Raw genomic sequence first — 285,131 nt, forward strand, 5'->3', positions numbered from 1 at the left:
TTCTCCAGTCGCTCTTCCTCCAAAACATCTCCAAACCCTCACCGAGCCTCCTCCGTGTTTAACAGTCGTGATTACACATGGATCTAGCATCCGTTTTTCCTTTGACCTGCGCACAAACACTCTTCTACCAGATCTCAAACTTTGACTAATCTCTCCATAAAACTTTCTTCTACCATTCACGCGTTCAATTTTCAAAATTTTTCGAGGTCGTCCTGAACGTTTTCTATCGTCAAAGTTCTTGGTGGATGCATATTTCTCACTTTGTACTCCACGGTACGTAGAAGTATTTTTAATTCGGCGACAATGGTACAATTACTTTTGTTGTGATTCTCAATAATGGAACACCATACTATTATCGGAACGTACTCGAATCTATTTCGGTCAGGCACATGTCAACTGTCAAGATAACTTTCCTCATGTCATGTCAACCAGCTGAGATTTTATATTTTTTGTATTCTTACTATTCTAATCGTGAAGTCTCTAAGTACATCGGACATCGCTTCAGAAAGACTTTGTCAACGCTGTTGGCAACGGTGGGGATCAATGTTTTAAAAAGGCATGATGGATGGAAGAGATCATCAGTGGCTGAAATATACGTGGAAGGAATCCATCAAGAGCAAAAAGAAAATAGCAAGAATGATAAAAAGGGTGAAACTTTTGTACAAGTGTTAAACCAAAACCACGTATCTTCCAGCATTAATGAAAATAAAGAAGTACATCCAGTAAAAGTTTCTGGTAATAGTAGTTGCACCATTACTGTTAATATTAGAAAATTAGAATAAAAGTTTAGTTATTGATGTTAATTCATTTTTTATTTCTTATTATTTTAAATGGGATTGGGAGAATTTAAGAGTGCTGTAAAGTACAAGGATACCATAAAGTGCTATTTTCCGTACTCAAATTAGTATTGTTTAGTCGACTTTACAGTACAGTATGAAAAAAAAGAGATTTGTTAAAGTGTATTATTTTGAAATTTAATGAATGGATGCGGTGAGCAAAAACTTTTGACCGCTATGTACATATCTGACTATAAAGTTGGTTTTACAAAGTGATTTCTCTATAAAAATGTGAAATAACGTATTTTCGTGTACAATTACCTGAAATAACGTACAAAATAATTCAATTTGTTAATGGTTTGCTAAATTTAAACGTGGTCGTACAGATCGGCAACGATAATTAAATTGAACGAATTACACTTCGAATTGATTCCTTATCCACCGTATAGTCCAGGTCGGGCCCCCAGCGAGTACTGGATATTCGCTGATCTCAAAAAAATGCTCACCGGTAAGAAATTCAGCTCAAATGAAGAAGCAATTGCTGGAACTGAATCCTATTTTGATGCAAAAGACAAATCCTTCTACAAGCATGACTTCGAGATTATTGTATTATTATTAAAGGAGATTACATTGATGAATAAAATCGATTTTTGGCAAAAAATTTGTTTTTCTTAGTTATACGACTTATTGAGTGATATTTCTTTCGTCTCATTTTCACTCATTTCATATATATATATATATATATATATATATATATATATATATATATATATATATATATATATATATATATATATATATTCAATTTGATATTAAATAAATTATAATTAAATACCAAAATTTACATCTTATTTACGATCCCTGTTTTTAAATAATTTTCAACATATTTACATTTGTACATAATTTGTTGGAAAAGTCTATTTACACGATTTTTTTAATGGTGAAAATAATCACAGATTCAAACCATGCCTTTCGACATCATTCTAACGGTGTTTTTCAGGGCTTGTCGTTTGTTACAAAACCATATTCGTATAACTTCCCTTTCGTACCCCAATTGATGTGCCAGCCCTGTTATCTCAGTACCTGTAAATATAAAAAAAGATACATTAACAATATTATTATTATAACAAATAGTTTTCTTGGAATATATTCATGATTAATTCTAATTAAAACCTTGATAGATCAAGGTCAATTGTATGTAATATGTATGCAATATTGCGTAATAATAACGATCATATTGTAGATTATCATTTGTTGGTTACACTGGGGTTGTTAAAAAAATATAATGTCACAGAAAAAGTGCACCTTTGGAATGAGAGACAGTGACGGATCGAGGGGGGACACGGCAAAAATACACTAGATATATTGGTGACAAAGTAATTTCAGTTTTGTAGTATAAATAAATAAAATTTTTTTTGACAAATAATAATTTTTAATCAACTATATATTTTCCATTTTGCTCAATGACCTTTTGCCATATTTCTTCCAGCTTCATGATTCCGCGCTCATAAAATTTCTGGTCCTTATCAGCAACAAACTGAAACAGGTGCGATAGAAGGTCATCGTCATTTGTGAAAGTGGAACCATTCAATTAATTCTGCTAACTTCGATTTAAATGGAAAAACTAAACCTTTCATATTGGACAATTCTGGCCGTTTTTCTTTGATTACTTTATCCAGTTTCATTAATTGTCGACAGTAAACATAAGAATTGATCGTTTGGTTCTTTGGAAGCAGCTCAAAAAACACACGTTTATCATCTCAGCAAACTGACACCATGAGGTTTTTCTGTTGTTTTTCAGCTTTCGATGTGGTTTGTGCTGGTGCATACTGTTTTCTAATTTCCTTCAATTCGTAAAGTGCCCAAATATCAATGTTCTTAATTAGCCCAAGACATTTTAATCAATTGTTGTTTTTGCGATACATGTAGCCTTTTCGCAACCTTTCGAACAGTTTTATGATGATTCTCTACAATTATGACTTTGATTTGATCATCATCAACATTAGTAGGTCGACCAGAACGTTGCTCATCTTTGAGGGAAAAATCTCCAGAATGGAATTTTTTATACCAATTGTGACATGTCCTTTCTGTTAAGCAGTCAGCACCATAAACTTACCATAACTATTTTTTTGTGAGCCACTGCAGCTTTCTTTCCTATACGAAAATAAAATAGTAAAATATGCCGGAAATATTAGTTTCTGCACTGCTTTTAAAATAACCCACAACTAATACCTTTGATAAAAATCATGCACTACTTGCTTCTAAAGTTACGTCAATGTGACTAGTATCACATGACATGACATGACAAACGGCAAAGTACAGCACTAACATAATTTATTCAAAAAATAAAGCAACGCTCTCTATCAGTAAAAAGCGAAAGCAAACCTTATAATTAATAAATTTGAACTGAATAGAATCAAATTGTACCAGCTTTTACCCGCGGCTTCGCTCGCATCGAATCTATAAAATAAGTATCAGAAATCATTATAATCGAAAAGAACGAACTCTGTAGCTATATTAGAACCTGAGATATAGATCTTTGAATGTAGAAAAATTGCCAAAAACCTACAAAAATTCATAACTCCACATTGAATGTCCGCGCCTAGCTCCTCTCTAACTCAACCGATTTAAGTGTTCAAAAACTCAAAAGAAAGAAGGTGTTTCAGCTAGTGTTCTTAAACCAAAACGAAGTCTCTATCTTGAATAGAACCTGAGATATTGAGGATAGAATGTGTGTATGTGAAAAACTCCCATAAGTAATGTACAGGGGGAAATCGCATTTGAGTATAACTTGAGAATGGTGAAAATTAGATGAAATCCGATGGTTGGTGGCTGATCTGTGCATCAATACCTTTCATTGAAAAAAAAAATTAAGCAAATCGGTTGGGTAGAACGCCTGAACGGACTCGGAATGGAAATCATCAATTTTTTTGATATATAAGATAATTGAAGAGGACATATCTGACAAAAATAATTTTTATCAAATCTGGAATATATACGAGAGTGGTTCAAATATCAACCGGAATTTTATTATAAAGTAAAAGAGCTGAAATTTTGTACAATTTTTCTAGATATTCACCGTAACAGTCTACATACTTTCGCCACCTTTCCGGAAGTTTCCGCATGCCTATGGATGTGTAAAAATCTCTCGCCTTGTCACGTAACTATTCGCGAACGAAAAAATCATACGGAATCTTAAGGATTATAAATACTACCTCAAACGGTATAGAATTCTGTGGCTATAATTTATTAGACTGAACAAGTTTTGAACACGAAATGTTCAACTAATTACTAAAACTTTCACTGAAATAAGGCTAAAAAAGTGTTCTTGCATAAAAATATCTGGGGGAGAACCCCTGAACTCCCCTTAGCCTCGTGAATATCCTTTACACCCGACCCCCGGTGGTACCCGACTCAAATGTAAATCTTTGATCCGCCCCTTCCGAGACAGGATTCATAATAAAGAAAATAAGTATGTTTTAGTTTCAATGGATAATTTACTGTGAAAAATATTATATAAAATACTTAAACGAGGGTTGTCTGAAAAGTTTCTGACCTCAACCTAAAAATATCAGCATTTGATATAAGTTTTCGATCTCAACCTGAAGATGTCAGAATATAACAATACAAACTGGGAAATATATTTGCGCATGCGTCGAGATATTCTTCTACAAGAGAATATGTGATTTGAACGCATCAATCGCTTCTTCAGATGTAGATAAACGTTGACTTCGCAATTTATTTTTCACCTACGGGAATAAGAAGGAATAATAATAACCCATCAATTTGATGTTTTAACTGAGGTGGAGAGACATTGGTCTTCTGCCATTGGTTTCCCTAATTTTTTCGAACAGAAAAAACCGACGACCGTTTGCTTCGAAGTGCTTCGTGCGCGAACAACTTTTTTTTGGTTCATGACATGCCACAATCGTCGATCTTCTAAATGTCTTTTGAAGCACCTCGATTGAATTTTTTCAGTATTTCTATGCATCAATCGAAACGAGCTTTTTTTGAGCAATTGTTAAATTATGTGGTATCCATCTCTTTGGCAGCCAAATCTTCATGCAATATTGAATGTATGCGAGTGGAATTAATGCACAAGTAAGCCTTAATCTCACGGTATGACACACGACGATGTTGCACGCAGAATATCGATGCTTTTTGGCACAACAGCCGATTTTAGACAACCACCACGAGATTCATTCTGTAGCGAAGCGCGACCACGATTGAATTCGGAAAACCAGCGAAACACGGTCAAAAAATGAGGAGCCATCAAGATTTTGGCAAAGTCAGATTTGACATATTCACAGCAGTGTTGCCATATCTCAAAACATAAATAGCAACCCTTGTATAATTGAATCGTTGTGAGGGTTTTTCTAAAAATGGAAAAAAGTTGTTTTGGAAAAGGAATACCTCTGAGCAAATTAAAGATAAATTAGATACAGTATACGAAGAGTCTGTACCATCATTCCAGACCTTAAAGAGGTTATATCCACGTTGGACTAGAGCATCTATCAAATGATTATGGATTCTGACCCAGAAATAGATTTTGATTAGTCTTTCCGAACGTTGTGTTCTATTTTAGGAATTTTGGAAGAAAATTTCAAATTTAAAACATAATCAACAACATAATTACTTTTTTGTGTGTTAATTCTTCTAAGATTTTTGATTATTGTTACCAATTACCAGTTACCAATGTAGCTCTAAAGTTTTATACTGATAAACTATTTTTATGTTGAAATGCCGAAATGTATGAAAATTGCAAACCTGAGTTACCTATCAGTTACGCTATCCATGAGAATCAATAATAGACAGTCATTTAAGGGGAATTTTTCTTCGTAAAGTCGGTTGAAAGTACGTACTATAGCAGGAAGAAAGTTAAATATTCACTCCCTGTGAGAAGTACACATTTTTAAACGTCATGATGCCCGGGACGAAAATTTCTTTATGTCAGACAACCATCATACAACCTTATTTAATTTCTTGAGCTCCTAGGTTATTATATTTTTTGTTTAAATTTTATTTTATTTTGATGTTTCGCTTCTCATGAGTAACCAAAAAATTTCATCTGATATAAGGGGAACACCTAGTGTGAAATTTTCAAAAATAGATAGATTATACCTTTAAAAATAACATACTAAAATTTTAAATCGATATCTTAAATAGTTTTTGAGTTACAGCCATTTAAAAGAGTAGCCGCTCGGCAGTTAGATAGTTGCATTGTCTACGGGACATACATTTATCTTTAAACGCGTTTTTCTCGAAACAGCATTTTTCGAATTTGCTGGACTGATTACTCGGAGACAAATGATTCGATCGCTATAAAATTTATTTTGTATCTTCTCTATATAGTTCTCCATACGATGACCCTTCAGTTTTTTTATCTGATCAAAAATAGAATTTTTGGCAGGTCAAAACGACCAAGATATTCGGTAAAATTTAACTTTTTTTTTAACATGCCACCATTTTGTAAATTTTTGATTTTTTTGTTCGCCCGAGGGTCATCGTATAGACAATATGTTTTAGTTTAACGAGAATTTTTTTTTGTTAGATTTTATCGACGGAGAAGGCTGTAATTACTCCAGTAGTGGAAGACATTTTTTTTGTGCCACAAAAGTATTTAATATTTTATTCCAAAAATTTTACTGTGTATTCTCAAAACATGTATAAATATACCCTCAAACTTTTAAAACGATGGATTCACTAGTTTTTTTTTTCCAAAAATTGCCTTTTTTAGGCTGTCACACTAGGTGTGCCCCTAAAACAAAAACCATGGTTAAAACTGTCCAAAATCAATCCAAAAGTCATAGTCAAAAATATTTGGAAATACTATTAACAAACTGAAAATTTTCTTTATATGAACATTGATCTATTTGTTAGATTAATGTGAAATTTTGATGAATAATATTTGGAACATAGCGAAAAATAATAATAAAATCACCCTTGTATTATAAAATTCTTACCTGAAGGGTGTGTGTTTCTTTCGAAATGGGCGTTAAGTAATTCTAAGGCTTGAGGGGTGAAGGAAGTTCTTCTTTTCCGTTTTTTCGATGGTTCTATACCAATGAAATCTGTCAAATGGTTTTGACCACTTTTGTACCTTTAACAAATAAAAAAAAGTGAAATATCATAAATATCAACTTTACTTTATCGTATAAGCACATAAAGGAGTGGATGAATCGGTGAATAGAGCTCACACCCAAAAGACCAAAATTAAATAAATTGTTAAGTCTTCTAAAACATTAAAGAAATCATTATCATCATATACGTCCCAGTTGAGCAAAGGGCACTTGTGGGTGTTTGGACATATGTTGTAAAACGATGAACGTTTTGTGGGTTACGTCCAATTTGGTTGAAAACGGCTTTATTTTTCTTTCTGTTATTTCTGATGCAGTTCTTCCTTGATAGTTTCCTCTATGTTCGTTCAGGTCTGCGTTTTTATCTATCGCCTATTGTAATATAATTTAATACTTTGTTCGTTTCTGTAATGTATGACCTTTCCATCACCATTTTCGCTTCGTAATCTTAACGTCTATTTTGTGTCAATATAAAGAAAGATATAATAAATAGTCTTAAAATCAAATTGTAGAAATCAAAATTTACAATTTACAATAAGTTATTTAAATATTTAAATTGAAAAATGTGTTTTTTAACTTTTTACTCTTTCAAAATCTATCTTGCGTCAAATTTTTTGGTGAATATATATTAAAATATCTTTTTTTACAAATAATGGAGGAGAAAACCATTTTTTTCAAACATATATACAATGTTTCTATGAGAGGAAGAGATTTAATAACGCCTGGAAGCATATTCTTCAGGATTGGGAACTACAAGTATATATATCAGTAGCTAAATTTATATTATACAAAAACAAATAAAGATCATCCCGAAATGAGCCTGGGCTTTTGTCGCTTCATCAATGATCAAGAGAGATTTAAAATTTAACATTCTCTTACATATAGAGTTCCTTTTACCACAAGAAAAAGGGTGATTACTTTGCATAGCGGAAACATTTATCTAGTTGGATGCAGCAAGTTGGATGGACATTAGAGTTAATAGTTGTACCAGGTTCTACAAACTTGAAATTAACCAGTCCACCTAATATGATGTCAGTAATTCTGATATAATCTTAGCACACACCTACCACATGTCGATGTGTGTCGTGACGATGTCATAAAGTTGAGTCTACATTAAAGGTACACTCAAATGTCTGCTTGAATTCAACAATTCCCTAATTGGAGTCAAATTGTCTCAATTGGTGGTTTTGAATCATCGTCCGGTCTAATCCTTGCCCTCGACTTCTTCCCGGTGTTGTGCCATTGAAATACTTGCCGCATTTTCTCTATAAGTTGATTATAGAAATTGTATTCGTTAAAAGCTTCGCGCAAAACTTCATCCCAACACTTTTGATTTCAACATTTCCAAATGACCAAATCAGTGTATACACAGAAGCGTTAATATGATAATGCTAAATGCAAAAGGAAGTTGCTCTATCCAAATGTATCACCACGAAGTACTGCGAAGCCAGAACAGATTGGAAGCTCGGATTCGCAGTATTTCGTTGTGACACATTTAGAGATAGCCACTTCATTTTCCGTTTTGGATTATCATATAGGACGTCTCCATTGATCAAGTGATCAATAAAACTGTTCCGTATGGTGTTTCTAAAGCTATACGTTGTATATTATGGATCAGTTGGCTTCATTCTATTCGGACAGATTATGGGGGACTCAAACTCCTGGTCAGCTTATGTTTCTCCTGTAATTTTACTTGACCAAATTTGATTAAAGTTGTTTAAGAGTTTCTCGATTGTTTTACATGTATTTGCTTCTACTGTTCATACTACCATTACACCAATACGATTGCACAGTTTGACGCGCGTTTCGATAACTGACGTCTTCAGAGGGAGGTTAACTGTTTACCATCAAAAAGTGCACTGTTTATCTCCAGTTTAGGGTGACTTGGTTATTGAAAAGCACGTCAGACAGTACAATAGTGACTGCAGTGCAGTGGTAATGTAAACAGTGTATTAAGTATGTTGTCCAATGTTGTTTTTTGACTCTAGAAAATCGGAAAATCATCTGATTTCGATGATGTTTTTTAATCTTCGTTTTTACAGCAGATTCATGAAAAAAATATGGGAATAAAAAAATGAAATTATTTGGAAAAAAGTTATCAACTATTATACGTGAATAAGTGCATTTTTATGAACATTTAAAGGCCTGAAATCAATCAGTTTTCATTTTTTTATTCCCATAATTTTTTCGTAAATCCGTAAATGCTATAAAAACAATAATTTAAAAAAAAATCATTTAAATCGGATGATTTCTCGATTTTCTAGAGCCGAAAGTATAAAATTACCCAAAAAAGAAATGTTTTCAATTATTTTTTAGCTTTTTAATTTTAATGATTTCGCTAAATGATTGATTCGAATGTATAAACTATAAAAAATCTAAAAATACTAACCTATCTTCAGCTTCTTTCATCCACCTCTCCAGAACAGGTTTTATTTTTTGAGCACTCTTGGGGGTAATATCTAACTTTTCAAACCTAAATAAAAACAAAATAAAAATGTTAAACATCGTTTTCGAGGGTAGAATTTTATTATCGGCACAGGACACTAGCATACTAATAAGAAAAGTTAACACAGTTTGAAAAATTGTAGATGCCAGTGCCCTGGCCAATTTTCCAATAAATTATTTATTCTAAATATAAAGTTAATAAACCAATGCAACCAATACCAAAAAAGTTTTAGCCATCTCTAAAATTAATAACATTCATAATTTGTATAAAAATTAATATAAAAATGACAAAAACGTATCTTTAATTAATATAATCGATAACAGTTTGTCCCAAAGATTACTAATAAATCATTTCTTATAAACTTTGGTGAATTTGGTTGCAATTTTGAGGCATGTATAACTATCTAAGTTAAAAAAAAAGTAAGTAATAAAAACATACATTGCTTGCTGTTGCGATGAAAGTTGCGCGGCGGCAAACATCTGAGAAGCCAGGGCACTGGGAACAAACCATAAACGTTACTTACGTGTCAAAATTTGATGTACAACGCCAATATTTAGAGGCGATTCAATAAACTTTAGTTTATTCGAAAACTGCGGTACTCAAACGGTTTTCGATTAAATATCACATTATATGTACGATTTTTGAACTCTTCAGTTTTCGGTTGTTGTATATATATATGAATATAGTTCTTCCAATATCAATTCCAAAGACAGTTATGCCAGGAACAATCAATATTTCATAAATACGCACGGCACTCATACGAAATTGAAAAATGAAAAGTAAAGACAGTTCTAGCAGTAGAACCCCAAGAGCTTGGGGAAAAACTGTGTTGAACATGTTATCAAAGAAAAAGATGAGTATGTGGTATCACCTTTTTTACAACCATTCATAATTCAATCAAATAATGACTCTAATTCAGACGATTCTGACTACCATTATTATTTATAAAGATACTTTGGAATTGAATTGTCTTTTTCTATTGTTTTATTTGCAAAGAATTTATTTCACTTTATACTTTTTGCTTTGAAATTTCGTTTTCCAGAAAAAAATAACGAATGGGGTACAAAAAAGGCTCAGTTCATGTCTGGTGCATTGTTTAAACCAAACTCACTTACAGGCAGATACATTTCACTCATCTATTCACATCTTATAATATAATAGTCAGTTTATAAAAATAATAAATTTTTAAAATGAGTTATCTACGTCTATGGTAGATCAAACAAAATTGTTGGCAAGGGTTTTTATAATCTGCAATTGATACTGAAAGAACTATAACACAGCTTATATCTATAGTAAAATGATTCATTATATGCACATTAAACGCCTGTTTGTGGAGGGCAGTTATTAATCCGTTAGAGTGATTGAAATAACTTAGTCAGTTGTATAAAATTTTAAAAGCTGATAAGATTTATTGTTAAATAAATTGGTTGCTATATTAATTATTATTGAAAATTTGGTTAGTGAATACGTGGAAAATCTCTTCATACCATATGCCTAAAGGCTACCTCAAGGATGTTGATATGCTCAAAAAAGTTTAATTTACTATCAAATGTAACATCAAGATCTTTGAATGTTGCAAATTATTAGAAATAAGATGATAATGTAAGGTATTACACTTTGAAATGTTGAGAAAAAAAGTGGCGGACATTAATGTTCGATACGGAATGATATAGCTTTAAATCATCTGCATGAAGGAAAACATCGAAATTTAATTCTAATGCAATGTCATTTATAAGTATTAAAAATACTAGTGGCCCAAGTACTGAACCCTGGGGCACTCCAGAAGACGCGTTAATTTCTATGAAGTTGAAACCATGGTGTAACTGTGAGTTTTCTATCTGTGAGGTATGGCATAAAAAAGTTGGTAAATGAATCAATGTTGCATAGCTTAGTCAGAAGAATGCCATGATCCAGACGATCAAACGCTTTTGTTTGTAGGTGTTTCCGTTTCTTCACACTTTTAAGTATTTCAACTATTGTTAATATGAACGATAGTGGGCTTAGACTGTCCTCTTGTTTTCTCCCCTTTTCCATGATAAATACTCCTGATCTTGATCCGATTAGTTGTAATTTCCTTTTTACTCTTTTATATACGCTTCTAGTTATATTGATTGTTTTTTTTTATTTCTATTATTGTCTATTATAATTAGTCCACTGTCTTCAGCGGCGTCTCATTCTCATTATTCACTTTCACAAAATTTTTTGCTTGTCAGGTAAGTATACAACGCCTATACTTTCGCATTCATTCACAGTATCGTATCCGTTCTTTTTTTGCAGTAAAATACACAATTTGTAAAAATAGAAATTTATATAAATTGTAAAATTATTTCCGAAAGCATTATATACCTACGACTCAGATTGTTTAGAAGAAAAATGAACTGAATATCAAGAAATATCGATTATCTTGTACAATTTTAGTTTAAGTTTCTAGTGGAATCTTTTAAATCAGCTGCGTGTCAAAACACTTCGATAATTGTTCAACTAAATGCAGTTAAATATCCAATCAAACTATTATCAATGAAAATTGTCGATGATGGAATTGAATTACATATTCAATGATGTAGAAACCACATTTGAATATTATTTATATGTCAAATGTGTAGTTATTTCGAGGATCTAATAAAATATAAAATAATCCACCTGTTGCTGTACGTATGTGTGATATAACTACACGTTTTGTATGGATACATAATAATATAGGCCGAAATAATCACTATTCATAATTTTCGTTTATAGAAAATACAAAAAACTGTAGAGGGATTTTGATACTTGTTGGGTATTGATATAATTAGAATATTCAAATCGGTCCATATGAAAAAAAAAACATGAAACAGGTCGAGTTTTATTCTTAAATTAACAATTTACAGTATGAAAATATTATTCTCCTCAAGCACTCACTCTAAATTATAAGCACCCCTCGAAAAATTAAAATAAGGAAGGTGTTCGTGTGGAAACTTATTGGAAAGGGATTTAATGAAAAAAGTTAGATGTACTTCTAGAGATAGAGGATAAGACAACTCGAGAACTTGCCGCCGACAATGAGTAAATCATCTATACTGACAGGTTTGTACAAAGACAAAGTTCAGTTGGTTCAGGAGTTAAATGAAGTTGATCCTAGTAAAAAACAAAATTCTGTGAATTGATGGTGGACAGAGTGATCGCAGATTTGCAGTTAATGAACAAAATAGTTTTTTTTTGATGAAGCGACGTTTCATTTAAATTGTTAACAAACAGAACTATAGATATTGGAGCAGAGAAAATACTCACTGGATGTGTAATGCTCACACTCAATATTCTAAAGAAGTCAACGTTTGGGTTGGTATCATTAACAATAAAATTATTGACCCTTATTTTTTGAAGGCACAGTTAATGGTGCAGAGGTAAAAAAGAGGCTGGATACAAAAGGTATTCTCAACACCAGGAAAAGTCTTAATGATAAAGTTTTACTTCCATAACTACACGTCAAACTTGGAAACAATGAGTTAGAACAAGGAGGAAAATGTTTTTCGGCATAATCAGAGGCAAAATTTGAAATGGGAAAAAGGAAATCTTTGTAAAGGCGCAGATTAAGAGCTTGATTAAAGATACAGAATTTGCAAATATAATGACAGCTAAGGAGAAAGATGCAATATGTTGAGATCGTTGAGAATATGCCGAAAAACTTAAAATTTACTTTTCAGATTCCTATTTGGACAATTTTCCGGAAAAATTTGGTGACGTTTATCTAGATTTTTTGATCAATTTCTTAGTGTCTTGAATTTATTCCATACATAAGGACCGGATTGTATATAAAAATAAAAAAAAAATTGTGGTAAATAATCTTTCGTGATACAAAAAAAAATAAAAACAATACGATTCATTTTTTATCTATATTTCAAACAGCTCATATAGATAGAAATATAGTAATAATAAATTTGATTTTTTTGAATTATAACGGTGCACAATTTTTGGCATTTTCTGTAGCAATTTCGTCGTCTATTTGGTTCCATTTGTTTTTCAGGATATTCCAAAAATGTTAAGTGGAAGTAGGACACTACTTTCTGACTATGCCCTATACAGTTAATATAACAGATGGAACTAACAAAAACACTAACACAAACACTATTAAACCCAAAAACCTCTAATTTTGACTTATCAGTCCATGGAACTCTCTCTCATTCTTTATGCGTCCAATTGTTATGTTATTTAGTCTACTGCAACCTCTCAATTTTATTTTAACGTCTCAGAAGAGGTTTTTCTTTGCCATCCTTCTGAAATGACCAGCTACTATCAATTCATTTTTCACTATATGACCCGTGAGCGTCGATCACGTTCACTGATCAATACAATACAATTATCTTCAGCGTTTATGGGTTTTCGAGACCATCCTGAACGTTTTCTATCGCCAAAGCTCCAGGTGGATGCATATTTTTCCACAATTTACGGTACGCCGAGGAGTTTTTAATTCAGCGGCAATGGTACGGCAAACTCTGCTTAGACTATGAAGACTTGCAATTAATGGACGATTATCAACCGATAGTTACTTGGTTTTACCAGTCTGAATTTGCGAGATGGAAAAAAATTCGTTTACGAACTTCACAAAAAGATGTCGAAAAAATATAAATCCCAGCATGTTTTTGCGTCTCACAGGGCTAAGTGGGACTAAACTACAATCATAAACAATGAAAAAATAATTCACAGTAAAAAAATAAAAACCAAATAACGGACACTATTAGTTTTGGTTTCTTAGACACTGTTTCGATCTTCGCTTGACAATATGAAAGAGAAATTTGTAATTTTGAAATTTAATGAATAAATTAAGGAGTGGGCAAAAGCTTTTTCCCGGTAGTGCATATAAAAACTATCAAAAAACGAAACAAGGAGAAGAATAACAACTTTACACAGAAATAGTGACATCTGGTAGAAAATTCAATAGAAAAGTAGGAAAATACGAATAAAAAAAAATAATATTTTCATGATTACAATTTGTTCTTCATACAATACGAAAACCATTTTTTGTGTCCTCATTTTATAAAATTATTGACATTGGTTGGAGTACAAGCATCTACCCTCTAGGAGGGATGTCTGAAAAGTTTCCGACATAACAAAGAAACAAGAGGTTTCTTTCCATAATAATTTCTTTTAGAATCTTCCAAATAACATTTGCTGTCTTTCTTTTCAAAATAGGCATTTAGGTAAGAGGTAACGTACTTATCTATTGAAAATCTCTATTCTAGAAGTGAAACTTTGAGGTTAGCAAATAGAAAAAGTCACTGGATATCAGACAAAGTGAATAGTTATCCAATTCAAGAAGTGTGAGAAGGTGCGTTGTCCTCAAGGAAAAATACTTTCTTTTTCTTAAAATGCAGTCGCCGATAGTCTCTTCCAACGTTATAATCTTGATCCTGAGGTAGTCTACTAACGTTTGTTGAACTTTTTCAATTAAGTTTTTGTCTGTTTCGAACGCTCCTCGTTGGTCAAAATGATACGACCACGTTTGCCTTTAGTTGCCCAAAATTTTATAGTATACTCAGTATCTAACTATTTTTTTCAGTTGAGTGAGCGTATTAAATTTCAAAAACCAATCATTAATGACAGTTCGAAACTCAATTTTTTCTATTCTCAGAACACAATTCTCACAATGACTCACTTATACGATTGTCAAACAGAAACTACGACTCATGCGCAAATGCAGTTCCCAATTTATGACGATAAGTGCTGACGTCTTCAGGTTAAAGTCGGAAAATTGTCAGACAAATTTACCTCGAAAACTGATTTTCCGTTTTTTAGAAAGCGAATCGAATATTCTGACTGACTGGTTAACGTCTTAACAGATGTTTTGTTAATTTCCTTTTGCTGAGAAGTTGCAGTGTATGTAACTTATGTCTATTGTAGGATGTAAAATCCAATTTGCACCATCTTCCACCGACTTAAGAGCAGCCACATGACGAAATTTAAACGAACTTCGACCACCTTTTGTGTATAGGTATCTATTGAATTACGAGGTTGCTTAATATGGTTTTAATTTTTTATTTTTTATATTAATAAAATTTTTATGAAGCTATAACTCAAGATCTATAAATTCTTGCTTTTTCGTATTGATTTGTTTTGCTTTTATGTCTCTTTCCCATGAAAATCAGATTGGAATAACATTTGAAGATTGACGTTTCGATCTACTTATCAAAATATTTCCATCAAGACCGAAGTAGGTCGAAACGTTCATTTTTACATGTTATCAAGGCAAATCACCACAAAAAACAAATAAAAAACATTAAGAAGTATAAAGTTGGACAGTATTGAATACTTGTTTCAGTATAAGACCTATAACATTACTGAGGCTACTAAACTAGATTAAATTATGCCTTGATCAAGCATAAATTCGGATGTCTGTCTAATCTAATCAAATACCCTGTATATTTTAAGAAGCAGTTCAATAACCTATTTTCAATAAACGATCTATTTATTTAATTAGTGAGTTTTTTTAGTAATAAAGTGCATGTTTACCTGCATATCGCGCTCTGGCTGTAGGCTGGTCCTTCAGTTACACTAAGAGCTTGTCCTACTTGAGTTTGAGTTAAACCTAATGATAACCTCCTCAATTTGAATGCTTTAGCGAAGTCTTTGATTTCATCCAAGTTTATACCGTCTACTACATTCGAATTTGTCTGGTTTATTGTAGGTTGATCTGTAAAAAACACCATATAAAAATGAGTTTTTCAAACATCCAATATCTTAGTTAAACCATTCGAGTTCGCATTTTATATTGTTACAAACAGGATTACTGTAAACAGAATTAATAAGTATGAAACTACACCCAACTCAACTGAGAATTCTATGTTAAAATTATCAGTCCGTTTCGTTATTGACGTCTGCTGAAACATCTACGAGCAACGACCAAGAATATTTGAATTGAAAGCAAAAACTGAGACATGAGAAAGCTTCATTTTATGCTCTTATTGTTTATTGTGATATAAATTTTTCATATACAGATGAAAATTGATTGAATTCAGTGAAAAGGAAGGTATCTAGGTAAGATTAACCCTAAACATATAAAATATATATTGACTCTTAAATGATAAAGACTGTTTTCTATACGTGACATCATGCCCAAAATTAGAAGTGATTCCAAATTTTCTACCTCTCCATATAGTATCAGAAAGCATGGCGGAAAAAACGCCACTCAGAATGTTTAGAAAAGTAATCGACGAGGAAAAACCATCTTCAACAAATGATCAAATCTTGATAATATGCCTCAGGAAGAAATATCGAAGAAGTTTAACTTTGAGTAAAATTTACCTCAAAACTAAGCTGTAGGAGCAAATGGGATCAAACAGACACAGATGGCTATAAAACAGCAGACAGTTTTGAAATAGGAGTGTCCGGGCCCAGAACTAATCTGAAAGCCTGGACGACAAACTAAACATTTTTCAAGCACAATATATGCAACTGGAAAATGTGTTCAATTCAATCTAAGAAGGGTCATCATCTAGTTCGATAGCCAAGCAGCCATTAGAGATCAAAGCTCCAATGTCATGAAATAAAAACTGGTTTGAGAATGTCTGGGCATGCTAAATGAGTTAGACAAGAAGAATAAAGTTACCTTGCAATAGATTCAGAAAGAGACTCGCTGAAGTAAGGGCAAACAAACCCTTGATAGGACCTAAACCCTTTTGTAGTATAAGCTAAAGAATAATCTACAAGGGTTGAGAGAAGCCAAGACGTTCATGTGAAACTATAACCAGAGAAGATCTGCTGAATGTAACAGGTAAAAGCAGCTTACGAATAGTACTAGGATTGTCTTAGCAGAGAATACAGTGTGCAGATTCTGTTGTACAGAGGACGAAATCTATATCCACATACCCTCGAATTATGAAATAGAAGACGAAGATCTTTGGCAGCTAGAGTTATTCCACATTAATTAATCAGCTGTAAACACTAATTATCCCTAGTATTACAGAAAGTACTTTAATAAATACATACGTATGAGGGTCGCTGCATACGTTTTGAGATAGACAAATAAAAACAAATATTTATAATTGGATATGGCTTGAGGCATCAATTCAATGTTGTTCAAAAACGTAATTTTTCTCAACATCCTGTACATTTCCGGTTTAACGAGTCTACCATATGTGACGATAATTAGTCCTAAAGAAAAATTAATCCCATTACTAGCGCTAATAAAATTAAGGACGTTTATAGTAATCGAACTCCAATTTTCTTTTGTTGGAAGTATATAAAAAAGAGTAAATTCGTTTTTATCATCTTGCAATTGGTTTAATTGACACAATGGGCGTAAGTGGTGATTACCATAATAGAAGAAGAAGAATACAAATAAATCTATTACTCAATTTAAGTAATAATAACGTCAGTATATGTGTGCGCGCTATAACTTTATACATATCATTGTTAATGTTAATAATTTGTTAATCGCGCATTAAAATTAATGGACGAGGAATCTTATTTGCTATTTTTAGATCATCAGTAAATTGTTGGTGCCGTTTCAGGAGTTTACTCTAATTTAAGATGGATGAATGTGTCCCTGTGCTATTTATAATTATGATTTTTTTATTAAACGCAACACAATATAAATAATTGTTGTATGAAATATTGCGATGTGTAGTCTTTTCCGTAATTAACGCAAATTAATAAAAGGCTATAAACAATAGGAGTCAAACCGGCAACTTACAATATCGTATCCTTCTAAGATCTAAGAAAGTTAAAGTTGTTTGGAACATTTTTGACCTAACGAAGAAACAACAAAAAAAAAACGATGGATAAACGATATTTGTCACTTGCTTGATCGAATCCAAGTTTGAAGTAGTTAGTTTTCAAACTGCTATACTGAATACACCGTTTACACCAACACTCACACAATATTTTAAAGAAGTTCCTTCAGTAAGTCCTGCTGTTTATTCTGAGTAAGTTCTCTTTTGTAGTTTGAAGATTAACTCAAATTCAGTTCTTTGGAAACTGATCTCAATGCCAAATGCATTTTTTAGATAAGGCAAAATGTAACTCCCATTTCAAGGAATTGTCCACAACAAGCCCTAAGAATTAAACAGATTCAATGACGTCAATGGTGGTGTCATTTAATGAAAAAGACTGGAATGTATTTTTATATGGTAGTTTTAGAAACGTTGAGACACAGAAGATTAGAATCCCACCATGATTTAAGGTCACTGGATATTGGTAACGTGGAATGAGTGCAATAGGGCGATGATTCGATGTTTGATTTTTATCATCATCATCAGTTCCAGATGAGTATTTATTTTTGATGCCATTCATTATACAGCGAACCTAAGGACATAAAGAAACTGTGTAAGTTATTATTAGCATCGGGGAGATATGAAAGCGGATCATGAGAAGCTTCATTCACAAAGTAATTAATAAAGTTATCAGCTGAAGTAGATATTATACTCGTTGTAGAAGCCTTGTTTAGTCGCAATGGACAATGTTTCTTTAGTAATATTACGAGAATTGGCGAGTCTCTTATTATAATAAATATCCTTGGAAGCTTTTATTGTCTTATGATAAATTTTTCTGTATAGTTTCACATAATTTTTGAAGAAGTCACTATCCGAGAATTTCCTTACATGTTCTTTGCAGATATACGTAAACCTTTAGTGGACCAGGATTTGTTTTGCCTATTTTTAAAACGCCCGAAGTCGTCATCAAAACTTGATCAAAAATTGATCATCGTTATGTGATACAATACTTTTATTTGAAAGGCATTAGCCCAACCAATACAAAAGCTGAACTACTCTGGGAATATTGGTTAGCAGAATTTAAACGAGGCCGTACGACCTGCGAAGACCATCATTTCAGTGGTCGATCAAATGAGGTGACGCCTTCAGAAATATTGAAGAAAATCCACGAAGTGATACTGGATGATCGTCAACTGAAAGTGTGTGAGCTAGAAGACATAGTAGGCATTTCAAAAAATGCGGTATTTCGCATATTAATTAAAAATTTGGACATGAGAAAGAAAGCAATTGCTTATAGTGGAGCAAAAACAGTTTTTCCATCAAGTGTTTGACAATGACAATGACAATGGACTGAAAAGGAAGAATTTGTTCTAGAAGAGGTAAAATCGTTCTATCTGCAGACAAACTTATTGAACATGAGCTAAAAGGAGAATTTCTTTGTTAGGACCATCGTACCATCTTCGTAGGTTAGGTCTTCAACTTTTTATTTTTCACCTTCAAATTTTTATATAAAATTCAGAAACAAGTGTTGCTGCAGTAATTGACGAAGTTATGGTTTATTTTACAACAAGTGAAAAAAATTATTTCTCCAGACGGCAAAATTTTTTGTAAATCAAGTGAAAGAAGAATATATCATTTTATGCCGTACCGTACTTTCTCTACACATGTATATAACATATAAAAAAGCTTTTGACTGTGTGTCAAACCCAAACTTTACTTGCACCAAACAGCAGCAGTCATAATCGAAGGGTTCACATCAGAAGAGATAGGAATAAGAAGAGGCGTGTGACAAGGATGTGAATTGTCTCCCCTACTGTTTAACCAATACTCTGAGGCATAAAGATCAATGGAAACATTATAAACAATCTTCATTACGCAGATGATACTGTGGTAGTTGCCAATAGCCTACTACAACTTCAATCCTTTATGGACATTATTGTAGAATATAGGGAGCAATTCGGTATTTATATGAATATGTCCAAGACCAAACTATTGGTATTCTCAAAAATACAAAGAAACGTCACCCTAAGACTCCATGGAGAGATCATTGAATAAGTGTCATCTCTAAGATACCTGGGTACGCTTATCAACCAGCAATGCGACTCAAAACTCGAAATCATGTTAAGAATTGAGAAAGCTCGGAAAACTCTGAGCAACATGAGGACACTTCTGGTAAACCGCAACATCAGCCTTGAACTCCGGACCAGAATGCTTCGCTGTTACATCTTTCCTGTTCTACTGTACGGATGCGAAAGTTGGCCATAGATGCAGCCACAGAGAAGAAACTACGTTCGAAATGTACGCCTACAGGCGAATGTTGCGGATATCTTGGACGGAACATAAGGCAAACAGAGATCCTACAGCAAACGGGTAACTTCTCACCACAATCAAGGAGAGAAAGTTGCAGTTCCAAAATTCATGGCTAACTCGGAGAGACGTCTACAGAAATTTTCAGAGCTGCGGTTTCTCGTGCGGCAATAGCCATTTGGATCAACCTCCGTTTTTACGACGCCGAAGAAAATGATATCACATTAACTCATTTTTATATTTTAATTAAAATTCTAATTAACGTTTATTAAATTTTTAAAACTTACTTGGTGAATCCACTAACAAATCAGCAGTAGAATTATCTGTACAATTAGGCGAGAGCGAACTAGGCGACCTCTTCATATTATGACTAGAATTACCAGCATGGTTCGTATTAATACTAATTTCTCCATTCACTCTACTACAATTTTCACCCGGCGAAGGATTTCTTGGTATATTTCCCAAATTATTTCCATGCATCTTAGTATCTACATAATGGCTGCTCTGACTCGTTCCCAAATGACCGGGCACGGTTCCCATTGACGTGGACCCCAAGGGTACAGATCCTAAAGGCGATGATCCCATATTCGAAACATTAATTTGGCTTCTATTTTGGTTGGTTTGTGTTGGGGAGCTGCTAAGTAAAGTAGAGGTATTGATCAGAGGAGATCGGTTGGGGAGGTGGGGTTGAGCGAGAGGATTTATCAAAGGAGAAGTATTGTGGGTTGCATGAGGATTGTTACTAAGAAGTTGAGGTATGGATTGCAGTAGTTGTTGCGTTGATCCGTTAGAAAGGAGGTGAGTCAATGTCGCTGGGTTTAGTAGATTCGGGTTGATGGTTCCATTTGAAGTTGGAGGTGCTGGAAAAATGATAAATACAATGTTAGTAAAAACAGGTATTTAAATCATATATCTATCAAATTTTGACACATGATACAAAGAACATGGCAAAAAATAATGACATAATCACTTAGGAGATAAATAAATTGGAATAAATATTTCCAAGGCCTTGCAGGTATGGAATTGTATTAATCATTTTTTGATAAAGTAGAGGGAGGAATTGCACAAAACAAAAATTTACGATTTCTACCCCGAATTGGTTGAACACCCACCGTATTCACCAGATTTGAACCTCAGTGACTTGCAGAAGAAACAAGCAACTATTATTTGGAGGACTGAAAAGGTTGAAGCGCCTCTGGACTAAGTATATAGACTTAAAAGGAGAGTATATTGAAGCTAATTGATCATGGGCAAAAGCTCTTGTTTCTTTGTTAGGTTAAGAAAGTTTTCATATAACCCTCGCATGACACATTTTTTGTAAAAAACAATTACAACATGAAAGTTGTTGAAAGAGCCGTATGAGTTTCTAGTTTAAATTATTTAAAAATAATTCAACTTTAATAAATATTAGGAATTGAACGTGTTTGAGCGTGGTTTTAGGAAATTCATAAATTAAATTGAAGCGATCATGACGTGTGACTGAATTTGATTTTTCCGAAACTGACTTACCTGGATTTGTAGCATTAGATATTAAATTAGTTTGAGCCATAGCTTGTAAATTGGCTAAAGATGTCTGTATCACTTGACCATTATTTAGCGCTAGATTCACCATCTGGTCCGAACTATTCACATGGTTGACTGGGATTGTTAAAATGGTTTGCGTTGCTAAACCTTAACACAAAACAAAATAATTGTAATTGATTGAGATCTACGCTATAGTTAGATAGCAAATCTACATAGTAATGTATAAAAAAAACTCTAATAAGAATCATTTTCTCACATGGTTGATTTAGAACTGATTTTAGGAAGAAGTTTTAAATCGTAGAAATTCAACATCAATCCTGAATTCTGGAAGGTGTGAAGTTCATTGTTTTCAACGTACTATTTATATAAATTAAAAAAGGGTAGAGCATATCAGTATAATTATTTAGAACACTTTTTATTTCTCTCAAAACTGACTCTATTTAAGGCCGCGAAGCGATTTCCTCAGGCGCAAATACTACTGCCTTTGAGGCCACGGAAACGAATTGATCAAATCGCAAAAATTTATTTTTCTCGGGCGGCGGAGCGACTCCCTTCAGGTCTCATAACCGACTCCTTTTAGGGCCACAAAGCAACTCTCTAAGGTCGAAAGCACTGATTTTGAGGCCGCGGAAACGAATCTCTGAAGTCTCAAAACCGAACAGCTCGCTTTGGAGCTGCGAAGCAACTTTCTAAGATAGCAAAAATCACTGCATTTGTGACCGCGGTATTTGAGACCGCGGAAACGAATAGTTACAGTCGCAAAACCGAATGACTCTCTTTGGTGCTGCGAAGCAATTTTCTAAGGTCACAAAAACCACTGTATTTTGACGCTGCAGAAAGGAATCGCTAAGTTGCAATACCTAATGGCTTTCTTTGGAGTTGCGAAGTTCCCAATGTCGCAAAAACCAATGTATTTGAGGTCGGGGTATTCAAGGCCACGGAAACGAATCGCCCAAATCTTTAGAACGAATCGATTAAGTCTGAAAATGGTTCCCTTTGGTGCCACGGAGCCGTTCAGTACTTCTGTTTTATTGAAAATTTTCTACTGAGTCGATAAGATAAGATAACGTCATCATAGAAAATACATAAATATGATGACTAATTTGTTTTGGGCGTAGCATTTTGAAAACATTTTTCAAATTGTTTCATCAATTTTTTGTCTATATTGGTCAAGCTTCGTTTGGCATTAATTTAACCCATAACCAACTAGGCATACTTGCAAATGCTGTGTTTAGATTTCTTAATGCGTGAAAGAATTTTATAGTTACAGGGTGTTCTATGAGTATAATAAATTATTAATATATTTTTTCTGAATTCTCTTTTTAAATTATTCTCTTATAACATCGTATTTATGACAAAATAATAAACGTTCATTTGTAAATTATGTATATTCTTAAATTGTAAAATTAGTTTTCATCCAGTCAATTCAAATTAATGTATTCATTTAAGCAGATATCGTAACCTCACTTTTTATACATAGAAAATATTTTAGCTTCGATTAATATTAAATTATTCATCAAATTTATCTACTCTTGAGCCACCATATTACGTTTACCATTAAAATTCAAAAATTTTGTTTTTATTTAGTCTCAATAACTTACCTTGTGACGTAGGTATTAGAAGCTGCGCTCCCTGTATACCCTGTACAAGTTGTCCCGATGCTAAAATGAACTGCGGCATACTTGGAGGTTGTTGGGATCCCATTAAAGTACTATTAGGGACGCCCATCGTCGCCGGAGCTGGTGGAGGAGGAGGAGGTGGTTGATTATTCATTGAATTGCTCATTATGCCAGGAGGAGTTTCTGCTATTGTCAATGGTTGCGTACTCCTAGGAGTAGTTACTGCAAAAAATAATTGAAAGTGTCAGTTTCTAATGGTTGAGGAATAATTTCACTGATAAGTAGACCATTCCACATCGTGAAAGAAAAAACAAATGAAATTATAGGTATTGCAACATCTGCGATTGGAAGTAGAATGGTGATCTGGCAACTCTGAAGAAGGTTTAATATCAATGTTAAAGGCTAAAGATTTTCGAGAAATGTGAAAAAAGTTGTTAAGTTTAACTTTATGATTAGATACTTATAGTCTAGATATTAATTAAGTTTAAACAATGACACTTCAAACTTTGGTAGATCAGAGCTTCGAAGTTTTGATCTTGAACAGAAAAATACCTTATCATATTGATTTTGAGCTCTAATAGTGTTTATTTTTTTATTAGCGAAGATATGTTTTCAACGAGATTTGTATCGAATCATAATTTATGTAAAAACCAAAGAAATAATTGAGAAAGTTATGGATTTGTTACAAGGATAAGAGTGTACAAAATCTGTTTTAATTGACTACTATTTTTATGAAAATATGAATGGACTTACCAGATGCACTAACGCTTAAATTAAGTGGAGCATTCACTGGGTTATTGGCCAAAGTTGCCATATTCGTGAGTCCTGCTGCTAGTGACGCCACTTGTGGGAGATTTTGAAGAGATGCTAAGTTTTGGAGATTTTGAAGAGTTACCAGTCCAGCCACTAAAACAAAAATACAACTTTATTTCCCGAAAGTATTTTTATATATATGCTTAGTTTCAAGTCAAGAGACGTATTTCTAGCTTTTCTAGGATCCTTCATAACATTGTCTTTCCACCAAGCTTCCCACTGGTAATTTATCAATTGAAGACAGAGAAAATACTGTCTACTACTGTCATAAGACTATCATTCACAATTACACATGGATGTACGTTTCGATAACCAAGTAATCGTCTTCAAGGTGTAAACAATGTTTTCAGTATGAATATCATCGACGTTTCCAGAAACAATTTCGAAAACAGAGAAAACTCTGTGTCATATATTCTACTCTTCATAAATATAAAAGTTCTTAATTTCTGACAGTCCCAGTCCATACATAATGACAAGATCCCAAGACTCACTTTGGACTACTTCTTATTCTAAGTAATATTTTCATTCAAAGTAGTTCTTCTATTGTAATCCGTTAATAGATATTTGCAACATTTCTCTATTCCTATCGGGATGTATTAACGACTGTATATTGTGTAGGCTCGCCCATTATTTGATATTGCTCAGCCAAGACATTTTCCTTCTTCCAATTCCTCTTCAGCCTTTGATCATGCCCCCAACAGTTTTAGGAATTGATATTACGTATTATATTATACGCCCTAAGTATGCGATTTTGACAATTTCAAAGATTTTTCGTCGTTTAGTATTTTTCATTTGTTAATCTAGCTGTTCAGGATATTTCAAGGACTCTGCCATACAGCAACATTTGGAAAGCTTCTAATTTATTAATTCCATACCGTAGAGAAGCATACACCACACGTAGCATTTGAATGAATCTTAATCGTGAAAGGTATAGATAAACATTCGAAGTTCCAGAAATTCCTGTCGGGTGTTTTCCAAAGTCATATGGCCAAATACTTAAATTTCCTTACGTTTTTATGGGCTTCGAGTTGAATGTTATGCTGGAATTTTTTTTTTTGGTGTTATATTTCAACTAAATGTTTTGCTTTGTTCTTTTACTTTATTAATCGATTGCTGTTAGTCCGACAAGTTATCAACGATTAACACCATATCTGATTTTTAATCTACTACTTCATTACCTTAAATTCCATCTTTAGGTTCTTTAGAGCATCTGAATAGAAATTAAACAGGAGACAGCATACATGCTTATCTTACTCTCCTTTTTATTCTTATTATTATCTATTTCTACTTATGATGTGTGGTTTCAATACATCGAACCTTTATTTTTTTTCTGGTTGATAGTTACAGGGGTTTGTTTTTCTCGCAAATTTGACAAAAGGTTATAGTAAGAGTACTACTTACTAGCTCCGTTTATGTGTGAAGTGGGGCACATACTGATGGTTGTTTTGGATTCAGTTTGACTAGATTCTTCTGAACGATTATGTGTTTGTTTCGATGTTATTGTAAGATCTGTACCGTTTTCAGCACTTATCGCAGGTTCGGGTGATCCAATACTACTTTCACAGTCACTTTCCTGAAACAAAAGGAGCTTTGTTAGTTTTTATCCTAATATGTAGTTCTAAATGGAAAAGTTACATGTATGTGAAATTATTTCAATCCACCAAAAAACAAAAGTTTGGCAAGAGTTTTCCTTATATGCTTAATGTATCTTTGGGCTAACCAATGATGGTTGACCATATTCGTTGTATTAAAACATCAAAACTACTTATTAAAAAATAAAAAAAACGTGGCTTTAACAATCCGACGACCATACTCGAACGAACGTCAGAATATCAAGACATCTATCTGCTTACAGACTTCTCTTCAATATTGAAAACGTCTATTGTATGAAAGGTTATAATTATCTATAAGTATGGTCGTTGAAGTCACATACAAAATAAAGTACAAAAATACCTTAAAGGAACTCAAATGTCCAAGAGACCCCAGGAATTAATCATATATGATGTGGGTCGCCATTAAGATCGTGTACCATAAATCTTAATTAATACAATTGAGGGAGAAATGCTTGATTATTAAAAAATTGTTACAATTTGTAGACAAAAGCTAGTAAAAACTAAAAAACAAACATAAAAATAACTAAATAAAGATACAAATACAATGAAATTTCTATCTACAGAAGAAAACTACAATGAATAACAAAATTATAGGTGATAGTGATAGGTAATAATTAGTATATAAGTCCATAATAAAATAAAACCAGTATGCATGTCGGGAATTAAATATTTTTATTAGAATAGAAGTCATTTACAGAAGAGAAGGCATTTTCCAGTAAATATGTCCTGAAATTATTGCAGGAAAAAATTATATCGATTTGATTTCACTTGGCAAGTGATTGTGCATTTTTTTCGCATTGTGAAATATCGAGCCCTTAACTAATTCTGAACGTTGAGTAGGTGGGTGAAGATCGATCTCCGCGTTCCTAAGTGGATAGCCTTGCAACGACTTTTTTGAAATTGGAGAAGCGTGGTTACGAATTAGGCTTACGGAGTCAAAGATTAACAAGGCAAGAAGAATCAGAATTTTCAATCTCTTAAAGAATTCCGTGCAGTGAGTACGAATAAATATCTAAGATCTCTTTTGTAGTTTGAAGATTTGCTCAAATTGAGGAAAACATGGGAAATATCTCACTTGGATATATATATATATATATATATATATATATATATATATATATATATATATATATTTACGACTTAAAAAGTGATCATAAACGCACTTCTTCGCATATAATCGTTCATAAATTTTTTACAAGGCATCAAACGCAGTTCATATATTTTTTTTGTTAATCTACACAAAAAACGAACATTTTGGAAAAAAAATTGTTTGTTTAATCATTATTTATCTCAGTGAAAGATTTCATATGATTTTCTGACTTTAAATGTTATCATAAAGGCTCTAAAAAACGAAAAATCATCCGATTTCGACGATTTTTTTTTAAAAATATAGGAAATATCTCACTTGAGGATTTTATTTGGTTTTATGATTTTAAATGTGGTCATAAATGCACTTTTTGAGATATAATCCTTCATAACTTTTTTACAAAGCATTAAACGCAGTTCATATATGTTTTTGTCAATCTATGCAAAAAAGAACGTTTTGAAAAAAAAATTGAGAAATTTTTATTTATTTATTTTTTATCTCACTTAGAGAAAGAATTTTTTTTGAAAATATACGAAATATCTCACTTGAAGATTTGATATATTTTATGACTTTAAATGTGGTCATAAATGCACTTCTTGAGCAGGGCCAGATCAAGATTTATAAGGCCCGGGGCTAAAATAATGACGGGGCCCCCTTAAGGAATTCGGAAACCCGAAAAAATTCACAAAATAATATCAATACGTTAGATTTGTTGTATCAACACCTCAAAAAATACAGAATGATTTTCAAATGATGGGGCCCTCTTGGACCTGGGACCCGGGGCTGTAGCCCCCCAAGCCCCTACCTTAATCCGGCCCTGTTCTTGAGATATAATCGTTCATAACTTTTGTACCAAGCACCAAACGATTTTCATATGATTTTTTTGTGTTAATCTACAGAAAAAAACGAATATTTTGAATAAAAATCCCATATTAATATGTTTGTTTATTGATTTTTGTCAAAATCAACTACAAAAAAATGAATATTTACAAAAAAAATATGTATGATGATTCTTGAATGTTAAGTATCTTAAAATAATATTTATGACTTCAAAATTTGATATTTTCATGTTTAATGACAAAAAAATATAATTTATGTGTATTTTGAATAGAAACTACATAAAATTTTCAATGAATGATCTTTAAATTACAAAAATAAAGGATATTGTACAATTGATTACAATAAGTGATTTTAAGTTTTTGTTCATATAATGATCACTCAATAAAAAAGGTACAAACGATAATATGCGAAAAAAGATCAATTTTAAGAGAAATTGTTATTATTTTTAATTGTAAAGATATGATAAATCAACATTTTTCTATGCAGTTTTTTTTCAATTTGTTCGTTTTTTTGTGTAGATTTTAAAAAACAATATAACAACTTCATTTGATAATTTGGAAAAAAGTTATCAATAATTATACGTGAATGAGTGCATTTTTATGAACATTTAAGCCCCGAAACCAATATAAGTTTTCATTTTTTTATTCCCATAATGTTTTTCGTACATCCGCCGTAAAAACGAAGATTAAAAAAAAAACTCATCGAAATCGGAAGATTTTTCGATTTTCTAGAGGCAAAAAACGAGATGACCGCGAAAGTATAAAATTATCGATCAATGTTTTTGTAAATTTATAAAAGGTTAAACAGTTTTTGTTACATTCAAAAATGAACACCGATTGAAAACAAATTGATTGGCCTATAAAATCGTTCCACAATATGAGTCACTCTATACAATTGTGGTATTCAACTATATAATGAACGAAAGTAATTTACGATTCGGGAAATTTCGCGCAACGTTTTAATATATCGATAATAAAGATCCGGTCCTGTAATACGAAAACGAGAATACAAAGAGAGGTGCAAGATCCCTAATCACGGTGTTCCTGTTAACTGAGAATATGAGCGTTGAGTAAGGGGTTCCCTATAAGACAAAGACGTCAACAGGACAGTCTAGCGGCAGAATATGAAATGTGTGTGTGTGTGTATGTTCTCTTCTATAATTGAATCGACCAGCACGGACCCATGTTTATTCATAATGCGCCCTTCACAATCTGTATACTCTCTTGCTTATTCTAAAGGGTTGGTTGCCTGAGTTGGTACTTATGATAATTGTGTACGATAGGGTTCTACGAAGCGAGGGATTAGATCCGATTTTCGTAATTACTTTAAAAACTATATTCAAATTGAAATCTACTTTAGCACAGAATAGAAAATTCAACTAGAATCTAAATTACTTGTACAATATCTGTAGAGTAGATTTTAATTTGGCTCTGCGGGTATATTACAATTATGACATTTATTTTGACTAAAAGCGAAGCAAAGAAAAATATATTAAAATGTTGTTCAAAATGATATTATTATCATCATTAAAATTGAAAATGATTGGATCGCCATGACCTCAAAGTTTCGAATAGTGGAATAAGAAACGAGTAGAGAGAGATTGAGAGTGGTAAATCGATGCTTTTTCTCACTAATACAATAGTAAAATTCCATCTACAAACCGGTATTTCAAATTTTAATATTAGCTCTATGGTTTTATGGCAGCTGATAAATCAAAATTTTTACAAGTGAATCAGACTAGGCGACAAAAATATTACAACAAAAAAAGGAAAAAATTTTAGTAGTTCTAATCATATTGTACTTGGAAGTCAACTATAACATTTATACAATACAGACAACAGTCAAACTCTTACGAAAAAATGGAGGAAAATCTAGTATTAGTAGAGGAGTATTTCAAGTCAGCGGCGTCGGAGGAATTCTCAAATTTTAGGCGTTTTCCTTTTTTTGTCTTATAATTAAACTACCGAGTTATGAGTTTAGTACCCAATTTCAATTATTTCGTCATATCTATTATTTTTGCTTCCAAAGTATTGAATTACTGGTTTATACAAGAAGAAATGATGATTTCATATTCGACAAAGTTCAATTCGATTCTAAAAGTTATAAATGTCATACCAGATTAAGATCAACTATATTGGCAGCTATAATACCAGGATATATTAATTAGATTAATTAATTGGATACATTTATTATAGCGAACCTGCAACGTCTCTAGACCTTTCAAAAAAAATGTTTCTTCTTGCTCTGCAAACCAGACCTCTACAGCTTTTATTACCTCCTCATTGGAAGAAAATTTACGACCTTTTAAACTTTTTTTCACTTGATGATAGTCGAACGGAGCCAAATCTGGTGAATAAGGGGGGTGTTCTAATAATTTAATCACGAATTTTTTGCATGGTAACATGAGATTTGTGTGTAGGGGCGTTGTCCTGCAAAAATAAAACACCTTTGGATAACTTTCCGCGTCTTATCTCTATAATTTTTTCCCGTAGAGTAGTCAGTAATGTCGAATAGTAATCTCCAGTTATTGTTCTACACTTATCCAAAAAATCAATCACGATTACTCCATGGCAATCCCGAAAAATTGAAGCAAGAACTTTTCCAGCAGATTTTTGGACACGACACTTCTGGATCGTAGAAATGTACCCAAGTCTCATCCATATTAACAATTCAGATTAAGAAGTCTACATCGTTTTCAAATCGAGCACAGATCGAACGCGATGCTTCTACACTTGCACGCTTTTGGTCAACATTCAAACATTTTGGGGATCCATTTTGCAACAATTTTTCTCATGTCAAATTGACGTGAACTATATGATGAACGAGTTCGTATGAAATATTCAGTGCTTCAGATATTCGTTTTGACCCAATTCGACGGTCTGATAAAATTATATCATGAACTGCATCGATATTTTCGGTGACTGACACAGAAACTGGCCTTCCCGATCGGTCATATCTGTGTTAAACATATCTTTGACAATCTGCTTATGGTTCGATACTCCAATTTTTCGATTTTCACAATTTCGGTCTACATATTTTTTCTTTTAATTTATTGCGTAGCTCTGCTCCACTTTTTTGACGTCAAACTTTAGACTGACACTTGTAATAAGTTATTGTTCGTTGCTATGGTAACGCAATATTTTGTTTATGCATGGAACTGGTCTAAGCTAACTATATATCAATACATCCTCGTATATTTATTGGATGAAAGCGATGTGAATGTATTCTATCCATTGATAATTTCAGAGCATATGACGTACGGTTTGTCAATCCCACTTATCGACTGGCTTAGCTTTCTCAAAGACCGATACATCCAAGTCGCTATCGATTGACACAGCTCAGCAAAGTTTGAGGTTAACGCTGAGACGCATCTTATCACCTACTTTCTTTCTCCTCTACATTAATGATCTACAGTGACATATCAGATCGCTCTTTTCGAATTCATCCAACGGATTTGGAACCCAATTGGATTCAGTAACTATCAACGTACTTTTTAAAATCGTTTAAGCTGTAGATATTTTCGTTTTCTGTTGTGCTACAAACACCAATAAGTTACAATTTTAATTTATTGCCATTTAGCTCATCAATATTCTAAATTTGTTATTGTCCAATGGTCAAGTACTGTACTGTTTACCCCTATCGTTTCGTTAGTAGCTCGATTCTAAAAATAACCGTGAGCAAAATAATTCGACTTTTATATAAGAACAACAAAAGGCCTTTAATCTCTGTGTCTAGGACACATTGTCATCGTGTGATTGAAGTCGTCGGCCTGTCCCTGTCCTGTTCGTCCTACGAGTTCTACAACCCTTCTAAAGGCGGGGTAGGTTCGCTCCCGGCACTAGGGGGATGAGGGGGGCGAACATTAATATTGCGAAATGAAGCTCATTTGCATTTAAATAAGGTAGTCGTAGAACGGGGAAGTGAAGGCAGAGGGGCACTAATTACACTAACTACACAAAGAGCTCTCGCTTGGCTGGCCGCTGTCCGAACCCTCTCCTCTTTCTCCCTTTCCATAGGCCCTTAACCCTTATTATACGAGGGCGAGACTGTTCCAGGGCCGCTTGATTATCATTATGCTAGAATAGATTATGTATTGTAAATTGAGGGTGAGAGGAATAAAGGGAGCGGGGGGATTTAGTTTCTTAGTTCGAACGTTTGTTCTGAGAGTTAATAGGGAATATCATGAGTTTCCCTTCATTAAGCTACGAAATTAAAGCAATTCACACTTGGACTCGGAATTTTGACCTAATTGATGGTTGAGTGATATCTTTAAATCGGGACACCATGTATGTTTTACGGCTGAATGTGAACACCAGCGATTTGAAATATCAATCTACAATTACGAACTTTTCAACTCGCTTAGATTATTTATGAATATATGTGGCGGAAATCTTTTTTTTAAATGACTCTACTTACGTCAATATCTAATTTACACTAAATTGATGTTTTTTTACTCACTGTACTCTTATTTTAGTTTCTTAAACTATTATCAGTTTCAAAACAGTTTTACAGGGCCTCCCTGTGTAATATTTTTCAAAGGTTCTTAAGCATAATTTCAATTTCAGAGAAGTCTTGAAACAAATAACTTCCATATATTGTCATTTTTTCTAAAATCTACCGGAGAAGCGCTTAACATATTAGGCAGACCAAAAAGTTCGTAAACTGACACTTAGATGGCGCTACTAGTATCTATATCATTTTAAGTTAGCCTTAACCTTCAAAAGTGTATAAATTTGACAGCTGTCACACAATTAGTTTATGAATTATAGCATTTGGAGTGGAGAAAATTTTGTTGGTAAGAAAAATGTATTGGAAAGACTTGCTTTTCGTCAAAAAAATATTATTGAAGCCCAGAATATACTTCGTATTGTCTGTTGTATTTTTTAAATTATATAATATAATAATATATATAATAATAATAAAATAATCTTATTGTGGATTATTGGTATAAACGAGATTTATTATTCGGCCCCACAAATAAAAATCTAAGCAAGTTAGTTCTGCAGATGTGGGCGGCCACGTCCTGTCCACCTATCAGGGTATCTTTGATTTAAAAAATGTTGTAAAAACATGTCGCGACGAATGGCTAAGATTAGGTCTTATAAAATAAGAGGCGATTCGTGTCTTAAAGAGTCTAAATATATTTCTTCATTAACTGTCTCATTTAATTATGGAGCAATGATTTGCCCCTCGTATAATAACTGCTATAACTAACTAATAACATCAACATGATCAATAATTTTAGATATATGAGTGAAGATTATAACTCACTTATTTTTAACAGGCAATTTATTTGATCGATTTGACGTTTCGACCTGTTGCGGTCTTTATCAAAATATTTTGATGATTTTATAATATAATCAATAATCTTAATATTTTTATCAAGTATATTGATTTTTTATATGGATGAGTTCAAGGTTTTTTAAAAGAAATAACAAAATTTGAAATGCCGCAATTAATATATAAGTATTCGAATGCTCGGAATATATTGGAGTTAATACACTTTTGTATTTAATTTTTCCACATTCCAACTACGAAAAAGCCTATTAATTTTTCCAAAGCTATCTTATCATGTCGTCCCATGTTTCTTTTGGTCTTTTTCTGTTCCTTATTTGTTGTCTTTTGGTTTGCCAAACTTTTTTACTTGTTTTTAATTGCCCATTCTCTGCAAAAGTTTCCACCAGCTCAACTGTCTTCTTTCAATGAATTTGGCGAATGGTATTACTTGGAACTCTTCTGTAATACTATCATTTCTAATTATATCCTTTCTTGTCATTTCTTTTAATCTTCAACTGTGTAGCTTCTATTTAATTTTTTTGTTGCTGATTTAGTGATTTAGCAACAATATGTTAGTATGGGCATAAATATAGTTCGAAATGCTTCTATTTTGTATTTTTTTAAAATTCATTTCTTATTTATGAATCGATTTACCAATAAGCAAACAAATGTAACATTTTTAAATAATGAAAAAAATTTCAGTCACTAATCATCTCGGAAGACGAAGATAACCTACCGAAGCTCCTATATAAATTCCAACAAATAGCGAACGCGTACAACATGCAAATATCCACAAAAAAAAACAAAATCTCTGACAATATCTAAAGAACCGAGAAGATGTAAACTAGCGATCTACGATCAGAGTGTAGAACAAGTGATGTCCTTCAAATATCTAGGGACAAACGTAACAAGCGATAGAAATCTAAAGAAAGAAGTAAAAGCACAAACAACGAAGGCAGCATTAATATCAGGATACCTTAGAGATTCAATTTGGCGAAATAAATACATGAGCACAAAATGTAAAATTAGAATATATAAAACTTGCGTAAGGCAGGTAATGACATATGCAATAGAAACTAGAGCGGAGAACACAACCACTAAACGGCTCCTAAGAACAGAAATGCGGACTCTGAGATCAATAACAGGACGTACGTTACTCAATCGGAAGAAAAATGAAGAAATAAGGGACATGTGCGATATTCAGGATGTAGTAAGATGGGCAAGGAGCCGCAGAAGAGAATGGAGAGACCATGTTGACAGAATGCCAAATGAAAGGTTAGTAAAAATTGCAAAGGAAAAGAAACCAGACACAACTCGATCTCCTGGACGACCACCTATAAGGTGGTATGAAAGCTGTTCCTCAGCATCCCAACTACTCCTGGCAAACCCTTGATGAAAATACAGGAGAAGAAGAAGAAAAAAATTTAACAAAACTTACTTCATCAGTCTGCTAGTCGTTTGAGGAAAACTTCTCGCCGTTTACACATTTTTTAAGATACCTCAGGACGGAAAAAATATATCGATAGGCGATTTTTGCTATTTTAATGTTAATTCATTTTACTTTCTAAAGATCAAACTTTTATGCTTATATTAAAATTTGTGAGAAATCACAATATCTAAGATATACGAATTAACGCCCTCTAGCATTCACGTTGCTACTTAAATTACTTAGAATTTATATATTTTGTATTACTGAACAAAAGCTGTTTCAAATAATGTCAAGTTTATAAAAATCAGCTAAGCAGAACCGGACTAACAAGTATTTTTACATTACAAAGTTCCCACTCTCCCCCACCTATTATTTGAAGAGATAGACTAAATTTTGTGAAATGAAAAATGCGTGAAATTTATTGAATAATTCGATTATCGCATAGAAAGTACTATTAAATTTTAAAAAAGTTTACTTTTTTAATTCTATATTCTACGGCCTCTAGAAGTGGGACTTAAAATTCTGAAAATAATATTCATGTGTTTCTCGAGGACATTTTCGTTATAATTTTTCTTTCCCCGATGTTTTAGTTGACAAAACACACTTTCAAGACGCAATAGAAATGCTAAAACACTGATGCGATAAATGTATTAACCCTAATGAAGACTATATTATATAGGTGCTTCACGTAGACCTTTTATGCACTGATTCCATTCCACATTCCATTATTTTTTGCTTTTGTTTTCTAGTCCTGAATTCCTCTTTCTCTTAGGTCTTCCATTACCTCTGCATACTATCTTTTCTTTGGTTTTTCTTTTGTTCTTGTTCCTCCTTGTACTAACTTCATCAATTTTTCTGTTGCTCTAAAATATGTCATTCTCTGTTTGTGACCCCCAAACACTCAATTCTTTTGGACCTTATTATTTTGCTTAGTTCTGCTTCCCCAAGTAGATTCCTCGATCCATTATTTGTTCTTAGCCATAATTCTCTCTCCTTTTTATCTCCCAGTATCCTACTGAGTATTTTCTTTCTCATATATCTAACTTCCCTTCCTCTGCTTTGTTAACATTCCACTTTTCGCCTCAGTAGGTCACTGTTGGTCTCATTATTGTTTTTTATTCGCTTTTCTTGTCATTCTCGCTTCCAGATCACCGTCGTTCTTGATAACCACCATATACATAACTTTGAACTTGTTCTAAGCTCATTGCCTTTTCTTCGTTCATTGCATTGACAAACTTCTCATTACTCTGTCTGAACTTTCTATAGAGGCTATGCAGATTTTCTTAAGCTCGTTTTCCGATGTTGCATATGTCAGTAGTTGTGTTTTTCTTTCTTGTTTTTAGTATCTATATTCTGCTCAAATTGATTTCACTACTATCTTAATACTATATTGAACAGTGGGTAAAGGATCTTCCTGTTTTAGTCCTTTGTTGGTCTGGAAATATTTTGATATTCTTTTATTTGCCTTTACCTTCGTTTTTATATGTTCAAGTATAATTTTCGTAAGACTTAAAAGCTTTTTTGGAATACTAACATCGTTCATAATGCTGTACAAATAGTTTCTGTTTTTTGAAAATCTATGAAGACTGAGTAAGTTGGCAGATCGTGGTCTGTAATTGATCTTCCGGATCGAAGCCGAACAAACTTTTTGATCTATGTATGGCATTAGTCAAAAATAATATTTATTATCAAAAAATGGTCAAGAACGGATCCAAATACAACAAAATTCCATATTTTTCGATCCCAGTACTAAATTGCAATTTCGTTCTTTTAATTTCTATAAAATTGAAATCTCTACGAATCAGAGTAATCTTAAAATCGATGTCCTATTTATATTTCTAATTCATTCTACCTTTATTATGCAACAGCAGCCAGTGGAGACCACTGCGCTGTCGATACATGTCGTCGTGGCAATTAAAGAACGATAAATTATGCAGAAACCGAAAATGCATCTAGTAAGTACAGGGAGACATCATTAATTCAGTACTTTAAATATTTAAAGTGTACAAGGTCCGGCTGAGAATGGAAATTATAGATGATTGGCAACTATAACTAACAGTGCTTGTAATTTGCAGCTGAACAAATACCCTTTATTTCTCGGAGCTAATTAAATACGCCACCACACAGCAGAATCGATAGTACGAGAGGGATCGAGAAATTACTGAAACTGTTCCAATTTCCAATGAAGAAGTTTTCCATTAATACTGACCAGTACGGAATTGTTTAATTTAAATATAAGGCAGAGTTTGAGGAGAAATGAAAATTTCACAAGCGAATTTATGGAAATTGGATATTTTTATACAGGGTTAAATAGAAGAACGGGGAAAGAGATTTTAATAAATGTGGTATGAAAATAGGAAAAATTTGTTCTGGTACCATACAAAGATATTGGAAGGCATTTTTAACACAGTGGGTTTTAAATTGGTTTATAAGTTCAGCTTAAAACAATTTCTTGGTAATCTCAAGGATAAAATAGTGATATTTATGAAATGATTTTGACAAGAAGTAGATAGGGCACACTAAGAAGTCCATTAATGTTAATTGAAGTGCAATTAACATATTTGAAATAAAGGTGGACCAAAAAAAACGAGCACGTTGTCAGTCACTATCAAGAAATGATTATAAATAATTTGAAATTACTAAAAAATGTATCTAATGATAAATCTTGGGTACATTTGAAAGCATCGAAATTGTTGATTGTTAGTATAGTTTATTACATCTCCCACTGGGGTAATTTCTGTGGGTTATATTTGTTTTAATACACTCGTGGTCAAAAATAAAGCACCACCTCGATTTCTGAAAATATTTTTTTGTTTAATAATTTCCAATCATTTTGACGCAATAATAAGAAATATGTAGTAATTTTGAGTGATTTTCAATGAGTAAAAAAATAAAAATAAAAACATTGCAAGAAAACCAAATTTTCTTAAAAATAAAACTTGCATTCTAAACAATAATGTTCCTTTTTTTAAAAACCCTAGTACCTTGTATTTCCGCCTCTGGATGTAGTTGTTGCTAACATTCTCCTGAACATGCTTTCAATTAGGTGCTGTATCACTTCTTGAGGTATGTTCTTCCATTCCTCGAATGCCGCTTGGTCAAGCTCATTCAAATTTTAAGGAGATGGATTTCGACGATGTCCCAGACATGCTCGATAGGATTCATATCTGGACTTCTTGGTGGCCAGTCCAGTGTATGAATTCCTACTTCGTTTAGGTGATTCAGAACATCTGCCGCAACGTATGGTCTAGCATTATCTATCAAAACATGATAGATCCTCCTTGGAACGGTCCCCTGGGAATGACACAAGACTGCGCAAATCTTTCTCCTCGCCGAATTTTATTGCGTCCATCTGGACCTCTTAGACTGATTCTCGTCTCTTGGCATCAATTTTCTAAATTCTAATCTAAATGTTGCCTTTCAAATCTTAGTCTAACAACACGATGCCTGGTGCCTGGAGAGCTCTTCTGCTGTGTAGACCAGCATTCTGAAGGTGTTGTCTTATTGATATATCAGAGATATTTACATTTCGGACTTCTTGTAAAAGGCTGTTCAACTCGACACTTGTCATTGACCAATTTTTTAATGAGTTTAATTGCAAAAAACGGTCATCTGATGAAGTTATAACTGAATGACCTCCTAGAATGTGAACCAGTTTCTCGAAATCTTTGCATCAATTTGCCATTGGTTGTGTGGTGTACGCCAAACAGATTTGCCACTTCTCGATAAATTTGTCCCTTCCCGACTAACTCAGCTATTCTTTCAGTTTCACGTTCACTCAAATGCCTAACTATATTCATTTTTTGTTTCTAGCCATATGCTAGTATGTGACTGAATGTAGTTCAAAATACTTTCATTTTGATTTTTTTCACACTTTTTTATTATTTATGAATCCAAATATTCTATAGTATTATTAAGGTGTTGTCTTGATTATTTTTGGGCAATCAGTTAAAAGATGTTTTACAGTGAGTTGTGTCTTCTCATTGTATCGATTCATTTTTGGTGAAACCTCGTCTAGTTTGGATTTCGATGTTTGCCACTCGTTTTGTCACATTTTTTATACTTTTTGCACTTCAGTCGCGGTTTCACTAATCACTGCTTGTCGAGCATTGTGGTCGGGGTTCTTCATTTTCACCTAGGCCAGTATGAGAAGAAACTCAAAGTATTCCACACAATTATCCATTTGATGGAAGGAACTGTGATAATTCGATTTCAATTTTTAGTCTTATTGGGTATATGGAATAAAGTTGATTAATTATATGGATTGAGTTACGACAGTCTGTACACCGATTCAGACGCTGCTGGTTTAAGGTAGCTTAAATTGAAATGTGTTGTTTTGTACATTTACTGTTGCACCATTCTACTATAGAAAAGACTTTTCTATAGTTAATTTTATCAGTCTGCTTATCACAGATCTATCATATCAATAAATAATTTCATCAAATAGATTGATTTGGTACTGAGCATTGAACTGATTATACCACGTGATCCCATCAAATTGTGCTAATATCTTTTAAAACTAAAGAAATACTAAAAAATAATTTGGGTAGAAATATTCGTGCATATCCAATGCAGTTCGTTATTTATTGATAAATGATGAAATAACTGTTCTATGTTTGTATATAAGAAAGAACCGTGATCAGTTTGTAGCTGGGATTTTCTGGCATTTTATTGTCACATTGCTATTCCTACTGATCTAAAATTCTGGCGATCTGCATTATATCGTTAATGATCAAAATGCACATCACGTTCGACGCTTGCCACCCCCTTAGCGTTGGCGTGGAAAGGGGGTTAAGGAAGGGGGTCAGCCCAAGAACCACCTCTCGGCCCCTTTCCGCCGATGCCGGGCGCTCGAACTCCGACTAAAACTTAATTATAATTAATTAATGCGACTGCTACTAAGTCTATAGGCTATACGCTATATAATTAGAAACCTTTATATAAAATGAATACTGTTAATTAAGGAACTAAAAGACATTATACAGTGCTAGATTGCAGAAATAACTTAAGTACAAATAATATTATTATTGCCAAGTTTCAGTTGATTCACACCAGGGAGTTTTGGATTTGAGGAGTTTACAAGATACCCGACTCTCTGCGGAATATTCAATAAGATTTAATTGCAAAAATCAAATCACAAGACAAAACTTGTATATATATTTATAAAAGTTTTGTCATTTTTTTTCTCTCTATTTTGTTTGTATTTTCTATATCGACAGAAAGACTGCTTTAACTAAGGGTTAGTTGGTAGAGTTATCAGTCAAAATAGATAACATACAACACTCTAAAGCATGTAAATCACTTAATTTTAGTTTATTTAGCTAACCTTCTACCTCGTGTAAGATTCTCGATGGAATTTTTTATTCTTGGGTAATTTTTGGAATGGTCCTCCTATTGGAACCCTTTTCCTCTGAAGAGCTAGGACTGGGGTGATTTCTGTGGTGTGGTATCGCTTTATTGGGCTTTTAGCATAGCTCTATATAGCATTACACGCATTTGCAATAACGACAACAATAAAAAAATAAAAATTTCTTCTGATAATCATAATTAGTTATAACAGCGCAGTGCCTAGTAGTTATTCACGCAACTGTTTATGAAAAGAGCGATATTGTTCAACAAACGAGCGCCAATAAGTTTTGCATGTGGCATACAACCCATGGGTATGAATACCATTGGAAAATCATCAGCAAAGATTGCTCAGTACCTATCTAAGGTCTATCTAAGACACAGGACATTGTTTCAGACTCTCGTCAGCGTCTCTCCTGGCAGACTCAGGAGCAGACATTCTGATAATAAAGCAACATGTGGAGGATGGAAATCCAATTTCAGAAAATATTCTGGGCCAAACCCCTGGCATAGATGTAGATATAACAGCTTCAAATTAAATTAAAATTAGACAAGAAGTTCAAGAGAATATTCCCAAAAAAATGGATCCACTTCAAATAACTGTGTCTTTAGTAATGTCGTTTCCAATATTTATAAATCTTATAATAGAATTGAATTATAATAATGTATCAATTGTCAGTATGAATAATGAAATAATCGTCAGTTTCTATAGTAATTAATGAATTATTCTTTGAAACTCAAACAATTACGAAAAGTTTCTTAATGTCTCGTATTGATAGCGGAATTAGGTATATGGTTAGGTTTTATGGACCCCTTATAAAATATATTATATATTTATTAATGTTTCGAACATTCTATTCACGATACAAACAAATTAACAATATAACAGACGACTTCAATTATACATGGTGTCCCACGACAAGTTAAAACTATCTGTATATGGCAAAATTCTTGTAGTAAAATCATGAATATTTCTACGTTTGGGACTGTAACTTTGTTATTTTTAAACTCTACGTCAAATTTTAGTATACTTTTGTCTAAAAACTTTACTAGAAAAAATGCATACTTCTTAAGTTATTTATTTTTTTATAAAAAAATTTGACCGTTGCAGACCCTTATAAACTATTTTTTTACGAGTATATCCTTAAAGATATGAAAATGGTTTCTGTTCGGTTGCTTTAAGCAAGGTCAGACGTATTTGAATCTATGTTGAAAAAATTTTCATTTTATACAGGGTGTGTATAAAAAGTGTTAGAAGTTTAACGTCATAAATATCAAATTTCTTTATTTTTTTAAATAGAACCACCCGCTTTTTTCTATTTTAACTCATTCAGTCAATTGTTGATACTTTCGAAAATCGTTAAAATGGCTCATTCTCAATTTAATAACGAAGATTATGTAAATAGCAGCAAATAAAGTACATGTTCTTGTCATATTCACCATGTATTAAAAGCAAATTTACATAATCTTCGTAACCACACCTGCATCTTTAAAAATTTACAAAAAACATTCGATATCTGGCTAACGGTAAGGTTTAGGTGTAAGATAGTATACATGAATTTGCCTTATGTTTTACCCTTGAATGAATTAAAATAGAAAAAACCGGGTGGTTCTATTTAAAAAAATAAAGAAATTTGATATTTATGAAGTTGAACTTTGAACACTTTTTATACACACCCTGTATAAAATGAAAAAAATTTCAACATGGATTCAAATACGCCTGACCTTGCTTAAAGCAACCGAACAGAAACCATTTTCATATCTTTAAGGGTGTCTTCGGAAAAAAATAATTTATAATGGTCTGCAACGGTCAAATTAATAATTCAAAACTAAAATTTTACGTAGATTTCAAAAATGTTCTCTGAAACAGCTTGGTAACTAAAAGAAACTATAGGACTTTTCTTTATTTCCCTTGGGCCATTGAGTATCTCCTTGAGGTTAGTTTTCAGATCAAACTGATGGTAAGCAGTATGTGCTAAACAGACACAGAAACGTAACAACTTTAGCGGACAGGACGACTTTCTGACCACATCAAATAACCGTAAGTTTTCTGTGATTAATGTGGAATCTTCTTATTGTCACAGTTTCTCTCCTACTCAAAAAGGTTAGTTACTTTATATATATCGTGCAAAGATTCTTGGATGAGGTTTTTTAAGTTAGTTTTCAGATTATTGATCAGCTTAACTAGGATTTTAAGAGGATTCTTGGAGTCTACTTTGGTATGGCGATCTGCAGATTCGTTTCCAGTGAAAAAAATGCGGAAGGCTTCACGATTTTGCATGTCATCCTTGTCCATTAGTAATGCTAATTTTCTCTATCCAATTTTATTATATGTATTACCGAAGCAAGTACTATAATGAAATTACTCTTCAAAATTTCTTAATAAATCGTCTGATTTTTTAGAAAACAAATCACATCTTTCCCTTCCTTTAAATCCTCGTGAATCAAAAGTGACATACTTGTTTTTCTGTATATATATATAGACTTTCCGATAAAATACTATTAATCATTATTTGGACATAGAAAATACCCCTTCACACGGCCCGTTTAGTATGCAATGCAGTGTCTTAACGTCAGTGTATCTCGGAGAGATTAGAGTTGTGTAGTTGCGATTTTGAAAAATAGGTTTTATCAGCTGTAATCTTGTTGGTATTCAGGACGATGCCTTTAACTCCTTTATTCCTTTTTTAGCACATTGCCGTGTTATATGAAAAGGATTTGATAGTACCTAATTTGAAGTCGTTAAGTTAAAGGTAGGGTTATCTAAAAAGTATTTTCCAATTTATTATTTCTTTGACCTTTTGATATGTTTACATTTCTAGATCTTTTTGATCCAAAATTAGTTTTTTTTAATAATTTTTGAAAGATAGATAAAATTGACGTCTTTATTTTGACAAAGACTTAAAGAAAAGTCGAAACGTTAATTTCATATATCTTTTAAAAATTATTAAAAAAACTAATTTTGAAACAGAAGAGACTTTTTGTTTTCTCCCATTTCAATTCTTTTAGTGTTCAGGGCATCGTTTATGCCAACCGGCAACATCGTGACTATTCCAGTTTTAAGAGGGGTCACTTAAGAATTAGGCGAAAAAGCGCGCGAGAGTTAGTTGTTCGGAAGACATGAGCATTGACTGTGAATCCGAAAGACGTACGATTTCCAGAGAAGACAAATTGTTTTGTTTAAAGACTTTAAAGTTAGTTAGTTGCTCAGAAGACGTGAGCATTGAGATTTATGAAAAGATTTCTAGAAAAGACGTATTCCTTTTTAAGGACGTAAAGACGACGGATCTATTAAATCCAAAATTTCATTATTATCAAACCATTATTTCATTCGTTACGTTTATATATCACCATAATTCTTTTTTATTTTAAACTTACATTGTTAACGTTCATTTTTGCATGTGTTATAAACTACCCTAGAAAACACAACCTAAATATATATGCTTAGACTGAAGTCTACTTTTTCGAATGCGATGTCTACCTTGTCTTTCGACAAATCAGTGTAGCCGTTGCCGACGTTTGTATAGGGACTGTTTTTTTATTCGACTTGAAAATGATGAACGTAAAAATAAAGTAACGGATTGTTGCGAAATGTCACATGAAAAGAAAAAAGTCGTTGATCTTTTTCGATCTGATCATCGACTAAGTAATCGTGCGATTGCTTAATCTCTAGGAAATGACAAAAAAAGTATGTGGCAAATGTTATTGTCTCGCAGTGTCGGTTAGGGGATTTCCAGCCTAGTACAACATCCCAGTGTCAGACCACCTACATTATTCGCCGGATTTTGCACCGTGAGATTTCCTAAGATCATATCTGTATTGAAAGCAACAATATTTGGGTCTGTTCTGGTTCTGAATCTATGATATAAAAAGCGGCGCGCACTCTTAAGGAACTGATAGAACAAGACTTCTTGCACTGTTTCGAATAATGGAAGCTTCGCATGGAGCGATGTAGGGATAGAGGAGGGATATATATATTGAAAATGATAATAAATAGATATACATAATATACAAATACTTAAATCATCAGTCTTGTTATTTAATAGCTACACTTTGATCTTCTAGGGAAACTATTTAATTTCTGTGCAAAGTAATCACCCCCTTATACGCACTTTGGCATTTGAAGTCTGTATAACTTAAAATTTTGAAGTTTCCACAACAAGTTTTAAGCCAGTAAACTTTTGGAATGCTCTCAAAAAATTGATGAATTGCTTAATCTCCCTCACCCACCGTCATGAACAGTCAATCACTTAAATGATTTTTTAGGTTAAAAAATAACCATATATCACACATTATTTTTTTTTTAAATTGCGCCTATTCCTCAAAACAATATTTGATGGAAAGGATGGTGTGATTCAAAGTCGTCTGTTTATTCTAGTCCACAATCGACGATTTGAACATACAAGTTTTTTCAATTTAAGATCTTCCACTGTGGGTTTCATCATCAAAATATCTTAAACCGCCGAAATATCTAGGCCATCAAAAAATTCTCCGTGTAGTTTTGATAAAGTTTTTATTACGCTATGACTAAATCTAAAACAGATTTCATAGCATACTAAATGTCTAATATCTGTTTGCTTATTCCCCTTCTAAATCGCATGATTACAGTGTTGCCGTGTCGAACGCTGCGTTGCCTAATACATTAGAATTTAATGAAGTATTCTAAGGATAGAATACCTTTTATCAATTGAAGAAGTAGTTTATATAATTACAGAGATGTGCAAAGTAATTGATTGACTAGCGTGGTAAATATCTGTTGTTGAATTTCTTTTTATAAGAACTATGAATACTAATATTAGTCCAGTTAACGAGACGATTGTGAAAATGAGGTATTACCTCTCTATACCGAATCTTGACATCACATTTTGCACATAACAAGTCAGAAGGTTTATTGCTAACTGTCATTTCTTTTCACTTAGAGATTATCTAGAAAACAATACATTCAACACTGATCCGGTTTTTTAAATAAACACAAGGTAATGAAAACCCTCATAGTGCAGCCAAATACGCAGGTTCTACCCAAGATCAATAGTATAGGCAGGAATTATTTATATCATTATTGGATATATACTATTAATATCGAGTATGAGTATCCCTTTTCAATCCCAGTTGCCTGGACAATTCCCTTTGTCGCTTTTGCTCCTCATAACTTTGAGTGTTTCCAACCCACAGCTTGAGGTAACTAAGGGAATATCTCTGCAGGTTCAAGCACTGGCATCGTTTTAGTGGCTTCAAGCTTGTAGAGTTCGTACCCTTAGTTTTGAGATAAAACCATGGCAGACACCATATCTCTGCAGGTTCAAGCACTGGCATCGTTTTAGTGGCTTCAAGCTTGTAGAGTTCGTACCCTTAGTTTTGAGATAAAACCATGGCAGACACCATATCTCTGCAGGTTCAAGCACTGGCATCGTTTTAGTGGCTTCAAGCTTGTAGAGTTCGTACCCTTAGTTTTGAGATAAAACCATGGCAGACACCATATCTCTGCAGGTTCAAGCACTGGCATCGTTTTAGTGGCTTCAAGCTTGTAGAGTTCGTACCCTTAGTTTTGAGATAAAACCATGGCAGACACCATATCTCTGCAGGTTCAAGCACTGGCATCGTTTTAGTGGCTTCAAGCTTGTAGAGTTCGTGCTCTTATTTTTGAGATAAAACCATGACAGACACAAATACAGGCTATTTTTGGAGTAAGACTTATTTCCAAAATCAACTAGACTATTTCATCAAGATCGACTTCTTATTACTTTCGAGCTGTTTATGAGTTTCTAGACATCACATTTTTAAATCAAAAATGTATTTTATGACCTTATGACTAGCAAGATTTCGAAAATTAAAGCCAAAACAACGAAGTTCCTGATGAAAAATATCTAGTAAGAAAGGTAGTATCCCAATAATTAATTTTTTTTTCATCACCTAGTCATTTACTTATTTTATTTCAATTTGCTTCAATAATGGGCATTATTTGAATTTCAAGCGTTGTCATTAATAAATTTGGAGACATGGAATGAGATGTGTAATTTATATAGATTTTAAATGGTGCCTTACACAGTCCTTACATTTTAAATTAATGTGCCATTGATCGTATACTATTTTTTTTTAGTTTAAAGTTTACAAAAATGCAGTTTGCATACTTGCAATCATCATTCAAAGACCCTCTAGTTTTTATACAATTTCACCCCTTTCCCAAAATCTAAGCTGTCATATGGATTAGTATACCAATAAGGGTCCGTTGGTTTTTTAGTTGAATTAAATACTGTTGGCCGTTTTGCCCGAATCATTCGGAGATGTGCAGTTTTTCTTGAAAATTAGTTTTCAATAACAGTTAACACATCACTCAATAAGATGAGCGGCTAACTTAGAAAAACACATTTTTTGCTAAAAATCGTTTTTAATCATTAATGAAATCTCCATCAAGAGTAATACAATCATTCCAAAGCCTCTCTAACTTCTGGAAGTCGTGCTTGTAGAAGGATTTGTCTTCTTCTTTATTTGAGTTAAATTTCTTACCGGCGAGCATTTTTCTGAGATAAGCGAATAGCCAGTAGTCACTGGGAGCCATATCTGGACTATACGGTGGATGAGGAAGCAATTCGATCAATTTAACTATCGTTGCCATCGACTTGTGAATCGGTGCAAACTGTCTTGGCGAAACAGTGGTTTTTTCTTCGACATATCAGGTCGTTTTTCCTTGATTTTTGCATCGAACGATCCAACAACTATATGTGGTATTCGCTATTGACTGTATTTCCCTTTTGGAGATAGTCGATGAACAATATTCCATAAGCATCCCAAAATATGGAAGCCAAGCTGACTGATGTGCCTTTGGACGCTTTGGAATTTGTTCACTGGCTGCAGTACACTCAAATGATGATCGTTTTGATTCCGGAGTGAAGGGACGTTTCCATGTATTGTCACATATCGACGCAAAGAATCTGATTCATTACGTGTAAACAAATACTGCTCGAAATCATCACCACGTTTTTGTTTCTGAACGACTGTGAGTAAACGCGGAACCCACTTTGAAAAAGACTTTCTCATGGTGAAATGTTCATAGATAATTGTAAACCCACTGCCTTTTGATATATTTACGGCATCAGCCATCTCAAGCAATTTCAATTGACGATTAGATATAACCAGTTTGTGGACTTTTTTTCTGGAGTAACTACCTCAATTGGAAAACCAGAACGTTCACCATCATCGGTGTCTGTTCGAACACGTTTAAATTCAGCAAACAAATAACAAATGGTTCTTTTCGATGGACAACATTTTTTGTTAGAACCAATGATAAATTAACACACAAAATTATTCCATTGTTTTGAAAATAACAAAATTAGCTTCACTTAAATAGCTGTCGTTTTTTTCTTACTAATCGAAATGTCATGAAATTTTACACATGGTCTTGTGAAAGTTGGTACCTCATAGGAGCCATATGTATTTGACAATAGCAGCGCCATCTGTATGTCAGTCACACGACTTATTTAGTGATGTAATACATTCAGCGAAACTCAACAATATCTAAACGATTACAAATATGCATACTTCAGTCTCAATCATGATTGAGCTTGTTGTGAAATGTCCAATTTTTATTTCAGTGGATAGGACTATTAAATATAACGACTTTAGCCACAGTTGAAACGCTCTTAATTTCAATTTTTTTTCGTAATCTACGTTAAATGATATTTTTGTTCAATGTAAATGAAGTATTATGTTGTTTTTCCTATATACAAATTTGATTCGTGATTGTAATTTATTTTAAAGTGAATATTTAAAAATATTTCACTTTCTTATACAATAGAAACGTATTTGTGTTTAAATGTGTAAATCTAAATATTGATACTTTACAAAAACAATATGCACAATTCAATTCTTTGTTGCTTGCTGTTGTTTGGAAAAGAATCTAAACATTCAATCAATTAAAAAAGTTGCAAATTCATTCGCAATAACCGGCAACCCAACGTGCTGTCAGTCGAACAAACATAAAAAAACTCGCATTCAATCATACTATCGACAAGAAAAAAAACGCAAAAAAGAAAAACGTCAAAAAAACAACAACGAAAAAGCAGCAGCATCGGACGCATTGCAGTTACATCAAAAATCGTATTAGTGCATTTTTCATAGAAAAAGTTACACGGAATAATTAAACTGGACTTCCAATTTGATTTGCATATTTTCACGCGTCTCTCGTTAGTCATTACTCATTAGAGGCTGGATGACAGTGCCCCCTATGAACCACCACCCATTTCACTGACCAAATGTCACTGCAGAGTGTGAAAAAAAATCTAAAAACAAATGATTGGTGGATTGGGGTACACAGCAGCCATGTTTTCAATCGCTCGATCGGTTTGTTTGGTATTGTAGACGATTCTTAGATTTCAACAAGCAAAATGTTATATCGATATTAAAATGAAGATGAATGAACTTGAATGAATGAATGAATTAAGATATTTGTTGATAAATTGGGACATTTTTATTTGGTACACGATTTTTTTTCGAAATGAATCTGATACAGGAATTTGTTTTCTCTGCGGGGATGGGATTTCGGCCCTTGTTTGGTATTGAAATGGTTTCAGTTTGTGTGACGCCCGTCCAGTATATGCATCCGCTCTCTCTAGCACATGAAATGAAGTTGAAAGGTTATATGATACAGAGCAAAAAGGTTCGATTGTTCCGATTTATCCCTACAGTCCGATGAACGGGTTTACCAAGTTTCAAAACAAAACAACAACGGAAAACTTGTAACATCAACGAGTGGACATCTTAAGTTCAGAATTCACTTCGGAAAAAAGTTGAGGGTGAATAAAATTTTCTAGAAATAACTTATGGACTATCCCAACGGGAAGTTTTCTCTGGAATTTTGAGAAAAAAGAAGTTTAATAGTCACGGGGCAAGAATGATGTTTTTTCGATAGTACGAATTACGTATCGGTTTAGTCATTTAGACAACTAGAAATATGAGTTATATTAATATAGAAACTATGTTTTATACGTATTAAGTAACATAGAAGGGTTCGTACTCTGTAAGGGTAAATCGTATTCCCAAACTACCTGCAGATTAGAAACTCGCTCGGGTTCAACCCATACCAAAAAAACCGTTCCCAACAACTACCGTCGGATTGATTAAGTTCCAGCCATTGTCAAGGTCATGGAGAAAGCAAATAGTCTGTTAACATCATCAGTAATGGACTGAAAGTATAGAGAAATATGGGGAATCCCGACGAATCACACTGGACATATCGAACATAGCATGCCAACCTTCTAAATAAATTAAGATCATTTTTACTTATCGACTGGCTTAGTAGTTATCTCCAAGACCGATCCAGCTAAGTCGCCTTTAATGGTCACTCCTCAGAAAGGTTTGCGGTCAACGTTGGTGTTGATGCATCTTGTCACCTACTCTGTTTATCCTGTACATAAACGATCTACTCGACCAAACTGCAAATCCTATCTTCGCCAACGATAACACATCGTTTAAATCAACCGTACCCAATAGACTCTAACACCCAAATCCGTAAGCAGCAATAGATCATCACCATCAATACCGATCTTGGAAGCAATCTGTGGTGAGGTGGAAACAATAAGCAATCTGATTGAGTTTAATGCAGCGGAGACCCAGGCTGCTATTTTTTCAAAGACGGCTAGCTCTGCGCCTCAGGATTTGGTCTTGTCTGGATATAAAATATCACCATTGTCGCAAATTTGCTTGTTCGGTGTTGAGGTTGGAAGCAATATACCTTGGCATAGTCGCGTGGTCGAATTGGCTAAAGCAGCTGCACAAAATCTTAGAGCCCCATTCAAGACCTAGAAGATTTATATCCCGCAATAGCTTTTACCCCTCTACAAGCCCCAGATTCGTTCATCTTTGAAATACTGTTCGCACACTTTGAGCTCGGCCTCCGAGCATACCTTGAAGATGCTCGACTCAATATAGAAGAGAGCTGTTGGACTTATAGGCGATCCAGAGTTGACGAGAAACTTAAAGAACATAGAGCATAGAAGAAAGGTCATCGACCTGACTCTGTTTTACCGATAGTATCTGCAAGATCTACTCGATAGGCAGACGTGGCTCAAGAACACTGAGTTTGCCTGCACCTGCTTAGAACGACAAGTTATCGGGACTTCTTTCTATGGAGAAGTGCAAGACTGTGGAATCAGCTATCATGGCACGTCTTTTCCAACCACTGTAACATACAGAAATTCAAGATCAAGATCCATAGGCATCCCCACATGGAAAGCACCACTCGAACTAGTCGCGTTTGATAGGCTTTACCTTTTTGTGCGTGCTTTTTACATAGAAAAGACTATTATTAGCTTATGATGTTGGAATTTAGAAAGAAAATACATTTAGTTTTTTGACTATTGAATGTCTCTCTCCATCTCTTGCATAAAATAGGACAGAACGTATGTCTGTGGTGGGAGCAATGAGTAGGCATTAAATTGGATCGTTTCTAGGTGGTATCAAGGTGCTGGAGTATCATATGTATCGATGATTTAGAAAGCAGCTTTGTGAAGCGTCAGTCTTTGCTGATACTCCAATACTGATGTGCTATTAATAATATATCGATGAAATGATGAGGATTTCCGAATATGCAAAACGATTTTTCACATAAGAAGTGATTTAAAGTGAATTCTAATATACCATGAGTCTTTTTTTGACCTCATATCTTTAGGATTGATACGTTTGATATGGCAGAGCAATGATAATGCTTTTAATAGCTTATTCAATTCTAATTGAGCATAATTGGGCATTGACCTACAATTTTATTGGCTAAAATTTTTTTGCACAACAAAAAGTACAAAGATATCAGCGTAGAAGTATCAAATTTCGAGTACCCTAAGCTGTGTTCCAATCCTGCGATCCAATCTGTAGAGGAATTTATTGAAGGATTCTGGAAAATGATTTGGAGTCGATAGCCGATAATATAGAATGTATTCTGAATATCTTCTATCGTATCTAATGCGCATGTTTTGTTCGGAATAAAATGTATATAATTAACTAATTTGTGATTAAAAAGTCAACTACCACGTGTTTTAAAAACAATTACGTAGAAGTTAGAGGTAATTTCGTGGTCAATATCACAAAATGAATGCACATGCGCCAGATTAAAAATCCTTACCCATATTCGAGGATACATTGGACGTATTCAGAACACGTTCGGAATTAGAAATCAGTGCTCCACGAACACAGGATAAATCCTGAACATGTTTTATTACCACCGCGAACTCATAATTTCACACTGCGCATGAATCTGATGACAGAACATGTTCAGGATATGTACTGCGAGCAAAGTTGATATATTTTTAATTTGGTATAAAATATTTCGTCTTCTCTTGATGTAAAGCTCATTTTTTGAATTTACTCCCCTGACTAATAGTCCATGTTTGATCATGGATGAGTTTTTTATTCTCAGTGATATTTTGGCATTCCGATATTTGTGATATCATTAAGTTTTGCATATTTTGTAGTCGTTTAGTGATAATAATCATTGTAATTTTTCTCGATAAAAAACTTTATATATTTCGAATAACTTTCTGTCGGCTAATCGTGACTTATTTATTAATCGACATCGTTTAATATGTGTGATACAATTCTTTAAATTATCTTCAAACTAATCTATGTATAATGCAGTCGAATAGAAATAAACTCTAAGTGTTTATTACTAAACGCAATGTACATTCTTGAGCATATTAATAACCAATAATGAGAATTAGTGTTTGAATTGGATTAAAATATATTGTATAACACTGATTTATGTTTTATGGTTTTACCGCGACGATCATCGAAGTAATAGAATATGAGTTTTCTTTTTCCTCAAATACAGTCGCTTTTTGTAATTTCTTCTTTTACTTTATTACTATTTTACCTTGTTGAAGGAAAGTCCATAAATACAATCCCTTCAAATGATCGCCATCACTTCAGTGGGTGAAACCACCTTTGCCTGTTTGGGAACAGGTCCTCCAGTTGCAATCCACTTTCTAGTGGATTCAAGATTTATCTACAGTTATAAATAAGCACACAAACCAGACTTATTTTGTTGACATCGCGTCAATAAGCCTGGAATAAGTTTATTTGAATGAGCTTTTGATTTTGCAAAATTGGCAAACGTGGCACCTATAGCGATTGTCCATTACCATTTCATGAATTTTTTTGTTTGAATAGCTATTTTAAAAGTATGTGTTCGAATCGTTCACTAGCTGTTGGAGTTAAATTAAATTTAATTACTGGAGGATTTCTATCGTATTCATTCTTTTGGCATATTTCACAATTATTAACAAAATTTTCTATATCTTGTAACATTTTAGGCCAATAATATTTCTCAGTTAATGATTTCTTTCGTTAATTCTTCTATGGCATTTTTGTATATATGATAGTATTCTAATTTCTCTCTTTTGTTCTTCTTCAGTAAAAATATCTTTGACTACATTTATACAGTTAATAAATATTCATGTGATAGATTCGAATTAATTTACTTATATCTTTTTCGTGCCAATTATATTTTTCCTTTTCATTTTTGATTTTTGTGCCACTCATATTTTCGATTTCCATTCAGTAATTAAAATTATGAATTTCATATTGACCAGTTTCAAAAGGATAAACATTAAGAGGTTCATTTAAAGTTATATAAATTGTCTTAAACGTTTCATTTTTGTTACACTGATTATAATTTAAATTTTTATATTATTTCCTTTTTCCATTAGTTGAATAAACAAAGTTATGAATTATATTATTAAGTTTCTTATGTATATTCTAATTAATAATAACTTTTTATTATTCTAGTTTCTAAAAGTTAACTAATATTTTATATTCTACTTATTTTGATTTCTATTAATTCTAAATCTTATCTATTCCTACAACATAATAATAATAATAAAGAAAGGTTTTTGTATGAAAATCCATTTTATAATTTCTTGAATTGTGTACCATTTTAAAGAAGGATAATATTTATTTTTCAAAAATAGTACTTATATTAACTTTTCATTTAGTATAGCATTTAATTTCCTATTCAAATATTTATTCATTATTATTTCTATCAAATTCTTTGTTAATTGTTTCATAATTAATTTTATTTTTCTCATTTTCATTGTTTTTTTCTCTTTTATTAATCATATTATTTTGATTTTGTATATTTGTATTTAATTCAGATGTTATAACATAACAATCTTTTTCTAATATATCATTATCTATTTTTATAACATCATTTATATCTTTTTCTTCCATTGTCATATCATTATTTATTTCATTTATTTTTCTATTTAATTCTATTACATTTTCTTTTACTTCACTTTCATTATCATTTAGGTATATTTGATTTATCTAATCCTGTATATTCTAATTCTACGTTTAATTCCACTTTATCAAATAATTCTACTTCTAATTCTCCTTTTGTATCATTATTCATTTCTCCTACCATTATAATATTTTCTTCTGAATTCTTTTCTGTTGCATTCAATTTATCTTCTTTTTCTTCAAATAATTTACTGAGATCTAGTTCTAATTGTTCATTTATTTCTTACAATTATTTAATCCCATTAATTCATTTTCATGAATTTTAGAATTTTTGGTTAGGTTAGGTTACCATCCAATTATATGTGAATTTTGGGAATAGTTTTAGGATGCCAAAACACAAGTTTTTACATGGTAATATACTGGTAATATTTGGCTTAAGATGACTGGTCTAAAATGGTTACAATTTCAACGCGGTGGTTAATCTTCAGGGTAGATAACCCTCGTGCAATAAGTAAAATCTCACTAAAATATCTATAATAACATACAAAAATATTTGTCAACTTATCGCTGCTTGTTGTAAAACACTACGTTTTGGAATGCAGCGTAATTGCTTTAATGAAAAATTATTTTTCATTATATCTAGAATGTTTGAAATAAAACGAGTTGTCCTCGTATAAAATATATTTGATAATAATAAGTAACGTTCATACTAAATGGTCGGTTGTTATACGTTAAACTACTCCTCAATTTACTAGGTAGACTTTCATGTGACATGCCATTTATTTACAATAAATCAAAGGAAATGGTGGCAGGGTAATTGTAATCTACTAGGTCAAAAAACAAAACAATGGTAGAACATAAAATAACGATTTACCTCCACGACTGTTCGATTTAATTACTTGGAGTTAATATGTTTACAGACACCGTTTATGTTAATATATTTGATTTACATCTATTTATTTATTGTTATTCAAGTGGTGCAGAGTTCATTTTATGATCGTATCTTTGTTACCAATTTGAATACACCCACTACACAATTTGCGGATATGGTTTCGAAACCAAAAAGTTGATGTAAACCATGAAAAATTATTTTATTCATTTTTCTTTTTCTCTGTCGAATGTACTGTTCAGTAGTATAATATCTTATTTTTCAATTTCAAATAAATTAGTATTAGTGTTAAGTGCAAAAGATTAGTGTTTTTTAATGGTGTATGAGAGTGTTAATTTTTTGCCAAGACTGCAGGACAAAGCTAAAAATTCCTCGAATGTGTCATGAAAACACAAATTTTAAACACGAAATATAAACAACATTTTTTGTACAACAGTGTATATTTTGACGTCGTTTTATGTCTTGCTGTTTTCTTGAATTGAATAATTCCACAACTGAATAATCCTTTTCTTTTCCATTCATGTTATCGTATCGTGGGAACAATACTAGAATTTAAGATTTTGGAAGATTGTGGAGACTAAACTAAAAATTATTTTACTACCATTTCTGGATTATACTTAATTAGAAGTATTTATGTTTAGTTTTGATCATAATTTTGTAAGAATTGATGAAAACCGGTCCTTGAAATTAAATGTATCCTAAAAAAAATCAGTTACCTATTTTTAGCAATAAGGATATTTTTTTACAAGTAACGAATCAAAATTAATAAAATCAAACGATGTTATTCAAATTTACAAATAAGTTGGAATTTCTGGAAACGTTGGCGCCAGACAGGATAATTGTTAGTGTTGGTGTAAACAGTATATTCAGTGTAAATTTACAAAGTTAAAAATAAAAAAGGAGCAAAAACAAAATCATGAGGCAGATCTAGATAAAATTGTTTGTAAGTATCTCCGTGTCCCGGGTGCTTTAGCGACAACAAGGAAACCAGATCCCTGTGTTTCAAGGATTGTTTAGTTATACCGCTGCTTCAACTGCAGCAATGTGGTCAACGGCTTCTTTTATTACAATCTAAGATTTCGAAGGGTTCATCAAAATTCTCCCTCAATTTCATCTTATACGGTTCGGATTTTTCGCATCCAGCTTATTTTTTGCCATCGCACTTCCTCTGAATCTTCACGTTTCTTCCGGTTCGTAAGATTTTCCTTCCTTATTTAAAACTGGTACTGGCAAAGCTCACATGAATAGTAGATAAAACCTTTAGAAGCATTAGAAAAAAAAAATTAAACTCTTGCATGACGAAAGCTCGAATGAAAAAATGTAAATCGAATCCGATTTGTAATCAAATACAAAATAAAATACTTAAAGGTACTTCAACCCGGCACCTGCATCACGCATTTTCTGATATAATTATGCGAGCAGTGATTAGAATCAACCAAAATCAACTGGTCTCAACTGAAAATTAAAATTTTGAAGATGTGAGAAGAAAACGAAAGTTAAAATTACAGTATTGAATTGTAAATACATTACAATTAAATTTTAATACGGTGTCCTTGATTGCTTTTTAAGCTTACCCGGTAAAATTCATTACACGGACTAACCTATTGGCTGCGCTGTTTTCGTCTTTTTTAAGACGTAGAGCCCCATTCAAAATTGATAAACTTTGCCCTGCGCCCAATTTTTTTTTGTTTTTTTACACTTCATATGAGGTAGGTATCCTAGGTGTGCGAAAAAATGATATTTTCTGTGTGTGGTCCATGGGTACACTCTGGGCCCGAAGAAAAGTTTATTACTCAAACTTTCTCCAGCGCCCCGAGCGGTCCTATGGCCCGCACACAAAAATCATTTTTTGCACTTTTTATAGAAATAAATCATGTAATTATATTTCTTCGAAATTACACCTACTAGCAGTATGGAAAAACAAAATTTTGTTCGCTTCTTTATCCTTCGATTTCTGCCTTTATCTAGAGTGTACAAAAATGTACAACGTGTTTTAAGGAATATTTTATGAGATCTGTTACGTTTATTTTGTGTTGAAACATTAAGAAATATGTGTGAGTCATTGATACCTTAGCTCTTTCTCAAGGGTTGGTTAGACTAGTTTGTTTTATGACCCATCCAAATTTTGGATAGTCCTCACAACAACACATTTTTTCCCTTGGGTCCTGGAGAAGATTTCAAATAAACTACGTCAATAGTCCATAGGACCGCTCTGGGCTGAGGAAGTTCAGTTGCGGGCCTATGACCGCACTGGGGCATAACGTGTTAAATACGTTTCAACCTAGGTGCGTGTAAATCCAAAAACTTCAAGATAACTTATTTTATTTTTATATAAGGATTTTTATATAAGGAAACAGCAATTTACGGTACCTGTGCAACGGAACTGTGCAATTTTTCTAAAATAATTTGCCGTCCTTAAAATATTTAATGATATGTTAGTTAAGTAATTTCGGTATCACAGTTTAAACCAAGTCGGAACAAACTCAATTAACAAAATTCATTAATATTTGCAACACTTTTTTTTATATAGCAAGAGTTCAGGTCAAAGCTTTGACGGAATTATCAATTTATCGTCTCCAACTTTGTTATTAAAAAAAAATAGTTTGTCTCCATTTCCGAAAACTGAGAAACATCATTCATCAATTGCGTAAAGAGTTTTCATATTCCAAAAACAATTCAATATATTAATAGAGTGCAATACAGTTCGTCCCAAAAGTCAGTCCATAGATGATAGTAGGAAGCTTAAAGTGACGGTATTCAAGTCGATCAAGGTAAATCTCTTGTATGGAAAAAGTAAACACAAGAGGGTAAACCCCTATTACTCTCGAGTAGTTCGGATGGTGTCTGCCGTATTGAGATGCGTGTAGATATTGATATTGAACTTCTGTAGGTTACAGAGTTCGGGAGAGACGTGCCTCGCTAGCTTGCACTTCTTGCACGTTCGATAAACTGAAATTCTGGGCGTTTGCAGGCAAATTCGGTGGTCATGAGCCCCGTCTGCCTGTCAAGTAGATCTTACAAACACTGCTCTAGGCGGGATTACATTAGACAGCTAGAAAGAGCATTTGCTGTTGTAGTATCGTTGAAACATAGTCAGGTCAATGACTTCTATGCTCGAAGCTGTCTGCTCTCTTCTGTATTGAGGCGAGAATCTTCAGAGATGAACGAATCTGGACCTTTTAGAGGATTAGAAGCTATCTGAACAACTAACCAAACAGGACCAAATCCTGAGCTGCAGTGTCAGGTATCTTTGTAAAAATAGCAGTTTGGGTCTTTGCTGCATTGAACTCAATCAAATTGCTTCCACCTAATTCCACAATGTTTTAAAGATTGGATGATGGAGATCAAGTGCTGTATACGGATTGCTTGATGTCAATGAAAATTTATCTCATTTTTTGGACCTGTCAGCATGTTCTACCAAGATATCAGAACAAAGGATATTAGGTACCAAGGGCGCTTGTATCCAACCATGATGCTAGTTTTAAAGAGGAGAGATTTGGTTTCCATGAATAAAAAAGTGTTACAAATATATATTTTTACTTGGTTATATGTTAGTTTGATATCAATTACAGAAATATAGTCGATTCACAATGTTAAAAAACGTGAAAAGTCATTTTTCAAACAAATATAGAACGTAACAGCTCTGTATGTAGATTTTTCAATATAACAAAATAACCTAAAGTTTCACAGTTTTTTCTGGTTTTATCTCAGGAAAAGAACCAGTGTTGTTGATTTAATGAGTATCTTATCTTAGATTTTAAATAATATCTATTTATTTTTATCACTATTTCTACGAACAAGTTTTTCGAAGCCGCTGTAACAATGGTAGACTATGAATTCAAAAACGCATTTCCATTAACGTAATAATGACTAACGTAGGCAATTAAAATCTGGACAAATATGGAAACCTTTGGAAAATCGACGATGTATATACACTTTTAATCAAAATTCTGCTTTGTTTGAAAATTAATAATTTTTCCGATCTAGGTAACTTTAAAAGCTACGTGTAGGTATAAAACAAAGAAACATAAACAAATATCGTTTTCTCTTTGGTCAGAGCAACATCACAAGATATTACATCAATGATTGTGTTTTGCAGCAATCGTTGATTTGACATCGATCAATAACTGCTCAGTCCAGTTAACAGAAAATTTTTTATTTCAATTTCTACATTCGATTTGATCAATATTTTCTTTAGGCTAGAAAATAGTTCCAGCGATGACTTTCTCATTTTATTATACATCATCTTTGAAGCATTTCCTACAATTAGTAGTTGGTTAAATCAAAATCCATGTCGTCGAATTAGACTATTATTTGTGACACTGTCGAATGTATCTATTTCTGGATAAAGGGCATTTTCATGTAACAGTTGCAATATGCATTATGAATTTTCACTTGCTCCTACAAACATAACGTCCATTATTCCATCTAGCCCAAGAGAAACGATGGAAAATGAAGCATTAGCAATATCAGAGACAAAATTATAAAGGAAACAGATTGGTAAGCTCTTAACTTTTGACTTTTATACGAAAGATAACAGAAAATGGTAATAACCAGCTATGGAAGAAGGAAAAGATAGATAATTTGACTTACCATAGTAACACACAACATTCTATTCAGTCTATGGTAAATTGTAGGATTTTACCACAGACTAATAAGGTGTTTCAATCTTAGGAAATTGTTAAATGTATTTGCCATCTTTAATTTCGAAGATAGCTGATTGAATAATATTTTGTAGCTGAAGAATTTTTCACCAGATCAAAACTGGGTATAGTTGAGTAAATATTCAAATTCTTCTAGTAGGATAGCTAATAAAACTAATAAAACATATTCTAAAATGAAATGATCAGAACTAGTCTTAATTTGCTAAAACAGTACGAGAATCGAACGGTTCAGATACAGATTTAATCGCGAAACAAGCAGAGGATAATTCTTCAAGTTTCCAGCATGTATAGACCATTGAAGGGCACCGTCATTATGTAGACCAAGAAACTTGATAGAATTTGAGGATAGTACTGTTGACTTGTAGAGCTGGCGAAGCTCCTTTATAAGATAAAACTAAAGTTTTCTCAGTGTTTAAGCAGAGACCGTTTGTGTCAGACTAAGACTTAATAGTAATTAGATCTTTGACTATTGTACAGCTTGTATATCTAGATTACTCTAAATTACCCTGGTATCTGCGAATAAAATTAATTTACCATTCACTCGTAAGTCTGTGACATAATTAATGAAACTGAACCCTGAGGTACACCACTGCTAGCTGGCAATTTATTTGAAATTTCACCATTAGCTCTTACCAAACTTTTTTGACATTTAAGGTAAGATACAAACCATTTTAAAGGAATACCTCGGGTACCATAATATTCTAGTTCGTTAATCAGAATTTCATGATCAACACAATCCAAGAGGTGTTAAGATAAACAGGAAACAAAGATTATAAATCTATTAAAAGCAATATAATATGAGTTTGGTACCAACAAATAGTTGGGTAATTATCTAGATTAGGTTACACCCCTGCAATTTCGTTAAAATTTTAGTATGTTATAGAGAAAATTATGCTGAAAAATTGGATGTATATGTGTAGGGCGCGGAAATCATCCCTTCACATAGTTTTTCAGCTTCGAATTACCAGAAAAAAAAAATAATTTATACATCATAGTTTAGCTTCGCATGTCTAACCTAACCACTAATTTTAACTAAGAATATTGATAGAATACCAATCAATAAATAGCAATACACAAAAATTCATAGAATTTTATCTTTTTCTGTAAGCAGAATTTGATGTGAAGGTAAGTGTTAGAGAAGTTAGAAATCTGAAAGACCAGAAATAAGCGTCGATGCAACAACCCTCATACAACTACAACAGAAAATTCCTTATAACAGAATGATAGTCGTCCGTTTGTACTAAAGTTTTTAAAAAGAAAGAAAATATACCCATACAACGTTTAATTTAATCACAAACTCTCCTGAGAGGACATCCTATGAATAATATTTCGAAATGATAATCATGAAATTATCGAATTTTAAAAAACGAAACCGAGCCATCCCGTAATCGTTTCGATATTCAGAAAAAAAATAACCACATTTAAGGGTGTCAGAATAATGTCCGTAATTCCAAACCCTTCACTGGATATGTTTTGCAATAACAGCACGAATGTGCGGTCATTATCGATCGAAAGGCATTGGACAACGCGGGCTCTTGTGGTCTTCAAGATAACAAGAGGGGAACCCCAAGAATGATGATGGTATGCGACGTTGTTAATCCGCAAGAAGTGAGATAGCAGAGGTAGATGAATTAGAGGATTTAGAAAAAAAGTGAATGAAATATTTCGAGTTATTAATATTTCAAGAATTTATTGTGTTATATGGAACGAAAGACGATTAGGTCATCTAAGAATTGTTTGGATCTTCATATATTTGTTAAATATCGACGTAACTGTCATCGATTGATGTAGTTCATTAATTTTATGTTTATGTTCTGTTTATCTAGACGAGTTTTCTTAACTATAATGCCCACATTTTTTTTCCAAATGAATTTTAATTGATATTGTTTCAAAATTGCATTAAGTAAATTGTTAGGGTCGATTTCAACAGAAGGGGTAAAAAGTATGACCGGCGTAAAAAAAGAATTTGTTGCTATTTTGAAAGAAAAAAAATCATCACATTGTTCACCATTGCATCATTCACCTAGAAGCACTTTGTGCGCAAACATTTCCGAAAGAAATTTGTAATGTTATGGAATTAGTGCGATGTGAAAACATGTGAATGTTTGTTGGCCCTTAAATCAGAAAACTCTGTAAGGACATCCAAAATACTTTTTTAATTAACATCAGAGCTTTGTGTACCCCTTCATTTCTGTTCAGTTAACATTCGTTGTTAGCATCCACGACCACTTTTGGATTTCAAGGCACATCTAGTACATTCTGTCAGGGCAGAAGTTGACATTTCATATCCTCATTCATAGGAGCAGTCCGTGTCCAGTAAAAAAGCTGTGTGAGGTAGTAATTTAACCCTTTATATTGGTCACAGACCCGTAAAATTCACCTATAAGTGCAACGCTCGGTTTCTTCAAATTCTCAGCGCTCTTGTAAGAGCGCAAATGAACCCTCGCGTTCTCGGTTACTGGTGTCCGTCAAAATTCGTTAATTTTCTTTGAATACTCTCAAGGACGATTGGAATCGCATCCGAAATGACTAATATGCAGGGTGCTCCGCATAAGAACCGACACGACGGAGATGTGCCCAAAATATGACGATTGAGAGCAATTTACTTCTATACCAAGCGGCATAGCACCTGAGGATTTCTAGAGGGCAGGATATTCGCAGAAAGAGCTCTGTTGCTTCCATAGCTAATTCGCAGAATCTGCAGTTGTCGTCTTCCCCCATGCCCCCCTCCATTCCGTGACCTGTTAGAAGGCCGACTATCAACTTGATGTCATTATGTATAATATTTAAAAATATATTTTTAGTTCCGAAATTACCTGCCATAATAAAACAAAAGTTACGGCAAAAGTTACGCAAAAATGTTCATTGAATCATATGGACGGAGAACTACAAACAACTTGAAGGACTAATTAAATCTTTAGAGGCGTTACAAGGTGTCTAGTAAAAAATTAAAATGGACTTCCCGTCTTTCTCTCGGTTTTTCAAGGTTGGTTATAACATTTTCCAGGTTGAAATTTCGTAAATTTACTACACTTTTAATATGATGAATATTTATTTTAGAAAATACCAATATAATAAAACAACTTAGTTATTTTTTTAATTTGATTTTTGTGAGATTTCTTATCTTTTTGTGCTAAGCCATATCTTGAGCAGGCATTCTTCTTAAAGAGTATCATAGATTTTGAATTATCTGCATTTTTTGTCGACAAACTTTTTATAGAGAATCGTAGATGAATCTTTGGTCTTTAAGTAATTCTTCCTTTAAATTTTCAAATAAAATTTCATTATTGATAGAAAATCCTCTCGCATTGTCGTAAGAAATTATTAGAATCACGTTTTTTCTACTATAATTTTCGATAATTTCCATCCAAAAATCATCTACTCTATCACATCTAGAATAGTTTGTTTTTCATCTTACTTGGAGTGATCTGATTCATCAGAATATTCCTGTGCATCTAGAGGGAGCCCTAGACGGGTGGGGTAGAAAACGAGTAGTGCGTTAGATACTTGGATATCTTGTCTATGCACGTCCCAAAACAAGTTTCCGTCACTATTATAGTAATTGTGCAGTAGCGGTTTGAATCGAACGTGTTTTTTTATTGTGCCGAAAACCATGTGTGTCGAAATACAAAGTATCAATCTCAAATTTCTTGTTAAATTGAAAAAAACTTCGACTAAGTGCTATAAATTGTTGCAATTGTGCCTATTAGGACAATTCTCTATCTCGTACGCGTGTTTTTGAGTGGTATAAGCGCTTTAGTGAGTCCCAAGAGAGCACTGAAGTTGACTAGCGTCCAGGTCACTGTTCCAACTACGGAAACAGTTACCAAAATCAGCCAAATGGTGCGTGCAGATCGTCGAAAATCTGACTTCTGACAAAAAGCTCTCGCGTCAACGGGTCTGCTCATATTTCTTTGAAAGGTTAGAAAAAGATCTGCTTTGAAAGGGACCAGATTTGATTCCATGGAAGCGGTAAAGCAAAAAACGGCAGACTTCCTAAAGGCACTCACCAACGAAGACCTCCAGCACTACTTCGATACCTCGTTTTAGTGTTGCATCTGTTTGCAGTCAACAAAATTTCAAATGATTCAGAAATCAAATGCACGGATTGTTCTGGATCGTGGCCAGTCTTATTGGGATTGAGGAAACTTATTAATTCAGTTAATTTGAATGCTAAGGGGTATTTTTCCAAAACTTTGGAAACTGTACACATCAAATAAATTTTACAATTCTCGCGAAACATTAACATGCCCTTATCTTTAACCACAATGCATTTTTCAAAACCGATCTTGCGGTATATCCTAAATCGATAACTTGTACTTTTTTAGGATTGCAGAATAAACCATCGGTTTCTTTTTATAAATAGGAGTGCTTTGAAGAATTTAGTTAGGGGTTAGTCACTTTGAAAATTTTTAAGTAATGGTTCTAGTCCTTCAAATAAGAACTGAAAGATTGCTGGTTCAGCCGATATTAGCTTATTATCCAAATACTTTTTCACCGTTTTAAAACTTTTTTATGATGGCTTCTGATTCGTATTTTGAAGAGAAGATATGAATTTCTTCAAGTGAGGATCTAGCGAATGAGTTTTTTGAGAAACAGGTATGTTTCCTAGCCATCGTACTGAATTCCGGAGGGAACCCAGAGCATTTCTCTTCTGGAAAAAGTGTTTTTGAACAAATTGTAAAATTCTCCCAAGTTAGACAACTATAGATTCGTGAGTCCGTAAGAATGAAGTTACGAGGGAAGTTCAACTTGTTGTTACGATTGATTCTTAGTTTATTAGAAAATTCCTGTCGCATTCTCGGTTTTTACCGGCTTAAAATTCTTTCCCGAAAACTTGGGTGCAGTTTCAAACGAACACAAAGAGAGATTTCAGCAGGAAATTGCTCAGATGGCGGAAAATGGACCCAAAACGGATTTCTATTGGACCCATGAACGTGAATGCTCGTGGGGACTTGGGGAATACAACTAAAAAAAGGGAATCAAGTGAATTTTTTAAATATATTTTTTTTAATACACCGAAAAATATGTAGAAAAGTGTAAATGTTCTCCTTTGTCTTAAAACTTGAGGGTCACCGGTAGAAACAGAGTCCATACTGCAGTCATTCGGTAATAAAACAACTGAATGATGTGAAAAATCGATTGATCAATCAAATACTTTTTTTCGTCATTACATGTATCATTTACTAGAACGTATCGTGTACAACAACAAACAGTAAATCTTGATATCGCTAGAAATTTTATTAAGTCGTTCTGGCTATTTATTAGAACCGTTTCAGCTTGTCGGGAACTCTGTGTTTAGCGTGTTTCATACTGGGGACATTCAATTAGCACGTGTTTGATTGTATCGGTTGTAATATACTCCGTATGTATTGAGGTGTACAGTCTTTGTAGATTAGATTTTGTCTTGTATATAGTTCACAGATCAATGCCATAACAAATAAAATACTCGCCTATATCTTTGAAATACTAAGAAAATTTGTTATAAATATATTTGACGTAATACTTCGATGGGAAATATTTTTCCCATTCCTTTGATCAGCTACATTAGTTGGACAAATAAATGGGGTTTTCATTAGTCCAGGAATTAACTTAAATAAATCATCATCAATCATTAAAACATCAGCTTTATCCCATAAAGAATCATACAGACAATTAAAACTTATCTATAATACGATGGGAAAACCATGGAAAAAAAATAAGTAAAAACATAAAAGGCAAAAGAGACATAGTAATCACGGAGGAAGAGAATGTTATGAAAAAGTGTCAAGACTATTTCAAGAAGAAAAGATGCAAATGGCAAAAAGTAAATCCAACAAGGTTAAGAAAAGCGATGAAAATATATTTTTCAGGGTCATACCCAAGAAAATAAGAATAGAAATTTACCAAAAAATGGTTATATACATGTTGAAAAATGGTTCCGAAGCATTGACAACGATTAAATTGATAAGAAAAACATACAAACAGAAATTGGGAACAAACTCGAAAGACAACATCAAAATCGAAACATACAGATGAAAATTGAATACAAAACCTGTAAAACAATGCATAGAAAAGAATCAACTCAAAGATAAATGGTTCCAAAGCATTGAGAATGACTAAACTGATATCGAGAGGGCGAAAGCTCGTTGCCTCTGAGACTTGTAACATTTGATTTCTCAGTATATTTGTGTGCATATCTTCTTTTTTAACTACATTCTGTTCCTTTAGAATGTTACTCACTTATTTCTTATGGATTTTATCAATTTTCTGCCCAGTTTTCGCAAACTGACACCCAGTTTTCCGTGAGCTGCTTTAACCAAAGCTTCCCTCTTCTTTTTTATTGTTTTTTCGCTTTTCTTCCTGATACTGATTTTCTATCTTTCGAATACCTGTCTCAACACACCGACAGATATCGTAAATTGTTTGTATGGCTATTCCTATTCTCAAAAAGTGATAAATTTGAAATTGAACTTGATATTCGACAACGAAATACACTCTAATTAAAGCCTACTGTACTTGCTGAGCTTTCTCAAAATATACCCTTAGTATACTCAAGATGTGTATGCTGGATATTACAACAAAGTGATTTATATTGTTTTGAATCAATTTAATGTTTATCTGAATTGTATTTGGAATTGGAATAATACTTATTATTTCACCCCCGTAATTAAACCACAATCCCGAACACAACGATATTCCGCACAAGACAAATTAGGGATAGACTTAGTTATGTAATAGAAAATCGATGAGATTCGGACTATAGTAACAGCAATAGCTAGAGAGAGTATGAGGACGAGGGCAGACCTTCCAAAAGGGTGAAAATCGGCTGGGGGTTTGCGGGGAGGAGGGCGAATGGGGGATAGGGTCCTCGTTCTGTGCGAGAGCACCACCTCATTTGAATTTCTAATTAGCAAACCTCCATGCAATTATTGGATTAATGTAAATTACGAGACGCGTTGTGCTCAGTAGCAGGAGGGAATGGAGGGTGAGGGGAGGGGATAATTAAAATCCGTTGATTAATATGTAAATTTAATAAGATTACAGTTCCAGGAACGAATGAAGCTCCACAGCAGCGGCAGAGAGAACGATTCATTCTTCTGCTTGACTTTCTCTCTCTCAGTCATTCTCTTTCTCTCACTTACGTTTCCGATAGATTATATTGTCTACGTTTACTATTTCTATAACTTCTCGAAACGTTGAACTAACTTCTTCTGGAAGATGCTTTTGTTTTTCAATAATGATTGTTAGCACTTACAGTGAATTTAAAGAAATACTTACGAGGGTGACGCTACATACTTTAAGATACATTCCGTCAATACAATTCACCAGTTTACTAATTTTACATTGTAATGGTTAGATTTAACCTCAACGGATTATTTTTTGTTCAAAAATTTGAAAAAGTATCTCTAGAAGTGTATATATTGTACACAATTGGCGATATCGGACAATGACCGCAATTTATAACGCTTCAGATCGCAATGTGGGTAAATTCATCCAGATTATTTCGGCCATTGAGCGAAACGTACTACTCACAACGCGAGATTTAGACGAATTAAATCCACGATAGTTGCCTTCCGATTGATTAAGCACTATGTGCACCAAATCCAAGTGCTCGACGCTCACGAGCTTGGCACACAAATATCAATTGGAACAACTTCGGTAAGTTTTGTGTATCAAATTCAACAACATCTCACAAATTAACTTTTTATTTGTTGCCTTGTTCAAAATACAAGATACTTGATTCATTGAATAATTGAGCTCATGGTGTAGAAACATTTATCTGGTGTTTGAGGAGCAATGGGAAAGCGCAGATCTTAAAAACGACAATTAGCAACATGTACTCAAATTTAATTTCGTAGAGTATAAATGGTGAATTCAATAATTTGGATTGGATTAAGATAAACATTACTGTTTCTCTTTGGTATGGAACGACTCGTTTGGCAAAATATTGTTTTTCTGGTCGCCTTGGCCATCTTCAAACTAACGAAGCACAATTTGGTTTCAGTCGATCAATGCCACTGATCTAAAAGCCACGTTTTTGTTCCCACTGTAGACGACCATCTATATGTTTGGTAAGTCACCGGGGTATTCTTAATAGTACCAGTAGTAAACGCCGTTTTATGGTACTGGAAATGATTAGATGAACGTCCTAAAATGAGTTTGGGCAGTTAAGAGTGTTATGGTTCGATTCCGATGTACATAACCTGCTACAAACGATCTTCTCTTGCATTAGTTACCTTAGGACTCTCAATTCCGCAACTCTAATCAACGCTGTTAGTTTCCTGGCACAAACACACTATTCCAAAAACTAAAGTACGAAGAATAGATATCTAATGAAACTTCTCTTATTTGACATAATTAACGGCGTAGTAGTGTAGTAACAAAGTTAATAAATTAAACAAAATGTAGAGGCCCTTGTTGCTCATCGTAATTTTCTGCGGATATCTCTCAATCGGTTTTGGACGACATGAGCATCCAAAAATTCCACGTAGTATTTATTTCTAATATTCGACTAGCACCATCCATTATATTTGCAAGATAAAATCTCAAATTCGACGGGCTTGGGGTAAATTAGGGCGGTATTTTGTTTTGGTACAAGAGTATGTTATTTTGAAGTGGTTGCTTTTGCATAAATGCAAGACACTGCCACAAAAAGCCCAGCTAAAACATTATATCGTTTCCAACGTGATATTGACGTACAAAATCAACTAATTTAGTGAGGCCGTTGTTAATATACCTTTCAGAATGTACAACTTCCCTCATTACTCGACCCACCTAAGGAATGGATATCCCTTTTGTGGATATCGCATACCAGACCAGAGCTTTCCTGACGAATTATGCTTTTTCTTAAAATTTCACATTGTCTTCTCTAATGTCTGTAAAAAACCAATATTTCCTTAGATTTCCGAATTGGCGAGTGTAAATTATGTTTTAACTTTTATAACAATGATTCTTTCATTCGCAAAACATATCTGCTTTAGTTTACGCCAGCATCTTGGAATCCGTGCTGATTTGTTTGAGGTATATTTAGGCCACTTTTGTCTTTTTCCACGGCTCTGTTTTTTGCTCTTATTACCAGTCTTTCTGTTTTTATTTGGATAAAAATTCTTGGTTTTCCACTTTTTGGGAGGAACAGACATGGTATTCCTGCTACACATTCGGCTATAGCCCGATAAATGCTGCTGGGTAAAATATTTTGGTTGAAATGCGAACTGTTTTAGTAATCTTACCAGTCTTTCTGCTTTTATTTGGGTATAAATTCTTGGTTTTCCACTTTTTGAGAGGATGAGGCATGGTATTCCTGCTACACATTCGGCTATAGCCCGATAAATGCTGCTGGGTAAAATATTTTGGTTGAAATGCGAACTGTTTTAGTAATCTTACCAGTCTTTCTGCTTTTATTTGGGTATAAATTCTTGGTTTTCCACTTTTTGGGAGGAACAGACATGGTATTCCTGCTACACATTCGGCTATAGCCCGATAAATGCTGCTGGGTAAAATATTTTGGTTGAAATGCGAACTGTTTTAGTAATCTTACCAGTCTTTCTGTTTTTATTTGGATAAAAATTCTTGGTTTTCCACTTTTTGGGAGGAACAGACATGGTATTCCTGCTACACATTCGGCTATAGCCCGATAAATGCTGCTGGGTAAAATATTTTGGTTGAAATGCGAACTGTTTTAGTAATCTTACCAGTCTTTCTGCTTTTATTTGGGTATAAATTCTTGGTTTTCCACTTTTTGAGAGGATGAGGCATGGTATTCCTGCTACACATTCGGCTATAGCCCGATAAATGCTGCTGGGTAAAATATTTTGGTTGAAATGCGAACTGTTTTAGTAATCTTACCAGTCTTTCTGTTTTTATTTGGATAAAAATTCTTGGTTTTCCACTTTTTGGGAGGAACAGACATGGTATTCCTGCTACACATTCGGCTATAGCCCGATAAATGCTGCTGGGTAAAATATTTTGGTTGAAATGCGAACTGTTTTAGTAATCTTACCAGTCTTTCTGCTTTTATTTGGGTATAAATTCTTGGTTTTCCACTTTTTGAGAGGATGAGGCATGGTATTCCTGCTACACATTCGGCTATAGCCCGATAAATGCTGCTGGGTAAAATATTTTGGTTGAAATGCGAACTGTTTTAGTAATCTTTCCAGTCTTTCTGACCAACCAAATTATGAATTCTTATTTTTATTTCCAGGTTATAAGACATAAAAAAGGTCTTCTCCAGCTAATGTGAAGAATGCGAAGAAAAGAAATATTCTGTATAAAAAGCTATTTTGATACTGTATTTTCACAACCTATTTTCAAACTCCCAAATTTTGGTACAAAAATATAGTTATCATACAAACTAATAATCACTTACTTTTTTTGAGAACTAAGATAATGAAATAGATTTTGAATCTTTTGTATTATGGAATTTGGATTACAACAATTCAATGATTCGGAATATAAATCAACTTCGTTCCTGTAGATTTTTTTTTGATCCAACTTTGTATAAATTTTCGTTCTCATCATTTTGACCACTATCTGGTAAAAATAAATTCATCTTCTATCCAACGGGCATTGTACATCCGAAATGATGCCCAATTATGGCGGGCATTATTTAAATGCGCCGTAAAAATATAATATAGTGGTGATTTTTTTTTTCGGTAGGGCGGGTATTTTTATCTGTTCAGCTTCGACCGAACGTTCGAGGGCATTACTCATGCACCGGTGAGCCGGCAATTTTTACTTCCGAATAAATCATCATTATTGGCCGGTGTCGGACTTTTTTCGCCTCTTTGCCGCTCTCCTCCCTCTTCATCCCCGCCGCTTCGTGCGTTTCGTTAAGCTACACGCTTTGTTTATGCCCACTGTTTTCATTTGTTTTTGACGACAGACCTGCCAAGATAAAGCTATCGCGACATATATGAACTGTTATTCGTTATTTTCATAAATTCGACCGAAGGACCAATTGTATATGTATTATATCTTTCCATTAATAATTATCCTAATCTGGACGTACCGGTTACTACACTCGTTATTAATGGGGGTATTTGCTCAAACGATCTATCTCCGTGGGAAAAACTTTTAGGCTACAATGTATCTCAATTCCCCAACTGGAATTACAAAATTCTCTCTTACTTCATGAGACCTACGAGGTCTGGCTATTAAATAACGAGACTGCGCGCCTAGAGGGCGCCCTAGAGGGGCGGAGTAAAAAACGAGTAGTGCGTTGGGTATCTAAATATCTTTTCTAAAACCATGTGTGACGAAAAACAACGTATCAATACCAAATTTCTGGTTAAATTGAAAAATACTCTTACTGGGTTCTATAAATTGTTACAAGAGGCCTATGGGGACAATCCTTTATCTCGCGCGCGTGTTTTTGAGTGGTGTAAGGGCTTTAGTGATGGCCGAGAGAGCAAATAAAAGTTCAAGACAATGTCGATCGTTTCTTTCGAAATTAACGATATCGTGATGACTGAATGGGTTCCAGAGGGTCAGACTTACTATTTGTCAGTTTTGGCAACACTGCGAGAGCGAGTTCGTAAAAATCGGCCCGAGTTGTAGAAGAACAACTCATGGATTTTGGACGGCAGAGTTCCTAAAGGCACTCACCAAAGAAGACTTTCAGTAGTGCTACGATCAATGGAAAAAACATATAGAATATTTTTTATATTAAAACCCTTTTTCGTAACCAGTCTCGTTATTTAATAACCAGACCTAGAGATGAGTTCCACCCCAACTACGGAGTGAAAATAGTTATGTTGAAAATAACCGCGGAAATTGATAGAGGAGCAAATTTTAGGCAAAAATTTTTTTTTTGATAAATCAATGGTTTTTTAATTATGCGCGATTGAAAACTTGAATTTTTCTTGAAGAAACCTAGGTTTTTAATCTATTTTTCATGAATAACTCAAATACTTTTGATTTTATCAGAAAAAAGTGTCAAATATATAAATGAAGCTTCTAAAAAAACTTACTTACTTTAGGCATAATATAAAGGGAGTTATGACTTATTGTAGATTGAATATCCCAACTATATCCCGAACTATAGTTTGTAATTTTTGTATTTCGAGAACAAACCGTCAATTTAATTTTAAAACTGTTTTTTTCAAAAGCAAAACATCAATTGAATTTTGAAACTGTCTTTTCAAAAAGCAAACCATAATTTGTAATTTGTCTATTTCGAAAACAAACTCTCAATTGACTTTGAAACTGTCTTTTTTAAAAGCAAACTATCATTCGACTATTTTTTCCAAAAACCCACCATAATTTTTATTTAGAAACAGTTTTTTCTCAAAAGCAAAGCATCAATTGAATTTTTCAGCTGTGTTTTTCAAAAGCAAACTATGGTTTGTCATTTGTCTATTTCGAAAACAAACCGTCAATCGAATTTTCAAACTGTTTTTTTCAAAATCAAACTACCATTGACTTCTGAAACTATTCTATTCCAAAAGCCCGCCATCATTTTAATTTAGAAACTGTTTTTTTTTTCAAGAACAAAGCATAACTTGTAATTTGTCTATTTCGAAAGCAAAACCTCAATTGAATTTGAAACTGCCTTTTTTGAAAGCAAACTAACATTTGACTTCTGAAGCTATTTTTTCCAAAAGCTCGCCATTATTTTATTTAGAATTTTTTTTCAAAAGCAAAGTGTCAATTGAATTTTGGAACTGTCTTTTTTGAAAGCAAACTATTATTAGACTTCTGAATCTATTTTCCCAGAAGCCCGCCATCATTTTAATTTAGAAACTGTTTTTTTTTCAAAAGCAAACCGTCAATTGAATTTTGAAACTATTTTCTTCAAAAACACACTGTCAATTGAATTTTGAAACTGTCTTTTTCAAAAGCAAACCTTGATTTGTAATTTGTCTGTTTCGAAAACACACCCTCGATTGAATTTTGAAACTAGCTTTTCCGAAAGCAATCCGTCAATTGAATTTTCCAATTGTCTTTTTCAAAAGCAAACTAAAGTTTGTAATTTCTATCTTTGTAAAAGCATCCATCATTTTTCAACATCAAGCAATTCTTTGTAATCAGAAATTGTTTTTTTTTCAAAAGCAAACCGTCAATTGACTTCTAGAATTGTCTTTCTCAGAATCAAACCGTCATTTCACTTTTGAAACTTACTTCACCCGAAATAATTATTGAAAATATGGAACAATTTCCACGTGAAAATGAATCTTTTTTGCAGCTACACACTTTGAGACTTAATTTTAAGCCATTCGCGTTTGTCATTTAATATTTATCATGTTTCACGTCGAGTCGAACTTATTTAACTAACACATTGAAATAAAAGAATTTTCATTTGTTGTTTCTTAAGGTATTTTCGAATTCCAACATTTTTAATTGCTATAAGTAAAACAAATATCGAAGATTCGTAACTGTCGACATACATAGGGTAGTTATTCAATTAACGCCCCGTATAAAAAGGTTGCTCGTATCGGGAATTGTAAAAATAGCAAGGTAAGCATTTCCCAATGTCTCAATAGAAATTTAATTATAGTTTGTATAAATGAATTTGCTTCAATCGATGTGTGAAGCCTGCGCCATGTGTTTAATTAAAAAATCTATTGTTTTTTAACTTTAATAAGCCCTTCAGTGGTTACGCGCCCTTCCGTAGACTTCGCACGACTAGTTTTAAATGCAATTCTCGATTTACGTCACAATTAAACCCTTCGTTCCTATTCTAAGCTACATAAAATACAACCACTCACAAAACCCACTTTTTTTTATTTTTATTAAATGACGAATTAGTTAGGGAGAGATTTTTTCGAGTATAACGGGGTGTTTTGTTTTTATCGTATTGTTTATTTGGGAAAATCGTCGTTTCGACAAATTCGATCGGGATATTTTTTAATCGTTCTATATTATAGAAGTTTGGGTTTAACGAGAAAAATACTACTACTACTGATTGCAACAACAGATAAAGTCAAGTTACCAAATAATGCAATTTTGCAATACAGATAAAAATTGGCGTTTTGACTTATTTGAGTCTTTATCAAATTATTAAATGAATCGAAACGTCAATTTGACTCTCAAAAATTATTAAAAAAACTTATTTTAAAACAGAAATCGAGAACATTTAGAATCATAAACATATCAAAAGGTCTAAGAAATTAAAGAAACGTATATTCTTTATCAACCATTTGAATCGGTATTCATTTCAAATAACATGAATTTTGCAATTGTAATATTTTTATTCCTTCCTCATTTCTGTTTACAACGCGCCATTTGCTTGCCTACGTCACCAGCGCCGATCGAATCTCGCCCGACAAGCTACAGCAACATCCACACCAAATTATTCTGTTTTATCATCCTATTGCGTTGTATTTTTTGTATTTTTTATTAGGATATCGAAGCCTGGATGGACAAAGGTTCTCTATAAATACTGTATTGTATCAAAATGTACCAACATCACTATGACTGCACCAAATAAAGTATTTTTAAGTATTAAGGTAGAAAAATTACTGAAAAATGATGTGATGTAATGAAAAAGGATAATAAAAGAAATACTTTTTATCAAGTACGAGTAATCGGTTTTGTTGTGAAAATCATTTCGAGGTAAATAGGTACTTTCATTTTATAAATAGCATATTCAACTCTTAAAACTTACAATACAAGGTAGCTTGATGTATTATTGTAATTATAATGTAGTCGTTTCAAGGTGTGACTTTTGATTCGTTTTTTTTGCATTGGTATGGTGTCCAGACGGGATTTAACCTGAATACTGGGAAAATCAGGGACACGACCGGTTTTTGCAAACTAATAATTTTCAAAATTCACGTTAAACTTGGAGAAAATCCGACCTCTAGAGTACTTTTTGAGTAAAAAATAAAATCTGTCTGATTTTCATGATGGTCAAAGTATGGTATGGACATATTCTTTTTTTTAATAAAAACTTTTATAAAACTACGTTTTTTATGAAAGTTGGTTGACACCTTTTGCTAATTATGAGGTATTAGCTGAATTAAATTAACAAAATCTAGGGATACGATGTCATCGATTTGTCCGATCATCTGGTTCATGTTCATGGATTTTAACACTCATAAATTCAGTTTTTGTGGCAAAATAATTAGTTTTGGTAACGAAATCTATTTAGCGCAAGTTGTCTGAAGAACCACGAAATCAAGAAATCAACTTTTTGTCGCAAAATAGCCAATATCATTTAGTCAGTCAGGCCACTCCCGTACACAATCGGCGCTGATGACGTAGGACTTCGAACTTAGAACGACGGCGAATCAAATGTCGACAAGGAAAGGAGGTCTAAGGGCTCTTCAAGTATAAACAATTGTATCAATCAATTTGTAGCTTGGTTATTGGAAATCTAATTGCTATGGAGCGTTTCTCGGGAACGGACCGTGCGTTGTGCGTGCGTGACTTTCACTAAAACGGTAAATCGCGTAGAAAATTCTGCAACTTTCGCAACGGTCCTCATTTAAATAATGCGCCAGGCGCTCGTCTGTTTGGAAAATGGAACGAGAAGTTTGAACAGACCAGATCAACACTAGATAAACCAAAATCCGAGCGTCCAAAGTCTTCTAGAACGGTAGAAAACGTAGGCAGTGTTACTCTCTCTGTTCGTGACGAGCTTGACTTGTCTATTCGGAAACGAGCTGTTGTTTTGAACGTGTACAGATAATAATCATTTTGCATTTTACACAAATATATGTAGTTGCATCCTTACAAAATTCAGTTGGTGCAAGAAGCCTCAGGATGCGTTAACAATCGAAATTGCGGCTACTGAAGTGCAACCAATCCAAAATACAAATATCAGAAACTCATACAGCCTAATGGGACTGGAAGAAAGAATTTCTAATGTTTGAAATTACTGGGGACAATCGACGAGACGAAATAGTTAAAATGGTTATAGAAGATTTTGAAGATAACCGAAACTATTAAAGCAACAATCATCTGGTTGCTACTTTTGACAGTTTATTGAGTATATTTCATTTTTTAGATCAGAACTAAACTATGTCTATTAAAATGGGTGAACAAAACATAGTTTTTTAATGGTATTCTAAAAATTTTTTATATTCATAATACTAAAAACAAAATTAAAGTCAAAGTTAGACCCCTAGCATTCATTTCAAGATATATAGATATATAGATTAACGATTTTCACTATATTTTTTTTTGTTACGTAAAATGCGTTAATCATTGAACTAACAAATATTGCCAATACATACAGGGTGTGTTACTAGGGTGACAATGCAGATAAATTAATAAAAAATTGTAAAAATTTCCTTTATTATGAAAATGTACGATATTTACATTAGTTTAAATGAAACACCTTGTATATTCCCTCATATTTACATTTCTCAATATGCGGTATTATACAGGGTGAGTCAGCTGTATTTATAAAGTCTCTAGCAGCGATAGGGTTTGTGCAGTACCAGACTTAAATGCAACCATCTACACATATATACATATAAAAAACTGACAAACCGGAGTAGGAGTAGGACTCGAACTTATATCTGTTGGTTACGTACTAAAAGCTTTAGCATTTGAGCTATTCTAAAGACTAGAGCCGCATTTATATTTCAGTCACCTATTAGTACAAGCTCATTAGGTGATTTTGAGCTGAAACTTCAAATTACATTGGGCGGTTTTGATTTTCTAGATTCTGGGAGGTTTTGGGATACTGAATAAGTCTAGCAACTCTTAACACGAATTTTCGAAATTTTGGGACTTGAAACTCAAATGAATTTTGAAACGTGAATAACTAGAAAACTATGAGGAATTCGAAAAAACTGCCAAATCAAAAAAAGTAGAGTACAAAATTCTTTATAAAAAAGTATGTCAGGTATTTGTTCCTAACCTCAAAATTTTCACCTTAAAATGGGTTTATACACTCAAAAATATTTTGAATCGGGAATAACTCGAAAATTATGAGGAATTCGAAAAAAATTGCATCACAGAATTCTATACATATTGGTCTGTAAGCGTTTTTTCTTGAAAAATGAAAATTTTCACCGTAAAATGGGTTCATGTACTCAAAAACATGATTCAAAAACATAACTCGAAATCTATGAGGATTTCGATATAAACTGCCGGGACAAAAAATGGGGAGCACAGCATTCAGTACAAAAAAGGTTTTAATTTTTTCCTAGCCTCAAAATTTCTATTATAAAATTGGTTTGAACGCTCAAAAATATCTTCAATCGCGAATAAGTCTAAAACTACGTAGAATTCGAAAAAAAGTGCCAGAACCAAAACTGTAGAGCACAAAATGAGTACCCACATTTTTATGAAAGAAAAACTATTAAGAAGTTTGTGAATATGAAATAATACTCAATCAAGAACGAAGATAGTGTTTATAATCGCGTTTTTTCAAAGTTTGTTCCCTTGAAACCAAGAATTAATTCCAAAATTTCATAAACTCGGGCCCGTAATATTGTGAACAATGAAAACTGTTCTTATTCATGAAACATCTTCCATAATACCATCAATAATTTATTTAAACTGACTCTAAGAACATTGTGAAAATGGTAATCCAATTGATTGATAAAAGTAGATCCATCTGTTGATTTTTCGAAAGCAGTGAAACAATTCCGATTTATATAGACGTGTACATCCCCCAATATTCGATTCGAAAGGGTTGTTCCACAAGGCTTTTGCGGCGAAGGGAATCGGAGGAGTAGAAACAGAACCACACCACCGTAGGGATGAAAATTAATGTTATGCAATTCTACGAAGGTGGAAGACTAAATGTAATTAATTATCTGTGCTAGTAATGACTCTGACTGATGAGGTGTTCGGATAAAGGGGGCAAAGAGGGTGTGAAGAAACGATAATCGATCGACCGGGGACTCTTCAAACCCACTGAATAAGTGACAGGGCGAGAACAAGATTTTGTTATAAGAAACTAATCAGTTAAATCGTCGTAAGAAATTAATTTCTTCTTGTTGAGTCTCAACAATTAATATATATTATTTCCATTTACTTTTTATAATATAATCTACATTATCGCGAAAGTTAGAAACATTTTCGTCTGTCCTTCGATAATTAACTATTAAATTGATCTAATATTGACTTTTTTATTCTTACCTTTGAGCGTTTGGAGGTGGAGTAGGACAAATCAATTTTAAATATATTTTTCTTGTTGCGTAAAGAATTTAATAAAATATTTTTGTTTTTAATGAAACGAAAATACAACCACTCCTCCGTATTTAATTATACAAATCCTAATATTGAATATTTTCAATTTTTGGGACATACTGTATATCATACAAACTTAAGAATCAACTTTTACATACTAAAAAAATACCCGGTATTACTGGGATCTAGTAATACGAATGCAGAGGAAGATATAATAGAGAAAGAAATAATTAAAGAGCAAAGAGTTAACTAAAAAAGATCACGATATAATAGAAAAATAGCTGGAAGGAACAATTTAATAGGAATAGAAGGAAAAGCCCCGGCAAAGTTAAAATAACATATGAAATATTCAGCAAGATGGATGGACAAAACTTGGGAAGAAGAAAAAATAACAAATGATTGGAAAATGGGGCTGATAATGCCAGTACACAGAAAAGGGGACAAAACGTATTTTAATAACTGTAAAGGAATAAATTTGATAAGTATAATGAATAAAGTGTACAAAAAGATATTAGAAAAAACGTTGATAATCATCGTAGAACCCCAACTAGCAGATTCACAAAAGAAAGGTGTATTTTCGATCTATCGATATGGAGAAGGCGTTCGATATGGTTCCAAGAGCAATTTTAATTATGTTATATGCAAAAATAGAAGGTCACACACATTCACAACACAAGGATTAAGCCCATTGATGTTTTTCGTATTTATGGACGATATAAGTAAGCGGTGTAAAGAAAAAGCAAGTGTAGGACATAGATATGTAGATGTAGCATTAATAATAGGGACTGATAAATATTTACAACAAAACTTAATTTTATAGAACTAAGTACTGTACTTGTACTCCTAGTAGTCAGAGCTATTAGAGCAAACGAAATACTTCTTTGGGGAGGATTTTCCAAATTAATGAACCAGGTGCTATACAGAAAAATTCGTTATTCTTCCACAGAAAAGTACCTTACACCTTTCTTAATGAGCGATCACTTCGTATATTCAGATCAAAATCATTATATTCAGATATTTAGAATGTTTTTGATGGTCGGTATAATTTAGAGCGAATTAGGCCAAGGTCAAATCAACAAAAAAAAACAGACGAACGAAACTGCTGTCCCAAAGCTTAGAATAGGTTTTATAAAACAATTTAAAGTCACCCGGATCTATTGTGAAGAAATTTTAATAAAACATTTGTTATGCAGATAACTCAAAATTGATTTTCTTTTTATTCAACTTCTTTTCTTTTTCACAGTAATAAAACACGCTAATATCATTCGGACAGTTTGAATAAGTTACTTAGAAGAATATTCAATATTTAGTTTAGTTTACAGTCTATAATTGAATGATTTAAATATTAATTGAACTAGGACGCGGGGTACGTAATCATATGAAGAGTGACCTGGTAAGAAAACTATGCGCGGTGTTGCCACAACTTTTTTACTTGACTAAAATTGACGTTCAATGTAACAGATCTCATTTGAGAACAATTCGCTCCTTTCAGAAAGGATACAAGCAGATTTTTTTTATTTCAAAATTCGCATCAACCGTATACTGGTTATTAGCGATTCAGTAAAAATTAAGTATTTTATCTATAAATATTTTTTAAATTAAATTTATGTTCGAGATGTGTTTAAGCTAATTTTTAAGGTAAGTAATATTGTATTTTGGTCCTAAAATTTCACGTATTGTTCCGAGTGGTAGATTTGATGATGATCTTTCTGAGTTAAGAGATGGACATTCCGCGATTATGTGTTTTATAGTCAATTTGCAATTGCAGCTGCTACATTTTGGTTCAGGTTTAGCATCAAATAAGTAGCTATGGGTCAGTCGCGTATAGCCTAGACGGAGACGTGTTATACCGTGGTTTTACTTCACTTCACGAAGTTTATGTGTGGACACAGCTTCCTTAGTGGCCAGGTGTGCCTCTTGCTATTCTGGTATTTCAGTGTGTGTATACTATTTTTTTGTTGTTGTCTTGTCTATACATTACAGTTGTTGCTTGGTTTTTATTGTTAAGGAGTTTGTGGTGAGAATTTTTTGAAGAGTTTGGATTGAGCTAAGGGAATCTGTGATTAAGTTCGTTTGATGAAGCGGCGATGTGTGTAGCTCGATATATTGCATATAATTCAGCAGGTTGGTGTAATGATTGCGATACCCTGAATCCAGAATAAGCCTGTATGTTAGCGACCGAAGAAGGAAAGTGAGAGAGCGATTTGCAGATTGCTGCTTTGAAGAGCGGCATGAATCTTGGTTCAATAATTGAAATAATAGATGCAAGTGAAAACAAAGCTTTGGTTTTGTCTACTTAAACATTTCCCAAGCCCGATGAGACATGACAACCGCGGAAATATTCAGCAATCAGCTTCCACTAGAGATTGCGCCAAATTCAGTCATTTTGAATATTAAGCAAAATTTCCACCAACCGTTCTAAAAAGATGAGAGCTAAGAAGTTTCTCCAAATTAGAAAAAAATATAATTCTAATAACAATTAAATTAGTGCAGACATTTGCGGATGCTTTCGTATTATTGTGAGTTCAATCCTATAGAAATGTTTTGAAATGGATACAATAATGCAAAAAATTCATAAAAAATGCAGCGTTAGTTTAAAAAAAGGCGTCACATAACACGAAACTGAAAGAATTATTCAAAAACAAAAATAAACTTAACGCAACTTCAATAGCAATTGATTTACAACAAAATGTAGTCAGGTTTTTACACAAAGAAAAGTTGCATCATTCATAGTTCAAACTTTCAGAAGATGATCTGAATAGATGTTTGAACTATTGTGTAATCTTCACGGGGCATTGTGATGAAGACTCAAATATTCTGGTAGTATAGTAAATCGACACAATTGTCGCTACTAGGCTCGGGAAAATTTCCACTGAAATTTGGGTACGAATCGTCTAAAAAGGATTATTTGAGTGTCATTTCCTTAGCGAGAATATAAAAGTGAAACATAGTCGTATAGGAGTGCTTCCGGATCCTATTACGGCATTTCCAGATCTAAATATAGTGAAAAACTTGAATCACAGTATTTGTTTTTAACAAGTTAGTATCCACCACATTATGGTCTTTATGTTCGAAGGTTTCGATTGGAAGACGTGGATCAATGGAGTAGTAAGTTTACCTTGAGTCTCAGAAGACGATAACTTTATCGTTATCGAAACGCGCGTCAGACAGTGTAATTGTAAGTGTTGGTGTAGTAGTAGTTTAAACAGTGTTCAGTATGTGGGTGATTCCATTATAACTGTGATATTCAATGTCCCGTATTGTTTTTTTGTACTAGTCATTAATTAATAATCAATTAATAAAAATTTTGTGTTAATTGAATAATTCTTAAGATATTTAAACATTATTTTTATACAATATAACTTGCCACTTAAAGAAAACTTATACTACATCACTTGAATGTCAGTACCGTGTCATGTCCATTCCTAGAATTTACCGATAAATTATTAATTTTTTTTGTCGTAACAAATGATTTAAACTAATTACCTTATAAATTCTAATGTTTATGATCAAACTGAGGAAAATTGATGCACTTGTTGTTTAATATCTTAAGTTACCATGTCAGTACCGTGGATAAATGAGTCAGTACCGTGGAACTCAAAATCCGACATTTGTGTCTTGCTCGTGATACTTTGAAGTTGTAGTAAATTCCTCTTAGAGTTTTATTTTTACAGTAAAATAGATGAATAATATGCATAAAAAAGTTAGAAAAGTTAAATTTTAAAATCTTGAAATTTTGAATACAAAAAATCACAGTTAGAACGGAATCACCCATGAATATCATCAACGGTTCCAGAAAATCCAGCATAGTAATGGAGTAGCCACAATTTTTACTTGTGAGGACATTCAAAGAGATGGGTCTTCGTCAATCGGCCAGACAATTTAGTAGACTTAAGAAACGAGTTAACCATGAAACTATTTGTATAATTTCGCATATAGTAGAATAATTGATGAATCAGGTCTCACATCATCTTGGTCAATGTTGAATAGTAAAAAATTCGTGCTACAGTTTTTGTTGAATATATTGTTCAGTTAATTTAAAATTTATTACTCAAATTAAGTTTGTTCCAATTTTTATTAATTCGAAAACTCGAATTATTCTTCAATGGTGCATACAAGATACATAACTTTGTGTTTTAATATTTTTTTGGTTAACTTCTGTGTAGGTAGAGTATCTCAAACAAAGGTTGTTGATTCAAATCAAATTCTAACCAGTCATCCTTTGAAAGCGTACACCTCGGCTGATTTTCCTCGTTTTTTCGATAATTTTTTTGCGAATGCATTAGTAAGACCAAAAAATATGGTCACAAATGTATTTAATTCCTTGAAATCAATCAGAAGAGTACCCTCGCAGTCCCAAAATATTACAACTATCGCTTTTTAAATTTTTTTCGTGACCTTTGGCACGGGCTTTCCTTTCCGATGACACTCTATGCAATCTCTTGTGGAGCTCGGGTCATAGTAGAAAACCATAGTTTGATCACCCGTTAAAATTGATCAGATTACACTCTAAAACTTGTTCACAATATTCTAATCGACGTTTCTTTTGCACTGCGCTGAGAATTCGAGGCACCCATCTCGCAGTTTCTCTAGTTTTTAGGCTTAATCTCCTTCGCAGCGATGAAGCTAGGACCAATTTTCAATTGTTGGAAATGAAGGAAAAAATAACCGTATATTCTGAAATTTGATCGTTTGAGCTCTAATATAAAAAAAATTGATCGAAGCAGCAAGTTTAAACTTATTGAGACTACTGACGCGTGTATAAATATTTTTACGAACGCACTCTACTTTCTATAAGAAGCTAAGAGCTCAAGGACCGCAATACGTATATAATAAATGATCTACTAGAGGTAGAATGAGACTTTATTCATAAACCATCACAGGAAATTAGACAGACATTTAATTTAAACTAACAAAATAAGTAAAAGGATATGAATTTAACAAGTTGGTAACACTGTCCACGCGGTATATCGGTGACTGTCTGATGAATTGAAATCGACTGAAAAACCTTCAGAATTTCGTAGGAACTTATCTTATTTTGATAATAGTTTTAATTAATTGCATTATTATCTTTTTGTGCACTAACTTAACTATGGAAATGGTTTTCTATAACATTTAAAATATTACTGTCGTTATGTAACATTAAACCGTTATATCGAATAAAAGTAGTTGGTTGAATAAATTTCAAAATATTTCTGTATTTAATTGATAATTCCACAAGAAAGTATCAAAAGATTAGTATAAATATGAAATTTATAACTTAATACCAACGGTTTCATTGCAATTATGCAATTATTTATTAATTACAACGAGTTCTTTGCATTACATTACTGAATCTAATTGCTAAGTAATGATTAATTTATGGATCTCAATTTTTTTATTGCTATTACGGTTGGATATTTTTACAAACTGACGTTAACTTTCTCCGATATAATTGATAGGTGGTGTCAATTGATGGATTAGTTTAGGTTTTCAATTACATTTGAATACTGAAAAAAAAATATGTAATATTCCAGTGAATAAGGGATTCAACCTTGAAAAAATTTCGTGGAATCTTCATTCAAGATTCGACCAGTAGATTTTGAGTAGTATTCTGAGAGAGCCCCAAAGTTCCGAAAACTCGTTTTCTGCTATTTTTTCTTTGGTTAAAAAATGAAGATCAACTTATAATGTACAAGACTAGTCATTATCATTTTTATCGAAAATTCCATAGTTTCCAAGACTTCGGACCCCAATCGTTTTTCTGTATTACTAGCACTTGTCCTACATTACTATCTAAAGGTCAGGTGCGCCTCATGCCCAATGGTTAACAATCCGTAACTTTTACAGTGACAACCTGTACAATCTATAGATAGCAAAAATAAATGTTTCAATCTTCAAATTAAAGATAAAAGTTATGGTTTAAGAGATATGTAGATTTTTATATCGTTGTACATGCAAAGGAAACCGTTTGCCATAAAGAAACATTCTGAAGAGAATTATCATAAATTGTAATAATTTATGGAAATATTAATTATAGGAGGTATTAAAAGACATTCAAATATTTCTAATTGAATTGCATACAGTCGAACATCGGGTTACTTACGTAAGGAAAAAATTGAAATGTAGAAAAATTTAGTTGGTTATCCAAATAAAAACAAAAAAAAATATAATAAATGTTATTTTATTATAAATTGTTTTTATTCGGTTTGTTTTAGATAATAGGTCCGTGAAAGGTGTTAAATTATCCATGAAATGTTGTTTTGGGTCTTTGTTTGAACAACTTGATATAAAAAGTCTTTAAGAATTGGCCACGGGAGGTAAATACGGTTATTCTTTTCAATGATTGTTTGTTCTTAGCCTTTGCTCAACATAAAGGGGACATTCTGAGCTTCCATTCATGTTCCGATTTCTCAGGAAAAAAAATTACACCAAACTTACTCTGATTTCTCTAAATAATTATACACTTCTGTAACGTGATCGGTGCCATGCACACCATCAAATGTTTCTGTATTTGTTCACAAATATTTAGTGACTTAAAACTTTTGGTCTTGTCTAGGTAACTTTTTATTTTCCATTTGTAATTAGTTAGCAAATATTTGACATTATTTCAATATAATAATAAAAAGGAAAAATATTGAACATTTTTCAATAGTGGTGATTTGTTCATTTTGCTTCTATTTAGAAAAAACCATATTAAAAAAAGTTTGGAGCGCTATAATTAAAAACCTATACGTTATACAAAAAAAAGTTTCAAATAAAAAAGATGGCAAATATTATTATCTGCAATAATGATTTCCAAAATATTTGCTGTACGATGCGCGGTTCGCGAGATATTTAATAAAACGTGTTTTTCAATATGGCGGCTGAAGTGAAGCCCCTCTAATGACGCCCACTTGGATTTACATTCAGGAGACACCCCTGAACATATTCGTAACAACAAACCTGTTCCCGTACATATTTTACAAAAAAACTCGGCTCTTGGCCTAATGGGAGAATTTTGAAATAAAACTTCCAAATAACTCTTGAGTCCAATGGAGATTGGATAAATGTAATTTTTACTTTTTCTACTTTGAAATTGAAAAATATCGTGCGTTGTATTCCTTATTTGGCCCGCTAAAATGAGTGATTTGATGTACGTCTAATTTTCAAACGCATGGTTGATTATAATTTTTCAGTTCGTAGTATTTCGTGCTTGACTCGATCTCCCTTTTGATATTCGTATTCGAAACAGCACGTCGACTCAGCAGGTGGTCGATGAGAGTACATTGTTGTCAACGTAATTATACTTCTTTCTTTTTTTTTTTCACTTAATTCACGAAACGTTTTAATTACGACGACTTACAGAGTCTACGCCCTACAGTCTCCCTCATTTTTACTCACCCCTTTCCAAGCCAATTTATCAGAGGCGCAGTCAAACAAATACGATTGTTGCTTCATTACGATACAGATAGATTGTGAATCAAATTTCACATTCTCACGTTGAAATTTGTGTTTTCCATATTGCCCTTTATTTTTACAAATTCATACCAAAGTCTTTTAGTCTCATTTCTGCTACTTATACACGAAATCTTTCTTTCTTTGTCTTGTTGTGGCTTACCGGAATACCCTCACAAATTGTTATTTATAAAAAATTTCTAGTTATAGAAATTATTCTCGCGTTTCGATAAATGTTTAATCTACTAAAGAAGCACAGTTTTATTATGTTATCAATGCTGAATTAAGGACTTTCCGAAAACTATCAGTGTTTAGAAACTGATTGAGTTAAACTTAGTCATATGTTATGATCGTTTCTACCCTGGTAGACCGGTGAGTAAATGAGATCAGCTAATGTTTCATTTTTGTCTATGTATTTTTGAACGGAAAATTATTAATTCCCCTTAAATTCCCCATTAATTCTATAGTTACTGAAGTTTGATTTTCCCCTATTATTTTTAAGTTATTGTATATATGTTTGATTTAATTGAAGTAAAAATTTGTTACGCCACTGTTTTTGACCCCTTTCGGTTATTTTCATTCATTTTCTTTGTTCTTTCGGTGATTCACCCACAATAATTGATAGACCGCCTACTTGCATTCGATAGAAAGGACTGAAGTGCAAAATAAAGAGCTTCGTTAATATAAAAATAATTTAAACCTAATGGCACCAGTCTGCTTTTATTTAGACCAATATTTATCTAATTAGTTTTATGAGTAAACTGTATTATATAATATGAAATAAACTATAGTAGAGGCGGTGGAAGTCTTCCATTACGATTTATCGGACATATATTTTCTACATTCTATCTCTTTCTATCAATACAAATCAAACATAGCATAAGATCGATTGTCTTTTTCACCACAAGACCAATTACAAGACATCCGTAAAAGTTTTTTTAAATTAACAGTAGTTATCGTAAAAAGAGACAACGATATAATTGACTTAATAACTGACCGGACTAAAAGTTTAATTTGACGTGAGCTTTGTTTACTGTATTGTTTTTAATGAATTTCTGGATATATTGTTAAAAATAGTTCTTTTAAAAGTTAATTTAACTTTTTATTTAATTTTTTATCGGTATATACGAATATAATACATCATCAACTTTTGACATTTTACCTAAAATGCCTTTGAGTGAGTTAGATAAAATTTTTATCTTCTTTCTGATAATATATTAAAGGCGAATACGCTAGATTTCTATCTGATCAGTGGTTCGCAGTTGGAAGTGAGGATGGCGCCAGTTGGAATGTTTAACTACATGAATCAAATAGCGACGCTATTTGACGTTGTTTTCAGTTCGAGTCTCAAACCCGAACGAGAGTTGTTAAACTGCTTTGATGAGACGTAAAAACGTCGAAACTAGTCAGTAGTTACAACTTCTCCTAGCAATTGCGAGCCATTGGGGATGTTAATATCAACAAAAAGGTCTATTGACATGACGCTCTTCAAATTCAATATTCGTCGACGTATTAGCCAGGAAAGTAGTTGTTTTCTCCTTTGAAGAACGGCAGAATACATTTTATGTAGGAAATCATTCTCAAATTTTCATTTTCTTACATAACTAAAGATGTTCTTTCTATTTTCTAATTTCCAGTTCGCGAAAGTTAATAAAGAGTTCTCATATCCAAATTTTCTGCAAACTCCAATATTCTAGTTGTTGTATTGGATTGTAAAAGTCGAAATTGCTCTAAAAGAAGCAATGGCGGCCGACATAAGTGATGACTGGTGTAGTCATTGGATAGTGTGTAACATATATCTACAAAAAGTTAAAAAATAATAGACCCATTACTCTCACACTTCAATTTTTAGTTATATTTTTTTTTAATTAATAAATTTAATGGTATCTTTTCTTTTGCGTTTAAATGAGTACTAAGACTTTCAATCTGAATGAAACGATAATAAATAGTTTTTCTATGAATCAAACTATTTATATTGAAAATGATTATACATCTTTATATGGACAATGAAGTTTCATTAGCATTAACGTGTCGTGATGACTCTTTATATTCGATAAAACATTAAAAATGTATATAAAACTAACTTCATTAAAAGAGACAAAGACTATCTAGTTAATATCCATTGAATATGAGAAAGTCATATATGGTTTATTTTCTACTTCGTAATTATTAACATTATATCAAAGAACATTATCGTAGATGAACGGTAATTATGAAATATGCACAGATGGTATATGGTCATTAGTAATGTTACTATTCTAATAATTACTTAACGTAAACAATTTTTAATTTATTTTTAATCTATCTTTTATACATTTTAAGTTCACTGATATGAATTAACCTTAATAAGAGCAATACGTTGCATTTTCTATTATTATTATATACATCAAGAAGAATCCACTACTGACACCAATAAACCCATCAATGATGTCACTAAAGATAAAAATGAAAAACTTGAAAATGAATTTAGAAACCAAGAAAATGGTCAGACTGAAGAATCTACTGAAATGGAAGATATTTCTATAAAATTAAATGAACATAGTTTCCGGAAACTTGAAAATATTGCTATTGAACGAAAAAGCGATTTTCCTGTAATGGGAAACGAAACTACTCAAGATTATGTTACAGAATCTGGGAAAGAAGATGAGACATCAACAAAAAAATTCACGATCTATTAAAAAATTGAAACGCAATAATAAAACAGGAGAATTTGAAAATCAGGAAGTCATAAAATCGAAGGAAACTATTATAGAATCAAAGCAAAATCCTCAAAGACAAAACAGAAAGAGAAAAAACATATTTCAATCGAAAAAGTTGAGAATTTTACCGTACTCAAATGAGTCGCTAATAGTGAACAATCAAAAACTTTAGAAGATATTTTTGGAGGAGAAAGAGAAAAGGAAAAAACTTAAGATTCGGGTAAAAAATTTAAAAAACGTTCAACCGACGAAGATACTATCTCAAATGAATCATATAAAAAATTAGAAGACATTATATACAGTAATAGATCCAAATCTTGAAACTTTTTATTAAATAAATGGTTCGGAACTAAAAAAGATAAAACTAAAGAACTTGTAACTAAAACACTGATTCATCTCCTAAAAAAACCAAAACTAAAAATATTGATTGCGGCGTTCCTCTGAGTCCGGAAGATGTACAAAGGATCCAGAAAAAGGAAAAAAAATCGCCAGATACTATACCACAAAAACTAATCGATTGAACGAGTTTTTGGATAAAAAGATGGAAGAATTTGATGTAGAAGAGACTATTGATTCTGAAAATTCCAATCAGGATAGTCAAGAAGAAGCTTTATAGATGACATGGTCAAAGGAAGTGGAGAAGACAATCCTTCAGAAGATAGTAATGCAATTATAGATGAGGGAGAATCTATCAATTTAGATTCTGAAAGATCGGAAGAGGATGAATATGAAAGCGACTCTTCTTTCATATACCATGATGAATATTGTGAGCTACTTCCAGGAGATGAATACGATGATGATAGATGATAGCAAAACAAAGAAAAAAATAACGCATTATACATGTAGAAGATAGAAATGCAGATGTTATTGAAATCAAAAGAAAACCGAAACTAGAACCAAAAAATCGAACGACTAGGATTATCAAAAGGAAAAGCTCGTCTGAAAGCGAAGAAGTAGTTGATATAATAAGCAATAATGAAAACAAAAGTGACACTTCAAAGCTATTGTCGAACAATGATGATAGAAAAAGTAGTAGAAAGTCTTCATAAAAGATATAAACATCAATAAAATTAAAGATGCTTTTCTAAGTAATCAAATTAACCAACTTTTAGACACTTTTTGTACAACTATACCTTAAAAATTTATCTCTAGAATATGCTGGTCATAGTTCTCCTGTAACACCACAAAATCTAAAAAACTGTAATCTCATAAAAACAGGGCTGAGATGAAAGAATCACTATTAAGCGTTAGTTTGAATGAAAATATAGAAGAATCGAAAAATGTCGATATGAATAACTTGAGCTCAGATAAAATTGCAGCCGTAAAACCAATTAAAAGTCTAAGGGTGAAAAGAGTCCAGTGACAAATAATAAATAGTACCTCGTAAAGTACTCACTCTGTATAAATAATAATGTTTCAAACATAAATCAATAACTGAAAAGAAGCTAATTATATTCACCTAAAGCTAAAATTGATATTATTAAACTTAATTGTCTTAATTGTTGATAAAGTGATAATTTTTTTTAAAGAAAATTCAAATTAGCCCCCAATCTTAGTATAAATATAGTTATTAACGAAATAAATTTATCATAAAATGCAAATTTGAAACTGATTAATAAATAAACCCTTGCAGTTAGTAAAGTTGAAGAATGAACTAATAAAGAAATTGGTGTTGGTGCTGCCATTGAAGCAGAAAACCCAAAAGAAAAAGGAATTCCAGCTTTTCTTGTTATTACAGTTAAAACCACTGAATAACTTATTAATTATATTACATAATCTTCTTTCATAATTTTTGAATAAAAAACAAAATCTCAACTTCCAAAATTTAATATTCAAGCAAAAAATATTAATAATATCACATCACAAATCTGATTTCTTGAAGAGACCACGAAAACCTGACAGAAAACTAGAAAAATTACAAAAAAAAAGAATCTTTTACGAAAAATAACTACAAAAATTGACAGAAAACTATGATAAAACTACCAAAATTTACAGAAAAATACAATAAAATTACCAAACAGTACAAAAGGTTCACAGAATATTACAAAAATTACTAGAAATCACAAAGTTTTACAGAAAATAAAAAAATTGACAGAAAATTGAAATTTATAATAAAACTACCACAAAGCTCAACATAAAACTACCAAAAATACAAAAATTCACAGAAAAGTACTGAAAAATAAAAATAATCAAAGAAAACTACAAAAAACTAACGAAAATACAAAATAAAAACAGAAAAAACTATCAAAAAATACAAACATTTTCAAAATATCATGAAAACCTGACAGAAACTGCAATAATTACTAAAAAACACAAAGTGTTAGAATTTCCCTGCTCTAAATTTTCAAGCATACTAAAATTAATTGAGATAAATCGAACTGTGTTCTGTTACTAGACTGTCAATAAATTTGAAAAAAAAAATCATTAAACTTCATAATTAAATTAATATTACTTAAACATTCAATATGTTATTAGAATTTATTGATAACTACTAACATAAAGCTTCAATAAAAAAGGATCAAGGACATGTTGAAAAGTAACTTTATCCTACAAAATATACGTCCGCCCTCATCTCCCATTCAAAGTCTCTCTCGATCTCCATTTTTATAACCAAATGCAACTTCATCATCATCATAAAGATATCGAACTAAGTCCAGTAGGGCTTCAGTGCCCTGAAGGGCATTTATTTCACAATCTTATTCGTATTTGCATAGAGGGCATCTCAGTAGCTAGCTAGGATCTCTAATGCCCTCGGGGGTTTTGCGAGACTATCCTTATTGGATAGCAGAAATAGGGTGATAGAAAATCATTTCTACATATATTTGTTATGCATTGCTAGATGTGGACATTGACCAAAGCCGAATAATATTTCAATATATTTATATAATATGAAAGACGCCACGCCACGTATTCCGTAGAGGAAAAAGTCTTGTATGTAAGTAAAATTTCACAGAATGGTAGTTTTAATCATTGAGAAGAATAATGGAGATGTAATAACGGATATATCGATTTCAGACTATTCATTCATTGTATAAAAATTGTCGATTTCAAATTTCGTAAATATCGACTAAGTTTTTAATTTTGAACAAATTTAAAACCATGTGTTATGAATATACGGAGTGGTCGATATAAAAATTAGATATTTAGTAGTATTTTATTACATGTTAAGAAAATTTCGAAGCGAGAGATAAATATAGTTTAGCCAATGATTTAACAGATCGCAAAAAAAGGATGAAATGATGAAAATAACACTGGGAATCATAATTTTTTATCTAGAATTGGAAACAATCAGAAGAAGTAGTAGAGATGGCGGTAGTTGCTTGAAAAAAACCACTATATTAGAAAGTACATAATCTATACAACATATGTTTCAAGTTTCAAGACACCACGTTATTTAGTATTTGTTTGGCAGCAATAAATAGTGCAGTGTCGTGAAGATGTTTCCATCGAGTGTTTGGTAATGTTTCATATGAATAAGGCCAAATTTTTGGGCAGTTTCATAACCATGGATGAAACGTGAGTCCATCATTCAAACTTGAAACATCAAAACAATCAAAACAATGAACTGAAGAGGCAGAACCGGCTCCAGAGAAGGTAAAAACCGTTCTATCTGCAGGCAAGGACATGGCGTCGTTTTTTGGGTTGCACGTGAAATAATTTTTATCGACTATATTGAAGAAGAAAAAACTATCAACGGCGAGTGTTAATCGAACGTTTGAGCGAAGAAACGGTCGCATTTGGCTAGGAAGAAAGTGTTGTTTCATCTAGCCAATGCACCAGGTCACAAATCCGTTATTGCAATGCCCAAAATTAATGAAATTGAAGGTTGATTTTATACCTCATGACCCTATTTGCCAGATTTAGTTCCTTCGGGTAATTTTCTCGAAAAAATGGCTCGTTGGTCAAAAATTTTCCAACAATGAAGAGTTGATGTCGGCAGTTAATTATGTATAATTATTATAAATATTACGTTGAAAAATAAATATATTTTTTCCAAAATTTTTTAGTGTAGGGCCAGGTACTTCTGGGACCATTCTCGTATATAGGGTGATAAGAAGGTTGGAAAATGGAATCATCAAGTTTGGACTAATTATTATTGATGGTAAAACCAAAAACAATCTAATATGAGCAACAGAATTTTAAAAATGGGATAATAGAGAAGGAAGGATACAAAAAGTATAATATACTCATGACACGTTGTTTGGAATCCGATTAAAATTAGAATCAAAATATGAAACGAGGGAAAACAAAAATTCTGAAAATAGACAAATGCAAAAGAGGGGTGAAGGAGGAGATATTTATGGTAAAAGAGCACAGATCAAGGTAAAGCTTAGAAAGACATAAATGTCATTTATTGGGAAAAGAGAAAAGACAATAAGACAAAAATTATATACAATATCATAGGATAATAGAGTGATTAATTACGATCTCAATTTTTATGAGCGAGGCGTAATTTTACCATAATTTTTGTTCTAGAATGTGCAGTTTGATTGATAATAAATCTCGTGAGTTGGGTTACTTTGACTTTGCTTCTTTGCGTTGATCGAAAAAGCCAAGCGACCACAGTGTTTATAATTATTACTTTTTATTAATTTCCTAGTAAAGTTTATCTTTTATCTGGAAATTTTTTGTAAATTCTGTATATTATCACTGTCGGTCAAGTAGCTTTTGGACATCCTCGCTCCAGAAGACTATTTTTGGTAAATAAGAGGCAGCTAACAATGCGGGTATTTCCTAGAATAACTGAGAAAACGTTTGTGGATAAAGACAGAAGTAAAAATATTATAAAAATAACTGTTGATGGAAGAATAGTAAGAACTGCACACAGCAAATCTCAATTAGGTCGCAGAAATTTAAGGCGTTAATTTTTATGCGACAACTAAGTAATACAAACAGCGAAAATATATTTTCCAGGAGTTCCCGAATATAGAAATTGAGTGCGTTCCAAAAAGTCTCCAAGCATAAGTCTCAACGAGCTAGTTTCAACTTGCTGCTTCGATTCATTTTCTATAGGAAAAATCGGAAGAACACTCAGTCAGTCAGTTTTAGAGAACGTCTCAAATTCAGTTTCGTAGAATTTTTGACTAAAGAAGATTTGACACCAACTCAAATCAAGAATAGAAGGCTGTTCACGGTGTCTTATGTCCATCATTTTCAACAACCAAGAATTGGTCTAATCTGCTCGCGAAGGACTAGAATCATTAGAAGATAAGGCACGAGCGGGAGGTCCTGTGACAGAGACTACTCCAGAAAACATTAAATTACTTGGACTACTTACTACAAATAAAAGAAATTGCAGCACAGACTGGAATTTCCATAACAGGATCCTACAAGAGCAATCAAATAGGTGCAAGCTGGGTGTCTCGAATTTTATGCGCATTGCAAAAGAGACGACAAGTAGAATGTAAGGGATTTTTAGAGCTTTATCGCGAGAACCAGATCAATTCTAACATCCAAAAGAGATTCCATGGAGAGCCATCAGAAAAAAGAGCCCGTGCTATAAAGACCGAAGGTCACGAAAAGCACCACAAAAGTGATAGTTAAAATATGTTGGAATTGCGAGGGTATCCTTTTGATTGACTTTAAGGTGTCAATTACAACCATGAAGGCGGCGTTTAACCAAAGCAGTTGTGTCAAAAAATTATTGAAAAAAAGTCTTAGCAAAACCAGCTGAGGTATGCCCTTGCTTCACCCACCGAATAGCCCTGATCAGGATCCGTTCGACTATTTTTTTGATCGCGAAGCTGTAGGCCGAGTTAAGGGATAAAATATTTAATAGCGATGCTGATATTAAACAGGTCTTGTTCAAACATTTTGACTCAGAAGCTTTAATCTCACGTTCTGAAAAGTGTGTGGAAATAAATATATTGAGAAATAGTCAAAGTTAATTTATGGAATAAAATCTTAATCTTGTTTATAGGGGTAAAGGTCCGGTAAAATAGTTTTAGGTTAAAGTGCAATGGACATCGGTTAGTGTGTACCCTAGAGACTACCGTTGTAATTTCACGGGGTGTTGCACTTACGACACTCTCGGACCACTCAGGAATCTTCAAACAAAGCGGTCAAAGCTGCTTTGTACGACTATCCTTTCTGGTTTCTCTCCAAGTACAATGATGGACTGGCGTTACTTGTTTCATTATATTCGGTTAATTACCAGGTATTTTGGAAAATCAGTTCTATCTGAGAATATATATAGTATTTTTCTTATTAAACGCATTTTGGAAAATTGTTAAATATGATTTTGTTGATAAATTATTCCTTTTTTTTGGAACTCTATCAATTAAAATGTCGTTTAACAACTCAGATAATATCGATAAATTGCGTATTTATATCAATAAATAGATCATAGACCTACATCATGAATATCAAAATAGCAAAATAACATAAAAATTTATTTTTCCTTATATTTTACATCTCAAAAACGTATGGCAGACATCTAGTTGCATTAACATATATAAAATAAACTATAAACTTTAATTAAATTATTTAGGTTTTTTTATCATTGTCGTTTTTTCTCTATTTCTACAAATATCTTTTCCAGTTCGATTCGATTTTCGAATCTTTACAATTGAATGTACGTTTTCTTTGATATTTCCTGGTTCATTGATGCAATTTCATTTTTTTATGGTATTGATGATCTCTTAGTCTCTTTTCTAAATACTGAGATGTCTGTCCTATGTAGTCAGAGCACAACAATTCCAAGGTACTTCTTTTTTTTGTGTTTTAGATTTTAGTTTAGTGATATATTTGGATAATATGTTTTGTCTTCCATCACTTATATCATATTAATTGAAATAATTCGCTAATTGCTGAGAAAGTCCTTGTACATATGGCAAGGAAAAATATTTTATGTTGTGATGTTTAGTTTCTTTTCATTATAGCAACGATTTATCCTTTCCTTGAATAATTTTTTTCCGGATAATTATTTTCTCTCAATGTAGTTTTTGCTTTTTGAATAGCTAAGCATCTAAATTCAAGATCTGGTAGTTGGATAGATCTACGAACAAAACTTATTATTTTGTTCTTATGTTATTATTTATTTTATATAATGTGAATTTCGATTGTGATTCAAGTTTTCAATTTCATTTTTTGGCACAACAGTAATACAATCATCTACAAAATGGAAAAATAATGAGATTTTTATATCAAATTTGCTTAAGACAGTGTCCTCAAAATTTTCCATTACTAATTGTGCTATAATCCTTGATATGGAAGCTCCCAAAGCGCAACCATCAATTTGTTTATATAATTCATTTTCATATTTGTTGTTTCAAGTGTTAATTTTGATGAATTCAAGTTGATTTATCAATAAAACCATATAAAAGAGATATAAAGAGTAAAAAATTAAAGAAATTTATATATTTATTGCAGTTTTCATAAGAATTTTGCTTACATAACATAACGAATGTTTCAAGTAAATCCCAAGCGTTCGCATTTTCTCGTTAATAATCGTTTTCTTGTTAATAAAAACATTCAGATTTCACGAGGGTTGTCTGAAAAGTTCTCTATCTTACAAAGACATTAGACATTAGACAAGGTTCGTTGTCCTAATGGAACAACGGTCTCCATCAATTTTCCTGACGATGAAATCGTCTTTGTCTTTTTTGGAGCATTTTCGTCATTTGAAATCCACTATCATGACCGTTTTTTGTTTCAGAAGTGTCGAGGTAGATTCTGGTTTCATCTACATTTACATTGATGTTCGTTTGAATGCGGTTTTGGTGTCACGTGAGGTACACTGTTTACCCTCAGTCTCTGAAGACAATAAATTGGTTGTGTTGGTGTAATGGTAGTGTAAACAGTGGGTTCCAGAAATTCCAACAACTGATTGGGCTAGCTTGTCTATTTCCTCATTTCCTTTTATACCGGAATGTGATGGTACAACATAAATTCGACATGGGATCTTCATTTTTCGAGTACTCTATTTTTGCTCCAATCAGTAAGGCGATTAGATTTTTAGTATATAAGTGTTGGAGAGTCTGAAGAGTTCTAGATGAATCTGTTCATATTAGAGATTCTCTTATATGAATGAGTGCTTTTAGTATTACATATACTGCAATGTATGTGCAAGTGACTGGTTTGAAATTGAATTTTGAAGACGTAGTCGGGGCGTGGATGTCTCCGTCTGAAGATTTGAAATATTATTTAGTGCTTGAAGATATATTATCGATTTGGTTTGACAACTCTTTCACGAATTGATAAAAATAATATAAAATTCAAGGTAATCCGGGATATGTGTTGTAATCGGTAGTGAAATATATTAGATCATCTAGATAGGAACAGAAATAGGGATGTAAAATATAAAAATGATATAAAATATTAACTTCATTTCAGATTTGAATAATATAATTTACTTTGGTGGATGACAATAACTGCAGTACCAAAAAAACCAATAAATGTATTTCATAATTAGTTAATTATGCAGTATTTGGCCATTAGTGCTTGTGACTGCTATTGGCCGAACGGTTGCCAACCGAAAAAAATGAATTTTATTAAAAATCAATACCGACATTCGCGTGTTTTTAAATTACAGATTGAAGCGTCCACTATAAAAAAGCCATGCGCGAAAAGAGTAAAATGCTGCGGACTAATCACAAAGAATAAAAAACACGGACGTGTACAGAAGGGGGCGGCATAGGGGGTGGCTACCCGCCCGCCTCCCGACGGCTCGTTTTGTTCTCCTAACTGATTTTTCCAACACATACTCATTTGAACAGCGGACAAAAGCTAAAAACCAATAGTCCTTCGTTTTCATTTATTCACTGGATATAGCGATGTATTGGAAAAAGGTTTTTGTTTGGCGTACGGGGATGGGGGATGCTGCCGGCCAGGGATTTACGTAGGATTCCTGATCTACCATTTTTTTTTTCTATCCTGGGTTACGCAAATTAATCATTATGAAAAACATAACGTAAAACTGCATCCATGCGGCAGGTTAAAATTCCGAAATTAATTTTTACCCAAATACATCATCTATTTCGATGCATATTTAGTACTTGGAACTCTATCAATCTACGAGGATAGTCTGAAAAGTTTCCGAGTACAACTTAACTCACGTCAGTATAAATTATGAATGCTTTGAGATATTGTCATTAAAGTTGTAGCCACATTGGATGATTAGTTTCTAACTGACAATCGTCAGTTAGAATCGTCAAAAATCGACTAAAAAATTAAGCAAACATAAGCTCTGCATTAGGTGCCGAGTTTGCTCATTTTAAATCAAAAGCGCAATGAGTCCTGACTAGTGCGTTAATTCATAAATGTAGAAATATGAATACACCAACAGTCAAGGGCGAATTTGCTTCTAATAAGACAAAGATGGTTTCATTGGCTAAAAAAGTGATGGTGACCTTTTTTTAGATAGTCATGGGATTCAAAATTTCAAAAAATTGTGAGAAGATTTCATATATTTTTTATTCAATGCGTTTCAGAATTATAACCATTTTTCACGTAACCTCAATGAAAAAACTTATTTTAAAGTTTTCATTTTACATGAAATTTTTTTTCCAAAGTGGTACTAAATAAATTGTTGTTTTTATTTGAGATTCACTCCAAATGTTTTTTCCACAAATTTTGAAAAAAAAACAAATTAAAAAATCCATTTGCTTATGTCTGAAAATTGGTGATAACATTTTATAAATTGTTTTTTCAATGCGTTCCGGAATTATTATGATTTTTTATTTTATCTCAAAATTTCGGAAGAAAATATGGAAAATCTTTTTTTTTCGAAATTCGTTGGTACGTAAAAAATTTTCATTTACATTTACCTATATATAATTTTTCATATCTTGTTTATCGTTAACTGATAATTTATTCTGTTTTTTGAATATCCTTTACTTGATTTAAAATTTTTGAAAATTCTTATCTTGAGTTAATATTTTGATGTTTTTGAAATAAAATTTGTGTTTTCCATTTTGTTCTTGTTTGTTTTCCAAACTGACATATGTAATTCAATCACTGTTATGCACAGAAATTCATCGACTGTTTTACAAAATTCGTTGATACGCAATAAATTCATATTTATTTTGAGATTTTTCTAAAAATAAATTATAAAACCGTTTTCTATTATTCAATTTTTTAACTAAAATTAACTATTTTATTAAATTAAATTTTATTAAATTAACTATTAACTAATTAAATTTGAGGTTAATTAAATTAACCTCAAAATCTTAGAATAAAATATAGAGAAGTAATTTTTGCATTAAACTCACGACTTATTTTCAAAATTCGTTGATACTGAATTATTTTTTATCTAGATTTATTTCAAATAGTATACATAAATTTTGAAATAAAAAAAAATATATAAAATCTTTCACAAATTTCCATTTTTCCAAAATTGATGAAAGAATTTTTGTTCAATGTGTTTCTGAATTAGAACGAATTTCCACGTAAGCTCATAATTTCATAAGAAAATAACAGAAACTTTTTTAAAATTTTTTTCTTGGCCAAAATATTCATCGTTTAACTCCGTTTCCAAAATTGGTAAAAAGATTTTATATATATTTTCTCTAATGCGGGTAACTATTATGACTTTGAGACTAACCTCTAAATTTTAGAAGAAAACATAAAAATCCTTTTTTTTTTCGCCGTTTTTTTTCAAAACTCGTTAATATTTAATAAATTCTTTCCTTGTTTGATATTTATTTCTAATACTGGTGACTTTTGTCGCTTAAATTAAAAAAAAACAGATTAAATCACCGTTATCTATTTTTTCAAAATTGATAGAAAGATTTCATGTATTTTTTTTTCAATGCATTTCAAAATTTTTGAAGTAAATACGAAAACCCTTTTTTGCACAAAATTAATCGATATTTTCAAAATTCAATGGTACTCAATAATAAATAGAAAAATAATTAAAATTAACACATTAACAAGATTAACACGTATCAAATTACTCGTTACCTAGTTTCTATAATAAAGAAAAAACATAAAAATCAAGTATCCATAGATGTTGGAGTAGAATTGACTTCCCGTTTCCCCTTTGGAGCCTTCGTTGATTAGTAGCATTCCGCTAAGTGTGATGGGGTGAGTTTTTGGACCAGCGGCATCGCCGCCACTCCACGTCATTATCATAATTAGTTTTCCAGGAGTGGACGTCCAAGGCTTCGTTTCGCCATCACGCTTCTCCCGATACAGCGTCTCTCTTTTCTCCCCTCTTCGTCGTTTCGTATGTGACGTTATGGTGCTATTTTGATGCGTTTTTTGATTGCAGCTATTTGTAGGATATTACTGAACATCGATTTAAAATCGAGGAGGATCTATTTAATGGACGAAATAATCCTTTAAATAATATGAAACTGTAGTATCATTTTTTTTCTAGTGTGCATCAAACCAAAATCTACTTAGGTATGATGCACAAAGGAAAATTGAATAATATACAGGGTGTTTCAAATGAAAGTGATTCCGTCTCTTTAAAATGTCACATAATGTGACAGAGAAAAGCAAAACGATTATTAATTAAATTACGAGTTTTACATTCACATCCAAACATCTTTTAATAAGTTAATATTTTAGTGTTTTCGTAATCAAATTTTTTGAGTTCTGTAGCTGATGCATTTTAAGTATCTTTTTGACTATTTATTTCGTTTGTCCAAACTAACATATGTTCACAGTAATCCACTCACTTTCTTCAAGACGTTTGCCCAACTGCTGAAAGACCTGTGCTCCTAATATTAGATGGTCACCAAGCCATACAAGAAATTTCGACACCGTAGTTTGATTACCATCATACCCGTCACGTAATATCCAACCGTTAGATACAACAATAATGGGCTCATTAGAAACGTTTTATAGCGCGGAAATTCGTCAGTTTTTGAGAATAAACAAGCATCAAGTAAATCACTTTGACGTAAGTGAACTTTTTGGAAAGGCCTATTCAAAAATCCAAGGGAGAGGAAAAGCTGTAGATAGTTTTCGAAAGACCGACGAAGATTTCATCGTAGAGGTGCAGAATCATCTGGACATTACAATTGATATAGAGAATCAACAGCAACAAGCAGAAGAATTCGAACAGTTACTCCAATCTTGAGTAAAACTCCCGATAAGGATGAATTAGAACAATCATTCTCGCTTGCTAAGATACCTAAATGTAAAAATCAGATAAAAAGGAAAATTTACGAAGATAAAAAATAGCTCTCCTACAGCAGACGATGCAATAGCTATTCCTAATGTAAAGTCAAGCCAAAGAAATCCAAAACTAAAAAAAATCAGATCAATTACTACTTTTCTGATGACTCGGGAAGTGATGAGGTTCTAGTGATGAAGAAATTCTGTCCAAGCAACCGTCTGAAGATTCTGAGTGTATTTTTCGCGATGCCTTGTCCCCAAAGTACAAAGGGCGAGATTTGGATACAGTATTCAACCTTTGGGTCTTCGTACTGTGTTCCGGTGTCGAAAAAGACATCTATGAGTGCAATTTTTGTTATCAATAAATTCTATATTTAATTAATATCTCATAGGACTATCATTCCATATTAATTTTGTTGAGTGAGGAGAATGCCAGAAGACAGATGGGCAAAGTGGGCTAAAACTCAGAGACCGATCACACGCAGACCTGTAGGCAGACCACCACAGAGGTGGTAAGAGAGCTGGAGTTCAGTTTCTAAGGAAGATCCAAGAAGAGGGCCAAACGTACAGGATTGAACAGGACCTGGTCCTATTGAAAGAGAAAGAAGAAGAAGTTCAAATATTTATTAAAAAATTTTGCAAAATATTGGCAAAAACAAAAGGGTGCTCCACAACACGAGGGTTGTTACTTAAGTGTTGAGATATGGCAACGTTGGTGTGAATATGTCAAAACTGACCTTGCCATCATAAAGTTGAATAAAGCTGAAGAAAAACTCGTTTCGCGGTGCTGCAAATGACGTCTATAAAATCGTGAAAGGCCACGAATCATGGATCTATGCATGTGAAACCGAAGATGAACAACAATCGACTGTATGGGTCTTTCAAGACGATCCAAATCCAATAACAATCCAAATACTTCCGTATTTGGAGGTCCACGCTTGTCTACACCTGAAGAAGGGGTTAATGCGTACAAATTATATGTTTTGGAGGTACCTCAATCGGAATGGAAAAGCGTCGACAATGAATACTACTCATTACAAACTCATTGAATAAAATACTTCTTCTTTTCAATTCAGTGATAGTAGGTCTTAAGTAGATATAGCTTGTCATTCGGTGACATAATGATTTAATTTTATAAATTTTGTATTTGTAAAGAACAATTTTACTTTTTTATATAAATATAAATATTTCCATGTAAATTGAGTTTCTACTTTTTAAAACTGAAAAAAATTTGTTCAACGCTGCTAAAAATACAAGATTTGCTGATATCTTTTGAAAGTTAAACTAATTTGTGTAAACTCCGAGATTTGTACGCTTCATAGTGACCCTTAGTATAGGTATTATATTACTATTTACAATTCATTATGGTTCGTCAGACAAGGTAGTTTCATCGGAAATCAGTAAAGCCCATCAAAGGTTCGTTTCACAGCCTTCAGCATACGATATAATTTAACGGATCCCTTGACCGTATTCGCATTCGTATTCTCTTACCCGTTTGTTACAAACTATAGATCTATTTTACTGTACACCAATAGGACGAACGTACACTGAACAAAAGATCTTTGTAGTTAAGTTAAATCTCTTAATTTATAACGTCCGGTGGAGATATTACCGAGATGGTAGTAGTTGTGATAGACGAATTATTTGGTGTTCTATTAATTGGCTGATATAACAGATTACTTTGAGGTTTATATCTTGATAGATTGTCGAATAACTCCTGCAAACTAATATGTTGGAATTGATACTAGATTTTATGCTAATTAAGTAAACAGAAATCGTTGCAGTGTCAATATTTAAACAGCGTGTGATAGTAAACGTTTATTCCAGAATTTATTTATAAAAAAATTGCTTTTCAATACTTAACACATCAAGTCTCAATGGAATAAATCGAAGATCACTTTCTCATGGATTGTGTGCAGCGGATCGCTCATTCTTCGGATTATTCTATTTTAGAAGGACCACTTGGTCCTTCAGAGTGTATATAATGGTCTGAATTATGGGCTCAATGTTGGGTTTCATCGTGAGCAAATACTTTGCATCCCCAATTTGAAAAATATAATTCAATCCTTATTTGTCGCTCAAATTAAAACAAGACAAATTACCATCCTTTTTGTTTATATAGTAACCTCTGCAATATTTCCTGGTTCTATGGAATAGTTCCTCTCTGTTCTTCAAAATATTTTCATACTTCCTCTTCGGAGATCTTAAGATACTTGCTGTATTGTCAATATTTTCCGCTTACACACTTAACAATATAACAAATTCAGTTATAGACTTGTAGATTTTTGGATTTTTGTATAAATATTGTGCGCATTGACCATGGAAGTCCCAAATATCACTTCATCGTGTTTCTCATGGAAGAATTATAAGATATCATTTGATCAGAAATGTCTATGGAACATTTTTCTCTATTATTGGCTTGTTTGTTTTCTCCACAAGTATTTACCTCAACCATTGAATGTTTTGTTGGCAAAAAAAGAATATCGCGTTTAGCTCGCCATTTCATGATACATTTTCCGTCATCACTTTCTCTTCCAAGTATCTCTGCACGTTTCAATTTTCTCTGGGTTATATTTTTTGGGTTTTCTCGCCTAGGGTTTCCCGAACGATGTGTCTTTCTTCTTAATAATTTATAGGTTAGATCCTTCGTCTATTAGACCTTCAGCAAGAAACAGGGTATGTTGTATTATGAGCTGCTAAATCCGAGTGAAACCATCAATGGAGAACGCTACCGAACACAATTAACCCATTTGAAGAGAGCAGTAGCCGAAAAACGCACGGAGGGTGCGACCAGACGCGAGGCAATAATTTTCCATCATGACAACGCTCGGCCCAACGTAGCTATTCCGGTTAAGAACTATTTTGAAAACAGTGAATAGGAAGTTTTACCTCACCCGCCTTATAGTCCAGACCTAACCCCTTCAGACCACCATTTGTTCCGGTCGATGCAGAACGCCCTCACTGGAATACGGTTCACATCAGAGCAGGATATCAAAAATTGGCTTGATTCATTCTTGGCTGCCAAACCGGCGCAGTTCTTTTGGGATGGGATCCACAAATTGTCGAAAAAACGGGAAAAGGTCATAGCTTCAGATGGGCAATACTTTGAATAATACTATTGTACATGTTTTGCCTAAATAAACGTTCAAATTTTGAAAAAAAACCACACGAATCAACTTATAGACCACAATACAAAAACACAAATTTGTCCCCAAAATAAAAGATACCGAAATTTTGATGGCACTTAATGTGTTAAAATTTGAATTGAATCGATAAATGATCAACAACGACCAAGTCAATATCAACAAGTACATTAAAGTAGATTTAAAAATGCGTTCACAATATTGAAAATTGGTGTGCAAATGCAAAAGAATCAATATTGAAACGGTATGTGGTAGTAAATGTTCACTTCAGCACGTAATTACTAGAAATATCACATGAGAGTGTTCATTTTTGGCCGAAACCGCGACATTTTTGTACAACTGTGAATGTGAATTTACTTCGTCTAAAAGATATAAAAAAATAAATATTTCTAATACATCTTAACATGGTTTTTATGTCACGACAAGTTATCGCTTTTAAGCGACTGATGTTTTGAAAAAAATAAGTCCAAAATAACTAAATAATACTTTTCTTTTCCATACATGTTATCTTTAATGTTAATAACACTTCTAGTGGTCTTTCTGTGTCGTTACTATAGAAACGGTTTGTTGGCACGCTGCGTGATTGACTGTTTAACTGCGTTTGCTTGTAGTTGCTTCAATTTAATTTCAAGAAGTTGGATGTTGATTATGATATTAGCAGTGATATCTCAACAGATAAATCTGACATCAAATGCAAAAGTATCTAATATGAATACTGCATTTAGGAGATTTAAAATGAGTGGGCAAGTGCCAGGAAACTCATAAAAACAAAATAAAATCTTATTCAAATGTTCGTTTTTGAAAAAAAAAAAATTGAATTGAAACTTCTCAGTTCTTTTTTGACGAAAGAACTGTTAGTCAGTGTCGGTGTTACTACTAGTGTCATACCAATTTTATTATTATAGTATTTTTTATCGAATAGAAATTCTAAAGAATGTAGGTTATTGAGATAAATTTCGGAACCACTAAGAAGTATGTTCACAAAAAGCAGGGAAGCTCCAAAATCTGGAAACCGAGAAGAAGAGACGATGCAGAGTTAGATATTTTACTGTTATTAGAAGAACCCTCCCGCAACTACAATGTAATTGCATTAAAACAAAATGTTTGTTGTTGTTGTGGTTTTTAAAGAATGAAAAATTGCACCCATAGAAAGTACAACTTGTTCACAAACACATGATCCAGCCAGCACCCCCAAAAAACTTATTGTTCATCATGAATCATCAGGAAGAGATTTATTGGTCCTTATTTATTTTACGAAATATCAACAGATTAGCAATATTTGGAACATATTTCTATGGCAGTGTTTCTGAATCTAGCTGCAGCATTTTCGGATCCAAATAATAGGGAAATTTTGGATCCCAGTATTCCAACAAGTGCACCATCACATTATTGTTCAATGTTCGAAGGTTTCTTTGTGAACGAAGGTGGGTTGTATGACGTGGATCGATGGAGTGGACATCTAGGTCACCTGATCTTATCTCCCTCGATTTTTTTGTGAAAATATTGAAAAATGCTGGTCCACGTGAACTGACCAAACAATTAAGAGAACTTGCACTTTGTTGAAGTGGGAAAAACTTTGAAGTTATATTATTATCACTATCAATAATAAAAAACTGCATGAAAAAGTTTACACTATAAGTTCTATTAATTTTGTGAATTGGGAGTATAAATATGTCATATTCTATCGACAAGAGAAAATAATGTACTTGGTTTTTCTGAAATCGTATTTATTTTCACTCCAACGTTTTCAGGAACTAGATGGTTGTGAATACTCTGTGATGATGCACACATCAACAGAAACTGGTGAATTCTTGATATTCGGGTAAGGCCTGGAAGGTCTATTAACAGGATTTGTAAAAAATTTTGATATAACTTTCAATTCCACTCAAGTTCAGTATATCCACTACAAAAAATCTCGAATCTAATCTTATATATATATAAAAATCTATGTCTGTTCGTTAGTGTTGCTAAAAGTCGAGAACGGCTGGACCAATTTGGTTAATTTTGGCCTTGAATTATTTGTAGAAGTCCAGAGAAGGTTTCAAAGTTGAATGAATATAAAAATGTTTGGAAATAGATAAAAATACCAATTTTGTTTTTGATGTTTTGTTACAAATTAAGTTTCTGAACGCAACCATAATATTTGACTTTTGACATTTAACTAATATGTCAATCCATCCTGTATGTCGATCCTCAGACAAAGAGTGCATCCTTTTATCTATGTAAGGGACGATTACCACTACGAGAACTTTACTCCGGTGATCCTTTGTGTTAGTGACATTTCAAGTTATGTGCTTTTTTTAGTGATTTTTGTGATAGTAACATTTATAATATTTAACAATATTTTTGCAACAAGATGAAACTGAAAATGAGTGTACAGACTCAAAAGCTTATTCAGGGTGTTTTTCCAGATATAGCGCAACAGTTCAATAACCATAATTGGTTGGACAAACGAGCAGTATTGGCGGCGAAAAATAAAGATGTCGAGGATCTCAATACGACCATTCAGAATTTTATTCCGGGACAGTTTTGTGGTGGTGGTTTTAAATTTACTGGAATTGCCTCATAATTTGCAGTTAATAGCAGTATCAGTTGTCATCATTCTGCGAACGATTAATGAACCTAAGCAATGGAACAAGACTGGCTGTGAAAAAGGTTATTGAGGCATCCATAAAGCAAAAATATAGGAAGAGGATGTCTTAATCCCGCGTATATCGATGATTCCAATGGATTTACGTTTATAATTTTCGGTACGTCTGGTCTTTGCGATAACCATAAAAAAATCGCAAGGCCAGTCGTCGAGAGTTTCTGGAATCAACTTGGAGTTTCTCTGGTTCTAGCATGGACAATTTTACGTCGCGTGTTCGCACGTAAACGTCGGAAAACCGGCATCACAAAACAAAAAATATTTTTAATCAGAAAGCTTTAAATTGATTAACAGACTATTATATTATAACTGTGTGTATCTGTCAATATCAAATTGAAATCTTATAAATAGTCAGTACTTCAGAAAAACTAGCTACATTATGTGTAATCAATCGAAAATAATAATAAAACTTCATTAATACCGAGCTTTTTTTTATTTATTTTAATAAAAGAAGGATTTCTTTTGTTTGTTTTAAGTTCATCTTATACAAAAGTTTAGGTATTTTATTTATCGATTGAGTTAGTACGAACTCAGCTAGTACATTATAAAACGTAAATAAGCTTCAGGATAACGAAGTTTTAAACAAAATTAGAAAAAAATCATTCAAATTTTTATAAACATTCAAATTATTATATGAACATAATAATACTTTTTATTTTTTTAAACAAACAATTGCTGGCCATTCAGTACAGAACTACTGTTGTAATTTCCAAATTCTGAAAAACTAATTCACATGGATATTGTATGATTTTCTTTTATATATAAAAAATTATTTTTCTCAGTGCTGTTCGAAAATTCGTGTTTCCTCTCGGCTATTACTGGTCAACTTCGAACCTTACCCCTAGCCTCAAACTCTATCTCCCTTAAACACAAAACTTATCGCTCTGTTCTGAATAAACATACACTAATCTACAATGTTGCAATCTAGCTAGCTTAGTCGGCTCCAATATTAAATCTACCGGGTAATGTGCGACCAGGGACGCTGAAACTTCATAAATACACGTTACACATAAGTAACGCATCCATATATTATGTAATATAACTTATGAAACAAGACAAGTGTCTCAAATGATCCTGGAAACATCATACACATAATATGGAAGAAAATGTTTGTTTTGTTTAACAATTTACTCTATAGTAGTCACAACGTCAGTCAGGAGCCGTACAGAAGCTAACAATAAAAGCAGTAGTGTTGTTAACAGTCATCTACAATCTTCCGATACTATTCAATACAATGGAAGCTTTCTCCTCGTCGTCTCCTCCTCGAATTTGATTACGTCCATCTGGACCTCTTAGACTGATTCTCGTCTCATTAGTAAATAAACTAGTAAATGAAACTTTTCTAAATTCCGGTCTAAAGTTGCCTTGCAAATATTAGTCTAGCAACACGATGCTGCCTAGTTAGCAAAGGTGCCTGAAAACTCTTCTGCTGTGTAGACCAGCATTCTGAAGGTGTTGTCTTATTGATCTATCAAAGATATTTTCATTTTGGTCTTCTCGTAAAAGTCTGATAAGAGAAGCTATCGAGATAGAGAAACTTCCAAACTGTCTGAATACAAGGGACGATAGCCAGAGATTGGAAACACCTTATTCATCCACTTCACACCAATACCACTCCGGCCAAAAACAACATTCCTCTAAAACCTCCCGAGAACTCGATCTCCACACATTTATCAACCCTCGCACCAACAATATATTTCCCACGCGTGCCAAAGCCACAAAACCTGCCAATAGGTCCTCTATTATTAGAAGGTTCAGTCAAATTGTGTTAGTGTCAACAATGTTCTTGATGGTAAGCATATTATTTTTATCTATTTTAATCATTTTATATTTTTTTGTTGCAGTTTTTCATTTCCTCGGTGAAATTCCAAGGAGTAGGCAGATTGAAGCCTTAGAATCAACAAAGAAAAAGGATGATTCGTTGCGTGGAGCAGATTGAAACCACGGAATCGGGTCACTTCTTACCAATGAATGAATAACCACCCTATCTCTACCCTTCTCTTGATAATGGCTCCAAATCGGAAACCGAAACGTCGAGAGTTTTCAAAGTATATTCTATCGCATCCTATATATTAACTGAAGGTTAGTCTCTTTTCTAGATCGTGGAAAATTATATAACTATCCACGAATTTTAGTGGATGTATAGATGTATAGACTCCTCGAGCTGTTCAATATCTCGAGGTTTGTAACAAAAGAGCTAGCAATGCAACAGGTGGCGAACTGAAAACTTCTGAATAATTTTCCATTAGATTGGTAGCGATAAAAACGGAAACTTGGCGGTTTGTTAAAAACTCAACGTCTGATTCGTCGCGGATTAAGTTTGCTATCCAATCATAGAATCAATAAAGTAAATTAATATTTAGAAAGTTTATAAAGAGAAATGGTCAACGTAAATAGAATAAAGAAAAAAGTTTAATTAAACTAGTTACGTTGGTTATTATTTATCCAATACCTTAATGAAATTCAATAAGTTGAAGGTGAAATTTATTGTAAATGAGCACTTTGTAGAAGCTATAATAATGTCTGACCAAGCCCTAGGAAAGTTTGAAACTTAGGTATAATATGAACTTTGCTAATAGACACCTCAATCAATATTCAGTGGGTTGTATAAACAGTTAGAAGCTTATGAATTTGCAGTTGCCACGGTATCTGAAACTTTTCTTTATTATTTCGTTTACTTATTTAATCTAAATTAAAAATTTGTTTATTCATTTAATTTTATAAAATTTTATTATGATACATAATGCCTAATCAGTTAACTGAAATGGAGGAAGCTGCCATTATTGCCAAATTAGAAGATGACTGGCTTAAAAGGGTTAATAATTATGGGATTGGTCCAACCTTTTTGTACCTGCGCCCCCCTTTAAAAAATTGTTGCGCCCCCTTAATTTTTCTAATTATCTAATTTCATAAATACTCAGCTGATATTATAATTTATTTAATGGGCTACAAAATAATATACAATTTTATGTAAAAATATGCATAAAAATAATTATTCATTATGAGGAATAATAATTTTAAATGTAATACCAAATAAATCTTACAAAAATACAAAAAAATAATATATAATTGATACATTATAAAAATCTAATGCTACGGTTGAGCTTATTTTTCAATAAAAATTTCTCAAACCGTAGTATCATTGAAAAAATGGCGGTTTTCAGTTTTTTGTTTCAATCACTAAGCGAGATCGACACTTTGTTTTTACTGTAGAAAAATCAGTTTCACATAAGTAATATGTTAAAAATGGTAATAGAATTTCTAAAGCTGTGTTTGTCAAAATAGGAAAATCGTCCTTTACTCGTAGCCAAAACGTAAGAATAATATTTTTTAGACGACGCCATCTGAAAGTTGTTCGTTCTGTATTCATTTACATACCGAAAATTGCGTTTTGAGTGTTCCATGTAGTGAAAGTGACAGTTCCGTACTACATTTCGGGACGCTCTGGAGTAGACAACTTTAACTTCCTTAAATGTGACTCTAGCCACTTCAATGTTGACAGTTGACAGTCTCACATATAGATATTCCATCTGTATCCAATATTAATAATTGTCATGGAGGTACAATCAACATTACTACAAATAATTAATAAATTAATATTGACATTGCAAATATCATTAAGTACATTATATTGTTCAATAAATAGAATGTTTATTATTCTCTATTATTTATTTTCTTTCCTCACTGTAATTTAAAAAGTTTTGGATCTTATGCGTCCTTGGCATACAAATAACTATTCATCTTGAAAGATCATCATGAAGTAGCCATCGAATTTATATGAACAATCTCTTTTATGTACTTTTTTATTATAGATCATTTACACCATTCTTGTTTTCGCATGTCTCGGAAAAACATTTTATCAGGTGTCCTTCTATTGGATTTTTTACACTATGGTATAATACAATACCTATAGAACGATTTTTTAAGTTTTTCCATCGATATTATTACATATAAAGTAACTGTCACACTTGAAGTAAACAAATACTGGACGTAACAAGTGATGTTATCCAAAGCCCGCGAAAAAAGCGGCGTTAAAATCAAGCCAAATTTAACAAAATTATTTTGAGAGAAGATATATTTTTTCTGGAGTTATAACTATGCAAAAAGTGAATTGAAAATATAAAATGAATATTCCCTATTGCGAAATTATGAATTAAGAACCTTTTTTTAAGAACGTGAAAAGATTCATTAGTTTGATTTTCCCATTTATTTTCAATTTCCGACAAAATAAGCGTAGCGTGTGACTAATAAATACATCATCAGTCAACTCATCGATTACTTTATTAACATTTGATCGAAAGAGAGATTTTGGGGGGTAATAATGGCGGGGCAACAGCTACACAGTCTCATCTCCATTATATCACCTACTTCATTTCCTATTCTTACTTAGTCTAATTTAGCACTGATAAATAGCAATTTTGATAGTAATTGAATAAGCTTGTCAATTTTTGGAAATTTGACAGTATCCGGTTGTCTGATAAGTCAAATTGAGAATTATAATTAAAGATAGAATTTTTCACTCAATATATTAGTCAGAGATTGAGAAGATAATATTTTATATCCGTTTGAATCAAAACCTAAATTGCATTCTTATAAGAAAATACTTAAATATATCTAAACTAGTTTCTAAAAGTCTTTTAATCCAGTAACAGACCATTTTTCCATTTTTCTTCCGAGCACCATGGATTCATAAAATTCGGCATAAAAGTGGGTTCAAAATTTATATTATGTCGCAGTGTGCTTCAATCTTGTTTTCTTTTTTGAGGGGGGAGTTTATAAATGTAAACTAACCTCAGAAATTGATAAATGTGACAATTTTAAGAAAAAAATCTTCTATTCATATTTTTGTGGTCAATAATTTTTTTAGCTATTCACTGCTGATTTTTCGACCAAAAAATGCATGTTCTTGCTTTTTTTTGAAGAAAATTTGCAGATGCTTTTTTAAAGAGTCCAAAAAAAATCTTTAAAACAAGCTAATAAAAAATTAAAGTATAATAAAGTCATTATTTTAATTCTTTGAGGATTTTGCGTCATAATGAAAATTGAATGTTACCCTTTAACAATGCGTTCAAAAACTTTGACGGATTTTGAAATTATGTTTTTTCAATTCTTAGAAGAAACTAGAAAACCATAAAATTCAAGCACAAGTAATCAAATTAAAATTGTTTTTATGTAGGAAATATCCACCGTTTCAAATGTTTTTACGATGAATTTGAATCGAAAGTGTTAAGATGAAAATAAAGGTCCTCAAATAACAAAAACACGAACCTAGTGGCATTTCAAACATTTTTTGAGTTATATAAAATATAAAATCGAGAAACCGACCATTTTTTTGTGCTATTTCGACATACTACGAGGGTTCTTCTAATATAAACCGGAATTTTGCTATAAAAAAAATGATAATTATTTAGAATTGGGACTCCACCCCAGAAATACTCCAAAAATTTTTTTGCGCATATAGGGTTGTTTTTTAGTGCTTCGAAAGTACTTTAAGGGTGAGAGAGACACTTATTTTCCATCATAACACTCATTATCTTATGCATATTGAATTTCAATAATTATCTAATCATATCGGAATACGCGATCATATAGGGGTCTCCAAACTTCGACCCAGGATAATTTTTTTCGTTACGTCCCAAGGGCCTAAAAAATAGTCGGTGAAAAATCACAATTCCATAAATCTCATTAGTGTTTTTTTGTTTTTGTTTCATTAGTTGGGATTAATTCCATATTTGTTATTTGTTAGTTAATAAATATGCTTAAGTTTAGATATTTTAGTTGAGTTTTCTACATCATCAAAGTTTTACCTTACAATTAAATAAAGTATTTATCACTCTGTGTTTTCATTCTATTCCATTCAACTTATCACAGTACATACATAGTACATAGTAACACATTAGTCTTAAGCTGTCGCGGGCCGGATTGATGGAACTGGCGGGCCGGATCTGGCCCGCGAGCCGTAGTTTGGAGACCCCTGATTTAGAGCAATAGCATATCAGGTTAGGTTAGGTTAAGTTAAGTTAGGATAGGTTAGGTTAGATAAACTTAGGTTAAATTAGGTTAGGTCAATCGTTGAAAGCTCATTGCGAAATATTCATGTATTTCTGTATGTATTAAATGTAATTGTCAATATTTTTTAATTGTTGATAACTTATATAATAAATAATATAACTTTTTATTGATTTATAAACAAATCATGAAACAGTGAAAAATGCAATGTTTCTCAAAATTAGTCTCAAAGATGGACGATATAATAGCAGAGCCCAAGAGGGGATTTCGGGATGTACTAAAGCGCGATAGATTAGTATACAGGGGGATACTTTATACTCGGTCAAGTACCTCGATATATAAAGTCGCCGATCTAGGATACAAGATCAGATTAGTGAAAAAAAAATTATCCTCGGAAATTCTCGAGCGCATCAGATTAAGGTAGGGTGAGTTAATTACATGCTAAAAAGTGTTATATTCCACTAATCTGATAATTTGAGAGTGACTGACGTATAGAAAGGGAAGGACTACAAAGTTTAAAAAAAAATCAACGCGACATTCTCGGGCGTGGTACAATTTTTTTTTATTTTATTTTGAAGTAAATAATTTGAGGATAACGAACAATATATAATCTGACGATTTGCACTAGACAAAGTAACAAAATCCGTTCATAAAATGCAATGCATGCAGCTGCGTGATGCCTAAATTCCCTTATCCCCGTTTCTGTTCCTCCCTCATTCTTTCGTCTACACTCTGGTCCACAGCTGATCACAGAGTTTCTTTTATTTAATTATTTCAATATAAATTATGTGGATTTAAATTAATAATTATTAACTGTGAGTGATATTAATATAAATTGTGTATTTTCTGGTGAAAATAGTTGAAAAAAAAGTTCGATTGATGAAGATCTTGATTAATCAATCAATTAATTATAAGAAATAAAATTTTTTTAGCTTGTTTTCAGTTTATTTCCTAATTTGCATCACTTTTCATAAGTTGTCACTCAATCAAATTATCAGGTCAATGATTTTGAAAAATAAAAAAAAAAAAATGTTGTCAGATTAGGCGAATCCCTCTTAAAATGGTGAATTTTGAATGCACATCGAAATCGTCATATTATATAGAAAATCTGACTGATTGAATGTTTTTTTTTTATTTTCATCCCTTACGTACGACCACCCGCATCATACAAACAATCAGATTAACATACGTACATTATTAAAAAATACGTAGGACATTAATACTATGAGAAAGATTGTTGCTATCCACTTAGAAACGCGGAGCACGACCTTTATCTACCTTCTCCACGTTAAGAATTAGTTGAGGGCTCAATATTTTACAATGCAAAAAAATGCACAATCACTTGCCAATTGAAATCAAATCGTTTTAATCTTTTCCTGCTTTCCGCAATAATTTAAGGGCATGTTTATTGGAAAGTGTCTTCTACTTTGTAATCGAATTCTATTCTAATAATAATATTTAACGCCGGGCATGCTGCATTCTGGTTTAATTTTGCTATGGACTTATATACTAATTATTACCTATAATTGTGGTTTTCTTCTGTATTTTGAAATTTTATCTTATTTGTATCTTTATTTAGTTATTTCAATGTTTGGTTTTCAGTTTTTACAAGCTTTTGTCTACAAATGTAACAATTTTTTGACAATAAAGCATTTCTCTTTCTATTAATACCTGACGCATTCGAGTATGTCCATGCAATAGTTTTTTTTTGAAAATATTTGAAAATCTACAGCCGGTTCACCCACCGATAAATTTTTTTTTCTTATTATCAAGCTTTGCTACCCAATAGATTTCTATGACGCTCGATTAAATCCCCATTTAGCATCATGGGCTCCCTTACTATAAGGGTTAATTCGTTGACAATAATTATAATTTGTATTCTGAAATACAAAGGAATATTTGATATTTATGTTATCCAGTCAAGCGATATGTAGCTCATAAATTGTTTTTATGAGAAGGGGTAGTTTTTACTCCTAAAGAAAGCACATAAAACTTGGTTTGTGGAGTAGTTATAGAAAATTGTCTATTTTCACCAATTGTGACTGGTCTATCTATCCGGTGAGTTGCTGTAAAATCCGTTGAAAGTTTTCACTGTACAATCTTTCCATTTAACCCATCTTTATCAACGTTTTAATTGGTTCAACACCAAATATTTTATATAGAGGGTATCATACATATAGCCCATCGTATTTAATGGTTTCAACTCAATGTTCATCAAGCTCATTGAGACCTTGCTAATATCATTCTTTGGGCTTAGGTGCAAAAAGTTGTCGAATTGCATTTCGAACGTCTCCTTTGGATTCAAATTTTTTCACCATTGATCTGAATAAATAGTAATCTGTGCAGAATACAGACTAAATATTGGATATGGTAGGAACTCACTACCACCAAGTATTTCGATGTTATTCCACGTAAAATTTGCACTTTAACTAATCCTCGAAATGTCTCCTTTAAAACATAATTCACAACATTTTTGGCTCGTATAGACTTATTTTTGCGACGGTTTCTGGTAATTCTACTTTTTCTAACGACTGATTTTTCATATTCGGGTTATTTAGATAAAACCATTTTTCATCGCAAGTAATAATGCGTCTAATTAGACGATCATCATTCGGCAGAAAAAATAATTGTTCACACACATATCCTTGAGGTTTTCTTGAATCTCGGTTAATTTTGTAGCACTATTAGATTAAATCTTACCTAATCATTATAAATGACGATGTATGGTATCTTTAGAAGATTCAAGGGCTTACGATAATCAGCTAGCATAGGTTAGATTAGATTCCTTTCTGTCATGGCTTCTTTGAACTTCTGTTTTATCGCACTCCATACTATTTGTGGTCAATAAACAAAGAGAATAATTACCAGAAAGAAAAGAAATCGTAGTTTTCATAGAATTAGGAATTTTTTCCATATTAAGGCCTACATTATTTATAGGGCGCCCTCTATAGGGCACGTCTAACAGATCCATATGCACAGCCTTCTTCTTCAGGTGCCATCTCCATTTAATGAAAGTTGGCGACAATTTCGGCATATTTATTTCGGTCCTGAGAGGTGCGAATTAAAGATGATGTCCAATCGCGTATGTTTTTTAACCATGTTGTCTGCGACCAGGTCTACGTTATCCTTCGATTTTTCCTTCCATTATTAATTTCAGTATATCATACTTGTTGTTACGGTATAAGTACCCCAGATAAGCGGTCTTTCTTCTTTTTATTGTTGTAAGTAGCTCTCTTTCCTTTCCCATACGCCTAAGCACTTCATCGTTAGGTATATATTGAGTCCATGATAGTCTACGGAAGATCCACATTTCAAAAGCCTCGAGTCTGCTCATGGTATCCACTTTTAATGTCCATACAAGAGAACTGAGTTCACGTACGTCTTTACAAAACGGTATCTTAAGTTTAAGTTCAAGGTTGCGTTACATAATAGGTTTTTCACCTTTAGGAATATGGGTCTAGCTTGTTCTATACGTGATGTTACTTCGACGTCAGGATCTACATTTTTCGTTATGCAGCCAAGATCTGTTCAGTTATGGATTTTTTTACATTAATTTTCATGCCTAGTTGATCTCCCGCCTCTACGCTTTGTTGATAAGGCATTAAAGGGCTTCTAGATTGTCTGCAATGATAACCGTGTCGTCTGCATCGTCATTGCCTATTACTTGGTTAAATATGTGCTCAGAGTACATATTAAATAGTATTGGTGACAAAACACATACTTGTTGTACCCCCTTTTTTATAAACACCGGTTCTGATGTCGTTTGTCCATATCTTGAAGGTATACGGATAGAAAATACTATTTTTCATTTCGTTATATGAATTCGGTTTCACGGAAAAGTGAAAAACACTTAACTAGAGAACCAGATAATGTTAATATGACGGATGAAGGTATAAATCATGATGCAGTACCGTAAATTTTTCTGCAAAAACAAAACATTTTGTTTAAAAGGGTCAGTGAAATTGGATAGTTTTTACAAATAAACTATCTTAAAAATCTAGCAAAAACAATGTCTACTTACTTAAATAACATTGTTTCAACTATTAGATACAACAAATTCCAAGTAAAAAAGATTTTGGAGTACCTTATAGCTACTTAAAGTGAAAACACACACGCTTGGAAAATGTAAGTTTCATAGGATGCGGGGTTAGATTAAGTTGGGTTATGTTAGGTTAGGTCAGATAAGTTTAAGTTATGTGATTAAAACGAGAATCCAGCTGTAGAGTACCCAACGAGCCTATCAGCAGATCTGCTAGCTTTACTACAGTACCGATCTGTGGAATTTTAGAGTGTTGTATAGAAAGGATTGAACATCAAATACCAACATCGCAATCCATCCTAATGTCTTTGAGTTTTTGGTATCCAGAACGTATCAAACTAAAGATTGATGTTACCAATATCTCAAGCAGATTATTCAGGGGAAACGGAAGAAAAAGAAGGTGTTTGATATAAGGGTTATCACGAGTGCATCGCACTTTTCGTAAGAGTTAAGATTTTGCTTGATTATTGATAGATTATAGGTTAGATAAAATGACTTCCAGTTTGAATTATACGTTTTGCTTCTTAATAAATGCTTAGAAAAAAGGTGTGACGAAAGATAACATATTCATTGATGCATGTATTTACTACATATGTAAATTTCGATATTTAATATTCGACGTATATTACTCAGGTATTAATCATAATATCGTAATTAATTATTAATCATTCACTATTATTGGAATTAAACCCTTATTTGCATAATATATATATATGCAATTAAGAGGAAAATACTGGAAAACATAGAGCTGTTTATCTCTGAACGAATCATTGAATAATTTCCTATTTATATTACCAATAATTATCCGCTGGAATTTGCACACAAATATCTTCTAGAAATTGATTTAATACGAGGACTGCCCGATAAGTTTCCCACCTTAATCCGAAGATGTCAGAACTTATCAATATAAGTTGAGATATTCTCACCAAAAATTCACCGATTTCAGATTATAAAGAAAACATTTTTTGTTTCTTAAATCCGAAACTTTCTAGACAACTCTCGTTTTGATTGAATTTGTAATAATTTTAGCAACGTAAAGATTTAGATGACTGGATCATAAATTTATTGTCCAATGTAAAAACCGGACATGTAGTGGTGACTTCAACTAAGTAACTATATTACAGAATCTTACTAGTTATCAAATCTAGTTAATTCCCATTGAAAAATGGTTTTTCCCTAAGCTTCTGTTTGTAGATTTATTTGCTTTGTAAATTTATTTGTTGGTTTTTATCCTCATTATTTCCAGTTTCACTGCGAAAGGCCTTCCTAAAGAAGTGCACATAAACGTGGTTTTGTCAAATTTTTTCCGTCTATTCAGTATTGTGTTTAGTGTAGGTAAGTGGTTAATAGAATCCAAACAACAAGTTCTAACACTTGATTTAAAATTTTCTGGATAATCGAACGCAAAGTGGTTACAGCTACTACCTTTTGAAATTGATGTTGGGCATTATTCTATTTCGTTTGATTTAAATACAAGTAAATTCAAAGTCCAGAAGGCACCTACAAGTTTATAGTGAATTTTTATTCGTATACATTATCTCTAAGAAATATATCATATCACAGATCGAAGAGTTTTGTTTTGATTATTAGCAACAAGTCAGTAACAAATTAAAATTGGTCTTGCTGTTTATTAAATGAGAATTTGTACTGACTAGCCTTATTTCTAGTATTACTTTTCATATTTACTTTTGCAAATCCAGCCTTACTAGCCTTACATACACTACCGGTCAAAATTTTTTGCTCAATAATCCGTTCATTAAATTCCAAAATAATAAAATGTGATAACCTATTAATTTGTTGCTGCCCAAACATGAATGTTGGAAATGTGATACAAAAATCCACACTAACCGGTAGATCGTCTGGACTTGTCAGTAATGATAAGCATGTAGCTGTTGCTTTTTAAATATTCTCCAAGTACTTAAATGACACTTATTTGTTTGTCCTGCCACATTCCTTTCACTAACTGTTAGATTTTGATCAAATTTAAAATCATATTTTCTTTACTAATGGTTCTTTGCCTACCAGAATCTATTTTTTTAGTTCAACTATCGGTTGAAACACGTGCATTATTCGTATGTATTCATAGTCTAGACAAAATGCCGCCGAATTAAAACTACCTCAATGTGAACGTGAAAAATATGTATCCACCAGGAGGTTTACGGAAGAAAACGTTCAGGACGGCCTCAAAAAACCACCAACGCAGAAGATAAACGTATTGGACGGAAGCCTTTTAAACAATTAAGAGGTTGCAGTGGCTGAAGAAAAGACAGTTTCGTGGAGTGGTGAGTTAAAGTTTGAGGATTTTGGGTCTAAGAAAAGAGTATTTTTGCGCAAGTCAAAGGTATAACGGATATTAGATCCATGCTTAACCTCGACTGTAAAATACCGTGGAGACTCGGTGATGGTTTGAGCATGTTTTGGTGGAGAAGCGAGTAGAGACTTGGTAAAAAATCAAAGGATTTTGAATAAAGAAGGCTCTAACCACCGATGATGAACTATAGGTTGAATATTACCTGCCTTCTAAAGCTTTAGTACTTAATTATTTTAGCTCATTGCTGTGATGAGAAAAAATTAACCTAAACACAAAAATGACAAAATACAAAGTCATAGTGGAACCTATTTTGACGTATGGATGTGAGTGCTGACAACTAACAGATAGATCAGAGAAAAATATAAAGGCTGTGGAAATTGACTACTAAAGAAGATCGTGCAGGATATCCAGAAAAAAATGAAGATATATGACGAAGAATAGGTCGAGTATATACGACTTCAGAAGGAAAACAGATTAAGCAATTGTTCTGGTACGGACATGTAATCAACCGCAGAAAAGAAGGACACGAGGAAGACCTGGAAGGAGGCAATTGAAGAAAATATGAAAGACAGAGCTATCTAGGAAAATGCGGCAAAGAAAGCTGTAAAACCCCGGCTCTGTATAAATAATAAGATATTATTTATACGAGGTTTTACCATTTCAAAAATTAACCAAAATGCCTGCTGCTTAGGTATATTTTAATTTGTTTTTGCGATTTATTACGTCGTGTGAATGCCATGCCGTCCCTGTTATGAATTCCAGCCGAATAACGATTCAAATATATATTTTTTTGCATTTCGTTTCGTGTGGAGCGGTTTTTATTTTTATTTTGTTGCCGGTAATCACAAATGAAGCTAATCTAAATTGGACAAAATTAAAATCATTGTATTTTTTCATTTTCCATTTCTCTTCGATTGAGCTGGTCTCTTTTCAACGCGGATTTCAATCGAAAAAATCCCGGGATATTTGCAAAAGCTATGTTTGTAATTATCGAGTTTTTTCCTTTTTTTTCACAGGATAGCACATATGTAAAATATATAATATACCTAAACTTTTTCAAAATGTTGCATTGAAATGTTGTTAATTAAACTGGACGTATTTTTATTTCGATAGGAAATTGCTTTTTATTTCAAATTAAATTAAATAGAAAGTTTGTTCGTGTATCCAGTCAACACATATAACTTTTTTCTATTTTAGTTTCAAATGACGAAGCGCTGCATCATTGGCGATCTAACCTTTTAATGGGCGTTGCAGTATTCTCGAAATTAATAAATAAATATTCAAAATACATTTCTGGTAAAAAGTAATTCACTCCCGGTGTAAAGTTTTTGCCCACCCTATAGTTTGCGTGATATATAACAAATAAAACCAAAGGAATCGATTTTTATATTAACATTTAAAAGAAATTACATGGATATAGTCTGTAAATGTTACTGTTATTATTCTCTGCAGCAATTTCGAAAAATTATCGTCGTTTATTTGGTTCAATTTTAAAAAAAAATATTATAAACATGTAAAATGGGAGAAAAACACCGATTTCACACTGCCCTGTGCAATATAACCCAAAAACTGTACCCAATCATTAGTTTTAGTGCATTCTTTCTTTCCAACTACAGTTTGTAGGATTGCTTAGGATCGTTGTAATGCTGAAAGATGAATTTTTTTCCGATCAAGCGCTGCACAGAACATACTACATTTTCTTTTAATCTTTTTCTATTGCCTTCTTTTTTTAAAATCCCTCGTTCTTCCTCCAAAACATCCCCAAACCATTACCGAGCCTTCATGTTTTGTAGTCACACTTGGATCTTACATCCGTTTTTCCTTTTGACCTGCGCTCTTAGAAGCAAAAACCTCAATCTTTGACTCATCAATCCATAAAAATCTCTTCAGGTGCACAATTTCTTTGTTATTTAGCTGACTGTGCCCTCTTAGTTTTATTTTGTCGTCTCAAAAGCTAGCTTCGCTCAATATCCTTTTCACTGTTGAAGTACTCAAAAGCAGATCTCTAGGTTTAAGCTGCTTTGGGCCCGTGTGTCGTCGATCACCTCACAAGAAGATGTCTTAGTACAAAAAGTATTAATTACAATACGTTCTTGCGTCTCACAGGGTTAACTGGGACTAAACTACAATCATAAACATCGAAAAAATAATTGACAGCTGAAGAATAACAAACAAATCAGCCAGTACGTACAAGTTTTAACTTGTCGCACTCACCGACAACATATAAAAATGCGCTTGTATAAAGTAAACAAATATATAAATGAATGTAAAATGTTCAACCAACTTAAATTCAATCTACCAATGTAACGTCGATAGTTATGGGTTTGTTCCAGTAGTATGTTCTATTAATTCAATCTTTGGTACACTACGCTGATAGGACATCACAGGTGTGGAAAAAAATCATGTATTTTGTTAATATAGTGCAAAAACGCGCCTCTGAAAATAATTTTTTAACTACAATACGATGGAAAAATGAACCATGAAGCGTTGAACATATGCCAGCTGCTAAAGCCACATGGATTATCTAATAGAAGATGATTATTATTATTGGATGAGGAAAATTGCAGTAAATACTACATATTTTCGTAAGACATTTTCCAAATTAAGAGCACCCAAATCATTAAAATGAATAAAGTGTATTTAAATTGATTATATAACAACTATTTATGTACTTACCTCTTCTTTACAACTTAGATTCGAAGGCGTTGAGGTCTGCATAGTATGGAGAACGGGCGCTAGAGTGGGTCCTAACATATCGCTGTTGTCTTCTTCGACGCTACCTTCTGCCATGTCAGCCTCGCATCCTGATTCGTCTACAACAACAAAAAAAAAACAATAATTAAAATTTACTTCGAATTTTCATGTATATAGTGCGTTCTATGATTTTTTAACCAGTAAATAGAGTGCGTTCGCAAAAATATCTATAGACGCGTTAGCAACAAATCTTTACGTGCTTCACACAAAGTTTCAAATTGATGCTTCGATCCATTTAATTATAATAGAGCTCAAACGACTACTCAATCAAATTATCGGTACTACTACAGAAAACATTAAATTAGTGGAAAAAATTATTGTGATCGGCGCTTAAAAACGAAAGAAATTGAAGCACAGACCGGCGTTTCCAAAACAAGGATACTAAATCAGTATTTAAATATGAGAAAAATTAGTGGCGAGAGCCTCGAATTTTTAGCGTAGTGCAAATGAAGCGTTAAGTAGATTGTTGTGAGCGATTTTTAGAGCTTCGCCGCGAGGACCAGATCAACTGGCAATGAAACTACGATCTTTTACTATGATCCCACCTCCAAAAGAGATTCCATGCCAAGAAAAGCAAAGCTCACTAAAAACATCAATAAAGTTATGACTACAATATTTTGGTATGGCGATGATATTCTTTTGATTAACTTCAGAATCAAATACGACCGTGGACGCGGCATATTATTCTGACTTACTAAAGCAGTTGCATAAAAAAGGCACGGCAAAATCAACTGCTTCACTTTTCTCTGCTACACTACACGAATGTGGCTTCACAGGGATCGAACACCTACTATATTGCCCTAATATAGTTCTGTCCGACTATTTATCATTCGCAAAACTGAAGGCCACATTAAAGCATAAAAGAAGTCTTGCGTTCTATCAGAACATCAGCTAGAGAGATAAGTTTAACGCAAAACATAGTATACTGGCTGAAACACTTTGTAATTCATTGCCTCTTTCATCTTTCTAATTTTAATCTGACCTTTTTCCAATTCCACGTGGATTACTTTCTCGATTATGTCACTGATTGTCACAGTTTATAGCTGTTTGGAACACTCGTCGTCAGTCAAGCTGATTTGGCCATATTAAAATTCAGCTGCTCAAAATTTTACGGTCATAAATGGTGATGCGGGATTGTGTACACAATATCTAGTTCCTCTTCATTTGCTTACGTGTATTATCTTTCAAAACCAAATATTTAATGACAGTTCTATACTCAATTTTTCCCATTTTCACAACAGAAAACTTGTCACAACGATTGTCAAACAGAAACTAAGAATCCAAAATGGCGTATGCAGAAATATATAACTTATGAAGTGCTGACATCTCTAGGTTGAAGTCGGCAACTTTTCAGATATCCCTCGTATATTTTTTCATGTTCAAATAGTTCCCTTTTCTTCTTAAAATAATCTTTCCTGCGAAAATAGACATGTAGATAGTTCTTTTAATATCAATTGCAGAAGACAGTTATGCAATCAATATTTCATAAATACGCACGACACTCATACCAAATTAAGAAATGAAAAATAATGTTTACTCCCCGTATAAAATTCAGTAAACATCTAACGCACCGTCAGTTCACGTGGACTCATCATCTCCACTGTTTACCAATGGAAACATCGAACTGTCGGAAGGCGTATGTACACAATTTATTCGAAATATTCCCGCTAGAAAGTCTGCAATAAGCATTGGCGTGGTTTGGTGGGTTTAAAATAAATAGATAGAAATATGACGTTCTTTAGAAAATGGGCGGGTGAAAACAATTGAATAAAGACGGGTATGAATAAACCGAATAAATGAATAGCAATAACCGAATTGTCAAGGATAGTTCGATGGCCACAAAATTATTTACGTCAGATAAAAGACGACCGAAGTTCTGATAGACGAATGGGGTACAAAAGGGCTCAGTTCACGTCTGGTAACCCGTTTAAACTAAGCTCCCTTACAGGCATTTATAAAATGAGGTATCTACGCCTATGGTAGATCAAACAAAATTGTCGGCAAGTGTTTTTACAATCTGCAAGTGACATTGGAACTATATCTACTATTACCTTGTATTTGTGAACGAAATTCGATTTTCATTAATTTGTTATTGAGACCTATTGGTGAAATTCACATGTACTAATTTGGATTCATTTATTCGAAATTCTCACTGTATTTTTAGTTTTATTGTTTCATTATTCGATACATAGATGTTCTTTTGTTTCTTCAGGACTATTTCCTACTGCTAATATGGCAGTATCATCAACACTGCCACCTTCACTATCAGAAGTAACTAGCTTCAATTATTTATTTATTATTATAATCAATACAATGATCGAACGCATCAGTATTCTTTTAATTAAATTTATCTAACTGTTCCTGTATCGTTGTACGAAAATAATAAATGCTAGGTTAGTGACCTGTGAAAAAACCGGAAAAATCAACGATGTTTATACCGTGAATTTCTTCTCGGAAAAGTCCCATAAAAAATTCAGACATTCCCTAACCTAGGTCCACGTGTAACGTCGTAGGAACGTGTAGTCTGTCTCTTTCCATTTACGCTTTCTCAAAACACAGTGGCGTCGGAAAAAAGTAAAGTAACAAATTTTCACGTAACACTCGAAAAATAGAACTGTAATTTTTAATTTATTGAAAGATGTGTATAAAAGTGAAATCTTATCGCATATATGAGTTTTTGAGTAATTTAAGACGACAAAGTAGACGTTTTGGAAGCTTCCCCATCACGTATATCAATTACGAAAAAAAAAAGGTAAAACTTAAACTGTAGGAATTAATAAAGAATCTGTACAGAAAATTTTAACGTGCCAAATTGGTAACTTTTAGACAATTAGAAGCTAACAAAATATTTGTACAGATACTTGACGAGTACGATATCTGTGCCGCTAGGAATTCGCTATGCCATTTTGTAAATTAACACATAATAAATCAAGAATGGAAAATAACATATTTGATATCTCGCTTCGTTTTCGAGATATAGAAACTTGAAGTCGATAAAACCCAACCTAACCGAACTAAGTGTTTTAAAAGAAGTGATGTTAAAATAAAGTAGAATCCATTTATGACGATAAATATAATCATTTAGTGCGACTAAGATTTAAGCGACCAACAACCTATAGCAATCAACCTCGACGTTCCCTTTCAGCTCAGAACAACAGGTATCCTTACAGTGGTTGAATCTGCAGCGTAACTGGTAAATATACGTTAATGAACCTCTGCTACAAGAGAAAACTAAATACTTTTACGGCTACCAGAAAAAGCTGGACAATTCTATTACTAGAAAAAAACTGAAAAAGTTGTTCTACTGAAAGATAAAGCTAGACAGTTCTACTACTAGAGAAAACTGAAAAAGTTGCTCCACTGAAAGATAAAACTAGACAGTTCTATTACTAGAAAAAACTGAAAAAGTTGCTCTATTGCAAGATAAACCTATACAGTTCTACTACTAGAGAAAACTGAAAAAGTTGCTCTGCTGAAAGATAAAGCTAGACAGTTCTACTACTAGAGAAAACTGAAAAAGTTGCTCTACTGAAAGATAAAGCTAGACAGTTCTACTACTAGAGAAAACTAAAAAAGTTGCTCCACTGAAAGATAAAGCTAGACAGTTCTACTACTAGAGAAAACTGAAAAAGTTGCTCCACTGAAAGATAAAACTAGACAGTTCTACTACTAGAGAAAACTAAAAAAGTTGCTCCACTGAAAGATAAAACTAGCCAGTTCTATTACTAGAAAAAACTGAAAAAGTTGCTCTATTGCAAGATAAACCTATACAGTTCTACTACTAGAGAAAACTGAAAAAGTTGCTCCACTGAAAAATAAAACTAGACAGTTCTACTACTAGAGAAAACTGAAAAAGTTGCTCTACTGAAAGATAAAGCTAGACAGTTCTACTACTAGAGAAAACTGAAAAAGTTGCTCTACTGAAAGATAAAACTAGACAGTTCTACTACTAGAGAAAACTGAAAAAGTTGCTCCACTGAAAGATAAAACTAGACAGTTCTACTACTAGAGAAAACTGAGAAAGTTGCTCCACTGAAAGATAAAACTAGACAGTTCTACTACTAGAGAAAACTGAAAAAGTTGCTCTACTGAAAGATAAAGCTAGACAGTTCTATTACTAGAAAAAACTGAAAAAGTTGCTCTATTGCAAGATAAACCTATACAGTTCTACTACTAGAGAAAACTGAAAAAGTTGCTCTACTGAAAGATAAAGCTAGACAGTTCTACTACTAGAGAAAACTGAAAAAGTTGCTCCACTGAAAGATAAAACTAGACAGTTCTATTACTAGAAAAAACTGAAAAAGTTGCTCTATTGCAAGATAAACCTATACAGTTCTACTACTAGAGAAAACTGAAAAAGTTGCTCCACTGAAAGATAAAACTAGACAGTTCTACTACTAGAGAAAACTGAAAAAGTTGCTCTACTGAAAGATAAAGCTAGACAGTTCTACTACTAGAGAAAACTGAAAAAGTTGCTCCACTGAAAGATAAAACTAGACAGTTCTACTACTAGAGAAAACTGAAAAAGTTGTTCTACTGAAAGATAAACCTTAACAGTTCTGCTAGAAGATAATGCTAGATAGTTTTGCTACAAGAGATAGCTAGACATTTAGACATGCAAAATTTCACATGTTACTTGGATTGGATAAACCGTTAAAGTGAGACACAACTTCGTTAGTTGTAAGATTGCTGCTCAATACAATTATGTACTCGATGGGTTAGAAAAGTTTGGCCCACTCTATGTGCACAATTTCGAGATGTTATCATTTTCAATGAAAATCATAAATTTTATGAATCTGAATACCGAAAATTTGAACTTCACAGATTTTCAAAAAAATTCACGGAATCTGTTTGAGGACAATCCAAGATCCAGAACATCGGAAAATAACAAGAGAATCTGCTGAAAGTTAACAATTATCTTGCACATTCCTGTATTGAAATATATGACGACATCAGTGCTATAATGGATCTAGGGATTATTCGTAGAAAATTTATACTTAAAATAATTTATTTACTACATGGATGTGGAACCAGTAGCGTTGATGCTATTCTTTGATTCAAGATTCTTGAGCCCGACACACAAAGAATAACACTGTTAAATATTAGCAACAAGATGTTTTTGTCCGGGGTAATGGAGAATGTACCACTACTTTCAACGCAGATGCTTTTAACGAAAAGGACAACGTTAAAGGATTTGAACGAGACCTACTAATAAGTATCAGTTATCCATAACAAACAATACGCTTATGTGATGAAGTCTTGGGGAAAATATCATCATCAACGACGATAATGATGACGAATCATAGGAGATTCATCCAACCTTCAATACGTCTGATGCTCTGAATGTGTTTGTTCAGACCACGTTCTTATATAAAGATTTTGAAACCGAGACCAATTTCTACATCTCATATGGCAGTAGACATGAAAATTTTCAAACAAAGCATATTTTTTAAATTCGTTGAAAATTTACTTTCACCATCGCTCGATCACAACTTCGATCTGGCGGTTACAGAGAGAGATAATTAAGCGCCCGTGAATTTAACTACCCCACTACTTTCGTTTCAAGACTTGTATGTGAGATTTAATTCAATGATATAATCTGAGTGAAGGTAATTATGTCACGAATTCACAATATTGTATAAAGTTCTTACTGCCACCCAAGATTTTATTAAAAACAAAACTCAAATGACAGATTTCCTATATAACAGACGTTTTTTCATGTATTCCATGTGTATTTTATCTCTTAATATTACAGTAAATTATGTAATTTAGTTTGTAATTTGGAATGTTTAAGGGCTATGGCTCATATAAAATATTCTATTCACCAAAACAGAAAAATGAAACGTTTTCGTAAATTGAGTAGATATGTGGATATGCGACAAAATCCTCACACCACAAATTCCTTGCCAATCAAAATCAAGCAGCAGCTGCAATACATAAAAGATAAAAACCAAAATAATTTTTTTTGGATCCCCTCACATAAAAGGAAAGGAAGATGCAGACCTGGACGCTAAGGAAGCTGTTAAAGTGATAGTGCGCGATGAGTGAATTTTTTAACTAGTGCCGATATTGAATTAACCCTTAAAGTGCTCAATGAATGTGAGAACTAACGATCAACGTTCACATACAAGTTTCGTGAAGTGAAAGAATCCGTCAAATCGTGGTCAGTACTGACGAAAAATCGTAGAGATGGACGCGTATCCGTCTAGGCAATACACGACTGATCCAGCTTAACCTGAGTCCAGATGTGACAGCTGCAATTGCAAATAGACTATAAAACACATAATAGCATCATCATCAAATATTCTACGAACAATGTCTGGAATTTTAGGACCTAAATGCAATTTAACTAACCTCAAAAATAACCTCAGACAAACCTTGATCAAAAACTTAATTTAACAAACTTTTGTAAATAATATACTAATTTTATGTTGTATATTGTTGAGAAGTAATGAATCGCTAAATATCAAGTATAGGGTTGATGCAAATTTTGTAATAAAAAAAAAACTCGTGAAAGAACAGATCATAATATTTTAAAGTGTACTCAAAATCTACCCAAAAATCCAAATTGTCAAGTGTTCAGGAATGCCGTAAAACTTAATAATTATGCAAAAGGGATGTTGAATCTGTCATGGGGTGTAATAAAATATATCTAAAACGTCGAATTTTCTTATTTTTGGTCACTGGAATGTACGCACCAGTACGCATCGGTGTCAAGGTTTGTAAATTTTGAACAATTAAGTGTTTTGGATATAATCTAATTAAGGGTGAAAGGGCTCTGAATGCATAGTATGTAGAATCTGCTAAGAAGAAAATCAGCTGGTCATATTTGCCCCTTTCGAAAATATCGTAAAATTAATGTAGCGGATATTTATTTGCAACTATTCCATTTTACAGATTTTCCTTTGAAACGCAAAAATCTGTTCACTATTTTGGCAAGATATGAAGGTTGAAGATAATACGGAAAAATGCCGTCATGTTCAGAATGTTATTCGCAATCATTTAATATCTGAAGAGCATGGTGAACAAATCTGTGGGAAACAAGATTTCTGGATCAAAATGGTGCTAATGAACTGTGTTCATTATCTATTGCCTATTTGCCTTATGAAACACCATTAATTTTTCTCATGGAACACTTAGAATAACTTTCGAAATAATTAGCGAAGAAACTGAAAGGAGAAAAACCAAATTTTGCAATTATTTCTAGTAAATAGTATACTTTTTGTTTGTAGAGATACAAAATTAGTTACGCCTAGTCACGTTTTAATTTTTTGTTTAAATAAAAGAGCATAGTATATAGAAACTTTAAAAAAGGTCATATTTGCTTATTTTGAAAATATCGTAATATTCATGTACCTGATATTTATATGAGGTTATTCCATTTACAGCTTTTCCTTTGAAACGTAAGAATCTGTTCGCTATTTTGGCAAGAACTGAAGAGGAAAAAGTAATTCGGAAAAATGTCATCACGTTCAGAATGTTATTCGCAATCATTTAATATCTAAAGAGCATGATGATAAAACTTTGAAATCAGTGGAACGTAGCATTTACCAGCTTGCCTTTTTCCGAAAATCTGGTAAATCCCCCATAGAATTGAAACAAGATTTCTTGAGCAAAATGCTGCTCATTAGTGAGTAAACTGAAAAGAGGAAAACCAATTTTTTTGTAATTCTTTCTAGAGGACAATTATCCGAAGATTTGAAAGCATATCGGAGAAGCCAGACTAGAGAATCGTTAAAGCAATTCACAAATGCAGATCTCAAAACTGATGAAGTAGAAATCATCTGCGAATCAATTATGTTCTACTCGGAAAAAGAAAGTTCAACTGAACTGAAAACGAGAGTCATTTTGACTACGTTTTGATGTCATCGGGCCCCCATTGTGCATTTATAGAATTATGAAGATACAGGAGGAATACTACATGAGCGAAAAAATGCATAGAACAACCAATAAATAGAAAAAATTGATTAGATGTTGGAATTAATAATAAGAAATTCCAAAATAATAATAAAGGAATAGAGATATTTTTTTGAATAGATATATTTTATGAAAATAATAAAGAATATTTAAATATATTGTAATATGATTTCATTGCATATGTAGTGTATGTTAAACTCTTAGAAATCTGCGGTCTGTTTATACAACAAGATTTTCCCAAAACCTGTATTATTATTCAAGAAAACTCTCAAGGTAATCCAGCAATGCTTATAATAATTAACATAGAGACAACTCGGTGGAAATAAACAATTAATCTTAGTAATTATTCTTATTATAATTATTGAATAACATACAAGGAGGTGGAATGAAAAAGTTACGGAATCAATACCAGGATCTACATCTTCAGTTTAGACCAACAATACGGTCAACAAGTAAAGTGAATAATAGTTATTATTCTTTAAAAATGGCATTGAAACTAGTTTATTTGTCTACTGGTAATTCCAGAGTACATGAATCGATTCTTTCGTGCAATAAAAAACAAATAGTTTGTACAAGTTTTATTGAAATATATTAATAATTAGTTTTTTATAAAAATAGTTGCACGCAACTACAAGTAAATACTTCAGAGATTGAGAACAGTTTTTAGTAACATGGTGCCAAATATTAGATATACAGTTGATAAGAAGACGAATCAAGCTTATATTGGTCTAATTTTGAGGTTATGTGTAGAATATATATTTTTTATGAGAATTTTTGAGCCAATATTATTTAAAATTCTAATATATTCGAATACCTTTTGAACTAATTCAGAGATTGAGCATCAAAATACAAATTTCCACCATTTTCAGTAATCATGACAGTTTTAGTCTCAATTTAATGGGTACAACGTTGCGCAGTTCTTTTTTGTTTCTCTTCTTTGGGGGGAGTTGACGGTATTCTCATATCAAATAATAAAGATCGATACATGCACCAAAAAAAATTATCAGATATTTATTAGCGTTTTAGAAAGTTCTACAAATTAGAATTCTCCTAGAATGAAGTTAAAAGGGTATGTGAGCAGTTGCGCACGATCGTTACCATTTGATCAACTCCAAGTGCTTCTTTGAGATGTCTAGATATGTGGTAATTGCATGGTGATAAACGTAGATGATCAAATACTTGGAGTTGTTGTGGAGAAATAATACTTCGCGATTAGGACAATCCCGTCTTTTGCCTCGATATTGAAGCTAAACTTGATCCAAAAAACCGCAGTACTAGGTTAAATTGACTAATTTAGGTCCATGCAAGACATCTACCATTAAGTCATAGCAAAAGATTCGTAGCCAATACTTTCTTGGTCGACAATGAAGGCTTTGTGTTCTTTGTCTTTGTTTTTGTATTCAATATTCGTACGCTTTGATGGGTAAATGTTTTGATGAACCGATGTCTCGTCACAATTGATAATTTCAATCGAAAAAGGTGGACAAAAGGACAAGGTCAAAAGGTGCTGAAATTCCAAGTTCTTCCGAAATTTCAAGCACTGTACGATGAGCACAAGAGCACGTGCTTTGGTCTTCTGTTTATAAGCGACATCGCCTATCTAAACATCAATGGTAAAAAATGTCTATTTGCAGACGACACTAGTTTCTCTTGAAGCAGCCCCGATCTTACGGCACTTCCTGGGATCATATCTAGTGACCTAATCACCCTTAAATCATGGTGTGATTCTAATCTTCTCTGTCTCAAGGTTTTTAAAACCAAAGTTTTATCATATAAAAATATATTACAGCCATAACACCACCATTGACGTCGCTGAATCTAGGGGTTTGCTGTAAACAATTCCTTGACATGGGAGTTACATATTACCGCCTTATTTAAAGAATTAAGTTCCTCCTGTTTTGCGATGAGATCAGTTTCCAAAGAACTTAACTTATCCACCTCTTTAGCAGTCTATTATGTCCTCCCCTTTTGGGGTACGTGTGGTGCGTCTCAATTTGAGCGAATTCTTTAAAAGATTAAAAATTCTGGACGGCTATCCACTTAGGAATGCCTACCTACTCCACGTTCAGAATTAGTTGAGGGCTCAATATTTTACAATACAAAAAAATGTACAATAATTTGCCAATTGAAATCAAAGCGATATCATCTTCCCCGCATTTCGCAATAATTTGAGGGTATATTCACTAGAAAGTGCTTTCTACTCTGTAAACGACTTCTATTCTAATAATAGGGTTATGCTTGATTAGCGACATGTTCACGGCCTTGCTTGAATTTGACGCAAAAAACCTCCACAATCAAACACAAATACCGTTTCCCACTATTAGCGCTCCTTTATATCTGATTGACCCTCGTACATTGAAATTCATAAATTATAATAATTCCATATTTATTATAAGAGAATATTGATGCATCGAATATAAAAATAATTAGTTTAAATGTTTTTCTTTTTGTATTTGTCGTTTGACGCTTTCTATATTTGATTCTACAACTAATTTAGATGAGGTTGTAGTCTAATGTCTAATTGGGTCCATCTCAAATTAAGCATCGAGATTTTCACATGTTCTAAGTACTGCTACCAACTGGATTTACTTCATTGTTCAGTTCAGAACTGGAAAGTTCTTTCGAAATGGGTTTCATCTGCTCCCTCGCGGCCTTTTCAACGTCTCAACGCCTTCTGTTTGACAATCGTATAATTTGGATTGAGGTTAGAGTGACATAAAAAGCTATCGGAATATCAAAAGAACAATTTCTTCTCCACAGGCTGCCATTCTGTACTTTTCGCTCCAATTCGACTCTAACCATGGTTACTCTCCTATTTGTTTCTGTCTACTCTTCATTATTTCTAGGTATTCAAATTTTTCTATCCAATACTTATCTATGTATTCCTTTCTACCAATCACATTTTGTCTTATTTTCTCTTCTACTGTCGATATTGGATGTCCTTTCCAATCCTAAATTTTTCTGATACAATTCCATCAATAGTTACTCTTCGGGGTGAGTTAGCCAAAGTCATCTTGTTTAACTAACACATTTTTTTTTTTCGGGATTCCTAGTAGATTGAAGGCAGCATACATTTTATTTAGCTTTTATCCATAATCGTTGTTCCTCTTTCTTGAAACCTTCTTGGTATTCTCAAACCATTCTTTCTTGACACTCGTTGAGTTTGTGTCTCACAACATTAGTCAAAACTTTGTACACCATATCAAGAAGTAATATTGATATTGGACATACTATTCTATATCCCATCTCTCAAGCATTTTTTCTACATTCCAAATTTTCTGTATTATTCTGCATATTATTTTCTGTATATCTTCTCAGTGGTATTTGATCATTTCTGCGGGGGATCCCATTCTCTTTCGCACTCTTATAGTTTTTAAAATTTTCTTTATTACTTGGTTAGAGGATAGAGTAATAAAATAATCGGCATATCAGTTTTCCGAACGTTTGGTGCCTTACAAATAAACATTTCTCAGATTTTATTGAGCCTGAAAATCGTTTTTGGGTATTGCTTTATCGACCATCATCAAAGAGATTGAACAACAAGGAGACAGCGTGAGGTAAAGGAAGAAATTGCAAAAAAGCGGAAAGGAAAGTTGCTGTTCATCAGAACAACGGTAAAATTCGCGAATTGCCCTCCGAATTGTTTGACCACCAACCACATGATGCCACCAGCTTCTTGACCTCTTTCCTAACCATGAAATTTCACTATTCATAATAAGAGAGCTAATCAAATGTCATTCGACAAGCACAAAATTTCGAATTCTTTCAATATTTCCGTGAATTCGGACATTTTAAACCGTGTAAATCATTTGTACATTTGAACTTCTTCCATAGCGTCATATTTATAAATTGTTTTCATTATTAAATTAGTTTCAGTACCATTTGTGACGAGTAGAAAACAAAAAATTTCATTGTTTACTCAATCGGAAAACGGAAGTTTATCAAAAAACTTTCTATAGATTAGCAATGGAAGGTAAAAAGTTTTTTACAATAAATATTTTAGCCTATTTTATCTCTTGCATAATTTCCTGGGTTATGACAGCTAAGAATAAAAATGCATGGATAAAAAATGCATAAAGAGCCGCTCAACTAACAGTACAAAAAAATAACGATTTTTTAGTTCAGTATTTCGATCATGTCCCAAATCAACTAAAATGTATCTAGATTGTATCCAGCTCAAGAAGTTGCTTTTATAAAAATATATATACGGAGTTTACATAATTTTCATTCTGATGAAATGTTCGATGACGCAATGTTTCAGCCTGAAAAATATGTGCTTTCTTTGTTGCCAGTATGAAGTAGGAAATTTAGAAGATTTTTTTACAAAATATAATTCAAATTTCTCCTTCACATAACAAATATATCAACTATGTGTCAACTATACTGTGCCGTCTTCGTCTACTACGTCGAGAACTTTCAAGGCAACCCTCGTAATACTTGATATTAATGCAGCATAACTACTCACGCTGATAAAATTTCAATCACGATATTTCTTATCACAATTGGTAAATTGATATAAATTTTCTATAGTTTCATTCGCGCTAGATAATTTGGACATACTCCGAATGTATTCTGAATTTCTTCTGGACGTGTCAATTGCGCGTGATGGCCGAAGGTTTATTCTTAATATTTGTAAGTGTAAATCCAACTACCACGTTTTTTAAATATATTTACTTGGCCGCGGATACAATGAACGTATTCAGAACACGTTGGAAACTAGAAATTTGTGCTCCACGAACACAGGATTCCATATCTTGGTGAGAAAACATGTTTAGAATATCCACCGCGAACAATTCTTATAAGTGAAGAATATCAATAAATTTTTAAACGTAAAATTAACAAAATGTATTTCATACAAAATTAAATGTGTGTTTCTAAAATTTTGAATTTGAACATTTGCTGTTGCGCCACTGTTTGGACGAACCGTATACACAGACGACGTCAAACTTTCCCTTTCTCGTTCACAGAAGGCTGAAAAGGCGTCGCGACGAGAAAGCGTCAAGGTCAACGTCGACATCGCGTACTACATTCCCCTCTTTCGAAGCTCACGCTCGCTTGATAGTAGTTTTCTTGGTCGGTGAGTCCTTTTGCATCTTGTTCGTGTTCTCGTAAAATACTTTCACGGAGTTTTTATGAGTCGGCGGTGTTTTTTCGAAGATTTCGTCTAATAAACATTTTTCTGTTGAGTATACAATTGTTTTTATTATTTTGAATTTGCGGAAATATTTAATTGAACAACTAAACGTTTGAAAGAGTGTTTCAAATTATTGAATATGTTTTAGTACGTGGTCAGGAGTTTAATTGTGTTTATACAATAAATAAAACGAAACAACGAATAAAATTTTAATATTTTAATAGCATTTATAAGGGTGATAAGGCATAAAATATAATATTATAAATATAAATGTTCATAGAGTTTTAATTCGTCTATATATCCTATATATATTTCATAACCTAAATTGGACAAGTAATAAACACCCCTGGAACTTAATGACAAAAGAGAAAATAGACGTAACGAGTTGGGTAAGAGTGGGTAAGATGACGATGTTGCTAAGATGACCAATAGCGAACTTAACATACCCAAAACTAGATGGACTTATGAGATTTATGAGGATGTAATGTTAGCCTAGAGTTAGCCTAGACCAGTTTCATGCATAAACAAAATATTGCGTTACCATAGCAACGAACAATAAATTATTAGAAGTGTCAGTGTAAAGTTTGATGTGAAAAAAGTAAACCAGAGTTACGCAATAAATTAAAAGAAAAAAGATGTCCACCGAAATTGTGAAAATCGAAAATCATCAAGTACCTGTAGTTAAAAAGGTTAAGAGATCAGTAGGTTTACGAAGATATGCTTAATACCCTTGTGATCAAAGTCCTTCGTATGCGACCGTGAAAAATTGTATTGGAAGCTTCAAAAGAGGCAAATTTTTCATTGAAGATGATGACCGATGAGGAAGGCCAGTTTATGTGTCACTCCCCGAAAATATCTATGCAGTTCATGACATGATTTTATCAGACCGTGGAATTGGGCTAAAACGGATATCTGGAGCACTGAATATTTCATACGAACACGTTCATCATATAGTTCACGTCAATTTGGACATGACAAAGATTTGAAACCGATGTAGACTTCTTAAACCGATTTGTTACTATGGATGCGACTTGGGTACATTTCTACGATCCAGAAACGAAACAACAATCGATGGAATGGCGACACTCTGGTTCTCCAAAACCTAAGAAGTTTCGTGTCCAAAAATCTGCTGGAAAAGTTCTTGCTTCAGTTTCTTGAGATTGCCATGATTGATTTTTTGGATAAAGGTAGAAAAATAACTGGAGTTACTATTCAACATTACTGACAAACTCTACGAGAAAAAATTGAAGAGAAAAGACGCGGATAGCTATTGAAAGGTGTTTTTTTTGCAGGACAACGCCCCTGCACACAAATCTCATGTTGCCATGGAAAAAATTTGTGATTTAGGGTTTGAATTACTAGAACACCCCTCTTATTCACCAGATTTGGCTCCGTCCGACTATGATCTCTTTCCTCAACTGAAAAAAAGTTTAAAAGGTCGTAAATTTTCTTCCAGCAGGGAGGTAATAAAAGCTGTGGAGATCTGGTTTGCAGAGCAAGAAGAAACATTTTTTTTAAAGGTCTAGAGACATTGCAGGTTCGCTGTAATGTATGCAATGAAGAGGAGAATATGTTGAGTAATAAAATATTTTGACATTGAAATTTTGTTAACTTCTATAGTAGGCTAAGAATCTTTCAATATATCCTCGTACAACAGACATTAGTTTTTCGGTAAACCACTGTTTTTAACATCGTAGACCTAGTAGAAATCACATTTAGTGCGATATCAGTCATTAAGTGAAGAGGGCTGGTCGTGTTACAATTTTAGTGCTTTCTAACTGAATTTGGTAAGGATCTAGAACATTTTCTTACCTCCTAACATATTAAATGTTGCTGTTTTTTATCACACCCTAAATCATTTTTATTGTTATTTTGTTATTTATGCTAAGATGGAGAATTGCAATTGTGGTTAAGATGACAACATCGCCATCTTGCCCGCACCGTTTAATTGTGCTAATTTGTTTCAAAAGAGTTTGCTATTCCAGGAGCAACATTGAGGCGTTACATCAAGAAATATAGAGATAATCAGGCAATTAGTTCTTCCAATATCAATTGCAGATTATAAAAATTCTTGCCGACAATTTTGTTTGATCTACCATAGGCGTAGATACCTCATTTTATAAATTTTATCATTTTATAAATACTTTTAAAAAGGAAGTCGAATCATAATAAATTGGACGGCATTATACGCCGTTATTAAGACAGATGCACTTAATTGTAGTCCTACTTGGAACTTGGAAACTTGCTACAACTAAATATTAAATATTAAATTATGAAACGTGAATAGTCGAGTAAAATGTACCTGCCTGTAAGGGAGTTTGGTTTAAACTGGACACCAGAAGTGAACTGAGCCCTTTTTGTACTCCATTCATCTATTAGATTTTCGGTAGTCTTTTATCTGACGCAAATAATTTTGTCGCCATCGAACGATCCTTGACCATTCGGTTATTGCCATCCGTTTATTCAGTTTTTTGTGTTTAAAACCACATGCTAACAAAACTTTTACTGTATTACTCCTAATGTCACAACCCTACTTATATAAACTATAAATTGTCCTACGTATAAAATCTTGAGTAGCTTTGTCAACTGATTTCAGTTTTTCTTTACATGGTTCTGTGAATAATCCACAGTAACCCCTTTCGTAACTACTCGATAAATGGAAAATTGATTTATTCTGGTTAATTCAGCAATTCTTATTATGATTTCATTATCAAATTACTGGATATTTCCTTTTTTTAAACTTTCGAATATATTTAAAATAACTTACTGTGTTTGTATATCCAAATCTTTATTATTAAATTCATACCTGTCATTATTCTCACTACTCAGTGCAATTTCATTCGCCCTTGTTCTAGAACGCAAAAAATTTATGAATTAAATAAATCTCACCTAGCCACCCCACTGCTTTTCATAGACTGTCTAGCAAAAATATTTCGCCTTCCGACAGCTTCAGCCAATGGAAATGTTTACGATTCGATGTTTTCATTGGCAAACAGTAGAGAAAATGAGTCCACTAGGACTGACGCTTTGTTATATATTGAATTTTATACGGGGAGTGAACATTATTTTTCATTTCTTAATTTGGTATGAGTGTCGTTTGTCTGGAAAAATTTTGTCTTGTCGTCCTGTAGATGAGGTAAAAGTGTGGAATACTCTCCTCTTGTAGATCTTATTTTCCAAGCAGTATATGCCCAAAGTCTGCGTTTTTTGGTATATTTTCAAGTATTACTGCGCAAAGCCGTCTGGGTATATGTATAATATATGTGTCCCATCCTTAAGCCGACGCCAATATCCCTGATAAGCAAATATTGCTGCCTCTACCACAAATTTTGATATTAAATGAGAAACGAATGCTGAAAATAGACAATAAAATGGACCACCATATTTTGCACTACACTTGCACTTGCACTTGCACTTAAATATTTCTTAACTATACTGTTGGAAAAAAGTGACTGAGGAAGTTTGAGTTTTCAATAAGTATTCGAAATCTAGTATAAATATTCGACCTAGTAATTTTATTTTAAAAAATACTCAAAAATGTTCGCTCGATTGGTAAATACTAAGCTCTGACTTCAGATCTATCTATCTGTAAAAGTAAATAGTGATATATTTCCCATCGAAATAAGAGAATAAGTGATCTACGTTGAATTCTAAGTTAAGATAAAAAAATTCTACTACCAATGTTCTCATTTTATGAAGCTAAGAGTAGTTTTATACTGAATTTTTTTTATTCACATTCCTAATGAGATTTTATCTACCAACCTACCAGGATTGTGAGCAGCGTTTACAAACTATTGAGCAATCGAAGCTATTTTACATTTGTAACCTCATTTGGAAGAAGAATCATAATAATTATAGAAAAAATCATTTTAAAATTTGTGGTATCAAGATAATTCAATCGAAAATACTATTATAGAATGCAATTATACATAATTACACATATTCCTATCGAAATTTATAAATTTTCGCATCGTTTTTATTTTCTCAATAAATATCACGTTGAATCGCTATCTTTGTTGATTTTAGTGCCATCTATTGATAATATTTTCAAGTTTGATTTGAAAATTCTATAACTTTCTGTGTCATATGAAAATTATTTGATTCTTTGTAAACAAATAATTGTTTATAATTTGTTTGGACAGATTTATATTCATTTTTCGCATTTTTCAAAACCTTAATATTTCACGCATAAACATTTACCGTGATATAACGGAATGGGAAGAGAAATGGAAAATCAAGAATTTCCATCCGAGAAGGAGCAAAAAAACTAGTCAGAAGAGCGAAATACAGAATCGAAGTTTCTTCAAGATGCTGTCATCGACTGAGGAATATTAATTTTGAAAAAGAGAGACTTTCCAATTTGGAAAGAAAGGAAACTTTGGTCTCTTTATGTAAAATGTAGAAAAGTGGAAAATATAGAGAAAACGCAGAATTCGCTGATAAAGTTCTGGTTTGGTACGATTTTGACAAGAGAAATATTCAGATCTTATGTGGATCGAGTAAAGGGAAAGCTGCTTCACTGAATCACTGAATTAGCTGATTTTTCACATCAATATCACATTATAGATGATCTAAAGGTCTGGCTGGACTTAGTATCGAGCAATTATGCAAGGACAATTCAAACTAACATATCTTTTGTACCAAAACAAGATGACCTCTCTCAGGCCCGTCCAATGGAAGATTTTTGGGCAGTTTTATCTCGCAAGGTGTAAAATGGATAACAGAAAGCTGAAAATTAGGAATATTTGCGGTGTAGTATTTCCAAAAAAATACGCGAAATAGATATTCAAGTTAACAAAAACCTAATGAGAGATGATCACTGGAAAGCACAGGGAAGAGGTAGCGTTATTACAAAAATATATGGTCAAATTCGTATGTGTTTTTGATCTACTTATAGGTAGCAGTTAGAATATATTTTTATCTGTAACAATAGAGATTCTTGAAGTATCAGCTAATATGAAGCATAATAGACCATCTTTATGATATATGACGCTCATACTAACCATCAACCATTCTAAATAAAAAGATCTTCAGCTCTGCTGAGGATTCTTCTGTCTATTAACATTAATGTTCCTATAATTTTTCTTTTCTTGTCCACTTAACGAATTAAAGTAAGTTCTTTTCATAAACAAATTCGGATACGAATATTTTTGAAGTACTCATGAATACTTTAGCACAGTACTCTGCCCAACTCTGTATATTGTTTTGGTAAATCTTTCGAATTGCGATATTGTTGATTTAACATTAATAACGGGAATCGCCGACTCTGTATGAAATAAAAGAATAATTGAAATTTTCCGTGCCACTTCTCAATTTGAATAATAATGTTTATAATATCTCGTATATGGTCAACCAATCTCCAATTCTGAGAAATATAAAACCATCTGTAATACATGTAATTATCATAAGCAAAATAATTATTATGTGGAGATCGAGAATTTTGATGTGAAATCTAATTAAACGTTGGTAGAAATACAGTAAATATAATATCAATTAATAATTTATTATCTTAACCTGTCCGAATTTGGATATTAATAAAAAATTGTAGGTGTTACATTGTTCAACATTCAAGGAGTGGTTTATAAGCTTATAAAGCCTTGATTTATCATTTATTTTATAGTTAAACTTAAAAGTTTAATCGTTCGAATAACCTTTCGATGTGAGAAGCAACTAAGTTGAATGTTCGGAAATTGACGATAGTTTACAACACATCGATCAATAAAAGTCTAAGAGCTGGAGCCGAAAAATCAACGTCATCTGTAATTTGAAGTTTTTTCCGTAAAGGCCGCATACATGATGCAAGATAACATGCAAGAAATTGCATGTAATTCCTTGCAAGATCAAAATATTACATAGACGAATATTGCCATTGCATCATCGTTGCCACTAATCAAAGTTTCATAAGTAGAAGTAAAAAAATTCCTAACCTAAAACTTTATTTAATATTTTGTAGACAATTTGAAAATGAAAATAACAAAGTTAATTAAAATAGACAAGAAAAAAGTGGTCAGTGCATCACTGGCAATAATTATATCTGCTGCTACCTGTATTTTTGGAATCCGACGGACAGTATAGCTGGAGAATTAGACGAGAAAATATAGAAAAATTAGTTGAGAATGGATAAAGAAACATTTAAAAAATTCCTAAGTATAATAAAACGTAATATCATTATAAACTTATTTCTATCTAAAATTGTAATAAAAGTGGCACCAAACCGATAAAGTGCGAGATGTTGCATGAAATAATCAACTGAACTTCATTTACGCATATTTTTTATCAAGAAATATTGCGTCTTGCATTGCATTGCACGTTGTCTTGCATCATGTCAAGGGGCCTTAAAATATATTCATTTAGTATTGCAACTTATGTTCCTGGACAGGCTGACAACCAACTGGATACAATGGGTAGCAAATAAGCGATCAAAATGCAAAATTTTTGAGGAAAAAATTGTGATCGAAAAAAAAAATTCGCAGTTATTGAAATCTCAATTAGTGGGAATCCCAAAAGGCTCAAGCAAGGTGGATACAAAAGGAATGGCGGATAAGGTTAAAAAGGGTAAAAATTTTGGGACAAATCGTCATCGGTAATAAATCAGCTATTTCGATCATTTAAAGGTGAACCCAAAAGGGCTGACAGATAAATGGATACCAAGACTATTGAAACGGGGTAAAATTGTCTCCAGCGCGTATATTTCTTCCAATATAAATTACAGAAAACAGTTATGCGAGGAACAATCAATTTTTCATAATACGTACGGCACTTATATCAAATTAAGAAATGAAAAATAATGTTTACTCCCCGTATAAAATTCGGTAAACATCTAACAAACCGTCAATTCACGTGGACTCCTCATCTCTATTGTTTACCAATGAAAACATCGTAAGCATTTCTATTGACCAAAGCTGTCGGAAGACTTATGTACACAATTTCTTGGAAATATTCCTGCCAGACGTCTGCGATAAACATTGGCGTGGCTAGGAGAGATTAATTTAATTCATTCCTTAGACCATGGGCGAATGAAGACAATGATATAAAGACAGGTACGAAGCGGGCAAACGTAAAATCAGAATTGCGAAAATGTAATCAGTCTCCAGAACTGAATAAAGAGGTTGTAGAAAAAGTTCTAGTAGCAGACCGCCAAGAGCTTTCGAAAAACTGTATTGAACGTGTTATCAAAGAAGAAGCTAACCCATCATAATTCAGTCAAATGATGAATCTAGTTCAGACGATTCTGACTACCATCATTATTTATAAAGATACTTTTGATTTTTGCTTTGAAATTTCATTTTTCACAAAAAAAACCAATGGGGTACAAAAAGAGCTCAGGTCGCGTCTGGTACCCTGTTTAAGCCAAACGCACTTAGACAGGTAGATTTTATTCGTCTATTTAACGTTTTATTTTAAGTTAACGAGGTATAATATTGATTTTTTTCCAAGTTTCAAGTAGAAGTACATCTGTCTAAATTCTATTCGATTTCCTTTCAACAAATACTTTCTCGCATAAGATACAAATTTTTAAAAGTATTTATAAAAATAATAAATTTATAAAATGTGGTATCTACGCCTAAGGTAGATCAAACAAAATTGTCGGCAAGGGTTTTAATAATCTGCAATTGTTATTGGAAGACCCAAAGACATAGGGTCCGACATAAAAATAAATAAGGAAAAAAATATTTTTTAGCACCAACAATTTTTGCATAAATGCCGATTTGATTTAACAACGATGATATCATAATAACTAATATGTAATGATAAATAATCTAATGGTGTGTAGGTAGTACTGTGAAGTTATTTAGAACAGGATACGTTAATGCAAACGTTGGGTTATAATGATAATGAAAGTGCAAGCTATATACTATCTATCTCTTTGTCTTGTATAATAAAATTACAAATAGTGAGTGCTACACCCAACTTTAATTAATAATATAAATCTCCAATGCGGAATATGATACGATATAATACAACATTCAAATATGTCGAGATGGAATAGTTGTGGGAGGGCGTGGTAAATATCTACTTAAGTAAGGAACTCAAAAATTCTTGCTGTTTGATGTATGGATACAAGTTTATTGTTTCTTTCAACGATGGAATTAAATAAAAGTTCCTTGTTCTTGTTACAAATGAAAACGTCCTACGACCATCGCTTTAATAATGTTGTCTGACAAATCGGCACTACCTTTTTCATAATTGTTTTATAGGTTCGATAAATTAAGATGTCTCAAAATTAACACAAGATTTAAAGTTGCCGCCATTTGTGCATTAAAGTGTTGACAACCCTAAAAAAACAAATCGACAGCTGACAGTTTAGGGTTAATGAAATGGAGCGTCACACGATAGAACAATATTTCAAAAATAATGAAAGTTTGGTGGATGTAATTCAAAAATTTCATACAAAATATCACAAGGAAGACACTTGATACAAGAAGTCATTATGGTGTGGCATGAATCTACGTTATATTGATGACAGATTGCATTCGTTTTCTACCGATTAATTGCAAATTTAGTACACTTATCGCGGATAGATGACACAACAGTAATTTCATAATTTTTATCATTATCCATTCAAGGTTAGCACGTACCAAAATGTTTATGTCCGATTTTTTTACCCACAGATAATCAGAAAAATTCATAATTTTGTATACATACCAAGGTCCGATTACAATACAATAATTTTATCATAAATTCGTATGATTGTTCTTGCCTGGATCATCAAGAGGCTCAATTCATACATCACCATGGTAATGTATCAATGACCGGCGGAGCAAATGGCAAATGAGGTTTTTAGAAATTTCAAATCATTCATGCAGATGAAACAAGATTGGAGGTGGCTTCCAAATTCTATTATATCCAAATATGATAAATTTTTCATATACTATATCCATAAGATGTCGTTTTTCCTTTCGAAAATATTCTTAAAGTCTCTTGGAGATTCTTAGAAACTCTAACTTAGAAAACTTAGAAACTTCTAACTCAATATTGTTGGTCAACTATTAGATTTACTCCTTCAATTTCAATTTATGATGAAATTCTTTCAAAAAAGATTGAATAAGCCCTCAGAAAACAATCGAGAAATATCAGGTCTGGTGAAGAAACAGTCCAATGAACATATTAGTAGTATGGATGTAAGGTATAATGTGGCCCTTGTTCAGCAGATGAAAGACAAAAGAATCTCTATACAATTTGCAGACTTTATTGTATAGCGGGAACCTACAAATAATTCGGAGGACGGTTAATTATGTCTAACAAACACAGGGAAAATTTAATTTTCTCCGGATTTGTGATAAATTAATTCCTAAATCTCATAAATCGAATAATTTTCTTAGCCCTATACCTTTCTGGAACTGAGTGGAACAAACCTAGGACAATCTCCAACATCTAGGAATAAGCTATAACAACTCATAATAACCAATATGAAATGGAAGGGTTAGAGAGATATTAGTTGAATAATATAGCCAGATTTATATGAATTTCGAATTTTTCTTCGGGACCAAGTGTGGTACTAGCTCAAAAATTATTTTTTGTTTGTGAAATTCATGAAAACTTATTTTTTTGGACGCTACATCTTGAAATAATATGGAACAAATGCCAAAAGCGTGATAGCTTGATAATACAGTCCTGCAGCTCAACAATTAGATTTTTTTTTTTCTAAAACTTCCATCCTCAGTCCTCTGCCGTTTTGCAACAAAGTATAACAAATCTAGAACAACCTGGAATAACTTTCAAAATGCTTGTAATTCCAAAGTGCAGTGCTAACTTTTTGGGGTTGCCAAAACAATGTAATAATGTCTGACGAAGGAATTGAAAAAAAAAACATCTTCAATTGAAGATAATTATTAGAACCGTATTGAATTAAAATCGAAACGGTCTTATTTTTGGATTATTTTCTCAACTTTCTATTTAGTTACTTTATACACGCACTATATATGTTATGAGTACACGCTCGCGCGCCTTGTACCTTTAACTTTTGCAAAACACGACTTTTATTTCAAAAGTTTCAGAAAAGTTTTGCATTCGGATAAAAGGAGTGGCGAGCGTTAAAAGGGCAGATCGCGGAACCGATCGGCTTGAATGAAAAGAGGAGCGCTCTTAAAAGTGCGGTTGGCAAACAAGAAGAGGCGTTAAGTGAAAACTGGGATATTGTTTTAACTAATGTTATCCTTCGAGATTCTAATACAATATAAATCTCAAATAAAATAGGTATTCAAAAAGAATATTCGATATAATAGTCATTATATTATTATGTTATCGAGCGGTAGAAAGAAAAATAACAAACGACACTATAAAAATCATTCTGAAACAAAATATATATATACAACAAAGGAAACACAAGAATCTGTAAAAATTATAGAAGAATCACATTATTAAGTACAGTCAGTAAGATATATACGAGAATAATAGAAAAGAGACGATCAAGGGAGACCATACAGGACTAACAACAAACAGATACAAACAGTGAAACCAATAAAGGAAGACAGATACATACATCTATGTTTAATAGATCTTAGAAAAGTCTTTGACAGAGTCAATAACATATACGAAATCCAAGAAAAACTAAAGTAAAGAGTAAAGGCTTCATATAAACAGACAAAAAACTATGTCAGAATTAGGCAAGAAGTATCAAATAGGTTCGTAAAAACAAAAGGAGTGAAGACAATTATTTACTTATACTACCAGATGAAGGAATAAAAGGGACAAAAAGTCAAATTAAACAATATATAGTAGGATATTGAAAAACGGAAGACATTAAAATATAGGAAATATACAATGAAAGTCTACAGATAATGAATATAAGAATAAACGAATACATGTTACTAAGATGATGATAAGCTTGAAGAAGACACATCAAATAAAATCAGAATATACCTTGTAACGACGCTAATACTAGTTGGTAGGATGGAAAAGAAATAAACGAGAGAATCGGCGCTGGTGGAAGATTTTTCAATGCAATTAAGACACGATTTCTAGTCAAAACAAAAAGGAATTACCAAAACAAATACAAACAAAAATACCCATATTAATATTTGGATCTGAGACATGGACACTAACACAGAACCAGAAAAGTAAAATACAAAGTAGAGAAATGAAATTTCCGAGGAAAATACATAGGATTGATAAAATATAAGAGAAAATTTGAATTTAAAACCAATTCAGAACAGAAGAAGGACAATTGAGATGGTTTGGCCATGTTATGAGAATGAGAGAAGAACGATTAATGAGGAGGATATATGAAGCATGAACTTAGAAATAAAAGAAAAGAGAAACGAGTAGGAGCTAGACAGAAGAAATTGATATAACTGGGGAAAATCGAGGAATGAGATGGCAGGAAATTGAACAAAGGACACAAGATAGGAGAGAATGGAAGCTGTTATGGAAAGAGGGGCCCACGAAATGACTCAACTCCAACATTCCTTAAACCTGAAAATGTACAAAGGCTTCAGTAAGTTATTTTCACAAATTTTCATATGGTAACAGAAAAGATATTAGCGGCTAAAATGAACTGTTTATAAATAATTGTGTTCTTATGAACAAGGTGAATACGAAGGTGTAATTTTGAGATACACAGAAACTACGAATATTTATATGAAGAACTTCTACAACTTGAAGCTCGAGGTTAATCATTTTTTGAAATGCCTTCAAAAAATTGATAAATTGGTTCATGAAACACGTGGCCAAGTCAGTCGAATGGGTTTTAAGTAATCCAGCACTGCGCCCTCAACTTTCTAGACTGATTATGATCTTGCCATTGTTGGTGTTGGTCAATCATCGGCAATTCAAACACTCTTTTGGAAATAATATGTTCAATAGTTTTAACGTTTCCTGTGCGATTATTACTCGCTCTATTTTTGGAAATCGTTAAGTGCACGTGGCAAAATGATTGAATTAACTTTATGTAAATGGATCCAACACAAAGAGTTGTTTCAATCTCTTGATAGGTACATCTTAGATGATCTTCGATCATTTCTCTCCCCCCCAATTTTTCTAACGAGCAAAACATAGTTGCTTGTAAAGGATTTCAATCACCGAATGTGCGTTATAACCATTCAAGACTTTATTATTTACTTTAACCGAAATCATACAAAAACACTTTATTCTGTGATAGCATCTACTCAACTGCAGAGTTTACTACTTAAGGATGGTGGTATTTAAAAATGTAGTGTTGCCATCTCTAACTAGTTTCGTTACATCCAAGAATATACAGAGTGGTCCTTGTATATAAGTCCTATCAATATTTTAGCTGGATTATGAATGTTTTCGTAGTGGGATTGTGGCAAAGTGTACTAACTCTAATATATTTCCGTGTTTAAAATGTCGTTGTTTCTTCTAAAAAACATTAGTAGCTTAAAAGTAGTGTAATAAATTAGCGTCTATGATGCTAGATACAAATTTTACACAAATTTCATACTGCAATGCAGTTTTTATGAATGAATATACCGGGTGGAAAAAAAGAACGGCTGTCAGCCATATCTCAAGAACGGATTATATGGCAGCTACAGGAGAAAAAAATTATAACAAAAGGTGCCCCAAGACATATTTTAGAATGTTAAATTCGTTACTGGAGGGTATATTTGGAAATATTAAATTAAAAACGCAAATTCCTTTAAAATGCACCCAATTACGTGGTACTTTATAACACGATAATGGACAAATTCTTCATTTCAAAAGTTTCAGTCTATTTCTTCAAATAAGAGGTAGGAGAGATTGGGAACCTTATTATGAAGAAAGCCGGATGCGCTTAGTCGATTTTTATGTTGTTTGATAGACCTTTTATCCATCAATACAAAATTCTGATATATTTAATTAGCAGCTTTTATGGTAGATGGCGTTTTTCCATATATTGTGAGACCATTTATTTCCCTGAAGCTTCAATATAATCCTTTCTTGAGATATGGCCGACGAACGTTCTTAGTTTCTCACCCTGTGTATACTTTGACAGATAAATCAATACCCAAAAACATATACAGGATCTACTGTTATTCATAAATACAATTTTAAGTGATACAACTTTCCTTTATAACCGAAATCGAAATAATAGAAAGTTATGAATACGTTGCATCATAACGGACGCTTTCCACAATAAATTTAATACAGTTGATGCTTTGATAGGAAGCTGTTCACCTCTCCTTCAAAGTCTTCCATGAACAAGAGTGAGTAATTTAATGAGAATAAATTTTAACAAACATGTAAGTATTTATGCGGGTCAGTCACCTACATTAAGGCTATAGAGGTATAAGTGTTCGTGTTCTAAGAGTTAATTGCATTAGAATAGCCCCACCCACCAATGCATATTAATAAAACACGTTGAGAGTGATTTACTATTACATCTATATGTATGCTGCCGTAAAACGCCAATAGGCTCCACATTACTTTTACCTGGTGAATTAACTGAAGAATCATAAAATAATGTCAGGCTTGTTCGTGTTCTATGAAATCATTTTAAGTAAGAATATAATGACATCAAAAAGAAAACCAAGTCTCGCAAATCAGTTCTTATACCGTAAAAAGTTGTGAGTTCCATATAATACCAGTCGGTTGATTTTTTTAATCCCTACTTAACACGTTGACTGCCGCCATACAAACAAAAATTTTTGTCCTGAGGCTGATTGTGAAAATCTGTTTATTTAACTGAAATGAAACATTAGCTATATCTAGAACTTCAATAGGATTGTTTTTTATGTTATTTTAATTAATTTCATGCTGGTTTCATGGGACCAGCGCTGCCCACTTGTCACAAGACAGGGTGCTGAAATGGAAGAAAGGATTAGACATGAAGAGAAAAGACTGCATATTTGCTATCGACTGCAAATTTGCATCTACTTCTTTAGAGAGTCAGTCCTACCTTAGTTTTAATTCTTGTTCTGGTTCCGGTATAAAGTTCTTTGATGACTCGTTGGTATATAGTTCTAACGTATTCTATCAAATGCTTTGGTGAAGTCAACAAAACAGACAAACATGGGTTTATTGGAGTCTATCGACTTTTCCACCAACTGACGAACTATGAATACTGCGTCCACTGTCCAACATCGTAAAATGTTAAACTACCCAAACAATCTTTCTCTTTGCAACTTAGTTAAACACTGACTGACTTACCCTCAACTGCTCTAAGTCAGATAGAAAAAGTAGCTGCCAATGCAGTAAGTGCTCATATGAAATTGGATCTAAAGCTTGAATTTTAAGAAAATCCAGATAATTCTGGTCGAAAAGCATCACTATTCCACTAGACTAGATTCCGAGCTTCCAAAATTGTGTTATTTAGACAAAAAAAATCGTATAAGGAACTTATATATCACAAAACTTTATCAATATTTCAATATTTGTAATAATCACAATAATCTATATCCATTTCTTGATTCATATTTCATTTGATGAGCGATTCACGGTCATTAGTTCACCAAGAGTCATGGAACTTTTTTTTTCTAAGAAAAATAATCGAATTAAAACCTAAATTCGAATTCAATTAATCTAATGACCGAAACGGAATTTTGATAATTATTATAATCTTTAATTCGCTTCAACTAGGGCAGTGAATAAAACTTTCATTATTTCTCTTTTGATAACAATCTATCGTAATGAGCTTTTTGAATAATTAAAAATACATTTGCTGATGTAATTAGCATTCCGCTTTTGTTGGGCAGTGACTAAACCTTTTTTATATTTTTTACGAGTTAAACAGAAGGAAATTTATTCGTTAATCGATGTTAGGTAAACATCGACCAGAAAATATATTCATTGGTAATGCCAGCGCTATTAATCATACAGTTTCCATAAAAAGTCTAGCCCCCTTCCTGAGAACTTAACTCTGGTCTGCAACGAAATTATTTTCAAAAAATTACGTCGTGAATAGAAATATATTGATTTTCTGAATTCGTTCCAGTTAGCAAATTTTTTTATCTGGATGTTGGTGATAAAAAATTGTTCCAAAATATAAATTTTACATCATTCAAAGCAGTGTTTTGACTGTAAAGCGAATTTTCAACACGAAAAGAGGACATCAAGCCTTACAGGCCAATAGTTTGAGGTCTTTCCACTGAACTAAGACTTTCTTAGATATATCCTGCTATTGTCTATGTGGACTCTCTTCTTTTTGTGCCTTCTCTACTCGTTTGATTGTTAAGTCTCTTTTCACTTACGTATTTTCTTCAATTCTAGCTATATGCCCCAACCTACGCAGTATTTTTATCTTCTATCTAGCCGTTCTCTGCCTGACCATATAATATGTTAATATCTGCATTCGTTCTCTTCTCCGGGATATGAGTCCCGGAGAAGAGAACCCATTTTTCTTTCTGGGATACGAGATCCTTCACCAACACTTACCCTTCAGATCTCTTCGACCCTAGTAGGTTTCCTAAAACTTCAACTATTTTATTACCTTTTAGCAATCTCACGTTGAAATCTTTAATTTCATCACCTTTTCTTGTTACTGTCAACCCCAGGTATTCAAACTCTATCGAACTCATTGTTAAACTCTGTTGTGATTTTCAACTGCTAGTCACTTAAAAAGTCGTTACCAATTTCCATATACTTGGCTTCTATGTTTTCGGTTTTATGTTACTTTCACCAATGGTATTAATTTCTTCGGAATAGGGCTTTGTACCGATATTTTTTTAATGTTTAATCATATGCTTGTCAAAAGTTGATGAATAAAAGCTCGAATTCAGTTCTTTAACTAACATTAACTTGTTTCGTATGATTGTAGCTAGCACTTTATACACACATCATTCAGTAATTACCGCAGTCAACCTTATCTCCCTTCTTATGTTTGGGGCAAATAATTGCTGTCTCCCATTGGCTTGGCATCTCTCCTAGTTCATAGATTTATCTAACATGTTGAATATTTGGTTCTGCAGAACCTCTTCATATTGTTTATCATATAATTTATCTGAGTTTCAGGTGCTCACTGTTCTTTTTCCGACTCACCTTCTCCGTTTTCCTCTATTTCTTCATCCAGCAATTCGTCAAAGTATTCACTTCACCTAACGATGTTTTATTTTCTGCTTTCCATTAGACATCTCTCTTCACTTACATAAACTGCCAGCATTCCGAATATGACAAACAATAAATTGTTTATAAATTTTTTTACCCCTTTTTTGAACAGTATTTTGAGGTCAAAAAAAATTCAAAAAACTGAGAGTTCAACTCTTTTTCTTTCCAACGCAACTTTCCAAATTATGCTAGGACCATCCGGTGAGCAAGAATGGCCCTTTGAAAAAAGGGCCTTCTATGGTTTAATTGCCATCTTGCAAAAACTTTTGGGGCCACAGGACCCATCTTTAGAGCATTGATTAACTACATCGAGATCTAGATTTTCAGAGAATAAGAAACCTTTATATTTAAAATTAAACAAATTATAAGAAATTTAAAAAATTGAAGATTTGTTCCTTTCGGTTGAATTATCTATGCAACAAACTATCGAAATTCAATTTATAAAAGCTTATTTTGAAGATTTTTCAATTCTCTACAATACTGCCCACAAAGACGAGTCTTGCATGGGTTTAGCGCAAAACGCAAAAAACAAAATTTGTACCGATTTTCTGGTGTTTTTATTGTTTCGTAAATACCTTTGCCTAAAATGTTTTTTCATCTATATACTATTTGAATCGTTTCTCTAACTGATCCCATATCTACAAATTTTTTTTTGGGTGTTTCCTTTGATTGAATCTCTCTGTTACAATCCCTAGCTGTTCCATATTATTTTTTAGATGGATGTTATGGTGAAAATTCAGATTGCTCAGAGCAACAAACACATTAAAAAAAAAGAAATGGTGTTTCGTTTTGAATGCAGTATTTTTCTTTCCTTTTGATTTTGTACGAGGCTTGTTTGGATCTATGCATTTTTGCATGTGGTTTACCATCTTCTCTATGCCCTTATGCGGCGCCAAATATGGCTTCAAACTTCTTCTTTCAGTTCTTCATCAATTGTAAAAAGCTTCTTACCCAAGTGTCTATTAAATTTTCCGTATTCCATCCAAATTTGTTGATGAGATCTGATGTTCTGTTTTGAACGCGTCGAAGATTGCTCAACGTGCGACAGTAGTGATCCGTATTAATTGTTGTGCCGATGGCAAGAATACAACTCAAGCGATTGCTATTTTGTTTCCGGTGTTAGGTGCTGGACCCACGTCTCATCCATAAGCATTTTAGAGACCCACCTTGGCATATCCTAAGCGGTATCTCAAAATTTTGTGAATTCGGGACTTGTTGACATCATGAATCATCCCGAACCGTCACCAATGATCTTCCAGCATTGTTTCTAGTAAAACCACAACGTCGTTTGTTATGGACGTTTGAACGTTTGTCTTTAGATTCTCAGCACCATTAGCGTACTTGTTAATTTTCTTTATACACTTCATACAGTGTTGGGAATTAATCTCCACGGGTAGAAAGTTCCTGGACACAAAAAACCAATCACAGAGCGTAATTCGCATATAGCGTGATAATCAAATGGAAGCCTCATCTTCCACGACCATCAAAACAATAATGAAAGGGGCAGGAACTAGGTGAACTGGAGTGAAGGTCCCAGTACAGTTGTTAGTGTCCACAGCTTCTTGAGAACATTATTTTACAGCCAACTCTCTAATATGTTAGGAGAACTGCAACTTCGACTTTAACTAAAACACTCTACTAGACGTAGTAGGCGATTCTAACAGAATTCGAAGATGTAAATTAACAAATTACACGAAATGTCACAACTTATGTTAATAAAACAAATGTCATCGCTATAGCAGCCTTGCACCACCGACCTGTGAGTGACCTTCAAATTGACCAATGTATTTTTTGTTGAAATTCACTATTCATATATTAAATTTATTAGCTCGTGTTCTATCTTTGATATTACTGAAAATAGAATGGATTTTGAGGTGCTGTTTATTAGAAATTCTGATACAATGTTGTTTAAAGATTTTATATGTGGTATAGCAATATAAGTAGCTTTTTATTAATAGAAACTGTATCAACAGATCGTACGTTTATCTAATATCAAAGTCAAAGTCAATTATTTAATGATACGTATTTACATGGCAACCAAATCATCTAAAACTACAGTTTAGAAGATTGTGAAACTTTTTCAAGTGGTTTAATTTGAAAATGGGCCTGGCGGAGCAAAGAGCGTAAATAATGATGAGAAATCGTTAGAGTTTATGCAAAGTTTCGTGGAAAATCCTTGTACATCCAGTTCTGCTACAACATGAGGTTTGTTTAGGGTCTATCTGTAATATTATTAAGAAGTTTCATCTTTATCATATAATCCTAGTAGAAGAATTATTAGATTTTAATGGCCGAAAAATGAAATTTTGTGAAACCTAATGCAAAAAGTAGATCCTCACTTTACAAGCCACATATATGTCCATATGTATGGAATAAATTCAATTTTAATTATGTACTATGTGGAAAAAAACTGAAACAGGTCGATTATTTTTGAATGAAACTATTATCCGCCTCCAGCACCTCCTAGAAAATTTTAAATAGGAAAGGGGGTCGTGTGGAACCTTGTTGGAAACGGTTTTGAGTCCTTTGTTCAGCAATATGAATTGTTTTAATTTTCGCACGCCTATGATTCTTTAATAAACTCGTTTGTCTCTTGGAAAATATCAATAAGTCGCTTTCATATTTTCTTCAGGCATTGAAACACCAGAACACCAACAAAAACAAATCCTGGTGCACTTCCAATAAGTTAAACAATTAGATGACGACCATACCTCGGTAAAACTCCCTTAAATAATTGACGGGATTCTTTTTTGGTCTTTCTAAACTATGGACAGTAAGATTTTTTTCACTCAAGTTTTCTCCAAATAAAATATTAAGTCATCTGCTAGTCGAACTGGTAAGCCACTAAATAAGCGCGTTAAGAAACGTTCCGAAACTACTTTCACAACGGACAAAAGAGGCGGGAAAAATCATTTTTCAGGAAAACTTCTGCGTCAAAACTGAAAGTACAGGATTAGAGTGCTTATAGAGTTCCATAGACTGTCCTCAAAGTGATGCTGTCAAATAAAAAGTTGTGGAAAAACCTATTGAAAATTGTTTAAAAAAGAAATGCCACTACAAATTTTAAACGCGCTATAACACGTGAACTTAGTCAATTTTACATTTCTGTCTGTTATATTAAATTCCTTGTATTGATTGCGATGACATAGGACGAACATCACAATATTTCGAAAGTAGATTAGAAATGCATCGATAAAATAAGAACTATGAAATACCAACAATCACATTTATTTATAAAAATATAAATATTCTATTAATGGAATTCTTCGTAATTTGTTTTTTTTTTCGTACTATTCTATAATCTAATTAATAAGGCTTTGCAAAGTACATTGAGGAGTTATTTTGTGTCATTCAAATTATGCATAGAATAATTTGTATATTGAGAAATAGCAATTTCAATTGAATTAAGTTTCAAATGTTCATTCACTTCCTGACAATAACCGAGACAATTTTGGAAATCCTGTACATTTGTATGAGTTTTGTTAATTCATTCCGTTACCCTAACTTTTAAATCAGCAATATTGTCTCGTCTATTAAAATAAACCTTAGATTTTAAATAACTCCATAAGAAGTTATCGGGAGGAGTCAAATCGGGGGATGTAGCTGGCTATTCAATTTTTCGTACGCGCAAAATGCGGTGGTCTTGTTGGTAGTAAATAGATCGATCTATCTCATTTGGATGATTAACAAAATGTTTAATTTGTTTAATTACTTTTGGGACATCCTGTATGGGTCTAAATTAATTTCACATGGTTGCCGAAACTCATATTCATACGTTTACGAGAAAAAAAATTGTTAAAATTTGATTGATAAGTTTCTACAATATTGATTTGATTTACTTTAATAATTCAAACACACTGTAAGTATTAATTTGTAAGAAATATTTTGGATTACTTTGAAAAAATATGTGTGATAATTTCCGTTATTAATAAGTGGTGTAGATGATTTTCATTCTGATGACATTTGAAATTTAATTCAATTGAAATTCCTGTTTCTCAATATATATACAAAGTATTCTATACATAATTTAATTGACACAAAATAACACCTCAATATACTTACTATAGAATAGTATAAAAAAAAAACAACAAATAACAAAGAATTCGATGAATAGATTATTTATATTTTTATAAATAAATGTGATTGCTAGTATTTCATAGTTCTTATTGTATCGATGTATTTCTAATCTACTTTCGAAATATTGGGATGTTTGTCCTATCTCTTCGCAATCAATACAAGGAATTTCAATATAACTTCCGCCGACAAAAATGTAAAATTGACCAACTTCACGTATTATAGCATTAATACCCATGCAACAAATTTACAATGTCTATTTCAAAGTGAATCAATAAATTGATGTACGACAATTTTTTTAAATATTTTCAACATATTTGTGCACATTTTGACGTTAGAAATTGCATATTTTGGGTTTTCAATTTGCTTATTGGTATTTCTGTATATTCCACTATCTCCAATTACTTCTCTGATATTTACAAATCAATTTTGTAATATGGAATCATGCATTTTGTTAAGATATTAGTGTGTGATAATGTGCAGTGTGATTCGTCTAAAGACAACTATCAATCACATTTAAACTCACGACACTACCTTCTTATTATATCATATTGCAGATTCTTCTAATAGATCCCCTAAGGAGTTATGAATCTAATTCAATCTTTCAACACGAAATCATGCATTTTTTTAAGATATTCGTGTGTGATAATATGCGGTGTGATTCTTCTAGACACAACTATCAATCATATTTAAACTCACGACTCCACCTTCTTATTATATCATATTGCAGATTCTTCTAATAGATCCCCTAAGGAGTTATGAATCTAATTCAATCTTTTAACACGAAATCATGCATTTTGTTAAGATATTCGTATGTGATAATGTGCGGTGTGATGCTTCTAGAGACAACTATCAATCACATTTAAACTCACGACACCACCTTTTCATTAAATTATACTACAGATTCCTTTAATATATCCACTAATGCTTTTTGAAATTAATAAACGCAGGTATTTAATCACTTCATTTTGCTCTATATAATCTATTCTGATACTGATTAGTCCACTGAAAATAAAAATTTCTGCCTTAAATTTGGAATATAATGGGACAGAACATAAGAATATGTGTCTTATATTCTGTTGTTAGAAATTTGTTTTGTTTATTAATTTAATATACTGATTTGTTTATTCTCTTACTTGGACCTCTATGGTGGTGGTAAATAAAATAAGACCAATCTAAACTCAATCATATTGAAGATTTATATACCTTCCTATTTTTATTTTACTTAATACAGCAAGTATTGGTAATGTTTTGTTCGATTACGGAGAATTAACAAGACTTTTTAATCAAAATTTAAAGAAATTCAAAATATATAATCTCTACGACAGATTTGGACTTACAATATAGTTTTTCATGCCAAGGTAATTAAGTTCAAGGTATTTATACTGTTTAATAGCTGGAACAAGTTTGTGATTACTTTATATTTACTCTGAGAATTGTTTATTTTGAATTATGTCTGTTGTTTCTTCTACGTATTTATATTATTGTAGATTTTGAAAATGTCTTAAAACGAAAACGAAACGTTGAAATACATTTTATTGTGAGGTATCACAAAGTAAATAAAAAAGTATTCTTTACATATAAATATTTTAAGTGAAAATTTAATTATTCAAATGAGCTCGAACGTCTTTTTTTTCAATAAGATGTGATTTTTTTTAATACAGTTTCATTGTATAAAAATTGCAAAGTCTGATAAATCATATATATTTTTACTTATAGAAGGGAAAATAATAAATGATTATGTCGTCCTCATTGACGTCCCGTTGTTTTATTGGACATCTGGCGTCCAATTTCACTATATTTCTGTATGAGTCTAGTAAATATTTTGTCGAGGAATTTTTGGCACAGTTTGTTTTGAATTATGTCCAACTCTGGCACTAAATTGACTTATAAAAGTCATACACTATTCGTCGACAACGTCTTTATTTGTATCGTTAACTTTTATCAGTTTTTGGTTAACTTTTAGACATTCAAATATATTTAACATAACCCGTCTTCACACACAACTCCGACTGACTTCCGTACAAAGTTTTTACCACTATGTCGTTTACCTCAAATGGTTGTCAAAAGGCCAAGTATTAAATAGTTATTGATAAAACAAAATAATAAATTAAATACAAAATACGTAGACTCAACTAATATTCAAAAACAATTAAAATAATGATATAAAACGAAATAATTCATTTAATGCAAATAGTGAGACAATTTTTTTGAAATAATCAGCTGGCTTTTCAATCTAGCTGCTTTCAGAAACACGTGTTGTTAAGGGATACTTTGATTTCTTACAGGGGGTTACTAATTAGTAAAATTCTTTACTTTTTTCGTTTTTTGGTATTATAGGCGCTTCTTTGAAACTCGTACCGGTATATTTTCTGGTAGAAACTCTATGCTACTTTTCATAGTCCTTCAAGTGAAAATAAATAAATTTTGATTGATTTATAATCTATAGGATTATCATTTAGTTACTTAATTTTATTATAAATTATGTTTTTTTGAAAATAAAAGTGATTTTTGATTTAAGAAAGAGACGAAACCTTATTTAGTTTAATTATTTTTTGAACTAAATATTACCAAAACACACACACACAAAATGTTGAAAATAGAAAAATTGTATTTACCATAAATATAACAACAAACGTATTTGTCTCTATAACCAAAGTTTCATAAATTATTTTGCTCCAAGTTTGTTATAAAGGAATTAACTTCAACGTTTCTGGCAATCATAAAACAATTATCAGATGTAACATACCAGAATTATTAAACCTAGAAGAAAATTCTTCGTAAAAAGAGGCCGTCTTGATATCTCAACTCACAAACAGTCAACAAACTTTCCAGTCATATCTGGTAAAACAGTTATTTAAAAATAAAACGATCACTCTGGCTCTTTTATTTTCAATAGAACAACAATACGAAAAAAAAACGGTAATAAACACACGGTACACACTACTACGAGCACGTGCTGAAACGACAATTCTGCCGCCACAAAAAAAAAACCCAAACAAGCGCGAGTTATAGTGAAGCATGCGATCGGTAGGCGCGCGCCAGCGCTTCCTGTCTTTTCCTCGTGAAGTCAAGTAGGCGACTGCTGGCGAAACAAGTGAGTTGAATTTTGGTCTACTCAAACTCGAACTTACCCCTACCGGTTGGCGGCGGGGTATCCCCCATGAGTTGTTGGGAGTTGAATCTAGAGCGCGGGGTGCACGCATGAGCAAGGATTGTAATTAGATTCGTAATGTCCAGTTTCGTATTTTAGGAGATGGGGTGAGAGATACGCAGGGTCGGTTCAGGACGAAAGCGCCTATTTCATATGATAAATATATATCATTTAGAAAAATTCCAACGGGTATTTTCTGACAATTTCATAAAATTTTGAACCTTAGTTTTATTTAGAATTGAATCACTGATTTTTTTCGTAAAAAATAATGTGACATTTGGCAAATATTTTCCGATTGAGGTACTCCTAAACATGTGATTTGAACCCTTCTTCAGTTGCAGGAAAACTCTAACTTCGAAATTGATTTTTGATCTGCGTAAACAATAAGAAATCATGGGATGCCAACTCAATAATGCTGATGAAAATAAGTATGATTAAAACCTTCGTGGTTCTAAGAAGACCAAATAATGTGTGGAACTGTCCACGTGTAAGTCTCTGCGTTAACTGGATGAATACCATACTTTATTTTCATCCACGTTTTCCGTATATACCTGGGGACGATATTTGCAAACAGTACATTTTCCTTCATGGTTTGATCTTTCCTAAAGTAGGAAGAATCGTTGCCATGTGCACACAGCGACCTGATCGCAACCAAAGTTCGTTGGTTATACACAAACACATTTATTGAGAAAATAGTTGAAAATTTCTATTTGACTACCTGGTATATTCTACCCGGTTAATTCGGAGAGGGGAGCAAACTAGAACGGGATAAATCACATAAGGACAACCACATTTTCTGAAAAACTAAGAAATTCAGTCATGTCACCATAATTAATTCAAATATGCAAAAAATTGACGAAATTTCCAAATATGCATGTAATTTACATTTAGAGGATAGAATTTGGTATTTGAAGGTCATATATATAGCATAAGATAAAGTCTTGAACATACCTTATCATAAGATTTATGCACATTCGGAATTAAATACTCAGGACATCCGATGAATCCGGATTCATCCTATTTGCGAGTTTTCTCTTATTTACTGCGAAATAACAATAAACCCATGTGATTTACACGTACTTTTATTAAAAAAAACTTAGATAAACCAAAGAGAATGTCAAAATAGACGTTCATAAATCGTTCATGTATGAATACATGTTCAGAACATATTATGAACACAGCAAGCCCATTTGCAAGTCTCCTTGTTGGTGAAACGAATCTTGTACGAGTTAAAAAATGTCATTATCCAATTTTCATTTTGTGAGGTTCATCCTGCTTGATAAAACAATAATTTCTAACATTCTGAAAGTGCTAAGATCCAGTCGTAGTCAAGATTTTGTTTATTTCTTAAGCATGTCGGCATATATCCAAGAGGACGAGGGAAGTATGACCGACTGTAAGAAATATTATTACCGCTGAAATGATTCTTATGAATCTGATCTGATTTCTACATAAATTGATTACGGTTAAAAAATATTTAAACTAGAAACTATGAATCAAATAGCACTAAGTTCTTTATATCAATTATCAAGCAGATGTATAAAAAATAGAGATATAGAGAAAAACGTGAGAGAATATATCAACTGTTATATAATTGGGAAAAGTTAATTATAATGAAAATGTAGAAAGCACGCACATTACATGAAACCAGTCTATCTGTTCTTTGATCTGTTTTTACTGCTAGCTTCTCCTAAAATGATAAAATAATATTTTTTATAACTATAGCTAGGTTTTAATATGAAAGAACAAGTTCTAATTGAATGGAAGTATGTAGATAATTAACAAAAATAGTTTTTTACAAAAATAGAAATTTGTAAGAGCAAAACAAGAGTAGCAGCTTCTAAAACAATCAAGTAAAAATAACAATTGGTTTATGAAGAAACTGCTGGTAGCGTAATGATTATGTCTAAAACAATCTAAACAATAACAAACAGAAGAAGAAGAAATCATTAGTGACAAACCAGGATTCTAAGACGAATAATCCATCAATTCGATGTTTGTGACTTCTGCGATTGATTTTTCTGATTTTTTCGCACACTTCTGGCAAATAAATGCTGGTGTACAATTCAGAATTGACCGTTCTGCGAAAAAACACGTGACCATTTGCTTCAAATTACTTCATGCTCAAATAATTGTGTTGGATTGAAACACCCATACAGTCAATTGATTTTTAGTTTCGGGTTCACATGCATAGATACATTATTTATTGTCTGTCACGATCTTATAAACCTTGTCGCGAGATTTTTTTGAGTTGCTGTCAAATTATGCGGTAAATTTTCATGCAATATATACGATATACTCAATACCAAGATACTGAGAAAATTACTAGATGATACTAAATTATAACAAAATAGAACCAGACGAAATGTGGTAATTTCCACGTTTGGGTTTTCGCATACGATCTTTTTAACTAAAATATTTCCAAAGATGAACTGTATTTTAAATGGAATTTCCTGTGTATTAATACATTTTTGAAATCCACGTAAAATTTTAATATACTTTTTTCTGAAAACTTCATTTTTCGAAAAATGCATACTTTTTGAGTTATTATAAATTGACCATTATAAATAATTTTTTTACGAGGGTATCCTTAAATATATGAAAATGGTTTCTGTTCGTTTGCTTTTAGCAACGACAGACGTATTTGAATCTATGTTGATGACAACACCTACATCGCTAAAATTTACAGAAAACATGAATTCACCCTTATTTTTCACCCCTATATGCATTAAAATAGAAAAAACCGGGTGGTTTTATTTAAAAAAATGAAAAAATTTGATATTTATGAATGTAAAACTTTATATACACACCTTGTATAAAATGAAAAATTTCTCAACATAGATTCGAATACGTCTAACGTTGCTGGAAAGAACCGAATAGAAACCATTTTCATATCTTTAAGGGTATCCTCGGAAAAAAATCATTTATAAGGGTCTGCAATTTTTTACAAAAAAATTAATAACTCGAAAAATATGCATTTTTCGAAAAAAGTTTTTAGGCAATAGTGTACTAAAATTTTACGTAGATTTCAAAAATGTATTAATATACAGGGTGTTCTACTTAAAATAACAAAGTTACTGTCCATTTTAGTTATCGTATCCGAAAACCAAAACATAGAAATTTCCATGATTTTACTATATGTATTTTGCCATAAACAGATAGTTTTAACTCGTCGTGGGACACATTGTATATTGTGAGGAGAAATATTTTTAAAATTTATTGATTCTTGAGTTGCCTTCGATACAATAGAAAGAATAGAAATATGGAAGTACCTGGATGAAATCGAAATACCTAAAAAACCTACGAGATTAAATGCAACTATCACAAGAACCCACGAGACGACAAAAGTTCAAATACAAATATCAGGAATGAAATCAGGAAAGAACTGAATGGAGAAAAATATAGCTAATTCCATTAATAAAAACATTGATCCTAATGGAGAATATTAAGAAAAATTAAGTTAAGTTACTATTTCAAAATGTCAATAGCAACCCTCCTTAATAGAATATAAAAAACATTGTCACCTCAAATTTACTTTGATTTTAATCCTAATTAAGCGTTGTAGAATGTAGATAGAGGACGTTTTACAATCGACGAGGAGATTTCATTGAATAAACTGAGGAATATTCAAAATATTTGAAGAAAAACAGTCTGAATTTCAGTTGAAGATAAGATGAAGAAATTTGAGTCAATTTACTACTATATGCAGATAGTTTGTTACTGATAACGAACAGAAATAAGATGCAGAAGTTATTGAATTATTAGACTAAATAAAAAGAAAACATGATAGAAGTGAATAACCGTAAAATCGTACATATGAACATAAATAGTGAATAATAGAGTTACACTATAAATAAAATGAAAAAAAAGACATATAAAACTATATTGGCACTTACGGATATTGACATGAAAGTGATAAAATGGAAGGGATAGTAAAACCTTGTTTGAAATTAAACGATTAGCGAAAGACGGGAAAAAAACAACTGATAACGTAGAAGGAGGAATGAAGAAGATTTCCTGCTATTCAGATTGGATACTCAATATTTTTGGAAATTTTTATAGCAACCATTTTTTGTAATTTTATAATTCATTTTATTGAGATTATCCCCTGTTGAAAATCAGTATACCATTCTGATTAAATCTTGTCTCCATGCCATAGGTTTGATAATATTCCATTGAAACTGGTCATTGTCACTATATTTATAGAAAATTTTCATGTCAATACGTTTTGAAATGCTAGTATTTCTGAAATCCATTAGAAAGAGTTTACGGGACTATTTTAATCAATTGTAGCAATCAGTTGTTGAAAATCTCGCGCCCGACTTTATGGATGGTCCGCAGGCACAGGAAATTCGTCTGGACCTACTAAAATGAGACAAAGCAGGGAAAACTTCACTGTCCCGACTATAGAAAGATGTCGCAGTGAAAAGGTTAAAATTGTTTGGGTTTTAAGAAGTTTAAAGACTAGGTTTTTACGGTGTTGAGAGTCAGTAAGAAAATGAAATAAAACGTCTCATTTTCCCGCCGTGTTTGTCTCGAGTTTCGTCTCGAAATAGTGCGTTCTATAAATAAAAAAAAATAAATGATTGTTATCGATAATCATTAGTTACTTTATACTTTTATTTGCTAGTTAGTACATATTTCTGTATAAGTAGTAACCGCAACTGGAAAAAGTGTTTTAAATGATTAATTTCGATCAATGCAAATTTCTCTTTGTAAACGTCCTCTTAATTTCCCTTGACCCTTTCCTCTTCACCTTCGCTACGTCTCTAACCCTGAGCGTGTTTAGAGCTAAACAACTAAAGTTTCGACCCAACTCTTGCTAAAATATCGCAATCATTCTAGTCCAAACATTCAGTAGGATTAACTATCAAATCTTAACAGTAACAGAGTTAGTGTTGCATCTCTTTTCGTTGCGCTCTTTTTGTCTCTCTTTGACAGGAACGTACTGATATAATTTTCTCCAATTATTTTTTAATTACCTCACATTTCAAAATTTATTTTCTAAGTACAATTCGATCTAAAATACTTACGTAGTTCTCTTTACATAGGTTAACTTCTTGCTGTTATTGGTTTACCTGTTTTATATCATCAAATGAAAGTATAGTTTATTTTTCGAAAATATAGAGTTGCTTAGTCAGATCTTTTCTTGTTGTTAGCTAGTTGAAACAAAATAGGGCTGTGAAGATCAACGAATTAGTTAGTCGTAAATTGAATTACCAAAATAAAGCTTGTAATCTATTTTTGTTCAAACAAACATGTTTCGCACACTTCGAAAAGAACATGACATCTTTATAAAATATTATAGGCCAAGAACCAGTAGTAAAAAATGTTAAAACTGTGGAATTTTGTTAATAATCTTCGATTTTTTGAAGATTTTGTGTTCACACTATCGTAAGCTCTTTTGAAATTAACAAATAGGATCGGTGTTGGTATCTCATATTCATAACAACCAGTAATTAGCTGTTTCATCATAAATATTCGATGGGATGTTCCTTTACCTTTTCTAAACTATCCTTGGTACACTCCTTACAATTTTTCTGTGTATATTTCTAATCTTCAACATTGATGCGAATATTTTGTGTGTGACGTCTAGTAAGACTATTCCTCTATAATTTTCACACAATGTTTTGTCTCCCTTCCTGTAAATGGGTAATATACCCAGCTAACAAGCTGGGTGACGCCTGAAGCGTGCTAGCTGGGTAATGGCTTTTCTCCATGCTTCTGGAATTTTATCGGTTTTCCAAATCTGACTAAGTAAATTGTAAATTTGTTCTTCAAGCTGTTCACCGCCATGTTTTATTTGTTTCTTTGCTACTAAAATGTCTCCGAGACTTTTATTGTTTTTCATCTTATTTATCACTTCTCTGTTCGGTAGAGTAAGCTGATTTTCAAGGTTTTCTTCTTTTGCTATTTCTTCGAGTACGTTTTCGTTTCAGCCATTTTCGACCTTGACTAATTCTTCGACATATTCTTTCCATCTTCTAATTTTTTCTTTTTCGTCACCTAAAAGGCTTCCTTATATATCTTTTGAATATGTGGTAATATTTTCGCTTTGTTTTCTTATGTGTTTAACATCTTTATTAAAATTTTTCTTTCTTTGATATTTTTCTTCTATAGTTTCGATTTTGTCTTCCAAAGGTTCTCCTTTGTTTTCTTACATATTCACTTTTGCTTTTCTCGGCTCTATCCTGCAACATTTTTTATTTATTAAGTTTCCTTTTTTGCTTTTGTCAATCGGATATTTTTTTTCGTGGCCATTGTTACTGCTTGTTCACTTTTTTCCTAGTTTTTTTCAACAGTTAGTGTGTGGCTTTCTTCTAGCCTGCTTAATTATTCTTCAATATCTACTGTATACTTTCTTTCAATATTTTCTCGCTCGCTTTAGTCAAATAAAATTTGCTTGATCTTTGGTTTTTTTGTTTTTTTCATTTTTTTTTTGATACCAGAAAGGGACACGATCGATCTGATTTCTACCGGGGATAATCCAAGATGTTTTTTTTCTGAAAGTGGGTACTCTTGATATTCATATCTCTTTCGATTGCCAATTCTATCACTTTTCAACTTTTATTTAAAAAAATAATCCGTCGCATTTGTTATTAACACACCTCGTATGGTATTGATAAATATACAACGGTTCAACTGGAATTTCTCATCTTTTTATGCCCGCCTCTTTCGTATCTAATAAAAAGCAGTAGAGTGACAAGCATAAAATAAAAACAACGAACAGTTAGTGAAATAATCTCGAAAAGAATTCAAGTCGTTTAATCTCCCTCACCTAATAATATCCGGATACCTACAACAACAGGCATCAAAACTAACCTTCGAATATCAACTTTGCATTAAAATTAATCGTTTATTTATGTAGGCGCACCCTGTAAGATCTAACTCATAAATTACCATAATGACAGTCGAAATTAACATAAAGTATAACGAGTTACTTCGTTTGTAATTAGTGGGACTGTTCTGTCTTTTATAAAATCGTAGGCGGTATAACAACGTACAAAGAGATACTCAACTCACACTGACCTGCTTCATTTATTATTGAAAATAAATGAATTATTGAAGCGGTTAGAACGATGACGACGTTTCGCCTAATATTTATAATTTTTCCCTTGGACGAATAATAAAAAATGGTCCCAGCGTATTCTTTACAAAAAATGTCTGATGCAAAAGAAAGTTGTAAGTATGGGTGGAGGGGGAGAGTTCCTAACCTAACCTAACCTAACTTGACCTAATCTAACCTAAACTAACCTAACCAGTAAGCCCAAACGAGGGTTGTTAAACCACTCTGATGAAACGTATTAACGTCGAAACGTATTAACGTCGAAACTAGTCAGTCGTTATATACCCCTCCTTGCAACTGCGAGCCATTGGGAATGTTATCGACAAAAAGGTCGATTGACATCACGCTCTTCAGAGGAGATGTAATTCAATATTCGTCGAGGAATTAGCCAGGAAAGTAGTTGTTGTCTTCTTTAAAGAATGATAGAATATATCTTCAAAATATTAAATTTCAAAATTATGGAATGTTAATATCGACAAAAAGGTCGATTTAACATCACATTTTCAGAGGAGATGTAATTCAATTTTCGTCAAGACATTAGCCAGGAAAGTAGTTGCTTCCTTCTTTAAAGAATGTCAGAATATATCTTCAAAATATTAAATTTCAAAAGGTGAATAGTAGGAATCGTGTATTTTGGTATATATATAATAACCAAAACCTCACCAATACAATAGTTAGTTAAGATTTTTGGTGATTTTTGATAGTATTAATGCTTGTATAAATTTTTAAACTCATAGAATTCAAAATTCAATATTCAAATTGACGTTGATAGAAATATTGATTGATTGAAATATTGATTCTGGTTACTATAGGAATTTTCATTAATTATTAATTGGTTAGATTATGGATGACGTTGACTTTTTATAGATAAGGATAAGGATAAGTTGTAGTGAATGATTTTCAATGTTGATTGGTAAATTTATGGATAACATTAAATTTCAATAGGTTACGTCGTTATGAATGTAGTTGAATAATAATCATTGGCTATTATATAAATAACAATAAATTCTATAGGTTACATCGTTATAAGTGAAGTTGAAATTTATAGGTTAGGTGAGGTTAGTTGGTTGTTAATGTTCGAAAGCTCGGAAAATATATTAAAGTTAGTCCACTTTGATTTAGGTCTCTTCTGTTTTAAAATTAATTTTTTTTTATTAGTTTTTTGAGGATAAAATTTGACGTTTCGACTTTTCTTTAAATAATGGTTAACAATCCGTAACTTTTATAGGGACAACCTGCACGATCTGAGAATACCAAAAACGAATTTTTCAATCGATTTTTTAACGAAACGGTACTCGTTATTTAACTCGATAAAAGTTATAGTTTAGGAGATTTTTAGATCGTTGTGTATGTCAAGGAAACCGTTCGCCATAAAGAGACATTTTTCAGAATATTATCATAAATTGTAATTGTTTATTTCGATAAAGACTTAAAGAAAAGTCGAAACTCCAAATTTTATCAAAATATGATAAAGACTTAAAGAAAAGTGGGAAAGTCAAATTTTACCTTCAAAAAATTATTGAAAAAAACTAATTTCAAAACAGAAGAGACCTAAAATCAAGAACATTTAGAAGCATTAATATAACGTATATTTGAGACTCAGTCTCCGAGTTAGAGAATTGAGTTAAATCAATTCTCTAACAGTAGTACAAAAAAAGGATCGCTTGTTTTTTTAAAAAAAATTGTGAGGGAAAAGTTTAGATTTCAATACTTAATGCTCGGCTTAAAAATAATTTCTCAATTACGAAACATGGAATATTAAATATTCAAATTTGCATGATAAAAAAGTTTTAAGTTTATGAAAGCCCAGTATCACTGCTTATAATGGAATACATTTCATTTGCATCGAGACGTTACCCTAATTGTCCTCTCTGAAAAATTGAAAGATTTTTTCTTCGGCAATTACTGTTAAAAAAAACCAAACCAAACGAACAAAATTCAATTTTAATTGTATATAATAGAGAATTATGTTTATTATGTAATTATACTCGTAGATATAAATAGGCAAAAAATACTGTAACCTAGCTTAAAGGACTGTGAAAAGTTTCAAAAAATTCTACACTACTATCTGAAGTCCATGGGCGCCTCTTACCTAATGGTTAACAATCCGTAACTTTTATAGGGACAACCTGTACGATCTGAGAATACCAAAAACGAATTTTTCAATCGATTTTTTAACGAAACGGTACTCTTTGTTTAACTCGATAAAAGTTATAGTTAAGGAGATATGTTGATTTTCAGATAGTTGTACATGTCAAACAAATCGTTCGTCATAAACAGACATTCTTCAGAAAATTATCATAAATTATAATTATTTATTAAAATTACTTACTCCTTGGAGAACTAATAGATGAATAAATAAATATTTGTTTCTTGTTTTTCACTTTGAGTTTGGAAACAACAATTCTTTTATCATAATCGTTGAATACAGCTACATCCTCAATGAAGGTCTTTTCCTTATTATATCTGACGATGGTAAGTGGAAATTGGTTTAACCGATATACCAGGAAATGGAGACTGGTCATCTTATGTTGGATACAATGAAAATAATCAGCCGATATGTACCTGCACGTAGCGGTGTTTTTACCAAATACCTCAAATTCTATTTTATTACTATTGGTAATAAAAGATGGTAACTTTTCATTATTTTCCATTTCATAAATGGATATTTTGAGTTGAGTTGGAAATAGTTTTGTTCCATATATATTTTTGTTAATTGTGAATATTCTTCTATTACAACAGCTCCCAAATTATTAGATCTTAAAGTACTAGGGGATCGGTACTGCTGTGGAAAATAATGAACTTACATCGAAGGAGATTAAAATTTTCCCTTTTTTAGTTTACCTTCAGTCTCTGAAGACGATAATTTGGTTATCGAAACGCGCTTCGGACAGTGTAATTGTGAGTGTTGGTGTACTGATGGTGTTAACAGTATATTCAGTATGAATATCGCCAACGGTTACAGAAATTCCAACTTAGTTAAAACATTTCTCTCTGACTATTCGACACTGTGTCAACCACAAGCAATCTCACAAAAGGCATTACCCTCAATGGGACGATTTCTTCGAAATAAAACGTGTTCTTTGGGATTACTAATAAGAAAAATTTTAACTTCGGAAACAGTGACCAAAATCAAACAAATTGTCCGTGCAGATCGTCGAATGAATATCCAGATGATTGCCGAGGATGTAAACGCCGATAAAGAAACAGAAAAATTTATAGACGAGGAATTACACATGACAAAAATCTGTGCGAAGTTGGTGCTGACTCCTGACCAAAAGCTCTTGCGTCAACGGATTTGCTCAGATTTCCTTGAAAGGTTATAAAAAGATCTACTTTGAAAGTCGATGGAAATGGTGTAGCAAAAAACGGCAGAGCTCTTAAAGGCACTCACCAAAGAAGAAGAACCCTTTTTCGTAACCAGTCTCGATATTTAATAGTCAGATCTCGTATATAATAATAATAATTTCATCCCAAATATCAAATGGTAATATTCGATTGTATATCTAACGTACGCTGTTATGTATTAGTAACTAAAGTATATTATTCAGTTGTCAGGGCTGGTAGTCAGTTAATTGCGCCTCCGTCAAATCCAGCAACCTAATAAACATTAAACATGACGCATAATTCAGTCTTACCCTGCCCAGTTGCAGTGCTACCAACTGTCCGGACCTGATTTCTGATTCAGCGAGATATTGGCATGACGTATGCCGGCAATACGGTTTGAAATACGCCTAATTTATTTATGAATGTTACGTCTCTTTCTTACAACGATTGGTTTCATCAGAATGTGCATAATTAAGCCACAATACGATGCGAATTGACTGCAACCGGTAGAATTGCACTTTTTAATTATAAATCATAATTTCCAGTTATTCGAATGTATAATTGGAAGCTGTGTTGATCATATCAACAGAATAATGTTTAATAAGTTGCTAACCATTTTATTTAGAACAAATAGAATACTCTCTTCTTCTAAAATGTTTCAGCATGGACATAGAGTAATAATATAGTGGTGGATTTACCAGTAGGCTATAGCCTAGAGCGGCAGATTTCAAGAAGCGGCAAATTTCATTTTCATTGTTCAAAAATTTTAATTTCGATTTAAAAAATTGGGAACATATATTGTTCACAGGACTTTTGTGAGGACATCAAATAGCCGTGAGTAAGTTTCGTGTGGTTTATGTGGAGTCTTCTTATTGACTTAACTTCCCTCCTACTCAAAAAGTTTAGGGGCAGGTGTGAAGTAGATGGGTGGATGTTATGTAATACTGTTTTACTCTTCCTCCATATATCGCGCCAAGATTCTTGAATGAGGTTTTGGAAAGCATTCTTCAGATCATTGGGAAACTGAACTGGGATATCAGGAGGATTCTTTGTGGCTTCTTTGATGATCTGCAGATTCGATTCCAGCGATTCCAGTATGCGATGAATTGTTATATCAAGAGCAATGAAAGTTTGGTAGATGTCGTGGTTGAAAGGTTGAAATGTGGAGTAGAGAATTGGATTGGAAGATACTTTAGCAGCATATGACAAGATAAGAGGTTGTCTTCTTAAGGATAGTAGTGGCTCATTAGCTTCAATATTGACGCTAGCACCGGGGATTGAACGAAAAGTGCCAAGACAAAGTTCAATAAGTCAGTTTTAGACATATATATAGAGATAGAACAACTATAGTCAAGCTTTGAGCATATGAGAGCTCTGTAAACTGTTGAGATTCAATTACCGTTTCTGATCTTTGAACAACAAAATTTCATGAAAAGTGATGGAATTGAGCGTGTGCAAAATATATTAGAGAAATGAAAAAAAGATAACTAAAAAGAAAAAGATTTGACAGAGCACCTGATGAAGATATTGGAATAGCTGCAAGTGATTAATTCAGTGTTGACACGTTTGTCGTTGTCAAAGACTCATATGATACAGTAAATTGTGCTCAAAAGAGCCCCTAACGGAAAAATTTTGGGGTAGTTTCCATTTTTTCCATTCTCTATATTTTTTGAGGTACTGAATCCGAATCTGAGGTCCGCTAACAAAATTTCATGACGAAGAAGAAGGAAATACAAAAAAGATAAAAAAAATCATTTCTTGGCAGCAGTTTTCTGCTAATATCTTGGAAACTATCAACTTTTTGTGAAAGACTTTTCCATACAAAATGGAAGTATTTTTAATTTCCTACAAATTGCACTATTAAGGGTTTTTCTCCGACAAACCGTTCTGGCTCAAACTATAGTTTGATAATAAGCGCAAAAACCACTCCCAAACTATTATTTATTATTAAAAGCCAAAGATAATGTTTAAGTTCAATGTAGTTTAATGAAGTCCGAAATTGTACAAATTCAGTTACAAAAAACTAGAAATTCCGACGATATTTTCACCACAGTCCAAAACACTAATTTATTTACAAATATTTGTCCGATATAATCTAGACTTGTTCAAGCTACTCGTTTTGTAAGCCTTTATTTTCTCTCTGCCTCACTGATTTTATAACTACGTTGTTTTCGACTTCTTCTTAAACGAGGCAAGATCAACTACATCTCAGCGAAGACGCATTTCCTGTGCTCATCATGATTTCAAAGACCCTCATGTATACCAGGACGAAATTGCTTCCCCCCTCCCCGACATTCGCTGAGAGTTTACTTTCAGGTGCGTCAATGATCAAACCATACCAGACGACCATCAAAGAGACTCGTCCGGCTGGGGATTGAGAAAAAAACAAAAAAGTATCTGGTACCAACCGTTTTGAACCCTGCACCGGACTCGATTCTCCAGCATATTTCTTATATATGTAAAAAAGGCTGGGCTGCATTGCTTCATGATCTTCAAATCGTGCGAAGGGCTGTATTGAAACAGTATTGATATTGATAAAGAAGAGACCGAAGAAAGAGACAAAGAACACATTGAATAAATACGGTTACATGATGAGGAAGTTAAATTCAATCTCACAATCTATTTTCAATCATTCGTCTGTCATTAAGTCTGTTATTAAGATAACAAGTTGTTGTTTCCTCACTCCCTCTTTTATTTTCCAGTTGAAGAAGCTCAGACGTTGACGATAGAACAATCAACACCTCTGCCAGGACTCGTCGACGCCGCCTCAGAAAACATTTGGGGCCTGTCTAAACGACAACTATAACAATAATTTATTTATTGTAATAATAATCATATGTATTGAAATATAACAATCAACTTTTTTTTTATATAATTTCGGAATTTATTAAAGGATATTAAACTTGAACGATACCTTATTTTTGAAAAAATCCCCTGTACCTTAACATATTTGATTTAAATAAGGCAGAACTGGGAGGAATTCTCTTAATGACAGCCATTGATAATAAGTTCTGGAGTGAAAGTTTTTGATGGAAGATGCAACAATAGTTTGACCAAAACGCTTTGCCCGAGAAACAAGCCTAATTGATGGAATTTATAGGAAATTCTATGTATTTTCATTTTGTATAGGAAGGTCTTTCACGAAAACTTGATAGTTTCCGATTTATAAGCAAAAAACTGCCAAAAAATGAGGTTTTTTATCATTTTTTTGTATTCTCTTAAATATTGTTAAAGCAAATCTCAAAAAACTTAAAAAAGGGAGAAATCCTGCTAGGGGTTCTTTTGATAACAAATTAACTCTACTATATGAGTCTATGACTACAACAAACGTATTAACACTGAATTAATCACTTGCAGCTAGTCCAATATCTTCACCAGGTACTTTATCAGAACTTCTTTTCGGCATGCTCAATTCCATCATTTGAAATAGGTACACTTTTCAAAGCTATGTTTCATATGAAAAAATTAGAATTAAAAAATGAAAAAAATTGTCTTTGCTCCTGCGAGAATAGATTTTGGAAAACATTTATCCAAACTTCGTATTTTTTGATGAATTATTCAGGTGAGAGAAGATTTTCTTCCTGAAAAGAGATTTAAAATGGACTGAAAGTTTTTCTATGCATAGAGCAGACCTAATAAACAAGGTTCCATACGACAATATAATTAATTATTTTGTAAATTAGAAGCCCCCCAAAAATATATTGTAAAGGTAAATAAGGGAAAATAAGAGACACGTCTACATTGATCGACCGAATACAGTTAGTGTTACTATAGTTGACAGTCTCATAGGGTTTTATAAAATCTTTGTTTGAAGTAAACGATGGCAAGTACCATCTATTAGATCCCACAATAGCGGACGCGGGACTCTTATACCGGCGAATGAAAAATCTTCACGAAACTATGAACAGGATATGTCTTCGGAGAATATCATACTCGAGGTAGTTGAAACTTAACAGAGAAAACCAATTAAGAGCCGCAATTCGATTGAAAGTGACATTCAAGTCAAAAAATATGAAGATTTTGTACAACATCCTACTGCAAATCAAGTAAGACACTGGCCAGTGTTCTAGCTTTAGCTAGAAAAGAATAATTGATTTGAAAGTTTCCACACCACATAGAGAAAAAGGAATAATAGCTCAATGATATGTCAGACTTCAATTTTTTTGTAATTGATGAAAAAATAATGAATAAATTGATTTCTCAAAACATATGTGTTTTATTATATTTTGAAATCATTCATAAAATGTTGTCTATTGTACCATTAATGGTTGTAGTTTAAATTTAAGCTCAATATTTTCCATTTTGAGCTTTTTTGTCATGACAGATTATTAAAAAATTATGGTTTCGATGTTTTTATAACATTAAATATAAGAAAAAAAATTATATGCAAGACTCTGTACAAGAAGTGCCCTTTCATTTATAATTTATAATTTTTTTATTTTTGTAAACTAGATTACAATAAATTTATAAAAATTAATAAATTCCAATAATATTTCATATTTGTTGGTAATAGGCTTTAGGTAACAATTTAATCACCCGCCCGATGAACTTTTAAGAAACCTCCATAATTCTTGTCCTATTCCTTTTCAATAGTCTGCTTTTTAAAGTAAAAACGTTGTTTTAAAAAGGTTGACAGGATATAATTTAAAATATATCTCATATTGTTCCAATCTTTGCTTGTTTTGGCTCAAGTGAAATTAAAAATTAAGTTTTAAAACTATTAAAAGCGCTTTTTTGTATCTTTCCAAATCTATCCGATGAGCTAGGTACGCCACTGCCTTTTATCGTCTTAGGGAGCCTGGTATAAATTGAATTTGACATCCTATAAAAAATCACACTTAATATAATATATAATAAAATGATATAAAAGTGTTAGATGCATCAAAAATTATCGGGAAATATATAAAGGAAGGAAATGAAAACGAACTACAAAAATCTAAATGTCGATTGAGTTTCGAAGTCCCTATTCGGACGAAGCGCGGTTTTTACCTATGGCGGACCACGTTTGGAGCAGATGGGCAGAGTTAGGGGACCAAAGGGGGGTGATTGGATGGAAATATCATTACATCGGTGGATCCCTCTGAAGCCGAGTGAAAAAACTGACCGACCGAAAGGCAGAAAAATAGAGGGAATTTGACTGTGGAAAATAATAAAAATTGAAGATGGACTCTGAATTATGTAGCAGTAGTAGAAAATTTAGATATTCCACCACGGAAAATTTTTTATTAAAAAATACGCATCATCAAACAATAAATATATCAAAAACCAAAAAGTCTCCGGCTCAACTACCTAAAAAAAGTCAATAAAATGATAACTTACAATTGGTAGGTTAAAAATGCAGAGGAAACTAGCTAAAATAATTATTTATTTAATTTCTTTTGATATATTAATGTTCTTGATTTTAGATCCCTTCTGTTTCAAAATTAGTTTTTTTAATAATTTTTGGAAGAATGTTTATATTTTGATGAAGAAAAGTCGAAACGTCAAATTATCTTCCAAAAATCATTAAAAAAACTAATATTAAAATAGAAGAGACCTAAAATCAAGAGCATTTAGATACATTAAAATTAATTATTATACTTTAACATTTGAAACTAACCGAAGAAGTTTCTTCTTGTAGACCAATCAGTTTACTACATTAAAATAAAATTCTTAATGAGATCCAAGTTATTACAAAACATTAATTCGAATTCCGGAAGAAACATGCTACCATCAAGCAAGTACAAAAGGTAACAAATAAAATCATGCACGTTCTGTAAGATAGAAACTACTCCTCAAGTATATTTCCCCATGTGAGTTAGGCTTTTGGCATCTACAAAAGCTTCTTTATCTTCATTACTAACGATTCACTCAGTGCTTCAGTAGCTACACATTGAGATCCTGAAACTGCATCATAGATTTCGACAGACTTCAGCAATGGTTCAGCAAACCGTCACAATAAATTAGCAAGAAATTCCACCAAGGGAGGTGGTCAAATATCATAAAATCCATTTGAGTAGTAGAATTTTTTGGAAGCAATATCTTTATACGGAAAAAGAACAGCTTGGGATCGGATTTAGACAATTATATTGGATGATAAGTGAAATTGTCTTTTCAGAATAGGGTGAAAAGATAGAAAGATAAAACCAAGGGAACGGTTGCTTAATACCGCTAAATAGACAATGTACATACATACATATCCAACCCGCGAAAAAGGATCTAGAAAGTCTAGACGATTTGACCTCATAAGGAAGACACCGCCAATTAGGTCAAACCAGCAGTGTCCACGGAGTTTTTGATGGTAAATATACTCTCTTTTTTAATCATAGTTTTTATTTTTGCAGCTTCCATTTCTTGATGAAATTCCCATGTAGATTGAAGACTTGGAATGAATCAAAAATGGATGATACGTTGCATGGAGTAGCTAGATTGAGACCAAATAATTAGATAACTTCTTGTAAATTGATATGGAAAAAGGGAGAAATATTTTTTGATTGAGAAAAGCTTGGAAAATTAAAAGGAGCTACTAACTGGCTTGACAGGCGGTAGAATTTTTTAAAGAGTCCAAAGAATGGTTGTTACAAAACATTAGGTACAATAATTATCAGCTGGAAAATTGAGAATTGATACATCTTAAGAGAATATGTAGCTACGTTAAAATTTAGTGGGTATTCTAAAGAATATTGATATAAATTCATCTAACTATTATAAAAAAAATTGAAATTGTTATAATTTCCACTCTTTTTTATTGACATCATATTTTTGTTCATTATTCGAATATATTCAATGTACCATGTAGTTTTCCTAGTCCTTCCTTTGGATTCAATAATAAATTTATAATATCTGTCGACATTTCAAATTCAAATAATAAAAATACGTTATTGCTTTTAATTACGGCCCTATACAAATAAATTTATTGGCGTCCTCATCGGGATTCTATAATAACAAACATTATTATTTTGAAAAGAATACAAACAAATCAACTAAGCTGGAATTTCTGAAACCATTGCAATATTCATACTGAACACACTGTTGACACTACCACTACACCAACACTCACAATAAACTCTCAATTTACTTTCAATCTCTGAAGACGATAACTTGGTTATCGAAACACGCGTCAGACAGTGTAATTGTAAGTGTTAGTGTAGTGGTAGTGTCAACAGTATATTCAGCACAAACAAATCAATTTAAACATTTTCAATTACTTAACATAAAAATAGTGTGACAAGGAATGCAAATATCTAGGAGTACAGTTGATACGGTACGCCATTAGAGACCTATGGAAATTACTACCATGATTTGAATATTGGAAAACTCAAACTAACTTACTCTCCTCTAGTTTTGAAGAAAAGGACAGCCAAACAACTGCTATGGTGAAACTACAAGGAAGGGCGTCGAGATAAAAAATACACACGGGATAAAGCTGCCAACGAATGTATTCACTTGAAAGGAAATTCAAGATCAACCTCACCACCAGGAAGATGCCAAAAACAGGTGAGCTTGCCTAGAGATGGTGCCATCTTCTACACGAAAAGATCTAAATAATGCGAGCTAGCTGGTGAAGAGGACAATGGAATCATCGACAAGCTGATCAAGTTGGAAGCCCACGGGACCCGAACCTTAAAACATTAAAGAATACCGTAAATTGCGGAGCAAAAACAAATAGGCATTACTCCAGTTAAATTGCTGCAGAAAGGGCAAAACAAAAGACAAAGTTCTTAGACTATTGGGAAAAACAATTCAGCTAACTAAAACCGCTGATTTTAACTGCCAGTTCTATGGAAAAGTGAGAGAAGAACTGGATATTTTCTTCCAATCTCCTAGCACACGCTCGAAAATTCTAATGAGAGGGTCTTACATCCAGCAGCATTCGGAGAGTCTCCTCGGTCTAGAGCGAGGGAGCTCAAAGGATTGCCTATGCAAATAGGACCGATTAAAAATTCCTAATAATTACAGTCTTACAATTACAAACGATTATCATTGAGTTAACATCGAATTTTTCGTTGGTGGAAAAGAACATTTTTCAAAAGTGGCGGACGAGAGAATATTCAGCTATATAAAGGAGAATGTTGGGCCGGTTATCATACATATGCAACGCGTATCTACATACGTACATACTCACACACATCCACGATATAAAAATACAAACAGGAGCAGGATAGCAGGATGGGCAGGACCAGAAATGGACGAAAAGGGAGGAAAAAGACCTTCACAATTCATATTATGATTCCCTTTTCGGATATCAAAATTGAATAATGGACCGTACCTCTTCAAAGAATATTATTGAAATCTTCAAATACTCAATATTAGAATAGACGAGCTCTTCCATCACATAATATCTTATTTTACATGAAGTTCCTTTGTATTTAAAAGGAGTAGTTTGGATTATTTATTGGAGTACATGGGAGTGTATTATCGTATAGAATTTTTTTCGATCTAAAAAAGTGATTAGTTAATATATGAGATGCAAAAGAATGGCCTCTAACTTTAGAGCTATACCTGATCCCAACAACATGGTGGGATTATATATGGTCACAGCGCCTTTGTCTGTGTCAGTTCATTTCGAGTCATAAAACAGTATTTATTATAAAGTACGATAGTGTCTACCAAACAGCGCAAATGTTGACAAAATAAAAACAATAGTTAAAGATGTTTACTTAAAGTGAGTAGAACGACAACTCGATTTTCATCGAAATAAGAATAATTTTAAAAAAGCTCATAAAAAACACGAGAAGACAATGGTATACTCAAGTGCATTGATTTCGTTATATTTTATGCAGAACAAAAAGTGTCAACGTCGTTGTCAGACAGCTCCAGAAAACTGATGATGAGATTAATTGTTCCACAAAAACTTGTGGCTTACTCAAGTCGTTTGGGGTCTCATTCAAGAGAAAAGACAAAAGACATAATTGAGTGACAGCACTTGCAAAGACTCAAGATTCAAGATTAAAATTCAACAGCCCTATCATATTAGAATTTCAAACCCAATAACCCTTTGTATTGGAATCAATTAAATTTTAGAACATTCAAATTTGTTTTTTAGACGACGCCATCTGAAAGTTGTTCATTCTGTATTCATTTACATGCTGAAAGTTGCGTTTTGAATGTTCCATGTAGTGAATGTGACAGCTCCGTACTGCAAAGCACTTTCGAGACGCTATGGAGTAGAAAATTTAACTTAACTTATCTTAAATGTGACACTAGCCACCTCAAAGTTGACAGTTGACAGTTGACAGTTTCACTTCGATGACACAAACACATCTACAAAGTGTATCGAAAATACAAACACATTTACAGAGATTCCATCTACATCCAATAAATATTAATAATTGTCTACAATCAACAATACTTTTTGTAAATATTACTAACTTGATATTGACATTGCAAATTTCATTAAGTACATTATATTGCTCAATCAATAAAATGTTTATAATTCTCTATTATTTATTTACTTTCCTAAATGTAATTGAAACAGTTTTGGATCTTATGCGTCGTCTAAAAAATGTTGTATACGCCGTGGCTGAAATACTACTTTGTTGGACTTGTCTCGCAATTTTCAGACTCGTACAACAAAGTAACACTTGGCATAGAAATAACTTTTAAACTATAAGGAAAATGCTACGTATTATAATATAATGGTGTGGCCCTGCTCAAAGCCCTCCCAATAAGTAGCCCTGAAATTTACGATTTTTGGGTTTTATGGAAAATCATATAATATATATTTATAAAGGTTGTTCCGGGACTTGATGCGAAAAATTCGGGAGTAAGTAGATGACGTGAAAATTATGCTGCGACATGAAAAAAATGTTCTCATACGACCTCTCGTTTATAGTTAGAGTCCTTTAAAGTTGCGAAATCTTAATAAATAATTCTACACTACTATTTGAGAGCCAGAGGCGGCTTATACCAGATGAATAATAATCCGTTAGTCTTAAAGGGACAACCTGTACAATCTAAAGATAGCAGAAATGGATTTATCAACAAAAAAGTACTCTTTGTGTAACTCGATAAAATTTATGGTTTAGGACCATTCGCCATAAGGAAACATTCTGGAGAAAATCATCATAAAATGTGATTGTTATTGAAAATACTTACAGGAGGTATCAAAACACCATACAAGGTTATATTACTAGTCGTTTAAGATTGCCAGTTGAAAAAATTCCAGCTCTTACCAATAAATTGCGCTATCTATCAGTAGTGCGTCCTTGACGTTTGTGAGAGATCGCGCTTGGTGCAGTTTATTGTGCAGAAAAAAATAAAAAGCAAGTATTTTATTGGTTTTATGCTAAACCTAACTCAAAAATTGTTAGCACATGTTAGTTTCTACGATGTGAACGTGATTTTATAATCGATTTTGTATTAATTTTACTTTTATCTTGTAGTTTGATGTTTTGTTGTTAATATAACCTCAAAATTGTTAAAATTATTTTACTTTATCATTGCTTTTGTTGGTATAGGCATCTTTTTCTAAAAGTATGGTTTATATGGCCATACTTTTAAGGCTTATATGGCCACAATATATTTATTTGTTAATCAGTTTATTTTTTGTGTTCAGATGCCAAAAGCACATGAATATCGAACCCTTAAACTGGACACAAGAACAGCTATAAAATGCAGTAAATGTCATTAAAAATAAGTAATAATAATAGGGCGGCAAATAACTTTAAACATTCCAAGAAAAACTTTGAAGCAAAATAATCCTAGAAAGGACCAAATGTTCCTTTGAAAATAAAAGAAGACTCTGTTTCCACAAAAAATGCAGTATATGGGATTTCCCTTAACAAGAAATAATCTGCGAACAATCGTATTTAAATTAGCATAGCAGTTGAATTTAAGAAATATAATTTCAATACAAAAAATCAAAAAGCTGGATTTTATTTTGTAACTGAGCTTTTAGAAAAAAATCAAGACATCAAAATTCGAATATCCACTGCTCGCTCAAAATATATGAATCGGAATGATGTACAATCATATTTCAACCTTTTGGAGACCGTTTTGAAGGACAACGAATTGTTTACTAAGCCTTCCAACATTTTTAATACGGATGAAACTGGTCGCCAACTGAATAATCGTCCCGGAACAGTTCTAGCGAAGAAAGGAAGTAAAACCGTAGCCACAAAGGCAGAAACTGTGACGTTGATAGCCCGTTGTAGTGCCGAATGAGTATTTTTACTTCTCTCTTCCATCATAAAGGGCAAAACTAAAAAAGCAGAGTATGAAAATGGCTTACCTCCAGGTTCCGTGCTCTATACATCTACAACTGCGGCTATTTTATTCTTCGAAAACCAACTGGTAAGGTCCTGCTGGGTTAAAGGACCAATACCACCTAACGTTTCTAATAGAAGTGAAATCGCAGAACTATTGGGACGTGAGTCAAAGTCACTCCAACCAAGAACTTTAAAATCTGTTACAAACACTATAGAAACTTTTTAAATTTCTTTGTGAATTGGGTGAAGTTCCAGAAATTGACAACACTGCAAGAAAACGTGCGAAACAAGTAGCAGAAATACTGACTTCAGAAGAAAGAATTGAAAAAAAAAACAGAGAAGAAACAAACTATTAAAAATGCCAAGCCTCGGTTGTTAAAAAAAAGAAAGCGGAATCAACTTCTGAAGAAGAATGTAACAGATTTGGATATTAGACAGATTCAGCTGAAGAAGACTACAAATATAATTATGTAAGGTGTAGGGTAAACTACTATAAAACTGTATTCAGTGTATTTACTGTCTTAAATGGATGAATGAAAATTGTAGTTAGTTTGGAAATACTTGAGACACACGTGGAAACAGGCAAAGGAAAAAAATGAAGACAAGGAAAATCAAAGCGTGGGAAAAAAGATGGACAAAGAAATAATATGACCATCATCTACTACTTATGACTATCTGATAGGTATGAGTCGGTTAAGACTCAGGCTACTTACTTAGTTTAAAAAAAAGTTAATTACTAAAATGTCATTTGATAAATCGTCACTAAAGTGTGTGAAACCAATTAATGAAAGATTAATCGTAAAGTACAGAGCTTCATTTCTTTTTCTATTAAAATTCTACCTTAAAAAAATATCTAATCACCCTGAATTACCCTAATTCTGTAAATAATTTCCACGTGTTAAACGGAATTACTTTTGTTATAAGTTTTTTTCCCACTGAAGCTGTAACATAATCTGTTCCTTACCTGAGATATGGCCGACGGCCGTTCCTAGTTGCTCATCCGGCATAATTAGAATAAATTATCTTTTCGCTAATTTGCAATAATTTTAATCTAAAAGAAACTAGAATATCAACTAATCAATTTTGTTATATAATTTAAAATTTGAGTTATTTTTGCAATCTAAAAGCTGTTTAAATTCATTCTAATTATTCCAATTCATTAATATTATGTAATATTTAACTTGAATTAACCATTGCGTGAACGATAATTTCTTGTAGTGAAGTTTTGACATAATTTTGTTCAAGTAGATTTAATTTCCTTTTAATAATAGGTACTCAGTCTACCACAACTTTTTATTTAACAATCATGATCTGAAAATTATAACAATCATTAATATATTTAAGTCAAAGCTTATTATTTCCTTGCCTGTTAATTAAAATTCGATGTAAATTAAAACAGATGGTGGATTTAGTAATGTGCAATTAAATTATTAAGCATAAAGTACTTTACAAATATCTGATAAATATAATTAATTTTTGATTATAAAAATTATAACCTTCATAGTATTAATAATACATTCAATAAGGTTCAGGTTTATTTGAAAAGAATATCCATGTGGCATTACAAAAAATGCACTCTATCAACATTAAATCACAAAATCTTATGAATCGATTTTCGGATTGGTGTTGGATTCGAAGGGAGACTCTCAATTCCCAAAAGGCTCAAGCCATCGTCTTCAAACATGTGAATTCTCCACAAAACTTACACTTTACACTTTGAGAAGAAATGGTCGAGATAAGCAGAGAAGCCGTCTATCTGGAAATGAAATACACTCACCCTCTCAGTTGGGCGATTGATCTGATACTCTAAATAGAGTACGGAGGAGAGTCTGTCTCATCAAGGCACTTGGAGGGAAATTTGGACGAACCCACCCTCCCACCTAATTCCATACGTACAAAACATACATCCGTCCCATAATCGAATGTAGAGCAAACGTCTTCAGCACCGCTATTGACTACCTGTCAATATAAGTGGCGATTCAGCCCCAGTAACACCGTTTATGTCAATATAGACTTATTTCCCATCCCAAGTTGTCTAAATGAGCTCCAATCCTGCTATATGATTTATACTGTCGAATCAAACAACTCCGCTGACAAATAAACTCTTCTAGACCACTGGCTGGCCGATACACGGACCCTCGCTTCAAAACCCCTATCCGCCCCTTCGGCTGCTAGCAACAGCATATAAAGACCTCACTGAAATCTACCTTATCTTCTTAGACAATTCTCCCATATCCATAAGATAAAATCCTTCATCGATCGTAGGTGTTGCAGGTTTCCCTGTAACTTGGTGAACCGATTCCCCGACTATAGGGAATAATGCAGCCGCTGCTGTATACGCCCGCCTCCCAATTACATAATACATAAACAAAAAAAAACAGAAAAAAACAAACAGAAAAACATAAAAAAAATCACAGCACAGCACAATCACAAACTAATACACCACAATCCCAACACTGCAGAGGAGCAAATCCTATATCAGGCCCAGCTCCAACAACTCTCTCTCTTTGCAGCATCTCATCATTATAACAGGACCATTATAACAGGACCATTATAACAGGATCATTATAACAGGATCATTATAACAGGATCATTATAACAGGACTATTATAACAGGGCAATTATAACTTTCGCTAATAGTGAGATAAAATAATTTATTGAAAAACTATTATACATGCATTTTTTTTATTATGTATACAGGGGCTCCCACGACGAGTTAAAATTATCTGTATAAGGCAATATCATGAAAATTTCTACGTTTGGGATTTCGGATACGATCTTCTTAACTAAATTATTTTCAAAGATGGCCGACTTACGGTTCTACCAGCAGTCGACTGTAACTTTGTTATTTTAAATAGAATACCCTGTATATTAATACATTTTTGAAATCTACGTAAAATTTTAGTATACTTTTATCTAATAACTTTTTTCGAAAAATGCTTATTTTTTGAGTTATTAATTTTTTTGTAACAAATTTGACCGTTGCAGACCGTTATAAATTATTTTTTTACAAGAATATCCTCAAAGATATGAAAATGGTTTCTATTAGGTTACTTTTACCAACGTCAGACGTATTTGAATCTGTGTTGAAAAATTTTTCATTTTCCTCGTGGTGTGTATAAAAACTGTTCAAAGCTTAACTTAATAAATATCAAATTTCTTTTATTTTTTTAAATATAACCACCCGTTTTTTTTTTCTATTTTAATTCATTCAGGGGTAAAAAATAAGTTAAATTCATGTATACTTTCCAATACCTAAACTTTACCGTTATCCAGTTATTAAATGTTGATACAAATACTAAGAAATAAAAACGTATTTTTCATTATCTTGTTAGGGTCTGTAAATAAATCCTATTCCAACTTTTAGTCGTTTCCGAGATAATTTAGGTTTTAAATTATTATTGTATTTTTTAACAAATTTTAATTTTTTATGTATACTTTCAGTAGGCTTTGGCATAAATGACACTTATTTAACTGTCATTAATCAATTTTTGATACTGAATAAATAAAATTTAGACCACACCTACATCTCTAAAAATTTACAAAAAACATTTAATATCTGGCTAACGGCGAGGTTCAGGTATAGGAAAGTATACATAAATTCGCCTTATTTTTTACCCCTGAATGCATTAAAATATAAAAAACAGGTGGTTCTATTTAAAAAATAAAGAAATTTGATATTTATGAAGTTAAACTTTGAACACTTTTTATACACACCCTGTATAAAATGAATAATTTTTCAACATAGATTCAAATACATTTGATCTTGCTTAAAGCAACCGAATAGAAACCATTTTCATATCTTTAAGGGTATCTTCGTAAAAAAATAATTTAAAAGGGTCTGCAACAGTCAAATTTGTTACAAAAAAATTAATAAATCAAAAAGTATGCATTTTTTTAAAAAAGTTTTCAGTCAAAAGTACACTAAAATTTTTCGTAGATTTCAAAAATGTATTAATATACAGGGTGTTCTATTCAAAATAACAAAGTTACAGTAGACTTCCGGATTTCTTTGAAAATATTTCAGTTAAAAAGATCGTATCCGAAAACCCAAACGCATAAATTTTCATGATTTTACTATAAGTATTTTGCCATATACAGATAGTTTTAACTCGTTTTAACCCTTTATACTGTAATTTTTATAACATGCGAAATCGTGACATTTTTTTAAAAAACTTTGTAGATGTTTATGTTACTCTAGGCGCGGTCTTATAGGAGGAAACCGAGTTTAAGTTAGGTTAGGTTAGGTTACATTCACATTATACATCCATAAAATAATATACATTAGGGAAATTTCACAGTAACGTAGGTGGACGGTTGGTACTACTGATTCATATTTGACAGTTTACTTTGGAAATATTATTCAAGAATAGCAAAACGTGGCATCTACCGCCATATATAATTTACATCTTTGAAGAATGACATATAATAATTTCAATATATCAAACCATCCATTAATTTTAAAGTTGAGTCTTTCAAAGAAATTTCTTCACTGTATGCTTTGTCTATATTTCGTGACTACATTTACATTGTCTTAAAACTAATTATAATTTACTGTAAATAATATGTTAAAATTGAAATAACCTCACACATGACCGATTGATACATCATCCAGTCAACTGTCAAAATGAAACTCAGGGGCACAAACCCACTACAGAAAATTACCAAAAATCGTTTAGAAATGGAGTCCATTCTTACACGAAAATATGAGCAAGAATAACTAGGTTCTAATATGGTTTTAACAAATTTATCTCAACTATTCTCTTTTGGTCCTTGACCGACTCTGCATCGTCAAGTCACGTAATTAGGTAATTAAAATTGGAACTAGTATCACATCGGCCAGAAAGTCAATTAGCAATTAAACGTAACATTTTCTCTAATTACATGCTACTTTCTCACTAATTATGCCATTACACATATATAACGAATTCTAATTTTATATTAAGTCAATACTATACTGTGTAGTTAAGTATACAAGAGGATAAATTTTCTATTAATGAGACAAAATGTCCGTCGACTTATAAAGTTTTTGTACATTTATTAACAGATACTTGTCAAAAAGAAAAACATAACCACAAAGTACATGGTGTTTCTAAATTCATGCGACAAAATCCAGGTGGTGATTGCTCGTATTAAAATTGAGATGGGTTTTTCCTTTAACAAAATTTCTTAGCACAAAAAGTGTTTAGACGTCATTATATAACCAAACTGATCGCTTGCATGCGTTGGCTACAGCGATTCGAGATTCCGATAGTAAATGTAATTTTTAATTATTTTGTGCTTGTTGATAATTCATAATAAGAAATTGAATAACTTTCTAATGACTTATAAAGAAATCATAAAACAGTAAACTAAAATTTTTTTCCAACCCTCTTAAAAAAATGTTTTCTCAACAACATAACTTGAACCCCCTTGAAGACTCTGAAGTGCAGAAAACAAATTTTTGAATTAGTTTTGGGTGGATATACTCACCTAACCTAACCTGACCTAACCTAACCTGACCTAACCTAACTTAACCTAACCACTTCTAAATATTTAACAAAAAACTTACTAAAAAAAATTAACACATTGTTTCCATGTGGAAAAAGAAAAGTTATTTGTAGTGTTAATAAAAAAAATGAACGCGTTTGCTCCGCCAATAAATAACCCGCTGTATTTTTTTTTTAAATTAATACGAAACAGTTGCATAAAAAACATCCAATGCATCAGGAAGATTAAAACCGTTGGCTATATTTTCCACATCGATCGTAATTCGAATTAAAATATGTATAACGAATATAAGTTAAAACGAAAAAAAAGCCTCATTTCGATATGCGCCATTTTATAATAAAAAACTGCAATGCGTTAATAAATATTCATCTGCAAATACGTGGAGTAGAGTCGTAACTGCATATAACAATAAATCTGTATATATTACAAATAAAAATGCTTGCAAAAAATGCAATAGACAATCTGTGCTAAATAATACTCAATGTCTATATCAAACATTGAGGGGACGTTGGGGGGTAGAAGGGATTTTTAAACCGGGATTTTTGTTTAATCGGAACGTAGATACGATGAAATTAAGTAGTAAATATCACAATCAGATTTTTTTTCCCTATTTCATATACACATACAGTAAACAATAATAACGTACGCTATAAAAAAATAATCTATACAGATAAATAAAATCCAGGTGTTTGTTTGTAACATCATTTCATTAAATTTACACTGTAATTTACATCTAAATAGTTATTCATGTATTCTTAGAAAAATTATAAGAACCAAATCAGTATACATTGAATTCTTAGACATGGGAAGCGCTTTCGATATAGTCCCACAACCTGAAATACGAGGATTGCTATTTAAGTTTTGATTAATCCATTATTGGATATAGCATTATTATTTTCCAAAACTTTCTCCATTTTTTTCCATTTCGATTGAGGTACTTCCTACAAATGTGATTTGAACGCTTCTTCAGGTGTAGAAAAACGTTGACATCGGACTAGACGGCGGATAACCCATCACTTCTATGTTTCGACTGTTCAAAAACCTTTTTTGTTTGAATTGATGTGTGAGAGCTGGCATTGTCCTACTGGAAAATGATTCGTTTTCTATGATTGGTTTCCTTGATTTTCTAGAACACTTCTGGCAAACTTGTACTGGTACCATTCAGAATTGAAAAACCTCCGAAAACTTTTATTGAATTTGGCTCATATTGAAAGATTCAAATAGTCGATTTTTGTTTAGTTCCGGATTCATATGCATAGATCCGTGATTCTTCGCCTGTCATGTTATAGACAACGTTTGAAGCCCCGTGATTGGATTTTTTCAGCATGTCCTTGCACCAATCAACACGAGCTGTTTTTTGTACGATTTACAAATTATGCGTATCGAACGCAACCAAATCTGTTTGACAGTCAATTGCTCATGCAATATTGAATGTATGCGAGTGCATATCAGTTTACGCGCAGCATCGATGTTTTCTGGCACAAGTGTCTGTAAACAAATTATACTTATATGACAACACGTTCTGAGTTAGTTCTCTAGAGAACGAGAACTAATTCCCAAGTATGTCTGAATCTCACGGTATGGCCACATAACGATCTGGCAATTGAATTCGGAAAAACAGCGAAGCACGATCTCTCGAGATAGTACTTCATCATCAAAAGGCGAAGTAAGTTCATCATACAAAATCATCGCACAAAAATGTCCACGATATTTGTAAACAACTCAAATAGCGTATGACAAATCGTTCTGAGTACGTCCTCCCTTAAAACTATCAAACTTCATGTGTCAATGTCAGATTTGACATATTCATATCAGTGGTGCCACATCTCTTTTGGGGTAAACTGCAAACTAGAAATATAGCAAATTGAAGGGTTGTACAAATCGAACAAGGAACCAGGTAATAAGTAGAAACATGAAATCAGATACGTTCACAACACAAGAAAGTAGTCTGGGCCCATTACTATTCATAGTTTTTACTGATTATTAATTAGAAGTGCCGAAAAGAGAACTAAACCACTTCATACTGGATTCGCGTCTGGAAAACCGCTAAGAGTGAAGTGACAGGGATGCGAACCGAATGAAGGAGAGAGAAGACGAGCGCACTGTCCACACTCTCGTACTTTCTTTCCCCCGTGGAGAGTCTGAATTAGGATTTAAAGCAGACATTAAAAAATTAAAAATGAATAAAATAACATATCCGAATACTTTACAAATAGAATTAGCCATATTTCATTAAAAAATCAATTCATAAATTCTGATTTAGTTATGTGGAATATTAGCCTAAATAGATCTGCGCTGCTTATTTGTTTATGTCGTATTCACATATTGGTAGCTGGAAATGAGACGTGGATATTCAATTATGAAACCCAAAACAATGTCAATAGTGGATAGAAATGTTTGGAGAGCATCCAATAGAAGCGAATAGTCTTTATTCACCTTATCCTTCATATTACCAATATGTTGTGATCAACCAAACAATGAGTTAGCCTCCTGGAGCGACAGTGGAACGCATTTTCCATCTACGGCTAATACCGATCAATACAACTTGAATTGTGTACTATTAAATCCCATCGGGCTTTTTCTTATTGATGTTGAAGAGTTTTTGGGGCTCCAATGATGCCAAATCTACAGATCATTTGTTCACTATAAAAGGATCACTTTTAGAAAAATGGCAAGATCCAATCCATTATACATGGCATTCCTAGACATAGAAAGAGCTTTGGATAAATTCCCACGAACCGATATATAGAAGAGTCTAGAAACAAAAAATGTTAGAAAAAACTTGGAATCAGAGACATTCACAAGACAAGAAGGAGTGCACAAGGAGGCAATCTGAGCTCATTAGTACTCATAGCTTTGAAAGATGTTTTGATTAGAAGCGCAGAAAAGAAAACTAAATGATCATGGCAACAAACCAGAAGTATTAATAAGAAAACTGGAACCAAATATTGACAGAAAACGGAATGAAAATGAACAATAAGTATACCATAGTCATGGTAGTGGTAAATATAAATGTAAAAGATAAAAATTGGAATCAGAATTGAGAAGGAACTCATAGAACAAGTTTGTAGCTTTCAATACCTAGGAATAGCGTTGGAAGAAACAGGAAGACAGGGTTAAGAATTGAACAATAGAATGGAGAATGCTAATAAAATACACTATTTATTAAGCAAGTGGCTCATAAACAAAAGTATACAAAGCAATTCTCACATATAGCTGTGAATCTTGGGCATTGGTGGTCCACCTGTAAAGGACGAATGACCCAGTGCAACTCAAGATATTTTGGGAAGTAAAAACAAGACGACGAGAAATACGGAACAACCTGCTAGGAAAAATCTTCTTCTTATTAGAAGCTAATTTCCAACAATGTGTTTGTTTTTATGGGTATTCTAGTTATTACAGAGAATTTAGGGTCCAAGTCCATTGAACTAATCCCTTCAGGATTAGTAAACAATTAGATAAAACTGTAAGTAGTTTTTCGCACATTTAAACATCTTCAATTTATTAACCAAACCTTATCTGTGATTGATAGACATGCTTTTTTTATTTTGGTCCATATTAATGGTTCTTTCCAATGTTGGAATAGCTCGAGCTGATGTCTTGGCCAGAGAAGGCTGGAACGTACGGTACATTGCCGAAACGTTTGCGGTAGCAAAGTCTACCATTCAAGATAGGCTCCGGCATCTCCGGGAGACTGCTATCTACGTTAGACAACAGCGGCAGTAGATGATTAATTTATTACGCTGCTAGTATTGAGAGACCAACATTTTCGGAGACTGAGGGAGTATGAAATAGTATCAAGGCGAACCCGCGACAGGGCCCCAACTCCTGGAAAGGCATCGAAGAAAAAGGCGATTATGTGCCGATTAGTATTCTCATTGGACTCTGGAGCAATGGGGAACATAACTCTCTATTTGGTCTATACCACTCAGACGATCGAGACAGAATGTGGAGACGACCAGGGTAGCGATTTGCTCAATGTACAATTGTTATGGGAGTGGAATTAATTTCCACGCCCGGACTGAACCTATTTTCATTAATAATGGGGCTCGGGGTACATCGACGAAGTCCTCCTAGAGGCTGTGAGCAATTCATTTTAATGCAGGATAATGCTCGTCCACATACTGCCAGAATTGTTACAGGATACTTGGAGCAAGTGGGAACCACAGTTCTGGGCTGGTCTGTAAGATCTCCCGATATGAATCCCATAGAGCATTAGTGGGATAATTAAGGGGGGCGTCCTAGACGTTTGTATCCTCCTCCTAGTGACTTAAATCAGCTCAAAATTGCTGTAACAGAGGGAGTAATAACCGCCATTAGAAATATATAAATTGTTGGAAAACCGAATAAAAATAAAGAATAACGTTTTTTTAAAAATGTTTAATTGATCATTTTTTATTTATTTTGTACTTTTTTGTAAATAATCAATAAAAATTATCCACTTTTGAGATTTTTTTTAAATATACCTAATTCTTACCATATATTAAAAAGATTAATATAACAATCTAAGTATTCGTTTTTTTTGCTGTTGAGTTTATATATTGATATAAGTTTCTTTAATTTTGATATAGACTTAAAGAAAGATCGGAACGGCAAATTTTATCCTCCGAAAATGATTAAAAAAACTAATTTTAAAACAGAAGAGACCTAAAATCAAGAACACTTAGATGTATTAATATATTAGACATACTTCGTATATCACCTAATATTTATTTCACATCATCCAACTACGGCTAGATTATAATTAACTAATTGTTCGCTGCTGTGAAGATGGCGCCAGATGGCGTCTGCTGGGGAATATTTAACTACACGAACCAAAAAGCAGCGTGGTTGGTATTGTCTCCGGGCTAGAGATCTGGACGAGATGTTGTTACGCTGCTCTGATGAGACGCAAGAAAGTCGAAACTAGTTAGTTGTTACACAACCTTGCAATTGCAAGCCAGTAGGGATATTGATAAAGAACAAAAAGGTCCATGAACATATATATTTATATATAGATATATAACTTAATTCGTGCGTTTTGATAAGAGATGGCATAACCTGTATAATATTACATCGTTCCAATATTTCGAACTTGTGTTGGAAAGCTACTGTAATTGTACGTCTTTTCAGTATATGTCATTCGTTTGAAACAATAACTTTATTTCACCCAAATATGTCGAACTTTGTTCCGGAAAAAGTGTTTTTGTGGGGAGTTCTTCTTTATTACTTTAATATGAAGAAAAATGCTGCCGAAAGTCATCGTAATTTGGTGGAAGTTTATGGTGAACATCTTAAAAGTGGTTTGCACGATTTAAAAGTGGTGATTTTGGCTTGGAAGACGATAAACGACCTGGGCGGCCAAAAAAGTTTGAAGATGACGTACTGGAAGCATTGTTGCCAAACACAAGAAAGCACGCAGAATGTTTGGATATTACTCACTGACTACCATTTGTTCCGGTCGATGCAGAGCGCTTTCACTGGAATACGGTTCACATCAGATATTAAAAATTGGATTGATTCATTCAGTTGTTGTGGGATGGGATCCACAAATTGCCAGAAAGGTGGGAAAAGGCCATAGCTTCAGATGGGCAATTCTTTGAATAATATTATTGTACATGTTTTTCTTAAATAAACGTTCAAATTTTAGAAAAAAAAACCGCACGAATCTAGTTATAGACTATAGATTAACAAAATTATACAATTCGTAAGATTCATAAATAAAAATTTGAATTGATTTGACTTTTGTTGATGTTTGTCTCGACAAACTTGGTTGAGTAAAGAGAAAGAGCTCCCAGAATCAATCAATGTAGCGTTGAAGCTTTTGACACATTTCAATTCTTCTTTTAATTTGATACTGAGCAATGATATGATTTCTTGTTTGATAAGAGACAATCCAGATTTGCATCAATTACTCAATTCCGAGCAAGTTCAATTTTCCCAATAAATCATTCTGCTGGATCCCATCAAAAACAGTTTTTTTTTAAATTTCGCAATGCATTTTGTATACCGTGTCGTTTCTGAGTAAACACCTTTTGTCGTAGGGACTGCAAAAACCCCTACGTTTGACACCATCATTTTTAACAGCGCTGTTCCTTCTGTCATTTTTTAGTTTCATATTGTTAATTGAGTTTTAAAGTTGTATTTGATTGTTTAAAATTTTCAGCTCAGGTTCTAAATAGATACATGGTCGCTCTATTTATTATCCATTTCTCGTATTATATCTATGACCTCAATGCTTTATCACCTTCCCTCGCGACTCTTTATACCCGTCACACGACCTCCAGAAGGTCACTATCCATCGGTTTAGAACCTCAGTTAAGTTAAAAAAAACTATTTAATAGAATGTTGAACAAATATGTTAAATTCGTAATTTGCATTGTCTATTCGTAACAAGGATATTGTCTGTTGTTGTTCTTTAACCATGCATTGCAACAGAAACACACATCAGATCATTACGTGTCTATGATTCATATAATCCCGAGTAATGTTGGGTAATAATCAAACGAAATAGTTTCAATTGAACATTCTTGTTGAGAAAAAAAAAATAGATGAATAGACAAAATTGATTCTTATGTTCGTACATCTTAAAATCATCTTCGAACAAAATAAGATGATTAGGCTTCATTTAATTCGCCTATTTACAACAAACAATTTTGCGTTAATGATGTGGCTAGACTATGTTCAAATTGAATAAACTCGATAACAAATCAGGGCCACAGTATAATAATGTACAGTGGCGTATTCACGATATTTTACAAATGTTATCTCACTGTTCATGATATGTTATTAAAAAATATTTATTCAAATTTAATTATCGTACCGAGCGTGTTTTTATTCAATAAGTTCCAAGCTATTTAAGTTTTTAATTGTTTTATTCTTTATACATTCTTAGCAAAATGTGTTTGTGTGGTACAATACTCCTAGTTGGAATATAATCGTAATTACTTATTAATCATGAATCACCTGCTTAAACTAGGCTTTAAATTATATAAAGGGTGTTTCAAAAAAAGGTGATCCCGTCTCTAGAATGAATAGAAAATTACGCCGCAGCTACTGACAACATTATGTTGAAATTTTACCAAGGAAGTCCAGTCATTTTTAAGCTTAAATTAAGTAAGAGTCTCGGAATTCGAGATACCCAGCTGTAAGTCTGTTAGTACTTGTATATTGACACCCTAAAAGTTGTCTCAAAACTTACATATGGTAGGGTGTACGCAACTATTAAATTTCAAGGTCAAATGTCACAAAAAACACTTTTTTTGTAAATATCTCAATTACTATGGGTTTTTTGCTATTTGTATTTATTATCAATATTGTAGAATACAAAATTCTCTACAAATTTTGTTCAAAAAAATTTTTCATACGGGGAACCGTTTTCGAGATAGAGAGCGGAGAGTGCGCGGTCACAGGATTGATGAACTATCGATAAACCTGCTGCAGAAGATTTGCTAAATACAATTTTCAGCAACTGCAAAAGTGGTTGTGGTTCGCGATGCGGATGCAGGAAAGCGGGCTTGCAATGCTCTTTAGCTTGTGGCCAATATAATGGGCAAGCTTGTCTCAATGTTCCACCATATCAGAGCGACATTAACGAAGACGGAACCTTTGACCCAGAAATCATGGAAGAACTTGAGACAAATGTCGTTGAAGACGATAATGAAGACAAGTTTGAAATTTACTAGCAGCCGCAAAACGACGATGAAGAGGAAGAAGATGATTAAATTATAAATTGTAGTTTTTTTACTTTTAATAAAAATAAATGTATTTAATGATATTTTTTAATAATAAAGATTAATTCATAATTTATTTGTTTTTTTTTTTCATCATATGAGAAGTTATTGATATTAATTAGTTTAAAATTCATATATATAATTCCTATATTTTCATTAACAATTCTGCAATTACATGGACAGGTAAGTGTTGTTAAATAAATTAATACTGATACAATATAATATAATAGTTAATAAAAATTGACAAATATTTATAATCATTGATTTATCGATAGTTCATCAACTATATATGGAGTGTTTTCGACCGGAGGCACCGGTTGACCTGAAGTGATCCTGTGACCGCGCGCTCTTCGCCCTCTCGAAAACGGTTCACCGTATAACAAATTCTTTCAAACAAAATTTGTAGAGAATTCTATATTCTACAATATTGATAATAAATACAAATAGCAAAAAACCCGTAGGAAATGAGATATTTACAAAAAAAATGCAAAATATGATTTTTGTGACCTTTTCCCTTGAAATTTAATAGTTGCGTACATCCTGTCATATGTAGGTTTTGAGACAACTCTGACTGGTGTAAGTATCTACGCTAGTCATAAAAGGACTGGCAGTAAATACTCCCGCGTCGGAAGTCGAACAGCGAACTGCATCTTAAGCAGAACAGAGAAACCAGATGCAAGAGCTGCGGAGAGCACCTGGTGAACTACAGTTGGTTGCCCAAAAAACCCAAAGAAGACGGAAAACAAACCAGCCACGACTACTACACAAATAGGAGGCAGCTAAGTTCTGGCCAGCCTCAGCAGGGCAAGGAGCGCCCGAGCTACTGAATGTGCTGCAGAACGTGCAGACACTCATAGCAACACTCATCGGCCGATAGATAAAATAAAACGGAGGGCAATATGATCCCTAGGTTAAGTTAGGTTAGTAAAAAATTTACAAATCACAAAAAAAACACAATGACATCCCCCGACAGGATAAATTCACACTTCATTAGCAAGTGCCGAGTTATACATCGTGGATATTGTGAAGAAGGCGAAGTACTACTCGGATTAGATCTTTTCTTGCCGAAGAAAGTTGGAAAGGAGCAGCGAAAACACACACACAAAGACAGAAAAATAAGATTCTTAACAAAAAGATAAAACTTCCATAGAAATCAGGGGAGAGGAAGGAGTCTATGCGCGAAACTGCGACGTGATTGAGGATAAGAACCTTTCGAAATGACAGGGAATTGGTGGAATGTAATTCGTAGCATCCAGTGGATTTATATACACTAAACCTTCATAATTCCACCTCACACAGGTTTTTCGCTTGAATCCACTTCACTTTATGAGTTCTTGTAATGAGTTTTAGGAATTGTGTCATTTTGACAAATGATTATATTTTCTAATTGCTACTGAAATTGACTGAATCAACGTTGATTCGAAACAACTTAGTTTTTAGAAGACGCCATCTGGAAGTTGTTCGTTCTGTATTCATTTACATATCGAAAGTTACGTTTTGAGTGTTCCATGTAGTGAAAGTGACAGTTCCGTACTGCAAAACACTTTCGGGACGCTCTGGAGTAGACAACTTTAACTTCCTTAAATGTAATTCTAGCCACTTCAATTTGACAGTTGACAATTTCACTTCGATGATTATCGAAATCACAAACACATCTACAGAGATTCCATCAATATCTAGTAGATATATACATATTCTATCTGCATGGAATCCAATAAATATTAATAATTGTCCTAGAGGTACAATCAACATTACTTTTTGCAAATAATCAATAAATTAATATTGACATTGCAAATATCATTGAGTACATTTATTGTTCAATAAATAAAATATTTATAATTCTCTATTATTTATTTTGTTTCCTTAGTGTAATTGAAAAAGTTTTGGATCTTATGCGTCGTCTAAAAAATGTTGTGAACGCCGCGGCTGAAATACTACTTTGTTTGATTCGTCTGTAGCACTTTCAGTCCTCGGCATACAAATAATTATTCCCAGTAGCATTTTTTAATATTTGCCACATCACAGGCACTTTATAGAAGAATAGTTTTTTCCACTTTCAATCAATTCAATAAAATTTTGGGTAATTATACACTTTCACGGTCACCTGGTTTTTTGGCTCTAGAAAATCGAAAAATGGATGGATTTTAATGATCTTGGTCTTAAAATGTTCCATTTTACGGCGGATTTATAAAAAAAATTAGTAGAAATAGCTGGAATGAAAATTTCTCATAGTTTTACTGTTTTAAATCGTAAAAAAAAACGGTTTTGCAAAATAATCCTTTACAAAAAATTATCTCATTATCAGATAAAGTACTTATATTTTTTTGTATTCTACATAAATTAATAAACAATTTAAAAAAAATCCAAAAAGAATGATTTTTTCAGTTTTTATAGCTTAAAATGAAAACAAACAATTTTCGTGAATAGTTTCGTACTATATTCTAAATTCTATATAATCCGCCGTAAAATGGAACATTTTGAGACAAAGATCATTAAAATCCATCCATTTTTCGATTTTCTAGAGCCAACCTAACCTAACCTAACCTAACCTAACCTAACCTAACCAAAAAACCAGGTGACCGCGAAAGTGTATAATTACCATAATTTTTTGTAAAGGATTATTTTGCAAAACCGTTTTTTTTACGATTTAAAACAGTAAAACTATGAGAAATTTTCATTCCAGCTATTTCTACTAATTTTTTTTTATATAAATCCGCCGTAAAATGGAACATTTTGAGACCAAGATCATTAAAATCCATCCATTTTTCGATTTTCTAGAGCAAAAAAACCAGGTGACCGTGAAAGTGTATAATTACCAAATTTTGTTTTTTGAATGACCTCAGAATAAAACTTTTTCATTGTTAAATATGTTTGCAAAATCTCAGCACGCCTATGACGTCGCTAAATAATTATGTATGTCTTCATAAAAATCTCGACAACGAGCACTTTTGAATTAAACTTACCACATAATCACAACTACGCAATTCATTCAATTTATCTTTGTCTAAAATATAGAGTGAAAGATTTTTTTCTCAAAGGAAAATTATTACAGTTTAATTTATACTTTAAACAATTGTATCTTAAAACTAAACCGTTCCAATATTTACCTAATTATGTAGTCATACGAGGGATTTCGAAATGTATTGCGAGTTGGAGACTTTAGCATTGATAAAGATCAAATAAAGGATCGAAACGTTGGCATTTTAAAAAAACAGACAGTTTTATTTTGAGTCCTTAACCCACAACACCATTCTAAATTTGATACTAGGAACGACAAGATCAAGAATATACGGGGGATGATACAAAATATCTATTAATTATTCTTTTCCAGGTACCATTGGCTGTTGGGTCGCACTTAAAACTACCAAAAGGCGATATCCTTGGCGTGAGCCTTTAAGGCTAGTCGTTGACGGGCAGTTTTCATTTACGTGAGGGTTGTCTCATAGCTGCGCCCACAAATGCAGCTAAACTGTCCTGTTAGAGTGACAAATGCCAAAATTATAAAAAAATTTGGAAACACTCAATAAAACGAGATTTTTTTATTGTTTTTCTTATTTAATCCTAAGTTAGATTACCGTACGGTTTATACCTGCTTGATTGGGGTAATAACATTTTTTTTCTCCTTTTTCTCCATACCTTCCTATCTTTTGTTTTCTCTTTTATACCTTCCCATTTTATCCCTTTCATCTCAGCAGCTTCTTCCACATTTTCAATCTATGTTTTTCCTGGTCTTTCTTTATTTTGGATTCGATCCTTTTTTTGTTATTTTTTTTTTTCGGTCATCCGGCACATGTATCCAAACCGTCTCGATTGTACTTACAATATCTTATCTCTAGCTGATTTCTTCTCTAGTATTTCTCTATATGTTTCTTTTCCCTTTCGTTTCATTTTCTATTTTAGTGAGAAATTCAATTTCCATAGCATTTATACGGATTTAATATCCATGTCTTAAAGTTGTAATGCATAGTAGACCTTTTGTACTAAATAACATCACCATTGATGTCATTGAATCTGTGAAATTCTTGGGGTTGCAGACAATTCTTTGATAAGGAAGTTACATATTGACGCATCATCTAAAAAATTGAGTTGCCTGTTTTGCGCTAAGATCAGTGTTGCGATTCAACATATGGTAAATACCATAATCGTTAAGACTTTCACAATTTTAGGAAATTTTAGACAATGACAAATGTCGAGTGTCCTTTGTACCTTTAAACCCCTAATAAATAACTCTCTCTCCGCAAGAGACCAATCGTTAAATTTCTAAAGTGTCACTAATAACTTTCTCTCAAATAAACACAAAAGCAATTACTATTGAAAACTTTTAAAAACCTTCATTATACTTTTACAAACTATTCCAAGTTCATCTGGTCAACCCTTATACAAACAAAAGAGAAATTTCAAAAAATCTGCTTGAAAAATATAGATTCTTTTTATTGCTTCACGGCAATTAACACAAAATATTACCACGATATTGGGATATTTTTAACCCCCATTTTAGCCCATATAAATAAAATTTAACATTCATGCAAGAGACAGTAAGAGAGCAGAAAGTAACACAGTACAGAACAGTGAGAAAAAAGAATCCACAGTAAACAGAAACTAAACATACAGTGCGCGTTAAAACTAACGAACTATATCTAAATCAACTTAACGATTCTCTCTCACTTATCAAATCATAAAAAATCTTAACCTTACAAACGGGCAAAATTACGATTTACCTGAATAATCAAAATATCTCTCGCGTTACGACGCAACATAAAACGTGCAATTTTCTGTTACTTCGTTCAAGTATAACCGGAGAAATATACATATAAACTTCGCTATCTTTTGTAATCAACTATATATCACTGTGGACATTCTTGTTGATTTATCTTGTTGCTTATTTTGTACATCGATTTACGTGTAATATTGTCGTATTTAAGTGTTTTTATTAAACGTTACTTAAAATTACGACTGGTCCTTCATTCCGCAACCTCGTCGAAGAAAACAACACATCTACTTGGGTGCTGTAGTGAACGACAAACTCGACAGTCCACTTCATCCAACTAGTTCATTACAATCCCCCAAGATTGGTCCTTCGAGCCGGATCTAAACCAGTGCAACTCTAAACTAAACAAAATCTCATACACGTAAATCAAAGTGATCTCTCTCGCTAAGCAAAGTGAACTCTCTCGCTAAGCAAAGTGCAAGAAAGTGAAAAGAACAAGTCATCGAGTGTGCCATCAGAAACATACAACCGATCGAATCATCTATAAACTCACACCTGTAGGCAAGAAACCGCAGGTATCTCTCATCGCTGGATTGGAAAAGGTCAGTTTATTCCAATTTATTACTCATCAACATTTCGCTCAAGAAAACTTAAGAAAAAGACATTTATCTTTAAACTCTGTTGAAAAATTGCTTGCAATATTATTCAATTTTATATCTATATATTTAATTGTAAAAACACTGATTTATATAATATATAAAGCATTCCCAGCATCTGATTATATCCGATAAAAATATCATTAACTTTTTCGCTCTTAAACTTAAAATAAACAAACAACAATGGATTTAAAACATTTAATCAGCGAACGTGAATCTATTAAAGGTGAAATCACCAGAATAACTGAACAATTAGAATCAGAATTAAATAGTTTAGATGTCTTTGATCTGGAAATTCTACAAGAGGAAATTATCAAAAACTTTGAACAGTATAAAATCACACAAAATAAAATAGAAAGTTATACACCCAAAAAAAATGAAAAAGAAATTCCAGATCAAGAAGATAGGAACAAAGTAGAAATTTATTATCGTAAAACTAGGAGTCAATTAGCTAGAGCAATCAAAAAATTAACTATATCTGAAAGTAGTTGTAATGAGTCAGTTAGGGAAAACAGATTAGATTCAAACCACAACTCAGGTACTAGATTACCTGAAATAAAAATAAAAAAGTTTTCAGGAAATCACACTGAATGGGAAAGTTTTTACAACTTGTTCAAAACTAGTGTTCTCGAAAATCCGCAACTAAAATCAGATGCTGAGAAATTATATTATTTAAAAAGTTATTTAGAAAGTGATGCACTACATATTGTAGACGTTTTACAAGTGAACGATAGAAACTTGCAAGTAGCTATAAACTTGTTAAGAGAAACTTATGAAAACAAAACAAAAATTGTACATGTATATTTCTCCGAATTATTGAACATACCGCAGTTAAGTAAGCACAATCCTACCGAACTTTCAAAATTTGCTACTATCTGTAGGCGTAACTGGACACTCCTACAGAATCTTGAGCTTGATCACAAAGTTTTATTAGAGGCATTAATAACTTATCTTTATCAACAAAAATTAGATTATGGTTTCAAAAAAGAGTTTGAAAAATGCAGGAACAGGGATACCTTACCAACAGTAGATGAATTTTTACAATTTCTTAAAGAGGAAATTGAAATACTCGACAATGCCACTGGTAAAACTAGCCAATCGCAAACTTCGCAAAACTCATTTTCGCACAAGAGGTCACAAAGTAAAGTAGCGTTTCATTCGCAATCACAACCAAAGTTCAATAAAAACTCAAACAATCAATCATCTCATCTTAAGAATAATTCGATTAAACAAAATCAAAACATGAACGGATGCGTTATGTGTTCAGACACTGCACATAAAATTTATACCTGTGAAACATTCCTATCGTTGCCCATTACTAAGCGTAATGAATTTGCCAAAACCAAAACATTGTGTGTAAACTGCTTAGGCACTAGACACAGTGCTGAAACCTGTCTGTCACAGAAATCATGCTCCCATTGTCATAAAAGACATCATTCTCTTTTACATTTTCAAAACTCACGCAATGTAGAACAAAGGCATTCGTGCAATAACAATTTCAATCCACATAGTAACTCAGACAATTCTCGGTCGCTAAATTCGAATTTCCAACAAAACCCTCAAACTTTTAATTTGGAAAGTCCTATTCAAATTCAGGACAGGCCGTCCACATCTCAAAGCATCCAAGAAAATCAAGCACGTCCAAATTCGTCTAGTCTATCAGCTCTCTCGATAAAAAACAACTTAGTGTTGTTAGCAACTGCACAAGCAACAATTTATAATCGACAGAATCAACCTGTTAAGGTAAGAATTCTTCTGGATAATGGAAGTCAGAATTCCTTTATCAGCAAAGAACTTGTACAAAAACTCAACTACACCCCGTATAAGAAAATCTTAAACATTTCAGGTATATCTGAAACTAGTACTTTGTCTAACGAAATGTTGGACATAGTGCTACACTCAAATGTTGACCCCTCGAAGAACTTCGAAATCTCTTGTGCTGTACTCAAAAAAATTACCACGACTATTCCGCAAGTGAAAGTGAATGTAGATCACATAACAATTCCTTCGCGGATTGTGAACAAATTAGCTGACAAAACTTTTGCCACACCCGGTAAAATAGATCTGTTAATAGGAGCAGATGTTTATTATGAATTGTTAACTTATGGTCTCATCAAACTAGGTGACGGCCTACCTACTCTCTTTAATACCCATTTGGGTTACGTTATCTCGGGAAGACTGAACTCCCAACAAGAATCAAAAAACCCACACGCTATCTCGCATCATGTAGCCAGTGAAACCGAAGACCCTAACCCGGACACTGAATTACAAAACACTCTCTGCAAATTCTGGGAGATCGAAGAACTCCCAAACCTAAAATCTCTATCAACCGAAGATGAACTGACAGAATTCATCTTCAAAACCACAACTAAAATTCTCCCGAACGGACATTTCCAAGTGGATATTCCGTTAAAGTCCGTCACAGAACACAAAAAGTTAGGTGACTCCCTCGCAGTTGCCAAAAAGAGATTTTTCTCTTTAGAAAAACGCTTACAACAAAATCCCGACCTCTATTCGGAATATAAGAAATTTATTCATGAATACTTATCTCTAGGACATGCGAAATATGTACCACTATCGTCGCAAAATTCACGTTGCGAAAACAAATATTTTATCCCTCACTTGCCAGTTTATCGACAAGACCGAGTTACGACTAAGCTGCGAGTCGTATTTGATGCTTCTTGTAAAACCAACTCTGGTTATTCATTAAACGACATTTGTCTCAAAGGTTATCAAACTCAACCCAACCTATACGACATATTGTGTAGGTTCAGAACCTTCAAATACGCGTTGATAGTTGATTTGGAGAAAATGTTCAGACAAATTCGAATAAATCCCAAAGACCTATTCCTCCAAAATATTTTGTGGAGAGACTCAGCAAAAGAACCATTAAAATGCATTGAATTACAAACAATAACTTACGGTATGAATTGTAGTCCATTCCTCTCAACGAGAGTTCTGAATGAGATTGCAAGTACCAATAAACATCTCCCTCTAGCCTCCGACGCTGTTCTTACGCAGACGTATGTAGACGACATTTTAACAGGGTGTGATTCAACCGAATCCCTTGAAAAACTCTATTTGGAACTTAAATCAATGCTTGAACCAGCTGGTTTCCACTTGCACAAGTGGGGATCTAACTCTCAAACCTTTCTAAAAAAGATATCGCAGACTCGAATAACTGAATTTGACATAAATTTAGATCAATCTCCGTCTAAAGTCTTAGGCGTAAAATGGAATCCCATAAGTGATGAGTTCCAAATATCGGTACCCACTGAACTCGTCAGTGAGGACAATATCACCAAGAGAAATATCTTATCACACATTTCACAGTGCTACGATCCTCTGGGGTTTGTAAACCCCGCTATCGTTAAGGGAAAAATGCTAATGCAAAAAATCTGGAAATTAAAGTGCAACTGGGATGATAAGATCACCGACAAAGAAATAAATAGGAAATGGCAAGAATTTCTAAGCACCATCTGCCAAATCAAGGACTTAAAAATTCCTCGTCTTATCTTCAATAATAAAGAAATAAGCAAAATCGAACTTCACTCCTTTTCAGATGCGAGTACTGAAGCGTACGGCGGATGTGTCTACATTAGAACTATCTACACTGATAAAACAGTTTCATGTGTACTGATATCAGCAAAATCACGCGTCGCACCTCTGAAAACTATCACAATTCCCAGACTTGAACTCTGTGGAATGCTATTATCCGCGAACCTGACTCAAGGAGTCAAAAACACTTTGGAACCTAAAGTCGACATAAACTCAGTTAACTTATGGACGGACTCTCAAATTGCACTGTGTTGGTGCAAAAGCCACCCAAGTCGATGGTCGACATTCGTATCAAACAGAGTAGCGAAAATACAAGCGCTAACAACAAATTTCCAATGGCGGCACGTAGGATCAAGCGATAATCCCGCTGACCTGCTGTCGCGTGGAAAATTCACACCTGAAATCTACTCCATGTGGTTTAATGGACCCAAATTCCTCAATGAGTTCAGTTCAGGTTTCCCCCAATACGAGATTAATAAGAATCTCGTCAACGTACCTGAGGAAAGAAAGGTATCCCTGACAACCATTTCCGAACAATGTAACTTTTGGCAAAACACCTTTTCACGCTTCTCTTCATTTTCCAAATTACATCGCACAGTGGCGTACGTCCTACGATTTACACACAATTCGAGAAACAAAGAAAGTCAATTCAAAGGACCTCTGTCAGTCAGGGAACTAAATTCATCATTAAACTTCATTATCAAACAAGTTCAAAATCAGTCCTTTTCAACAGAAATAGCGGAACTTTCAAAGAATAAAAACTTATCAAATAAACAACTTATATCCTTAAAACCATTTCTAGATACATCCGGCTATCTCCGTGTCGGAGGTAGACTGGAAAACGCTGAAATATCCTTTGACCAAAAACACCCTATCTTCCCGCTATCGCGCTTTCTTTCTTAAATGAAGCAGAGACTTCATTTCCGGCGGGAGAATGTTGCGATTCAACATATGGTAAATACCATAATCGTTAAGACTTTCACAATTTTAGGAAATTTTAGACAATGACAAATGTCGAGTGTCCTTTGTACCTTTAAACCCCTAATAAATAACTCTCTCTCCGCAAGAGACCAATCGTTAAATTTCTAAAGTGTCACTAATAACTTTCTCTCAAATAAACACAAAAGCAATTACTATTGAAAACTTTTAAAAACCTTCATTATACTTTTACAAACTATTCCAAGTTCATCTGGTCAACCCTTATACAAACAAAAGAGAAATTTCAAAAAATCTGCTTGAAAAATATAGATTCTTTTTATTGCTTCACGGCAATTAACACAAAATATTACCACGATATTGGGATATTTTTAACCCCCATTTTAGCCCATATAAATAAAATTTAACATTCATGCAAGAGACAGTAAGAGAGCAGAAAGTAACACAGTACAGAACAGTGAGAAAAAAGAATCCACAGTAAACAGAAACTAAACATACAGTGCGCGTTAAAACTAACGAACTATATCTAAATCAACTTAACGATTCTCTCTCACTTATCAAATCATAAAAAATCTTAACCTTACAAACGGGCAAAATTACGATTTACCTGAATAATCAAAATATCTCTCGCGTTACGACGCAACATAAAACGTGCAATTTTCTGTTACTTCGTTCAAGTATACCCGGAGAAATATACATATAAACTTCGCTATCTTTTGTAATCAACTATATATCACTGTGGACATTCTTGTTGATTTATCTTGTTGCTTATTTTGTACATCGATTTACGTGTAATATTGTCGTATTTAAGTGTTTTTATTAAACGTTACTTAAAATTACGACTGGTCCTTCATTCCGCAACCTCGTCGAAGAAAACAACACATCTACTTGGGTGCTGTAGTGAACGACAAACTCGACAGTCCACTTCATCCAACTAGTTCATTACAATCCCCCAAGAATCAGTATCAATGGAATTAAACTTATTAACCTCTCATTTTGCTCTTTTTGCCGATATGCCTTTCCCTTCCCTGGGGTACGTGTTGTACAACTCAATTGGAGCGAATCTTCAATCGTTCAGTCGCATCATATATTTTATCGACATAGCTGCTGTTCTGCTTTCGAGGAAGACATTAAAAATAAAGAAGCAAGAAGCAACATTGCAACTTTTTAGTGAAACGTTAATGGCTCTAAGCAATTGAATCGATCGATTTGTGACAAAACACAAACTAATTAGTTGGTGAAACTGATTGGTTGCTTGTAGTATCACTATGAAAGTCGCCTGGCTAAACTGTAAGGTTTACTTAAGTACTAGGTAGGTGTGATCTACATTTTCTTCTTATTCCATTCACCAGCAACCTCTCGCATCATCTGTGCTGCTTATAACATGGAGATGGCGTCTTACATGACCGTTTACAGTCAGAAGACCAATCACCATCCATATATACCTTAACTTGTCATACAGCTGTGTTGAGGTTAGGTAAAGAAAGCTCCTAGAGGATTCAGGATGATTTAAAACCATGTCTCGTTTGTAAGTGAGTCGATCGAAAGGATGTTTCCGTATCTAGCATTGGTAGTAGAATCATGGAAGTATTTGTTGCTGAATTGTCTTGATTTTAAAACAGTTAAAAAACCTAATTTCCAATCTGCAAAATCAAGACAATGTAGGACAAAAACGTATAAAAGGATATGAGGAACGAGAATCTAAAAAAAATATCATAAGCAAGTAAAGAGTCAATGATCAAACCTCGTATTTTAAAATTAATTGAAACGGTTAGTTAATTACTTATTAAATAATTTACATATTCAGGCGCTTGAGTGACGTAAACGTAAAGGTGTAATTTTTCATTATGTTGTAGAAGGATAATGATCTATGGAACATTTTAATTGATAAAAAAATACAAAGAATTCAGATAAGAGAATGTGGTAATGGTTTACAAATAACCCAAGCAATATTTTTAGTAACAACCTTGCCATGGTATGAAATGGACAAAAAATAACACTTTAACGAAATGGTTAATAGAAAATGAGAGAAATATGTGGCTGGATAAATAAGAAAAAATATAAAAAGATTTTTAGAATCCATTGAAGATTAAAAATTAAAAGGAGAAGCTACAAATCGGGAATGGAAGTTTCAGAGATATCCAGTCTCTAATGATTGTTGTCTAGCAATTCCTTTGAACAGCATTAGGATCGGAAACTATGATCGGTTGAACTGAAGACGAATCCTTGGATCCATTAGCTTTCCCAAAAATGAAGAAGTGATCAATTTCGTTAAAAAATGAGCTTTCCGAGAGCTTAAATGTACAGTAACATTCTAACAGATGAACTAAACTGCAAAGACATCAAACAGATTATAACTATAACAATATTTCTCGATAAAAAAGCTTCTTGCAAAAATGGGGTTTTCGGTAAAGCAAAAACATAAATCACAGAATATTTTTGGAGAAGAATAAAGTAATATTTGGCTATTAGATCGCATATAAAAAGAAGTGCCATAGTGGAAACGATTTTCATATGCTTCTTTTTTAAACATGGTATGGTGGTACATCAGGAGTTCGTTCTACTTACACATACTATACATCAAGTATTCTATCGCGAGGTATTTGATATACTTCGATAGAGAACGTCCAGACATTGCAAACTATTGGGTACTGCAGGACAACAATGTACTCCCACAAGTGCTATTTTCGTACAATGATTTTCTATGACTTTCGATGTGGATTAAGCCAAGAGGCCGAATGAAGAACTATCTCGAGATACCGTGTTTTGCCGGTTTTCAATCGTAGTCGCACTTCACTACAGGATAAATTTCGAGAGGGTCGTTAAAAATTCGCTGTTATGTCAGAAAATTTTCATGCTGTGTGTAAAGTGATATTGCGAGATCGCCATGTGACATACCGTGAGATTGAGGCGTTAGTTCTACTTGCTTATATTCAATATGTATGAATATTTGGCTGTCAAAACGATTTTTTCGCGTTGGATACCTCATAATTTGATAACTGCTGAAAAAACAGCTCGTGTTGATTGGTGCATAGACATCGTTTCAATCGTTTCATCGAAATTAAACGGTAACTCTTCAGGACGAGCCAAATTCAATAAAAGTTGTTTGTGCATACCACACTTCAAAGCTAATTGTCGCCTATTTTTTCGGAATAACTAGATATGTCGTAATAGTTCCATTAAAGCAACATGGAACGGTCAATTTTGAATGGTATACTAATCATTCTCCACTACAATGCGAGCTCTCACACATCAGTTCAAATAAAAACGTTTTTGAACAGTCAAAACATCGAATTGATGGATTATCCGCCGTAAAATCCTTTTTTGGAACCCAGTTATTTCTTTTATTCCCGCAAATCAAAAATAAATTGCGAGGTAAACGTTTTCCTACACCTGAAGAATGATGCGTTCAAATCGTATGTTTTGGAAGTATCTCAATCGGAATGTAAAAAATACTTCGACAATTGGTTGTATTGATCTTAACGGAGAATATTTTCAAAAAAAATAGAGCCACCTCCAATTCTGAATATTTGTTTTTATTTGTCTATCTCAAAATTTAAAAGCAACCCTCGTGCAATGCGTTGAGAATGACACAGTTTTTCGCTTTCTGAAAGATTCCAATGCTACCACAACCATTCTATTCGCAGGATCTATCGTCCTACTACTTCTATATCTACCTTATAAAAAATTTCGTAAAACGAAGTCATTTTGAATCAATTGAGAACATTCAAATCACTCTGAGCTGGGTGCTGTCGTACTTTCCATCCAAAGAATTGCTACGTCTCTAAAAATCGCTGGAACTCAATGTATTAGTATGAAAAGGAATTACTTTTGAGGAAGTCATCACCGAATAACTTTATATTAAATAATTTTTTCACGTGGAAGCGTGTTAAAAATATTTTTAACACAGTTTTGTGAAAATTTGGAAGTTAAAATGCATTTTGAAACTCAATATCATTCCAAATTCGGCTATTTTATTGCCAAATAAGGCCCTTATACAAAAAAAATTTGTATCGAAAGTGATTTGTTAGTCACAAAATAAAACATTACTTTTTTTACTCACATTTTACTATTTACAGCATCATTTAGTGACTATACCTCGTACTGTATTGTTTTATTATGTTGTGAATCTATATAAAAACAGGATTAAATCTGATGCGTAATCAGAACAGGATGAGAACTAAATAAAATCTGTAAAGCGAGAGAGAATGGAGCCGAAAGGATTTTATGAGGGGTCTAAAGAGAAAGGAGTAAGGAGTTGTCAACTTTTAACTAACTTCCCAATACTACCGTTTATGTGCAAGTCAAATACAAGTTTAAATTAGCTTTTCGAATAAATTAGCGAGTTTTGTGCGGCCTATCTCGCCAATTATCTCGCGACGCCTCTTTTGTAATTATTGTTATTCAAAATTATGGAATTTTAGATGTTTTATTATGCTGATTTCACGGCTCAAAGCTTCGGGTTGCGGACCTACAGTACTTCTCTTCGGTTATGCCTTTAATAACTTGTACGGTTCTTAATTGCCTTAATTCCGTAATCGTTATTCAAATTTTCAGTGGAAAAACTTGACGCCTTCTAACGAAACTCACTTTCGTAACTCATCACTCACTTTTACAAAAGAGTAAATAGTGATTGTTGATGAAATTGCGGAACGGAATTGAGAGACTAAATGAGCGAACAACTAAACTTGCATAAATGAAGGACGTCTATCACGGCATCCACAATCGACTAATTAATGCATTTGTTACAAATATTTAATAGACGTGAAAGAAGTAAATTTTGAAAATATTTTCAGTACGGAATGCCACGATTATAATTTTAGTTTGCTATACAATACGGTGTGGAAAAGCGAAATGGAATAAATTCTTTGGGAAAAACGCTTGGACACATCTTATTTTAAACGCTACCTCTGTATATTACTTATTTCAAGAAACTTATACGAGGTCTGACTATTAAATAACGAGACTGCGCGTTGGGTATCTAGATATCTTGTTTATGCACGTCCCAAAACACGTTTCCGTCACTATTATAATATTTCTGTAGCAGCGCTTTGAAACGAACGTGTTTTTTCTCGTAAAATTATAAAAAGCTCCGACTGAGCTCTATAAATTGTTGCAAGAGACCTATGGGGACAAGTCTCTATCTCGTGCGCATGTTTTTGAATATTGTAAGCCCTTTAGCGATTCCCAAGAGAGCACTGAAGATGACCAGCGCCCAGGTCGCCCTGAGACTGTTTCAACTCCGGAAACAGTGACCAAAATCAACCAAATTGAGCGTGAAGATTATCGAATGAGCATCCGGATGATTGCTGTAACCGCCGGATAGAAAAATTTTACCCGAGGAATTATACATAACAAAAGTCTGTGCGAAGTTGATGCCAAAACATCTGACTCCTGACCAAAAGCTCTTGCCTCAACGGGTCTGCTCAGATTTCCTTGAAAGGTTAAAAAGGTTAGAAAAAGATCTGCTTTGAAAAGGACTCGATTTGAGTCGATGGAAGCGGTAAATCAAAAAACGGTTCCTAAAGCCCTCACCAAAGAACACTTCCAGCACTGCTTCGATTAACGGAAAAAACGTAAGGAAAGGTGTGTGGTGATTGAAGGTGACTATATTGAGGGGGAGCGTTCGAATGTAGAATAATTTTTATAATAAAACCTTTTTTCGTAACCCATTCAGCTCTTTATATTGGGAAAGTAAGCAAACACCTTTCCCAGACTTCTTTTAAACTGATATTAAGTAATAAAAAATACAAGAAAGTTTTGTTTATTTTCATCGTGATGAAAACTGTGAATGCAATGGTCACTTATGTTCTCTTTGACTCGATTTCCTTCTGGTTCCTCAACTATATCCCTGTTTTCAAGTTTCCTCTTTAAACAGATTTTGAATTTTCTTCTCTACGAAATTTGGTGGTCTATGAACGTGAATACGTACGTCTTTGAACGACCTGAATGTTTTTTCATCTGTGAACAGAATTCGTTCCTGAAAGTCCGGATCGTGTTAAACCTAATCAAGTGCAAACACAACTCTGAATTCCTAGCAAACGCACAGTTTTTCAAATCCGATGCTCTAATTCGTAGGACGGGATCCTGGAAAGTTTGTTGCATAGGCAGTACCAGTAGCAGATTCAAAGATTCAAAAAATTAATCAATGAAAAATCATCGTCGGTCATTTGAAATGTTTCTTCGCCCAGAAGCAATATTTCGTCTTGTTTCCATTCCTTCTTTACTCTGGCTACAGGACTAGCTTCAAGACCTAGATGAGTTGCTAGTCTTCTGATAGACCATCAATCTTCTAATTTGGTAATAATGGCATCTTTCTCAATTTCAGTTTAATGACGAGACATTAAGTACACTTCAACTTCAACTGAACTCAAATTAATTATTGAATTATCTGTCACTGACAATGACAGTGACATTAGGTAGTAACTGTGATTATCAAATAAATGATTTATTTAACAAAAATTTACAAAATAATCATTATAAAAATGATTGGGATCACACGGACAAAATTGGTTAGGTTGCTCGTTTATTTTACAAAAAAAAGTAGCTGCCAATGCAGTAAGTGCTTATACAAAATTGGATTTTATGCTTCAGCTTTCAGAAAATCCACATAATTTTGATCTAAAAGTAGCCCCACTATTCAACGTTTAAACACACATCAAGACCTAGATGAGTTGCTAGTCTTCTGATAGACCAGCTATCTTCCAATTTGGTAATCATGGCAGCTTTCTGAATTTCAGTTAAATGACGACTTTCACTTTAACTGAACTCAAATTAATTATTGAATTATCTGTCACTGACAATGACAGTGACATTAGGTAGGAACTCTGATTGATATATGGACAAAAAGCTTTTTCAGTGAACAAAAGTGTACTTATAATTAAATAAATGATTCATTTAACAAAAATTCACACAATAATCATTCTAAAAATGATTGTGATCAGACGGACAAAATTGAAAGTTGATCCCTTATTTTACAAAAAAAGTAGCTGCCAATGCAGTAAGTGCTTAAACGAAATTGGATATAATGCTTCAGTTTCCAGAAAATCCACATAACTCTGATCTAAAAGTAGCGCCACTATTGACCATACTATTAAAACACATCAATTTGTTGAACATCTATTATTATAATTATTCTTAAGCACTTAAGCAGCGTCAAACCAAAATTTTATTTTTCATTTGTAAGGGTATTTTGAATAAAATATGACTTCTTAAAAAAATTTTCATCTATCATCTAAATATATCTTCAGCTTCTTATTTCTCATACCCTTTTTTATGTTTTTTCCTAAATTGTTTTGATTTTAGGTCTCTTCTGATTGACATTGACATTGACATCAAAATATTTTGACCTAAAAATGTCGAAACCTCAATTTTTGACCTAAACTAATTTTCATTCAGAAGACACCTAAAATATTCACTTTGGACGTCCTTAGATATAATGTTTAATCCTTAGGATGTGGATAATTCGGGCGTCGCTGTAATCAGACCACCACCTCTTTCTCCTCTAATTTACCCTCTCTTTCAACTTTTCGTCCTCCTCCCTACCGGCCATTAATACTCCCGATATTGAATGATGTATCATTGCGCTATAAAAAAGCAGGAAATGTGATATGGGAACGGCGTGCATACACTACACAAACTAAATTACTGGATTTTTCGAAATGAAAAATAACAAATAGCCCGGCTTACTCCCTCCACGGCTGATATGACGGCCATAATTCATAAGCGCCCGGCGACCGCGTTCTATACACATTTCGCCGATGGACATTTATTTTCATTTTTATTATCAGGAGATTAAAATTGTTGCAGTACATGGAGTCATTTGAATATTCGGGAGGATTTGCCGTCCGGGGAGTCTTTTTTTTTATCTACGGATATCTCCAGGTGAGAGAAACGTCTCCTACCGCAGACAGTTACTCACTATACGGTTTTCAATTTATTACTAAAAATGTATAACGATAAGCTCGCTGTTATCATTTAGATACGCGAATGTTTTTCGTGTGTAGTTTCATAAAACGCTTGAATCCAAAAACTTAGCCCACCCTACATTTCGGTATACAAAAACAATCTAAAAAATACAGTTTTTTGGACGAGGTTTTTAGGTCGACCTGCAGACGAGTTCTGGAAGTCTTCGAGGTCAAACAGTTTCCAATCGTGTTAAGTATATTGGAGATTAAAATTATTGCAGTACATGGAGTCATTTAAATAATCGGGGGGATTTGCCGTCCAAGGAGTCTTTGAAGAATGGAGTAGGAAGAAGAAGAGGAAAAAGTAATTCTTAAGGTTTCGGGTGAAGTAGAGATTGTGTTCGACGAAGAAGCCTTATTTCTTAGATCATTCACAATAGACCACGTTCCTTTCACAACATTACGAGAATTATCATTATAAATATCCTTGGTGGTTTTTATGGTCTCATGATAAATTTTTCTATTTCTGTTTTACGTAATTTTGGAAGAGAATTTCGCTTTCAAAAACTGATATTTTTGTAACGTAAACGTGAATGGTTTAAACACTAAAAATCCTGTGCGTATGTGGTAAGTTTCCCAAAATTTCTCGGCTTTTGCGGAAAGCCGAACACCATTCATATAATTGAGTCTTGGAGAAGTACTCATCCCCTAATTGCTCAAGTAATTTTTAATAAATGCTTGTCGATCTTGCATTATCTTTGAGCAAAAAACGAAAAATAATGCGTTAAACAACATATACTGGTACATCTTTCTCGTTCATTGCTATAAATACACTAATTGTGCGTTCACATTGGCGACGGTCAAGAGGTGAGCGTGGAGCGATGCCGCTTTTGCGATGTCATCGCGCGCGTTGTCCTGTTAAGCGTCGTTTTGGTTATTTTCCAGATTTCGACCAAAAAGACGTAATGAATTTGGTATCCAAACGATTATTACTTATAGAAAGTACATGACTGCGAAGGCTAATTTTAAAGAAAAGCAAAAAAATACAAGGCGTTCATGATCTTAATAGAAATAGACTTGCTTACATTTGCTTACGTTTGATTACATTCTGGGAAAAATCAAGCATCGACTTCGGCTGGCCTGGTTTGAATTTCCGATATTAATAACTCACGATTAATAATCTCATCTTGCGACGTCATTTTATTAAAACTAGAACGTATAGATTGGTCGTACTTCGACTCCATACTGAATAAAAATATAAACATGAGCGCACCACAAAGGCGATGCCGCTCAAAAAAACGAACAAGGTCGAAGCTCGAGCAGCGCGATGCGTTGAGCTTGAGAGAAGAGAAGTTACGTCGTCCCGGCTGTTTTCTACGCTTTGTAACATACCAGTCTAACATCTAGTGCAGCCACCGGTACTATACTTAATTTTTTAGAAATTCCGGTTTATCTTTGAACCACCCTCGTAGCTGAAACTTAGTAGATAAGAATAATCTAATTATATTTTTGAATATAGCTAAAATTTCTTCGGCAACAGATTTACTATAAATTAGTGAGTATAATTTTTCTAATTACCATATAAATTTGAACATAATTGTTTGTTGTGAAGCTTGAACGGGCATTAAATATATTTTTTCATTAATATAATTTGCTGTCAATCACAAATCCTCATATTGTTCGAGAGAAGAAACGGAGGAAAAGCAGCGTATAGTAGAAATGACTCACGCAAAAGTAAATTATACATTGAAAAGGCTTTAATATAATGAATTCATTCATATGCATGAAGCGGAGTAGAATGCTGGAGCAATATTTGGCGGTATAATGAAATGAATTTATGCAGAGCTGTAATGCTTGAATATTTAGCATAGTGTACCCCTTCATCCTACAGGAACACAACGAACGTAGCGAGAACCGTGTAACCGCTATGTACGTATATATACAAGTTACACGGCAGCTTCGCCGACGACGATGATCGGCACGAGGTGGAGGCGATACCGGTGACCGATTGGTTGTTTGTCAATTATGCGACACTTATTGTAATACATACGAATTCTCAGGACAGAATTTTGTTTATCGAATCTTCTTGGAACATGTGAAGTTTTATATGACTTTATCAAAATTATTATTTGTTGTTTTTATGTTCGCTTTTAAGAAAAATAAACATCAAAGGTCTAAAACATTGATACTTCATATAAAATAAAAAGTGCTTTGTACTAATTTGACGTCGTCTACATAGGGCAGACATCTCAGTATTTAGAAAATAGTCTAAAAGGTCATCAACACGATAAAAAATAATAAAACTGCATTAACGAACCATGAAATATCCAAAAAACAAAAACAAATATTGAATTATAAACATTCAAAAATTCTTGGGTGCTTTGCCAAAATATGATAAAAAAATAGTTAATAACAATTTTTTTTGAATGGAGTACTAATAATTGCAATTGTTTCTGTATGGTCACTAAAAATAATCAAAATTCACAATACTTTTCTGAGCAAAATTGGGAGACCACTCAAAAACAACCAACCTTTTCATCTTATCTAAACCAAATCTAGTAGAATATAATCGCGCAGAATATTTTCACTTTATCACATTATCAAATCAAGTATTTTTGAAAAGAGAAAACAATTTAAACTAGAGGAACGACTACGCATTGGGGCGTTTCGACCCTACCGCCAATAGCCGTCATCAGGAAAGAAAATTATTCATCTCAAGGCGTTGGTGTGCATTTAATGCATTAGTTAGAAAAAGCAGACTCGCCGGAATGCCAATAAAGGCTATATTAAAATGTAATCCAGTGTAGGAAGTGGTTGAAATAAGCAACCTTAAATGAGTTCCACTCACACACAGGATGTGTAGTTATTTAGTACGGTAAAATTTATTCTATTCAAAACAAAAATGTATTTTACATAATACAAGTAAACAACAATGTATGATTTTGTTTTTTCTATATCGTCGCATAAGTTCTTATACCGAATAAGTTAAAAATGACAACTTTTCAATAGAGCAAAAAACTGTACCATCACTGTCATACACACGACTCATTCTCCGATGGATCTCTGCAGTGCAATTGCCTTCAGCTTGTAGAAAACGAATCACATTTCGCAATTCACACTTGGCGGGTGCATCAATATTGACGGACATGTTTATGTGGCTGTAGCACAACGCCGACTGACGCCTAAATGTCAACAATGGAGGAGGGTGTAGTGCGAGAGCTTTCTCATAAGGTCAATGGAAAAAAATTAAATCAAAAGTAGGGATTTACTTGAAGGAAATGCCTGATGACGTCCATACATGACTGAAAAACATAATGGTCGTGACTTGCCGACAGAGTTTTACCATACATTTCGAATATTAGTATATTGGTAAAACCAAAAGTTGCTTTCTCAATTAATTTAACGACATCCATTTGGATATTACAACATAAAAAACTTCTTCAAATATTTTTTGTTAGGAGTACCAAATAAAGATTAAAAAATATATTGATACCAACCCATTTCAAAACTCAGCTAATATATGACGAAAGAAAAGTTACATTGAAATATACATTTACATGCGCAAAGCTTTGCGTCTTGATTGAGTGAAGCTCATGCTTCAAATTAGGCTCTGTTCTATACAGGGTGTCCCACGACGAATTAAAACTATCTGTATATGGTAAAATACATATAGTAAAATCATGAAAATTTCTACGTTTGGGTTGTCGAAGACGACCTTTTTAATTAAAATATTTTAAAAGATGGCCGACATCTGGTTCTACCGGAAGTCGACTATAACTTTGTTATTTTGAATAGAACACCCTGTATATTAATACATTATTGAAATCTATGTGAAATTTTAGTAAGCTTTTGTCTGAAAACTACTTTCGAAAAATATATTCTTTTTTAGTTATTAATTTTTTTGTGAAAAATTTGACCGTTGCAGACCCTTATAAATTATTTTTTTACGAGGATATCCTTAAAGATATGAAAATGGTTTCTGTTCGGTTGCTTCTAGAAAGTTCAGATGTATTTGAAGCTATGTTGAAAATTTTATCATTTTCTACGGGGTGTGTATGAAAAGTGTTCAAAGTTTAACTCCATCAATATCAAATTTCTCCATTTTATTAAATAGAACCACCCGGTTTTTTCTATTTTAATGCATTCAGGGGTAAAAAATAAGGCAAATTCATGTATACTTTCCTATACCTAACCTTACCGTTATCCTGATATCAAATGTTTTCTGTAAATTTTTAGAGATGCAGGTGTAGTCTAAATTTTATTTCGACCCGTTGATACAAGCACTAAAAAATAAAGTTATTTTTGTTTATCTTGTCAAGGTTTGTAAAAAAAATCAAATCAAATACTAATCCTATTCCAACTATTAGTCGTTTCCGAGATATTTGAGGTTTTAAATTATTATTGAAGTTTTTTAACAAGTTTTTATTTTTTATGTATACTTTTAGTAGGCTTTGTAATAAATGACACTTATTTAACTGTCATTAGTCAATTGTTAATACTTTCGATTCCTCAATTTATTAACGAATAAATTAAATTTAGTCCACACCTGCATCTCTAAAAATTTACACCCTGTATTTCATGCCATCTGTTGTTATTTCTGTTCCCTCTTATCTTATTTTTTTCTTTATGAACCCAATTTTGTTGTGATTTATTTTCATGTAGTCAAAAAAACAATAATTAATTTAGTGGCCCAGAAAACTGTGTAAATAAAATTGATACTAAATATATAATATATAAAAGATATATATCAAGCGTCAAAAGTATATTTTTGTGGAAAAAATATTCATTTTATGTAAAGTGAGTGATAATTTTTTCTTCAGCTACAGGGCACACTTCCAGCCCTACTTGTAACACCATATCTTATCAAACACATTTTTAATAAAGTTATGTTTGATCTTTTATGCATAATTATGAAACGAATAAATTAATTTTATCATTTTTTAAATCAACAATGTAAATCCGCAAAGTTCCTGTACTAAATCAACAGTGGAAACGGAGGCAAAAGTGAAGTAGAGGCATTGGATTACGTATACACTGGTTGGCTGGTCACTCCCTTGCATTATCTTATGATAATTGCGGGGCCTATAAACTTCAATTAATGGCCGCAAATATACATAAAGCAGATCAAAGTTTCTCTGGTTGAGTTATTGGGCCGGTAAAGCAGTTTGCAATTAAGCCCACGGACGAGACTGATCTACGACGACGTCTATCGGCATTTCTTAGCTTTCTTGATTCATGTGCAAAAAGATCAACTTTGTTGGGTTCTTTAGTTTAACCAAGATATCCAAATGAGGATTTCATGTTCGGTTTTAAAATAATTATATGAATTTAAATGGTTTCTCAAAATGGAACAAACTGAATGAAAATAATAAATTACGAAAATTTAGTTGCAGTTACGCGATTTGAACATATATAATAAATATAGATATTAATAATCATTTAATTTTTCTGATTCTAAAAGAGTTTAAGAAATTGTAGTAAAAACGGTGGACGTCTTCCAATACGTGACTGACGTCGGTAACAATATTCATATGAATCAAATCAAAATGTCTGTCAACTCGGTACAAGTAATCATTACTAATATTCTAAAAGTCGGTGTTTTAAAACTCGATAGTTGGAAGAAATTTTTTGTATTTTATTTATATGATTATCATCCTGCCAAAAACTTAATTTGTTTCCTTTGACATATATCCATATTTCTTCTACAAATATAAGTTGAAAATACACCATCACCATAACATTTGGCTAGCAATATTTGAGTTCTTCTGGATGGTCCCAGAAGGACCTGACCTGACCTAAAGATGGCGATAGTTGCTTGAAACATAACACTGTATTAGAAAGTATACAATTTATACAGCATATGTTTCAAGTTTGAAGACGCCACGAACCTTGGTATTGGCTTGGAAGTCATCAATAATGAACGTTTTCGGAGAATTTGTAAGCATGGAAAAAATTTGTCATCATTATTTGTCATTCTTTTTACGACTACTACTGTCAATTTAAAAAAAAACTATAACGTATATCTTGTAGTTGCTCATGTGAAAAAGACAATCGATCTTATTAGGTATTATAACCTCACAAAAGTTTACAAGTTCAGTTCAAAAATTTGCTGAAAACAACTAAATGAAGAGGGCTCACTTCAAATTCAATTGTCAGTACAGTCAGTTGTTTAAGTTATGTCAATTATATCAATGTCTCTTTTTACGACTACTACTGTCAATTTAAAAAAAACCTCATGTGAAAAAGATAATCGATCTTATGTTGCTATGTTTGATTTCTATTGATAGAAAATATGAATATGAGTTCGTAGATTGAGTCACATGATGGAAGACCTCCACCGTTTCTACTATAATCCTCGAGCATTCTACAGGGTGTTTAAAAAAATTATTTCGTCTCTAGGATATATAGAAAGCTTAATAGAAAACTGAAAAATAATTGGGGTTTGCCCAGTAAAAAATTATACACTTTTTTTACGATTTTACCACAACTACTGGCAATAATGTATTGAAATTTTATACGAATATGTTTTGGAAGCTGATACATCCAATGAATTTGTTTTTATGTCTGACTCTCATAGAGGGCGCTAGTTAGACTTAAACTTAAACATCATTCAATTTTACACCAAAAAGGTATTCTTAATAAAACTACCGTTTTCGGAATATTTTTATTTGAAAATTATGAGATAATAACCGATGCTAGTATAACGTATTGCTAAAGTTATTAATTATTATTATTACTGAGACCCAATAGATAAAACAGGTAAATTTTAAAAAATAGGGACTAAAGGTTTTCTTTTCTTGTAAAGTTTCACAAAAATGTTTTTCAAAGTTAAATAAGTATAGGTAATGAGCTATTGGAGGCCTTGGTATGAAACAAACAACAATTATTTGATCATTTATTGCGGTTCTGGGACTCAAACTGTTGTTTGTTTCATACTAAGGCCTCCAATAACTCAGTGCCCATATTTTGGAAAACAAGATCTTATACTTATTAGACTGGATCTTTGTAAACGTTACAAGAAACTAAAGCTCTCAGTCCCAATTTTTTAAAAGTATCCATGAGGTCTCATTCACGCGAGAAAAAATTTTCAATTCACATAATGATTATTAATTAATAATAACAATTAATAACTTTATCAATACTTTATACAACCATCGAATATTACTTCATAATTTTCAAATAAAAATATTCCGAAAACGGTATCGAGTATCGAGTTTTATCAAAAGTATCTTTTTGGTGTCAAATTGACAAATTTATGTTCATTACTACTTGATACGAACCGTATAACTAGCGCCCTCTCGGAGTCAGACACAAAAACAAACTTATTGAATGTATCAGCTTCCAAAACACATTCGTATAAAAGTTCAATACAACGTTGCCAGTAGTTGCGGCAAGATCGTAAAAAATGTGAACCCCAAATATTTTTCAGTTTTTTATCTATCCTAGAGACGGGATAACATTTTTTTGAAACACCCTGTAAGTAAAAAAGAGGTTCGTTGTGTTGTTTGACAATATAATAGGGGTGAGAAATATTTTAGGCTTGGTCCTGCTAAAGAAAAAAATTCTTCAGCAGTGCTGGTATCGTGGTGATTCTAGGGTTTGTTAGATCCGTTAACTGCTTACCGAGTAGTACATTTTTCGACTTACTGAATAACTTTTGTAGTTATAATAGACTCCAGTTTCCATTTTAAGTAAGTGTGGATACATTTGAGTTTCTTTTATAGTCTATTGTCGACCATTTGGCTGATTTATAAAGTTTATTAAATTACACGAAAACCGCAGAAAACCTGCAACACCGACGATCGACGAGAGAGAGTTCTTAGGGAGATTTTCAAAGGCGAGCATCCGCAAGCCGAAAATGTTCTATCAAAAATTAAACAACATTTAAAAATATCAAAAAATATTAATGAACAAAAGTGTCTCTACTGTAGTCCCTATCTGACGTATAGTAATTGTCTTAAGTGAAAAAAAGACTTCTGAGGCAGTACCGCTAATCGGAAACAATTTTTGTGTCAGACGCAAACAAAAATAAATTATTATGTGATAAATGTGTTTCTACACATAGGTACACATTACTAATAATACGCCTCATGAATTATTTTCATTATGGTACAATTTAAATGCAAATCGTCTTATGTTAATTCTGGAAGAGCTGCTCTTCGAACATTCATTTTAAAGTAGCATATAATTAAATTTTATAATTTTTTTTTTTCGCTGCCGAATACGTTTAAGTGGGCCCTTCGTTTTGCACACTCTATCATAGGCGGCGAAATATTGTCAAAACTAAAGGGCAGGATATAGACTTGGTTTTGATTGATTTTTTTTATTTAGAACGAGTTTTAAGTACGATCTTATTACCAGGTGCATCAAAACCACCCCTTGGTTTTCATTAAAGTATGTTTTTCAATAACTACAAAATACGAGAGGACCAGGTTGATAAATTTATGTTTGCAATATCGTTAAACATTTAAAAGTTGATTATTGTACATTTAGGAATTCATGTAAATAAACAAGGAATTGTTTATTACTAGTCATATGTATAAAAATATAAATATAAGTATATACTTATTGACCGTGACCGTAAATTGTTATTTAATGTGTAATTATAAAATTCAGTGATTTAGTCTTTCATTGTCCACCCTGTATTCCCGATTGGGGTCTTCAACGTAACCATATACCGTATACACGAGTTGAATAGTGAATTTTATCTGCGACTATAACTATGGAAACTAAGAATTTATACAGAGGAAAAACTTTTACTGAGAAAAATTTAGTTTTTACTAATCACCAATGTATCGCTCAGCCACAGTAATTGATCGCCAATGGCGTTTCAGTTAAACTATAGATTTTAATAATTCTTAATTATAGTATAAGATAGAAATAGATTCATTAGGTATTTTCTAAATCTGGAATTTTTATGGAGTGTAACTATTGTCGCCAGATATTTCGCATCAGGATCCTCGTTTATGAAATTATTAAATTGTTTTAACGTAAAGTTATTTGACTTTTTATTCACATGTTTGTATGATTGATATTTGAAAAAAGCATGTTATTTTGAATAATTTCCTTTTCAGTGACGTAGAAAGTTCATAGAGACGATGCCTCATATTTAGTACTAAGTTTGCTAAAATTCAGCAAAAGTACTTTTATTTGTAACCCAAATACAACAGATAAAAAATATAACTTTGACAGCGTTAAATACTTATATCAAATAAGATTAAACTATGATAGAACGTGAAAATTATACACTGCAAAAAATCTATACAGCAATAAAACTCTAGGTGTCAAAAAAAATTCAGAAAGTAGTGAATATTTTTGAAATTCTGAAACGGAAAAACTGGTTCGCTAAAAGAAACAATTGTATAAGAGATGTTTGAGCCCGAAGAATAAAAAGCGTCTCAAAATATGAAAACAAGAAAAGAAAAAACAAGAGACCAAGAAATAGAATCTGATCGAAGATTGACCTGAACATAGTCATCGAACACAGACAGATCTGCAGGTGCAAGTGAATTAATAAAAAATTAAACACATAAACTCTCCGGATCCTCCACTTGTATATTCACAAAATACATAAATAATTAATATATACTCGAAGACTAGAAAACAGCTTAAACCTTCACAAAGGCCATACAGAATAGTTCACAGTCAACAAAGGCTTAAATCAAGTCTGGTATTTCCGATGCAAAGAGATAGGGATCCAAATCGACGATGTTTATACATCTTTCAGTTTGAAGATGATCCCTAGTAGATAATTTTGACAAAGAAGGAACAAATGTTGCAGAAAAAAAAATGTTGAATAAACAGGGTAAGAACAATAACAACAGCTCTAAAAGAAATACTATAGAATACTGAAACACCTAAAATTGAGAATCTACAATGCACGTACAAAGATGGAAAGATGAAGTGGATACCGCAGAAGAGTAGAAGGAGAGGAAGAACCAAAATAATCATGGATGCATGGAATGCACGAAATCACTGTGGTGTACGATAAATCTCCAGGCAACAAATTGTGCATAATATAAGGTAGTGGAGGTAAATATGGCCCAGCGGGTAATATGGCCCAAAATCGATAGCACATAAAGTAAAGTATTTATTCGCAGTCTGACATCTGCGTATATACCCCTCCACACACCATTGTATAGGCAACCTTTAGACGCCTCGTGTTTGCGTGTTGTAACTAGTTAGGTTATATCTGTCGCGCTAAGCACATACTGGTATAAGTTTTCCGCTAATTTCTTAAGCACGTTTTTCTGTAAGAATCAACGAGAACGCCGTACCCAATTAAGTGTCGGTAGTGAAGTAACTTTACACAGAATATTTATTAAGTGATGAAACTCTAAGTGTTGTTTATAGCCATTATGTTGTCTGTATGTACTTTCGGTTAATATGGCCCGATAATATGATGGGTTATAGGGCCAGGGGCCCAGGGCCACCTTCCCACAAAGAAGCCTGAACAAGAGTAGGTTCAACATAATATTTTTCCGTGTTTGGCCCAAGTGTATGACTCCGGAAAATATTGTGAGCGGATTTAGAGCTACTGGATTGTTCCCTCTAAATCCTGACGCCACATTCGCACCTTCTTTAGTAACACAAAGACCCTTGCCCCATGAAATAAATGAAAGTCTTCCGAGTTCAGACGATGAAATTGTTCCACTGGCGACTTTAATTAGAAGAAGCACACCAATTCCTCAACAATCTTCTCCAACTAAGACAATGAATACGTCTTTTCATGAAATAGGGTTAGGCGAATGGCGTTAAATTATAAAGTGAAGCAAGTAACGAAAAGCCTTTTCACGGAGGGACATGGCCAAGCAGCTATCCAACTTCGAAACTTTCAGTTCCGTCAACTTCCAAACAACGAGGTTCTATCCCACAGTGCACGTGTAATCAAGCTACACAGGAGTCATGGTTATGTGCAGCCTGTTAAACTAAAGACCAACTAGATATGCGAATGTGTTCAAAATGTTTTATTTGGTATCATGAGGAATGCGTTGGTCTTGAGTCTAATGAAGAGTTCCAATGCTGTTGAATGTTTCCTTTTTATATTTTACTTTTTTATGAATTAGAATTAGGAATATTTTATAAACTCATCTTAATTAACTTAAAACGACGTCAATGTTCTTTAAATTTGAATATTTTTACTGTGGGCCATATAATCGGACAAGATGAGTAATATGGCCCAAGTGTAATACAATAAAGTATTGCATATAACTCTACTGTGAATCATTTTTTACTAAGCTAAATTATATATATAGATTATCTACATACTGACATATTATATTAATAAAAATTATCCGACCAAGCACCATAGTTTTAATAAAAAAAAACAAATATACTAAGGTGGGCCATATTTGCCTCCACTACCTTATATTATAAAAAATCATTTTTTAGTTATACTTGAAATGTCTTCATGATGAATTCAAAAGTTAATTTTAGTCGTTCTGCAAAGCGAGTGGATCTCACGTGATATTTTTATACCCAAAAACAATGAGCAAAGAACTAATAAATAAAAACATGAATTGTATTAGCTACAAGCTTTTATTTGCTTAAAATCACAAGATAATCGCAGTAAATATGGTTATAGTTGCATTTTCAACCCTTGAAAACATAAAAATCTACGGAGATTTTTAATATACGAGTTTATTATAAAAAATCAGTCGTTCCAATTTCAAAAGCCAAAAAAATGGTTGATATGAAACATCTAGATACTGTGTTTTATATTTCTCACTCTGTATACTTTTGTATCATTTAAGCGATTTTTATATTTGACGAGAGTGATTCCTCTAATAATTTGAAGATACTTCCGCCACTGCTTTGCTAGCTTAATGAATGGTATAGATGGTTTTCGTTCGTTTGCTAGTGTTGTAGACGAAAAAGGGGTCCAGCCCTTTCGCAAAGTCTAATTAAAAATTTGAACCTCGTCATGTTATCAATTTTGAATTAATCGATTCAGCAAATTACAGCGACCTAATACAATATGAGTCGGAAATTTAGAATAAATACAATACTATTTTTTTTCCTCCATATATTGTGAACAACGCGTTTTGAAGGACACAAAGATATCGATTGCTTTTGACAATGGGTTTAAGTCAACTCACCACCCATGGCTGGTGATAATTTATGCCAAATAATACGGGTCCTTATTTATTTAAAAAACTTGAAAGACGCTCTATATTCATTAAGTTTCAACTACAAATACTTTCAGTTTTTTATACAGAATTATTCACATCATGTACATTTATGCTTAAGTTTGGTTATTTGAAACCAAGCCCAGATTGGACAGGCTGGCGATCGCGAGGAACACCCGGCCCGAGGGGGCTCTTCCATAACTTACAAACATAAAGTTTTTCTTCCAAATGTTGTTGATAAAAAATTCTTTATCAGTGAAGACGGTGTAAATGCAGCTAAATTTTGAAATTTTATTTCAGTTTCTGAAGTAATATCTAATAGAAGTTTTAACACCAAATCTCGATTCACAACTAGACAACTGACGAGCCTTTTGATATACGAACTCTGGCTATTAAATAACGAGACTGGTTATGACAAAGGGTTTTATTATTCGAATGCTCCCCTTCAATATACACCCCTCGAAACATACACCTTTCCATACGCTTTTTCCATTGAACGAAGCAGTGCTGGAAGTTTTCTTTGGTGAGTGCCTTTAGGATTTCTGCAGTTTTTTGCTTTGCCGCTTCCATCGACTCATCGACCATCGAGTCCTTTTCAAAGCAAATCTTTTTCTAACCTTTCAAGGAAATCTGAGAGCCATTGACGCAAGAGCTTTTGGTCAGGAGTCAGATTTTTTGACACCAGCTTCGTACAGTCTTTTGTCATGTGTAATTCCTCATGTAAAATTTTTCGAATCGTTTCTATATCGGCGTTTACAGCCTCGGTAATCATCCCGATGCTCATTCGACGATCTTCACGCTCAATTTGGTTGATTTTGGTTACTGTTTCCAGAGTTGAAACAGTCACAGGGCGACCATCTTCGTTGCTCTCTTGGCACCCACTAAAGCGCTTACACCACTCAAAAACACCCGCACGAGATTGAGAATTGACCTCATAAATTTTCTAGAAGGCAGACGTGGTTTCCATTGATCTATTTGAGGTTATGGACGAGCGCAAACGAGCTTGGGATTTATTTAGTTTGCCTATAGTTAGTTAAGAAAATCTGTAAATACCTGGAGTGGAGACTGGGAGTATCCGCCACTCATTTTAATTTGGCATAGTGATAATTATAATGAGGTTTTGAATAATTCTTGAAAGATATTTTGTTTTTTGAGTTCAAGTTCAAGGTTTAAAGATATTTCATGGCTTTTTGATCTCTTAAGGTCCATCTCTATCTCTAAAATTAAAGTAATTTGAACATCGCTAGCGATCAAGTATTAATTAGTATTTCAAATAGAATATTTGAGCATTTTTGCTAGGATAATCATATTTATATTCTACAGATTTACATAACTTTTTGTCCTCTTTAACACTATCTTTATCCCTAACCTCTAAAAGGAAATTAATTTAAATATGCTAGCAATCAATATCAACTATTAATTGGTATTTAATTCAGAATTTTCAATAGAGTGTCAATTCAACTCAAATATTCGAACAGTTTTGGTGTGATAATCCTATTTATATTCTACAGATTTACATGGCTTTTTGTTCTCTTTAGCTCTATCTCTATCTTCAAAAAGGAAGTAATTTAAACATCGCTAGTGATCAGTACCAAGTATTAGTTAGTATTCAATTTAGATTTTCCAAAAGAGTTTCATTTCAAAACATATATTCGAACAGTTTTGGTGTGATAATCCTATTTATATTCTACAGATTTACATGGGTTTTTGTTCTCTTTAGCTCTATCTCTTTCTCCTAAATGGAAGTAATTTAAACATCGCTAGTGATCAGTACCAAGTATTAGTTAGTATTCAATTTAGATTTTCCAGAAGAGTGTCGTCTCAAAACAAATATTCGAACAGTTTTGGTGTGATAATCCTATTTATATTCTACAGATTTACATGGCTTTTTGTTCTCTTTAGCTCTAGCTCTATCTTCAAAAAGTAAGTAATTTAAACATCGCTAGTGATCAGTACCAAGTATTAGTTAGTATTCAATTTAGATTTTTCAGAAGAGTGTCGTTTCAAAACAAATATTCGGACAGTTTTGGTGTGATAATCCTATTTATATTCTACAGATTTACATGGGTTTTTGTTCTCTTTAGCTCTATCTCTTTCTCCTAAATGGAAGTAATTTAAACATCGCTAGGGATCAGTACCAAGTATTAGTTAGTATTCAATTTAGATTTTCCAAAAGAGTTTCATTTCAAAACATATATTCGAACAGTTTTGGTGTGATAATCCTATTTATATTCTACAGATTTACATGGCTTTTTGTTCTCTTTAGCTCTAGCTCTATCTTCAAAAAGTAAGTAATTTAAACATCGCTAGTGATCAGTACCAAGTATTAGTTAGTATTCAATTTAGATTTTTCAGAAGAGTGTCGTTTCAAAACAAATATTCGGACAGTTTTGGTGTGATAATCCTATTTATATTCTACAGATTTACATGGGTTTTTGTTCTCTTTAGCTCTATCTCTTTCTCCTAAATGGAAGTAATTTAAACATCGCTAGGGATCAGTACCAAGTATTAGTTAGTATTCAATTTAGATTTTCCAAAAGAGTTTCATTTCAAAACATATATTCGAACAGTTTTGGTGTGATAATCCTATTTATATTCTACAGATTTACATGGGTTTTTGTTCTCTTTAGCTCTATCTCTTTCTCCTAAATGGAAGTAATTTAAACATCGCTAGGGATCAGTACCAAGTATTAGTTAGTATTCAATTTAGATTTTCCAGAAGAGTGTCGTCTCAAAACAAATATTCGAACAGTTTTGGTGTGATAATCCTATTTATATTCTACAGATTTACATGGCTTTTTGTTCTCTTTAGCTCTAGCTCTATCTTCAAAAAGTAAGTAATTTAAACATCGCTAGTGATCAGTACCAAGTATTAGTTAGTATTCAATTTAGATTTTTCAGAAGAGTGTCGTTTCAAAACAAATATTCGGACAGTTTTGGTGTGATAATCCTATTTATATTCTACAGATTTACATGGGTTTTTGTTCTCTTTAGCTCTATCTCTTTCTCCTAAATGGAAGTAATTTAAACATCGCTAGGGATCAGTACCAAGTATTAGTTAGTATTCAATTTAGATTTTCCAAAAGAGTTTCATTTCAAAACATATATTCGAACAGTTTTGGTGTGATAATCCTATTTATATTCTACAGATTTACATGGGTTTTTGTTCTCTTTAGCTCTATCTCTATCTTCAAAAAGGAAGTAATTTAAACATCGCTAGTAATCAGTACCAAGTATTAGTTAGTATTCAATCTAGATTTTCCAAAAGAGTGTCGTTTCAAAACAAATATTCGAACAGTTTTGGTGTGATAATCCTATTTATATTCTACAGATTTACATGGGTTTTTGTTCTCTTTAGCTCTATCTCTATCTTCAAAAAGGAAGTAATTTAAACATCGCTAGTAATCAGTACCAAGTATTAGTTAGTATTCAATTTAGATTTTTCAGAAGAGTGTCGTTTCAAAACAAATATTCGAACAGTTTTGGTGTGATAATCCTATTTATATTCTACAGATTTACATGGGTTTTTGTTCTCTTTAGCTCTATCTCTTTCTCCTAAATGGAAGTAATTTAAACATCGCTAGGGATCAGTACCAAGTATTAGTTAGTATTCAATTTAGATTTTCCAAAAGAGTTTCATTTCAAAACATATATTCGAACAGTTTTGGTGTGATAATCCTATTTATATTCTACAGATTTACATGGGTTTTTGTTCTCTTTAGCTCTATCTCTATCTTCAAAAAGGAAGTAATTTAAACATCGCTAGTAATCAGTACCAAGTATTAGTTAGTATTCAATTTAGATTTTCCAAAAGAGTTTCATTTCAAAACATATATTCGAACAGTTTTGGTGTGATAATCCTATTTATATTCTACAGATTTACATGGGTTTTTGTTCTCTTTAGCTCTATCTCTATCTTCAAAAAGGAAGTAATTTAAACATCGCTAGTAATCAGTACCAAGTATTAGTTAGTATTCAATCTAGATTTTCCAAAAGAGTGTCGTTTCAAAACATATATTCGAACAGTTTTGGTGTGATAATCCTATTTATATTCTACAGATTTACATGGGTTTTTGTTCTCTTTAGCTCTATCTCTATCTTCAAAAAGGAAGTAATTTAAACATCGCTAGTAATCAGTACCAAGTATTAGTTAGTATTCAATTTAGATTTTTCAGAAGAGTGTCGTTTCAAAACAAATATTCGAACAGTTTTGGTGTGATAATCCTATTTATATTCTACAGATTTACATGGGTTTTTGTTCTCTTTAGCTCTATCTCTTTCTCCTAAATGGAAGTAATTTAAACATCGCTAGGGATCAGTACCAAGTATTAGTTAGTATTCAATTTAGATTTTCCAAAAGAGTTTCATTTCAAAACATATATTCGAACAGTTTTGGTGTGATAATCCTATTTATATTCTACAGATTTACATGGGTTTTTGTTCTCTTTAGCTCTATCTCTATCTTCAAAAAGGAAGTAATTTAAACATCGCTAGTAATCAGTACCAAGTATTAGTTAGTATTCAATTTAGATTTTCCAAAAGAGTTTCATTTCAAAACATATATTCGAACAGTTTTGGTGTGATAATCCTATTTATATTCTACAGATTTACATGGGTTTTTGTTCTCTTTAGCTCTATCTCTTTCTCCTAAATGGAAGTAATTTAAACATCGCTAGTGATCAGCACCAAGTATTAGTTAGTATTCAATTTAGATTTTCCAGAAGAGTGTCTCAAAACAAATATTCGAACAGTTTTGGTGTGATAATCCTATTTATATTCTACAGATTTACATGGGTTTTTGTTCTCTTTAGCTCTATCTCTTTCTCCTAAATGGAAGTAATTTAAACATCGCTAGTGATCAGCACCAAGTATTAGTTAGTATTCAATTTAGATTTTCCAGAAGAGTGTCTCAAAACAAATATTCGAACAGTTTTGGTGTGATAATCCTATTTATATTCTACAGATTTACATGGGTTTTTGTTCTCTTTAGCTCTATCTCTTTCTCCTAAATGGAAGTAATTTAAACATCGCTAGTGATCAGTACCAAGTATTAGTTAGTATTCAATTTAGATTTTCCAGAAGAGTGTCGTTTCAAAACAAATATTCAAACAGTTTTGCTGTGATAATCCTATTTATATTCTACATATTTACAGGACTTTTTTCTCTCTTTAGCTCTATCTCTAACCTCTCTTCCTAATGTTGGCATCTCGAAACTACATTTGAAAAGATATGTAAGGTGGATTCATAAACTTTAGTAGGTCGTTGTGAATTTCTCAAATCGATTTGATGAAACAATATTTTTTCACTAAATACTTTTTAGTATTATTTGAGTTACTGATCGCCGTCATTTCGTTTCAGTGGGCCTATTATACAAACAATATATGGACGAAAATAAAAAAACCAATAGCCATTTTTTGAAATTTTCAATTTCTGTTTAATAATTAAACAAACTTCATTTGCAAGAAATTTCCGCACAGTTTCGAATCAAATATTGTGATTGCATCATCGGATTTTTCTGGTAGTCAATCAAAGTTGTGTAATTTGAACATTGACCACGATTTTAATGAAACTCTCATACTCACCTTCGGCCACAAAAATGCAAAATAGGACAAATGTAAAATGAAAATTCAACTAGATAACCACAGAAACGAACAACAAAGTTCGTACAGGAAATTAAAAATCATTTCACTGAGCTACGTCGAACCCTTCCACAAATAATATATTATTTATATACAGTATGTTTATAAAAATCGTAACTCCCTTATCTGGCCGGTGACTGATGGTATTGAGATTTGATATGTAAGATGGAATGAAGTTGAGGACTCTAAATATGGAAATAAAATGCGAAAACAGCTGTTTAAACCACTACAAATTACTGCAAGTAGGACTAGAAGAAAAATTCTCGCTCTTTCAAGCAATCTCAAGTTTATAAACATCGGCTAAGCGGAACCAAATTCTGTTTTTTTATTTTATTTTTTAATATACGCCCTCTAGTAGTTGTAGACCTAAAATTCAAAAAATAATTTCTACGTGTTTTTCAGGACCGCTTTTTCTAACCTGAAGCTGCATTATAATTCGATCCTGAGATATGTTCGACTACCGTTCCTTGTTGCCTACCCTAGTACCCTGCACTAGAACGCTAACAAAGCTCTGGAAAGAAGTCATGCTATCAAATGATGTATGGATATTACACAGAGCTGTAATAGGAATATACGGGTACAGAACCAAACACTGAAAGATGAAGACGCTAGGTTTAGTTAAGAATAAAACGTGCAGACTATAGAGTAGACGAAAATAACTCTATCCACATTCTCTTAAAGTATAAGAGACTACAGAGCTTAATAGCATTACGATTACGATTACATATCTCGATTATTCAGAAAAAAGTGACAGCCAAGCTCAGCAATGGCTTCAAAAGTGTTATCCAGACTATATTCAATAAAAAAAACCATTTGTTATTGATTCGCCGAATTTAAACGTGATCGTATAGACTCCGCTGATGGTCAACGTTCTGGTCGTCCAATTGAGGTGGTTACTCCAGAAAACATCAAAAAAATCCACATATTGATTATATATGATCGTAAATTGAAATTGCGCAAGATAGCCGAGGTTGTGAAGATAACAGAAGGCACTGTATTTATAATTATGCATGAACATCTTACCATGAGAAAGTGGGTTTCGCGTTTACTCATAGTCGTTCAGAAACAACAACGTGTTGATGATTTCGAACAGTATTTTGCCATGTTTACACGTAATGAATCAGATTTTTTGCGTCGATATGTGACAATAGATGAAGCATGGATCTAACACTTTACTCCGGATTCAAAACGATCATCATCTGAGTGGACTGCCGCCGGTGAACCACGTCCGAAGTGTCCAAAGGCACGACAGTTAACTGGGAAGGTTGTGGCCTCATATTTTGGAATGAACATGGAATATTGCTCATCAACTATCTCCAAAAGGAAATGACAATCAATAACGAATACTACATAGAGTTGTTGGATCGTTTCAATGCAAAAACCAAGATAAAACGAAAACAATGTCGAAGAAAAAACCACTGTTTCAGCAAGACAATGCACCGATTCACAAGTCGATGGCAACGATAGTTAAATTGATCGAATTACCCTTCGAATTGCTTTCTCATCCACCGTATAGTCCAGATCTAGCCCCCAGTGACTACTGGCTATTTGCTGATCTCAGAAAAATGCTTGCCGGTAAGAAATTCAACTAAAATAAGAAGTAATCTACAAGTACTACAAGTACGTTATCGAGAAGCGTTGGAATGATTGTATTGCTCTTGAAGGAGATGAATAAAATCGATTTTCGCTAAAAAAATTTCTTTATCTTAATTAGTCACACGATACGATGACCCTTTAATAAGGATTGTGTTAAATTACAGAGGTTTACAACATCACAGCATGAAACGTCTATTGGACAAATTTGTGCTAAATATCATTCTACGAGTGCAGTTTTTATGATATCATAAGTACAATCTGTACACAATTCACTATGATAAAAAACAACGATATTCATCAAACTTTTTTTGATATGTACAGTAAATTAAAATTCAAACCACTACAATGTGTATGTAGGAGGAACGGGGATGTGTTTTAATTGTTTTTTGTATTTTTTTTGCCGGACATTCAAACAATATTATAAAGGATTATTAAAATATTGACCGCAACTCGAATGGTTTCATATCGGCAATGCGATAGGTTTAAAAAATTAATTAACTGTTTTGGAGTTGAGGTAACACATGAATTCGTCTGTTGTATTGTTCTCAATCATACATTTTTATGAGAGCTTCAATCAACCCATTCCCGAGTATCATACAATCTATATACAGAGTTGTAGAATAGAAGAATGGAAGCCAAACTTTTAATAATCGTGCGAAGCAATTGTATCTGAGTGAAACCAATAAACAAAACGTTGAGCTTTATAAACTATGATCGTTTCTTGAGAAAGTTGAGAAACTATAGACCCTAATTTGGAATTTGGAATTACCTTGAAGATAAACTAGACCTGTTAATTTAACTTAGCCGTTTTATACTAAATTTTCCCATCAATCAATCTTCAAATTTATTCCTGTTCTACTAAACTATAGAGTGAGTTGTAAGGAACTGTTCGTTAGCCCCTATTTAAGCAGCTCTTGCATTTAGCTTTCAAATGTATTCAACAATTTATTATTGGATACATTTTTTAACAATTTTACATTATTTATATTAATTTAGTTATGACCTAACCAGACATCAAAAGATCCCTCTTGAGATTCAAACAGTAGTCAACTATCATATTTTTATTACACCTATTTTGGTCCTAGTCAACGTAGGAATGTAAGAAGTGCACACTCGGGATATTTATTGTTGCCCAGAAAACCACACACAACATTTTTAAAGCTCATCCAAGCTAGTTTTCTTTTCTAATTCATACTTTTCTCAAAATTATTGTCTTCCATCAAAATTCGGATTTGTAGACCCACGAAAATTCCTGCCTTGATTGTTTCCGAGGTAATGCGGAGTAATTTTTCAAAAAGATACTTAAAGCAAGCGCCTTCTTTTAATAAAGCGGTCACAAATTGCTTCATCAATCCGAGCTTTATGTGCAGCGGTGATAGCAAAATCCTCTTAGGGTCATTCAACGGTTAATGCAGGATATTTTTCATACCAGCTACAAAATTCTGTCCACAATTTTTGTTTCCAGTGTTTGTCACGAGCTCTACTGTCCCATTCACATAAAAAGCACAGCATTTTCGTACACACCAGCTGTTGACCTAGCAGAAGACTGATATTGCCCAATAGGGTTCCTACATTTTCATATGTTTGGAGGCATATTTATTGCCATTGTGCAGAAGAACTTCTTCCAAACTTCTTTGAGAGAAATCAATCAAAAACTGTTTAAAGAAAATCTATTTTCATTTCGTCATAAATTTTTATGCAAGGTGATACAATTTGTATTGAGCCCTATGTATTATAACTCCTTGTATTTGAACATTTGGATCTGTTAATCTGTTTATTTTCCTCTTGCCTACTGTCTACTACTCTTGACTTATTAGCATCAAGTCAAAGATTAATGTCATCTGCCAAGGACCATTCTACTGGATTTAACCTATAACATTCCATTCTTTTTTCTTTGGATCCTATTTTTGGGGCTTTAGTTATATCATCCCTAACTATTTTGGCGACAGAGACTTTTGACTATGTTCTACATACTTTTACAGGCTATCCCAAACTGTTATATGAATGACACATTGTCAAAAGCTTTTGTGGAACTAGTTGTTTTATTATAAATACATAATCTTATACACTGTGTCTTCCCAAACCCACTTTGGGATTCGTCTAGTTGATCCTGGACTATTAGATCTTTCTGCAGTATGGTCCAGAAGTACCTGGCCTGACCTAGAGATAGCGGTAGTTGCTTGAAAAATTCGACTGTATTAAGAAGTAAATAATATAGCATAAGATTTCAGTTTGGAGAAGCCACGTTGTTTAGTATTTGTTTGGCAGCCATCAATAGTGAACTTTTTCACTGAATTTATAAACATAGATTGGACATCGTTATGTGATAGAATACTTTCATTTGAAAGGCATTAGCTCAGCAAATATAAAAGCAGAACTAGATTCTACTCTTGGTGAGATTGCTCCTTCGTTATTGGTTAGCAGAGTTTAAACGAAGCAGTGCGACCTGCAAAGACCAGCATCGCAGTGGTCGACTAAATGAGGTGACGACTTCCATTAATGCTGAAGAAAATCCACAAAGCGGAACTGGATGATCGGCGACAGAAAGTGCGCAAGCTAGCAGACATAATAGGCATTTTAAAAAGTGCAGTACATCGCATATTAACTGAAAATTTTGATATGAGAAAGGTGTGCGCAAGATTGGTGCCGCGTTTGCTCACAATTGAACCAAAACAGCGTCGTGAAAATGTTTCTATCGAGTGTTTGGCAATGCTTCACAGAAATAAAGCGCCGTTTCATAATCATGGATGAAACATGGGTCCATCAATTCACACCTGAAGCAAAACAACAATCAAAACAATGTACTGAAAAGGGAAATCGGCTTCAAAGAAGGCGATGATCGTTCCATCTGCAGAAAAGTTCATGGCGTCGATTTTTTGGGATGCGCGTGGGATAATTTCAATTGACTATATTGAAAAAGGAAAAACTATCAACGGCTAATATTATGCGAACTCATTGCAAGGCTTCAGCGAAGAATCAAGCAAAAACGACCGCATTTGGCTAAAGAAAGAAGTAGGAAGTGTTGTTTCATCAAAACAATGCACCAGCTAACACATCCATTATTCCAATGGACAAAATTAATGAATTAAAGTTTGAATTGCTACCCCATGCACCCTATTCTCCAGATTTTGGAGCTTGATGATTTTTATTATAAAAAGGTTATCGAACTTATTGAACATCACTAAAGGAGATTACGTTTTTTTCCAAAATTTTTGTGTAGTTCTTCAGGTACTCCTGGGACCATCCTCGTATTTGAAACAACGCTCAATAAAATGATTCTCTAGATACGTGAAAGTTTTTGATACGGGAACTACAAAGATGTAATCAAGAAGACTATCGATAATAGAAACTATTATCTAAATTATGTAATAACAGATTATTAAGTTTTTTGAAGGATCTCTATCTGAAGATAATAAAACAACTTATAGTATTTGCATGTAGATTACAAAATGTATCCAATGCTAGAAAACAAGTCTTGAAACAATTTATCATAATGCTAAGAGGCCTAATTATGTTGTAATTGCACCAAGAAGCCAACATGAAATTTATTTAGGTAATTTTATTCAACAACCGAGAAGATGATTTTAATTATCGACTTTGTAATTAAAAATACTCTGTTACATTTCAAAGTTTGAATTTATTACATTATAATTAATATCAATCTGAGAGAGTGGATGCTGAGGCCCTCCGGCATCATATTTTCGAGAAGAGGTGTGGCCTCTCATATGCATAACTTACTAACATAATAAATTTATAAGGATAACAAAAAAAAGATCCTTTCCAACATATCATTAATATTTAAGTATATAGTAGGGCTCTCTCGAGATATAGCAATTAATACGTTATGTTCAATACAAAGTCATTTAATTTTGAAAAATAAGAACTGCTAAATAAATTTTTGCTTTCGAATTTACTTTAGTTGACATGAAAACTTAGGTTAGGTTAGTATTTTTCAAAATATTAAAAAAGTGCTTTTACTACCAAAACCTATATAAAGCTCGTAAATTTATCGCATCGTGCAGGGCCGTACTACTATATTATTAACCTGGCATTTTCCTTATAGTTTGAAGAGAAATTTTAATTTGATTTTCATTGTTGTACCATTGTTGGGTTCAAAATTTAAATATGATGGGATTGTTGAATTTTAATTTTAAATCTATTAAATGATACAAAATATATTAATACATATATGTATTACATTTCGATACAAACCGCAACATGTCGAAACGTCTAATATTTACCCGTCTTTAAAAATAAAAAAAAACAATTTCTAAATCTTAAGACCTAAAATCAAAACTATTTTGAAGCATATTACATTTTATTCATTATTAGATATTATCTGGAAGTTTATTTGTGTACATACATCTATAGGAGCTCCGAATTTTTTTCACATATTGAATACAGTTTCTCCATTTTTCTGCGGTTACATTTTTACTTCCGCTTTTATAACCTCGATCTCAGCAATGTTCAAAGTTTGTGTATTATTGTGAGTCTGTACATCAGATTCTAATTTATGGGATATCAATTTTACCGGATTAAAAATTACTTCGTGATCTGCTTCCTTTGCAATTTTTTTACAAACGTTATCCTTTGAAAAATTATAATTTCTTATATGTGTCACGTCATGTCATAATACAGCAATTAATTTATTTTGGAACCAATCTTCTAAAACTACCGCGATTGTATGGGAGACAACCCATCCTTTACTGGGTGTATCATAGGAGCTCTACCAAGTTATCTAGGTAAATCATATGGTTTTCTGATCCAGCTGTTGATTTTTTTTTCGATTCTATTTTGAGTTTTGCAAGCGCCGTGACTCAATTTAACTTCCTTATTGTCCATTCTATTCAATAACAACCCCCAACGACGTAGAGCACGCCACCATGTTCTAGTGTATTTATTAATCAAACCATTCATTCTGAAAGAATTTTCCAAACTGAATTTTTCTTCCAATGAAAATCATTTTTCGTAGCCTCCCTCGACTAACTATTAATAAACACTTCTAACATCAATTTGTCTCGAAAGTCTAACATTTGCTGTTGCATGGCTCGAAAGGAATCGACACAGACAAACGTGTTGGGTGACTATTCATAACACAGGTCTACAACAAAAAACTAAAAGAGGGAATTTTTGGGCTAACTTGAAGTCACGAATAAATAAGTACAATTTTATTTTGATTATTGTTTTTAAATGTATACAGGTCATAACTTTCATTACTTTTGTTCGTGTAATGTGGAAGGGTATAATTCAAATCAACTATTCGTCCCATCCCCCATGCCAGTGCCCAAAGCCCCAGCTACCTTGGAAGAAATTTCAAGTTCTGACGAAGATGCTGCTGTACTTGAACCCGATGACAAATGAAGTTTTGAATTTGAATGTGAGAGCACTCCAAAGTTGTTTTACTAGGGCGAGCTAAATGATTTGGTAAGAAACTTGATTCTTCCCAAAAACGCTGCTGAGTTGCTTGGATCAAGAATCAAAAACGAGAACTTACTGTTGCAGGGAGTGTCTTCCTCATGATTTAGATATCGTTAGAAGTAGCTCACTTCCTACTCTGCCCAAGAGGACGAGTTGGTTTATTGTACCAATATTAAAGGCTTGATGAATACATTCAAGATCTCATACCAACAAGCACATAGATACTTCAAAAAGAAGACTTCTGTTTCACAATGGCGGTTTCTATGCTTCCGGTCATTCCATATACCCCAAGGAAACCTACAAGAACTTGGAATTGGTTCATTGCAAATTAAAATATAAAGACCACGATTGGCGATGGAGCGGTGATTTTAAAATCTTGGGCATGTTCGTCAAACAACAATCTGGCTTACCAAATTATCTTGCTTTTTGTGCCTATGGGATAGTAGAGACCGAGCAAATCACTGGAACAAAAAGTTTTGGCCTCCGATGAAGTTTAACGTTGGCGGAAAGAACGTCCTACATGAAACTTTGGTGCCTCCTCATCAAATTCTTCTACCCCCACCTCACATAAAGCTGGGATTGATGAAGCAATTTGTAAAGTAACTTCCAAGAGATGAAAATTCCTTCAAATACTTAATACCAAAGTTTCCAGGCCTCTCGACGGTAAAGTTGACAGAAGGTGTTTTCATTGGACCAGACGTCTTATGGCTGATCTACAATTCATCACAACCATGACGAATCCTCAAAAAGAAGGATGGATTGCTTTCAAAGAGGTCATAGAGAAATCTTCAAAAGAATGTTAAAAGCATTTCAAACTTTAAGTTGCCTAATCAGTTTGACGAAAATCGAAGAGACATTTTATTCTAAAGATTGTAATACTCAGACACCCACAGGATCGAAAGAAAAACTAGCTTTATTCTTGAAGTAGAAAATGTATTTAATATAAGCTAAAAATTTATTCATTTAAAAAAAAACAACACTGGAATACATTTTTTTAAACTGATTTATGATAAAAAAAATTCGGTATCTTCGTACTGCTCACTGACTGTGTCTGGTGCCTCTGTACCAGATTATAGAGGTGTGCTAGTGAAAAATCAGTAGGGAGCATGGAAGTATGATGTTGATGTGTTGTAGGCGCTCTGAGGTATATTGGTTGAAGCTGATGTAAAATTGGAGTCTGTGGACCAGTTGGTGAAAAATTTTATCGTGAAGAAGGGCCTATCTGCTTCAGTTTCTACTTCTGACACTGCTTGATATATTCTGTTTCTTATGACATGTTGGTATGTAGCAAGCTATTTCATATAAGGCCAAAAAAATGTCCATCATCACGTTAAGGTTTTACTTTCCTTCACAGGCGTTTCTTTCAGTTGCTCTTTTTTTCCCGTTTTTTCCCATTGACTCTTTCATTGTGCTGGTTATATACGAAAATGTGAGTTGCATCGCACGTGTCTCAATATGCGCCTTCACTTACACACGTGTCAAAGTCTCAATACAACGATTTTATACACAGAGGATTGCTTATTTACATTTAACATATAAAAAATTTTTTTCGACTATAATTTCTGGATTTTTGCAAGTTTGATATTGGCTATATAACAACCAAACTTCCTGCCCATGTATATAGGTGGTAACTATCCATCCACCACATCCAATCAATCATCAAGATTTGCATGAATAAAAACAAACCGGTTAGTTACAAACCAAAAATTAAGATTTGAGCTTCCTTTTTTTAAAAAAAAAAACGAGGACAATTACGATGGTAACAAACGGAATAATAAATAAATGTTTCAAGAATGAAGCGCTTCGTATCGGGAATATCATAAATATGTTCGATTTGAGTATAATTTAAAATATCATCTCGAAAAAGATCATTAGCAAGTTCGACGACTAGATATTAGAGTGGGTAAAGAAACTAACTGCAGGTGCAAACAGTAGCGTAGATATCCTCGATACAATAGATTATAAATAATAATAGCATTTGGAAGAATTTTATTTAGAACAGTCTCAGAGTCTAAGAAAAAGTTTGAATAGTGTATAACTTTATTTAATATCTCATTTTTTAGACCTTTTGATATGCTCTTGTTTCTAAATTGGTTTAAGGACTTTTCTGATTTAAAATTAGTTTTTTTAAAACAAGTAAATATTTTGACTACTTTCAGTCTTTATTCACATATTATTTGGCACTAAAAATTGGCGTATTTATATCATTCAATATTTCCTATATCATGAATATCAAAATATAAATGTAGAAAGTAGAAATATAATTTTACTTAAATTATTTTGGTCTTTTTTATCATCGATAGCTTTCTTGTTATTATGAATGTGAACCATATCTAAAAATTGTTTTTTCCTGTATCAGATTCCTTTTCAAGAATTTTTGAATCTTTATAATTGAATTGGATTGAATATTTTTTGATATTTCGTGGTTCGTTAAATAATGCAGTTCTTTTTTCCTATTGATGACCTTTTAGTCTATTTGCTAAATACTGAGATGTTTGCCCTATGCAGAAAGCGTCACAATCAATATAAAGTATGGATAAAATATGGATAATATCCTTCATGATTTAATACTAATATCATAATTATTAAAATAATTGGACAGTTGTTGAGAAAGTCCTTATACATATGGTAAGAAAAAATGTTTTGCATGTGATTTTATTATATACATTAACTATTTGCAATAAATATATATATATATATATATATATATATATATATATATATATACATATAATTTATCTGAGCGACAGTTTATACATGATGTGAGATGATATTTTTAGCTACAAATAGTACTCCGGGACTTTATGCAAATAAGTGAGTGAGTAGACGATGTGAAAATAATGTTGTGACATAAAAAAATTTGTTTCTGAGTTATAGGACTTTGGACCTACAAAATCGGAACTCAAATTTAAGTATATAAGTTTGACGAAATAAATAATTCTATCTGAATGCCAAAGGCGGTTCATGACTAATGGTTAACAAACAATTTGTAACTTTCACAGAGACAACCTGTTCAATCTAAAAATAGCGAAAATGATTGTTCAACCAAGGAAACTGTTCGTTATAAAGAGACATTCTGAAAAAAATTATCATAACTTTAATTATTCCTTGAAAATACTAACAGGAGGTATTGAAACACAATAAAAAATTTCTTCGAGAGCTGATGAATAAATAAATAAACATTTGTACTACATACTAAACTACAAAAAGTTTGATAATTATTTTTCCTTTATTAGGCTACTGACAAATAAGCTACTACGTGATATTCAACTAAAAAATGTAAGCGACTTGTGACCTGTCATCAATGATTATCACATCCTATTTAAAGTTTCAATATGGTAGAATTTACCTTTAGTGGATATACCGATATGCATTTGATGTATGATTTGGCTTCTGCTAACTCGTCAGAAGCCAAAAGATTGAATACTGAACACTTTCCAAGAGTACTTTCGTTAAAGTTGAACGCAGCTTAAGTAAAACAGGTTTGTCTATATAAATTAAGTAAACTAGTTTCCATTATTTTTTATAAAATGATATTTTAAGAAGTGTCCTACCAAAAGAAGGTGGCGAAGGTCAACAACGAACTATACGAACACCCGCTTTAGAGCAAAATGCATTAGATACAGTTCATACTGATCCCAAATGTACAATTTAACGTATCAACGACAAATATTGATAGGATTATTCAGGAGCAACTTCTTTAATCCTTTCACATCCAGAACGTGAATGCCAAGAAATTAGAGGATTATGATGAGTTGATGATACGTTGAAAAATACTGTTTAATGGTAAAGTTTAGGTTTCACACGATACGGTTTGATTAATTCTCTTATGACGTTTATGGGCGGATGAAAGTCCTCAAACTACAGTTCCGATAGAGAATCGACATCGATTTTGTGTTAATGTGTGGAGAGGAATAGTGGGTAATAATTTAGTATGTTAATATTTTTTTGATAATACCCCGAATGGTCAAGGCTACTTAGAATAACTCCAAAATGATTTCACTCTCATGTTATGTGATATTTCTCTAAATATTCGCAGTGACATGATCTTCATGAGCGATAGAGCCCGTCCCCACTTTCTAAATGATGTAAAAAATCATCTTAATAAGGAAACACTCTGTATAATGAATATATTAAAGCAATTCAGTGACACTAATTAGCCGAATTATAACTTTCTTTGTCAAATAATTATATTTTTGTAGAATATCAGCCATATTTAGAGATATTAATGCTTAATATAAAATTAATATTCATGTTTTTGTGATTATTTGGTTTCTGGAAGGTCTTTTCTAAGTCTCCATTTAGGAAAGTCTTGATGGAACCTCTCGCCTTGTTCGTCAATCACTGCACTCAAATTTTCCGGAAAGAATCCAAATGAAACTCCAGCATTTTTAAGGACATACCACACTCCATAACTTCATATGGCTTTAAGTTAATTTATTAAATTTTTATAATTTTCCGATTCATGGTTTCCCAAATAATCTTAAACAACGTTTACAAAACATTCCAAGGGCATTTTTCCTCATCATTAAGTTTTCCTTTTTTCTATTTATCCTTTATCATTTGCGGTATTTATGACACCACCAATATTTCCTTTTTAAATCTTATCTCGCTGAGTTTGGAGAATTTCTCTTTGAAATATACAAATATCATCAGGCCGAGCTCTTTATGCATCGGTGGTAGAAGAATGTCATCAGAGTTCACTAAAGGATCATATTTAACTGCAGATTTTTGTATAACCAAACTGCAGTCTAAGCCAGACGCGATTTCAGCTTCTCAGTTTGGAGGGAGTCACCACCTCCGACCACCACCTCCGACATCTTTTTCATCGCATATTATTTTCTTATTTTATTGTATGGTATCACCTATTTCATTCTATAATAACTTTTCAGCCCTATGACGCCCTGGGTGACTGCTTAGTTGTCTTTCTTCAATTTCGGCACTTCGCTCAAACTGTACCGAAGCTTTGATGCAGTTCGAGGTGTCAAAGTTCTTGTGGCCCCTCTATGAAAACGCACCTGGTCTAAACAAAAATGCAATAACAAATTTGACAAACGTGTTTTCTGTATTCAAATTTTTCATATTTTCATAAATCTCTTTCAAATCAGAAACATGAGCAAGTGATTTAGATTATTTTCACAATAAATTCATCAAAACAGTAATGTTATTACAGTTCACTAAATGACCTGCTTTAGAGAAGTGAATTTTCATTTTATTGGGACGATGTCAAAAATAAGAAATTTTCCTATCAAGAGAAAGTAAATTTCAGTCGTTTTTTAGATGGAATCACTTTGTGTCAATAAAAGCGATTCTTTTGAGGTGACGATTCATAACTTAAGTCACTATCTTTATATACATTATCGTGTTGACTTAGAACAAGTTCCGGAATAGAGTCCTGATCAATTTGGTGGCTGTGGCAAGCCTGTTTGGCACTATGTATAATGGGTCTGTTGGCCGAAGACAAATTTGGATTCCTGAATAGTGTATTTGGAATTTATTGTAGAGCCTTTTTTTGAGATATACCAAATTAACAATCACTAACATGATCCTTTGGTTTGGTCCAAATCATTGTTTTAGCAAATGATGTAAAATTTCCATGCTGAGATGTGAAAGTAAATTTTCCACTCATATAACAAAAGCTGTCGGGGTCAACTTTGTGCATAATTCAGTGTATTTTCTGCTTTTATTCTCAATTTGTTCTACTTCCCAATATTTTTGGTATTTTTGCAGTATTCCAAGCTGTGTTATCAATATTTCAAGAATTATCTTCTTCATCATTAATGGTACTTATTTTTGTAATTGGTGCATTATCTTCTGCTCCCAATTCTACCATTTTGCATATTTTATATATATTTCAACTTGTTTTTTACCTGTCCAATTTCTAATACCACTTTTAACCGAAGTAGTCAAGCTTTGACTACTTTAAAGTTGTTAAGTACTCTGTTATATAAAATTATTCGTTATTAATATCTCTTCTTATCAAATTGACAATAGGTTTTTTGGGTTTAATAATGTATCTTTATCTTCTTAAAATTCAAATCATTTCCTTTTCCTAGTTGTTTTTGATATTTTAATGATGTTGTTAACAAACCAAGACCAATGTCTCTTTGTTTTTCTCTTTAATGAATCGAGGGTGGAAACTCTCGAAAATTAAATTTGCAGCCTCTTGATATACAAGATTTTTTTTATTTTTCAGTATTGTTTGTTAGCAAAAATCTAAGAAAAGCTGTACCTAGAATCACTCATTAGAAATTTATCGATATAAATACTTCTAGAGATATCTCATTATCAATATTTTGTCTTCACCTTGTACTTTCAATAACAATGAAATAAACGGTCTAAAACTTCACCGACGCTAATGTCTATCCGTCTTCCAGCGGGCTCCAATGTAAACCATGATGAGACCCTCATTAAAATATGTAAATGCTACCCACAAACTAAATCATAAAGAACGTGAGGAATTTTACATTAACTTACTTTACCCCATTATTATATTTGCTTTCTTGTTAATGGTTCTTCATTCATCATTTACAATATTTATAATCAAGGCTTTAGTTACCTCCTCCCTTAAATATTAATTAAAATCAAATCTCTATTCATAAGATACAGGGAGAAAATGAAAACTATCCAATCCACCGTGTCTAAAACTGGAGGCAATCACAAAAACTTGGTCTAAAATCATATAAAGATGCAAATTTATTTGGACATACAGTATGGTAAAGCTGGAATATTTTGTTTATTGTAGATATAGGTGAAATACTTGTATCAAACTTTAAAAGGTTAAAAGAAAATACGATTTGTCTTTAGCATCAAAATAGGCTCGACGATAATCTCTCAATCGGCTCAAAATTTCTTAACAAGCATCCTCTTAAGCTCTGAGACGGAGAAAAGATCACTTGGCGCCAAATATATAGAATACGGTGGATGCGAAAACAATTAGAATAGTTTATAACTTCTTTAATAAAATAATTTAATAATAAAAAGTTTAATTTCATCTGATTTAGAAAAACTATCAATATTTTTATCTGAAGATTAAACAGTTAGAATACTTCGAATTATTATTCGTTTATTTATATAAAAAAAATAAAGTGAAGCTATTAGGTGATCAGTCAGAACTATTTTCATTCGTCAACATTTATTGCTGAATTATTATCACTTTACATCATACAATGTTGCCATTTTTTATAGGAGTGCGTTGCTCAGTTAGCCATTTAATATCTTTCACAGTTGCAAATCTTGTCCTCGTCAGCACTGACATAACCTTGAGAACATAACCTTGAGACGTAAAAACAAAAGACAGAAGGCAAAGGCGGGCGGTTACGGTGAATCTTCCAGCACGGATCTAAATTGGTCGTCAAGGTAATCCTTTTACCTGCATTTCAAAAAGGGTCTTTACTTCTTCTTCTCATGCCTTCTTCTCATTGAAGGTTGGCGACCACGTTTTTAAATGCGTCTCAAAAAAGGATTTTAAAGCCATAATCCAAAGGATTGAAAGGCTTGATGATGATGATGATGAGGTTAGAATGAAAATTTTTCAATAAGGCAGTTTCGCCTTCATATAATTACCATTTTTTGGATGGTAAACCTCTCTATTAACTTCTTCTGTCATTTTTTCGTCAAAAAAATTAAGATCGCTAGTCACTAGCACGTATCGCACTCCATTGGTTCATTAGGACAACTAATACGTTTAAAAATTTAACGTTAGTCGTTTCTAATAATGAATCTGCTGTTCAATATTCATCGACTTTTTGGAATTTGGCCCATTAGCAATAATAATCCTCAAAATTTCTTTTACTCTTCATTGACGTTTTAATGCTGATATCAGTTAATTTCTGTTACCATCATTACGTAGGATTCATCATGAGGGAACAGATCCGGAGATCCAACGGTTCTGTGGTAGTTGGAATCTCGATTTCAGTCCATTGATGTATAATTTCTTCTTCATAATCATGTTCACTTTCATCGTCGCTAATGTGGTTGCAAATCGTACTAATACGACTCCTGCCTTTAAGCTACTGTCCGGATCAATCCTAGTATCTTCATTATAGTCACATTTGAATTGTATAAGATGTAATTTGGATCTTTCTAACTTCCTCTTTCTCTTCTCATTGAAGGTTGGCGACCACGTTTTCAACGGAGCCAGGATTTCTTCTTCTTGCCGATGCTTTTCTTTAACAGTAGGTATTGGTCGTTGCGTAAGTTGTGTCCCATATAAGATGTTTTTCATATCTTAATAATTGTCAACAGCTTTATTTTGCGACCAATGCGTCTTAGTACTTCGCCGTTCGTGATTCTGCCGGTCCTGTCAGATATGTAACTTCGTCGGCGGCGCTTTCTTGAGAACTTACCTGCATTTTTATGTATGGACAGGGTATGGAAACTCACTGGTGTGAAAGGAGAAAATGAACCGTAGCGTCCTCTCTTGGCTCATGAGCACAACTAATAGGTGTATAGATTTGATGATTAGGTAACTAAGGGATGTCAAGCCAATCACAAAACAGCATTGACATTTGACATAATATAATGAATGCTTAGTTAAATTGGGGTGGATGTCTACCAAAAACAGCTTTTTAATCTCATTGTAGTAAAAAAAAAGAAAAAATGAATGTAAAACTGTTTATTTACTGAATATTAACTAATGTATATTATCTAAATTTCGATATCACATATATACAAGGACAAGGTTGGTTAATTATATTAAAGTTTTACTTATTTTAGGTTTGCTCTTCATTCTGATGTCCAGTTAAGTTAAGTCTGTCTAACCCGGATCGGTTTTATGGACAACATGACAGGAAATTTGAAAATATGTCCAAATAATGTCAGCTCTATATGTTTAAAACAAAATAGTAAAGGTTTGGGGTTAGTAAAAGGTGCGGTACTATCACCATCGTTTTGGTTGATACAACTCCATTGAAAGATTTGAATTTTAAGTATGCCGCCAAAAGCAGGATGGAAACTGTTGTTTCGTGTACATTTTGTACTGCTCATGAACCAAGAGACGTCGCTGAAACAAGAACTCGAGTTGGCTATCTATAGGATGGGGCTCCTCTATGGGTACGGAACCAATAGGTTCGGTTATTGGATATATTCACTATCGATCACAAGTTTTCCCCCATCGCATAGTTTGTGTGATACACAACAAATACTAAAACAATACGATTTTATTTTCAAGAACAAATCTATAGATAAAAATATTTTCGTGACAAAACTACATTCTGTAGTTGTTACATAATATGTATTTGAATTTTTTATTCATCGATATAACTCCCTGCTGCTTCTATTATTTTGGTGCACAATTTTGGCATTCAATAAATATACGTCGTATATTTGGTTCTATTCTTTTTTCAGGATATTCCAAAGATGTGAAGTGGAGGTGAGACAATGTTTTCTACCTCACCTGTCCAAGTTGTCCCACAACTTATCACTTTCGGCACATTCTTCCTTTCCAATTCTTTCAAATACTCGTTGCACAGCTTCGAGGAATGCTTGGAATTGTTGTAATGCTGCAAGATGAATTTTCACCTACCTCCAAAACCTTCTGAAACCATCACCGAGTCTCCGCCGTGTTTTACGAGTTTAAACATGGTCTTAGTATCCGTTCTTCCTTTGACTTGCGCACACACACTCTTTTCTTAGACCCAAAAACCTTTTTTACTTTGATTCATTCTATGAAACTCTCCCCCATTCTCCATGCGTCCAATATTTATGATCTTAGGCTTACTACAACTTCTTAATTTGATTTTTAAGACATAAAAGTCAGCTTCTCTTAATCTCCTATCAAAACAGAAGTACTCACAGACAGATCCCGGCTATCTCTGGGTACAATACGTTTATCTTCAGAAGTTTTGGTTTTTCGAAGCCTCCCTAAACGTTTTCTAAAAATATATCTTGGTCCAAAAGCATACTTGCATCTTACAAGTCTAACTGGGACTAAACTACAATCATAAACACCGAATAAATAATTTACGGTCAGAGAATAATGAACAAAACAGCCGATATTACGAGTTCTAACTTGTCGCACTAACTGACACTATATTTAGAAAATATTTGAGTTCTGATTTCGCAACTTTAAATATCTATAACTCAGAAACGATAGGTAGTATGAAAAAAATTTTTATGTTTTATATCTTCCTTAAAAAGTTAAAAGAATTTTATATAATTAATGTTTAGGAACTATTAGATGAATGTTGTTCTAGAATAATAAACTAGTCAAAGTAAAATGTTTCCGATTTAAAATCTTGGCAACCAATTTACCTATAGGGATTAAATAAACTTTTAAATTCCGGTGACCAATTCACGCGTCGTATTAGTGGAGCAGGTAATTTTGGTGACCAGTTTACCACTACCACCTGGACATGGTATTTCACACGCTCTTAATAGTTTGATTCGTTAATATTGATGCAAAATGAAAAAAAAACTTTCAGGTATTTCCATAAACCTAAATAAATAACGGGCATAATGGCCTACACAAACCGTTATATGAATATACACATTTTAGCATTTCTCGTTCCCCTTTTTAGTCATTAGAAGTAGTTAAAAAAATCGACGGACAAGCCACAAAACCGATAAGAAAAGTAAATTATCTCTATAATATAATAAACGTGAATAGAATATTGGTAATATAGGGTGATAAGTATATCCACTTTGAGCCGTAAATATATTTGAAAATTGCTATATTTGATATGGGGTTTGACAATTTGAACTCTAAATCTAGTAAATACGGGCGTTAATTATATTTCTGTCAACCTCAAGCAGTTTGTGTAGGAATAAAATAAACTTGGATTATCTAATAAATAAAATTTTCGTGTCGTGGTGTTTGTAATTGAACTTCTCCGAAACGGCTTAACCGATTCTCATGAATTTTTGTGTGCATATCAGGTTGGTCTGGGAATAGAACAACATCTATTTTTCATCCCCCTAAATGTTAAGGGTACTCCACCATTAATTTTTCCTTTTTATTTTTCAGATAAAACTTTTTGTTTTTATTTTTTTTATGATACAGCAATAAAAAAATAAATACAACCCCAAATTTTTAACCCTCTACAATCAACCCCTATTCTTTATTTGTTAATTATAAACTTTAATTTTTTTGGTAAGATTTTTATTTTGTCATGAACGTCAATCAAATATTATAATTATAGTTCGATGAATTCTTTTTATAATTTCAATTTTCTTTTTCTTTCAATATCATTTTGATTTTTCTGTGCAACTCTCACATTAATTTTACCCTCATCGTGAATCTATCATCAAGTTCCAGTGCAATAATTATTTATTAATAACCGAAAAGACACTAGTTTGTACTCTTATGTCTATAAACTGTATAAACACGTGTTGTGAGCTCCCGCTAACAACAGCAATTATCGTACCTGTACATATTGTACTTAACATTTTTTGCAAATAGTTTTAAATCAAAACAGAAATGTGTAGGTGTTTAATAAATATACGTGTTTTCTTATTGTGAAAGTTAAGTCAAATAATAAGCAAAAGTGGAAGCTGTTCCGACTCAGGAAGACAGAATGGCAACGATTTCTCTATCCTCCAAGGTTCCAGTTCGGTTCTGCGCATTCTCAAGTATGCGCAGTATAGATAAAGTGTCTCGAACGAGAGAGAAAATGAATATTCTCATATTTCTCTCTCTTCTATTCCGATTGAATCTGTATTATAAACAATATGCTACACGCTTACTGTCATGTGTGACGTAACATAATTAGATTAGTCGCTTTTCAATTACACAGTACTTAATCGAGCACATGGGTGCGAATACTTCAAACCCACGTTCCAAATTGTCGTTCTTAAGATCTGTGCGTCGAGCATAGTTGCGTTTGCCCCTTACACACCAAATAAATGTGTTGGATATGCTCCAACAACCATGCCTAAGTTGGCAACATTGCAAAGTCGTTACAACATGGATGAGGTTCGCGGGAAAAGTGGGCTACATGAGCTTCAAAATTGTGGTTTAAACACAAACTGTGGAGTTGATGTTCTGTACGAATTTATTTGAAATTCATTCATTTAGATTTACACTTGTGTTTGCTTAAAACACATGACATATTTTCAAATTTGACACTTGACGCAAAACTTACCGAAGTTTGTTCCAATTGATTCTTGTGTGTCAAACTCGTGAACATCGTGCACAAAGGATTCGTGCACAAAGTGCTTAATAAATTGGAAAGCAACTATGGTGTGGGGTTAATGAAACAAACCCACGAGCACGTCGTATTAATCATATCATATATAGATTAGATAGGTATAGAAATATAGAGTTCAGGAATTGAAAATTCTCAATGTATCACTCTGTATAGTAATGTATGTTATCAAAGAAATAACTTTAAATCTTAAAACCTGCGTTAATTTCTATTAGAAGTAAAAGTAATTGAATTTAAGTTTAGTTTATATAGAGTATGCACATACTTACCTCGCCACAATAATATAAATTTTGCATTCGTGATTATAAGTTTGTGAGTGGCTGCTTTTAACGTGTCATGTTCAATCGTAATTTATTACCTAGTTAGATTATATTGTAAAAAAATCGTCTTAATTGAACTAAATAATTATTATACTCATTTTCCCTACACTTTATTGAAAACTTATCATTATCAAGCATATGTCAACATACGAATATATAATACATCACTCAAGCCATGTGACTAACTCAGAAAAACAAATTTTTTGCCAAAAATCGTTCTATAATTCCATACTTCCAACGCTTTTCTCACTTCTCGATGCAGTGCTTGTAGAAGGATTTGTCTTTTGCCTCAAAATAACGTTTCAGTTTCAGCAATTGGTTCTTCATTTAAACAGAATTTCTCACCGGCGAGCATTTTTTTGAGATCAGCAAATAGCCAGTAGTCACTGGGGGCAAGATCTGAGCTTTACGATGGATGAGGAAGCAATTCGAAGGGTAATTCGATCAATTTAACTATCGTTGCTATCAACTTGTGAATCGGCGCATTGTCTTGGCGAAACAGTGGTTTTTTCTCCGACATATGCCGTATTTCCTTGATTTTTGCATTCAAATGATCCAACAACTCTATATAGTATTTGCTGTACTAAAGCCATAACCTTCGCAGCTGATTATTGTGCCTTTGGATGCTTCGGACTTGGTTCACCTGCTTGGAGTGAAGTGTTGGATCCATGTTTCATCCATTGTCCCATATCAACGCAAAAAATCTGATTTATTACGTGTAAACATGGTCAAACACTGTTCTCAATCATCAACATGTTGTTGTTTCTGAACGACTATGAGTAAACGCGACACCCACTTTGAAAAAAGCTTTCTCATGTTCAAGTGTTAATGCATAACTGTAAACACACCGCCTTCTAATATCTTCAGAACGTCAGCTATCTCATGCAATTTCAATTCACGATTAGATATAGCCAATTTGTAGACTTTTCTGATGTTTTCTGGAGTAACCACTTCAATTGGACGACCAGAACGTTTACCATCATCGGTGTCTGTACGACCACGTTTAAATTCAGCAAACCAATAACAAATGGTTGTTTTCGATGGTGCAGAGTCTAGATAATAATTTTGAAGCAATTACTGAGCATGTACAGTATTTTTTTTATCAAGAAGCAACGATAAATCAACACATGAAATTGTTTGTATCCATTGTTTTGAAAATAGCAAAGGTAGCTTCACTAAAATGGCTGACACCAATCGAAATTTCACGAAATTTTAAACATAGTCTTATGAAAGCTGGTACATCATAAACGTCATATGGATTTGACAGTTGGAGCGCTATCTGTGTGTCAATCACACGACTTAGTGAGACTTTTAGGAACTTATGGTTTGGGTCAGATAAGTCACCTATCAGCTGATTGCGAATCTATCAGAACGATATTTTGATCTGAGTTTTAAAATTTCATATTGAATCTACAGAAACCTTTAATTTTTATCACTTTAGTATCGTGAATCAGTTTATAGTTTTTCTTTGTTCATAGACATTACTTCAGTTGTGGAATTGATTTTAGATGGTTTCATAATTATTATTGAACGGTTTTATGTCTAGAGACCAAAAAATTAATAAACTTACAAAACCCAAATACACTATTGAAAATAATCAAAGATTATAATGTACAAGGACCGAAGCAACCCGTCAGCTGATTGCATTCATTTTCAATTGCAGATCGAGTTAACTCGTTCGAATGTACCGGATAAATATAACTGGTTGTTTAATAATTTTCGTCGTTCGATGAGAAAAATAAGATTTTTTGGTTTATTAATCAATATAACAGTTCGAAAAGAAAAATTTAAAGATTGGCTCAATACTTCAAAGGAATACTGAATAGACAAGAGGAGGAACCGCACAGGAAGAATATATAAGAAAAGAAATCGTGAAGGAACCAACAGATAAAAAAATCTTGAAAGACATAGAAAATTTGAAAACACAAGGGTGCAAGAAGGAATGGGATTCCTGTAGAAATCATTAAATACCTAAATAAATAGAAGATGACCCGTGTGAAGAAGGTCCTTTGACGGTAATTACATTAAATTAATGACAAAAAGTGACCGGCGTCTAAAAGTAAAAGTTATAAATATGCTTAAGCTTAGACTTTAGTTGAGTTTTCTGCATCATCAAAGTTTTACCTAGAAGTAAATAAAACTGAGTAATTATCATTCTGTGTTTTCATTCCCTTCCTTTAAACTTATCAAAGCAATAGTAACAGTAGTAAAACAATGTCGCGGTCCGGATCTGGCCCTCGGGCCGTAGTTCGGAGACCCCTACTCCAATGTAACATATTGTACAGTTATTCCGAAAAAAACAGGCGACCATTTGCTTTGTGCGCGAATTTTTTTGTGATTTCTTTGCATCAATCGACACAAGCTTTTCTGAGCGAATTCATTCTGTAGTGAAGTACGACCACGATTGAATTCAGAACACCAGAGAAACAGGATGGCTGGAGATGGTGCTTAAACAACCAAAATGGAAGCAAGTTGATCTGCATACTGCTGTTGGTTTAATCCAGGTCGAAAGTCATAGAAAATCATCGCACGAAAATGTTCAAGATTTTATTTCATTTTTTTACCAAGATGAATGTTTCAAGTATCTGTAAACAACTCAAATAGCACGCGTGTGACAGCATGTACATTCACCATTAAAATTGTCAAATTTTATTATGACAATGTAAAATTTGACATATTCCCATCAGTGTTGCTATATCTCAAAAATAAATAGCAGCTTTCATTAAATATGAATAGGAAATCAAAATAAAACACATCAAATAGAACATTTATTATTTGAAATAATTAAATATCACTTTCTCTTCCTTTTTGATGTCGTAGTTGGGTCTTCAGTCTGTTTTAAGGAATTTAAGACTTTCAATTTTGAATCTACCAGTTCAACCTATTAAAAAATAATTAATTCTTTAAATAAAATAATGATTGAAAAAGGCTGAAAAGGAAACATATTATAACTCCCAAAATACTTTTTTTACAATACTTCGTAATATTCCTAATTTTCCAGCCCTAATCTATATTTTCAATTTCAAAAATTCAATGTCCAACATATAAGGCTTCAAAGGTTATTATTAAAAAGGTTGTGAGCCATGCGAAGGGTATTTAAAATAAACTGAATATACCAAAGATCTTTGGGCACGTTTTAAATTTATTGTTTCCCCTAAATTGGTTTTGTTTGCAATTTCTGATAATTAATATAATTTATAATAAATGCTTCATTGCAATCATTCTAACGTGAGGTATGACACAAAAAAGTTGGTAAATGAATCAGTTAAATCAATGTTGGATAGGTTAGTCAGAATAATACCATGATCCAAGCTATCAAAAGCTTTGGAAAAATCTGTATAGATGACATCAACCTAACCACCGCTATCCAATTATACTACAGTATACAATTGTATTAAGCACATTAAATTTGTCACCGTAGATCTACCAGGATAAAAACCAAGCAGTTTCAAATACCTTAGAAAAGTTGGAAATAATTATGATGAGTCGATCATTCCAAATAACAACCTTATTATCTTTTTTAAAATAGGAAAAATTTGTTCACTTTTCCATATCAATGGAAAGGAGAGTGAAGAAATAGGGAGCTGTAGAAGGAAAATATAGTGAGATACATAAAAGCACAAAGACTCAACTGAGCTGGGTATATAATGAAAAGAAAACCAATTGAATTGATCAAAAGGATAACACAATGGACACAAAAGCATTTGATATGGAGAACTGGAGGACAAAATGCCAGAACCGAAAGGAATGGAAAATAATAATAAAAACAGCCATGCCAAATGATAAACTATAAAGAAAACAAAAATAGAAAAAAGGATTTTAAAGCTATAATCCAAATATATAGAATATCCAGATATATAGAATAACAATTTTGAGGTTTACTCACCAAAGATTTATTATTCCTGACTAATAATTTCACATCATCTGTTGTAATTGTTGATCTCTTAGCATGCCTAAAACAAACCTTCATAGATAAAGTTATAAGAGAAAATTTAAAAATACTTTTGAAAAGATTCTAAATCTTTTCCATATGAAATAATTTTTTTATACACCAATTCTGATATAAGATCTATTGAATTATTATCGAATTCTACTTCATATTTGCCTCCGATTTTATTAGCTATTTCCTTTGTGGTGTTATAAATAGTTTGTCTTGTCTTCTGAAATGAAAAACACATTTAAAAAGGTTTACTAACTCCATTGTATACATTTTATTTATAGATTCATATATTAGTATCAAAAATGTACTTACTTGTTCATTTGACATTTCTAAAGTCCAAAATTTTCTCAATTTTGACCAAAAATGTTATTTGTTGTTTGAGGTTATGTATTTCTATGCAAATCTTATAAAATGTTAACTGAATTTACAGCGCCATCATTGGATACAAAATAAAGTATTATAAGAAGATACCTGTACGATTCAATTGAATTTTATTGATTCTCGCAGAAGATGTCACTATAAGTATAAAAATAGCATTGTCTAAATAATAATTTTGTTTATAAAAAATACGATATTAAATATAATTTTTGATTTATTCCGTTTCAGAAATCATTCAAAAGGAATCAAAGACAACGATTATTCGGATTTAATAAACGAAGACGAAGTAAACTTGCTAAAATTTTTATGATAAAATACAGAGATATCTATAATATAAAAACAGCAAATTTTGGCATCTTCAAAATTACGCCATAGTTTTATATCGGCGACACTTTCCAGACACTTTTTTTTCAAACATTCTTTTTAACATTTTAAACCCATAGAGTTTTTGATTAGTATAGTACGAGTATTGCACCAAAAGTAAGGCTTAAATATTTTTTAAATTAGAAAACATTGTTGAAGACGGTACCTACAGCTTTTGTATACGAAGGAGACATTTGCCAACCGATGAGGCTAGGTTGTCAGGGATGTACCGGCGATGGAGCATAACAGTCCAGCCAAATTTAATGAACGACGTAGGTCCAAGCGTTATCATGAAGAAGCCTCACCATAAACTTCATATCTTACGGGCACCAAACGAACACTGAGTGATTAAGCGAATCGTAGACGGGTAGCTCATTGGGAACCTTACTTTTGGTACAACCCTCGTATATGGGCAATAAAAATAGGTTTCTGAATAGTTTTGTAGTTAAAAATAGTAACAAAAACCAAGTTCAGTAAGAAAATAGATTTTATTTTATAATATTTAATACATTCAACCTATCGTTCGCCGTTTAAAAATTCTTACATAAATTTCAATCTAACAAATCATTCATAATTAAAGCTTGAATTGAGCGTATATGATATTTCAGTCATGTATATATTTACAGTTGATAATAATACCTTAATAAGTAGATAATACATAGTAGACAAAAAGTCATATCTTTAATCAATTTATCGTATAATAAACTCCGCCAAAAAGGCAACATCGCTAACAAAATCAGACTTAGAATTTTTTATTGTTACACTATCAGACACAAACAAAAATACGGAAAACGAAGCAAGAGAAATATAGTTTGATTTCAAAAAAAAATAGTATAAAAAACGTTAAATTTGCTTATCAGCATTTGTTCTGCACAAATCGAGAGTACACAGCTCCTGTATTATTGTACAATTTTCGATTTAATATTGACTATGGAAAAGCTTGTAAACAGAAATTTAAATTGAAATTATCGGTCTACTGTGTCCCGAGATATCGAGGACCCTAAAATATGATATTGGGTCAATGGATCATCTGCAACTACACTTACCGAAAATAGATTTTTGAGACTACGGGCTTTATCTATGTAAGGGTACGATCGGAGAATAACTTTTCAAGAAATAGTAGAATTACAGCCAGAGTAAATGACACTGCTCCTCAACTGACCAGAGAACATCGCGCAGTTAGGTTAACAAGCGAATTGGAATGTTCAGGATTGAGGTAATGTTCTCTTCACGGAAGAGTGCAGATTTTATTTATGTACTGAATATCGGAGAATACATGTTTATAGAAGAAACGGTAAGAGGTATTTTACTTGCAGCATGATTTCGTAGGAAGGTCTAACATATTGTGATTTGGATTACATATTGTTCCTTGTTCTCCTTTAATAGTCAATCACTTTGTGTTAATACATGATAACACATGTCCTCATGTCGCTGGAATAGTACACCGAGGTCCTATTCCATGCACGAAGTATTCAGGCTAAATTTTGGCCTGCTTTAAGCACTTGGTTCAAAGTAAACGTGCCAGTGCATCTCGATACTCCTTTATGAGTTAATTCCACCATCAAGACGTACCAGAGCACGCGTTCGATGAACCAGCGCCGTGGATACAGAGTCGACCATCAGCTTTTCAACTGCAAAAATTTTAATATTGCAGCTGGAATAACCGCGGTTGCTGGCACTACACTTGCCTCGTTCTCATTCCAAATACGGGGCCTTGGATGAGTCTCGTATCGTTTATTTACACACCTGCTGCCTTCCTTGGATGTGCTAACCGTTTCTCAGGCTCCATCTGCAGATTCAAACCATCGATAATCTATCTATACCTGAACGACCAATACCTGTCTCAGAAAATTCCAATGTCCAAATATCATACAATTAAATTAATCCTCCCCAATATACCTGACTTTGGGAAAAAGCAAAAACCTTCTACTTGATATTTGTTCCGTACTTTCACGAATCCAGGCGAGGCGTTTGGAATAGTGGAGATCATTCTATCTCGAGATCGCGAAGAGATCAGATCTCTAACGCCGAGATCTCAGCGAAACTGCGCCGTTTCCTGAGACCTTTTTATGTATTATAGTAAGTTCAAGTTATTGAGCGATACTTTTTTGGCGGAGTGTAATATGTTAATATTAGGATCACTGATATCTCTCCATCATAGCTAATAGTCAATTTTTATAATTAATCTAACATAATAAACTAATTAAATAAGTGGAAAAAAATCAAAATTTTTCCAATAGTGAATGTTTGAGCTTCATGGCCCTGATAATGAAAAAAGGATTTCTTTGAAAAGTCTCATGGATAACAAAAATTTACATCGATGATAATGAAAAAGCATATCAATGTTAGTTTTCTATTTGGAATTTATCAATTCAGAGTTGAATAAAATGTTCGATTATTATAAAAGATATTTAAAATGAAAAATAAAGTTCTCCAAATTGGCTCTGTCATTAGTATTGTCAAATCTTTCTTTGATAGATATTATTCTTTGGATGATTGTGTTAAAATATGATAACATTTTTACAGTGACGTTACTTTTTCATGAAAAAATGAAACTTTCTTACAAGTCTAATTTGAAGAAAGGGGAAAATAAATAAAATTCCTGTATAATCGATTGACTAGTGGATAGTTCAACTCTGAACTACTTCCGGAATGGTTTCAAACAATGATTTCACAATAATTTAATAACCTTGATAGCCCCAAACGTTCGATATGCGATAACAGTGATTGTAATACAAAATTGTAAGGTGAAAATACTAAATTTGCAGAAGAAACTTCATCGAGAAAAATCTTGTAAACTTCTTCACAAAGACCCAATAACGAATTTCTGAGAAATGGAGATGTAGATTCCTATGGATATGGAACTTAAACTTCTGGTTATAGTGGTCGGGAAAAACGTGCCTTGGTAGCTAATTCCACAGGCACTCCTCCAAAGAAAGGAGTTCCGATAAATTGACGTTCTGAGCGTCTTCAAGCGAGCTGTATAGTGTCGAGTAGGTCTTTCAGATATTAATCTAGATAGGATTATGTTTGGCAGCTTGGAAGAGCATCTGCCGTGGTAGTATCGATAAAACAAAGTCAGATCAGCAACCTTTTTTCTATGTTCTTAGTTGTCCAGGATTTTGGTCAACTCTGAGTCGCCTATAAGTCGATTTGCTCTTTTTTGTATTGAGTCGAACATCCTCGGAATATGCTTGAGAGCCGAGCTCCACATATGCGAGCAATACTCCGATGTTGGACGAATCTGATTCTTGCAGAGGATTAGAAGCTGTTGCGTTGTGTAAAACTTATTGGTCTAAAAGGAGGGCTCCAAGTTTTTATGCATCTGTCTTACCTAATTGAGCTACGTGACCATGCCAGGACATATTGCTCCCAGCCTTAACATCCAACAAGCGAATTTGCTGTGATGGTAATATTTTATATCCAAACAGGACTAAATCCTGAGCTACAGTTACAAATACAGCAGCCTGGGTCTTGGCAGCATTAAATCAGATTGCTTCCACCCCACTCAACACTATTTTCAGAATCGGTATTGATGTTATTTGTTGTTCTCTACGGATTTGGTTGATAGAAGAGTTTATTGACTGATTGGATCGGTCATTGAGAAAGCTGCTGAGCCAGTTTATAAGTGAAGACGACAAACGGTACGATCTTAATTTATTTAGATGTCAAACCCGGTCAAAAGCCTTCGATATGTCCAGTGCGATTGCTTTGGATTCCCCATATTTCTTTAAAGCTTCAGTTCATACGTTGGTGACATAAGCCAGGAGATCCCCGGTTGATCTATGTTTACGAAAACCGTATTGATGGTCGCTAAAGATATTACAGTTTGTGGTATTGTACCATTCAATCACAATGGACTACTTCGGAAGTTACCAAGTAATAAGTAGGAAAATAATGTATTGGACCACCACCAAAATTCTAAGCCTAAAAAACAGAATATAGAAACTTAATGATGATGATATTTTAGTTTCCGTCATAATTAACAAATAGTGGTTGTAAGTACCACCTGCGAGTTAGCTCGAGTTAGCTTGAACTGTACAAAGTTTCACAACAATGTGATAACGGATCGCCATAATCTATTTGGGATTCCAAAAGTGTAATCTTCAATGATTCTTGATAAAAATGGAAAAAGCTAACCGGATACTATTATATGGATACATTTTGATGCAGAACTTAATGTACCTGCCATTCGTTCACTATTAGCTTTGTTCGCGGTAGAGAACCGGGTCTGTAGGCTCAATGTGTGGCAGAAGAGCCGTCAACCTCGACTCTTCATCGTGCCCAACAAATAAACATCTCACGAACATCACTGATGCGAATTTTGAATAAAGATTTGAATTTACACGCTTACAAGGTTCAATTGATAACGGACTTCTTGTGGCCAGAAACTGAGGATATGGACCTGGACGATATGTGGTTTCACCAGGATGGTGCCACTTGCCATACAGCCAACGAAATAATGGCCCTTTTGCGCAAGAAATTCAATGGTCGTGTTATCTCACGTCGTGGCGATGTTAATTGGCCACCACGATCATATGATTTGATACCGTTCGACTTCTTTCTTTGGGGATATTTGAAAGAAAAAGTGTACGTTAATAAGCCAAGAACAATTCAAAAGCTGATGGATGAGATAATTCGACACATTTACGACATTGAATCTCAATTATGTCTCAGAGTTATTGAAAATATCGGATAGAGGTATGCCACCGAAGCCGGGGCGAGCATTTGGCCGATATTTTGTTTCACACATAATTATCATAGATCCTCCTATCATTATAAAAAATGTTAAGATAATTTTATGAAAACTTTTTGTTTTATTTACAATTTACAAAGCAAATCGTCAACAATAACTTCAATCTTGCGATGGAAAATATCACAATGCATATTAATGTCAAGCTAGGCTAGGCTAGGCTAGGCTAGGCACTCATAAATCGTTTGTGGCTCAAAACTTATGATGGTCAATACATGGGCATTCGAAACGTTTGAATTATATCCATGTTTGGAAAACTCATTTTTCGTGCAAGCTGTAAGTACCATATAATTATATGAATTTATCTGGATTTTTACAATAAATTTCAGATACTAGCGAAAAATATCAATATCACAGCCACAAATTAGAGAGAGTATATATAAAAGCTCGGTATAAAAACTGTGTTTTGTATTCCTAATTTCTACCTCGGGCGCATTCGAATTGGATGAATTCCAACTTTTAATTTTCTCAACACATTGAAAATATTTCGTTTCGTTAATATATGAACAATATCTAGTATATGATAATATAATTATGCAGTAAACAAATCTAACAAATAAAAACGAAATTAATCAGCTAGATTATTGGTACCTAAAACCAAAATCTACAAAATAAAACCTAAGAAAACTTTTGATTTTTATTACTTCGGTTCAGTTAGCAGCACTAGCATTATGACTTCATTTGTAAACTATATTTGGGGATGCTATAGGCTACATTGTTCATTGTTATTAGTTTGAAAACGTTTACACGTCTTTCCAAGGCATTGCTCCAGTTTTAGTATTTCTAAGTTGAAGTTTCCTATATGACGTTTGCTCGGACTTCATCGAGTCTCTTGAAGTTTTATTTTAACTTGGGGTAGAGATAATAATCGCTGGGGGCTGTGTACGGGCTGTACGTAGGATGGGACATGAAAATCCACTCAAATTTATTCAAAATTTCCCGTGTTTGAGGAGCGACGTGGGGTCAAATGTCGTCCTCTCCAGTAATTCCGAATTATTTTCATAATATCTATCTAGGTGTTAATTGTCGCGACAGGTTGCAAAAAATCGATAATGAATATCTTTTTCCGAGTCATAATCTTTCCTCTGCCGACTGCGTTCGATTGAATTCCTTCTATGGCAATGAACCACAGTGATACTACTGACGATATTTCGGAATGCACACGTTTCATATAACAACTTTTCCTTGTCAAGGCGTCAGTCAGGAGCCGTCAGAGCTAACGTGCACTCACCTTTCCATAACTCAACGTTTCTATTAAAGTTCTTTCAATTGTGCCATGAGAAGCTTCAAGAATGTGCTTAACAAGTTCACGAACACGAACGAACCCTCCGATCTTTGAGCAGTTCGTTGTTGATGTTCTAGACAATCGAATCCGCTACCGGCGGTCTTCTAATCTGTACTTCATCGTGACTTCCACGCAACCTTCAGGAAAAGCCGTGCACCATTTGCAAACGTGCTAAATGAACATGCACAAGTTTATGCACTTTTCACCATAAACTTCCTCGGAATGAGATGAAAACACACTTTACCAATGAAGATGAATCTTCATTCGCTTCAAGCAGATGTCCGTTCGCAGTTTCTATGATTCAGTTTATTGATAAGATGAATTAAAGTATTAGATATTGTAGGTTACTTAAACAAAAATAATTGAAGAAAAAATTAAATTACTTCTATCCAATTCGAACGCGTTTACAGTTGATTATTGCAAATAAACCAAATCTTATTTATAAAAATAAGACACGAAATTATGTAACATTACATGTTTTCCTATTGTAAATTCTTAAATGAAATCTATATCACCAAGGTCTCCACATGTCATTAGCTGAATCGGAAGATTCTTTAGAAATAGGTGATTCCTGCTTTATTTTTTTACCATCATCATCGCAAAAACTAGACGATGGTTTACAATCTGGAGTTAATAACTGAGTTTTAACTACTTTTGGAGCAGGCGGGTGAAAGAAACCATCATTTACCATAGTTAGTAATCCGTGTGATTCTGGACACTTCCTTTTTACTCCTCTCGTTATATTTTCTTCGAAATGTGCTGAATCTTCCCTCGTTTGTGCTTGTTTATATCTTTCAGCTTGATTAGTAATTATGCAGAGAGGTTCTCCGATTTTTTTAGGAGAATCTAATCTTTTATTGATTGGGAACTTTAGAGACTTAACTTCCATTGAAGGAGCGGCCGTTGATGTTATTTGGGGAACTTGATGATCTTCATTGTAGTGTTTAGTGGATACAACCGGTCTAAAACCTTGTGGTGATCGGCTACGCGTTATCAATTCATCTTGAATAACAGGACTGACGGGAGGACTTAAGGGTTTTGACGCGTCGGCGGTTGAAGAGGGTATCACAGTTGCGAAAGCGCTTGGTCTTTGATTTGTCGGAAAAAAATTGATGTTTCTGGAATTTGGAACAAGCAACGCCAATTCTCCACTCGGTAATCTACTCGGTATTAACTGTATACCTTGAGGAATCTGTATACGGGGATTATTGTTTTGATCTCCCGTATTGGATCCAATTTGAGATGTAGACGATCCAGATACAAACGAAACGTTACCAAAAGAAAATTGCGCCACTTGTTCTATGCCTCCTATACATTTTTGGAGGTGATTTACTACTCTTAATTTCATAGAGTTGTCGACGCCGTCACTTTGGTTCATATATCTATCTATTTCAGCTGCGCACTCGTTGAAACCTGTCTTGAATTTTCTTAAAACAGTGGGATCTGAGGCCATCGCCATAGCTAGTTGTTGACGTTGAACGTTTTGGAGGTGCTTTACGGCCATTTCCAGGATATCTGCTTTTTCGAGTTTCGTGTGACGTGAAGGCTGGAAAAAATGGAAATTAGATTAAAATTTGGAATTTATTGATAGCAAAAACATTTAACTTAGATAAGACAATTCTACCTTTTTGTTTAAATTAGATTATATTGTTTAGTGAGTCGTTTTATGTTTCACACGTTCTGCACCTATACGCAAAAAGATATTTTGTACCCTCATTGTTCTGCTTCCGAAGCACATCCTACTAAAGGATGCTATTTTCTGGAGTTTTATATAGCATTTGCCAAGGTATCAGCACTACTCCTTCAAGATACCCAAGCTTTTTGCTCAAATGGGCGGAATATTTGCTCTGCTATCCCTTTAGCTTGCTCGCAGATTATGCGGTTGTCGTCCTCTACAATTTAATTTTTTGTGTGACATCTGATGAAGCCACAGTAGTCCAAAATATGTAGTCGTTACCTTTTTTGGTAAGGCTATCTGCTTCCTTGGAAACTCTGTCCATCAAGTCAGCATTTGATCCATTGGTTCGTCACTTCTTTCTAGCTTTATCGATTCTAGAATCCTTAACTGACTTTTCAAATAGTTTCTAATTTGTGTAGAAAATAAGCATAACAGGGTAAACCCTATTACACTCGAGTAGTTCCAGTGGTACCTGCCGTATGGAGATGCCTGTAGATATTGACTTTGAACTTCTGTTCAGGAGAAACGTGCCTTGGTAGCTTGCACTTTTTGCACGCCCGATAAATAGATATTCTTAGCGTCTGCAGGCTAACTCGGTGTTCATAAGCCACGACTGCCTGTTGACTAGTTCTTGCGAAAACTGCTCCAGGCGGGATTTTGTTAGACAGCTCTGAGCTCTAAGCTGTCTGAGTTTCTGACCAGCGTTGACCTCAACGTGAGGTCTCGCCATAGATAACGACCTGGATGGATCCTGGACGGAAACTATTAAGCTAGTCGATAAGTGAGGGCAACAAACCGTACAATCTGCATTTATTTAGAACGTTGGCATGCCAAAGTCTGTCAAAAGGTTTCGATACATCCAGTGGAATTCCTCTGAATTCCCCATATTTCTGTATATCTTCAATTCATACGTAAGTAACATAGGAGATCTCTGGTTGATCTATGTTTACGAAAGCTATATTAATGGTCGCTGGTGATGATCTCAAGATTTGCTGATTAACAACTATCTCCTTCTTCTTCTCCTTGGCAATGACTGGGACTAAAGCAATTGGACGGTAGTTATTGGGAACCGTATTCTTTCCTTTTTTCTTTTGGTATGGATTGAACCTGAACAATTTTCCAGTCTGCAGGAAGGCGACCTCTTTTATAGAGTTTGCGTAGTTTTAGGTATACAGCTTTTGATTGCTCATGTCCCAAACCGTGTCTGGCAATGAAGTAATGGGATTGATTCTGTAAAAATTATTCTTAATCGCGAACCGGGTGGTATAATTTTATTCAGGCGGTATATCATATTTACGTAATTTATTTATTCATACACTAATTATTCACTAGCACTTAATTTATATCAAATTTATTTATACACTTAACATATATATCCTTTACTTCACTTTTGTATTTTCTTGTCACTCAATGTATTCACTTCGGCATCAGGTTGTTGATTGACTTACGGCTGCTAGACTCTCGCTTTATATATTAAAACACCCTTCTGGAACTTTCGAATTCTCTAAAATTCCGTAAACAAACAAATAGATCTTCGTAGAAAATTTTCTTGCAGAGAGTTGTATTTCTACGTGAAAATTATGTAACAGCCACTGAACATCCACCCTATTTACCAAATTTAGTGACTTCTGGTTATTTATTGATTTGAGGAATGAGATAGATAAAGCAATTCATCGGAGTATACCAAAAGATTACTATAAACATAAATAAAATCTTTTTCCTAGTAAAAATCAGTAAATGTTACTACGGTAGGGAACATTTGAAAAAGTAAAAGCTGTATAAAGGAAAAAGTAAAGATAAAGTAGAGTAAATAAAGCTTTTGAAGGAAACATTCTTTATTTATTCCTCATCTTTGCCTCAAATTCTATCTAGGTCTAGTAACATCTAACATATCAAATGATATAACTTACATCTTTATTCATAGCTTCCAAAATTAGAGTTTTGATTTCATTAAGACAATGATTTATTCTTGCTCTTCTTCTTTTTTCCATAATAGGCTTATGAGTTTTTCTTAATTCTGCCTTAGACATTGTTGATTGTGGCTCTTGTGATCTGTTGTAATCAATTTCGTCTTCACTAATTGGCATATTGGAATATATTTACAAATACAACTAAAAAAATAATAATAATTCAGTGCGAAGTTCATATTATTTACAAAATGAGTTTAAAAGTTTAAAATAGTGTTTAAATTTTCAACAGTATTCGAAAGGTTTCTGGATTTAAATTATTGATTATAATGAATTATTCGCTGCTGGCATCTGATGTTCATCATCTTCCAGGAAGAAATGGGATACGGCCATCCATTCCATTAGTCAGGATGTTGTGAAAGCAATATTTTCTACGTCATTGACTGAAAGCTCACCTGAGAATGACATAGAAAACTCACGGACTAAGGAAAAAATAAAAAGATGATGGTTTGAGTTTCAGTCATCGAAGGTGACAATATACTTGCCAATACAAAAATATGAAAGACTACTGAAGTCTCACTGCCATTGGAAAGTGAACTTAGAAGAAAGTGTTTAAAAAGAGACCCAAAAAAATCAGGGCAATGTTATAAGTCAAGAGAAGATCCACAACATGCTTTTGACAGATTTTGTTATATTTGTGTTCAAAAGGCATCTACTCCATAAGTTAAGAAGGACTACAGTTTATATTAGAATTAGAATATTAAATACCACAGCACATATAAATTGTCTCACTTGTTATATAAAATTATATAAAAAGTTTTTGCACTGCTTTCTGACCTCTCCGTCCAATTTATCTCAAAACAACTCAATTAATTTGAGGTCTGGTGACTACGACGACAAAATCATTACTTTCAGCACATCCTTCCTCCCAATCAGTTCAAATACTGTTTGCACAGCTTCGAGAAATGTTTAGGTTCGTTTTCCTTTGATAATCCGTCATTCTTCAAAATTCCTTCAATATTTACCAGGTCTCTAATCGCCCTTCTTTCAAAACATCCACGAACCATCACCGAGCCTCCACCTTGTTTTATAGTAGGGATTGCAAATGGATCTAGCATCCGTTCTTCCTTTGACCTGCACATAAACACTCTTCTTTCAAATCCAAAAACCTCAAACTTTGACTCATCGTTCCATAAAACTTTCTCCCACTCTTCATGAGTCCAATACTTAGTTTCTTTAGCCCGCTGTAACCTCTTAATTCTATTTTGACATCTTAAGGGAGACCACCCTTCCAAAAAGGTCAATATCCCTTTAACTGTAGAAGTACTCGAAGGAAAATTCATTGATCTCTGTTGCTATCTCTGAGTCCTTCAGTCGTCGATCACGTTTACTGATACATATCCATATTTATCTTCAACGGTGGTGGTTTTAGGCCGGCCTAAACGATTCTTGTCACCAAAGTTCTTGGTAGATGCGTTATTTTTCACGTTGTAGTCTACAGTACATAAAAGTATGTCTTGGTCTTATAGGTCTAGCTGGGACTAAACTACAATCATAAATACTGAAGAAATAGTTAATAGTTGAGGAATAATAAACAAATCATCCAATACTTGTCTTACTCATAGACAAAATATAAACATGCGCTTGATAAAGTATTGACCTTTGCTTGACAAAGTAAAAAAGAAATTAGTTAGAGTATATTATTTTGAAATTTGATTATTGTATTATGAAGTGGTCAAAAACACCGGTAGTGTATATAATAGACTGGCTCTTAATCAACCTATAATATGGTACAGATCAAGGAATTACTGTGATGATTACTACTGTTGTCTCTATAATATGGAAAAATTTTTAGGAAAATCCAAAAACTCAAAATATTTAGACAATTGTTTGTTATTGAACAGTACCATATTCAGATGATCTCCAATTGTCTGAACCATCTTAAAATGGAGAGATTATAAGTGACTCTAAAGAAAATAATGGAAGATAAAGATGATGAGGACTTTTTTGATCCGTGATCCCGAAAATGCCATATTCGATCAATCAATCGAATTTAAAAGTCTGATAAAAAAACAGTGCCACGTTCAAATGATCTATCATTAGGGGAGCGGGGGGCTTGTTGTAACAGGAGCAAGTAGTAACAAGTATTTTTTATCTACATAATAGAAGAACATTCGTTTGATTTTCAACCTAACCTACTACGTAATACTCTTTCTATGGTATAAGCACCATCAGGACCCCGCCGGACGGTGCAGGAAGCGGTACTGTGTAGGCGCTCTGATTAAGCTAGGTAAAGGACTTTTTTTTGTTTATACAAAATCGATTATCATAGATTTCAAGTTGTTTGGCAGTTGTTGATTTATACAAATACACTAAGCATTTGTTTAGTTCAACTATATTTAATGTTATTTTACACCAAGTAGGCGACTTTTTTTTTAATAGAGGTTATTTCAAAGTACCTCGCAGTGGGGTATGTTGTAACACTTTTAGGGGGTAAGTTGTAACGTGTTACTTATAAGTTCTATGATAAGAATTTATTTTATATCTGGATCATTTCATCAAGTTTGTCAAACCGTCGGAGCAAGAGCCCGTCCTCCTATTACTCGACAATCATCATTCACATGTAAACATCTCAGTGGTGAAAAAGCAAAAGGAAATCACGTTATCATGCTATCGTTCCCCCCCCCCCCACTGCTCACATAATCTGCAGCCGTTGGATGTTGGAGTTTATGGTCCATTCAAGAATTACTTAAGCCGAACACAGACAGTGTGGATGCATAACAACCCAGGGAAAACGATGACCATATACGACATTCCTGGGATCGGTAAGGATTCTTTGCAATGTTGCATTCTAATATTATGAATGATTTTAAAGCCACGGGCATATGGCCTCTAAATGCAGATATTTTCAAAGAATCAGATTTTGCTCCATCTTATGTTACGGATCAGCCAAATCCTGCAAGCAAAGAATCTGAAACAGATATGAACATTACTGCTTCCAGCTTGACAACAGATCTTCCTAATATAGAAACTTCTGCTTTACCTGGGGGTCAAACGAACTTTGAGCCGACTCCTGGATCTTCTGGTATTCAAAAGCAAAATGATTTCTCTCCATCTAAAATAAGGCCTTAACCGCAAATTGACTAATCGCCCTCAACGTAAAAGGAAATGCTGTGTTCTCACAGACACGCCAGAGAAGAACGAGTTACAAAAAGAACACGAAGAAAAGTTAAATAAGACAAAGAAAACACAAGAGACTGAGAGGATAAAGGAAAAGGCAAAAGATTGATGGCAAAAGATCAAGAGGAAACAGATAAGATAAAAATAGCTAAAAGACAAGGAATAGAAAAATTATAAAAGAAAGTTTCAAATTCTGATTCGGAATCTGAACCCGAAAAATGGTTTTTCTTAGCTTGTGGGGAAACTTATGAAAATTCAAACAAGGAGTGGATACAATGCATTATAATTAAGATGTGGGCACATGTTAAATGTTACAGGTTCTATCAAAAGTTTATTTGGGATCGATAGTTGAATAATTGTTAATTGGAATAGTACTGCTAGTACTTTCATAAATACGAAACAAGTAAGCTTTCATAGGCAAGAAGCGACAAATTGTTACAACTAGCCTCCCGCTCCACTACCTAATTTTCAGTTCTAACTACTGCAATCAATGATCTAATCGAGATTTATATTAGAGAAATCGGCAAAATCTGATATCTCTGGAATGAATGGAGTCGAACGTTAATGTAATTTTTTACAACAAGAGTCGTTTCACCTATACCGTAACAAATTGTGGATGTCTTTGTTTTAGTGGCAGGTGTATTGAATAAAAGAGCTCCATTCAATCTCCTGTATGTTCAGTTTTCATGTAAAGTGACCCATTTGAACAACAGGTTTCCATTAAAGCCATAATAGTACAAAAAGATACTCAAGAAAAATTTCTTTAGTCAGAGTAAATATATGATCTAGTGCTTCAAAAAATTTATTTGGTTGCCACAATTTAAAAATTTTGTTTTAGTCAACAGTCAATGAACAGTTATATATAGTTTGTTAACACGTTGAGCTGCTTTGCGATAGATAGGACCGCAATTGTACTTTCTCCTCTGCCTAGAGCGGTCCTATGAACCACAAGACGTATTTTATTTCGAACCTTCTTCGCGGCTTAAGGTACCATATTTAAATGTGTTTTATAGTTTGATTGAACCGTCCTGGATCCTTGAAACATTACTTTACACTTGGTCCTTTTGTTTTTTTTATGATGATTTTTGTACTATACCCTACACAATCTTTTCCTACCTTGTGACTTGGAGCTTTTTTCTTTACTAGGCAATTGGTTTTTTTAGTTTTGGCGTCTCTTAATTAGCAACAGTCGAAGTTTCTTTTCTCAGTAACTTTTTTGCTACACTGATTTGAGATTTGTAATTGCTATATTTTTTTGTTATTCTTTTGTAAAGAATATAGGCATTTACTATTTCTGTACCAAATAACAGCGCAATAGCGATTTTTCTACGCTCTATCAACGTCCTTCTCAAAGAATTGTTGTAACTTGCCATTTGATTAGACAGATTTATAAAAGATTTGTCTTTGTTATATTCGACCACGGCTTAAGGTTTTATAACCATTTCTGATCGTCTGTCAATGCTTATTATCTCATCAGCATACTTTGTAAAAACCATCATTATTTTTTCATTTTAGTATTGTTACTCCTTTATCGTTTTCTTTGCTAGTATAAAAGTCCCCAATAAAAGTTTCCTTGCAGCTTTCCGGCTAATTCCAAACTTGTATAATGCACACATAAAACATAATTTTTTGCACTTTTTATTCGAAATAAATCTTTTTATTATTTTTCCTTAGATCCTCACCCCATGGAGTGTAAAAACACAAAAAAAATTTGGGCTCTGAGGAAAGTTTATCAGTTTTGGTTGGGGCTCAACGTGTTAAATGTTACCGTGAATTTTTAGGTCACTTTTTGGTATTAAGTCGAAGAAGTTGAGTGCCAAATCATGAAATTCTTTGATTTTATAGGTTGCAGATTTTTTGTGGTGCTTGCGGTTAACTCCAATATAAGAAGTAGCGGTACAAATTTTGATTGTAATGACATACAGAAAGTACAAGTCAATCAGCATATACAATCGGGATTTTTTAACTTACCCAAATTACGTTCAACTAAAAATAATAATCCACTGAGATTTCGCACTAGCACATCCACCAAAGCGAGTTTTCTATATTTTTTTTCCAATAACTTTGAGCACAATTTTTATAAAATTACTTGAGTTCACTTCAAATGACATTCGTAGAATGATTGTTTAAAAAAAAAACCAGAAGAAATTCCAATACACACCGTGGGAATGTTCCCCCACTACTCAATTGGTCAGAGGGTGTTTCTTCTCATGTGGCCACTACATTATTAAAGAACGACGTCGCGCTGTTGCCATATTATCAAAATAATAAGTAAAACTACCCAAATACTATATTGCAACTAATATATCAAATTTAATAATTTGATATGCGAGAGAACTTTACCAAAATTATGAAAATATTTTCTTTCTAAAGAAAATTCACATACGTATTTCGTTGAATACGCTTACGTTTGCCATCTTCTGTCAGTTTTTCATTGCCACTTCTTCCCAGCATTTCATTCTTGGTCTTCCTTTTCTTTTTTCCGGCCTTCTCCATCTTTTACTATCCATTTTACTCCCCTATCTCTGCCTATTGGGTGCTTATACAATCCTAACAATTCTCTGTTTGTTCTTGTTCTGTTTACTCCATCTTCTTCAATTCCTTCAATTTCTGAGTATTTCACGTTCCCATATTTCTAGTTTATTATGTTATTTTTTATACATTGTCCAGGTTTCACATACGTAGGTACCTGATGATTATTATTGGTTAGTACATTCTTATTTTATTTTTTACATTTTTAATACCATTCCTACTTTTTGCTATTCTATTTTCTTTCTTTTGTTTCCTTTATTTGTGATTGTGACTCCAAAATATTAGTTTTTCCTGGATCTTGCCATGATTTCCAAGTCGTTATTTGGTATTTTCAACTTTTCCATCGTTTTGTACGTTATTTCTCTTGATAATATCATAGGCCTGTGATATATTTGAAGAAAAACTTCAGTCGTATAACATTTGAAGGTATCCAAACATTCCTTTCAATTTTAACGCGAGCGAACTTTAGATCAGTATTAGACAATCGCAGTATCCTCTCTGGATACGAATTTTATTAACCATTTCTCTCGTAGTAGTATTAAATAAAGGTCCAGGACGTTCAGCAACACCTTTATTCATATGGACACTTTTGTGGACACCGCTCCTAATGAGAACCAACGTCATAGTTAAGTGATTCTTAGTGTCGCTTAGTCACTTGAAGTTCCATTTACTTACTTACCCTTATTTTTGTATTGATGTGGCTCTAACGTATACAATTTATTGTATCCAATAGAATTAGTATTTAAGAGAGCGTGTGTGTTGTTAATGGTCTTGACATCCAACGAGCGCAGTAGTCAGATTATTGAAACCACTTTATTTATTTATATTTTTTGTTAATAAATAGTTTTTACAATGCTGGGAATTGTGTTATTTTATTTGCGTGAAAAATATTTTAGCTATTAAATAAGATTTACTGATTGCTCAAGTTTTTATGACAGCTTAATTTTTTTAATAATAAAACAACTAGTTGACGAGCTTTATACAATACTTTATCTGCTTCTATTTGTTTACATAATTTTCAGTTGTTTAATCCCATCATATACAATGAATAAATGGATATGACAACACCGCTGACTGAGTGAACCATGTGAAATATCTGTAAAGGTATGTGAAGTTCCCACGGATCAAGGTGAATATATAGAAGAGTGAGACATGGGAAATAACTGTTAATGTTCGAGTTCTCCAGGTCTCTGGTCCGATGCAGTGTCGTTGCATTAAGGGATGCATTAAATTAAGATTTATAATTAATCGTAATAGTATATATTGAATGAATTTATATCAGCGTTAAAGATAAGAAATCATTTTTATATAAAAATTTTAATGTTGGGAATTATTCATAATTTTAGAGAAGCTCAAACAGGAACCAATTAGGAAACGAAATTTTTAAAACTGGAACGGAAACATAAAGAGAAAAAACACCACAAAAATGTGAAATGAAGACTCACGAAAACTTGGCTACAACAAGTAGTACAGAAAGGGAGAAGACAAGAAAAACAATACCTCAAATTTTTTGTGTGGAAGAGAAGCTGTGACAATAAGAAGACAACGCATTAACCACAGCAAACTCATTCACGGTTATTTTATGTCGTCAGAAAGTCTTCCTCTATGCCAAAGTTGACAAGTTTCTGTGTCTGTTACGCGTATCCTCACTGACTGCAGAAAATACTTAACCTTAAGTGAACATTTAATCGCTCCACATAAATCAAAAAAGTCCTTGAGTGCTTCAAATATGTATCAGAAAACATTCATTGTCATACACTTGTTTCAATAAATTATTAGTTTCAGTTGCAGTTTTCCCAAGTTTAATGTGAAATTTCACACGTTAAACAGCTTACAGTGGCTATCCTTTGGCACATGCATACTTTTTCTGTAGCAACCCTAGTTTTGTCTTCTGATTAACTAAATTATGCATGTGTAAGCCATCCGCGCTTTGGGTACCTCTTTCGCTCACTTTGGACCAAAAGTGGATTCCTATGAGCAGTTTTCAGGTCTTATCGACGAATTATTAGAAATTTTGGATTGATTCATAATTATAGATGAAACCAGGATATACCTAGCTAAACTCCTGTAACGTAAATATAAACAATTCAGTGCATTGCAAACGTCGAACTTGCTCAGAAAAGTGATTTTGGAATAATGTTGAGAGTGTGTCCAACGACTACCTTCAGCAAGGTAAAACAATAACAGAAGCGTATTAAGCAACATCGCTTGAAATGGTTGAGGAAGAAATTGCAATAAAGCAACAGAGAAAAGTATTTTTACATCAGGATAATAGATGCAAAATGACTCCATGTAAAACATTAAAAACCAAGCTCTGCAGAGGAAACGAATCCTACATCAGTACCATCCAAAATCAACTCAACGATTTATTACACTAGAAGTTACCGTTAAGGAGGCATTTGAAGAGAAAAAAATGATTTTACATCAGAATAACATACTTCGTTGATTGCCATAACTGAAATTCTTGAATTCCTCGTCGTATTGGTTGAATATTCACCAGATTTAGCGCCAAGTGATATTTTCCTGTTTTCTCGCCTTAAATTTATCATTATCACATACGTGTCAATGCTTAGTTTGAGGAGAATCATTATTTGGAAGCGTTGAAAAGGTTGCAATATCGCAAAAAACGTGACTTAAAAGAAAAAAAAATTAATATATCGAGAAAAAAAATCTCTTGTTTCTTGATTAGATCAGAAACTTTTCTAACAATCGTTGTACACACTGCACTTGCTGGTATACAGATGCAAAATGACTCATGTAAAACATTAAAAACCAAGCTCTGCAGAGGAAAAGAATCCTATATCAGGGTCATCCAAAATCAAACTCAACGATTTATTTGAAAACAATGGTATGAAAAGTGTTAAGCTGCTTCTAGTTTTAATTTAAATTTTTGCGTACGCCGCTGGAATTTCGAATAAGTCGTGTGGCCAAACGGATGTGAAAATATTAACTATTACCCTTATTAGATAAGAGATGATGATAGAAAAAGACAGAAAATTGATCTTGAGAACAAGTGGGTGGGTGTTTGTGGAGAGATTAGATGTTGATTGTTAACCAATTTTATTTTTTCTATTTGAAGAGGTTTTCTGAATGGGATCGAGAATAAGGAGAGTATCTTATAAAAAGTTAAGGTGTTTATTTTTTGTTAGACCAAAAGACCTGTATTAGAAGTTTCTGTTTACTTTATTTTCCATTATCATTGAGTACAATTTTTGTAAACTTTTTTTGTGGATTCGTTCTGTTGGAAGAAGTATGTGAAACAACATTTTGTTTTTGGAAAAAATATTTTTTTTGCTTAAAAAATGTATTTTGAAAGAATAGAGTTAAGCTTGGTTTATGCAGCATAAATTAACATTGAACCGAATTTTCTCGGTGGTAATTTTTTGATTTATGTAGTAAAATAAGGATCATTATAAATGACTGATTAAGCAATAGAAATTCCCTGTATGGGTCCTTTTTGTCATACAAATGTGGAAAGGTTCTGTCACTGTCTATCAGTGTTCCATCGTCTGAAGGACAGTGCTGACTTTAAGATTTTGCTTTTTCCATACACGTCTAAAAGAACATTGCTTTTTAAATAAACTAAATCTTATTAAATACAAAAACTATAATTAGTTATAGAAATGGATATTTATGGTCGTTAGAGCCACATCATTACAAAAATAAGGGTAAGTAATTTGTTAAGTTAATGGAACAAGTATCTAAGGGACATATGGAATCGCTTAAATACGAGGTTGGCTCCCATCAGATGAAGGTTTACAGTTAACAATAAATCTTAACGAATACAATAGTAAGAAGAATTTAAATTGATAGATTTATCATTCTTCTCAGTCACATTGACATAATAAAAAAATAGCTAATGCGATACGTTAATGGAGCATAAAATAAGAGACATATTGTATATGGTTAACAGATCTTAAATGTAATTATAATACTGTTGTAATATCATTAAGAAGTGTGAAACGTAATCGTCATTTTGCAAAATATTTTTCAAATTTTGATTGATAAAACACTCCTGAAATTGCGTGCCATGTAACTCATAAACTGCTTTCGGAAAAGAAAGCAAAAAAATGAAGTCACATGGCGATTTTTTGGATTTGAATCAAAATCAAAAATTAAACGGAAGATATTCTTAATGTATATTTCTAAAATTTAGTCAAATATATGTTTATAATTCTGTTTTCAGCAATAGTCATTTGTATGCCAAGTACTGAAAATGCTACTTTGTTGGACGAATCTAAAAATTGCGAGGCGAGCAACAGACGAGTCCAGCAAAGTAGCATTTCAGCCGCGGCGTGCACAACATTTTTTAGACGACGCATAAAATCCAATTTTCAATTGCACTAAGGAAAGAAAATAAATAATAGAGAATTATAAACATTTTATTTATAATTTTTTCTGTTTTTCGTACCTTGCACGAGATTTATCCGGCAACGAATTAAGAACGGCCGTATTGCTTTCTTCGGTGAGATCAGGTGTTGTGGATTCGAGTATATGTTTTCTTTTTCATCATCATTCTTTGTTATTCATTAATTTAGATAAAACTTCAGATGAAACAAATGAAACAAATAATTTCAGAAAATTAAAAATTTTAGAATAGAAGAGACCTAAAATCAAGAACATTTAGATGCATTAATATATAAAAAGGTCTAAGAAATTATAGAAATTTATAACTATTTCTAAACCAAAGTACAAAGATGTTCTAAATAAAACAATACCACCATTACAGACTGACCTGACGAGTACCAGAACTACCTGACCTGAGCTAAAGATGGCGGTAGTTGATTGAAAAATGTTTCAAGTTTGAAGACGCCACGTTCTTTAGTATTTATTTGACAGCCATCAATTGGGAACGTTTCCAGTGAATTTGTAAACATGGATAAAATTGATCATCGTTATGTGATACAATACTTTTATTTGGATGCTCAACCAATATAAAAGCTCAACTAGATTGTACTCTGAGGGAGACAGCTCTTTCAGTGAAATATGTGGCGGCCGTACGACCTTCGAAGATCAGCATCGCAGTGGTCGACCAAATGAGGTAACGACTCTGGAAATATTGAAGAAAATCCACAAAGCGGTCGCAATTGAAAAAAAAAACAACGTTGTGAGGATATTTCCATCGAGTATTTCGCAGAAATAAAGCAGAATTTTTGAGCTGTTCCATAACCATGGATTAAACGTGGATTCATCACTTCACACCCGAAACAATCAGAACAATGGACTGAAAAGGAAAAACCGACTCCAAGAAAGGAAAAGACCGTTCCATCTGCAGGCAAGGATATGGCATTGATTTTTTGGGATAATTTTCATCGACTATATTGAAGAAGAAAAAACTATAAACGTCCAGTATTATACGAACTTATTGAGCGAAGAAAACAAGCATATCAGCCGCATTTGGCTAAGAAGAAAATGCTGTTTCATCAAGGCAATGCACCAGCTCACAAATCCGTTATTGCAATGGCTAATATAATGGATTAAAATTTTAATTGCTACATCATGCACTCTATTCGCCAAATTTAGCCCTTTTGGATTATTCAGTTAGTTAATAGCTGTTTAGAGAACCTTGACGATTCTTATTTTTATAAAAACGGTATTAAACATAATAACATAAATAGTTTTTTTTCCAAAATTTTTGTGTTTTCTTTGTTGGGCCAGGTAGTGCATTGGCAAACTGCAAAAAAGTGGCAATTAATGATAGAAGGAATGATGGGAGAAGGGGGGCAACACCTCCCTTTTTTCTTCGGTATTTACACGAAAAATATTACCTACATTTATCTTATTTATATTGAGGTAATTTATTTCATTCTAATGCAATGTCTCAAGCTTGTAAGTATGAAAATTTTAAACTTGGGGATGGACGCAGGTGACAATTTTCTAAAAGGGAGGGTAATCAATCACCCACTCAAATCAATCAACCACTCAAAAAAGTATAAGAACAAATAGCTCAAAATTCGAAAGAAAGAAATAGAAAAGATTCAAATTTTATTCCCAAATTTGTTTTCCCCGCGCCTCTGCAAAATGGTCAAAAGGATTTCGCTTCAGTATAATACTATTCCTCCACAATGAATAATCGTTTTAAGAACAGGTCATTACGATGAAAATGTTGAAATCGATCCCTATACTGAAGATTCGTCGAATATGCTCTGAAAAAAACAGAAATTGTGGCTCCTTAAATGCTAAACAAAATGTAGTAAAAGGCTCAATAACGAATAGGCTCATTACTCGAGGTCTGTAATCACCATATCTACTATTTGCGATGCTTCAAAATTCCTCACATTTAACAAATATTTTCTTGTTTTTTATCAGAAGAAAAAAATTGTTTGCCGACATCCTTTCTACCTAATTTTCTGGTATAGAATAACCGACCCATTAAATTCATGATGGACAATTGAAATTTAAAAGGGCGAAAGAAGTAGGTCTCAAGATTCTTTTGTGAAGAAACCCTCAAGAGGGCGAAAGCTAATTCGGACGATTTCCTTTGAAGTTTACCGTTACACGCCCTAATGAACCCTAGAACTAGTCCTTGAAGAAGAAGGGTATGTGGGAGATTAATCTTTTATGGTCCAGAAAGGAACAGGTGGCGGCGTTAGATATAAGACATAGTTTACAATGAATTTTTTTTAATGATGCTTGTGAGATACTCATCAGGGTTAGAAAAAATATTCATAGGAATGGAGTTTTTATTTATAATTTTGAAACAAAAAAATCAATAAATCGAATCTATTAATCACAAAATCTAACATAGAATATTCTAATCGAACTTGTCTTCATCCAAATATTCCGATTTTTCGGAACGTCCAACCAAACACGATCTTCTGGGATTTTTTTTCGTATCTTGCGTATGTGTACAGAGTAAAACATAACCTAAGTTCAAATCTTTGTCTTTTTTTATAAGGACATTGTGAATCAACACATTAGCCAATTCTAGGATGCTGAGATCGTACTGTGTACCGTTTTTATTGGCGGGGTTAGTTTATACACAATTCATTTTTGCAATAACACTAAAAACCCTATTACTAAACAATTATTTCTAATTTAAATACACACGTTTACATATCTATCCTGATATATTCGAGATGATATCAGTTTATTTACTGAATGATAAAGCAGCGCCTATTTATACACAACGGATTTCTCGATAATTCTGTTCTAGAATGTAAATAAACAAAAAGACATTCCTAAAAATTGATTCTGTAAAAACGGCCATGAAATACTGTAATTAGGTTATAAAAAACAATTCAAAAAGTTCTTGGAAATTTGTATCCACCGCCGTGTTTCAAGGTTTCGAACGTGGTCTCCATCCCCGTGGAAAACGCCTGCTTCTTCTTTAAGTCGAGTTAATTGCTTGGCAACAACTCCAAATTTCCCTACGAATCTTCGATGATATGTGTAAACTCCAAGGAAACTTGATGTTTATCGGATGGAGGCAATTTTCTCTGACTCCACCGCCACTCTTTCACTCCCTACTATATGACCTAGATGGTTGAATCAGTCTTGGAATAGCTAAACTTCTTCGAGTTTAACATGAGATGGGCAACTTGACGTCATTTGAATACGTATTCTAAAGTCCATTAAATTTCTTTTAGTCTTCCAATTAACATGATATTGAAATTGCCATAGTCTAAATCCCATATAAAATCAGTTTTCTACTAGTACCACTAGAGACACCCATGAACTAGACTCTTCCATCTCGCGAAATATTCTTTCAGATTCTTCTCTCTTCGTACTTGGTGGTCTGCGAGCTGATTGTCTAATTGGCTTGACATCATCAATATCGATATTGTGTTTGACTGATGTTGTACCAGTTTTCTTTTGGTACGATGCTGCAAGAGAAATTATTTCATTCTCCTTTTCTCAGCTCGATTCAACGATTGACCAGCTACAGATACCATCTGTTCGAATCGGTCGCGGGAATTGTCAGCTGTCGTCGTTTGGTTGACCATAGATGTTACTGGTACACAACATCCATCCTTTGTTTTGTTTTTGATAGTAATCGGGTAACAGTTTACATTCAGTTCACGTACTGGGATCTCCTTCAAAAAAGTTTCAAAATGGTACAATTTCCCTTTAGTGAATATGCCGACATGCATTTGATGTATGGTTTGGCTTCTGGTAACTCGTCAGAAGATTAAATACTGAACGCTTTCCGAGGAGAACTTTTGTTAGAGTTGAACGTAGCTTAGGGGAAGCAGGTTTGTTCATATAAATTAAGTAAACTAGTTTCCATTATGTTTTATAAAATGATATTTTAGGAAATGCCCTACCAAAAAAAAGTGGAGAAGGTCAACTTCAAAGAAAAACGCATTAGATGTAATTGATGCTGATCCCACAACTAGGAAAATGTCACTACAATTTAACGTATCTACGACAACTGTTCGTAGGATTATCTAAGAGCAACTCCAAGGTCTATGCTTGTTAGTTTCTATATAAACAACGAGTTGGAAGTATTGTTTACTGATAAAGCTAGTTTCATTAGACTTTACGTTTTTGGACAGAGGAAAATCCTCAAACTATAATTGAAACAAAGAATTAACATCGATTTTTTGTTAATGTGTGAGCAGGAATACTGGGTAATAATTTATAAATAAGTAGGCCAAGAACCTGAATAGTCAGCGATAATTTCTCAAAAATGATTTCCCACCCATGTTATGTAATATTCCTGTAAACATTCGCAAACATGTGGTTCATGCAGGATAGAGCCCCTCCCCACTATATAAATGAACCTAACCACATCCCCCTGAATTAAATACAAAAAATTATTTACTGTAAGTATTTTGGGGAGAGTACGATTTCCGTGGCGCCGCGATTTGGCTTAATTAGGCCAAAATAAATCGAAAATGAAGAATGAAATTTTCTGATATCTCGCTTTGTTTTCGAGATATCGATACTTAATGTTATAATCAAACGTTAGTTCAAAATTCGCTTTATTGAACAGATGGCGTTTAATACTTCGTTTCAAATGAATATTTTATCACTTCAAATTCAATAAGAATCTTGTAATTCAATAAACAAAAGATTTTTTATTTAATTTTTATATTATTTACCCCGATACTCCAAAATTATATTGAAAAAAACAGATTTTTATAACAAAATGAGCCAATTTTGATAACTTTCATTTCATTGATAAAAAATAAAATTTAATGATAGTTTGAAGATTTAATAAGTAATTTAATGTAAAAATATCTCTCTTTCTCTCTCTCTTTCGAGCAAAAAGTACGTTCTGAATGCTTTCAAAAGTTATTTATTATCGTTTGTTTTATAATTGAAAAGCCAGACTACTGTATTATTTCATAATTATCCTGAAAAAGTTCTCTAGCAATAATTTTTGCATCATTTATCCTATTTTTAACGACAAAATCAACCGAATAAGAAAAATGACTGTAAAAAATCGTTCCAAATCTACGCGCTCCGAATTCATCTGCCCCCAATCTCCCCTCTGCAAACTCGCCGGCGTCCAAGGCCCCTGGTGGGGTCGAGGGGACGAAGCCCCCCATAAGAAAAAAAATAATAATAAAATAAAACTAAAATAATCCTCACGCGAAAAAAATTTTTTTAGACAATATTGGCTGTAAAAAATTTACGATTTTTTAACTTTTTACCCTCAAAGTGCATCACGAGAAGGTTAGGTTAGGTGAGGTTAGGTCAGATTAGGTAAGGTTGATATATACAAATATTAAATAAAAATAAATTTTTCCAAATTCAAGTGTCGATATCTCGAAAACGAAGCGAGATATCAAAAAATTTTATTCTTCATTTTCGATTTATTATGAGTCAATTTACAAAATGGCATAGTCAAATCTAGGCGCCACGGAAATCGTACTCTTGCCAGTATTTTAAATAAATAATTACAATCTATGATGATTTTCTTCAGAATGTCTCTTTATGGCGAAAGGTTTCCTTGACATGTACAACGATATAAAAAAAATTTCACAGCTTTATTTTCATTTAATCTACTCACTTTTAGTTATTTTGACCACAGGACGCCGCTGAAGACGGCAGGATCCTTTGTAATTTTTTACTTTGGCCTTATTATTCACTTCTTCAAGTAACTTATTTAATATATTTTTATCACCATAATTACGTTACTTAATTAAGATTCTCCAAACTTCAAAGCTCAGTCAATTATTTTGTAGCTCATTGCTAATAACCTTCAAATATGAATAAACAATTTTGTAGATAAAAAGTTATTTATCATTATTTATAAATCAAACATCTCCACGAATAAATCAAATTTTGTTTTTCTACAAATACCTAAACAAACACTTATTTATCTCTTTTGATCAAGTTATCTTAAAACTAATGAGTATCACAACGTTTAAGCGTGTTAAATATTTTTGAAAAAGAAAAATTGTTGTTTGAAGTAAGCTGCACCTTCTATTATTATACATTTGAATACCCTCTATCATCTTTACAGTTACAGCCGCCCATCGTCGACCCCTATTGCTATAAGCAATAATGTCCAATAATGAATTCACTCATACCATGGATGCCCCCTTCCGTTATAAATATAATCAACCTAACACAAAAATAGGTAAGAGAACGCGTGTGGAAGTGTGCGTGTGACAATCCAAATCGGAAATTCCCATACACTCCATAATCCACCATAGCGCAACAGGTGCACCACAACAAACCCCATGTTTATACAAAACAGAACCGGATTTAGGCAGATATTGTTTGGAAATGATGTGAACGAAATTTGAAAATTAATTTTACACTTTATGCGTTGTTGGATAGTTTAGAATTTAATACGAGGGTCGGTCAATAAATAGTCTTTAATAAAACACAGATTTTATTGTAAAAAATTAACCTAGTTTCATTTAAAATATTCCCAACGCAGCTGTACTTTCAAAATTAAATATTGTGTAATGACAAATTAAGTATCGGAAAGATGAACCACTCGAAATTGATAAAATTTTTGCCAAAGTTTTTCCTTTATTAAAGAAGATAATTCCCAAGATTTTTACCAACAAATCTTTGTTTGAAACCCAGCCATCTTTGAATTTATAACAATTTTACTAAATATTTTTGTAAATATTGGTAAAAAAGTATCAAACAAAAAATGGAGCTTTACAAAAAAGATTATTGAATATTTTTTTCGTCGGCTACACAGGGGTAGATAATGCTCGCCTACGGAAGATTAAGTTAGAATAGTTAGGTTAGGATTATTAGGTTAAATTAGTATAATTAGATCAGTCAATTTGACTAACAGCAGAATCGGAGGGTTCATCTTTTCGGATGATTTAATGATTTAATATTACATTGAATCTAAATATATACAACATAAACACGAAATTTGAATAATTCACTTGAAATAAGAATGAAATTACAGAAAGCGTTCTAAACAAACCCTCCTGGAGTATGACATACCTCTGCAAATTTCAAATATGCCGCGTTATACATAAAGCGATCGCAATGGAAAAAAAAGAATGTCGTGGAGATGTTTCCATCGAGTGTCACAGAAATAAAAAAAACAAAAGAACAATTAAACAATGGACTGAAAAGGAAGAACCGGCTCCAAAGAAGGCAAAGACTGTTCCATCTGCAGACAAGGTCATGGTATCGATTTTTTTGGATGAACGTGGGATAATTTTCATTGACTATCTTAAAAAAGGAGAAACTATCGACTATCGAGTATTATACGAACTTATTGCAAACTTTGAGCGAAGAAAACAAGCAAATCGGCCGCATTTTGATTAAAAGAAAGTATTGTTTCATCAAGACAATACAGCAGCTCACATATCCGTTATTGATATGGCCAAAATTAATGAACCAAAACATAAATTGCTACCTCGTACATCCTATTCGCCAGATGTAGCCCCCTTGGATTATTTTTTGTTCCCAGACTTGAAAAAATGACTCGGTGGTCAAAGATCTTGATTTACTAGAAATAATAATAAAATTACACAAAATGTTCTAAGCATGACTTCAACCCTCCTGGAGTATGACATACCTCAGCAAATTTCAAATATGCCGCGCTTTTTCATAACATTCACCACCGCTTGTGGTGTCTCTAAAATTATGAAGCCCGCTGTTCTTTGGTCACCTGCAGATGTCATCGAGCACATCGTAAAATTCCAAAATAACTTGGGATATCTTATTCCCCATCACAGGGATAAGCTACAAAATTTTTTGATTCGCTTTTTCTGAATTTCGTTGAAAGTTTTATCATTGTTTGTTCAATTTTTTTCAGAAGTTGTCTTAAGGCATTGTGCGAGAAGAAACAAAGGAAAAGTTATGAGGTAGTCGAAGTGCAATTTATTCGGAAAAAGCGAGAATGAATTATAATCTATTATAATCATTTATGTAAAAGTGTTGATACAATAAAAAAAGTTAGTACGCTTGGTGTTGGCAATTCTAGGATTTACGAAGGTAGTAAAAAATAGAAATGTGGCGTAAAGCCCTAGGAAAACTAAATTTTAAAATAGAAACTTATTTGAAAGAATAACTTATTTCTAAGGATCAAAGATCTGCTATAGAAAAGAATTTCTGACAGTAGACAAAATTCTTGCCCACGGCTCGAGATCATAATAAGAAATATATTTTATGTAGATCAGAGATGTCAAACTCAACGCAGAGGGCCATTTATTAAATTTTGAATTCGTAGGTGGGCCAGAGAGAAAATAAAAAAAAATGAACTGAATTATTTTAACATTTTAATTATTAAATTATATAAATATACAGGGTCTTTAGGGGAACGATGTTTTCGAAAACAAATTAGTTTTCTCTTCGGCTAACTTCGGTCAATATTTTTGTCTTTTTGTGAGGATAAAAGTACAAAGAGATTTTTAAAGTATTTTGGATAAAAATAGCATTGGTATTTTTCTTGTTTTAAAGCTAATTTTTTCAAAAAAAAAATACACTGATATTTTTAAAGCCATAACTTAATAATTAATATGTTTTTAAATGTATTGTAGCTTTTATTTGATTGACTAGAGACTCCTTATACGCATTAATGGACAATAAACTCCTTAAAACTTGTTGTTTTAGTTTTATTTTTTACAAACGGCAGTAAAACCCTCATAAAATACAAAAACACAAAACTGACCATATCTCAAAATCCAACAAACGTTGCACAAAGACATGTATTGTTAAAAACACTTTAAATGAGTTCCTTTATCACCTTTTTAAATGCCTACATCATTCCCCAAAGACCCTGTATAATATACAGTTGTTAAAAATCATATCAAAGTTAAAAAATATTGTAGGCAATTGTGTTGAGCTTGAGGATTCAGATACCTGACTTCTTTTGTTTTCGACATGTCAGGTATCATATTCGTTGTTGTTATTTTACGAATTGATTGGAGATGTTAATTCGTACGTCTTGTGCGATGTTTGATCTTATTTATTTTAATGACGGAAAACATCTGCTCACATAAATAGGTGCTACCAAACATGCAGAGAATGCGTGGCGCAAGAGCGTTAATCTCATTAAATTTTCTTTCAAAATACTGTCCGATTGAAGATCTTTTAACTCCATTTGCAAATGAGCTGGTGTCTGTGAAGCTTCAAAATTGAATGGATTGTTGAAAATTGTTAATTCCATTTCATTTATTTTGTGAGAATTGATTTTCCGACAGCCTCAACTTTGTTGGCTTGAATATATGACTACATTTGAGTGACAATCAGATTTTTACCCTGTAACTAACTATTCAGATCAGTCAAGTGTTTATTTTTATCTACCAAAAAGGCACAATCAATCCACCAGTCATTGTCATAATCAATTGTTTTGCCTTTTTCTAACATGAAAGCTTGAATAGGGTCACGTAATGCAAAAAATCTGAAAACTTTTCGTCCAAATCTTGAAAAAATTGCCTAAACTGTCGGTGATTTAATCCCCCGCTCCTTATGAATTTACAATTTTAATTATAGATTGCATGACATAGTCCATTTTTAATTGTTTGGATGCCAATGATTCATGATTAATTATACAGTGAAATCCCACAAAATTGCCTGATGTTTTCTGTTTTATTATCATTGAATAGGAACCAGCTTCATAGTTAAATGATTCCAAGTTCCATGAACGTATCAAACTACTTACTTTTATTTTGTATTGATATGACTCTAAACGACCATAAATATCCAATCTTCTAATTATAGCCTTTGTATACGATAAGATTTAGTATTTAAGACTGCTTGTACACGTATACTGGGTTCTTAATAATTTGACATTCGTCGAATACTCTAGTCGGATAATTGAAACTATATTTAATTAATTTTTTTTTTATTTTCTTAATAAATAGTTTTTTCAAAGTAGTGAATTGCATTGAACTAACTCGTAAAATAATGTATATATACATAAATGTGAGGATTCGGTGCTTTTACAAAGGGTGCCTCAGAAGTAATGTCAGTTTTCAAATGTGAAAATTTCTATGCCTTAACTAAACATCGTCGTGAATTATTAAGACTGGTTTTTAATTCTAGGAAGAGTACCTACATACAATTGCTTAACTTTCTTACAATCGTTTTCTCTTGACGACGAAGTACAAATATAGAGTGCGATAGTAAAACTCAAATATTGTTAAACATTATGAGAAACAAAAGTTCATAACAGAAGTCTATAATCTATAAAAATTATCGAATTCTACCACTTGAATTAACCGCGAATCAAGCGAAACCTCGAGTAGTGGATTTTCGATGCCAGTGCCCTCGATGGTATGTGGCAGGACTAATCAATTTTCGCGGTTCATTTAAATTTACAGCATTACCAACTCAGACACGTTCATTTACAAAATAATATTCACATGCATTTTCAACTAAACCAAGTATATCTATATATAGCTATAGAATTTTAAATTGAAAACTAACAAATTACAGATTTTTCTAATAAAGTTATAAATGCCAAGCAGTTGAACAGATTTCACATCATTACAATGTTATAGACATTTTGGTATTTAACAAAAAAATATTGGTATGAATACAAGTGAGCCAAAGAACATGGAAATTTGTAAAATGAGCAATATTGATACCAGATATACCTAAAATATCACAGCATTTTAGTAGTAAAATGACTAAACTACAACAATTTATCACTGTTGAAATAAATTGTTGTGGAGACATGTTTTGTATATAGAAAGAGCAATATCCTGTATAATCCATCGTTTTCCTGTACCTTGTCTATAAACTTTCTCAACTGTGGATTAATGAATTCTTTCGTTAAATTATCTAAATTTTCTTTCAAACATTCCAAAGTTCCAATTCCATCAATGTCTTTAACTGATCTTTCTTATTTTTCAAACAGTTTTTCAATTTTGATATTTTGGCTGTTATTTCCGATGAACTTGATTCATTACCATTTTCCTAGATGTTCTTAATAGTTCCAACTACAGTCAAAAAATCCCATTTTTGTTTATGAAAACTACCAATTTCCACTAGAACCAGGAAATTCGCTTGAAAACTGCAATAGCGTGTCTATATCAGTATTTACTATACCTGTTTTCACAGCATATGAAAGTTCTTGGTTTACTATGTAGTCATGAAGGCAGATGAGAGGTAGGAATAGATGGGACAACTTTATAGTTCAAACGGTTTCTATAGAAATCACTTTCTCAAAAAATGATTTTCACCCAAGCGATAATTTGATGTTTATATGATGATGTTTATATATCTTGACAACTGACATTGACAGTAATGACACATTTTTGTTACGCTTGCGCAACAATTGTGGCAAAACTAAATTTATGTTGCCGAAATTTACATGCAAATTGACCTTCTTATTGGGCATGTTCTGTGATATCTGGTGAAGTCATGATGATTTATTGTACTTCCACATCATTCGAGATAGTTGAGCTATCAATGCCGAGGTATATAGTGGACAGCTGATGTATGTATGAAGTTTTATCGGAGACATAACCAGGTTTAATTATGAAAATAAGATCGAAGAACTTAGTGGTATTGTACTCTTATCAACATCATTTGGTTCGGATATTTTTTTGTCATAGTACTATAAATTTAAATTTAAAGAAGATGTTGAAACTACAATATGACAATATTTTGCATACGAGCCCAAAAAAAATATCATTATACATTTGTTACATTTTTACTTCAATATCTTCTTCAAAATTCTTCTCATTATTATTATCTTGAGTTTCACGTGCTGTGAAATGTCGAAAAAATGTTTTTATAACTAATTTTCTTTGAAGGTTACAAAGTTCTCGATATTTTTTAATATCTACACATTTAGCGGCATTCATAATGACTATCGGAAAGGGCAAGTTCATATATACCTTCGTTAGCCTTCCACCCCTTCACCGGCATGAGAACAAATATACTAACAAGTTCTCACAAAATAAAAAGTGGCCAGTGAGAAAAGGTGAAACGGTACCACCCCACGTATCGGAACCACAGTCGGAACTAACAGAGGAGCGTGTGTTACAGTGTTGCCAAATATGTTGAACAATATTCAAACGAATTCCATGTGATCCATGACTGATTTCAGCGTTTTATTCCCACTTTTTATGTAATAATTTACAGCTTCCACTTCTTAATTCTGCGCAGTGTTTCGGAAAATTGTAGAAAATTACAAAATGTAGAATTTTTGAAAAATTTCGTCTACCGAAAACAAAGAAAAAAAGTGTTCCCTTCACATTATTATAAGAAGAAGAAAACACATCAAATATGAAATGAATAAACATGATTAATCAAATATAAACCACCTTTTTGCATAATAGTATATTCTTCACGAGGGTATAATGAAGGTTATAAGCGCTAGCGAGTAGAATACTATATTTTATCCACTACTACTAAATATTTTTGTTTAAATTTTTTAATTGAAAAATTTTGTAACATTATTAGAACACTATTATTTTATTTCAACGAATATTTGATACAATATATCATTTTTCGATTAAAAATAGTACATAGTTATAGAAGATTATAACAATTGTATGATATCTCAATAATAATCAATGCAAAAATGTATACAGGATGGTCCAACGAAAAGTTTGCGTCTAGCTTTTCTCTTTTTTTTTGTTATTAAATCCAAAAATGCTCGGACACGACGACTTTGCTTTTGATGGGGACACATTTTATACATTATTCGATCTGCGCCTTTAACCCACTAGCGGGGGTGAGTAACAACTCTAAAATTTTAAATGATGTTATATCATTTGAAAGGGCACAAAATTGTCTTTCTACTGATACCCTATTTGTTGAATTTTACTAAAAGAGCTAATACGAAAACGGCGTTAAGCCGAAAATTTTGGTATTAATGAAAAATACAAATAAGTTTTAAGTATTACGAGTGAAAACAACTACAATCGTTAGTACATTCCAATGTTTGTTATTTTTAACATGCTTTGTAAAAAAAAGTAAACTAGCCGTTAAATTGATTTATTAAAACCTTTCATTAACAAATGATGAAAATGTGACCCATTTGATTTCATAAAATAATCCAGATTTTATTCAAATCTATTTCTAACTGTAATCCGTTGACGAAGATCTTCTATAGACTCGGGCTTCGTGGCAAAACATTTATTTTTTAAGTGTCCCAAAAGAAAAAAGTCCAAAGGTGATCAGCAGTATGATTTTGGTTAGCTTCAATTATTTGTGTTATTAAAGGATCAATTGTATCTTCAAGCATGTTTAGGTAGACTTCACCAGTTAAATTTCCATGAATAAAAAGTGGTCCTATCATATGATTTCCTAATATGCCACATCAGATGTTTATTTTTTGAGGATATTGGATATAAACCTCACGGAATAAATGTGGGTTACTATCATCCCAGTAACGGCAATTGTGCATTCCATTCAAATAAAATGTGCATTCGTTGGAAAAACAAATGTTAAATAATAATTGCGGATCTTCAATTGAACGCTGGCTCATTGTTTCACAAAACCTTCTATCAGGATCATCCTCGTTTAGTTCCTGTACTAGTTTGATTTTGTATGGATGAAATTTGTACGCTTTTAAAATTCGTATGATGGAAAAAACAGGAGACACCTGGAATGGAATACATCATTTTGTACCGTGAAATTAAAATTACTCAAAAAGCAACCAAACTGAATCAATGAAAAGACTAAAATAAACTGTGTAAATTATTTTCCTACACGTATCTACAGTTTTTATCTCAACAAAAAAACGCAAACGATTAGTGAGGAATTTAGTTCTGATAAATAATGTCGTGTTTTGAAGTCCCATTTTCCTTTAAATTAAATAACTTAGAAATGATTGTAGTTGTTTTCACTCGTAACAATTAAAACTTATTTGTATTTTTCGTTAATACCAAAATTATCGGCTTAATGTCTTTAAAGCCGTTAACTGTTTTAGTAAAATTCAACAAATAGGGTATCATTAGAAAGACAATTTTGTACCCTTTCAAATGATATATCAGTCGACCCCTCTTTCCATTTAAAATTTTAGAGTTGTTACTCACCCCCGCTAGTGGGTTAAAGGCACAGATCGAATAATATGTTCAAAATGTGTCCCCCTCAAAAGCAAAATCGACGTGCTCGAGCATTTTGGAATTTAATTACAAAAAAAAAAGAGATAGGTATAAACTTTTCGTTGAATCACCCTGTATATTAGTTTCCCAAGTATTAGGTATCAAATGTTAAAAGAGGATGGTATTTATTCATAGGTATCAATAATCCCTGTTGACAGTTCGAAATTTAAATGCTTATTATATACTTTTCCTGACTTTTATGGAAATAAATTTAATGAGGCAACTTCATCAGATTCTCTTATTTTTGGTGGTGTTAAAGGAAAGTAACTTTCATTTTTTATATCCATTTTCAATTGATTTTTCAAAACAAAATTCAACATAAAATATCAAAACTCTAAGAAATCGACGTTCAATTGATATTATTTCAAAAGGTTCTTCAATTTATAAATTTTTCCAAAAACAATGGTACGTTAAAAAACAGAAATACGACAAGCACATTCAATGTCGCTGATAGCTCAGTGTTAATGCTCCGTGACTTTAAACTGCAGGTGCCAGATTCGAATCTATTCTAAGAAAATTTACTTTTTCAATTTTTTTTATGTGAACAGAACTAAATTAAAAATATTTAGTAGTGTTGTACATAATAAAATTATAAGAGCGGATTTTTTTTAGTAAAACAATATAATATAGCTAGATCAAAAAAGCATTTGAAAACAGTGATTAATGATTCATTGAGCAATCATATAATGGGTACATTATACAACAGTCGTGGATAAACAAAATTCAAAAAATGACAGTACGAATCCTTTTTTTTATTGTGAGTTTAATTTAATTTAACCTAATCTACTATGTTTCCACAGTCCTTATAAGGAAGCTAATAGTGCTTTTCGTGCTAGCTTCACATGGAG

General features: G+C 32.9%; 4 protein-coding genes and 1 pseudogene across 5 annotated transcripts; 1 reads left to right on the forward strand and 4 right to left on the reverse strand.

Annotated features, from left to right (window-relative positions):
- Positions 1–1,564: 1,564 nt before the first annotated feature.
- Positions 1,565–155,958, reverse strand: LOC130894207 (POU domain, class 6, transcription factor 2). Of its 2 annotated transcripts, XM_057800847.1 has the most exons (12): positions 155,624–155,958; positions 119,691–119,827; positions 25,648–25,819; positions 24,187–24,339; positions 23,416–23,655; positions 21,800–21,961; positions 20,578–21,150; positions 15,783–15,963; positions 9,738–9,794; positions 9,243–9,326; positions 6,740–6,876; positions 1,565–1,859 (listed from the first exon to the last, which is right to left on the reverse strand). In XM_057800847.1, exons 2-12 carry the CDS (start codon positions 119,802–119,804, stop codon positions 1,735–1,737), a joined length of 1,998 nt encoding a protein of 665 aa, XP_057656830.1. In that variant the 5' UTR covers positions 119,805–119,827; positions 155,624–155,958; the 3' UTR covers positions 1,565–1,734. The 2 variants fall into 2 exon arrangements, with proteins under 2 accessions (XP_057656830.1, XP_057656832.1); XM_057800849.1 differs by lacking the exon at positions 9,738–9,794 and having other exon boundaries at positions 155,624–155,930.
- Positions 42,090–42,190, reverse strand: LOC130894673 (U6 spliceosomal RNA; annotated as a pseudogene).
- A 40,401-nt stretch (positions 155,959–196,359) lies between the features above and the next one.
- LOC130894535 (uncharacterized) lies at positions 196,360–233,301 on the forward strand. The gene is made up of 3 exons (XM_057801417.1): positions 196,360–196,505; positions 196,617–200,272; positions 233,141–233,301. The coding sequence occupies exons 1-3, from the start codon at positions 196,360–196,362 to the stop codon at positions 233,299–233,301; spliced, it is 3,963 nt and encodes a 1,320-aa protein (XP_057657400.1).
- Positions 233,302–248,579: 15,278 nt separating this feature from the next.
- LOC130893999 (centromere protein S-like) lies at positions 248,580–250,182 on the reverse strand. Its single transcript, XM_057800478.1, has 4 exons — positions 250,077–250,182; positions 249,827–249,984; positions 249,711–249,777; positions 248,580–248,705 (listed from the first exon to the last, which is right to left on the reverse strand). Exons 1-4 carry the CDS (start codon positions 250,089–250,091, stop codon positions 248,616–248,618), a joined length of 330 nt encoding a protein of 109 aa, XP_057656461.1. The 5' UTR covers positions 250,092–250,182; the 3' UTR covers positions 248,580–248,615.
- A 5,412-nt stretch (positions 250,183–255,594) lies between these two features.
- On the reverse strand, positions 255,595–270,386 carry LOC130893945 (transcription factor HES-4-B-like). The gene is made up of 3 exons (XM_057800405.1): positions 270,252–270,386; positions 260,132–260,332; positions 255,595–258,089 (listed from the first exon to the last, which is right to left on the reverse strand). Exons 2-3 carry the CDS (start codon positions 260,306–260,308, stop codon positions 257,055–257,057), a joined length of 1,212 nt encoding a protein of 403 aa, XP_057656388.1. The 5' UTR covers positions 260,309–260,332; positions 270,252–270,386; the 3' UTR covers positions 255,595–257,054.
- Positions 270,387–285,131: the final 14,745 nt, after the last annotated feature.

Source organism: Diorhabda carinulata, chromosome 5 (assembly GCF_026250575.1).
Source record: "Diorhabda carinulata isolate Delta chromosome 5, icDioCari1.1, whole genome shotgun sequence".
Classification (NCBI taxonomy): Eukaryota; Metazoa; Arthropoda; class Insecta; order Coleoptera; family Chrysomelidae; genus Diorhabda; species Diorhabda carinulata.

Bases quoted from the DNA above. Each gene is read 5' to 3' on its own strand.
- LOC130894207 (XM_057800847.1), bottom strand. From the start codon at position 119,804: ATGGCAGAAGGTAGCGTCGAAGAAGACAACAGCGATATGTTAGGACCC. The intron at 23,656-24,186 runs GTAAGTCCATTC...TATTTTTTGCAG, and splicing joins TTTAAGCGTTAGTGCATCTG to TAACTACTCCTAGGAGTACG. The intron at 6,877-9,242 runs GTTAGTATTTTT...TATTTGTTAAAG, and splicing joins ATGAAAGAAGCTGAAGATAG to GTACAAAAGTGGTCAAAACC.
- LOC130894535 (XM_057801417.1), top strand. From the start codon at position 196,360: ATGGATTTAAAACATTTAATCAGCGAACGTGAATCTATTAAAGGTGAA. The intron at 196,506-196,616 runs GTATAAAATCAC...TCGTAAAACTAG, and splicing joins ATTATCAAAAACTTTGAACA to GAGTCAATTAGCTAGAGCAA. The intron at 200,273-233,140 runs GTAACTTTTGGC...AAATGTATACAG, and splicing joins GACAACCATTTCCGAACAAT to GTCATAACTTTCATTACTTT.
- LOC130893999 (XM_057800478.1), bottom strand. The intron at 249,778-249,826 runs GTATTTTTAAAT...GGTTTGTTTTAG, and splicing joins GATTTAGAATCTTTTCAAAA to GCATGCTAAGAGATCAACAA. The intron at 248,706-249,710 runs GTGAGTAAACCT...ATTTTTTAATAG, and splicing joins TCAGGAATAATAAATCTTTG to GTTGAACTGGTAGATTCAAA.
- LOC130893945 (XM_057800405.1), bottom strand. From the start codon at position 260,308: ATGCCAATTAGTGAAGACGAAATTGATTACAACAGATCACAAGAGCCA. The intron at 258,090-260,131 runs GTAAGTTATATC...CATTTTTTCCAG, and splicing joins TGGAAGCTATGAATAAAGAT to CCTTCACGTCACACGAAACT.